General features: G+C 39.9%; 2 protein-coding genes and 1 long non-coding RNA gene across 28 annotated transcripts in view; 1 reads left to right on the forward strand and 2 right to left on the reverse strand.

Annotated features, from left to right (window-relative positions):
* Positions 1-11,547, reverse strand: part of LOC122766125 (phospholipid-transporting ATPase ABCA1-like) — an 87,522-nt gene extending 75,975 nt beyond the window's left edge. The window contains exons 1-7 of the mRNA XM_044020765.1: positions 11,383-11,547; positions 7,020-7,149; positions 3,921-4,014; positions 3,561-3,702; positions 3,312-3,439; positions 1,526-1,653; positions 646-843 (exon numbers count right to left, since the gene is read on the reverse strand). Of these exons, the coding sequence (XP_043876700.1) occupies positions 646-843; positions 1,526-1,653; positions 3,312-3,439; positions 3,561-3,702; positions 3,921-4,014; positions 7,020-7,085 (756 nt within the window). The 5' untranslated portion in view covers positions 7,086-7,149; positions 11,383-11,547. The remainder of the gene's footprint in view (positions 1-645; positions 844-1,525; positions 1,654-3,311; positions 3,440-3,560; positions 3,703-3,920; positions 4,015-7,019; positions 7,150-11,382) is intronic.
* Positions 11,548-43,337: 31,790 nt separating this feature from the next.
* Positions 43,338-239,699, reverse strand: LOC122765983 (adhesion G protein-coupled receptor L3-like). 26 transcript variants are annotated; one of them, XM_044020513.1, is made up of 27 exons: positions 239,680-239,699; positions 214,574-214,656; positions 182,987-183,206; positions 162,703-162,916; positions 137,902-138,011; positions 125,802-125,816; positions 122,411-123,220; positions 107,726-108,079; positions 105,181-105,284; positions 101,044-101,229; positions 98,505-98,543; positions 88,906-89,089; positions 83,907-84,029; positions 82,124-82,329; positions 79,382-79,558; positions 70,216-70,425; positions 66,905-67,125; positions 61,941-62,007; positions 59,943-60,034; positions 55,748-55,789; positions 54,114-54,140; positions 52,742-52,910; positions 52,417-52,542; positions 50,832-50,928; positions 46,880-47,005; positions 45,620-45,637; positions 43,338-44,310 (listed from the first exon to the last, which is right to left on the reverse strand). In XM_044020513.1, the coding sequence occupies exons 3-27, from the start codon at positions 183,039-183,041 to the stop codon at positions 43,370-43,372; spliced, it is 4,713 nt and encodes a 1,570-aa protein (XP_043876448.1). In that variant the 5' UTR covers positions 183,042-183,206; positions 214,574-214,656; positions 239,680-239,699; the 3' UTR covers positions 43,338-43,369. The 26 variants fall into 26 exon arrangements, with proteins under 26 accessions (XP_043876448.1, XP_043876449.1, XP_043876446.1 ...); XM_044020514.1 differs by lacking the exon at positions 239,680-239,699 and adding an exon at positions 234,431-235,001 and having other exon boundaries at positions 122,411-123,211; XM_044020511.1 differs by lacking the exon at positions 239,680-239,699 and adding an exon at positions 234,431-235,001.
* Positions 102,223-107,939, forward strand: LOC122765984. Its single transcript, XR_006360030.1, has 4 exons — positions 102,223-102,770; positions 103,836-104,605; positions 105,173-105,505; positions 107,738-107,939. It is a non-coding gene; the product is annotated as an uncharacterized LOC122765984 (long non-coding RNA).
* Positions 239,700-245,398: the final 5,699 nt, after the last annotated feature.

The following is a 245,398-nucleotide window of genomic DNA, read 5'->3' on the forward strand; positions in this document are numbered from 1 at the left end:
CTTCAGCAGCTGCTCAAGAAAAGCCTGCTTAAACCTGCAAGGCACACTCAACAAACCCTCGCTGAATCATTCAGCTGAAAAGTACCTCATGATAGGTTTATACACACACATATACAATATATATACACACACACACATGTAGATAGTGATAGTATTCTTTTGTGTTTGACTGATTTTCTGGAGCACACCTTTTTTTTTTTATTTCCCTATTTTGTTTTTTGTGTGATGTTTGTGCAATCCTGGACAGAACTTGAAGTTATTAATGTTTAATCAGGCCTAGAGATAGATTAAGCTTGTGTGCAATGTTCCTTTCAATATTTACCTGGGGAAAATTCGGACTATTAATACATATATGAAGTCATCTCCATACAAAATGTGTATGGAGATAAACGTATTTTCCTGTTTTGATTATAAAAGTTTTTGTTTTATAAATCACACACTGACAGGTAACAAGTACTAAGGTAGGCAAAATAAGCTTGAGCTTCAGCCTACACCTTTTCCGTCTATTTCTTTATGTGCACAATTTGTATGTGTCAACATAAATGTATCTGCATTTACTTGTGAATACCTAAAAAACAAAAAAAAAGCGTTGTTTGCTTAAATATTATGTCTATTGCTATTATCTGTAGAGGGTAAGAGGCTCACCTCAGAAAGCACTTTCCTCACATCCAGATTTTGCAGGAGTACTTGCTGGGTGTTAATCAGCTGCTGTTGAGTGAGGGAGCAGCTGACATTTTGAAAAGCCTCTTTTTCAGCTCGGCTGCGAAATTGGACATACTCATCCAGATCTGTCCCCTCACACAGAATTGTCCTCAAGTTGCCTGGACTTGGAATGCCTATGAGCTGGAAAGCAAACATAGGATACACATTGACAAAACAAGCAAACTCACCCTCCGATCTTCTTTCCATACGCACATACACTACAGTGACGCAACATTATAATGATACCCATGCATGTACAGTAGATGCATACAGACAGTTGATTTGTAACATTCCAGACAGCATACGGTAATGCCAAGCAAGACAGGATACACAGGCAGACGACGGATAATGACTTGCAAAAAACAGTACACAGAAAACTTTTATTTTCGGGGGGCACCGAGGACAATTTGCACCAGAACTACCCGCAGCCGTCAGAATGCCTCACTCAGACAAGGGACATGCGTTTTCACTATATTTTATCATCCTTGTCATTGTCAGTAAAACATAAGTACCTTCTTTCAGCTCATCCAAAAACTTTTAGAGACAATTTACATACATTTACATTTTCCTGTTGCTTGTTCATTTCATTGTAAATTACCTGCAGTAGACAATTTCAAATGATCATTTTGTCAACTAAAATATATCTTTTTGGCTTTGATGATAACTGGTTAGACAGAGGCAGCAGCAGAGGACATAGCACACGGCACTCCTCAAAAAATAATGAAACGTGTTTTAAATGTTACACATCAGCAGCTGGAAAAAATAATGTTTCATTGTGGTTGGGTTTCTTACCGCAGCACGGTGAACACACACTAGCACTTACTGGATTGATGTTAACTGTTGCATTCATGAGGCTCTGAGCAACTGTTGATGGCACAGACAAATTCTCTCGAAGGTACGTGGAGAAAGTCTCGTCGTCCCTCAGGACACTCCTCAGAGTCACTGGTTGATCTTGAACACAACATTGGAAAGTAATTACTTCACCAAAATGACAAGTGATACAACATAAAATAATTTAAGCAGCAATGCACATAAGATTGAACTGTATGGTGCTCAAAAGTGGAAACAGAATATTTAAAAGGAAAAATATATTTGCTTATTTTTAATGTGAGCTTTGATCTCATAGGTTGACCAAAAATCCTCTAGTTACACTTGTGTTATTTGGTTTAACAGGTACCCGGAGAGCCTGTTGTGTGTAGCCACCCCATTGCAATAAAGTTGATTTGAGCAAAGTACAATAAGATTTATTCTCTTGCGGGTCTCTGTGTTCAAAACCACAGCAGAGTATAATGTTATCTGTAATGTAATCTGAACAAATGAGTTATCAGTAGCATCCTGAGTTAGTTTTGTTATACGTGCTGTTTTAAGTGGAATTACACTCTGATGACTTTCACTTTAATGTAATACTTTAATGCTTTCTAAACAACTGTGTCCATTAAAGCATTCTCTGGTACATAGGGGTCGAGAGCTTTCGTTGCATGCATGTGTGTGTGAAGTGAGACAGTCTGCTGCTTAACATGTGCCAGTCACAGAAGGCCCGTTTCAAAACAAACTATCTGTTGTTATACACACTGGATGTTGTGGTTAATCACAGCGAAGACAGAATTACAGTGCATTCGAACATATTTTATATGTAAACACGTTTTCTGAAAAGCCAGGATATGCAGTTGAGGTGATGAAGTACTAACACTATTACTTTCTTGTATCCAGATGGCCATTTAATTAGATTATGCCTTTTGTACGTGTAATATATGAAAATAAGTTAACCAACACAATGAGGGGAGGAAGTGACTTTCACTGGGTTGGACAAGGTTGAGTCAAGATAAATGTTTTATTAAGAATAACAATCACTCAGTGTTGTTTGGAATTAATTTTGCGGTTTGTTGGACTGGCTCATCATTAAGAAGTAGAACATAATCCGATTTCTTTCTGAATACCGGTGGATTTCTGAGTGAAGTGACCACCTTTTAATCAACCCTTGGTAAAAAAAAAAAAGAAAAGGGGACAACACAATCACCGTTCACACCCACCATCCTAGTTTCCCCCATTCTTGTTCATGACCTTTTTGCATTCTTGCCTCAGATAGTGAATTCTATTAATTATGGCCAGGCCTAGATCTTTGATGGATTTAATCTTGTATATTATAAGCTCACGACCCCACACTGCAAATCCTCCCCTCCCCCTGCCTTTTTGCAAATTAGGTGCCGTATGAAAATCTGAATATCATCAGGCTAAACGAGTCTGATGCAAAGCAGCAACTTATCAAGACAAACGATCTGTCAGTCTGCATGGGAAATTGCATCGTAAATAATCACACGCCATTGTTTTTGAGGGATAAAGGGGAACAACAAATCCTCCAACTTGTCAGCCACGTGAAGGGGATACTTTTCTTGATAGAAGGTACTTAAAGACAAACGGAATGAGGCTGGGTATTTAGTCTAACAATCGTGATTTTTGAACAATTACAAAGCAGCAATTTAGCTTTTATATCATAAAAGAACAACCGACACTGTGAGCCCACTGCTTTCAGTCAAAATCCGTGAAAACAAGCTCATCGTGGTGGTGCCACAGGCCAGTGCGTTAAGAATTTGATATTCAGGTCTTCTTACCATTACTAGGATTAGACTGTGACAAGACTGAAGCCCACTGGTCGATGTCATCTGCCAGCAACTGCGTCTTCGTTAGAATAGATCTGTTCACCAGGAGGTTTTGCAGCTCTATCAACACTCCAGAAATTCTGGTAAAACAGACAAAAAAAAAAATCATAAATTGGCTGAATGTGTTCGATATATTCAAGAATCACGACAACACATTGTGATTGATCTTTGAGAGAGAGGAGAGTATATTTCCACACATACATGGAATTGTTGAAGTTGTTGACCTGGCCTGGTGACTCCCCTGGTGTTGGGTAGTTCATACATGGATTGTTGATGTTGCAGAGCATACCCTGAAGCCAGGGCAGCACACCAGCCGATGGCATGGCTTTATTTGGGTAGTGACCTAATGGAATAGATGAATACTTACTCAACTTTTCTGCTGTCTTTAAAAATAGATCTCATCACAAAGGTTACTGTGTTTAAGTGTTTTTCCTTTAAATATTCATGTCCGTAACATTTTCAATATGCACTGCTGCTTTGAGTTATGCACATTGAAGCCATTCTGCAGATTTAAATGTCTTGTGAAACAGAATTCAACATTAAAACTGCATTTTTACTTACATTGGCCTTGGTAAATAGGCTCATTAGTGGACCGCACCCACACCAGTATGATGAAGAGAAACAGAGGCCATATCACTTCAACGACCAGTCGCACCTGCAAAAATCATAGTTTAAAGTTTTCAGCAGCAAGGACTGTCCAGCAGTGAGCTATTGCAATGCTGCAACTCATCTTTCCTTGACTCTTCACCCGACAACCTCAGCCATCTGAGCTTTTATCCATCCATCTGCACAACATTGCAAAACACACACGCGCACACACCCCCTACAGCCCTGCACTCACTCACTGAGCCCTCTCTGCATACCTCGGCTGACCCGCCCACATGCTCATCCGTCTCTACATCTCTGGTGGAGTGACCTCCTAAGAGGAATCAGCTGGAATCAGTTCCACTCAGCCAACCTCTTGCCACTGCTTTTGTAACATGTTCAGACACTGTATCTGATGACACACTTTAGACCTGTATGGGATTTTTGTCTCCATAATTATACTGGAGGGCAAGCAGAGAGGAAGAAAATACAATAACATGTAGTGCTTGTTATGCCACAGCCTCATAGCAACCCTATGAATTAAGCTGAGGTTTACGCACTTGTTTTTATTCAGTTATAATTGGGAATATTGACATATCATGAATCTTGTGGAGTTTTGTTAGTGAGTTACAGAGAAGATAGTGGTAAATAAAAGCGTCCTGTAAATTTCAAAGAAACTGAATTCAGTCCTTTAATTCTTCCCGGTCTGTGTGTCACAGAGGATGTAGTTCTGCTGAGAGGGTGAATTATCATAATGTATTCCAAAGAAAAGGCATGGAGGGGGAACACAGAGATCAGGGGGACTTTCTCAATGTCTGGCTCCCCAGGCATTTGCCATGAGACACCAGTGTCTTTGTGAATAGATAATCTCCTCCTATGAAATTATATGAAATACTGGACCATAAAATCAGTTTCATGCCTGTTATAAAATCTTAAAATGCTTGGTGAGGCATTCATATAATTGGTCATTAACCTCCACAAGCCCTCCAGAATCACCATTGTCCTTGCTAACTCCCACTGGTTTTGACTAATAACAATATTTCATGTTGACATAGGGCAAATATCCTACTTTCTAGGCAAAAAAAAACACCACTTTTTTTTTGAAATTTTTTTTTTTTTAGAAAAACTTAGGTAGTTATGCATGTTTCTTACTGATATAAAATGATAGCACCCTCTTTTTTCTGCTAATGGATAGAATTAAAAGGGGAAAAAAAACACACCAAGTTGCAAAACTGCAAATTACTCTGCTTTGACTTATTCCAAGGACGTATGAACTTTGATGAAAGTTCATGCTTGATTATTATTATTTTTTAAATTTTAATTTTGTGAAGATCTATTTCATTCTGCTCTGGTAAGAGACACACTGCTGAACACAATGTGGCCCTTTGTATCATTCCTACACTATCTGCCTGGAAAAATGACTCATACAGCAAACTACAGTAGATACCTTGACATTCTTCTGACCCTTGTTGCAAAACATTGTGTCATTTATCTTTATGCAGCATGTGACCAGAGGGCAAGTGTGGATGACATCAAAGTCAGTAAAATCCTTCATACACTTATTGATAATGTGCAGACTGATGATGAGGAAGTGAGAACCGAGTTACGGCAAATGGCCTTGTAATGGAAAAGGGCTGTGGCTAAAACCTTAAAAGCAAGGTCAGAATATTGTTTGAAAAGGGTTTTAGATTTGGATTTAATGCAAATAATGATAATTAAACGAATATACTTAAATAAACAATCTGTAATTTGCAAGTGACTCTATTTAAACAGATTTAACAATTAGTCCAATCTGTAGTTTAGTATAATGTATTTTAATTGCAATAGGTGCAAATACTTGAAGCTTGGGCAGTAAAAGCAATTTAGCTGTCAATGTAAATGTGAATGATAACGTGTTAGTTGAATTATTTTCTATATAAATAAATAAAAGTTACACCTTAACCTCAGCAAAGAATGAAGCTACGCTCTCTCTACGCTCTGCCAAACAAACATGTTGTTGCCTCCCTGTGAAACCACTGGCTTCCTCCACATATATAAAAGCAAGATGGCAAAGGCATACATGAAGCATTCAGGTGAAAGTGACCTTTCAGAAATTTCTCCACTGAAGAAACTACGATCTTTAGATAAGGAAAAGGCCTCAGACAAAGAAAAAGATAATGCATTTTCTGAGATGTGAGCGCTACATACTGCCACAGGGGCTCCAACTTGACTTTGAACTTGGATTTTCTTTTCCTCAGTGTAACATAATGGGAATAAAATGTTACTGGCCAGAGTAAGCATGATAACGTCAGTATTTTATAAATTTGTTCAGCAAATGTTGAGTATTGCTATTTGGCTCACTGCCAGCATTGCTGTGGAACCACAACAATGCAATTGGCACTAATGGTTTTGGTTGTATTGGTTTTATGTCAGCTCTTGTATACAAATGGTAACTCTATTGAGAATACAAAGGGAGTGGGAGATAATAGCCAAAGGATGGGTAGGTGTGTTTTTCAAAGAGTCCATTGCTATAGTACAGCATCTAGGGTCAATTAATATGAAGCTTCATATATAACTGTAAACTATTTGAAGTGTCATTTAGGTATGGAATGAGTTTACTTCTGTAAACCGTGATGACACAAAGTCTTTTTGAGAAGAGGCTCTGGCAGTTTGTAAAAGGGGCTTGAGAGAAGCAGAAGTATTTGCCCTTCAGACAAAGCATTTAACATTCGTCACTCCTTATCCACTTCCATTAGGCCAAAGATTGGCTTTGTTAGAACTTAAACACAGGCAATGTGCCATACTGTGCAAAAGAGATACATTTCCAAAAATTGAAGGTGACACTATGAATTGGTTGGCATTAAGTTTAGATTGTCTTGTTCTCTAGTGGGAGCGTTAAAGAGACTCCCCTCTGTAGGAGAACATGTTTGTTTTTTTTGTAAACCCCCCCTTATTACCTTCCTCTCCCATGAATAACTTACCCGTCCTTGATAACACACATCCCTGGGACCATATTCACATTTTACTTCCATTGCTGACCAAGTTTAGCAGATATATGTTGATTTTTTTTAAGGAAGATGGTGAGCACAAGTGTACCTTTTGTCTCTTCCGGAGAATGAAGTTCTTCCAAAGGAGCAGAGAGAATTGCGTCGAGAGACCCATTATGGCTTATCCTGGCAATAGCTTGCCAAAGCGTCGCTATGGCAACTGGCCCACTTAATAAACCCTGGAGGGAATAAAAGGTACAGTTTGGTTTTAATACAGAGGAGCAATGCATCTTGGGGGAGTGCCGCTAATCATTTCCTTCCCCAGGCCTTCAGGCTTGTGGTGCAGCACCTGTTTTGAGGATTACTAACGAGACAATCTACACTCAAAACAGGCCTATGTCTCAGCATATAGTATAGTGGTAACATACTAGTTTGAAACTACCGTCTTAAAATCATAATCAAAAATCTTCCTTTACCTCTTACACAATTCTTCTGTAAAAAAAAAAAAATTTTTTTACTTTTAATTAGACCAAAGATTACTGTAAAACATTTATTTGAGGTTTTATAGCCATTGAACAGTGATTACACAGACAATAAACAAATAGATAGCCTTTCTATACTCGATCACATTTCAGTTTTCATCAAAACTCCATTACTGACTAAAACTCAAAGACATCTTCATTTTTTGGCTTGAAGCTAATGCTAGTCTATAGCTGTACATTAGCATTAATAGAAGGACAAACAATGCTAATAAAAATGATGTATATCTTCAAGGGGCAGGAGCCAGAAAAGACAGAAAAGGGACGGGACAGAAAAGAACTCTTTAGTATTTCCCAAATTTGTGTTGGATTTATTTCAACAAAAAAATGTCAAAATTACCCCTTTGGGAGTTCTTGAGTTAAAAAAATACATTAGAATTAAATGTTCTCACCACAACTTTAAGCAAATATACTATACATTTTACAGAGCAGCTGCTGTGAGGGAGGTGGGGATCGGGTTCACAACTTAAGTGTAGTCCTGACAAGTTTGCTCCCTTTTAACGCTCCATTTCTTCTTCCTGAACAGATTCCATCTCCTCACTGTGTGTTCACATTATTTACTACGAGTTTGTGGATGGGGAAAGTTAAAGCTCCTCACTTTGAAAGCACCAAATAAGCACTCTAATGGAGTAAAGCAGAGTGTTCAAGGCCAGTCAGTATTCTGAAATGTTAACAGGGCAGGAAAAGACTTCATTGACTGTCATTTTGTTTATAATGTACCAGTTTGTAATGTTATAGAGAAGTGAATTGAAATTAAAATTGTATTCTGCTGTTGTTAGGCTTACACTTAAAAACTGCAAACAATCAGTCTTTAATGTACTTATAATCTACCATTATTTAGCCTTCAATCCAGTAGTTATTTGTATACATTTTGGATGAGATGGTAGTTTTGGAACTACACAAGAGTGAAATGGTCCATGTCTTAACAGAGAGGCCTAGTACACACATGCACACTCAACTCCATCATACAGTATGCTTGTACAATTGCAATACAATCGCATTGTATTTAAGCCTCGTCTTTCGAAAAATGTAATGTACGAGAGGACAGAACTTTGTACCAGGGTTACCAACATTATTGAGAGTAAAGCGTCAAAAAGGTGTGCGTAAATTGTGTTCATATCTGAGAAAAGAAATGGAGTGCAAACCTGAGTGTGTTTTGAAGAAAAGCCTAACTAGATTACTCATTTTTAATTCCACATCAAAGGAAGTGATAAAAAAGTAATAAGAGACGGTATGATTATGATTTGCATTGCAGCTGCACTCTTACAAATACAATAAACACAACTCTCCAGAGAACAAAGCACAAGCAGTGTGAAGATCATCATTTTAATCTACGACTAGGGGCACACTGAAATTCTTTTTTTTGCCACTTTTTGGACTTGTTTTTCTCAAGGCTGTCACCATCAGAAGCTATCATCAGCTTTTCATGGTATCATTAGTTCCAAAGACAACCCAGAGAAAGGGGCAAGAAATAGAGAAAGGACGTGAATGCAGTGATACAAAAAATAAAAGTAAACTATTGAGAGAATATAAGTGCTGATGCATGCCTGGCATTTGGGGACTAGGGACAGCAAAGAGCATTATTTCAGCCCCTAGGATGATAGAAAGAGTAAACAGATATTTGTCAGATACAGCATGAGCACAGAGGACAGCAGAGAATGCCTGAGACATCAGTTGCAATGCCCTGCTATAGCTCTGTGAAGGCTATAATGGTCCCTGTGCTCTTATAGTCATTGTTATTTCACCCTTTCTAACGATGTCTATCATGAGCTCCACCCCAAGTTTACTTTAGCAGGAATTCATATGCTACACTATAAGATAGGTTCAAAGAGATATGTATGTTTTGTTTTAATTAAGAGTAATGTGATCCTAACTAACTTGAATCATTAATGAATGAATTTAGTGGGTAGGTTTGTCAGTCACAATCATTCCTTGCAGTACATTTCAATCACCATTCATTTATATATATATATATATATATATATATATATATATATATATATATATATATATATATATATATATATATATATATATATATATATATATTATTTTTATTTATTTTTTTATTTTTTTTATGTCTGACAATTTTAGATGAAAAAACTACACTTTGCACTTTTTTTCATGGTTCAGAAAACAAGAAAGTGTAAACTTACATAAAAAGGGAACAACACATCAGTCTACGTCTACTAGAGATCAACTGCTCATCAAATGCATAGTAAACTACAGGGAAATTTCAGACGCTTGGTATCACCTGTTTACATTTGTGTTATCATTAAATAACACAAATGTAAGAGACCGAACCAAACCAAAATTTGCAATAGAAATCAGGGAAAACAGTGCTCTGAAGATTCCTCAGCTTTCTATGGGGACTGGGTCTGAACTGTGAGATAGTTTTCGTTTTTGTCTTGAGAGAGACTCCTGTGAAAGGCAACAACACAATGCAGTTTGAGAATATGGAGAAAGTCATCTGTATAAACTGAACAAAAAGACAAAAAAGAGAGCATTTGTTATCTGTAAACTTATGGTAAGACCTCTTTGTATCATTCACTTGTACAACATTTTTTTAATTTGCTACACTGGCAGGATCGTAGGGTTAGGATTAGTTAATCACTAAATGTTCTTACTAATGAGACAATGTCATGATTCTAAACCCTGATGTTAGTAAATGTATGACTTGTTTAGTCTGAAGAATCTGGCTACCTTGGTCACACTGAAGTGAGTGAGAAAAAAAAAAGTGCTGCTTTTCTTCAAAGTGTTTAATTATCCCCTTAAAATGTTTCAAACATCAGATCATTTAAACTTGCATGACTTGACGACTCTGGTTGGTTGATGTGAACATCTGGTTTTTAATTTACACCTAAAAAAGCTCTCTTTTCACAGCCTTCTCGAAAGTTTGACTGTGTCCTTGTATGAGTGAAAGACACGAGTAAACACTGATGCAGCACTAACCAAGTCTAACTATTGATACATTCAAACACTACAAACCTCAGTAACACGGCAGCCAGGATCTTAAATTTGCATCGATATAATGTAACTTGTTAAAAGACTGCATGTTTTTCTCTTCTATTGCTAACTCTGCCTTTTTGCACCAAACTTTACTTGTCATCTCAAATACTTCAAACTGAGATATTGGAGTTTTTTCCTCGATGCAATCACTGGTATGAAATATGTCAATACAGCTAATTAGTTTAAGAGAAGTTACATTTCTAAGCTCTGGTAATTGAGTTCCCTGTCAATCACTTTAACAGCTAATTAGTCATTCATTAGAGAGAAATGAAAGTGATATCTAAAAAAAAAACATGACGGGATAAATGTTAGCACTTAATAAGTGATTAACACATGTCATTCAAGAATAATGTATTTAACGATATAGTCTACACCGTATGGTTAATATAATTATTCTTGTACTGTACTGTAAGACGGCACTAATGTAACACTGTATCTGGTGCTGCCTCTTCTCATAGCAGTCTATTACTCTATGTAAATCATTAGCATGGGGTGAGATTGCTCAGCATGGGTTAAAGTTCACGTTCATGTTTTCCCTTCTGACTCAGCAAACAATGTTAGACTACGAGAATGTTAAAAAGTGACATTTCGGTTATTAATGTAACCAAACACAAAAGCCATCTATTGCATTATTTCTTTCTCAACTGCTTCACATCCGTTTTAAAAGCAGCCAGCCTGAAGACCAGTTTAATAAATGCTTTCAAATCTGATAAGCAGTTCTCAGGGCAGTCTTTTTGATCAAATACAGACAAGTGGAGGAAAACAGAGACAAGTGTTTAGATTCCCAGGCCTGAGCCTGAGTTAGCCTCAGGAGTGGTGCGCAAGCTACAACATCAACAACAACAGAAGAAAGACAGCATCACAGAATGCTTCACAACAAAACATGTGTCCTGTTAGAGAAAACAAACAGTCAAGGCAGCCTACCTCCAAGCTGTTTGATCCTCGCCCATCAGCACATCTGTGAGGCCTAAAGACAGGTTTGACCAGTTTTAACTGCAGGGCCTTACACCTCACTCAAAAAGAAACTCTTTACCATCTCTTTCTCTCTCTCACGCTATCTCTCTCACGGCTGCCCGTTACCTTTTACCTGGAGTCATAAAGTATGTAAATGACCTTTGCTGAGCCTGTCGTAGCAACTGTAGCCACAGTAATGTAACAGACAGGAAGCACACAGGTGGTGTACATAACAGTGTCCCTGTAAGCTTAGCCCAGTAGCACAGCACATATGTCTGCTTCTTGTACTCTTGTCTCAGTCACCTGATGAGGCGAAAAGGGTGAACAGGAGCCTTGCCCTACATTTCAAAAGCCTTGTTTTTGTATTCACACGCTCTGTAAGTTTGTCTCACGGGGTGTCTCGCTAAAGTTCGGAATTTAGTCACCTGTTGACTTAGCACAAATTATTCATGAGCTAATTAATCCTAGTTTTTAATAACTGAAGCATCAATTACAGAGGTTAGAGACCAGATGGGATCATGGGAAGTGCATTTATTTACTATGAGTCAGAGCCAAGCTGAAAATGTTGATGTTGTTGATGATCAACGGAATGTGTCACATGGGGAGGGGAGCTAAGTGCATTGACTGTGTAGTTTTATAGCAACTATATAATTTGGTAACAAGGGGGCTAGGAGTTTATTATGCTAGGTGATAAAGAACAATTCCAGGTGCAGTGGGAGGATATAATCATGCAAATGAGTTGGGTGTGTACTTAGAAAGAAGACAGGAAATAAACAGGACAGCATCACCCTGTACAGTATCGATCAGGAAAGACATCACCAAACCAAAAGTAAATAAAACACTAAACATTAAAATCCATGTCAAGACAAATTTTGTAATAATCCATTTTGTACTAAAAGTAGCGATCATATTTTTAAAGGGGCAATCTCAAAAAGTAGATAAATGTGCATTTATTATCATGATTGCGATTGAACTCACACTTTTTCAAGCGTTTCGAGAGAAAAAGTATTGGCCCCGAACAATCACTCATAGGTCATTCTGTCATGAGGAGCCTACTCTCACTTAGTTCCACACACTCTCATTCATAGAAGGTAGGTGAAACCTCCACTGCCCAAAAGTAATTGCATGGACTAATGAAGTGCTGCTGCTGCTGCTCGAAGGTGCCAACATGGTGGAATACATGTGCTGTTCCCAGGTCAGTAAACCTTGTATTAATCTACCCATTCGAATGAAAAACAAGGCTCACATTTGCAACAGCACTATCTTGTAATTTTGTTCCAGCACACCATAAGGAAGAAAATGATAATAGGAGCAACCTGAATCTAAAAAGAAGAAACATGCTGAGGGCTACGAACTGAAGAGGTAGATACAGAGTATGAAGAGTAAAAGTCCTTAAAAAAGCTATTTTAAGAAGAGCAGTTAAGGAAAACGTTGATTTAATCATTACAGCCACTGGGGAATAAGGCATTGGCACATTATTTATTGTCTTTTGGGTGTTTGCGTAGAATGATGGGTAAGCGATTTCTCATACTTGAGAGATAAATTATAAAAGTGAAACAATTTACTAGTTGTAGAGGCAAAATGTCCTACACTGTCTACACAGTACTCCTGTAGACGAGCTACATGATAAAGTTGAATAAAATAGCTAATCTCACATTGTAGTACACTTACCTTATGATAACACAGTTAAAAAAAAAGCAACTGGCTCTCCAACTTTAATACCCCCATATAATCTCATGATTATAAGAGGCTCTTTGTGATCCATTCTGATTTTATTGCCTGCTTGGTAGGGCTGAACGATTTGGGTAAAATATCTAATTGTGATTTTTCTGATATATAGTGTGAATTGACATGCGACATTTTCTTGAATGAGGAAGTGTGTCCAAACTTGACTGGAAGTGTATATACATATTTATTTATATTAAGTCAAGGTTCAGTAAAATAGTCAGCAGATTCCAAAAATATGGAGCACTACTCCATGACACCATGAGTGTCATGGACTGAGTACTAAATTGTTTCCAATATGTACCAACGATTACTTTCATTATCAATTATTTCCTAAAAATAAGTGATTAGTTATTTTGTCCATTAGATACAGACTATGTGACATGTTTTGGCAAATTTTCAAATGAGTTCCACAAACTAATGATATTAAGTTTATTATCATAAAGGGTACATTCACTTAAAAGGTGAAATCACAGAACTGGTTAAACCAATTAATTATTTGATCAAAATGGTGGACAATTCATTAAGTAATCAATTAATGGCTGCAGCCTACACAGCCGAACAATTAATACGCAGCATTTATTTGTTTTCAAATTGCAATTTCAACTTGAAAAAGAATATCTGTTAAGCCGCACTGCTCTGTGAAGCTCAAGTGAAGAAAGGTTCACTGACTTTAACTCATGTGAGTTCATATACCACAAAGTTCAAGTTGGTAACATTACAAGGTCAGGCTATGAGCTAACATTTCTATCACAGATGAATACCCAAAAACAAGTAATAGTCAACAGCTGAGATCACAGGCTGCTTGCTGGGAGTTGGGGAGACAAGCGAGATAGAACACTGCTGAGATTTCCTGGAGAGTCTGTGTTAGAATGCTAGCTGGATTCCCTCTACCCTTCCTTTTTACAGCTCTGCTCCTGGATGATGAGATGAGGAGTGAACACATAGGTGCTTGTTAACCATGTTCATCCAGACAGACTAGACAGCTGATGGACACTGGGCAGGGATAAACAATCGACAGCCCTATAGGGCCACAGCTGGCATTTTGGCTCTCTATTCTGTGTTATGTCTTTCTCTTAGCAGGTGGAGAGTTGTCCTCATAAAAAGAAAACTAGCAAAGTTGAGGAAAACAAATAACAGCCTTCCTCGACAGATGCTGTTACTTCTCCCTGACTGCTGGCCATGTGTACAATTGTATTTGTTTTGAATTCAGCCTGCACAGGCTGTGCAGAGGCACAGGAACACTTTCATTTCTTTCTTTTTTTTGTCTTTCAAACTTGTGTAGTCTATTTTGACATCACCACTGTATGGACTGCGGTGAGAAAATGGTGTGTGAAAAACAACACCTTGAATTGGACTCATAAGCCATTATACTCAAACTGAAGAGCTGTTCCATTATTCTAAGCCAGATTTTCCCAAAGCTAAATTTGGCGCATTACATTTTGCTATGAGATGAAAATCTAATATTTTAATGCATGTCACTTTCCTTCTCCACATAAAGTTATATTAACACAAAAAGAAAATCCTCCATATTATATCATTACCTTGTTTCATGAATGTTTTTTTTTTCTGTATGATAGTTTTTGACATATACTTCAAGAGGTAATGACGGCAGCAAAGTTGGCATGTAATGATATCATTTGCATACCCTACATTAGGTTGTATGCTGGTGTTTGTATGTTTTTTACTGAACTTGTGGCCTCTGTTCATTGGTCTGGACCTCTATACTGACCATGCATATGATGTATTAAACTGGTGATAAAATTGGTACTCAACACACAGTCCAGATAAAGCTACTCATTTCAACTATTTTCAGTTCTTGAACACTTTAAATAGGGGAAACAAATGATGTTGAACAGAGGGTGGCGTTGAGTGGGTAAATATTCCATCAGGATGCAGTCAGGTGCCTCTGCCACCTTCTGCCACACTGACACGGGAACAAAAATGCCAACCCAACCATTTGCTAACATACTATTAAATGGGCCAAAGTCAACAGTGGTATCATCTGTGGTAGTAAAGTGACTTGTATTAGTGAAGATTTACCTCAGAATAAAAGGGTATTAACATGCTTTTATTGATCCTTTGTGGAATACTGACAAAAGCTAACAGCAGTGAATAACTTTGATATTTACTATACATTCATTCACTTAAGAGAGCTGCTCATTAGCTTGAATTTGACGTCGACTGAGTGCATTGCAGTTTCATGTGAGAGCCCTAAGTTAAATACTCTGCAGCTAAGGCTGCTGCTATTTGTCGACCTTGTCAAACAAAACAATGATAAAGTTAGTCGCAGGTTAATTTAATTGTCGATAATTGTCAGTTACTTCATCACACGGCTTTTTCACACTGTGGACCTGAACAACATCTCACAATTTATAATGAGTGAGACATCTCACTTTCTACCCATCTCTGCTGGGAGTCACACATGTGGTGAACGGTGGGAGACAGAAAGTAAACAACATGGCTGCTGCCAATCTAACATCCCCTCACCTGAAAATATCAACGTTTGGGAGCATTTTACTGTGGACAAACCAAGAGAAAAAAAATCATGTGTAAAATTTGCAAAGCTGTACAGAAGCGTATTGCTGCCACACATAAAAAAGTGGGGTGCTCAGTATTACGTTAGAAACTATCTCGTTATAACGAGAAACTATCACGTTATAAAGAGATAAGATTGTTTTCTCGTTATAACGAGAAACTATCTTGTTATAACGTGATAGTTTCTCGCTATAACGTGATAGTTTTTCGTTATAACGTGCTAGGTTCTCATTATAACAAGGAAACAATCTTATCTCTAAATAACGTGCTAGTTTCTCGTTATAACATAATACTGACTAGCACCCCACTTTGTTTGTATGTGTGGCAGCAATATGCTTTCGTAAAGCTGAGCTCACATGGAGAGATACTTAGCTTCTTAGCTACCTAGCTAGCTACATATAGACAAAGTTGTCTTGGCTTTTAACATTAAAATGTAACTGTACTGCTAAAGACCCTCTTTTGAACAACTCTTTTAAACAACAGTGTTATTCATCAGTCCACTTCTTTTTCATGTTAATTGGCACTATCGGTGCATTACTGCCAGCAGTCTTGTTTACATTTTTCAGTCCCTCACCTTCAAGTTAATGTTAAAAGTCAAGACGCTATGGTTTGAATGTATCTTCTTTCATTTTTCTTGTTTTTCTTTTGGACTGCTTATGCTTCCTGGCAAAGTGCAGTTAATAAGTAATGTTAACTAATGTTAATGTCAAATTATTTCTTTTTATTTTAAATCAAATTTATGCAGTCCTCCTAGGAAAAGTAAAGGTCCTCTAGATGCATTTCTTCAAAGGAAGCAGATGTGCATCACCAACTGTCCTCACCAACTCCTAAACAGCAGCAATGTTTCTTAAAATAAATATTTCTGAATCTAAGAAAGTATTTTATTGTCTTTATTGTTAGTTAGCAAATGTTCAGAACAAGCTCAAGGTAAATTGAAAAGCTGGTGGCTAAAGAGAAGCATTGATTAATTGTGTGATTGATTATTTGATTAGTCAACTAATTGTTTCAATAATGACTAGTTGACTATCAAAATAGGCTATGCTACATAAAGTGGACATCAAAAAGAAGGTTAGAGTATTTTTCTCTTTCCAAAACAGATGCACAAACAGCTCATACACTAGAGGGCAACATGCTCATTATTTGTATTACAACTAATGTTTCTATGCCCTTGGAACTGTTTTCAGCTTCACTTACTAAGCCCTGTACTCTTCATGGCTCAGGTCCACACTAAAAAAATTATCTCTCCATTTATAAGGCCAGCTTGACCGTTCAACAAATCATTATCTGCAAGAGTCACAAGAGTCGCAGAATTTGGCATCATCCAGGCTGATGGACAGTGCTGAAAGTCTTTTACTGTGGACTCAGTCTGTTGGAGAGTAGCTGCAGAGTAGTCTGAGTGACCTTTTTTAAAACACTTAGTGCAGTATAGTTGTGACAACCAAAATTACATATCAACAAATTGAAAATGTATTCAGAAAGAGCAGATTAGAAACATGGAAATAAAGCATTTACTCTCTACCGTTGTTAAATGTTCTCCACCGACTCACATACCATTTCAAAATTTCAAGGTCATAGGCCACTTGACACTGGTCATTCACCTTCACCTTTACCTTTACCTCACTGGGCTGGTTCACTTACTCATTCAATCATGAGTACACATACAGTATTTATTCTTTTGTCAAAACAAAGTAATACAAACAGAAAGGAATTTATTTCTGAACGGAAACTTTCCTTTGGAACAACATTTAACTTGCTTTACACGAACATAAGGAAAACTATGTGAAACTGACTATGTGAAATTTGTGTTTGAGTGATCTGAAGTCACAGATACTATGCAGTAGAAAAGTAAATAAAAATGAGGCTGGACGATTCCTAAGAGCTGGCCTTCATTTTCTTCTCTCTTACTTATTGTCAAAAACGTTGCCTCTGTATTCATAACTATTTGCAGGAAATCAATAAATCAGAATGACACTCAACCCAAGATAAAAAAAAGTACTGCAAACTGTCAAAAATACATCAGTTGCAAATGCCAAGAAGAGTGACTACTTTGAGTTACATAATAAAAAAAAAACATGCATATAAAAACAAAGTTTCTGTCAACTAGTTTGACATTTCTTGGAAATGTTAAGAATCTGATGGACAGGGGAGAATTCAATTAGTGGGGCAAGGAAATGCAGTAAGTTTGTTATATTTCATTGTGACTCACAGTAACACAACAGGTTATAATTAATGAATGATGATGGCCACTGGTAACTTAATGCTCTAAGGTCTTACTAAACATATGAATGTTGTTAGGCACAAGGGATGTATACACAGAGTTAACTGTGAAAGATTTTCAAGGTCCTGTAAAACACAATGGTTGTTTCTGTGTGGAGAAGTTATTTGCACTTAATTGTCACATATATCCAAGGCCTTGTCAAGGAACTGCCTCCTTACATCTAGTATCTCAAAGAGATCAGCCATTGTTTTTTTTTCACAAAAATCCCTTGCCTGGATAATGGATAGCCTTTGACATATTGTCAGCTGCCTGTCACTACAGCTCAATGAAAACAGACATGCTCCTTTCTAGAAGACAAAAGCAAAAGCTCAGTAATATAGCTAATACCAATGGTGCAAACTGAGACATACACACATAATGGAAAACGGATTCCTGTCTCCTACTGGTTAGAGACAAATCACAAAAAGACTCATTTGTGGTGTGTCTTTTTCTTCCAGCTTATTTCTTTTAATGTGTGGATTCTTTGTTCAATATCTAATTACGGTACCAAAACGGACGAAAAATAGGAGCCCTAGGCTTCAACATGGGATATTTTGTTGAGAGGGAAAACAAGATTCCTTGTTATTTATAGAGAAACATATATGAATCAGCAAAAACCTTTATTTAAAAAAAATATAAATTTAGTTATTCTAGTGATATTGAAAGCAGTGCATGGACACAACTCATGAGGGAGTTCACTTGATACAATGTACACATAATTGAAATTGATATTATTTATCATACTGTAAAGCCTTCAAAGTGAATTAGTGCTTCAATTTGGTGAGTAGTGTGTTATGTCCACTGTTTATAGTTCCATGTCAAAGAAAATGGCAGAGTGCTAATGGTGGGCTATGTTGCCAGAGCAAACACTCAACCAGCCCAGACACAAATGGATATGTACTAATGTCAATTAGTATAACTGTCGGACACAAGTAAGGTGAGATTTTTCAGAAAATCTATACTTATGTGGTCCCACATAAAACTTCATGAAACAATAACATGAAGTACATTTACATCATCAACACTATATCTTAAACAAAATCTAAATTCTGCAGCAACTTGAAATGCCATCCATCCTGTGTGGGAATGACTAAAACACAAACCACTTGCTAATGAAAAACAAAATGATTGCACATTTATTTTTGCACTTGACCCAAAACATCACACGTTATGGCTTCTTTGAAGACAGCTATTGGCTTCAAATTCCATCCAAAACCAAGTCAACCAACCTTTAACACAATACCACCAGGATAACACAAACACAGATATTATAAATTGATTTCAGAGTGATACTACAGCCTTGAGCTCTTGCTGGGAATATGGGAGATTGACTTGTATGTCTTCCTGCTGCATTTCAGGACAAGATGCTGCTCTAATTCTCCTCTGCGCATGAGGGAAAAGAGTCAATAAAAGGTGGATACACTTGCTGAAAGATATTTGCACGAGCTGTGTCAGTCTTTTAATAAAGACCAATACTGGAACACACGGGTCTGAGCAGAATCTGCATGCCTGGCATTTTCCTTACACTTCACACTGTAGTACTGGTGACTTCAAAGACAAAGATAAGTCATCCAACCCATGAACAGCAAATATCGTATATCTGCAATGCAGCAGTCTGATGCTGCACCAGCAAAAGGGGAGCCATAGTATTACACCATTTAGAACGGTGGCTTTTCATTAATTAACTTAAGGGGAAAAATAGCACATACGCAGAATCTTCTATAAATCCAAATTTAAACATCTGTTCCAAAACTGCATCACAAACTTGTGTCTTCAATTAAACAATCCACTCACACAAGGTCTCTTTCTAGAGAAACCAAACCAGCACAGCATAAGTGCCTTTGCTAATTCCAATTAGTTTTTTGTTTTTTATATCAGCCAGTGTCGATGTTGTGTAGGCAGTTAATGCACTTGCACTCATCACTGTGCCTGTAAATGTGTTGGTCCTAAAAAGGTGTGGTTGGTCGCATTGTTGGCACATTTCTATCTTGGGACTGCAGAAAGCCACTGTGTCATTGAAGAACAAAAACCTGTTCTTAAGTCAATGGCAGCCAGTATTTTCATGCTTACATACACTCTGCTTGTTACACACACAGTGATGTTCTTCTACTCCCCCACCTCATCAGGGGAATGTTGGTGCAATTCCTTAACCTGAGCAGTCTAATGGAGGTGTTGATGGGACAGAGGATCGGCGGAGGCAGAGGTTCCACTGGCCTAGAACCATGTGTCTGTCCCTCAGTAAAGGGCATTTGCTGCAATTGTAGATGACCTGCTCACATTCCTTCCATCTTCTCAGCAGAGAATTGCTCACATATCCAGTTTATAACATTCACATTTAAGATACAGGCAAACCTGGCTTTTAAAGGGAATGACAAGCAAAACTGTGATTGACTTTAATGATGAGATTATGCACTGTGTAACAAGCAAAAGTGTTGTCGGACATACCCTGATGCATTTGTGCCATACACTTTGGACCATGCCTATAGATCATTTAAAGAGGGTCCTAAAGCGCTGGGTGATGATGGATTTCTGAAAGGTCTGAGGTCTTAAGAGTGCAGACAGCTCAGGCTGATCCAAATTGCGCTCTGTTCAAAGTCTGATTGGCATTTCAAAAACAGTTCATTGATTTGCCCAGGTTATTTCCTCCACTGTGACAAACTCTGCAGGCTGTTAACCCAGCAGGAAGTTAACTGGTGGCTCAGTGTAAGAGCAGGCAGCATGAACTTGCTAAAACTACAATTTTAAAAATAGTGTATTTCTGAACAAAAACATTTGTCTTTTTCTGGCTGTATCCACATCACACCATGCTGAAAATATCACAGCTTTTTCAAATGCAGCAAGTGCTCTCTGTGTCTTTTGATCATAGGCATCACAGTCATTATATTGGAACATTTAAAAATTATTCTTGACCCCTTATTCACCATGTAAAATATTAGTGCATGATCAGTCTATCCACCCAGCACTGTTTCCATTGCTTCCATAAATCCATTCCACTTAATTGTTAGAAGAATACCCATAACACTGAAAATCTACTTCAGGTTTTCCTTGTTACCTACCTACAACAACTCACAGCACACATGCATAACGTATCACTACAGCAAGTGAACCATCAGTGGAGGCTGCTCAAAGCTGGATGAGGTCACGTCAGCCCCAGTGCCATCTCAAAATGTTGAGCTTTTGCCAAAGCCTTATTCTTTTGTTATATAACCTCTACATTAACCGTAGGTCACAGCAGATTTATGTTAAATTTGACTAAATAATGAAAAATTATTTTACTAGCATGAGCTACGCCTAGTAGAGTGCACATAGCGTCTGCTCACATTTTCGACACAGAAACAGTGCTCGGTATATAGTCCGACTACTTATGAGAAGACCATTGGCTTCAAATTAGGTGACCACAACTACTTATGAGAATAGGCCTAACATGTCATTTGTCATTTATTAATGTTATTTAGTTCATGCTCATTTCATGACTTTAAGCTCATTTATTTCAGGAGTCAATAAAAACAGTGCTCACCCCATCTCTCTTGATATACTGTAGGTGCTTGAGACAAAGAGACAGAGTCAGAGGCTGGGTCAGCATGTAGTGCACATTCTCCTCCAGTAGTGTGTGAGTGATGAACGGTGCTGTGCAGTTATGAATACATTGTGATGTGGATGGTCTCAGAATTTTATGGAGCCTCGAAAATTGCCAACTACATATATACTACTTTTTGATGAATCATTCTAGGCTTGACTCACTCTCAAACTGCAAATCCAAAATGGAAACTTAAATCAATACTTATTTCGAGGGCCTTGTAGTCAGTTGTATACACTTCATGAAAGTTGTAACTATTTTAAAGGCGTAAAATGCACTGTTGGTGATAAATTGAGTCAAATTAATTTCATTATCTTGGCCATGACAGTGGATTTAAAAAACAGGCAGATGCATATGGACTAGTGGAATGAGGCCTTATCATTGACTGAATTAGTTATTGAATCAATTGCTTTGGCTTAAAACACCAAAATGGCATCTACTTCTTTAAAGATTTTCATTAATCCATCAGTGAAGCTGTGGCAATTATGGTCATCTCAGCAGTTTCCCAGGTTTCGGTTGCTCAGTAATGACTGATGTGACAGGAGCAAAATCCCAGAAGCAGCATGGTTAAAAACACCTCTGGCTTCTTCCATGCGTTTTTAGATGCTGCATGTGAACGACACCACTTAGCAACACAGTCATCTTTGTCTACTGCCATTGTCGCTGCATACACTTGCAAAGTGTTTTAGTGTACAAAAAAAAAACTGTTATAGTCCAGGATATTTATGTCAAGGTGCTTGTAGTCAAACCAGGAAGCTACAAGGTCTGTCAGGCAGAAAGTGTAAGAAGGGAATCACACCTGTTAACATAGTGACAACCAATTTGGCAAAACAACCACTGCCTGGTGGCTGCAATTTGATATTTCACAAGGGGAAGGGAACTTTGCATGAAATGTGAAGGCAAACATTGACTGTGACAGGCTGACCATTGAGGTAATTCATTACTGGGCTATGATAATGGTGCCACTCGTGGAGCCTCCAGAATCTCTGTGTAAGTCTCCCTCCACACCCTTTGGGGTTGGGGAGGTGTGGTGCATGCGAGTATTCTGAGTGATGACTGTGAAGATTAATGACTGAGCTGAGCCAAATCGGAGTCACAGGGAGCACACTGAAACTTAATGCACTACCTTCAAAAATGTTCAAGAGCCAAACATCCACCATGTCCCATATCCTTGTGCCATCAAGTCTTCTGCAGATGGATGGACAACTTCATTGCACCTAGTCTTAACAGCTAATTAGACTAAAAATAAAGAGATAAACCCAGGCAGCATATTTTAAGAAATTCAGACAAATGCTGTATGCAACATTCATTAAACTGAAACCAGGGTTTTTAGGTGCAATACAATAAAGTGAGGTTGTGAATTTAAATTAGGTCACTGACTGTCATACCACATATATGATGTTGCTTCTCCAACATTATGTGCTCATGCAGTGTCACCTCCATTTACATATAAACAAAACAAGAACAAAAAAAACAACCACTTATAGGACTTATGACAAAGCAATCTAACACAAGTGCGGCACTCCACACTGACTTCACCTTAACTCATTTGCTGACTTCTGTAGTTTCACTTAAGTAGGTGTTTGAAGGCATGCCGTGCTGAGTATTTAACTTTTACCTCAGTGAAATATGATAATTTTGTGTCCGTATTTTAAAACTGTGTTCATTTCATATACATGACCTGATTTATAATGCTGCATTTATCATAGAACAATTCAATTCCAGGACTGTAACAAGTTCAACAATAAATTTGTTGAAGCATAGGGGAGTTTGCTTAGTTATGAAGGAATTACAACATTATAACATTATAAATCAATGTGCTGCACCCAAGTAAAAACCTAGCACAGTTAATTTGTTATAGATGACACAAAGTGTCGGTTGGTTGGTTACTGTCCCCCCCTGGAAACCTAAAAAAAAGAAAAAAAAGACATGACACCCAATAATCTGTAACACACTGCCTTGGGCTTGCACATAACAGATGAAATAGGCATTACCTCTTTGTGGAGCCAATGCCTTGAGGTGAATGAGGCTTTACAATCTTTTGGACAATGGTTAAAATTATCTGTGGTCTAGAGGCATCCGCAATTTATTGTTCGCCTTGAGCTCTTACACACCATTGAAGCCAGTTAGCAAACTACAGTATGCTCCCTCACATTATTATTACGGGGATGTGCAATACAATGAGAGAATGCAGTGACACAAATAAAGACAGTTAATTAAGCTTGACCATCAGCTTGTAGCTGGAAAAGGCAAGTACAGGATACAAGAGGTTCTTTCACTGCCCGACGGCAGCTAGACTAGTTGCAGCCCAACATGCCATTTTTCTTGTAGTGTATAAACAAGTCAATTTCCCCTTCTACAGAGCAAGTTGAGCTGTCAAGATGCTACTCAAGCAGTGATGTCTCAATGCATTGTGGGACAGCACACACATATACAGATGTTCGTTTCTTTTCTTTTTACAGGATTAATTCAATCCGTGGATAATATCTCTGCATATTTTAGCACATTCAAGTAAGCAGACTGCAAGTGCCTTGGCTGACAATAAAGATGACAAAAAGAGAGAGGAAAGTGTCAAAGAAAGAAAAGGACGTGCTTAAGCTAAAATGCAAAGTTGCCTGCCACTGTTGCTCAAGTATTCATTATTATACTGGGTCACTTGGAGCCACTCATTTATTTATTTTATTCTGTCTCTCACTTCTCATTCACAAGGTCTGAGGCTTTTCATATCACTCTGTGTGATAGAATGTACCCATTGTTCCCCCCCCCCGGAGATTAAACTCCATGAAATGTCAATTTGAAATAAACTCTGGAAAAAAAAAACAACCCAAGCATCGGGGAGAGAAGGCAGAGAAGAGAGGGAAATGGGGAGAAATTGAGGACGCAGTGTAGGATGTGGGGGGAAAAAAAGGAGAGGAGAGGGATGTCTTCTGGTGTGCAATGGCAGATGTAGACAGTGTGAAAGTTCCATAAACGTGTTTGAAAATGTTTGACTGTGTTGCCAAGCAAATCCTTTTCATTCCCTAGGCAAAACAGCCAAAAAAAAAGAAAAAAAAGAGAACATTTTCAGCTACGGGCGATTGGAGGAACCAACAACCAATACATTGTAAAGTGCCATAGGAAGCATGGGTGAAGGAGGTTAATGAACCCACCTTTTCCATCATCCCACTGGGTGTTTTTATGGGAGAAAAATTAATTACTTGTGACAAATACACCAGTGCTTGGACAAGCTGCCATTTCTGCCAGGCAGCCTGTGAACAAAAACATTTTTCCAGTGTGGTTATATTAGCCATGGACTTGCCTAATCAGTGCCCTGTGAAACACACAGAAGAGGCATAACCAAAGCTACATCCCTAGACTCACTGACAAAACATGACAGGCCATAAAAACTGAAAAGTTCACAAGCTTTGACAGTGTGCCTGCTGTTTCCAAAGCCAAACACTGTGTACTTTCCACCTTTATGCCACTACCCTCAAGGAGAACAGACGTGTAAAATGACAGACATTCTTCCTTTGAGTCCACTGCTCAACAGTCTTTGTCCCCAGCAGGCAAATCTTCAGGGCTGTCTTTGTCTCTTTTACGCAGTGCAGCAATATGCTCAATAATTTCTCTCACAAGCAATTAAAATGACATGTTTTAGCAGCATATTGACCACATTAATCAAACTGCTAAATCCCTTTGTTTTTTCCAGATCAGTCAGTACGATGAACTCTTCATTTCATCCATGTGTTGACTATTAGGGTCTGAACAAGAAGTATAAAGCTAAAGAATATGGGGTTTTAATAATTAAGATCATGCTGGCTTATGATTGCATTCCTATCTCCTAACAGACACCGTGAAGACATGACGTTGCATATAAAAAAGGCATTAGCTCCATTACTAAATAAATATTAAATGATAAGTTTAAAGATCATCTGACACCTAAAGCCCCAGCTATAAACTACATGACATGCTGCCTACAAATATCCAAGAACCATTCAGTTTCTATGATGATCAGACCACTGACAATAAGTACATTTCAGTGTACGTGCTGCAGAGTATGCAGAAGAGTATCTTTGAAGAATACAAATTCTCACATGATTCCTACATCTGTATAATTTTGTGAATTATAAACGAAGAGTTGGAGAGAAATACAAATGGAAATACAGTTGAAGTAGTGCAAATGGGTGGCAAATTTAAAGTGGATCTTAAATCAAAATAAAATGGAGGAGGTAATTCAACAAGGCTGTAGACACTACTGTCACTGAAGTAAGCACTGAAGTATAGCCACAGCAAGACAATTAAACAGTGATACCTCCCTCTAATGGTCACATGTTCTGGAGGAATGACAAATTAGAATTCAATGGAGCTGGACTTATTATAGCTGGATGCTTGCCGTTTAATGTCTGTGTGGTGTGACTGTGAACTCACAGACAAATTAACTACAAAACCAACGCAATTAAATATGATGTGATTTCCTATAACCAACACCTTTGGCCGAAACGTATGGATGTAACTGAGTCATTGACAATGATGAGCTCAGAAATTGTCTGTCAGTTTTAACAAAGCTTCATTACAGCTGTAAATAAAATCTGCCCCCAGTGAAAACTGTGTAGTGTTTTTTTTTTGTTCCCCAAAGAAAGCTCAAGACATTTCCAGCATCACAGAAGCTTTCACAAGCTTCAAAATGACACACAAACATATTGCATAAGCATATACTCTGAGGAAAAGTGGCATAAGTGTTCATGGCTGAATAGAAAGGAACTGCCAAATGTCACTGTTCTGACACTATAGGAAGAAAGTATAAAGAATGAAATAAACACTGCACTGTTGTTTCTAAACATAAACAAAAAAGTCAAGGCTGCCAGCAAAAATGTCCAAGGACTGAATTACCCTTCAATTTCCTTCCCAGTATGTCAAATTAACAGTCAAAATGTACAATTTAATCAGTCCACTTACTATCAAGACAGTCTGTTGGGAACTGAACTTAATTGACACGATTTGTGCTGGAATACTAAATAAGCAATGACAGACTGCCTTTACAGTTCTCTTAGTGGGACATGCATAATTATGGGAAAACAGACACAGATGCTCTGGGTGATATGATGGCATCAGAAGGCTCACTTAATTTAATGCAGGCACATCATTCGTCCTATGGGAGCTTTATTCTAATACAGGAGCTTATTGCAGATTTAGCTAGATACTAATTTTAAGTCATCACTCACATAAAGGACACTGCCAGAATTACTACTGTATGAAATGTACTGTGGGACATTTATAAAGGTTTTAGATTCGGTTTGTTCCCAAGAGGATAAAAGGACATGACCTGCTTGACTGGAGGATAAAGAATTACAAGCTTTTTTTATTTAGTTATTGCATATAAAAATCTGGCTTGCCTATAACAAAATTTCACTGTCAAAGTTTATGAACTTTGTCAGTAAAGAATATGCGTGCTCACAGTTAAACATTGAACATTTGTCTTAAAATTAGTTAATGGTAAATAGTAATAAAAATGCACTAAAAAAATGAAAATATTAATAATAAACTCATATAATGCAGACTTTTAAATTATATCCCATTTGTACAGACATATTTCCCTTTAAGATACAAATATTCCTTAAGGAAATAAGGTAGACTGAGTCATTTGTTGTTTCAAATTGCTCCCCAAAACAAGGTAATTTGGCCCACTCATGTATGGTGTGCCTGAAATAGTGCATCTTCAAAGGCTTGGGAGACTTGTCTTGGTTAGGCTCTCATGGGAGGAGAATACCACAACTGTCCAAGCTACCAAATATAAACGAATAGCTGTGGTTCTGAATTGAAATTGGTCATTGTAAGCTTTGAGGTCATTACTTTAAGTTAAGGAGGATTTTGACTGAAAGTCATATCTCAAGGGACAAGGTCATGTCAATTGCACATCTAGCTGTCATTTTCAAAAATAAACAAGAGTAACAACTAAAATGAACAGTTTGGTCGGACACCAGCACATTTGGTATGATCTGTCGTTTTTAGAAAAGCTTTGTTTTCATTGTGGAAAAACTGCCACCAATGAAAACCTTAGTATCTCTTCACTTGATTTGACACTATATTTGGCACTGCCAAACAGAAAGGATTCACAAATACATTAAAAGTATTGAGAATGCATCAGAGGAAGAAACAACCTCAAAATGGACTGTGAGTAAACTGTCTGGAGGTTTTTGTGTAGCAAGGTAATTTAAAAACTTTGAGTAGTTGTTGGAAGGATTTCATTTTAAATATGGAAAAATACAAAGGCCGTGTTGCTCTTGCTTCTTTGATACGCAAATACATCTGACAGGTTGGTAGTGCAGAAATAAAAATAAGATTTTGTTCTTGCTCAGACGCAATTTCGTGTTTCTATAATCTCCAACTATGCATGTACACTTTATGAATTACAAATCTATTTCAGAAACCTAGGGCGTAAATCACAATTGATGCAGTCCAACAGCAGTAGTATAATAGAAGTCATAGTTTGATGTATCACTTTGATAAAACTATGCTAGGTGCACAAATGTATAACCTCTCTTCCAAATACAGTACTTCATCCAGAATAACTGCCATTAACATCCATTTGCATACACAGACCCTTAGCATAAAAACCAACTATTACACAAACTGGCCTTTTCTCAGTCTTCATCTCTGACAGTTCAATTTCCTGTGCAAAGCTTTAATTTAAGGCATCCTCTCTGTACGGTTATCTGGAATTCTGATCTTAGAAGGTCATTCAAGCATAAAGAACAAAGGGCCATTGTGAAGATATTCATCTACAGTGTGATTTCTTATTTCAGCCAATACTGCAAACCCCTTAAACAGAACAACGCCTACTGGAAGAGGGTCACTTTTATCTGGATTCTCTAAGAAAGAGCCAGTGGACATTACGTTTTGACAGCTGCTGCTCAGAGTTGACAGTGTGGTTCCACAAAATAGTCAATAACTAAAGGGCAGAAATGTCATCCATAAAAACACTGTTGATCCCAAGGGACTACTTGTTATCTATCAAGGTGATAGCTATGGTATGCACTGACAACCATGGATCAACCTAAACCTGAGCTACTTCAATAATAGTGAAATGCAAAACTATGGCAAGTAAATACTGCACCAGAGCAACATGAGCCAAAATCAAATGAAACAAAATGATACTACAGATCAAAGGAGCTGGAAATCTCATAGCTATGCTTCACACACACATGCACACAGAAACAGAGTGTTTTATTGATTGAGGAATGCGCTTAAAGTAATTGTCTAAGGTCAATCTAGCCAGATAAACTGTTTTCTTGCTTCATTAAAGGAAACCACAACTTCTCCGTAAGTCATTCAATGTGAGTTATTGACTCTCAGCCCCATGACATTTTGGTACAAAAGCAAAGTCCCACAGATTTTAGATAAACTGATTGTTTGTTGCCCTTTGTCTTGTAAAAAATATCTTTATCAGACTTACTCCGATTTATTTTTGCCACTAAGCCTTTATAAATGCATTTATTTCCAAAGAGGATGGATGGATATGACTTCCAACTTGATATAAATCCTTTAGACCTGAGATGAGTAGCAACTGTAGACTTTGTTTTTCCCTTTTTATGATATATATTGTTACAAAATTTGTCATTTTTGGATTTTAATCCAGATTTACAGTAAAAACCTACAAATAAATAAACATACATTAAATTAAAATCAATTTGCAGACCTGAGTTAGGTCATTTATCACAATGAACATCACATCAGCTCTTGTTTTCCTCAAAGTTACATTACTTAAACAGTATTGTATCTCGGTGTAGATTAAAAAACAGCTCAAACAGACATGGTGTTAACCACTGTGCTGCAGAACTTCATTTTAAAAGTGAATGTAAATCAGTTGCTGCCTTGAAAGTATAAGGAATACATTAACTACCAACTTCAACTTAAATCAGAAAATGCTATTACCACATCAACATTTGCCTTTCTGGATATAAAATGAAATCACATTTTATCGCATGAAACATACAGTACACAAAAATTGTCTTAAAAACATGTTTTATAAGGATAACATTTTTCTAATCAAGTCCAGTCAGTTTTATTTATATTGTGCCTCTATGGACCGTACAGTCTGATACGCTCTATTCGCAGACCGTCACATCGAAAAAGGAAAAACTCCACAGAGGGAAAAGAAAATGGGAGAAACCTCAGGAATAGCCACAGAGATGGGATCCCTCTCCCAGGACAGACAGATATGCAGTTGGTGTCACAAGCTCAGCAAATTATGAAAAACATCAACAAACATGTAAAAGGTTGTGCCAAATTTTAAGGAATTCCCTCAAGAAGTACGTACAGACTGAGGGACAGACACGGATGAACCAGAAATACCAATGTTATACATTATACCTCCACCACACAGCTGTCAGCAGCACAGGTGCACATAAACCTTCACAGTACATGGGATTAAAAATATTGATTTGGATTTGAGCTTGCTTTAAATGTACACAGACTTCCTTGGACACAGAACCAATAAAAGCTGTATAGTCAAAGCTTGTCTTCTGGGATTCAGCTTCAGACATTGTGGTGTGGTTACAAATGAGGCTGTAGAAGTGTGCACCTTTGTTTCAGAATATGTGGTCTCATCCCAACAACTGACTCACAGTATTCTTTTCATGAAGAATTCATAAATAATACAGAAATTAGGTTAGAATTTAAAACTGGCATCTATCCTTATAAAAGAAAAGTTTTTAGTAAGAGGTTTGGCATAAAGACAAACACTGATTAAATTTAATACATTAACAAATCTATAATTCCTGAAATGGGAAGCACTTCAATTATGTGTTAATTAAAATAATTGAAACCATCATATTAGTGGCAATTTGAATTTTATTTTTAGTTACAGAACATCCAAAGCCTCTAAAACTACTAAAAACAAGCAGATCTCTCCTATCACTCACAGAGCTACTGCTAACTTCTGTGTGATTTTAAATTTGGATTCCGCTGCTTTAGAGGATGAGAAGGTCTCAATCTTTCAGATTTAGATTAGATTATTTTGTCAACACTGACAAAGTTACAAGAACATACTAGAAACAAAGCAAGACTTTGGGAGTTTAAAATAATCTAGAAATGTAATTGTCCACTTTTATTTCTCTTCTTGCCTGAAATATTAATACCTGCTTAAGTAAGGGTTCAGAGTATCTCTGCTGGATAACTTAACAACAACAAGTATAATATAGAGTTAAATGTCCAATGCAAATCCGTATCAGAACTTCTCATTTCTATTTATTTCATTTAAAACTGATCGCTAAACTTTTGATAAAACAGAGGAGAAATGTCCCTAAATAATTCCATATTCAAACTGTCTCTATGAAATATAACTCAAGCGATAATGTGAAATTATTTCATTTCAAAGAAAATAAAAGTTTCATCATGAAAATTAAAATTGTCATACTGCTACGAGGGAAATTGTAGCTTTAAAAAAGCCCTCATGAGGACTGAAACTGAAATATCAAAAAATGACTTATTATTGCTCCACATAACATAATTCATCCTATTTGTCACCTCATCTACACTCACACAAATTAAACTGCAATTTGAAAAGTTTGAATCACCATCTTGTTTCGCAGCACCACTGATTACATTTAAGCCAATTAAGAATGTGTAAGGAGTGAGAAGTAATTAGAGATCCCAAATGTTTGTGTTATTTTTTCAAAAACCTGGAATCAAACTTAATCAGAGAACAAATCTCCAGACACTCGGAAGCTGTCTTGGACAAATTCCAAGACAGCTTCTGAGAGTCTGGAGCTGGCAACTGTAGTAACTGTTTTAATTAAAACTAAAATAACATTTCCTGTGGTAGCTGTATGAAAACTGAGCTTTTCCTTCACGTTGTCAGTATCTAAAATTAGCTGTTAATACTGTACTGTAATAATCCCACACAGACCCTTAAAACAACTAATCTGACGGTCCAACGTTTTTGTTGGAGAGATCGTATGCACTTTGTGCCCTTAGTTTCCAGGGACCATCTCTGCTCCTCCATTAAATTATGACTCGACCAGGCTACTCTGTGACCAAATTAGAAAACATGGCACTTAACAACTTCACCATTTATATCTTACTGTGTCACGCTAGCATCCATGATGAAAGCCAGTGTTGGTATTAGCACTCAGCCAAATCCAGCCCCTGTGATGAAAGCAGATGTGTACACATTAGTGAGAGCATCCCTTCAGGAGATCTCATTAAATTGCTGGAAAAGCAGTAGTGTCCAATCAACAGTATCCACAGAGGATCCAGAAGAATTTATTTTTATTACCTAAGCGGGGCTTGCATATGCAGCATATTTTTGGCTCCATGCTCTAAATGTTTCCATACATTAGTATGGCAAGTTGAAATGGAGGCTATTCACATTGTACAGATTTATCTTGGTTCTCAATAGCATATTTTGAAAGAAAATGATTATAATCGAGCAAGGTCGGGGGATTAATGGATCAGTGAGATCAGTTGAACCACACTCTGTGAACCTGTGAACCCATATCTAAACTGCAACAGTGATCAAACCGAGCAAAATAAATCCAGTTTGTACCACATGTGAAGAAATGAAACATAATTCTGTATGTTTGAATGTTTCAAAGAGCGAGTGGAACAAGACACCTATACTGCAGTGACACTATCACCAGATTCAATCTACAATATGCTGATTCTATCATAATAAAGAAAATTGGCTTGATCCCTGAGGAGAGGGGCCCTAATAGAAAATAATTCTGCCCTTGAAACACTCGGGCCTGGCTTTGATTAGATGATGCTATCTTTGTTTAGACTTGAGCATCTGGGGCAGGACCATGTGTTCATATATTTAATTAAAATACCATTGCCTGCGCTGACAAAGGGTACTTATCTCATCAAAGTGTTCACTCTGGATTTTTTCTCTTAATTCAAAAGATTATCTTTGCTGATTGGCCATAGAGGTTGGACGGATGGGGGCAATGGTGACTCTGGAATCTATTGGCTTGTCAGAATACTGGCTCATCTGCTGTCCACCTTGACTGCAAGCCAGACATCATCACTGCAAGCCATCTGGCTTGGAGACAGAACTATTTTACCTTTATCACTGTGTTTTTATCATTCATCTAAAGGTGTGTCAAGGAATAATTACAGTGCCATTATGGTTGTCACAACCTTGCAACAACAAAATCTGTATCACTGACCCACCAATAATGACCTTTGTGTGCCACAACAACTTGCCCTCCCTTCTACACAAACTGTAGGCAACAAAGCGGAAAAGCTATTAATATTCATTTTTCTAAGTGAGACTGAAACTAATGACTATTTTATTGTTGACTAATCTAGCTACTGTTTCCACCATTTGTTATTTAAAACAAGAGAATAAATAAAATTAATAATTACATTTTTTTTAAAAAGTTCCCCCTTCCTTTTCCATCAAATTAATAAAGAGACTGACAATCCAGGTATATTTTTAGACAAAACATAATGTAGATCTGGGATGGGTTATTGATTAATCCATTACTCACCAACTTATTATTATTATAAAAAGTATTATATACTTTAACAGTAAAATTGACAAATAAGAAGAACAACTTGGACCATTTTAGGCTACATAAAATTGTATGAAACCACTGCCATGTCTTTGACATTTTTCAGACAATGCAACAATACATCAAGAACAATAATCAGGGGACTGGTTGATCACAAAAACAATGGTTAGTTGCAGGATGATCAATGTCATTTATGGTTGTCAATATTAATTTGATAAAGACTTAACCTTTTTCCTTAAGGAATATTTTCTAAAGTGGTTTTCACTGCTCCTGAAGTAGAACATTCAATATCAAAACACATTAACAAATCAACAGGTGTAAAATTCAATCACAATACACCTTTGCCTTATACCAGTTGTTGAAGGTCAACATGCTGCAACGTCTCAGCTTATGCCAAGACTGAAGGTAAACAAGACTACATCTCAAGTAACCTAAGAGCTTTCAGACCGCTGAGACCCAGCCAAGAAATGAGTAACAGTTGAACTGCTGTATATCATGCTGCAGTAGTCCTTCTGCTATTGTATCATACAATACACTAAACTATGACCTGTAGTAACACATAACAATTCCCTGGGCAGCCATTATCATTTTCCTGGCTACCATGCTCTCTCTCTAGCTCGCCCATCTCTCTCTCTTGTGGCCCTAACACTGAAAATTATCTTCCAAATGAACTCACAAAGGACTTTTGTGAATGTCACATAACCTGTTTGCCCATGGCATGAGTGGCCTGTTTGCTACTCCCTGATGGGTATGTGTTATAATACTGTCAGACACTGAAGGGGGCACATGGTTCTGCTGCTTATCCCTACTGTCATAAAATAAGGCCATGATGGGACATGGTGAGGTATATTTATATGTGGCCAAAAAAAATGACGAGGGCAACTGGGACTGAGTTTAAGATGCAGAGAATGAGGGGCATTTGAAAGGTTTTTTTTTTTTAAAAGGATGACACTTTTATAAAGCCCATAAACTAATTTATACATGTGAACATATATATACATACATATACATATATACACATAAAATATGCAGTCTGCTCTAGAATACAGTAATTTGATTCACCTTAATCTTAATCTAAACAATTGACCATAACTACAATGAATTAAGCAGCTGGGTCATTCTGTCAACCAAACATAATGTCATAAATTCATATTATCTGAGCTTGTCAAAGATGAAATTTCTGTCTTTCTTTTCTCACACAAAACATGACATTTGCAGATGTCTGCTCAATGTCTGGAAAATTGTGGTCAGCAATTTTCCACCATTTCATGACATATTACAAACCATACCTGGTAAATGGGGGGAAAAAAGTTCTGAAAAGAATTGCCAGTTTCTGCCTCAATAATTTCATCTGCATCATAATGCTGCTCGATCTACCATGTAGCCACAACAGCTCCTTGAGTTTTCACTGCAGTTTGTTGTTATGTTTGCCCTTTGTTTTTGTAAGACCTTTGTTATTGGTCTCATTTTGCTTTTTAAAAAACTTTATTGTCAATGTACTGATAACCAGCTGGGACATTAATCATTTGACTTAAATCTACTCCACATGACCTGTTTACTCTTTATCATAAGTCTGTATGTAAACACACAATGTTAAACATCTTTTGAATATGTTAACTAGCTATACCCACTGACAGCAAATGGCAGCATTTCTGATACATGTATTTAAAATATGTATTTCAATAAAAAGATATTATTTAGTAATTAGTATTTTACTGAGATGATAAAAATGTCTTAAAATTTTGTATCATATACTTGTATATCATGTATTTTGGTGATTCGCTACTGCAGACTACGCAGTGCTTGGTGCCTATAATTTGCCTGGACTTGTTGGCATCAGACAGACAACTAACCTACAAGTTGATCGAAACATGCATTTATCTCAACCACCTTTCATACTTGACAAGTTCCTGTTCAGCGTAACATTAGGTGGTGTTTGTAAAAGCTAGGTTATTTAACCCGTGAACGTTAGCTGCTAACTGTCACTGTTAACATCATGTTAGCTCATCACTTTTAATTGGATTTCCGATGGTTGTGTACCATGTTTTGAAGTTGACATCTCTGGAATCATGGTGTAATTTTATTTCATGCATTGGAGTGTTGTACCTCAATGTCATTCACTACCATGTGCTGCAACACCCCATACTCCCCTACTTGCAGTATTTCTGGCTCATATTGTTCGCAATTTAAGCTACATTTCGATTGTATTGTATACACAACATTTACAGTAGAATATGGCCTTGTATAGAGTGCAGCCCAAATCAGATTTTTAAGCATATCCAGATTGTATCAAGCCACACGGGTGTTAGGGTTAGTCAGTCAGAGTATACAACTGAATAAAACAAACAAAAAAAGCATAAGAAAAATAAGCAAGGGCTAAACAGGCTTTATTTACTTAATTAGTTACATCTGTGATATAATTACCTGTTGAGTGAAAGCAGGATAATAACAATTATAGTAATACTACTACTACTGCTACTAATAATGATAACAACAATAATAATAATAATAATAACAATAATAATAATAACAATAATGATAAAAGCAAATAAATGCTCACATTTTTCGCTGTATCAATATTTAAGTTATATGATACTCAAGCTTGCCATGTTATCCTGTTTTTATTATATATTTATAAAATATTTGTTTTAAAAAATGAATACTGGGCTTTTCTGGAGAGCAGCCATTTTACGTGTTTAAGCAGAAATAACACAGATGTTACTGATTACATTAACAATGGCTCTGTTCAGCCCATGTAATGTAAGTCAGGACAAAATGGAGCTCAGTCATTCATTTGATTATTTACACCTGTGATTCTCCAAACGCATAATGGCTTCTACAGTCTCCTTGCAAATTAGCAAAAGTGACAGAGTGACGTTCCTGAGAAAATGTTCCCTATAAGAGTAAGAATCTCACCTTTACACGTCTTGTCCCAGTGGCTTGGAGTATTCAGTGTGTTTTCAGTCCCAAACAGGTATCCAGCTACTCTACTTTATCAGACACATCATGTCTGACTGCCGGCTACTATTTATCACCTTTCCATCTTTTACTACTTCTGTCCCCGCGATGTGAGCTTTCGGCAGCAGCTGACACATTCCACTTCACTTTAACTGCAGTAAAACGTGACAAACATATGCTAATCGTATGCTAAATGGTATGCTAAAACTGTTTGCTACGTGCTAGTGTTGCTTGCCACGGACGCACGTGAGAAGAACACACAGGCATTACGCACTGAAAACAACCCGTGTCCCAACATTTCAGTCATAAAAGTCATAATGTGCTTCATGAAGTTAAGCCTCTTCATAAAATGCCGTTCTATTTTGCTTACTGACAAACATTTGATTCATTCTTCTTCTCTCGTGTACATTTAAGTTGAACACAAGGCAGGGCCGTCACAAGCCTTCATGGGGCCCGAAGCCCGAATGCTAGTAATCAAAAAACAAAGGACTTGATTTTCACTTAGTATTCATATTGACACAATACTAAGATGTGAATATGGTGTCAGTCTACTATAAATTAACTGTCTATCATTTGATTAATTTAATTAAGTCAAACAATAGACATTGCATTTATTGTAACCATGACAATGATTTTACTAGATTTGATTAAAAAAATGCAACATGCAAAAAACTATTACAAATAATCATAGTTTATTATCATTAAATATTATAGTAAAAATAAAAAACGTATAGTCAACTCTTAGTAAAACTTCACCTTGTTAATTCACAAATAAGTATTAAATCAAATAAACAAATACTTAAAGGATAAATGAATATATGAAACTGAAACACAATAATAAAATAAAATATAAACTAAATATGTTCAGTACAATTGCCTCAAAACTCCATAAAATGTGCAAAAGAATCACTATATCAATAAAACAAAAAAAAATATAAGATAATGAAATGTTCTAGGGGGCCCCCAGGCACTTAGTTCACTTGTGTCAGTGCCGACACAAAGGCACATTTGTTGGTATAAATGTTTTTTAGTTGTTGTGGGTGATTACACCAATGCTCCAACTACAAATAAACATATCCAGTTACAGTTTTCAAACTAACAGCCACCTGTGCACACCACCTACACTGAGGGAAGTACTGAGAAGCCAAAGCATTTAAAAACATTGTAAACATGGTAAAAAGGTTTTCTACAAATTTAAACGTTCATTATCTTTTGTCTTTGTTTCAATGTTTTTTAAAAAAAAAAAAAAATTAAATACACAAAGAATTGAAAAAGAACAGGTTGTCTGAGCACTATTTGGCCAATTAAGCCTAGATTCTGGTTTTGATTACTAAAGGCACAAAATCAAAGAATAGGTGCAGTATACACAATAGATTTAGCATTTAACTGAAGTGTAAAAACATGAAAATCCTTCTCTTGTACCACTGAATGGTTTATCCTTGCTGTCAATGTAAACATTAAAATTTTTCACTGGAGTAACAAAAACCCAACAGTTATTGATTACACACTAATGGACACTTAATTATAAATATTATGTTCAATTTCTGGCAGTGGATCCCCATAAATCCTCTCTGCTAAACCTTTTAAAGTTAACGGAAAAATCATAAACTATGAGGTTTTTTTGGCAGAGGATCTCTGGGGTTATATCCCAAATTCTTTCCTCAGAGGATTGTAAGTTATACCTTTTGGACAACTTCTCAAGATCTAATCTTACAAATTGTAATTCCATTAAGCTTACGCATATCCTGTTTGGCCATTGCCAAAAAAATGTACTGCACAAACTGGAAGCCAGACCTTCCAATGGCATTTGATTTGTGGCATCCACAAGTGAACGCTATACATAACCTTTATGTACATTGCATATGCCTAAATGTACTATACTATACACACCATCTTAATTCAATTCTATCTCGACTTAAAAGAGCTATTTTCCTCTCCATGTTGAGGCCGTTGAGTTGTCCCAGTGCACAGAGCAGGACCTGACATTGATTCACCCTTTAATTGAAATTCTATCAGGCACTTGGTCATTGATTTTTCACTGTGGGTGGCAAGATGTGAAATGTGCCATTTGATATTTGACATATGAGCTATTAATACATTCTTGTTCACATGGTATACTGGTGAACCTCTTGCCATGTGCTCTCATTCACACTTAGACACACACAGACTCATGCACACTATGTGTGACCTTCATGTTGGCTGATGTTCAATCACACGTTCCAAAGATGTATTTTCCTCTAATTTTCTGAACTACTTAAATGTTCTTATCTGTGTGCACTCACCATACAAGGTATTCAAATTGTGTAAATTAGTATTTAAGCTTGTAAAAGACCATTCTACTGCAGAAGTAGTGCAGCAGATGACGGAAATAGGATAAACCAGCATCAAATGATCACAAATGTTATTGATTTGAAAGTAAAAATGCACCAGATGAGTTGTATTAAAGACATAAAAAAAAAAATCCAGTCAAGGATTAGGAGAGAGAACTTGAGGTTTGGCAGTGATGAAGCAAGGATGCAGGGAAAGTGGACATCGCCCTTAACTGTCAGCAACAAGGACATTTCCATTCACACGAACTGCTGAATGAAACAGCTCGCCAGAGGGAACTTCAACTGGAGCTTGAAATGTGAAGGTTTCTTCGATGCTTTTTAACCATTTGCAGTAGGATTAGCCTGTAAAAGAAATCACCAGATACATAATAATATTTATCTCTCATAATATTCTTTTAAAATAGTGGGAAAAAAAACATAGAAAAAGTCTGGCACAAAAGTAGTTCATTGATTATTTCTTTGGGAGCTTCACAGTGCTCTACTTTAAGAGCATTGAGCACATGTCAACACTTACTCTGTGGTTAGGGAGGTAAGCAGAAAACCTTTAGCAATTAAGGTTTTCAATTTAAAGTGTGACGGCTTAGCCAGTGAAATCAATACAATGTTCACTTGTGCTTGTCAGAAAATATTCTCGCTGGGGTAAAAATGTGTGAATGAGGGAAATGGTTTGTCTTGGAAAAAAAGCATCATACACTGACAGCAATCCGGACATTTTGTATGTGTCAGTAAACACATCACAATGACACCTCTAGTAACCCGAGTCAGTGGGAAGTGAGCTGTATAGTGCTGCTTATCTACTGTGGCATTTTGTGCCTCGCCAGCATGTTCCTGGGCAGCATCAAGGCCCGCGGTGGCTTACGAGCTTGCATAACAACTCATTAAGAAAGTGGATGTGGGGGTCGGAGTCACATCTTCAGCACATTTCATGAACTCGCTCGAGTTTGCAAATGCCAGTCAAAGTGATGCAGCGGCAACAGCCAGAGCACTTTGCTGTCCACCCATGTCATATTTCCAAGGTGAGGAAAGACTGAGGCGTACGGGCAAGAGAAATAAAATCAGCCCCTACTTAATCTTTTGACGCAGGATCCAGCCCGTAACTATAGAAGTCATCTCAGTGACTCAATTATCCCTCACAGTAGCAACGTTTTTTTTTATTCTGCCACTGTTTTGTTGGTCTTTGTGAGCAGAAACAATGGAACAATACTTGTGTGCTCTGTCCATCTGAAAACTGTCTCTGTCAAGCAATACTATCAGACCTTTTATACTTTTCTTTTAGAGCAGAAGAATTAACCTCTGAAACCTTTGGGCTGTTCTTTGTGTTTTCAGTCATACACATGGTTCCCACACCTTGGTTGACTTTAAATTCAAGGACTTTTCTAGGACTTTCCAGGACCAATTCCTTCAGATTCAAGGACTGAATGTGCTGACACAAGAGCCGCTTCATCCGTGGTGTCCACCCTTTTTTCACACATTGATTTGCAGAACACTCTGCATCTGGCCAAGTGTATAATTATAATTTTCTTTGTGGAGCCAGACACTTTGGAATTTGCATTTCCCAGGCATTACGCAATTTGCTTAATGTCGCTCATTGTTCTGCATGGAATCTCACGTCAACGGTGGATAGAGACAGTGTACAACGCCCACAACACAGCTCGTAATTACAAGTCGACGTTTGTCTACGTACATCAAGCAAATGCAGGGCAGAAACAGTAGGTGGTGTTGTAACAAACAAGGGAGACATTTACCTACTCCAGCCTGTTTTTAGCCATCTCACTTTACGACAATAAAACAAATCACTTCCTCTGTGCAGCATGTGAATGTCATGGGGCAAATCGACGAGCCGCGTGGAGCAGATCAAGTCATTGACAATGACAATGGTTCTGAATGTAGAGGACAAAGATCTGGGCATTAAATTGAATATTTTAGAATGTCCTTTGTATAGAAGAAAGTCTATGAGGTTATGAGTTTCATTACTCTGGTGTAGAATCATTCACTCTGCAGCTTTTTTGTTGTGTTGGTTTTCCAGTCCAACAAATACACTGCATGCTTGACTCTCACTACTCTAACCAATCCCTCTTAATATTAAACTGTAGGTGCCTTTGCCCACAGCAAACTCAGACCAGTAGAGCAGCAGTAGCAGTAGTCCTGTCCAGCTCAAACCAACAGAGGCAAAGTAAACACCTGGCAAATGAAAAAAGGCTGCACATTTATCGAGCTAAAGACCCTGTTATGTTTCTCTGCAGCAAAGTTTAGGCAAGTAAATACTCATTTTACTTTCACTGGCTGAGTAAAAACAACAACAAGCCTAATGGGCTGCTCAGTGTCTGCATCAAGAGGAGATTAATGGCAGCACTGAGGAAATTAACTTTGATTTGTACAATTAGATCTAAATGTTAATTTAACTAGGAATCATTAAAAGACTACCATATAGACAAACATGACCTCTGTAATGTTTCACTTTTATTTTCCCATACAAAATACAGTGTGCTGTGTAACTGTTATTGCCACAGACTCAGAAGTGGGTCGCAGGGGATTATCTTACTGTTGCCAAATACTTTTCAGAATTTTACTTAGCCTTTTACTCAAGATTTATGAGTACATGTTTTAAATAACACATGTATATTTCACTTAGTAATGTCCGCTCTATTAGATGTGCGAAAAAATGGCAGTAAAGATAGTCAGAAATGTTATAGTTTGCACAAATTTGCCAACATCATGATTTAGATTGTGAATTTCGTTGTAATAAATTGCCATTATTAAAATGTTGGTCCTGTGCGACGTTCTGTTTTTCTTTTGTGTCACATAGGAATCAGCAGAGAGAGTTGTTACCATATTACCACCTTGTAAAGTCATTATCGCGAACATGTCAGCGAATGGCCGAGCAGTTGGTCAAGCAGTCGCAGAGCAAGTTTGGCATTAATCCAATATTTACTCTCCGAGTCTCTTCATTTTGTTCTCCACAGGAATCCTGAGGCAAACATCTGACCACTCCGTCCACTGCTCGCTAAACCTAATCTGTGTATCATGTGCTGTTGGGAATAGGTTGCAGACAGCGGGTTTGTCAGAATCTTAAGAACATCTGCTAACTGCAGCTAGAAATAACACGGCTGAGAGCAGAGTCTGACGTGAAGCGGCGAGATTGCAGGATGAAACAATGAGACAATGAACTGCGGCGTCGGGTGATAATTTTCTGTTTGTCACTGCAAGCAACACATTTTTCCACTACACTGTCATTTCATCTAGAACCCGTGCCAGCCCATTAATGTTATCATCACCTAGCTCGAGCGGAAGAGTGTGCCGTTTATAGTTTCAGAACCTCCAGATATTGTGTCACTATCATGAAACGACAGCATACTGTACAGTGATTGAGACGTGACTGTAGGACAGAGCAGGCTTACCTTTCTCCTCATGATCCGTGAGAGCGGTGACCTTCATGGCGGATCAAACCCATGTTACACATTCAGTATCTGGAAAGAATTGATTAGTAACACCAGCAATGATATTGAAATATTTATTACAGCTTATGAAATCACTGCTTCTATTGTAAAGCAGAGCAGAGCATACAGAGCACATCCACTGCTGCTATAGGCCAAATTTATTTGGCACCGAAATGGACAAAAGGGCTAATGAGGGATCATAAAAAAAGAAAAGAAAAAAAGAATTGATTGCTCCATCGTGGTCCTTCACTGTGATCCATACAAAAGCGTTCCAAGACCCGGACAAAACAGCAGAATTTTTCTCGTAACTAAGTGATAACTCTTAATCAGTAATTTATTTGTTGGCAAACAAGTTTCACTGTTACAACAAATATTAGTTATGTGGTCATTCAACTTGGAGACCAATACAAAAAGGAATAAATAATAAGCCAGAATCATAGCCGATAATAGAAACCTATTTGTGCCACAAACATTACCACCTTTCTCCATTTTTTACTGCTTAAAATGTAACAAATAAATAAATATATTTTTCCCCTCGAGGAAGGAAAAGAAAAACACTTGCAGTTCTTCTCACTCAAAAAGCTCTTTCTTTAATAAGTAAAACAGCCATCTTTCTTTTTTGTACAAGTGCCTGGTGCTCATCAATGTTCAATTTGTTCTCTTTCGGAGAAGCACAAGCGTTACTGAATGCCAATAGAGATGCAGAATGAACAATGAACCATTCTGAGGGATACCTTTTCGTATTATTTTGCTTCTATTTAGATGATAATGTCTGGAAAGTGATAAAAGAGGTAAACAAAACTAAAGAAAAAACAGACTGTTACCAGAAACCCAGAAAGGCCAGCACAACAGAACAAAATTGCTCCTAACCACTACATTTACAGAGACAAAGGGTTTGCTCAGAACAGAAAAGCATACTATTATGTGCAATGCTAGTTATCTGTACAATTACATAGAAATATCTCATAATTCTCATATTAGTTTTTTTCCTCCCTCTTTTGACAACTGTTATTACAGTAGAGTGAACAAAAAAAAGAACAGCTATGCTTGAAAGCATACGATCAATAATTCCTTCATGGCAACGGTTCAAAAGTTGTTGTTTTTTTCTCTTTTTTCAATGAAGGGACACTTCAGCAAACAAAATGTGCTGCAACTCACCAAAGAGGAAAAACAAATCTTTCAAAAAGTCAATATAGATACATAAGTATAATAAAATAGTCCTTTTTTTAAATTTCCCATTTATCACGGTGAAGTCTATAGTTTAGACTTGTATGTTTCAGGGCAGTTCCTCGTCACTGTCGTACTTTATCTCTGAGGCCTAAAAATCCTGTGTGAGCAATTGTCTCTTTTCACACGGAGACTAAACACATCAAACCACACAGGATTTGAGGGGGGAAAAACACAACATCAACAGATTCCTGCAGTTTCTAACCAAATATAGTCATATTTGCCCCCAAATGTAGGAGTTACAATCCTGGTAGTGGTCAGTAACAGTGAGGGAACTGTTTTTCTGTTCCGCAGTCTACAGAACACTGAATAAAAAGAAAGGCTACCACTGCCGACGACTGATGGAACAAGAGTACACGGGGGAAGAGGAGGACTATGGGTAAGGGGGTACTTTTAGGGGAAGGTGTTTGGGCCTATAGGCTGGTGACCAGGTGGGAGGGCTCCTGGGGGGCCTCTTCTGGAGATAGATCCTCTTTGTTTGGGGGCACGATGAAGCCATCGCTGCTGCCCCGCCCGAGCTGGTAGTAGGAGTGCAGCTGATGCAGATGGTTACGTGAGCCCAAGTTGGGCATGCTCTTGTAGTAGACGTCGTCTGAGCTGGCCTCGGGGCTCTTGGCATCCTTGGAGCTGTCAGCAGCTTCTGCGGACACGTCGGACAGGCCGGGCAGCATGGGCATGCTGGTGTACAGGGAGTCTCTCTGGTGGTTGTGGGTGGGTGACGAGCCCTCGTCCTCGGTGTGCTCGTTCGTGAGCAAGGGGAAGAAACTTTCACTGTTCTCCTGCGGGATCCTCCTTCGAGAAGAGGAGGAAGTGGTAGCGGACGCAAAAGGGTGGTGGGGCAGTGGCAGGGGAGGCGGCGCCGACTGGTGGAGGTGACTGTGAAGGTTGTCCACTGCCTGCAGGGAAGGGGGCGGTCTTTGAGGCAACAGCGGGGCGTTCGACTCCTCGCGGATTAACTCCAGGCCCAGGCCTTCGTCATGGTGTGGACCAAAGGTCGTGTGGTCATCCAGACTCAGCGCAACATTCATCCCCATCCCCAATCCCAAACCCATCCCATAGCCACTGTCCTTGCCACCATTGCTAACATTATTGACCAGTTTATTCATGAGGTTGCGATTCTGCTCAGTTGAGCGCTCGTGGGAATTGTTGAGGTACGAGGGAATGTAATTGGAGGTGAGCTCTTTGAGGATCTTCTTCTCCAGGGTGGTCTCCTTGTGGTTATAGCCCCTGTCAATGATCTGGACACAGTCACTCATGTACTCGGCACTGGCAATGCTGTAGCTGTTGCCATGGTTACCATTCAGTGGTAGAGTATCCATGACACTTGTATCCCGGGCATTGTTCAGGATTCCCTCTGGAATGACAAAGATGGGTTGGGTCAGGGGAAAGGGTGGGTGAATGAGAGAGGTGAAATCTGATGGGATGTAATTGTGACAGCTAAATGTCAGCCATTTTCTACAAACAGAAATTACAGCCATCAAATACTGAGGTCCTGTTATTTTGAAATATGTCCTGACCCTCGAGCCCTCTCAGCACTTTGTGTCATCCACAATTCTATAAAGTGCACTCTGTGGAATAAAGACCCTATTGTATTAGAATTAGACGAGATATACAGCACTGCATTTCCACTGAAAGCCTGTACATACACGGCAAAATGAGCATTGTACACACTTACCTTAGTTAAGAAAAAACACTTACTATGACTCATTTCACTTCTCATTAAACCTAAGTGATCAAATCTATGGCAGTGATGAAAACACGGATAAAAGGGTGGGACACGTACACAGCGACACAAGCCAGAATACAGCACAGAAACACACACAACGCTTGATGCACTACGCAAGCAAAGACAGAAAAAAGCCATGCATTCCACACTCCACAGAGTACACACAAAGTCTGAAACCCACAAAATCTGGAACCCAGCCATATTGTCCCATATGAGCATTTCAATATCCATGTAAACATGATTCTGAACTAACTATTTCCAATGCAAACCACAGTGGAAGGACAGAGAAGTTCTCGCGTCCTGCGGATTTAATACTCGATCTATTTTAGTCCAGGCTATCAACATCAAAGCAGACTTTTGACAATAATTCAGACCACCTCGGACAAGGACACCCAGCTTGTTAAAAAATGTCAAGCCTGCAGTCTGAACTCTTGAATATCTGACAAGACACATCTCTGAGACCTTCAAGAAGAATATACATATACACTATACACATATGTGTGTGTGTATATATATGGAGCACGGACAAAAGTCTTTGCTGTTCTGTATTCGCTGAAAGAACAGAGATCAATTTATATTGACGTGAAACGCTGAGGTGAGTCTGAATGTTGACTGTAAGTGGATTAGCTTATTCAGAGTGTGATATGAAATGAGCCGATGGGTATTTGGCAGGTAAAAATGCAGAAAATGTCGGAGGTTTTTCAAGCTGAGTAACTCAACTACTCACTTGAAATCAGGATGTGCTTTGCGCTGAATTTGAATGATCTATTTAAAAAGGTGAGGGCCTTTGTGATTAAGGAGTGCCATTACTCCCATACGGAATCACATTTTTATTTATTTATTTTCATATTATACCCCTTTGTCATCACTGAGTGAAAAGAAAGTAAAGCCAAAGTCAATTACATTTGATAAGCAATGTTTAGTTTGACTCCCATACTTGTCTCTCTGTAGGGCTCTTTTAGGGACAGCATGAGGGAAAGGAAAGAAGAAAAGAAAACACAATAAGCATAACAGTGACAGGTAGAAAGAGTAATGTGCACATACAGTATGCAGGTGATGCATCAGGATTATGTTTCGAGAATGCACTTATTTAAAACTTATCATGCAAAGTTTTGTTTACCCACAGCGTGAACCACAGCGTGTGATGCATTAGCATTTGCCTCCTATCAGATAACATGTTCTGCATCAGTGGCAGTGTTAGTGAATTACAGCGCTCTGTCAAGAGCCCCACTGCAGTAAATAATCCACTGATCAAATTATCTTCTCATCTAAATGTTTATCTCTGAGACTTTCTTAGACATACAGACTCTTAAAATGACAGAAGTCCCATACTAGTTGGTGATTGTTGGAATAAAAAGCGGTATAATGCATTTCAACACTCGTTCTAGAATAAATCAGACTGCTAATTGGCCGATTAGAGGTCATCTATTATAGTAACATTGAAAATTTATGTAAGTGTAAAAGCCAGAACATGACCCCAACCTCTGAAAAAAACTGTTTAATTTAACAATTAAATGTGAAACAAAAGTTCCATTAAAGATGGATTTATGCTTACACAATATTTAAACACTGAGGATTATCACGTTTTTATTTTATTAAATGTTGTAAATCGTGTTTATATCAGAGTCAGTGTCGTTAACCACAAAACAACCGTGTCTGACAACCCAACAGCACATTAATAAGACAGAAATGCTGACAGGAAACACAAAGAGACATAAGACACAGCACACACGCTTCACTGACATTATTAGAGCACATTTAAAAAATATGGCTGGGGATGTGTCTTGCTCCCCCGTGGACGACCATTCTTCATTTTGGAGCTTGTTTTTTTTAAGCTTTCGTTTCTCTATCAGCCAAACAGCGATGACTGATAGTGACCAAACTGCACATCCTGACCAGAAGCCAAGACACAGCCCCAATGAAAAAACCCCACAGGACAAACCTGCTGGTGTTTGTTCAGTGTTCACACACAACAGAGCAGTGTTTTTCTTTCCTCAATTTAAAAAAATATATACTGCAATTCCATTACTTCTAATTTTCAAATGACAAATGTGCTTTCTCATCACGGACGGTGACAAGTGTGCGCTACGTTTTATGTGCACAGTTTCTCCACGACATGGAAAAGAAGGAGAGGGGGAGAGAAAGAAAAAACACTGCCCTTGCCACAATGTTAAAGAATGAAAAGAAGCTAGCACACCTTGTGTGTTGTACATGCCCAGAGGGTTGTTATAGACTGCCGAGTCCCCAAGCAATGCATTATAGGGATTGTTAGTGCCATGAGGACGTAGGAGTGCATTTGGTATAAGATGGTTAGCCATAGCCCCTGGAGCAGCCAGAAAGAGACAGGAGTGACAGGAGAGACAGCAGAGCAAGAGCGTAGAGAGAGGAAAAGGTAGTTGGGGAAATAAATTGAGATATAGACAGAAATAGAGAGAGAGAGAGAGAAAGAGAGGACATTCATATCAGTTTGGCAGATGCAGCTGAGCAATGACAGCCATTAACACCCAAATGATCACATGATCATTAATGTGAGGGGAGTCTGTGCTACATGAAAGTGGCAGAGCTGAGCCGACATGGCTAATGGCGAGCGTATTAATTGTAGTGCTAATGCCAGCTATTAGTTTGAGGCCTGTTTTTGAACTCTTCATTCAGGCAGCATACTGGTGGTAGCAGGACATTAAGTACAAAAAAAAAAAAAGCAAAAGACTCAAACAGGACAGAAAACAACAACTTCTCAGGACATAGTGTGGTCTTTAAGGATAGATATTTTAAAAAAACACACAGTGATCCATGTTATTATACATCCACGGGAACCTTATCCTGAAATGTCTCTGTCGCACTAGAGGATAATTTGCCAAATTCTGGTCCCGATCTGGATGATTTGATTTTAGGCTGATTATGTGATAAGATTATGCGGCCAAATGATCCTGTCGTGTGAGGAGTTAACAGACTTTGATTTTAACGACACGTCAGAGTCTTCCCGATTTCAAATCGTAAGTATTAAGCCATGTTTGACTAAACAGCGACTGGGGCGTGAGCAGAACCTCGCAATAACCGGCGGACGTTTCGCTCTTCTCTTTGGAACCGTAACTTGTACAAGCAAAGTCGATTCCGTCTTCTCCGCCATGATTTCATCCACAGTTTCTCAGCGCAAAACATCGCGCGCACACACACACACAACAGCTATTACACAACTGACAACGCAGACAGTCCGCCTCCATGTGTGTTTATAATCTGAAGTCACGTTAAATCACCCTGGAATCTCATCCCTGCGCTTTCTCACGATTAAAACATTGGAAAATGGTGAGAAAGTTTGTTGTTTCTCCCACGTTTTGAAACTCAAGTCACATTTGCCAATCCTCTAGTGTGGGCCAGGCTTAACTCACCTAACACCATTATAATTATTACAGCCGTGGGAAATCAGCTAACATTGAGACATGACTTTGAGTTGTAATACGCCGCTTTATGCTTGGAACTATTTTAAATGAATTAGTAAAATAGCTCTGGCTGATTAACTCCATCAACCAAAGTCATAGCACTTGGAAAATGGTCGTTGAAGTGGCACAGGAAGAAAATGAAAGGGGTGGAAGGAGCTTTATTATTATTGTGGTTTGTGATATTGTCAATCTGACGAGCTGAAGCTGTTAATTATTTTTTTTATCTCATCTCAGTAACGTATGGATGAAGCGATAACGTGCGTCTTTTAGTCAAGGTGGTCATTACTTTGCTCGGGTCCCGCCTCCTTCACACAGACACATTCTCTATGTATCCACTACTTGTTATGCTTAATGTACTTGTTGCCAGGATCTCGCCTGAGTGACTCATTAGTTTCCTAACCGCATACACACACACCAAAGAAACCTTCACAGCCTGAGCCCTGTGATTAGCTGCCAATCCTAAACATGAATGCTACACATTCCCTAATATTTTCTTTTTTTCCTCACTGGTGTTCATAACTATTTATTTTCAAGTGTTGGAATAAGTTATGTTTGTCAAGTATGCTGGAAATGTTACTGACTTGCATTAAATTACTGTTTATAAGATATTTTTCCCACCAGTGAACATGGTATGACGCTTGCTTTTTTTTTTTTTTTTCTTAATTAAGCCCATTCCAGGATTAATGTGGGTGAATGTGCTTCCACTGTGCATGATAACAGAGCTGGTAAACATCTTTAATCTGAAGCAATTAGATTAGCAATTACATCCACTGGCTGAGTGTAGTGGTTTTTTTTGTTTTTGTTTTTTTTAATGCTCTGAATCGATCATAGCACCATTTTTATTTTACCTTGTGATGACCCCATATTTTCAAAGTTGATCTTATATTTTTGTTTTTGTTGAAAACTTTAATTGCAGGAACATTTTCTACCGTGAAAGAGTATGCTTCACTGAAGACTTGATATAATAATTACAGTACTGTTGATTTAGGCTCGTCTTTCAAAATTATTCTAATTCTAGTTTAGTATTAATTAAGCATTTTATGCTTATGCTTGGAAAACAGTGTTTAATTTGTTAAAAAAAATGTGTGTCTGCTGTTGCTGCTTGCCCTAATTACAGCGTATTCCATAAACATCAGCTTCTTTTGAATTCTCCCACTGACAGACGCCACACACATACACACACACACACGTTGCGTTTGTGTTTGATAAATTGGACAATTTCCAAAAACACACTGATTGTGTAGCAATAATCCTGAATGCCGGGATAAATTGAACATGCGACGCTATCAAGATGATTGCATGACAAGGTTCTCGGGATGAACGCGACGAGAGTGTGTGCTGCGAGCTCCCTCCCTCCCTCCCTCCCTCCCTCCCATGTGAAGAGGGGAGAGAAGAGGTGGGGACAAATCAGACAGAAATATGTGCAATTTTGTTTGCATCTGTTCCTTATGGTGCTTAAGATGGTGGAGCAGACATCATCCAACACTACTGAGGTTTGAAAGTTTTGTTTCTGTCTGGGAGGAAGTCAGGAGTATTTAATCACATAATAGGTTTGTTTTTATGGAACTTGTATGTGGGTTTCTCTCCCTTTGCAGATTAACCACACCACCCACTCTGGTTCAGCTTCTCTATAATGGATAAAAGCAGTATCTGTTCATGATGCTCAGCTGAGTGCCTGATCACTGAGCTCGAGACACTTTCTCCATGTCTTGAACAGGAATCCATCATTTTAACGTTGCATTAGTGTCTGTATATGAATTTAGACAAAGAGCTCTGATATATCAGGGAGGTTGTTTTTTGCTGTTTAAATACAGTACTGCATCCTGGTAACTACAATATATAATAACTGCATGTCCAATTGAACTATTTAAAATATTTTTTTAAACAGAAATTGAACAATGATACAGGACTATTTTTAAAGTCATTTTGTTGTTTTGTTTTTGTTCACCTTTATTAGGAGCCAATTTTACAAACTAAGCTGTCTTTTTCTACTTGTTGACTTTACTCATGAGTCCTTTAGCAATTTTAATTTACTTTAACTAAAAGTAAATATTTAGTTATTATTGGATTGAATATCATTATATTTGTTAATGTCTAAGACCTCTCACGACCCATGTATAGTATCTTGTGGCCCACTTTGAGAATCACTGTTGTTAAATTGTAACATGCACCAAAAGGAGAATTTTGACTGAATACATGATGTTAAGCATCAACATTCATGTAACCATAGTTTCTATTGCATTTACTTGGGAAAAAAAAAAACAACCCATGGTGAACAAATTTTGTGGATCAGCGTGACACTAAAGGATTTTACTCTCTAAGCTTCTGCCTTGTATTCTCAGTCATGTTCTCATTCATCTGAGCAAAAAATGTTGATAAAGAGTCAGAACTATCTGAGCTACCGAGAGCAGTTTTGAATCTTTTTCCTCATGTTGAAAATATGAATTGGAATTTTAACTATTCTGAGTATCTGAAGGAAGCTATTGTGAGTTACCTTGACTTGAAATGTCGGGTTAAGGTTTGTGGATGAAAGCTTTATTTTGAAAAGAAAAGACTCTTGATCCTCTGGAGCCCCCGTGTCATTTAAATCAGGTAAACAGATAAGCTGCTGTTAATAAAAAAAAATAAAAAAAATAAATAAAAATGTCCCTGACATTAGTCATGTTCTCTGCTGAGGCATTCAGGAAAATATTTTGGTGAAGGACCAAATACCTCTGTTAAGTGATGCAGAGCTGTTGATGTCTCCAGTCATAAAGGAAGACTCGGACTGTTTTCTGACTGTGTCATTCCACATTCGACGGATGCGGCTCTGTGGAGAAACAACAACATGTCAAAACACAAAACCAATGCTCCCACAATAACACAGCTCCACGCAAGAAAATATGATCCGTGTATGTACTTTGCGCCAAAATAAAATCTAAATGTTGGTATTGAATCCAATATTCAGACCAAAGCAGATCAGTTGTGGTGAGAAGTGATCTCCAATTAAAGACAGGCATTCGTGCTGAGAGAAGTGAGGTTGATAATAAAGTCATCAGTCAAGCTCTCTGAATCAGAGTGTCGGCTCAATCCAAGAGGTTTCACTCTGGTTAATTATGATGGAGTTTCATGGGCTGCTGCTCCAGCTACAGGGCTGGATATCCAACCACGGAGACGAATACTTTCTGTGCTGTGCTGGAGTCAGAGCAACTGTCACTGAACTTCACCTAATGTCTTCCTTAAGTTCTCCGTGTATTTATAAAAGATCAATCATCACGTCATGCAGCATGTGAGGTGGGAAAAACTCCCACTCAGATTAGTGTGTCAGCTCCGGATGCCACGCAGCTCATAAGTGCAACACATAATGACACGGCATTGTTCATTTACATATCACACGTCATGTTGTCCTCAGCGCTGGAGACGCAGATGGCTTAAAATGACACTGTTTTCATTTGATTTGATTTTATTTTATTTTATTACACTTTTAGCCAGAGGGTTAGCATGTTCTCCGCAGATTACAGATTACCATTATTCATTCACATGCCCCAGAGACAGCAATAAACAACCACATGTTTGTGAGTGTTTCCATTCTTGTCGCACTCGTACACAGTGACTGAACATGAGGTTAGAGCCATCTTGTCAAACCACTGTGTATAATTAAAGACTCAGCTCTGTATGCGGAATCCAGCTTGTATCGTGGGTTGCCACTGCGCGCTTGACTCTACAGACTATTTATAACCCGACACTGGGAGAAAATCACACTCTTTAGAATGAGAATTTGATGTTCAATTAAAGTATATCATAGCTATTCATACACCTCGTGTAGCTGTGGGAGGAATCAATTAACAATTTGCTTTACAAGGAGACTTACTCACGCAGAGAATTCACAAAATCTTGGCAGAGATTTTTGTATCTGCTGTCGTGACCATGAGCAAATTCCTTGCAAAGCTGGAGTCAGTGCTTAAGTCAGTGAGTCAGTGTTTGTAGACTAGACCTGCTGCAGTAAAATAAGCAGCAGCAACTTTATGCACTTGGAAACTCAACAAGTGCTTCGTTCCCTTGTTATCATTTGCTGCAAATCTGCCATGCATAAATACAAGTCACATTTCAAACCTTTGCTCTGTGTTGTTTTGTAAAGAGGTGCACATCTGTGTAATATTTAGTCAGTATCAGGTGCTGCTCAGTGACCTGCTGGAAAACATGTGCATAATGTATTCTAAGATAAGATTCACTTGCAACACAACATAAATAAATCTGTCCTGCATTTAAAAAAGAGACAGAAAATAAAAGTAGAGGGACATGAAAAATGTTCTGCTACCTGTGACCCTGTAGAGTAACGTCCTGGAGCACGAGACGCTGTGCCTTTCACTGAGCCAATGGAGTTGTCCACACTCTTCACACTGCAGCAGTGAGTCCGCAGGCATTTTCCATACTCCTTACGCACCTTTGTGAGGGAAAAAAAAAAACGGAGGAGCAAATATGGAGCACAGACAAACGAACAGTTAGAACAGTCTCAGGGCAACTTCATACCCTTTCACATTTTCCAGCATGTCTGTTTACCGCCGTGTGCAGTAAACCTAATTCCCCGTGTGCAGTCACAATGTACGCCGCGGTTTACGTGTGCTGACGTCATGCCGCCGTACCTTTTTCTGCAGGACACAGTGGAAGATGAAAATGAACATCCCTTGCAGGGAGTTGAAGATGGTGAACAGGTACGCCATGACCACCGTGCTCTCGTTGACATACATCAGGCCAAAGGCCCAGGTCAGGCCCAGCAGACACAACAAGGCAATGGCCCCAATCACCCACGATCTGGAAAACAAACATACGACTTATAATTCAGCTGACAGACGCGTTTTACGCTCCTGGGTTTAGATGCATGGGGGACAGTGCAAGACAGTGAAGGACAATACATTTTTATATTTTTATATATGGACACAATGTGGAAGAGTCAGAGGAGTGTGTGGTATTGCATTAATATCCAAAGGAAATTGGTTAAAGGCAGGATAAAGCCTGATTTATACTCCAAATTGGGACACATTTAAATGAGTCAAGCAACAGAAATGGACAAAAAATGTTGCTTGACACTTTCCTGTCGAATTGTCTTCTATTGTAGTCATGCAAAGTGATTGGTTGCTTTCACCTTAACAGTTTCAACCCCTATTGACCACCTGCATTTCTTGCTCTCCTCGCAGTAATAGTAAAACAATAGTTATCAGACAACTTAATGAAATCAATCCATGATCAAAAAGAAAAAGCAGTACATACTGTATATGGATACAGACTAACAAGCAGACAGGAAGATAAACTGATCAAAAAGAGCTGGAACTGAAGGATAGTGTGTGGTTGGCTCTCATGGAGGTGACCAAAACCTTCCACTGGAACTTAGAATTAAACATTTGTCCAGTTTTTGACAAAGTATAAACCAGGCTTTGAAATTATTCACAATTTAAAAATAAATAAATAAATAAGAAGTCTGGCATATATTGTTCAGGAGAAAAGTCACAAAACGAATGAAGGGAAAAAGGTAAATAGGTTAGACATGAATTTATTCTTTCTTTATTTAGTCTTTGTTTTCTATTCCCATCCTTGTACCTGCTATTTAACGCTGTATATTTAAAACTCACTAGATGATCAAAAAACTGCAGATGTGTATGTGTAATAATGGACAATGTCTATAATAAATGGGAGGGGAACAGATGAGCTTATCCTATATGAGTGAGATGTGAGAGCTGTATCTACATTATAGTGCTAATATTTCGATAAAGTACACTGTGAAGATACAGGTGCCATTTAAAACTAATCTTGCTTGTCACATCTGTAGGCTATGAATATATTAGACAGGAGTGCTGTGTGCACACTAATGCAGCCTTCATCATGACTGACTACTGCACAATAAATCATGTTAATGATTCACACCGGCAGCAAGATGGATTTGGGTCCTGATTCGTTCGTAAGGGGAAGTAAATGAAAGATGGCATTATGTGACAAGGGGCCCTTCCAATTTTGTCTTACTTGATCTCAGGTTCATAATCCTGATAGCTGAGCGACGTGACAAGAAAAAAACAATAACAATAAGCAACACGGAAACAGATCAAATTGCATTACAATGGGACGGAGGGGTGCAATCCAAGAAAACAACGTACACATTTAGACACAAGACACACAGAGAGAGGAGATTAAAGCTACATTCATCCAAACGTCACGCCTTCTGTTCTGGGAAAGGATGTGTTGGTAATTTACAGGTGCAAACCATAACTATCTCAGACCACAGAAGTATCAAGCGCCCTCATAAATGATGGCAGACCTTCGCATTTAAGCAGTTATAAATGGGGCAGGTGTGCGGGAAAATAAATGATTTATGAATTCAGCAGGGCAACCATTAAACATAACTTTCCCAGGGCCGTCTTAATGACCTGGTGGGAGAGGTACTTCATCAAGGCGATTGCCCCCGGAATGGACACAGATTCACAAGCGGTGGGCACGGAGAGAACAAAATACTGTCCTCTAACTAGTGGCAGATTTGTTTGAAGGAGGGCGGATGATAAAGACACAAGAGGTCATAGGAAATGCATCCATGGGGACAGGATATGAAGAGGCTGCAGCTTGTATCGCACACGGCTTATCTTGCTCGGGAGTTATCAGATAAAAATTGGTGGATGAATTTAAGGAGCTGCATGGAAGGAGCCTTAGGGGCAAAACTTCTGAGACAGCAGACGAGTCAGTGAAAAGAATAACAGCTCACTCCCGAGTGAAGAGGGTGCGTTTCAGTCGAGTTTCATCCTGTCAGGACCACAGCACATCTCTGCGCCAGTGTTACCAGATCACTTACAGACATGGGCTCAACATAGTTCATGAATAATTCTAATTAAATGTGTGTTTCAAACAATTTTTTAGAATGTCAAAATGATCGAAGCAATTTAAGCACTTGGGCTTGTCAAATGGCTGCATAACATATATATATATGTATATGTGTATGTATATATATATATATATATACACTATCCATCCCTGAGGGCTGCTGCCGAGCACTTCTCGGTATCAGAAAAGTGAGAAAAGCTTTATTGTGCTAATCATTGAGCAATTTTAGTCAGAGAACTACTTCAGTCTATGGCGTCAAATAACCTCTGATTTCTTTCAAAATAGCTTAATTTTGCCGGGGTGTCATTCACTGAAATGCCACATCATTGATGGCTGAGATTCCAATTGGTCAATTCAACCGCTTTTAAATGTGCATGAAGCTGTTTCTGAGGGGAAAAAGGAAGCGCCGTGATCAACCCCGACGGGTGTAACCAAAGGTATGATTTCAATGTTCATCACCTCAAAATGTTTGAGACATCAATGGTGCAAATGTTTTAATGTTAGGGATTTATTTTGTATTTATTTTTTTATCTCTAACCTATAATACAGTGAGTATATGAAGTAGTGAGAGGACAGATACTGTTCAGTGCACTCTGCTCTAAATGTGTCGCATTCAGAATCCCGTTTGGTATTTAAAGTCACATAAGAGCAAAAGTCATGTTGTGCACCGTGAATCATATAGGACAGCGGCAGCCGTGTGTCTCTATTATGGCAGAGGAGGGAAAGAACACATCAAACACAATATTCAGTCTACTCTACACCCTCGACTAAGAAATGTTGCATCTTACCAGTGCCATTCTACAATAACACATCCATCATAATAACGGTAGCTAAAAAAAAAAGTGAAGATGAAACACAGAGAGATGTTACAGATAAATACGGCATAAGATAATAAAAAAGGCAGGACGCTAATCAAAGCAACGGGAAGACAGAAAGAAAGAGAAACACAGTGAAAGAGATGAAACGCTCATATTACAACAAACCAGCGTGATGACATTCAAACAGAAAACATGACATTAAATTGTAAAGATGAACCAAAGAGCAGCGAGATGAGGGGGGGAAAAAAGAAAGAAGATACAACTCATTACGTAGAGATAAATTGACTTAATTAAGCCATGCTATCATGATCATCAAACTAGTTCACCTTGATAACTCGAAGAAAAGCTCATTACAAAACAAGACAATAATGAGTCTGAAAATAAATAATTGCTACATTTAACAAGGACTCCATGCGTTCTTATTTATTATTGAGTTCAAAACCTAAAACGACAACTTTCCTATTCCTTCCACTGCTTGTATGTCTGTGGCGATATGTTCCGTTAATGAGTATCTTTTGGCTGACAAACTCTGAGCGATTTCTCAGAGCGGTCGTGTTGAGTAATGATTCCCGACTCAAAAAAACTGCGTCAGATGAATGAGCGCTGACAAAAGCAATGTGGCTTCCCACCATTTTCCAATGGTAATGTGAAACATGGCAGATTGTTTTGAAGCCAGTAAGCAGTGGGGTCAAAAGGCTGGTGGTTTGGTAGATTATAGGAGGCCAGAGTTATAAATCATGTGACACTCTGGGAACTCTGCAGTCGATATTCCTCTGCAGAGCAAATGTATCTCACATGGGTCACATACGAGAACGGACTTGGAAGGAGTCGACCGCACTCAGCGAAGGGAAAGTCGTCCTTAAGTTAATTAAATTGTTTTCCATAATTTATGGCACTTTTCTGCCAGAACAAAACAGTCTTCAAATGTGTCCTACAACAATAATTTAGTTTAGTCCATTTCTCATTCATGCACCTGCTGTTCTGGTCCAGTCATGGTCTGGAGTTTTCTCAGAGCTTTCTGCCAAAAAATGAATTTCCACAATGAGCAGTCTCACCAAGGGCGTCTGTGTGAGCTGCAGGGTGGTCTGTCTTCAATCATGGCAAGTGTCTAATCGATAGTGATCGATTTTTGGTTGCACGTTTATATACAGATACATTATACACACTATGGTCCAGGATGTATCTGTGAGGACAGTGCTTTTTTCTTTCATAGGAAATAAAAGAACGTGGGGAAAGATGTGTTTTACAAGTGATCAATCAACCAAACCTGGATGCAGATTATTTACAAGTTGGGTTTTTAGACCCATATGTTGGTGGTTGTGTCAACACCTCCTGCAGCAGCAGCGGCCATAACCGGGTTTCAGTAATTTCATTTTTGCAAAGTGCATCGTATTGATTCACATTTTCTTTGTTACAAAACAGAATCAAATGGGACCAAAAACACACACAGCCTGTTATTAAACAGAGGCTGATGAAAAGCTCGGACAAAAGAATGGAAATAAATGTCTTTCACCGCGCAGCCACAGCAGGATGTGTCACATTTGGATTATCATATTATTAACAGTGCAGGGGGGAGATGATATTATAGGTCAGACAACGTGTGCCAAATGGAAAAAAAGCAAAAGAACATAAACAAATGACAACACAATCAACAATAGCACCAGCTATGCTTTGAACCCCCTATTATTAACTTTGTGTAAAGCCCTTATTTGTTGGTAGTTGACTGGTTTTACCAGTGAAATAATAATAGGGCTATTATATTTATAGTTATTAAAACAAGAACATCAAAAATACTTGGTGGTTACACATACAGTACCATTCAATTAATAACAACAATCAATGTTAACAAGAACATTATTTCCAAAACAAAGCTGACATTTTTACAGGGGCAACAAGTTACATTTTGCTGCCAATTCTTAAAGGTAAATGTGTATCTCATTATCTTTAATTCAATATACAAATGTAATTCATTTCACTTGAGTTGCTTGGAATAATACAGATATAGTTGTTGCTAATTGCTCATGTTGCCACATTACTGGTACAGCACACAACGCTATTCTATACAACCTTCTGACAGGTTTAAGGTCATGTTTTTCTTCAACTTTTTTTTATTTTCAATTGGGCCAATTTATTAGAAAGCCATTTTTATCCCCTTAAATCTGTTAGCTGCTCTAGAGTTACACCTGGGTCTATATGTTTTCCAGTTTAAACCACTTTACACTACAGGTCACAGTCAAACAGCGCTGTATACTCTCACACGTCATTAACGTGCTGCTTTCAAAGCATACAAGGGTCATTTGAATTTCGGTGTCTTGCGCAAGGACACTTTGCCATGTGGACTGCGGGAGCCGTGTTCGCTATTTAACAACTATTTTAAATTGTGTGGCGAGCAATTTCTAAAGCAAATTCTTCACTTAGTGAATAGAGTGCAGTGCAGTGCAGTGCACAGCTGAACATCTTTCAATATCACTGTGCTGACAGCAGAGTCAGGAGACTGACATGTCCTGCACAGAAGCAGCAGTTCAAAACAGGTTAAAAACCACGGGTTGGCTCAGGATGCCCTACAGTGAATTTGTAATGGAAAAACACACTGGGATCATGCGGGTGTGATATGGTGCAGCTAAAGCATGCTGCATCATGCTCGGAGAAGATTGTTTTTTATGTGTACGACTGTGCCGAGAGGAGCAGGGTGAATGAGGGACGCTGTGCTGAGCCACAGCCACTGATGTGATGCCACACAGAAGAAACAGCCAGAACGCCAGCTATAAAGTAGACTAATGTGTCCAGAGTGTGTTAAAAAAAATAGAAAAAAGAGGAAGACTGCAAAAAAACAGCATAGAGACACTTATTCATCACAACAAAACAACTTTATACCATCTGTAGTAGGATTCTGCCATGACCCCAGGCAGCTGATGCTTCATTTTACAGAGTAAAGGGGTCTGAAAAAACTTCAATACTTCTGTGCTATCGCCCAAACTTTCTTTCTATCACCTTATGTTGAACACCGTGCCAGTATTGATATTGACATTCAGTAACTCATCAGTGTTGGTGAATCAATAAGACTGCAGTATAGTGTTTGACCAAGATCTAACAGTGCTCATGGTTGGCTGTCTTGAGGTGTGCAGGAAGTAGCGACCACACAAGGACTGTGTATTGACGTTCAGTTATCAATAATGATGTCATGGCAAAAATCTTTTTATCAATATACAGCTCTACTTTCTCCACATCTTGGTGGAACATTGATAAAGGAAGAAGTAAGTTCTACATTTAATATACATTATATATTATACATGTATCGCTTTGATTAGTGGACGGGCAACTTTACTGTTTGTAAATGTGTAAATAGTAGTCTATTCTAATGTCACTGTTTAAGTTATTAAAAAGGTGAACCTCACAAAACCACTGTTAATATCCTGCAACAAGTATGATGCCTTATTGGAGATATGTGTAGCAAACACATACAGAAATCAAGAACCTATAAGTTTGATGGGAATATTTAGCTGAACTATAACCCAAGGGACTGAAACTTTTAATGACAAATCTGTAAACTCCAAAGCAAGTTTCTATCTGAGTTTTATAACCAGCGTTGTCCCTCAAGCTTCACATTATCTGAAAGCAACCAGGCATTGGCAGATAAACACACACACACACACACACAAACACGTGCAGTATGAATATTCATCTGCCACATTATGACACTACGATAACACCGGGTCAGATTGTCTTGTGACCTTTTCCCGGGCAGACAACGGCGTTCCTCAGATAATGATGGAGATGCAACACAAAACCTGTTTGGAGTTTAACCTTGCCTGACACCACCTTTCACCATAATGGGAAGTCCTTACCTTGCAGGCTCACACTCCTGGGTCCCGGGGTCGGGAATTCACAACCTTAAGTGCTTTTAATGAGGTTTTGAAATATCAAAGGGGGGGAGGAGAGACAACATGGACTGCACCAGAACACCAGAGAATAACAAGTACTGTGCCATCCAAGTGCTGCTCAGTTTGTTGAGATGAGTACAATTCCATTGTCAGAGTGCATACGATGAAAGGAAACTTGTCAAATTTATAGTGAGAGGCTCATTCTTAGCTACAAATAGTGATGGAAAACAATGTGCTGTGTCTGGACATTTGGACGAATACCAGCATGATCTGTGTGCTCTTACTTGATGTTGTCCAGGCAACCGGAGTCTGGTTTCAAGATGGCAGTGTGATGGAACATCTTGTAGAGAGCGATGCCCAGGAAGATTACATTGAGCTGAGAGAAAGATTGAAAAATGGACAGAGACAGCGTGAGAAAAAGACTCTGAAACGGCTCTCGTGTGTTTCCTGTTTCACTTCCATCCATCCATTTTAAATCAGGACACTTTGTAGTGCACTGCTGAAAATGCTGCAGCCAGACCTGGTTTCCCACTTTGCCAAACAGAGCGCAAAATTCTATAAAAACTCTGCGGTGGTACAACGGACTAAACAGGGAACAGTGGCACAAGACAGCTGCATGCATGTGTGCGGGGGCTTTGCATCCCAGTTATTCACACACGTCTTATCATATTCACACTTAGAGGCAACCACAGGGAATAACTGTCACACTGCTGCTGCCTTTCACAGATTCTACATCTGGAGGAAAAAAAACATTTGGCATTGCTTGGATTTTTATTATTTTTTTTATTATGATTTTCTTTTTGGTGAAATGCTAAAAAGAGAGTCCCCTGCCGTGTCACAAACAATGAGAGTCAAGTATAATTCTGTTAACACTGCTGTGCCCACGCTGTCAAAACACAAGACACGTCTTAAATGTACATTCCTGCTATGCGCATATACCATATGTGAGACTTGCTACTGTATGTTGTACCGACTATTTATTTTTGAATATTAATAGAAAATTAGAAGAGGAGCTCAAAAATAAACACACAAGCGGAAGCGAGTGCATCTCAGTGATTTACACTTTTGAACGCACGTTTCCCAAACACACTGTAATTAGTATGGAAAATAAAACAGTCTTACATTAAAAAAACAACAACAAAAAAAACAGACTCGCTCTGCTGTATCTCATTATTTTTCTTTTTCAAGAAGGAAATGACTCAATTCTGGTCACAGCATGGGGGGTGTGTTTCAGAATGTCTCCTCAAAAGTGACAGCAATTAGTGAGCTTTTTCTACTAAGCAAATATGAAATAAAAAAAACAACTTATTTTATTTTTTTTTCAACTGCATTACGTAGCCAGAACATTAACTCACGCCCAAGGGTTGAATTTGATCTTTAGCTCCAGTCTTGTTTCTAGCATAGAAGCTCTTGTTTATAAATATAAAAGTGAAAAAGAGTGAGTCATGACGCACACAGAGATGCATTGTGAATGATTACTTCGAACTGGAGCGTGAAAGTGCATTATTCATGTCTGGATTTAGCAACGAGACTGAGGCTAGGCACAGAGACATGCTATGAAGAATCCTGGAAAAACACATTTTGATGAATCTTGCATTTAAAAATACTCCCGCATGAGAACATTATCACTGTTTTTCATTTTTCACTTAAGCTGATGCCCTGATTACGAATGTATATTATGATGAGGTAAATCTGTCTCTCTCTCTCTCTCTGGTGGCACTGTGATATTTACAGGTTGGCATTAACTTAAAAACTTACAAGAGCACCAGACTTACATTAGATTAAAAGCCGTGCGATCAATAAATGAGCTACTTTATTAGAAAATGAGGGCTGTCCTAGTTGGGAAAGACACATAAAATATGTGTAATGCTTGGGTTTTTGTGTGTGCCTGCGCGACGGGAAACGGTAGAGTAAAAGTTGGAACGAGAACTAAATCAATCATAATTGCGGTGCAGATTACTCCAACGCTGCATACTGAGCAGAGTTCATTCTCCTTCTTCCTTTCTCCGTCTCCTACTCCCTCACTGTTACCACTAAAATTGTCGCAGGCGGCGACTGCAGCTGGGGTTTCAAACTGCAATGCATTGCTCTGCACCCCTCATTCGTTTTTCTGGACGGCTCTGTGCCCGGCGGTGGCATATATGCTCAACAGGGCAGAGAAAAGAGGTAGGATGGAGGATAGAGGATAGAGGGAGCAAGAAAACGTGTTCTCAGTGGACCATTCAAGCAACGACCCGCAGGCTAAGTAGGGTTAATGAGCAGACAGGGAGGGTTACGCTTACCATAATTATCAAGGTTGCTGGTCCTATGAAACTCCAAATGAAGTAGGTGTCCAGGCGAAGCCAGCAACTGCAGTGAAGGAGATGGAGTGAGCGAGACAGAGGATGGGGAATATGAGAGGAGAAAGTGAGGGGGGGAGAGTTAAAAAAGATTTGAGGTTATTGCTTTATACCTGGGATCAGAGGGAGGGTGCAAATCAAAAACATAGACTGCACCAAAACACACGCTGCAGTGATAACACCAGCCTTTCACAGTCAAAGTTGTCCTGCTTCACTGAGGAAAAGAGAGAGCGTACGAACGTAAAAGATGGCCGACAATGAGTGGACTTTAGTTCAATTCCTTTTCAATTATTCGGGCTAAGGAGGGAAATTACGATCACAGATGATGATTTATGCATGATTCAATTAGGTTTCAATTGAATCCTGTATCAAACTGTATCACACCAAAGGAATTAGATTGACCTCGACCCTGACCGACACTGGCCACACACAGTCCTGAGGCACTCAACATAGTGTCTGACATGCTCATGTTAACCGTGATGACTGTGTGGAGCTGCTGTAATTATGTCCATAATGAAATAATGCGCTGCTCTGACCTCCTACTTCATATCAACACATTACACACAGTCAATTCCTCTCCACGGGTTAAGATACAGAACAGAGCTGGCGGGACGTGAAAAGTTCTCCTTTGAAAAGAGAAAGAAAGGAAAAAAAACTTGATTCATGACCTGTGGTTGAATTATTAATCTTTTAATCTCCGCTACTGCTGCACACACACGTCTCCATTTTTGGCCACTGGAAAATTACAGTTCATACAGCAGCGTTGTCATTCAGGCTCACAGAGAAGGGGCGGAATGGAAGTGGCAGGTTTTTAAGTGCAATGCCGTTGCATTTTAAGGTAAGGTGAAGTGCACGAGGCGCGTGCACACACACACCACTGGGCTATTCAGACAGAACTGAAAACAACAGCAGCTACATATATATTCCTCAAACATCTCACACGGCTTTAAAATGTGAATGATCAAGAAGTGTATTTTGGAATACAAGCAACAGTATTGTGATTCTCTGCAGACACAGCACACATCCAACACTGATGAGCAATGATATGATGAATGCTATTTTGATCACACACCCTTGGAGAAAAAAAAAACAACAAAAAAGAAGCATCTTCATATACAAAGTGAACATTCAAGCAAAACACGTCAACTGACGGACCTCAAAGACAAACGAGACACTGGATAGGAAGTGACAGGACAAAAATGGACTGTTCCTTTGTTGTTACACGGGGTTGATATGTCTGCCTCTCACTTATATCATTGGATTAGAGGAGGCAACACAGAAAATCACACATGGACTAGTACTAAAATCGGGCAGCTCATCAAAGCACATGTCGCTATTTCGCTTAGGCTTCTATTGTTCCTTTTACCACCTTATTTTTCAGATCATAGAAACGATTTAAAGACTTCTTCACTCGTCTCACAGTTGTGTTTGGATTTTGGGGCACATATACTTTTATCCCAAACCCTGGAAGACGACAACTTATCTTTCAATGGGTCCTTTGAAACATATAAGATGGAAGATGTGAAATTTTAAACAAGTGGAGGTGCTATGGGGTGTCAGGTTTCTTTATCTTGTGTCTTGTTATGAATCCAAATATCTGTTAATTGTAAAGGCGAATGCATCAAGAAGTGCTCAAATTACACACAGGGCAAGTCACATGACACATGGGGAAAGCAAAAGGTGTCAGAAGGAGACTTGTTGGTTGACTCTCTAGCTTTTGTGCATGTGCAGTTATAAGGAAACAGGTAAAAATGGACATTATAAAGGTTTTTACAGTCATGTTAAAGTATTTGCCTTGTTCAGACCTACTTACATTTAAGAAAGTGGTAACTTATCTCTGTTTTATTGGCTATAAAGGCAATCTGTTTTTGAATGAAGAGGAGATGCCCAACCTACAACATATGATTCAATAAAAGATAATAAAAAGGCAGATTTCAATTTCCAATATGACATTTTAAAATTAAATTCAAACCCTAAGCGTGTAATAACAATCTGCACAACAACTATTGCTAAAATGCTACATTATCGACCATATCCTCACAACTTCCTTTTTCTTAACTAATTTCTGAGCTAATTCATGTGTATAAATATATGCATGCATGTAAACAACACATGATTCAGTGTAAAAACAATTGCCTTGCAAATGTTGGAGGGAACATATGTTTTTTTTTGCCCTCAGGGATAAAAATTGTGTTTTTGTTGGAAAACAAAAGTAAACAAAAACTGTATGTGTTTACTGTTCACTGTGGTGTGCACGGTAAAGTGGCTCAACACACAGGATGAGCCACTACAGGTCACTGAAACTGAGACCGATTCATTAAACTTGATGAATTCCACACATGATCACATGATGATATTTGCTCAAGAGTAAAGTGCCTTGCCCCAGGTTACATTTAGTTTAATTAAATCGGTAAAAGGAAACCGTACTCTAATCTCTCCGATCATAGATGATTCGATGTTGGTGTTTGAAGAGATGTCTTTACAAGGCAGCTGACCTTCACACTGCTGCCTGCTTTTTTATGTGCTTCACTTCTTATGAGTCATTGTACATTACTTCATTCATCTGCAGCAACGGGGTCATTTTTCACATGAACTTGTTGGTTATTTTTTGCTCAGAACATGGCCAGCCGTGATAACACAGCCATGGTACCCAAATCGATTTGTGGCCGGTCTATGTGTCCTCCCGGACATTCTGCTTTACATCATGTGTCATGCTACGGCCACTCTCTCATTCTTCAACCCCGACGAATAATTGTTCCAGCGGTGGCAGGCTTTAATTATTCACATGATGCCAAGACTCAGGCGGTGGCAGCTATCACCTCATTCATCACCAAGAACTATTGCTCCACCAGTCTTCAAATACACTCTCTACCGGTTGCAATGTGTGCACTCCATGTGTGGATGTGTCAGATATGATAAACATACTGAAACTGCTGACGCTGGTCTTCATGATATTCAGATAGGTTCAAGATTAATGAGAGGAATGGAAGGTGATCCTCAACTAAGCATTATACTGGTTTCTTGTAGGGATGGACAGGAATATTTGATTTGTATTTGTAAAAAAGCAAACAATCAGTTAATACAACTATTCAAAATTACCTAATGTTGAGCAATGATTGCACTGCTTTAAAAAAAAGTTATCTGAAATGGTATCTAATTTGTGGTGCATCTATTACCACAAGGTGGCAGCAGCAGAAAACATGTAGCTAGTAGACTGCACATGTTTGCGGAAGTGATGAAATTTAAGAGGATTCTTGAATGCATCTTGAAGCCACTCCTTTAATACTCTTCTTAAATATTTGAATAGCATTTTCGCTTGAAATGCCCCATCACTAGTGATTTGACCGCTCTGTATTTCAGAGGAAAAATGTGCTGTTCCTCGTCCTTGTGTCCCTCCTCTAAATCTCTCCATTCCCTCATTGTAATGTTTTGTATCCTTAAAACACTGATAGCCTAACATTCACTCAGCAATACTATCTCCTGAAGGGAGCATTTTTTTTTCTTTACTGTCAAAACAATGTCAGTTCTGCAGTGGGGAAATGTACGAACCTTGAGTAACCGTTCTGCTTTATTAAAAGTTGATGATGAACGATAGCAACTGGTTTATCAGTGACTTGTAAAAGCCCCTCAAACCAAAACATACAGTTGTTAAGTTTTTTGAAGGGTCTCTGTCGGTGTAGAGACTCACAGAGAGATGGTGTTAGGAGAGGGAAAGACTGTAACTCGTTTTTTTACCCACCGAAAATTTGGATTTGTCTTTTTAATAAATGAAACACCATCATTAATTTGGTTTCTTTTTCTTTTAAACATCAGATATTATAATTAATTTCTCTATATATTGTAGAATATATATGTACATATATGTATATATGTATATATATATATATATATATATATATATATATATATATATATATATATATATATATATATATATATACATATATATGTATATATTTGTATTTGTTCTGAGTCTCCAGCACTTTTATTCCACTAATATGTATGATGCTTTTTTAATTGTATGTTTTATTGGTATTGTTTTATGTCTGCCATCTCATAAGATGTCCGTCAAAAGGACGCCTCCGTTTTAACTGCAAACTAAATCTGAATTTGGGTAGAAATAAAGCGACTTTACATTCTAATTGTCAATTTCAGCAACAAATACAGACATGATTATATCTTGGTTGGTAAAACAGGCTGGTTATTCCCTGAGCATATTACTGATCCTCACATTTCCCCTCATGCATGTCTATGAAAAAAGTCCCTTTAGACAAAACTGCTTTAAAGTACTAGGTGAACTGTATAGCCTGAAATGAGAGTTCTTCTGTCCGGTGTGGATAACATATCAGAGTGCAGCATATTCTGTTCTCACATATTCTTCCATTTGGCATTCATATCCAAATATAATGGTACCTATAATAAATATAACATAATGAGTTAGGGGAATCAAGAGACGGATAAAAACTGAAGAAATTGGCCAATCAATGTAGAAGGGGACACTTTATCCTATATTTGCTCTATAATGGAGATAGCATGGGTAAAGGGCATGATCATTACCAAGCTCTATTGAAACTCCATTTGCTATCATGCAATTGGCACATCTTTCACACTCTGTACGTCAAGTCTAAAAAAAGCAGCCATTTCCATGCTTTAGAGCAATCAAATGCATTATAGAACAGACATGATGGTGCTTCCCATGACTAGTAAATGGATAAATGGTTAACTGATGTGTACAATAAATACAAGGCCTGTTTTGGTAAAGTGAAAACATGCAGTTTTGCAAGGAAGCTGTCCATGTCCTGTTTTATTATGGTTTGAATTCTACTCCCAGAGAATCGGCAGTCAAATTACGAGAAAATGTAAAAGCTGCAATCACGTTATCTCAGGCTAGCTTCGCAGGTACTTACATTCGGTCTGTGCCATAACTGCGGTAATCCACAGCAGCTGAAACAGCCACAATCAGTGCAGGAACTCCATAGCCCACCAGGTAGAAGTAGCGGCGGCGCGAGTGCTCGCTCTCAAACACCTCCACCAGCATGATGTAGAGCTGCACGCCCTCCAGGAACATCCATGTGAAGGCTGCCAGGAAGAAGAAGTGGAGCAGGGCGGCGAAGACAGCACAAGCAATCTGGGAATGGATTGTGATGACAGAGGGAAAGAATGATAAAGGAAGGAATAAAACGGGCAAGAATTAACCAGTGAAATCATTTTTCAATCTAATCACTTTTGGGCATTTAACTCATTTTCTGGAGGATTACATGTCTTGCTAAAGGGCACAGTATGACTGGCAATGTGCGTCATCCAAATGACTGCACATTCAAGCAGCATTTTCCTGACCCCTCCATGTCTGTGTCTTCCCAACAATTAGCATTGCTAAGCTTTGTCTGGCTGAAGTGATTGGACGTTTGCCTGTAGTCGCTGGCAGAAGGACAGTGTAGTGCACCCATGTGGTCATGTTTGTTTGCTTGGTAGCTAACAAAGATGAGAGAGAGTGGACAAGAGTACGAGACACACAAATAAAAGACATGCTGTTGTTTGCATGTACACATGTGCCCACTTACTTCCTAAGAATAATATACTTACATGGATTGATCTCATTGTTGGCACAGTTGAACTTAACCAGCACATTTTGTCACAGAGATGGATTCAATTAAATAGCTAAAAAGGTTGAGTGGACATTAATTGCAGTCCGGGAGAGTGATCTTAGAGCTGGGCTGTGAATTACATCCATAAAATGTAATGGGAGGGAAAGGTGTAGGGCCAAAGCATTGGCTTTAACTTCACAGGGAAGTAGCCTTATTCCAAAACTCCAGGCTGGGAGTTTTGTATGGAATATTTGTGATATTTGAAAATCAAAGTATACACTTGATCTGATAGAATGAGGTTGAATAGAAGGGTATAACATTGTTATTATTATTCAAAGATCTCAGGTAACAGATGTCAATATGTCAATGACAATATGGCAATAAAACTAAACTGATTGGCTATTTTCACAGAAATAAATGTTTATTATTTGTAGGAAACGAGTTGCTGAGGCAGTTCTCATGTCAGTTTTGGATGTGATTTATGGACCTTTTCAACTACATTTAAATCATTAGACTGTGTTTATCACTGTATCAAGTTATTAACAATATTAGATGTGTTTCTCCAAGTGATTTTCATTGGTATTTATTCGTTTATAAAGCTCTAACTGGTAAACTGCCCCAATAATCTATCAATATAACTTCACCAATCAGAGGCGCTTTATCACACCTGCTCATCCAGCTGTCTTGCTTTATATGTTTGGAAAAACCAAATAAAATTTGGAAGAACTGCTCTCTCTTCTAATTCAGCTGACTCATGGAACAAAATACAACACACTCTTAAATTAAGTCCACTTCTTTCCTTTGGACCTTTGAGAATTGCAACAGCTCCAACTGTCTGCTGAGATTTTTAAATTCATAAATGTCTTAGCGTTTGTTTGAATGCCCTTGATTGTCTATGTTTTCTGTACAACTGTCTTTTACTTGCTATCATTGTAAATGAGGGTCACGCTCTCAAAGATTTCTCAGGTAATAAAGGTTCTATGTAGAGTATGTATGGATCTATTACAGACACCTTTTAGTGGTAAATGTCGGTGCATAAATCATCTATTTTGTGCTCGCAGACCATCACTCAACCCCTTTTTCTAATATCAAGGATACGTGTGAACTCTGCCTCATTACCAAGCAAACATAACATGAATGCAACAGGTGTAATAAAGCCCTCTGCCTCTGGTGTCCATACAATGACACCACATTTGTCTTCAGCGTGGGAGCAGAGGCAAAGCGCGCGCGCTCGCACACACACACACACACACACACACACACGATGATGACTTTAGGATGCTTACCCCTGCTCCTACACCTGAGCCCTCACAGAATAGTAAAACAATTCAAACTGCCGTTGCTATATTAGAAGCTTTGAGTATTGAACAGTTTGAGCCAGGAAAAGCTGTTTAGAAATTGGAAAAACTGGCCCAGAAGGTAAAAGTGAGGTGAATGGATGAATTCATATCCACATCAGGGAGTCTCTGTAGTGTGTGAAAAATCACCTTGCAGGTGTTGGTGTGTGAGCATGTAAGAGTATGTTCAAGTGTGAAGTTGGTTTTGTGGAACCAATGGAGGGAACATTTATTGAATAAAGTCTTTTCAGCTTGTCTCACTGAGGCAATCAAAAATGTTCAGTTCAGGGCCGCTGGCATTCACTGGGATGTACCACTCATGGCACAGCATGAAACCAAAGGAATATCTTTGCACACAAAAAAAGCTTTTTAAATCTAGAGAGAAAATAGAGAATGATTTACAGGGCAGATGAATGCAAAGACTTTATTGGGCACGTCTTGCAGTCTCTAAAAGTTATTTAGTCAATTTATTGATTTTTGGAAAGATGTCTTCATGTTGTATCTAGATTCTTGTAATGGAGTTCTGAGTGGCTTATACTCATCCAAAATTGCTTTCACCTAAACAGAAACATGGCCCGACTTTCAAATGATCATCCTTTTGCAAATGTGTGTCACCTATCATTTAATAGACACTGGTATTAAAATAGCTTCCGGTCAACTGTATTTAAACGTATAAGTGTGTAACATTAGGCAGTTTTATTGGCAGAAATATAAATATGTAGAAATATACTACCCGTAATTGTGTTACGTAAGTCTTTAAGACAAAAATTGTTTGATTTTGATGTGCTTTAGGCAAGAATCTTGGTTCGCCATGCTTCTACAGCAGTCTGATTAGAAAAACTAACCAAAGTGTTCTGCATTTTGAAACGGGAGCTTATGACACTGCATTTTTGGAACCTTAAAAGCTGACAGTCTGCTCGAAAAATATTCTTTTTTTGATAAGCCATGGCCACCATACTTTCCTTTTGCAGTTGTAAAAGAGAGGGTGAAGGAGTCCGTTGGTTGCACTCGTGAAGAATCTTACTCATTGTTTTTACCCATTATTACCCATTGTTTTTTTCCTATTTTACTTCTATAACTGCATTGTTGAGTAATGATCTAAGTTAATTTCATCAGTATTTCCAGCCAGTCATATACTGCCACTGTGTGTGAACTAACAGTGGATATCCACAAAGCCTAACCTGGATACCTGGACCCTAACCTCGATCTTTCCTGTGTGTTGGTTTACTTGGTGCAGCCGTTCAACTACAATCTCTATGGTGCAGGGGCACAAATCTCCACCAGCAACTTTCTTACCGGCTGGTCACCCCGATTGATGCCCACGAGGAACAGGGACTCAGCAATGAACAGGCTGATGCACAGGTTCTTATGGATGGTGTTACGATCACTCTGGAGGCCACGGAAGAAGCAGAAGGTGAAGAGGCTGATGAGCAGGCAAACCAAGGACAGGAGGATCCCGACCCACGTAATGACATCCAGAAGCATGTCATGAACAGGATCTGCGTGCTGAGAGAAAGACACAGAGAGAGAGAGAGAGAGAGAGAGAGAGAAAGACATTCACTGAAGTGTTGATTCTCTTTGGTGACACTGTGTGTATATATATATATATATATATATATATATATATATATATATACATATATATATAGGAACATATGCAAAGGTTTATTTAGAAATCAAAATTAATATAAAAGTATAACAATAAACAAAAACAATTATCAATGGTAGAAAGCTGGCTATAAAATTATATCACCATCATACCCCAGCTACAAAATGATGGCTTTAATTTCCACTTTGAAATAATGTATCTGTGTGTGTGTGTTTTGTTTTCCATAAATCACTACACAGTGAGTCACAGGTGGTAGATATGAATCATGAATTAGTTAGGGCGAATCAATCTAAAATGCCCCTCCATTGTTTCATGTTGGTCAAGCAGCCGAGTAAAACAAAGTGAGCACTCCAAAGGGCCACAGGTGTCCGAGGCCATTGCAAAAAGGAATACAATCAAACCACAACATGTTCAATACCTTTCGCTGATGCTTTCCGATTATTGTTTCCTTCAGTAATTTGCCACCACAGCTAGTTTTTGGTGCTAAAGAACCCTTTTGCTGACAATTCGTTTGAGGCTTTACGGGACAGATAAGAATCAACAGTGATTCAGCTCCAGCCATGAAAGAAAATTTACATCCGTCCATAAAAGCCAAGTGCAGATAGGGAACGTGGGAAAAGGCCCGTTTAAACAAAGACATCTGAAGCAATATCAGAATGTGCCAAGAACAAAAAAACAGTGTCAATTAATTGTAAAGTAGGTGTGACAATTGCTCCTTTTGCCAGTCATGTGTACAAAGCATCTAATCCACATAATCTCAAAAAAAAGAGACGAGGACAGGCCGAGAATACAGTCGGACCATCTGCTAAATCAAGCTTGTTGAAATGTAATACACCAACTAGCATGTTGCATTATGTATATATGTCTATTTATCTGTAGTATTTCAAATAAGGCTCAAAAACACATCTCATTAAAGCTTAATGGGCAATCTCTTCTAAGCTATTTTCAAGCTGCAGCTCTCCATTGTCACCCAACAACATCACCAGACCCTGTGTGTAGGACTTAGTGACATCTACTGGTGAAAGCACAGGAACAAGGCTGTTCCTCTTTGTGTGGGTAATAAGGTCAAGAACTTCGACATATAAAACACATGCTCTGGCTCTTTCAGGCTCCTGTACAAACATAGCGGTGCAAGATGGCAGCCAGGCAAGGCCCTTGCCATACACAAGGCGACAAAAACCAAACATTTTTTTTTATTTTGAAGTGATTATATGCGTATATTAACATACATATGAGGAGTGTATTCAATTTCTGCCAACGAGGCGTCCTTAAATGTTCCACACTGGACCTTTAAAGGCAATGACTGCTGTGACTTTCAGATGCATTTACATTCAAAACCATCCTTCGGAGACAAAGTTAGACATGACGTAACATCCTTCTTATTTTGTCTGCTGACGGCTTCTGTCAGAGTAACAAACTGCTGCTCCGCCTCTCTGACACCCAGTGGTAAATCTAACCAACAAATGTGCTAAGTTTGCAACCCACCAGTAAACGCCCCCCAGGATGATGTAATGGAAACTGTTCGCATCAATACGTTTCCAAAGAGCAACAGCCAATAGAGAAAGTCCAACATTCGGCTACCGGACCACTGGTGTAACTCGATCACTCAGCAAGTCGGTCAGTGACAGACATTTAAGTTTATAGGTCCGGGCCTGCTGCGCTGGTACAGCTATACATTGATTTGCTACCCAGGGTTCATGTAACCCAGGGGGTACATGGAAGGAGAAGCATGCAACTTCTACCATTACACTTACAGTACAGTGACAGAAAAATCACAACAACCCATATGGCATCCACCGTTTTATTGTTAATAAAAAAATAATAACCAGTTTAAAACGGCTCCATTGGAAACATGATGGGTGGTGTAGACATCTGACAAAGCCGAGGGGGCCATCTGACAAAAAATATTTAACACTGCACAAGCCAACATTACTGCAACAGATGTGCAGACTCCCAGTGCTATTCACATCAGCAATTAAGGAACACACTATTACTATTTACTTTTCACTATTACTTAAGTCTGTATCATTTTACCAGTCTTTAAATTTATTGGGCATGAAACCTAATAAAAAAACAAAGCAAAAAAACAAAACCAAACGTGGATTAACATCAGAGAGTGACAACTTGATTTATTAACTAAACATAATTACTGCATCCAAACACTTTGGTCAGCTTCTGAGGCGTCTTAATTTCCCAAAGGAATTGTCCTCTTTTTCAGTCTGTTGGGCATTGATTTAGGAAAAAAAAAAAGAAGGCAAAAACAAGTGAACATGGGGGAGGGGGAAGTGTATGTGATGTAAAAAAATCTGTCAACCTCCTTAAAACCGACTGTCCCTGCTGTGTCTCAACGACTGTATAAGTGAAGCTTTTTCACTTAAACAAAATGATGACTGCAACTGAGTGTTAATGAAGATCACACATATTTCACCAGAGAACAGTGTGACAGTTAGTTTAAGGCAGACAGATGACAGGCAGTGGAAACCCAACATATGTATTCTTGTACGTCAGGCACTCTATATTAACTGTAAGGCTACCATGCAGTTTGTTATCAAAGGCTGCGTAATCTGTTTAGGCCTCCACCAAATAATGTCTGAGTCTGAGCTATAACCTAGGACAAAACCCATGGAAATATTTGCTTACACTGAGAAATAACCCTGCAAAAGCACACTGAATGTCAGTTATATCTCTCAAACAAGCACCTCTTTAAGTCATATTTTGACTATAGTCAGCAGTATTTCCTGGGGGGGTCGAGGGAGCAGGGAGAGAAGGACAGACAACATCCCTTGGGTGGTTTTGCTTTATTTTCCTCCACCCTAGCAATCAGGTTACTGTGAGGAATCTTGGGAGATGAAGTATTGCAGAGAACCTTTGTTTAGTGGAAGCCCAGCTAATGCTAGCAGAGATGGGAACAGATGCTGATCATTAAGGGGCTCTGGTACAATAACAGCCGCAGTGCTCCTCAAGTCTGGGGGAAAGAGCTCTTTTGATTTTCCTGCCTGATGAGCCGTTGTGTATACGTTCAGAGTAGTGGGGGGGGGTGTGGCTGGCGAGATGGAATATGGGGCAGACGTGTGTGTGTTTGTGCCACTCTGCATCAAAGTGAGGCTTCAGCCTCCTTTATTTTAGAGCGCTGCCGATGCAATGGGTGGCAACAGATGCCGATGTCTGTGCTCGCATGCTCCGTAGGTGCGTGGTGCATGCGACACAAGTCTGCCTTCAGTCAGCTGCACGACACAGGTAATAATGCAGTGGGTGGTACTGTAGCTGGACCCTAAGGTCTAGCGAGCTGTGCCGAGGCTGCAGGCTCTATCCATCACAGTCTCACCTTCAATTGGAGAGGGGCCCGGGTCAGAGAGAAAGAAGGAGGCAATGGAGGATCAGAAAGCAAAGCTGTGGAGACAGCGAGAGGAGGGACGGGAGTGCATCTACGCCTGAGTGATGGATTTACTGTAGCACAAGTTCTTTGTTCTAGGAGGTGGATGACGGCTGAGACGTCACTATCCCCGGTGTCTCTGCTGAAAAGTTTCCTTTTACTGGGGGCTCTGGCAAAGTATGGGATCTGCAGACTAACTGCATCTAACTTCACACCTGCAAAGTTCCATCATGAGAATCTGTAGACGGGACATCAAAGTGGGAAGACATAATTTGCCTTGGAATTCACTCTGTGAGTTGTAAGAGACATACAGCAGCATCCATGTAAGTTAGCAGAGCCTCACATCTGTGCACATTTTGATTCATCTACCAATCGTTCTCTCCCACATTTCACTCTCATTCTTTAAACACGCACATATATATATATATATATATTTGTTTTTTTTTTTTATCTAAGGGCTACCTGAAGAGTTTGGCTTTGTCACTCATCTGCTCTCCCCTGGAACACAATAAGGTTTCCAGACACTTGAGCGGTCCGACAAGGAGGAGCAGGTGTGGCATCGAACGCTGGTCATTCACACCAATCCATCTAAAATGACTTCATACACACTCCAATATCCTCTGGATTCAAATATCTAAACAGGTTGAGACTAATGTGATATATTTCATTGAGTAGTGTACTTATATTAGTCAAAATGTCTCCAAGACTCCAAGATTTTTGACCACTCTTTAAATGGAGTACTTTTTGCTTTTCACCCCCTGGCGGCTAACTGCTACTTCCTACACTCCACTTGTCAAACTGGAAGACTACATCAAATCAATGTCGACAACAAGACAACAACTCCAATGATCCCACGCTGTGTTCCCATGTTATCAAACACTGCATTTTGTATTTTGTATCATATTGCTTTGATTGAGAGACCACGAGCGACAGAAAGGGCCGTGCATTTAAAGCGGAAAACCTCAAAAAATCAGGTCGTGGAAATGAGGAAAAGGGTGATGTGGTGAAGGGAAGAGAGTGTCAGTTGTTAATATCTCAAAGAAGCGCCCTCAGCATGGGGCCATGAAGCCAATCCAATTAAAATGCATAAATCTCCATACATGCCTCCAGAGCCCGGGCTTTGACTCATGAAATACGGTCAGGCAGGGCAGACATTTGCTCTGAGGGGCAGTGGCCCACTGCAGGGAGTCATGTGACAATTTCACCTACGGTATGGCCAGGGATTTATGATCTGCATAGGGATGAGGAACAGTTGCAGAGGGGGCATATGAATCAAACACCCTGGCAAAGTTGTCACATTTCATGGGGCTGAGAGATGGATTCCTGCATGTGTTGCTGGAGCTGACATTCAGCACATGTACCTGCAGTGAATGTCACACTATTTGCTAATCTGCAATAACCATGTACCATGGTGTAATGTGCCACCATGCATTTTGGTTGGCTGTGGCATTCAACATGGTCCCGGTCTCACCTGTCTATGCCTGTAACATCATGATAGATTTATTTATTTATTTATAACATCGCTCTTGCTGTGTGAGCAGCGCTGCACCATCTTTGTACAGTATGTTACGTCATAAAATACACAACTAACCTTGACTGTCCTTTCTCATCATAGTTAGCGTGTGACGGTGCCACGAGTGTAGATGTTGTGAGAGGACAGTGATGGATGTTACCCAAATATCACACCCTCCATCATCCAGCGGGATGCGCCATTGATTTATACTTACTGGTCTGTCGGGAACAGTGCCACTTACCAGTAGCTCAATGCCTCCCTGGGGCCTATCTCAGCACACGTATCTGCTATGTAAATAATAGCCTGTAGGAGGAACCAGAGCAGGTCTATATTTCTTGTGCTGGGGCTTGTGCTTTAGCCCATATTTAAAAAGATTTCTTTCTTTCCCTTACTGCCCGCTAGCTATTCGCACAAATGGGAGACTTAAATTCTAAGGAAAGGGTTCAATACGGGACCCTCGCAGCTTGAATGAGTATGAGCCATTAGGGAATCTGAAGAATATGTCTTAAGTGGACCCTGATGAAATACAACACCGTGGTGTATTTGTTGTGACATTCATTCAGCTCCTGCATCAACCCAAGCAAGAACAAAGTGACCCAGAACAGTTCAGGCAAGAAAGAGACTAATCCGCGCAACACAAAACAAGTCAACATCACCACCATTATCGAGTAATACTCGAGTCAAGCGATGTGGCGCGCGAGTTAAACGCCTCCACTGACAGAGCTAAATCCTGCCTTTCAACACTGAGCTGAGTGGAATGACTTTATTTCCAATACAATTTAAGCATCTTTGATTGCAGTGAATGTCTCAAGGCTCACGAAGAGACATCTGAAAGTAAGAATTATCTGTCGTGGCAAAGTCACATCAAAGTACTCCCACTCTCATATTGCTCCCTCAAAAAACCCCCGTTTGCAATCATTCTGAAAAGATACAAAAGAGACACATAATCTCACACACGCAGCTGCCGACTGCGAGTACAGTGCTGAATTTGTTTACGCGACCAACGGCGCTTCTCTGCTCAGACTGCAGGATCAGTCAGAGGCATCAGCAGCTCTCTGGAATAAGAGCTCCAAATGAGCAAACAAAGGGCTTGAGTGGTGACACGGGCAGCAGTGACAGTACTTAATATCCTTGTGATTGTCCAAGTGGAGGTTATTTCATCACCTGTAACTGACAGGTACACACACACACACACACCATTGACTGCACTCCCTTGTCCCATACCCTAACCTAACCTTAACCATCACAACTCAATACATTATCCTTCCCCTAACTTTAACATGAAACTAATTCTAATGCTAAAGTTTTTTTTTTAGTTTTTTCTTCCCTCATTACATCATCTACCACAGCTCTTAACATCTTCGCTCAAAAATGCCAGTGTTTTCTTCGCTGCAATATTAGAATAGAAATTATTCAGAGAAACTGATAGACTTCAAACATAATGAATCCCAAAGAGACTTTGGAGTTTCTCCCTTGCAGAGTGCATGCACTAATCTCAGATTCTGTACAGTACACTTGTGTTTTTCATGCATATGAATGTGTGGGCAATATTGCCCAAAACTTGCAATCCATGTCAGGTTGAGTGCAATTACAATAAATCTTTTTTCTTTGTATATTAATTACTTTTACATGAGTTTTATAACAGATGCTTGGCCACAGAGCAAAAAGAAAAATAAATAAAAGTCAGTGACATCAAAAACCAGCCTTGAAACTCTACAGTAAAACATCGATTACACATGATGAAAGTCTAATTCGTATTATTTCCAAATGATAACACATCACATCCCACTCTGAGAAAACCAGTTTCTCCAAATCAACTTTTTCACACTGCACTGGCTTTTCATCATCTGAAGTAAAAACTGCGGCAGCGACTTTGATTCACAGTCACGGACAAAACAACGGCGCTCTCAGTGTCACATGCACAGGCAAAAACTTCTCATTTGAGTGAAGTGTGCGGCACTTTGAGTGCAATTACAACACCGTGTGATACAGATGACAGCTTATTAGGCAGAACATTAAGATTTCCCAACATAACACTATTATTATACTCGACTAGCATGCGCATGATGGTGGTCCAAAAAAAAACAAGATGAAAGATGATGGCGATACTGTCATCCAAAGGAAAACTGTAATTACAGCTTGCCTATCCTTTCTTTCTTTCTTTCTTTTTTTCCTGAGATGCTACTGAGAAATAAATAAGGTTAGAATATAATCTGTTGCTCTGAGGGTAATGAGTAATAACAAAGCAGGGGTGAGCTATGGTATGTTCTGTTGCCATGGATACAAAAACAGATCTTCAATTTATAAACATTTCTCCATGCCTCTCTCTTGCGCAGCCACTCTCCCACCAGCCCTCCATTCACCGCGTCCTGAGATACAACACACAAGTGACAGTTCGTCAAATAAAAAGCCTCAGAATCTCCCATTCAGCAGCTGCATCCAACATGCTGCCTTTTATTACAGCCAAGTCGAAAAGATAAAGAAGGAATAACAGAACGTGGAGAAAACATAGTCCCACAGAACTGGGGCGTAACCACTGTCCACTTGTGAGTGAATGCAGAATGTTAGGGATTGGCTTGACTGAAAGCGGTCCTTTTACTGCTTATTTTCCTCTCTCTTCTTTTTTTCTTGTGCTGCTTTGCTTTCACCGTGTGAAGGCTCCCATTCTTCGCTGCTCTCTCTCTATTCCAGACTTGGCTTCAGCACTGCAGAAAGCTTAGTGGGTCTGAAAGTCATGTTGCCGAGTGACAAACAGTGGCTCTCTTTCAGTACGAAGTAAACCACACCGCGACAAAAGTCATGTTGTGTACAGAAGAAAAAAAAAAAGACACTGAAATTGACATTAACGCATGACTGTGTACATGGATGTGTTTGCGAACAGATCCGAGGAGGAGTGAGGGATGGAGGTCGGCGAGAGAAGGTCCAGTGGTGTCATCAACGGGACCAAGTGAGACGGCACTTTCTTTTTCTCTCTCCTCCCACTGATTCAGAACAGAGGCTCTGCAGCGACAGATGCCATATCAGATAGCAAAAACGACTCGACTATGTCAGCAGCGAGCTCCTCAAATTTCCCATGACAGAAATAATTAAGCTGTCTATAAGTATCAAAACAACTTCTTTCCCTAAACAGTCATTCTCTTACATTTTCCATGTCTGTCCTCTTCTCTGCAATCTTTTCTTTTTCTTCTCCACACTGTGAAATCTGCCCACAGTAATCACACCACACAAATCTCAAGGTTCATTAGCATCTCTCTCTTAATGGTCCACATCACTCTTGTGATGCACTGATGACTGCACTGTACTTATTTGACGTTGTCAATGAAAATGTTTTCTTTCCTCCTCCTTCCTCAATTTGAAATAAACAAATGCATAAATACCTACATTAATAAGGGAAGCTGCTGCAGACTTACTAAAATCTTTATATATAGGCAAGGGATGTGCTATTTTGAATGTAGACACTGGTTTTCAGTGGAAAACAGACACCAGTCTGTCCGTGAACCATAGAGCTTGTGCAGGTGGCAACTAGTTTAGCTTGTGCTTACAATAAATCAATAAAACCTCAGGGAGTTATATAATTATATACGGTATGGTCACAGTCATCCTTTCTGTTACCGAGTTGTGTAATTTTAAGCTGAGTGAGATTTTGTATATGAACTCTGAGGTCAGTTACAAAATCCAATCTGATGTCTTGTAAACTTTCATATTCAAAAAAACCAACGGGACCAGTAACAGAATCAATACTGCAATGCCTCTTATACGTTGGCACGGTGATCCCATCACTGTAGTTGCAGCATTATGGCAAACATGCTCGGAAACAGTCTTTCACATTATAATGCGCGTACAAATTGACATACAACCTTAACCTAACCCTGTGAGAATAAGAAATGAATAATGTTGGATCAAGTATTTTCATCTCTCTCAGCTGCATATCGTGAAATGTGTCATGTTAAAGGAAGACCAGCCTTACCTTGACATCCACATGAGCCATCAGAACAGCAAAGTTGGTGAGATGGGTGCAGGAGCACGTGGTGTGTGTCCTGTTAGTGCCAAGCAAACGACAGTCCTGCGTCGACCAGTAACCGGTCATTGTTCTCTTAGAGTAACTCCAGAATGAACAGTTCGGGTTGAAGCTCTCCTTAGATTGCTGTTGGGAGTGGAATAAAGAAAAATGTACAGAGTCCCCCTTAGTTTGTCAAACACAATGATGTGGATTTAATCACAGTAGCAGATCGAAACAGGCTATTTTCCCCCACTGCAAATCCATACCCATTCTAAAGCGACCAGCAGGTGGTTTTACTGTCATACTGTATCAAACAGCTCCAGGCCTGTTTTTCCTGGTGTTTTTTGACCTATCACTTTAACTTTCACTGCGTGACAATGGACAGCCCTACTGTTTTAATGGGAACTGCCTCTGTCTAACGACAAGGACCACCTCCCCGCTATCTCGCTTGCCATTTCGTACAAGCCCTCCGCAACACTGTGATTGGGTAACACACAAACACAGCTCACCATAACTGCTGGTAAATAGATACATAAACAGTCTTCCCCTCTTGAGCCCAATTTTCCTTTGGAGCGTCAGCGATGAAAAAAGGAAAAGCACACTCACTATCCTTTCCTCGGTGACTCACACCATCCAAGGTTAGATGTATCTGTTTCTTACTATAAACACTGTGAGGAGCCAGAGTTTTTGATAGTTTCACACTCGCTCTCGGGTAATTAGTCTAATAAGGTTTATCCTCTGTGAATGCAAATTTGCAGCTGATTGAATTTAACCTTCACACACCCAAACCCTGTGTAAAATGTTCCACAGCAAGGAGCTGGGATGAGCCTCTGTCCCAATAATGACTTTAATTGGTACTATTAAGTGGCAACGCAAGGAAGCGAAACAATAACTAGAGGACACCTCATCATCCCAGAAGACCAGTGATCCAAAACCTAATGGTTGAGAGGGAGACTTAACTGTGGGGAGCCTGAGAAATAGGAACACCCTGCTCAGAGGAGTCAAGATAACCCAGCCTCATTTCAGACTTATTTCAAGGGCAAGTTGGCTCAACATGCCAGAAAAATAATGAATGCCTTTGCTTTATACTCCATTGTATACAGTACGTCATACGGATAATATGATTTGCTCTAGTGCATCTTGCTATGATGATCATATTCAGTTGAATGTAGTTTCAAACATTATGGTTATAATTCACGGTAGCACGCTTTTACATGACAGGACACTTTCTAATGCAAATTCCAGCTTGGTAATTACAGTGTTAATAAGGAGATAGTGCTATTTTCAAAGTAAGGTTAATAGCTTGGTAATGAGGATTACTACAGGTGCGCTATGAGTGTAACACATTCATGTTCAAAAGTTTATAAATGAATGAAAGAAATATTATTTAATTAATTATAAAATGAATTATCCCTTATGTCCCTCACATGTTTCCCATTGTTATTAGCAAGATACTGCTAGGCAATTACTGTAGAAACAAGAATGTATCCCCACAATATTGCTCCACTGCAATTCAATTATTAACATACTAATACCATACTATTGTACTTTAAAGTCAAGTGTTACCAAATTCAAGTTAAGTTATTGCTAGTAGTTATCTCTCTTTGATTGTTGAAGAGCCTAATTTAAATGTATAAACAGTTATGTCTAACATAATCAAAAATAAGAAATGCCCACAGGAGATAATGACTAAATATCATCTGCAGCCACGACTATGCTTGTGTTATGCTATTCACTGGTTTGCCAGAGAACAGAGAAGCCTCGAGGAAGCGCTCGGTTCACAAAACGTCAATATTGCGTCCATTCAAGCTCAACTGTAATCATGATTATTGTATGATTTATTGTACAGCCCACAGAGTACACAGAATGCACTCTATATGTAAATGTGTGTGTTTATGGCTCTTTGATATGATTAAATGACAACTGTAGTAGCAGCTCCCTTGGTTCACTCAGGTTTTTACACGCGGAAGACGCTACAGTGCGGAAAACACACTTTCCCAAAAGGGCACAATTTTATTGAAATGATTTGAGCTGAACAAGACAAGGGTATAAAAGCGCCAGCGCCCCAACATTTGACCAACAGTAAAATTACTGAATCTACAGTCCAAATTACAAATTACACTTAAGGCAGGTGAGTCACTGCAATAACTGTGCTGACATTGCCCCCTGACATTTTCCAGCCATTTAATTTTGACATCCATAAGCTATCGTCCTTTTACTCTCTATCCCTCTGTGCTCTGTTTTTCTGCCACCGTTGCTCCCTTCCAGGTTCCTCCTACACATGAGAGCCACTGCGACTCTCCGACGGTTGTTCGGCATGCCTGATAATCGCCGAAGGCACTGTTTGTAGACAAAACAGGGATATTTTGAGGGTGGCAGAGTGTGGAGGAGATAATGGAGTCAAGAGTGAGAAGTCGCGACACCTACAATGACTAACCAGCCTCCAGTGAGGCTAAATAACACAGCTATTTGTTCAGGAGATCAAGCTGGTATGTGTTCAAACTAATAAATAACAATAAGCATCCTTGTGCATCACAACGTGAGCAATTGGGGTTTCTGCTATTTAAATTGTTGCACTTCAGGGGGGGAAAGAAAGTCGTGATGGCTTTCTCCTGTCAAGAAACTTCCCGTCTGTTTTTGTGTGTACATAAAAACACGAGAAACCTACCTTCAAATAAGACTCAAGAGATACACAGAGGAGGAGATTACCTGCAGATGTCTGATGGTAAAAATGACCGGGTCAGAAAGGTAGACTTTGTTCGAATCCTTGTTGATGGCAGCCGTGATTACAGGTGAGTTGACAATGACGGAGTAATTCGTAGCCATGGCTTCACTGCCAAACTTCATGCTGGCGTTTTCCGTGGAAAGGTAGATCCCGATGTGTTTGTACAGAACGAATGCTATACGGATCTCACCTGAGAGAGGCAGACATGGCAAAGGGTTCAGTCTTTCACAAGTGTAATGTGTGTCCTGTTGGTGCCAAGCACATTTCAAAATAAAGGCTGATTATTTGCTGTTGAAAGAGACCTTTAATTAATGTATGAATGAAGGAAAAAAGGTTTTGGAGCAACTTAAACAGCAAACAAATGAAGAAAATAAACAGTAGATGTGAAAAAAATAAGAATTATAATATGTTGTTCATATTGCTAACCATACTCACATAACACAGTGTTTACCCTACATTCATTAATTTGCTGGTAAAATTTCACACAATCAATGTTCCACTAATTGATGGCTGAGGGAGGCCACAAGCAAAAAACAAAACATTAAAGTGTCTATACAGATATAATATATCTATGTATATTAAATATGTCAAAAAACGACTCTGAATTTCTCAGCATCGTTTTACACATGAGTGATAGAGGTGAGTGAACTGTCTAGAAAGGTCTGAAAGTAGGTAGATGGCAGTAGCCACAGCTGGAGAAGCTGTGTCCTGCTGTTTGTATCTTTCAAATACAGAAGCTCAGCTCAAGCTAAAGCATCTGCAGAAAAGCTTCTCCTTGTGGACCTCCCTTAAATGCATGTGGTCATAACACAGGAAAGGGTCTTTCCCAAGCTGTGACCAAAGGCCTGGAAGCCTTCACTTATATGTCTAAAACATACAGGTTCAGTATGCAGCAGAATGGTGATTCTGTTGATGTATGAGTCTAAGCTACAGGAGATAATGTGATAAGAAAGTATATGTGGTCTATTTTTCCCCCAAATCAATAATCAGAGGCAAGAAGACCAGTTTTATATATCTTAAAAATGTGGCTGCTGAACTTATGAAATAATCTCCAGGAGTTTACACAAGAATGTGAAGCTGTTTGTAACAATAATAATAATAATAACATATATATATATATGTTTTTTTCCCTAACAAAGGCCGTTCCACAAGAGGAAAAAAGAGGAAACCTTCCCCACATCTGCAAACATTTTTTTATTATTATTCAGTATTCAAAGAATGTGTATACCACTGTTCTATTTGCAGTGACGAAGGCAAGCGCTTTCTCTTGTTAATCATGTCTTCTTCTCTTTTTCTCTCCTACACATCTCTTTCCCCAACACCTGTATTACGTTTGAGCACTGATAAGAAAGAAAGATCCTTCCTGCTGTTACTGAGATCTTTCTCTAAAAAAAATAACAATTTGGATGCTATAGAACTGGCTGATGGGGAAATATCAGCTGTCCTGATTTAACCATCCACCTGGGCACGGCTGGACATGGACTAATAATGAAGTCTAAAATTGGAAGTGGCTTTCTCCTGGAATTCCTATAAAACTACCGGATAATAGGATTTTTTGTTTTTGATTAATTACAGAGGATCTTCTATGACATGACCATGCATGCAACAGAATTGCTTTTCTAACCAAATGACAGTCCATTTGAGACATCTCTGATTTATCGCCAACCTGAACACTGCACCAAGTTACGCTGTACAAAAGGCATGAATACACTTCAAAACCAACAATGTGGGAACAATAAAAGCAGACTCAACGTCTTGACAGCTCACCATTTCGTCCGTGCTGCTTTAGCGTGTTTGCAGAGAGGTGGATCGCGTTGCCTTGTCCTCCAGTTTGAGGGAACTTCAGATCAGGCAAATTTCCATCTGTGCTCATCCTTGCGACCTCCAGCTCTGCGCACACACACACGCGGGACAAAACACAGCAAGACAACATTTAGAAATCGATAGATCTGTGTTCTATGATACACAAAAATAACACAACACACACACAGCACTGTGCAAAAGTCTCAGGGCACCACTAGCTTTGTTGTTTTTATGTCTGTCAAATTATGTCATCATTGACATTTGGATTTGAATGGTGTTACTGAAAATTGCTCGATTATATTTCAACAAACTGTCGATGAGTTTAACTCAAACAACGTGTGCATGTAATGCTCAAGCCTGTCTGGAACAAACCGTTGGAGCCTTTAAATAATAAAGCTAATCAAAGATGCACCTGACTTCTGTGTGAACCACTTCCTGCGACGTCTACACGAGACAGCAGCAAAATTCTTCAAACACTTCTTCAGCCACTTCACTGATTTAAAGAGCCACCCTCCAGCAGTTGCTGATTTCATTATTGAGTGCATCTCCGGCGAGCGCTGAATGCAACACACTCTTTCTTGATTCTCACCGCTTTGAAGACTTCCCTCTCAAGTGTGTGTGTGCAGGGAGGTCAGAGTCTCACTACAGGCTTCGTAATTAAGTGATAATCAAATGTGAAGGTGACCCTGTTTATTCTTAAAAAGAAACAAGGTTGTCTTTACAATTTGGGAGAGAAAAGGGAATGAACTCATTTTAAGGGATATTTTTTTTTCCTCAGGAAAAGCAGAGAGCGAGATATATGAGGAGATAAACACCAGTGAGGGAGGATGAGCTTGCTTCTGCCGCAGCTCAACAGCTGTTGTGTCTGAAGCAGGCTCCTAATTTATGGTTCAAAGAGTCTGGCGTCATTCAGCAAAGGAAAACGAGCTGCTGATCGCAGCCTGGCTGGAATGAAAAGCTCATTCCATCAAAGTTATTACAGTATGATACGATTCAGTTTAATAAAGCAGTGGAGTGTGCTCTAATCTCAAGGACTGATGACCTGTGTGAAGTCTATGCATTCCTAAATGTCACCTCAAGTCCCCGTGCACCAGGATGAACCCACTGAGTCATTACGGTGGCAGAGAGTGCTGCAGGAAATAAGTTGCACAAATGTCATATTCCAGAGGAAGACGACTAATCCACATTGCAAGTAAACAAGCTGCCATCACTGTGGTGTCATCTCCCTTGTAAATTCACACACTGATGCTGTACCTTATGCGAAGAATGTCATCTTTCCACTGTTATTGTGCAGCTTTTGCAAATAAACATGCCCAAAAGTTTGTATAAAACCTGACATACACTGAAGTACAGTGCAAGGTGAAATAACTTAAAGGAAGTTTTACATGTCAATCACGCAAACAAACAACTGTCTAACTTGCATTGATTCATTTATTGCAATATTTCAATATTTCTAGACCTTTTTTGTTTTTTAAAGTTTAGGAGAAATGGTGGCCTGTGACCTACCTCATATCACAGGTGCCACTCAAAATCAAACAGTGTTCATCGACCTCAGTGACAAGAAGTCTCCAATAATATATCTATATACAAGAATATGTTCAGTGTTAGTGAAGTCCAGTTGTATTTGTTCAGGTGTATGAACATTTTAATTTGACATTTCCAAATATGGTGATACAGTCACGGTGACCTCTGCCCACCACAGACTGTCTTATGAGCCGCATTTCTTAATTAAAGCTGATGTAAGCATGTGTCTGGCATTTTTGATCAATAATTCCATAATAACGTATTCAGCATAATGGAAGTAAACTTCTACACTTCCAGAATATGTTTAAAACATTCCGACTCTTTGAAGCTTTCACCAATCACAGGGCTGTTTAATTCAATTCAATTCAATTCAAACTTGGTTAATATAATATAAGACTTATAAGAGGTTAGCACATCAGAGGAATTTATATGCCAAAAAACTGTGGAAAAAGTCAGACAATAAGTGCTCTGTGATGCACTGTGATCAATACTGGGGATCAATTTTGCCTCAGCTGATCTGTTGAGTATGAAGAGACTGTTGAGACCCTGCTCATCTGGTGGGAGGAGCTAAGGACAGAGACCTTCATCCCAAAATGACAGGCGAATGAGACTCAAGCCCGTGGTATACTATTCCGTGCACATGCCACCCCTGGTTTACTCCTGCGTCAGGGTCCCGTAATATCTCACTTCACCATCAGGTGGCGGTACAAGTCTGGACGCAGGGAATAGGACGCATTCCTACCAAAGAGGATGAGAATGATGCTACGGCTCCCTCGGACAGGTCTGGTTCGACCGTCAGGCATGGGAGTCGGGGTGTCAACCATAGAGTTCCCAACGAACCCGACTGGACCCGTGAGTTCAGGCCGGGTTTAGGCCGAACAAATGTGCAAATGAGGCGGGTCGTGTCGGGTCGGGCCTCGGGCTTCCTTTTTTCCGCTCATAAAACACATTTCTTGCAGGTTGTATATGATATGTTGTCGCTGTTCACGTTCACGACTCAGCAAAACGCCAACGACACTGCGTCACATGTGTATCAGTGTTTGCAAACGCTGCACTGCTGCATGTAACTTTAAAAGCCATTTGTTATTAAAAGCCAATTTATTTCAACACAAAACACAACTCTGTCAGCCGTGAGAAACAGAAACGATGCTAGTGTCGACGGACGATGACACCTCTCACTTTGATAATGAAAAGCTACAAAGGAGGCCACATTAAATCCTCCCTTTGTATCTGTTCTTACACCAAGGCTTCTCATACCTTCTATTAAAAAGAAAACCTGTATTAAAGTTCTCTTGTGCTCTTGCAAAGGCCGGAGGGTTTGGGTGAAACATTCCGCTTCAACTTAGTTAAGACAATACCCCAGATAGCTCAACATTCCCTGGATTCCGAGCCTGCCTTCAGAATAAAGGAAGCATTTTCTTGCCTCTCTCTCGTTCTCCATCCCCTTGTGTAGTTGTGTAAAAGAGCTTACGATGGGCTTTAGGGAATTTCTTTGATGCCATAGTAGTTGTTACACCCACAGGCTATACCTTCAAAGCCGGTTTAAATAACATGCTAATCGGCAGAAATCTGTTCATGAGATTATCATGCAGAGAGTGAAGCGCCCTCTCCCGCAGACAAAAGCCTAAAAGACGAGCACAGGCGCTGTGATGTGTCAACACAAACACAGACACAATGGGTGTGGAAGCTATCCGTTTTCTCTGAAAGCAAAGAAAATAGATCTCATGATCAGTTTAAGCCGAAACTTGGAACGAGACACTCTTACGGGTTGAGGATTCACTTCAAAGCAGGGGAGGCGGCTCCCTTTGACATTGATAGCGTGTCACCAGGTGCAATGTGTGTGAGCTGCAGTACAGTACACCTGCATACAAATCACACTTCACTTTACTTGTAATTCCGTGTTCGTGATCAATAATTAGCCACTGCAGGGATTATCAATGTTTAAATGGGCCTCCTTGCCCTCATTTAACTTCCCCGCATGGCATGAGGGATTGCAGGAGCCAACAGGCTGAAAAAAATGAGCCAAGCAAACAGAGAGATAAGGCCTAGTAAACATGTCACCAGCACATAATTAACCAGGCTACCACGATGCGCTATAAAGCTGTGCAGGCATCGTCTCATTCCCCTCTTCAGTGAGCCCAGAATCTCCTTAATACCCAGATGAATTGTGTGCCAGATACAGTAAAATCCATTTTATTAATTCTCCCTACGCTTGCTTCCTTTTAAGTCAGTAGACCTATATTTTAGGTTACCATGGCAGCAGAAAGTAGAAAAAGGAAACATGTTCATTATTCTTTCCTAATTCCCCTTTCCCCAGTAGCCACTATCTGCAGAAAGTTGTTTAATTTCACTTTATTATATGTTGTAAATGATTCTCAACATAAATGGCAGATTTGATAAATTGTGATATTTCTATCCATATTTTCAAAAGCACCACTGAGGGGAAACGGTTATGACATAAGCTCCATTATCTGTGCACTTGGTGTTTACCCAGTGAATGATGAGCACTGATCCCTGACCTGCTTGACTAGTGGTTAATTCCAGTTAATAATTGGCATGAATATAAACACAATCATTTGAGATAATTGTCAATTTGCAGCCTACTGCCTACTGCCATCAGCCACAAACAGCACTGCCAAACCTCACCTCCTGCGGGGGGAGAACACATCAATCCAGTGACCTTCACACTTGTACCCACAGCCTCAAGAGCTCTGCTGTCGATATGACAGCACCCTTGATCAATAGCAGTATGGTGATCTTTGCAACCCCTTTACAATGGACAGGACCAGTGGAAGATGAACCACTTCACACAGAAGCTGGGTCGACTGGGTTGAGTTTTCCAAATGAGATAATCCAACTGAGCGAGTTTCCACCAACTTGAGGAGATATTAACTAAACTCTCTGACAAGTTAAAATAGATCGTTTCCCAAATACTAAATAAGTTGTTTTTGCAGATAATTAGTAAGTGCAGATACACAGATCTGGCCCATCACACTGGGATTAGCCATGAACTTGGACTGACTGCTCTCCTTTGTTCTTTTGCTGCAAAGAGCTGCTTGTGATGCATCAAGCAACAGCCCTTACTCATCACTTTCAAGGTAGGCTTTACAGCAATCGCATCTTAATATAAAGGCAGGACTGGGCTTTTATTTTGACGACACTTCACATTAACAATGTCGTTTTTTCACATGATATAAAAAGACCACTCTTTGTGAGTTTTAAAGCTTCATAAAACATGAAATAAAGGAAATGATGACAGCCATGACTAGACTTTATTAGAAGTCTATTCATATTATAAAATAAAGAGACACAGTAATATGAATAAGAGCTACAGGAGACTTTACGGTCTTGTCACCTTTGCCACTCTGTACTAGCACAATATCTAATCTAGAAAAAAATCATATAGGCACATTATTAAAGTATTTCAGTGTATACTCACGAATGTTGTCAGTGTTCTCTTGCACAATGTCCGTCTTCAGCAGGTTGTCAGCGAGGACAAAGGCCCCTTGCTCCACCGTGTCCAGCAACATGGTGGCGGCCCTCAGCTGCTCCCCAGTGCTCAGCTCCCTCCACGCCGCCTGGGCCTGTGGTTGCAGCAAATTGTTGACTGTCTCCACCATGGCCTGAAGAGTCCGGACAAACAAAAATGACTGAGTGATAAGGAAGTGTGCTGGCCGGTGGATGGCTGCTTTTGTTTGCAAAGTGTGAGGTTTGGAAAATGCATGAATGAAGGAGGATCAAACAGAGTTCAGGACTGATGGAAAAAAAAACAAAAAAACGCAACAGAATCAAACTGATTATACTGTAATCAACTTTCTATCAGGATCCTATTTCCACTTTGTTTACAAAGTTATGCTTTTTGGAAATGGATCGTCAAATTGTAGCAGCAACACCTGCATCTGTAACGACACTGAATACATTGTTCGCTTATTTTGTTGCTTTTTTCCTCTTTGTCAACAGGACAAATTAATCCTGTCAATGAATCAGAGCCAATACTTACAAGACTACAGGCCAAGTCTTACATGACCCAAGGCAAGAGTCTGTAATTGGTGTGATAAATGTTCCTCCATGCAGACAATCCCAATACACACAGGCACCACAGCAAAACGCCACAACACATTTCCGTGGATGTAAGTATGTGCTGGTAGCAGCTACGTGCGTCCACTCAGATAAAAATCTTTCCTGCATATTAATGGCACTGAACGACATTATGCCTTATTTAATCTCCCCACAACAATGCTGGAGCGAGTAAGTAAGGAGGAAACAAGAGTGTTCACAAGACAAGATGAAAAATTAAAAGCCATTAAAGATTTAAAAATGCCAATGGCAAGATTTATGAACAGAATACTAATTGGTCAAGCAAAGCATTCATTCCCATTACCAAGGCTCCAAAGAGCAAAATGAGCCTGACTGCCCTTGGAAGAAAGCTATTTCCAAGCCATTACAGTGCAGTAGGTGGTAAAACGCATAATTAGAAGAAAATGTCCTGAATTGCTAATAATAGCAACACTGTACACAGAAAATGATGTATTCTGTTTAAATTTTGTACAGGTTCGCACACTTGTGACGTCCTGAAGATGAAAGCTATGATGTATGCACAAACCTTGCTTTAGATCATCAGATTATAAAAAGGGAATAAGAGTTGTATTGTGACTCCAAAACAGCATGAGGATAAAGCCAAAGGCAACGTGAAAAATCTTCAGCTCCAGTGTACAAAATGAATTTGTGATCCTTAAAAAGGGGCGGGGGGGGGGAGCGGTCCCGCCATAAAGCATAAGTGTAATGGACCCTCCAATTATGTTCAAATGTTGAGTTGTGTTCGTTTCAAATCTCTGTGATCATAAGTGGAGACGAAGGCCTGATTGTATTGAATTCACTGGCACCAACTTAGAATTTCAAACAGCACCAGCTGGCTGTTCCTTATTCAAAACATACTCTGCGCACATTAAGCAGCCCACACACACTCACAGTGGGAGACTGACATGGGGGTGTAAACACACCTTTGCGCCTGCTTGAACACTGGAACATACACAAACAACAGTACACGCACAATAAAACAACTACACCCTGTACAGACACACACACACACGTACAAGCGGTCCACCAGCTTTGAAGTAATTATTCCTTATCTGCAGCCAATCTCCATTCACACCCTTTGACATTCAGCTAAAGGCAGAGGTTGATTCATTCTCAATTAAGGAGCTGTTTTTCTCCAGGCACTGACATTTTTTTCACTCTTTGTTCACAAGTGCAAGATTTCCCAGCACATCTCTTGGAAATACTAAAATAATGGTTTTTCGTAATGGATGGAGAGGCTGTCTCACTCGTTCCAGATTTACATGAGATGCACAAAATCAACCAGAGGATGGGTGGGTTTACACAACCACAGGCAGGCTAGCGATGCTCTAGTATTCATCGGAAATAATATCAGGACAAAGATCTGCTTTCTTAAGGGCATTTACAAAGGTGAGAAAAAAAAGATGCTGACATTCACTCGTGGTGCATCATTTAGACACGTAAGAGATGAACAAATGGTAAAGCTAATTATTCAATGCAATAGCAAAAGAAGCGTGTGTGTGAGTAGGTCACACGTTTTAGTGGGAAAAGCACAGGTGTTACTGATCACATTAACAATGGCTCTGAACACGGTCGTCATTCATTTGACTATTTACATCTAACTGTGACCTGTCGAAAATGGCTGCTGTGCGGAGGTCCCATTGTCTCCATGTATTTCACGGTGTGTTTAAAGATTACACAGCTACTCTGAACTCAAGCATTGGGGACAAATATAAAGAGTAAATAATCACTAACGGTGGTAAATTGACCAGAGTAAAACAAAACAAAAACAAAACACCTCTATTTTAGGGATTAAGAAAAGGTTTCCTGCAAAAATTTAGGTAAATGAAGTCTTAAAGGTTAAAAAAAATCAATTGCTAAAAGGTTCACCAATTCAATCTCTGAACAACGGCAGTGTTGGAACAAAAATTGTTGCTTCACCCTCTGCACTGCATGTATACTGCTTTTCAAAATGGTTTAGTGACCCAAATAATGGAACACCAACACAGTGATACGGGATGAATTGGACAGAGTGAACTGTGCAGGGCAGTGCTTTACAATAGGTCATGACCCACTGGTGGGCCGTGGAGGTACTGCAGGTAATGGAGGCCTCAGGCAGGGATTTAAAAAGGTATTCCATGTACCAAATTCATTGAAACAGTATATTATTTGTTGTGGGTAACACACTAAATTAAAATATATTAAATTAGGACTAGTCCTAACACATCAAAACATGTGTTCAGGTAATTCTACTGTCACTAACCCCAGGCACTGACGGTGGGTGCTGCTCAGTGGCTCCTCGTTCTGAGAAGGTCAGTAGTAGAGGACAAATTTCCCTAAAAGGATTAATTAAGTTAAGTTAACCTTAACCACTTAACCCTTTAACATGTATGACTCACATTCAAAAGTTATAATGGGTTTATATCTGAGCCTGACATAAGGCTTCTCAGACATTGACAGAATGGTGATGAACGGTTGATGAAAATAAGGAACCCTAAAGTGATGAGCGCATGATGAACCTGAACTTTGACAATGCTACAAACTTTCACAACAATAACAACTAAATTGTTTCATAACTTTTGCTCAACATTGAGCAAGCAGTGCATATATACGATGCAACATGACAAAAAAGTGACCTCCAGTTATTGCCGTCACCACAACAAAGACATTCTCTTAAAGCTGAATAATAGACGGTCAAATTGTGGGAAAGGAAATTCTGAAGCGCGCCTGATCCTTGTGCAGCGACGACTGCAGTCCTCCATCACAAAACTATACATCAAAGGAAAGCACTGCTGTGTTTTTGTTCTGCGGGAAAAGTTTACCAGCTGTTATCAGCAATTTAGAAAAGTAAAGCAGACCCAGTTAAAGGTCACAGAGAATGAAAAATGCCTTTTCTGTGTTATTACCTTGTGTCCCTGAGTGTTTTGTTCATCCATCTATGTGTGACAAACAACGCTGGAGCGATCATTGATGACAGCAATGTCATGTCCTTCTTTTTTATATGGGGGGTGGGGGCAGGGGGGGCTTAGTGGTTTAATATTTTTTTAAACGTCAAAGCTAAAGCTCCCATGCCACATCAGAAAAGTATTATTTTTTAAAGCCCCCGTTCTTTTGGACTGGATTTTGCAAACAAGGTCATATGTAAAAAGTCAAGCGTACCTTGAAAAATTGCCATCATAATTTTAAGAGTGTTCCTCTGGCCTTTAAACGTATATGCAGTGTGGACATGTGTCGTAGCGTTGTCGTGAAACACTGCCTGTCATTCTACTTAAAATATGCACATGCGTCCTCTTCTCATTTGATTAACATCCACTTTAAAAGCTCCTGTGCCATTTAAATTTACTGAATGGCTGTTGTTTAATCCAAGTGGCAACATGTACATTCAGAAAGCCAGAAACACTCACATTGACAGAGTTTTAGTGCAGCTCCCAAATATATAGTTCAGACAATTGCTCTTACACTCTTCAAGCTTTACTGAGGTTAAATGAATCATCCATTCAGCATTTTCTGAAAATATGCTCATTCATTTAGTTGCTGAGAAGCAAATGAAAGCAAATGATTCAACGGCCATGTCTTAATAGTACATTTAGGCCTTATCTACACAGAATTTCCCAACACATCCTTTTTTGTTTTTAGTGTCATTTCAAGAAATCCTCCTAAAATGGACAAGAAGACTTGTTGCATGCGCACAAAGTATGGTATGACATCATAAAATGTCATAAAAGATAAAAGCTTCTTGTCCCTGCCCTCCGCTGTATTGCCACTGTATACACACAAATGCTTCAGTCAGGTCTGATAATTGTTTGACAGCATACACACAATTAATAATAAGAATTAATAGTTGGGTAATTTCTATTTGCAAGGTCCAAAAGAGGCAGAAGTATGACATCAATAACTAAACAAACAAATCACCAAAAAGTTACTCGCTGCAGCTTTAAACAAGTCGAAAAACCTCAATGTTCAAAGATATACTGCATAATTTCTGCAGACAGCAGTGAGTTCACATACCAACCAGACCTCCATGATGCTAATTCAGTGCCAGATCCCTGCTTGTATGTATTTGTGTTAGCTATGTAATCCCTTCCCACGTGGGGAATTGGTTTCTCCCAGAGCAGGCAAATTACATTTTGAAAACGTCGAGCTTCTACAAAAAAATTTCATGAGATCAGTGAGAGAGCGGCAACATTTTAAGCCTCAGTAGGAAAATGCACAGAGTGGGTGAGTATGGGTGGGGGGGTGCAACCAAGCAGCACACCACTACCATCATCATACTCTGTGCAGTTGACGGTGGCCTGCTGCTACTTTACTGCTATTAGCACACTGTCACTCCATCTGTCAAATGTAGCAGCTCACTCTGCTGCTGCTGCAAACTCTTCCTTTTCCTGTGCTGAAAGAATGTCAAAAAAAACAAAAAAGAAAACAAAAAAAAAAACAAGCTTCTAGTTCTCGGGTAGATGAGGAAATGCTAATCGTTAACTGGATCCACTGCTGGAATGTTCCACTTGGAACGAGGATGATGACTGGCTGTTAAAATGCTGCAGTGCACAGGCCATTTCTACCAATGCAGAAGGAAGGAAGGGTTGAGGTGGACATTAGTGTTTGCTTGGCATGAGTTCAAGTCATCACTGTGGTGTGTGTTTGTGTGTGTGTGTGTGTGTGTGTGTGTGCGCGTGCCCGTGTGCAGGCTTCTATCTGTGTGCTGATTGATGAAATGAACTCAGGGTCTGGGAAATTGATTCTGGCTGAGGCTGATCTCCTGAGTTTCCCTTTCTGGCTTGTATGCACTCGGCTCTTGTCCCCTCGTTCCTCTTCACTCCTCCCTTCCTGCTCACCAGTTGGTTCCATTCACTTGTTTTCGCTCGCTGAAGTTGAAGGTTGATCTCAAAGTGGGGTAAAAAAAAAAACACCTACACACACATTGGGATATCTTGTTCTTGCTGTCCTCCTCTCACCATTGCATCATCTCTACCATTCCTTTGCCCATTTCATTTTACCTGTGCTAACCAAATCATCGATCTCCTTTGAGTCTCTGCAACATTATCCCTTCATATTTCATGAAACCTCTCTCTAAGCTGTGTACAGTACATGAGTTACTGATGGATTACCTTTGTGCCTTTTGTCTTATGTCTTACTTTTCATCTTTCTACTGTACAACTTCCCCGCAGCAGCAGCAGCAACAGCAGCATTCTGCCAGGCCTTTGTTTGAAAGAGACGTACACTTACCCGCTGGTTCTTACTCTCAAGTATGTTTCCTCATATTTTTTCCATGACACGTTTTTCCGTTTTCTGAACTCTGACTGTAAGCTTTCAAAGCAAACTCTGTCAATCAATTCAATATTATGCAATGATCATGTCGTACGTTGTCACACCATCAAGACAAGAACAATCTAACACAAGGATCCACCAACGAACCCTCATCTTCAGTTTTAACAGTGGCCCAAAAAGATTCTGCACCGTCTCAATACTTTTCATCCCGACTTCACCCAGATTAATCATTTGATCTGCAGGCAACACATTAATCATTATAAGATTCTGTGGTTATGTTTGTGTATGAGAAAAGACCGGTATCCTACACACACATTACAAATATTCTAATACACCAAATATTCTTGGCAAGGATCAAAACACATCCCAGAATGCATCGAGAGATCTTTGCTCTCTCCCCACTGTGAGCGGAGACAACACACAAAGATTATTCAAGCAGAACGCTGCACTGCCGGCCAGATGAGGAGGTCTCTGTTTATGTGGAAGTGGTTATCTTCATCTTTTAACAAAATGACTACCAGGGAAATTTTATCATCTCGTTACATTCGCCAACGAGAAGCCTCCCTCCGTTTCGCCTGCTCTAAGGTCATCCTGCGCTGTGACACCCCCGCCGCTCATCTTTGCATGCAGAGGTGTCATTTTAATGAGAGGTCAGGGCTCAATATCCTCCCTGTATCCTGCAAATTCAAACTCACTTGGCTTTTACTAAAACATTTGATATTATTTTGATCGTCTGTGTGCTGAAGCAAGGAAAAAGTGGACCATAAATCCTACAGTGTCAAGTAAAAACAAAACAAATGCTGGAAGAGAATCTTTCAAAGCTCGCAGGTTTGACTTTTTGTCCAACATGTACAGAAATAATCATAGTAATTGGACGATCAATAATAAAACTAAAAAGGAATGCAAATGCAAATGCAAATCCTGCTCAGAGGGATTCAACTGGCTATGAAGCAGATCTCACTGTTTGTGAACAACTGGAAAGATGTTAAATAATGGTTTCACCTGCAGTGTGAACGGCGTGTGGACGTGTTAAGATCTATGTACTGAATAAGTCTGACTCCTCAACAAGACAAACCTCAGCACCAGGTAAAATTGACGATGGAAGTCGTCCGTCAAGATGAGAATCACTCAGAAACATCCTCCCACATCAGCCACAAGGTCTATACTTCAATTTGGACTGAGGCCCTCCTTTATCACAGCAACACCTGCACGCACACAATTTGCCTTTTCCCAAAGTACTGTCAAGGTCTGTTAGCAGTGCTGTGTGCGGTCTCCGAGCAGAGGGACAGCAGAGGCAGGTGCACCTCTCATTTGCTTTGCGTCCCTGTGCTAAGCCCACTTATGCCGACCACCAGGGCCCCGTTGAAGAAAACATTGACACATTTCCCTAATCAATAAAAAAAACTCTCGGAGGCTGGCAGCTCAGTTGCAGTTGAATGCTGCGCTTACAAGGCCGCAGATGTTCCTCCATTATTCCAGTCGGTCAAATGAAAGCATGACACAATTGTTTGAATTTGTCAAACCAGCTAGGGGACAGAGGAGAGGAGGGAGGGCACCGCTGAGCAGGTGTGTACGGCCGCGCATGGCACTGCACATACATCCTCGACATATATAAACGACACTGTGGGAACGTTAACCCACACAGATATGTGCAAATCTAAAGACAATACAAAGACACTGATAGTGCTGCATGCTATTCTCCCTGGTTAAGCCATGCAGAAATAAAGAGCATAAACAGCACCTTGTGTTTTTCAGCCAGCAGTTTAAATGATAAGGTTAATCTCCCTCTATATTTAACTCCTGCTAAACGACCAAAACCAACTAAGCTGTTGCATTGCTCATGACATTCCAAATTCCCCAAGCACACTTTCTCCTCCTTAAAAACAAACAAACAAGCAAAACCATTTACATCACCACGATGTTGCATGACCAAAAAAAGGCAAATGCGCCCATGTTAATTGTGCGAGTATGTGAGTCAAATTAGCAAATGAGTCACATCGGGCTTTGGCTGTACACAGACGACCGACAGTTGCAGTGGTTGACTAATGGTCTTTCTACAGTGGTGCATTTGTTTGGAGAAAAGGAAAGAATACAACCCATCTGCTCACATAAAAACACACCACATCCACACACATACATTCCACTTGGATGTCATCTGCATAATCACATGACTGTGTGCTTTCTGACATGCCTCGGAGGCATTCAGGCAAAATGTTGCACATGCACATGTTGTAAATACATGAGCGCTGTAGAGCATACATTAAAAAAAACAACAACATCTGGCTGTAATGTGCAGCTTCATTGCAGATATCTGTGTGGATGAAAGGAACATCAACTCATCACGCAATTCTCTTGTCAAAGCATAAAAGATTCAAAGCTAAAATGTCACTCAGTGGCCCAAGAGGTAGCTGAGTGAAGCAATAGCATTATGCACTAAGGGGAATCACAACATGCTAGAGTTCTCAACGGGCCTGGAAATTACAACTCGACCCGACCCAGCCCGATACACCAGCATGAATTGTCTGCTGAACCCGATTCCGGCCCGAAATACATTTTCCCATTGATCGAAGCGGGTAGTTTTATTTATGACGCAGCATCCGTCTCCTGGCTTGCATCACATGGGTCCTCCGGTACCAGCTGCTGCGCAGTTAACAGGCGAGACTTCCCATACTGTTGTACATTTGCCCTTTGATCAGCGGGCAGCATCTGCAACTGGTTGAATTTCGGCCACAAGAATGTTGCGGCTTTGTGGAGTGGTGCTCAAAACCGGCGCGCATGCCGTTGACGCGCGGCTGCCAGCTGTGCAGTATCTTTGGCATTTTGCTGGCAGTGATGTCTGCGTGGTTCTGCGTCATAGCAGCACAAGATGCAGAGTGGAATATTTGACCAGTTCATGCTGAACATCATAAAAGGGCTCCAAAACAGGAAACCGACAAGCCCAAAGCGCGGGGGTTTCGCACGCAGTGGCGTCAGGTCTGCCCCTCTCCATCAAGCGAGCAGCCAGATTTACTCTTCACCACACGTGAACAGCGACGATTCACAACAAACAACTTTATATAATTTACAAACTGCAAGAAATGTGTTTTATGTGCGGAAAAAAAGGAAACCCGAGGCCCGACCCGACCCGCCTTATTTGGAGATTTTTTCAGACCGAACCCGTTGAGAACTCTACAACATGCTATGTCTTTGGCTGATTCAGAAGTGAGAAGTTAGTGGTGTAATGAGATCACTTCTTTTGGCTCTTAATCATTGAGAAAGGTAGAAGTGCGCTAAATGCCCAGAAGCAATATTATTGACTGATGCAATTCACTTCTGTGGGTTATTTCACTCAAAGTTAGTGCTGACGCAGCGGGTTTGCAGCATTTTAAGATGATTGAAACACTTGAGAATTACACAAAGGATACACTCTATGGCATTTCAAAAAAAAATCTTACGTCATGCTTCAAACGGAGAAGGATGAGAACAAAATATCACGTCACATCCATGCAGGACAAATGATGACATGTGACTCAAACTGGGAAGTTTGAGGGTCGGAATGAAGTGTTTTTGATGATATTAATGAAATTTGACCATTTGATTAAACCCAAGCATCACCACCATTACAGTGCTGTTGCTTTAAGTTTGAATTATTTTATGGTTATTTTGACTTCAAAAGGTCAAATTTCAAATTCCATGTTAAAAAAAAAAAGGAGTGACAGCAAAGTCATGTCCAAATACCTGAACATAATACCGGCAGGAGCGCTCTCTTTTCTGCAGCTGCAACCCAGAGAAAATGCAAGAGTTAGCAAAAGGTCAAGAACTCCAACAATTCCAATTGAAGTGCATTTCTGTTTACAAGTACAAATTTCACAGTACAAAGGAAAACACGAAACCCCGCTCTTGAAAGTTACTGTAAAAACTTATGTCTTGAAAAATCAGACATGACACACAATAATCTTTATTTTTCATTTTAGAACTCCGGTGATCGATTTATCACGAAAGGCTACGTCCGCATTACTAGTAGTAGTGTTTTAGTTTTAAAATCCAATAGTTTTGCCACAAAAACACCTGTCGCACTTTCTACTCTGGAGTTTTTGGAACTTCTGGAAAAAGCTACTCGTTCCACACTGGGGGAGAGACCTACCCAGTGCTACCAGAACAGGGGCGGTTCTTCCATGAGCATCTTCTGTCCTAGAACTTATCTTTCCCCCTCCCCTGCACAATCTCCTTCAGCACTTGGATCCACTTCTGCAATCTCTCCCTCTGTCAGGCCACTGTTCCTATCTAGTGGATATCTTTCCAAGACTTCTTCTATGCAGCTTATTCCTCTTTTATAAGTTGCTTCCATAAAAGCGTCTGCTAAATGCTTAAATGTTAATGTAGTTTAGTTGAACAGACCCAAATGCAGCGAAGACAAATGGGACTTTTTTGGATTACGTCAGCCTCACTCTGCAAGCCAAACATTTTATTTGCAAAAATGTTTTAGTCAAGTCTTTCTGTCACTGCTGAAGGAGAAATAACGGTGGCAACAATTTAGAATACCTGAAACATGATAGAACGTTTAGGCTAAAAAAAAAAAAAGTGATTCAGCAGAACATGGAGAACAAACTGAGTTCTGATTCAGTCAGCGCAGCCATGTACCCTTTGATCATGAATGACAAGTGATGTTACTACTTGCCAACTCAATCCTTTCTTTGTCTGCAGGCAGGGAACATTGTGCTTTGCTATCAAAGCCATCTTTAATTTGCTTCGCTCTTTGCAGATTGTGTCAAAATGATTGAACTTCAGAGGTAAACTGCAGGCAATGCTACAGCAGAGTGGGAGACAGTGACACACTCACACTTCCACACCACTAACGGAGGGCGAGGGCTCTTATGAATAAAACAAAATGAGCGCAGGTCCAGTTGACTTAAAGCCACAGTATGTTGTTAAAACAGCAAGCTCAGCTCATCACTCACTGCTGCTCTTAAAGGGCAACAGCACTTGCTTAGCCAGCAGTGCAGCTGCCTTTCTGAAGACGAGGCGAGGTCATGTGCGGTTATGGTGGTAGGGGTCGTCGTCTGCAGTGGTCTTGTTGTGCCGTGTTTCGTTTTTGTGGTAATCGTGAGCACTATGTGGACTATGTGGTGCTTCCTTGGGGGAAACTCTCATTAGCCAACGTTGAACAAAAGAGGAAGCTGTGACTTCCTTTTTCTTCAGATGTACCACGCTGTACTAACAGAGCATATATCAGTAAACAGATTATTATACATCATGACCTCTTGAATTTATTATCTTATCTTCGGGGTGGTTTTACTCTCCTCGGGCTAAATTTGTTTTCTTCATACCATTTTCTTTTTTTCTCGATTTTTATGTAAGAAACTAAAGACTACAACAACAGCAGCAGCAGCCGTGACCACAGCAGTCCCTCTACTTTGAATGCTGTGTTTTATGAGAAACTTTTTTCAAGAGGTATTATAAACTCTAGTTGCTCCTCAACGTGAATGCCATGTCCCCGTCTGAGGCCTTTTGGCCATTTAACCGTCTCCCATCTCCATTGGAGAAAACTGGCACTAAAATCTCAATGGGGACATCTGTGTCTGTTGTGGCAATGAAATAAAAAAAAAAAAGCCCCCAAAAAGCTATCCCAGAACAGGTGTTCAGGCTCCTCTATGAGTGAAGCTGCTCCAGTAAATTAAAGACTTACATTCTGGATTTCATTGATATTTGCTACTGGCTGCTCAGCAGACAAAAAGCATTATTTTACCTCAAGGATTCGCTTGACTGATCTCTGCTACATGAGATGCATTAGCTTCCGAAAAACTCAAAAGCGTTGCAGTCCAACAGTTTACACAAACCCACTGGATTCTGCTCCTGTTCCATTAGTCCAAATCAAACAAATGTAGTGCTTTTGACAAGCCTGGCATATGGATAACATCTTTGAAACTACATCAAAGTAAATCTGCATGTATATTGCAGGATACGACAGTGAGGAAAGCTTGAGCTACCCACTAAAAGTAAAGGTCTGTGGTTAGTATGCGTCGGAGCAAAGGCAAATGGTGGTTATCACTTTACCTGACAGCACAGAGCGAAATAGCACATCATTAAGGAAATACAGTCTCTTCAGGTTTGGCCTGAATGAAATGTTGCCGTGGACAGGTTTTAAAGGTCAGGAAAAACATGTTAGCTCACTCTTAGCTAATCTGAACACCGGATGGATCACCATTTGAGCAGGTCGTGTCTATCCAGCCTGTCAGAATCTGCCTGTGAAGCAGGAGAAAACAAAACCCATCAGTACCTTGTTGAGGCTGCGGGCTGCGCTGTCTTTGCCACCTGGCGTGAGATTCCTCAGCTGCACATCCAGGAGATCCACCAGCTGAACCATGGCCTTCACTGTGTAGGTGATGTCCCCCGCCTGAAGATTACTCTTGGTTTGCTCTGCCAACTCCCTCGCAATGACTGCAGCTGTCTCCCCGGCTTTTATCTGTGAAAATGAATTTTCACGAAAAAAACATTTAAATATCTAAACTGGCTAAGTTTAGACACATTTTGACTGTAGCGTGTCATCACTGTATTATCCACGGCCTGTGCACTGGAAAACATGGGTAAACCTGCTGATTACAATACAAAAGTGAGCATAGATAAATAAATTTAGTTCACGCTTTACATTTTCCTTCAGTGCTGCTTTATTGCACACAATTAATGTGGTGAGATGCTGACTGTACACTGGGGCCAATATTGTACCCGGAAGCAATTATAAAATCAACTATTGAGGGAATTTCCCCAGGTAGCCTTAGACCTTTATGAAACTAATGGGGGAGCACTGCAGCGTGAGGGAGGCGGTGTATGTGGTACACAGAGGACGCATGCACTCTGATATTCAGGGTTTTTTCTCATGTTTGGAGGCTTATATGTTATTTTCTTGAACTTGGGATTTGTTGAAAAACAAAAAAATATGCAACGATTACTTCCAAGAGTTTGCTTCATTTCATTTTGCAGGCGTGTTTTCTAACTTCCATTTACATCCCAAACACGACCACATTTGTGGAAATGTAGCATGTGAACTACAACGCTGCAAAGGTCGAAGGGTCATTGACTAATGAGCTGACTATTAAACACAGACTTAGCCTTCATCTGTAAGAATATTATATTATATTATATTATATTATATTATATTATATTATATTATATTATATTATATTATTAAAAAATGCATTACATCAAATGATTTATCATATCATGAATCCATTATCACTGCTGGATCCACAACAAAACTTTAAATTCTCTGCATCAACAGCATGGAAACAAATTGCCCCCACAGAGCTGCAGTCATGTAATGCCAGGACAATGAGTGGATGAATGGCTTCTCTTGCCCTCCACAGTTCCAGTGGGTTGTCACAGAACATTCCTTGCCTATCGCCTCCATATACTTTTGTCATCTCACTGGGAGACACCATCACACATTGTTTGACCTGCTCCTGTCGAGGCGGGAAGTGAGATAGGAGTATCTTTTGAAGGTGTGGGGCACCAGTCGGGCAGTTTCTGTGGCCTTTCAGTCACTTTCATTTGAAGTTGGAGGAGACTTGTCCTGCTGGAGTCTGTACAAAGGACGCTGCTGCAGAACAAATGAAACCCTGGGCTCCTGCAGCATATACCAGTTTTAATTTAACAGCCCGCACCGAGACATTGTCCAGTGTGGTCCAGGCACTGTGGGCTTTTTGGTGTGTACTGTGACTTTGTAGTGAAGCTGACCCGTCAGAACAGCAGCCTCTGTGTTACAAAACCCCCAGCTTTACAAATGAACCACTTAGCAACAGTAACTAGGGGCTGCATGGGGTTTAGTGAATGGGGTCAGTTTTTTGAACCTCGAGTCATTTTTTTCTTATGTAATCTTACTGACAATAGCAGGAAAAGTCTCTCTTGCTATCATTTTTTTGCAAGAGAAACTTCTTGAGATCCAACTTGTAAGCTATGGAGCCATCTTTTATACTGGATAATGAGACTCACCACCACAAACCCTGAAAGGTTTGCTCAAACTTCTTTGTTCACACAGTTGGCACAGTTCTTTGCCCTGGTTTTCAAATGACTGTGTTTATCTGTACATAGCAGGGTGCTAATAATGTGAAGAGTCCCTTGCTGACAGCCATTTCAAGATGCCTTTAATTTTGGGGCTTCTACTTGCCAGCCATTTAAATATCTTTATCTGAAAGAGGAACTTAATAACTCACTGTTTTCAGTACATATTCTGTATTTTAGTACAGTTCTTTGAAAATAATAGAATAGAATAGAAATATTTCAACATGTAGAATCTTTGCCATATCTCTGCCGTAACCATAAGTGGAAAAATATAAAACCCTTAGCACTTGGTTCTGATCAGCAAATAATGTAAATGTAAATTCAGTATAGGGTTAAATGCACAGCACAACTTAGGTCTAAACGGTGCATACATGTGGTGTTCAAACGTTCAAAAAAAAGAGAACTTGTTTTAAGTAACATATTAGGTGCAGTTAGATAAGCTTTAAAACACAGTGACACAACATTAACAGGCTCATCCTGATGCTCCACCCTGGCATCACCTGCTATCTTTATCTGTTAATGAAGCTAATGATACCGCTTAAACGAGTCCACAGTGAGGTGTGTGTAAGAAGGATGATGTTTTGGAAGATGTTTTTCTCTTTCCCCTCCCTGCTCTTGTTTCTTAATGAGGAGAGCTGTGAATGCAGGGTAAATAACTCTACTCCTTTTTTCTGTTGTGCTTATCTGATGTCATTTCCTTTCATTTTGTCAGACAAACCATCTGGTAATGAGCACGGGCACAGAAAAGACAATGGATGACACGTCTTGCATTTCACATCTTTCCGTAGATATTAACTGGAAATATTCTAGATTAGAATCTCTCTTACTGATGAATTCATGCACAGCATGTAGAACGCAAAAGAGCCTCTAGCAAATTCAAAAAGAATGGTGGAGTTAATTTCTCCCAAAACAACAGCCTGTAGTGGAGGTTTGTTGCATGTTGTTACAAATTACCCTGCACTGCCCAGATATGCACCTGATAATTTCCCTCCCTTTTATTCTCTTCCCCAACAGCCATTTTACATCCATATCCACAAAGTGCCATTTGTTAAATGGGCCCAGCTTTATTCCACGGAGTAGATCATAAGCGTTATAGCATGATGCCTCGGGGTCCTACGACTTTAAATGAGACAATTTTCAACATTAGCTGCAATTCATAACTTGTAATAAACCCAATGCTCAATCCTCAGTAAGTGCCTCCTCTTTAGATTTGATTGGTTTGAGGATTTAAAGATTTAAACACAGGAAGGTTCGTGAGGATCATGCTTTAGATTAGCGGCCCAGGACTCTATTAGACCTTTTATTTTCTCTCTGCACACACACATACAGAGAAAATGTAAACCTTCTACTGAGTAAAGCCTCAGGCTAATCAATGACGTTAATTGACCAATTAAAAAGAGACAAAGAGCAAAAGGAGGAAGCCACAAAAACAGATGTCATCTGAATACAGGCAATATATCGTGCGCTCCCTTATTTGAAATTGTAACAGGTCTGATTTCAAACTCTGTCTTGAAATCAATGTCAAACACTTAACACAGTCGTTTTAGGTATTCCAGTCAAGGGCGTAGGTTTGCGGACATGTCCTCACCAATATTTGGAGAACGCCAGATTGTCCCGACCAATATTAGAGACGGGACAATGTGTGCGAACGCTGTGAGGAGAGCGAGCGAGCGGATTTTACGAGCATCAGTGAACGCATTACAGCCGAGCAGAAATATCGCCGCGAGTCACGGAGGAGAGAGTGAGAGAGAGCGGAGGTGATGTGCTGATCTGACAACACAGTGGTGAGTTTTAAGGCCATAACTAAAGGCCAATCTTTTTCTCTTCCCCTCTCTCTCTGGCCTGAAATACTTAAAGGAATACTTCACCGATTTGCATTCAGCTTTGTATTACGAGAATAGGGGTAGTATTTTTGAAAAATGGTGCTTCCCAACTTTTTTGTTACGTGCCCACCAGTGACCCTCGGTCCGAGGCTTGAAACTGTGACCCTTTTTAGACCCACTGGTAGGGGGACGGGACCTTATTCCCAGAATGTAAACCGCGTACGCCATCTTTGCTAACAGTTATGCTAACAGGAACAAGTGTCACTGGTGGACACGTAACAAAGAAAAGAATGAAGATATTTCTCAACTCAGGAGAAACTGAGGTTGGAAAGGAATTTTTTTCAAAAATACTACCCTTATTCTAGTAATACAAAGCAAAATGTGAAGTATTACTTTGACACACACATTTTCTACTTGTAACCAGACGTTCATTCCAGTGCTTGTATTTCAAAAAGAAAGAGATTCCTAGCCAAACCAACTGTGATGTTACTTTAACACATACTGTATTCTGCTTGTTATGTCATGCAGCTTGGTACCTTCTGGCTGATGAGGTTGACCCACGGGGATGTGCAGTTGCTGAAGTCAGGTCCCTGGGGGTCCCAGTATCCCTCTGGGCCCAGGCACATGTATGAGGCCACGCCTGGAGAGAGACGACAGTTAGTTACTGAGCAAAAAATGTATAAAAAACTCTAAGTGAACTAAAGTTGCAGTCCTATGTGTTTTATAGCATGTGTGTCAATGTGCGTGAACTCAAATTCATTCATCACATTTTCATCCTCTCGTCATCCTCCATCATCCTCCATCATCAGGTGATAGACTACGCAACGCTGTCAACCTTGTCAACTAACGACGACTTTTACTGTAAGTACTTTTCTTATTTCCAGACCAAATTAATGGATGAAAAATGATCTAAATGGTAGGTTTTTATCTTACGCTGGCTGGAATGAAGTGGCTTCAGCTGAGCTCGCCCAGACAGTGTCTGCATTTAATCATTAAAAGTCAGACAGTGCTTGAATATGACAGTTCAACCCATGGCATGTGACAGAAAACACGCCAAAATAGATGCCAATTAAATCTGCCATAGCAATGAGTCAATTATGCAAATCTGAGAAGACTGTCTCTGCTGACAGATGTGGGATTTGACAAGCGACTCTATTGGACATACCATTTACCTGAGCAACACTAAAGAGTATGTCCAACATATGTTGACAATCTCCACCCATGCCTAACATATCACATAATCCTAATGAATAAAGATAAACAATAAATGCAGTATTAAAATACAGTGACTTGCTCTCCGGTGAACCTCAAATGACGTCTATATTTTCAGAGCTGACATCAACAGGGCTTCACACTGACATTAAATTGCCCTTGCTTTTACTCAGAGGGAGGGTGCACTGGAGGGTGAGACGAGCAGCATTAACAGATATAAATTTTGATTGACATATAATTTCCTTCCCCAGTCCACCTTAGACAGCCTTATGTGTGATGGGTTTATAAGATAAGGGACTCTGCATTTCCTCCTATATTGAGAGGCAGGAGAAGGAGCATGAAAGGGAGCGGGAGAGGAGAGCGGGGAGTCGGATGGGGGTGCAGGGGGGAGACGGAGTGACAGCGGGAGCAGTGAGGGAGATGGAAGGGGAGCTCGAGGAACTTTCAAAGAGTGGCAGAGGAAGCTCACACAGCCGTGTTCTGCTTGGCAGTGTCGTCAGAAGAGCGATGGCTTTGAAGACGGCACCAAGAGGAGGTGGGGGATGAGTTTGTCTTATCTTGCCATATGACGCCTGTTAGTGAGGTCTCGATGGGAGCTGGGGTCTTGCCCATTAATGAAGCCTGTACGTGTGTGTGTGTGAGAGACTGTATGCTGACTGATGAAATAACCAACTTTTTTCACGCTTTGGGATGGATTTCAGGATATGATGTCACTTTCTGGTGTAAGAAGACTCCTCTGACGACAAAAATAAGTTTCAGAAAATCCTCCATACATGTGATACTTCTTTTTAAAAGTTTATAATAACACATTTTCACCACTGACTAGTTTATTTAGGCAACAGCATGTCCCACATGAATCGCTTTGTATTTCTCAGAATAACTATGGTTTAGATCTTGTCTTGTTGTTGTTCCGAAGCTGCAGGAAATTAATCATTTATGACAAGACAGACAGAAACAACACTAACAACAACCAAATCACCAAAAGTGCAGCTTTTAACTTGAATTCATCTTTTGATTCAAAAAATTCAGCATGATCTTCAACCTTTATCATTTCCTTCCCTATGTTCAGTGGTCAAATCTCATGACACTGTAATATGATCTGCTCCCTGAGATCAGCACTGACACCCTTTCTGATGAAAAGCTTTTATATCTGAAGCAGCCAACTTTATCTTAATGCACGTTAGCGTTTCAATAATAACATACTTTGAAGGGAAAACAAAAAAAGATCCTCTTCAATAAAAGAAAAATGCAGTTTGTGAGGCCACTAATTAAATAAAGCAAGCTTATGATGAGGGACAGGAGGCAAAAATCAGTGTATGGTCAACAGGTCACCAGCCTCCGTAGAGATTTAAAGCTAATCTTTAACGTCGCATCAGTGAGTCAGGGATAAAGACTGAGGAGGGAGGACAGGAGCCAAGTGAACATGTTCTGCTGAGTGAGTTAAACATAAAGAAAACACACACCAGCGACCCACATCAAGGCAAAGACAATCACGGTGGACCGCGGCTCCAAACGAAACTAATAAAATCCTCAAAGAGTGAGAGAATGAACAAATGCCATATATGCATATCTATCTGATACATACAGATCTGATATCTACAGATAGATTTTTTTGTAGTTTTGGCCAAAGTAGTTAAGTCCTGCAAAATGTTTGACAATTTATGTTTCTCATTGCACAGGTAGACACATATTGTGTAGGATAAACTATTTTAAACAGGTCAAATGAACAGTTAATTGTTAACGAAAAGGTTTAAGCTATTATTTTTGCAGCAAATACAGTACATTTCAGACCTTGATGAGGAGCTAAAAGAAAACAATGGACATACAGGTGCATAGATGCCCCTGTCTCTGAGGAATAAACAACATTACCTATGGTTCCAGGTGGACAGAGCATCTTGGCCACTACACCCTGCTTGGTCTTCGGCCAAGAGATGTCCATCATCACCAGTGGATTGCAGTACTCCACCCTGATGTTGGGAAGCTTGGAGGAGGGCGGCGCTCTGTCTTCGTCTTCGGGGACCAAACCCTCTACGAGCGTCTGGACTGGGGCCACCACTGTCGTCGTCGTCCTCGGCCACTGAGCCACCGCAGCTGTTGTGGCAGGCATCTTGGTGGTTGTCGTCCTGGCTGCAGTGGTTGTCATGGTAACTGTGGTAGGTCGAGTGGTGGTCCTCGCTGTTGTGGTCGTTGTGTCCATGTATACCATGACAGAGGAGGAGGTTTCTGAAAGAAAATTCAGTGACATATAAGTAAAAAGAAGATCGAAGGTAAATGTCTTTTTGGATTTGTTTTTTTCAGTCACTATTCATTTATGTCTGAGAGGGAAATTTACCATGGTGCTGGGGAATAAAAGACAGAGCTTACACAAAAGGCATCTATTCTTCCTTACATTCAATGTGTCATTTAAGGAGAAGATATTTCAAAGATGACCGATTAAAGTGGCAGGTGTGACAGGGATAAGCGTGCATTGTGGGGCGTCCTTCTCTGGCTGTGCTAACACACACACAAACGCGGACGCAGGCAGACACTTCCAGCTGTGCAGTCTAAATGTAGCCGTTGACGAGGCCGTCTCTGCAAGTCAATAGATGGGTGTTGTTGCTCCAAACTATTTCTGGGTCAGTCGGGACAAATTGGAATGTCCATTTCCTGGTTGAAAGTCCTCCATGTGGTTGCACTGCAGGAGGCGCTTGATAATGACACTGTTTACCTAAGCTGTTGAGGAGAAGGGAAATCACAACACCAACACACACACACTCTGACATGCCCCCTCACTTATCCTTTTCTTCTTCACCCATGTACCCTGTCGTCAATTATCCAACCTGCTCCTCCATCCTGTCCAAATTCTCTTCTTGTGTCTATGATTGGAAAAGAAAGTCCACAAACTGATTTAGTGGTCAGCCTTTTACTAATATGTGGCCACAGAGGGTCATTTTAGATATATCATACTATATTACAACTTATGTAATGTATGTATAAGTGTACAGACACCTCACTGTAGGAATTGTTGTTTTTCATTTTCCCAGAGTTTTGGACCATCATGTTTTTACAATAGACTATGATCGACAAACTAAACATCTTTTGACTTCTGTTGCTAAATGAAGGCTACACACACACTTGGGTGATGTTAAGCTGCAACATGCAACTTTGCAACTCAATTTTACATCTGGTATTTTTAATTTTCATTGCCATTTTTTTCCTGAAGAGAGTCCTTTATATGTCATGGACGGCAGTAAATAGCTTGTGTATCTAAATATCCATATGTAATATTTCTGACACACTGCACTATAACTCATGCAGATTTACGACAAGATGGAGCACTCAACTACTGTTCTCAGATATTATGGGGCTGTGGTGGATCAGCGGTAGAGCGGGTCTTGGATTCGACCCCTGGCTCCACTAGTCTACATGTCGATGTGTCCCCGGGTATGTCACTTGTAAGTCACTTAGAATCACAGCGTCTGCCAAATGTCTTTTTTCTTTCTAATTAGGTAAGAACACAGAACAATCAAAAATAGAAGGATTATATTGCAGCCTTCGCAATTTGTAAATTACATAGTTTCAAATATCGATTTTGATTAAAAACAATGGATTGTTCATCACTTGCACAGAATTTAGAAAAACAAAATTCCCATGAGAGTAAGTTCAACAAACACATGCAGGGCTTTTACAAAAATGAGACGGCCTCAGTGAGTGCCAGTGTTTGCAAATGGCACAAACCCCTGGAGGCTGTTATAACACAAACCGCGTGAGCATCAGCAATCAATGTATTTAATGCTTAACGGCATTCAATGATAGCAAGGGTGATCAAATAAAATGCCGCCGCCGCAAGAGCTCCAGACTGATTGATTATTTGTTTTCTTTCGTGAACGAAAAGAGTTTGTTTTTCAGACCTGCAGGTATCTTGGACACACCTGTGGAGACACTTCATCAGTGAAGTGAAGCTACAGAAAAAAAAGAAAAAAACCCCAACAACCCAGAAATCTCATTGCACCGTAATGTGAAGATAAACAGCCTGTCTTCCTCCAAACTAGCTGGTAATGCAGGCTGGATCATTTTCTCTCACAGAGACAACATTAAATGTGAAGTGGAAACAAATAGCTCAAGAAAGAAGCTATAATTCAGGTGTTCACAGATGCAAACACTTGAATAAGATTACACAAAAGTATATTCATATGCACGCACACACACACACACACACTCACTGGAAGTCAAATATTTATTCACAGTCCCTCATCAACTAACATAAACTGACACTGCCGCCCATCACTGAGGCTGTAAAAAAAACAACACAAATCCTCAAATAGATATTTAACATTTCCACCAGCCATCAAGACAACATCATCATTTGCATTCCAAAACCAGCATTGGATATCATCATCAATCTGCACCATGTGGCCGCCCACTACATCCTTCAACTGCAGTGAGCATGGAAACAGGAAGGAGAAAATATCCAAGGGCACCAGTGTATTAATGTGATTATTAATGAAGAACTTTGTTTTTGTACACCGATATTCCAGTAGAAGTGATAATTCTAAATAGGCAGTATATGTAATACTAACTCCCCCTTTTGAAGCCAAGCAGCATCACTTGTAGTTTAAACTACATCCAGTAAAATATACCATTTGTTTACCTCATGGAAATCTGATCATGGAAATTCATTGCTTATATTGAGGGCAGTAAAGGTGACTGTGCACAGGCCCCGATAAGCAGGTGGCTGGAAAAGATGAGCAGATAGGCCTTTTAGTATAAAATGAATTATTGTAAGAATGGCTGATCCAGAGTGTGATTCTGATCATGACAGATTTCTGCTGAGGGAGTTTGTTTTCTTTCACTGCCCTAAAAGAATCCAGATAGATGTAAGTAAGTAAACTGTGCAATAAGCATACTAATATGGACCACTGACATACGGTTGGATATTAGGCTGTAAAGCATTTCAGTGCAAAGTTATTCTTTAGTGATTTTCTTCCTCATATGTAAGAAAAGAAGCACTGCAAATAGCGTATGTTGACTAATGTTGAGTTAACATTAGCAAACAGATTTTGCTGTGTGCTCCTATTTCTGAGATCATTTGTTCACTTATACTTCTGCGAATACTACATTTAAGCAGGTCAGAAACTACTGTTAAAAAATAAGAACACCACACCATACATGATATATTCCCGCTGGACCCATTCCACTGCTCAACAATGAGTCAGCACAATTTTTAGGGTCTTTTCTTTTTTTTTAGTAGCAACTGTGGCCAAAGTTGGTAACTATAGAATAATGGCTCAATATTATTTTTAATATGGGTACTTTAGAGACATTTTTAGGTAATTTGACTAACGCAGTGCACGCATCGTATTGTCCGGCTCATAGTTATAGTTTCTGAGTCGGTGCCATCGGGGAACATAAAGTATCTCACACGGGGTGAAATGAACTACTGAATATTAAAGCAATGTCAAAATGGCTGGAAATGCACCACTGAAAACAAAGAATCAAACAGTGGTAGGAGCATAATACAATCACATATATAGGCTTTAAATACACAACTTAATAAGCAAAAATAATCTATGTATACATATATATGTCTTATTATATATGTATATATATATATATATATAGGCTATGCCTTTTCTTTCTCTCAAAAGTTACTTCCTTTGAATTCCATTATCTTACCAAGTCAATAATGAACTATCATTGCCTGTCTCCTGTTCACCCATCTCTTTTAAATAAAGCTATCATATCACCTTCTTCAGCACTGATGGTAATAAGACATTGGGGGGGAATATGGCTTGAGGATATCGTCATCCCAGCAGGAGGTTAATTCAGAGTCACTGGGAGCCATGTCTGGAATGTAATTCCAGTCTTCCAAATGATCCCGTTGAGTCCACAGTTAAATTATTTTCCTGAATCTTCAGTCCACACGCAGCATGTTAAATATGCTGCACACACACACACACACACACACACACACACGAGACACAGAGCAGGAGTGGAAAGAGAAGGAAGTGTCCTTGAGCAAACTTGTATATCTTTTCCATGAGATGGGCAAGATAAAGAAAGTTAAGAAAAAAAAAGAGGAAAAGCCAGTGGCCAACAGCAGTCACAGTATTTAGGCATTATCGCCTTGGAGACAACACAAGGGCATTTTGTTTTGCTTTGCTAACTTTCCCATTCTGTCCAAATGGACGAAGAGAGTGTAAAACTTAGCTCAAGAGCACAAATGAGGTGAGCAAGTATTTGGTATGCTCCAAGGGACTTGTGAGTGACCTTACAGGAGGACTTGAATGTCTCAAGCATTTTTGCTGAAGGTTTTATAACTAGGACTGTGTGGGCGGGGGGGGGGAACTTTAGAAGAAAGATATGACTGGCAATGGATAAACTTTTCTTGTTTAATACATAGGCAATTGATTTTTCATAATTATTATGTTTGTTGCACTCTTAAAACTAATTTGATAAAAATGTTGACATCTCAAAGTCGGCCTCAAGAATGTCTCGCACCGACACAAGCAACCTTTTTATTCCAAAAAAAAAAGAAAAAAGAAGCTAACTTTTGTGGGCACACCAACTTCCTCTCATTGAAACAGCAGCTCGACTCATCATTCACGCTCCACTTCTATTACACAAAATCCCCCTCACCAAATGCATGAAGTCTGTTTCCACCACACACGGGGCTTTGTGCTTCATTTCAAAGCTTTCGTTTCAAACTAATTAGCTTCTCTCCCTGAATCCCAGGGCTCGTGGCTTCCACCATTAGATAAGCCCACTCTACTTCAAACCAGGAGGAGAAAAAACAAAAAAAAAAAAAACCTGCGATGCTGTTATGAAATGAAACCGGTTCATATGACTTGCCATTTCCACACAGAGAGAAGGTTCACCGACTCTGAGAAATGTCTGCAGACTTGAGATCAAAAGAGGTGGAGAGGGCTTTCAGAGATAAAAATTAAATAATGGCATAATGACTCCTCCAGCTGAACCCACAGTCCTCCTAATTTTAGTATATGGACCTTTATGCATGGTTACATCTTCAGGAAGCACTTTCAGACTGTAGGCAATGTTGGACAGTCTGTGATGTCAGCCATTTACTTCTCACTCCCCCGCTTAAAATAGGATTTCTGGGAGCCAGGATGTGTATTTTTAGACTTAAGTGTACTTAAAGCCCAAAGCCATTATCATGGCTGCTAATGGGTGTCTAAGAATAAACAAGAACTTTTCACTTCTTTTATTTGGCTTATTGAAGTTAGGATGCCGCTTCCCTTTCTCTTAGATGGAAGCTGGGAGATCATTATCATTATCTATACTACAGCTGTTGTTGATGTTCCTGATAATTAGAATTAACCTTTAACCCTTTTAGACAGCACTACTAACACCAGCGTTGACAGTAATCAGTTATAGTGCCTTGCTGCATTGAAACTGTTTAATGTTAAGTGAGGTTTAAATGTTACAGTATCATATTATGATTTAAAAATACAATTATGATGCTATATTGTTCAGTGCAAAAAGTGAGGGTATCATTTTAGCATTCACCGTTTTTATCTCCAAGCAAAACCCCTCTATCCATATCCTTGTGTTAATAGTTCTTATGCTATGCTAAACTGACTGACTGCTGGATTTAGTTTTATTACTGCACAGAAATAAAAATGGTACTCAAGTGGAGTATTTCCTCTCTGTCAAGACGCCTGGTGTCACAAAATATCATGAAAGTTACACAAAAGTGGTGGATTCATATTTTTCATTGACAACCCCAGTTCAACAGGAATATTCCTTTCTCCAAAAGACTAATCTTGTAATGTGGATTAGAAATACAGAAATATGACTCATTTATCATAAATCGACTGAGGTTCAAAATCTGTTTGATCCCAATGTTGTCTACTGTTTGCACTCGGGGTGGGAATTACAGGGTAACTCACGATATACTACCAATAATATCACAATACAATTCTGTGATAATCGATATGTTGCCAAGATGATCATGTAGCGATAATCTCGATATTTGTCTAAAACAAAATGTTTGTGAAAAGTTAAAAGTTGCTCATTCATTTGAGCAGCGCTGCCGCAAAGAGACGTCAACACTATGAAACTGGCGGGGACTGTTTACTTTAGAGCGCCTTCATTTATTAATTAAAATATCGATATTTGAAGGACGATACCAAATGACCAAATCAATATTTTGCCCACCCCCCCCCAGTTTACACCCTGCAAAAGTACATGTCCTTCTGTGCTGAGGAGAATGGCTTGAAAAGAAAATGATGATAGAGGTGCTGTCATTTAATGGAGACTTTTAGTGTCCATCATAGAGCACACAACTGGGATGTGGACGGGGGGTTGAGTGGGTGGTGCAGTAAATTATGCAGCCAGACATCCGGTAATGCTTTGATATCATCTGACATGATGAGAACCGTAATGGATGGGAGCTATGCATTGTTTGGCAATTAATTTCTGATTCCAAAGCTCTCTTTCAGAGACTTGAGACTTGTGTGCATGCAGCGGAGTGCAGAGAAGCATATGCACCAGGCTGATATGTATGCACACATGAGCACGAGTTCAGAGAGTATTTAAGTTAAATGAGACAGGATAGGTGGGCTTAGTCTGCATGCATATGCACTACAGAGTGAAGCACTGCGGGTAAATTCAGTACAAGGATGTGCTGCATATGCATGCAAAGACGTAAAAATAAAAGTGCTGTTTTTTGCATAATGTGCTGCATTTTAACTCATTTCTTACTTTTGTATGCATCTACTTCTTTTGTATGGAAGGGTTTTGTAGTGCAGTACTATGCAGAGGTGCATTAAATACTTACAAACAAATCCACATTAATCCATTTTGAACAAGTGGAACTGCAGAATGCTGGAATCTGTCACGCTTCGAAACAAGACCAAACTTCATGAGATCCACCAGAGAAAGCAAGACGGAGTGAAGAGGAGAGTAAGCACACGAGCGGGGTTCAGACTCACTCAGCACACTCCTTGCGCACATTACTGTTTGCCAAAAGCAACCTTGAGGAAGGCTTTTCTGAAAAGACTGTCAACTAAACGTGGAATCTGCCAATATGGATAAGGCAAAGCTGTACAGAGGAACGCTGACATTGGTGATAAAGACAGTTAAAGATGCTTCAGAGGCCTCCAATCAGATTTACTCGGCTGATTGGCCAAAATAAATTACTCTGAGCTTGTGTGCCACCAAGCCTGTTAAATTTAATGTGGCAATTTTGGAGGCTCTGGAGAAAGCTGGAACACACACACACACACACACACACACACAGGTAAAGGGTAGAGTGAAGGAGAAGATGACACACACACACACACACACACTACAACAAAACCCCCGGTTTCACATACTTTATCTTTTTTCTTCCGAGTAGAATGATTTGATATTCATCGGATGAAAAACTTCACAGACAAATAACAGCTCGGCTCATTACTGCACAGCTGATCGGCCACGTGAGGATAACTAATGTGAGATACCAGGTGTGCTGAGATAAATCAGTGAGAAAAACTCAAGCGGCACATGTGTTGGCATTTTCTGACACTACACAATACACACACTACACAGGTAAGTAATCAAAGGCTTTAATAATATAGGACACATCTACTGTGTATATATATATATATATATATATATATATATATATATATATATATATACATATACACATATAGGACTACTGGTCTTGACAAGGTCAGTGATGTCAGGCATGCCGGTCAAAACCATGGATTATGTAAAAAGGGTACAACACAGAGCGACTCAGCCTTCCACAAACTTCAAACACTGAAGACCCACTTTGCTTTTGCTATGCAATGTTACCTGCAATTCACACGCCAGCTAAGGCCAAATTATGCCACAGTAGTCAATTTTTTGGCTGTTTGAAAATGTTGATTTCACAATGGACATACACACGCTCCCTCGCCCCTTACCCTGACCCTTATCAAAATAAAGGCCGAACCCTAAAAGCAGTTTTTAACCTTTAAAGTTATGTCCTCACAACATCCACACAGGAGTACACACACAGTAGTACTTCATCTCAAACACTTTACTTTGAAGAATGTCTTGCTCCAAATCCTGAACGTCCCAAAGCCTCATTTATTAACTTTAATATAACACAAATTCAGTGTGGATCCCCAACAGTGACACAAAGCTAATGCTGAAATGTCTTGCTCCATTGGATTTGTTGGAAGTGCAGAAACACTTGAGGTCGTACAATGGTGCTTCTCTTCACAAACTCTTTGACAAGTACCAACAGCTGTGTGCAGAGAGCACACAAACCAACAACAAACACGTTTAATTTGGGCCTATCGTGAAATTAATTAGTTACAGCTGATGCGACGAACCACCCTCAGCGCTTTTGTTTGTTGAACCGATGCTCAGCATCAGCTAAACATGAGACGCTGCAGCTGAATATTTTCTACACGACATTACTAATGCTAATCACTGGAGCCACAGCTCAGGAAACCTGTGCCCCGACCATGCCATCATCCATGACTGTCTTTTACTGAGCACAAATGCCAACTCAGTGATTATATTCTAGCAGTTTAAAGCAGGTTAACAGATTAGAATGTGATTGGTTTGATCCTGGCCTCCTCTAGTCCATTATGTAGACGTGTCCAAGACACTGAACCAGAATAATAATAATCATTTTGTTGACCGTGGCAGCAGTGCATAATTTGGTATAATTGTGTATAATAGATAAATGAGGAGTCCAGACCTCCATGGGTTAATGATTTTGATTTCTCAACGCATTCCACTATGTAATGAATAAAACTTTTCAGAATATTTCATTAACTGAGATCTAGGATGCATTGTTTCAGTGTTCTCTTTATTTTTTTTGAGCAGCACTGAATACAGTTTTACAACATTTCTTTTTCCATCAATTTACTGAAACACTTCACCATAACTGTAAATGTATTTAACTCCTCCTACACTTATTTCATCCTTCCGCACTGTTTACCTTCTCCTTGTTTCTATGTCTTAGTACACAAATTACGTTAATTTCCTTATATGTGCAGTCATAGCAGATTTTGATTATGATTCTGAATGTCCAAACTCTAGTGTAAATCATTTTAATTGAATGTCAGGACTCAAAAAGAAGAGTTTCGACTATATTTACTTTCCTTCACAATGCAAGCAATAAAGCAACCTGAATAAAACCTGCTCACAATCAAAATGTAATGGCTTGCGCTCTATCCTCCCATCAAGTATAATATAATAAAACTATGTATCCTGTCGTAGATCGTAGCTCAAAACAGTTAAAGAGGCTGTGATCACCAACAAAGCTCTCTCTGTTTCCATGCTTAAAAATCTAAAGCTGCATTACTAACAGAGCCTCATTGTATTGTAGCATTAAAGGGTTTGTGAGAAGCCTGTGTATGTGTGTGTGTGTGTGTGCACACAGAAATACATCTGTAAGAAAAATCATTCTGAGCTATAATCCTTCGCCTGGCACCTCACATTGAAAATAGTGCCCTCTGCAAAGAGGTGCGCCAGGCATGTGATAAGTGTGCAGCCTGCAAATAAGCATGTAGCCTACATTCCTAAGCCTTGACATCAAAAAAGGCCTTCACACATCATGTAAGACTGTTTCTGGTGGAATGGTAGCATTTTGTTTGCAAAGCAAGACATTCCTTACAGCTTTGTACTCAAGAAAGACAAGGATCTATGACAACACATCAGAGCAGCAGGGTGTCACTGGAATCTGTAGAATAACATGTCAAACTCCATCAATCAACAAATATGACAGGTAATGGAAGGTTAAAGAAGCGGCAATGAAAGTCAAAGCACAATAGTTTGTGCCTTCAAAAGCACAATGAGTCACACTTGGATTGATCTCTGAACCAGAGTTTTCCCGCCTGTGTTTACTGATTGAACCGTTTTCGATCTATTGAGCATGTGCTAGACACTTCCAAATCAAGCCAAGACTTCTGAAGCACTCAAAATATCGGGACGAAGGTCAGAGAACCCGCGGGGCGGGGCTGGCACCATGCCATGACCAGATGGAAACATGTGGTAAAAATCACAGGACTCGCAGACAGTGAATGTATCCATTATCCCAAGAACCAATAATGAGTGAACAAAAGACTCATTCCTACAGCACCACATTCAGCCGTGAGATGTTTGTCTGACTGAAAATTTAAAAAATGCTGTTGATTATCTACACCGGAATAATAAACCATCAAAAATACACCAGAGCATCCATTTTATTAACGACTAACACAAAGGGTTCAACTCGAGGTAGATCAACTTTGTCCTTTTTTTAATGGCCACACTAGCCGAAATTTAGTTAGCTTACACATTTTGTTGACTACAACTAATGTTTATTTGACAAAGTTTCATTTTTGTGATGACTCTCTGTGAATATTCAGTTAAAACATTATTTTTATTTCAAACAAAGTAGTGCACTGCCGCGCAGACACTAAATGCAGGTTGGTGAGAAACACCATATTGTAAAACACATGTTAGTGTAAGAAATGTTGTCATTTGTCATTTTGTATTATTAATCTGTTATATCCTGTTATCGTGTATCAGATGAAGGGGGGAACAAAAAGTAACTCTGTATCTGGCATAACCATTATTTCTAAATCAATATCAGACACAAGATGTAGATGTATTTCATATTTATGCTGTGTTTGTTTTGATTTTTGATTTTCAAAGGGCAATGCAGTTCTACTGCCTGTTAGGTTGACTCTAATTTCCTGCAACATACTTTACATTTATTTATTTGGCAGATGCCTTTTCCTGATACAACTTACAAAAGAGCACAACAACAAAAAAAAGCTTAAATACAAGATACTGGTATTAGGCTAAAACTTTAATTTAATTTAATAAATTAGTAATTTAGTATTTGGTTAATTTCCACACTGGGGAATACTAAACAAGAGCTTTGGCTAATTTTGGCTTTGGTAATAGCGCATAATGTTCTCTGAAGGAAAGCAGTGGTCTGTTTGATGGAGTTCAAGATGGGTGCACACCAGTAAGTCACTCTGGAGGCAAGTATTAGGGTCCTGAGTATTCAGTGGAGATACCTGCCCTTTAAGGCTGACCAAAGAGGCAGATGTGTCCCCTTTGTTTTCGACTATGGAACGGCTACATCCACCGATACCAGTATCATGTGATGTAGTGTTTATTTACAAAATTAGCTAAAATCAGCTAAAAATAAAAATCCACACCATTGACATCATCACATTCTGGTCACATGACATCTCTCTTTAAATATTAAACATTTATGGGATATTCAGGGTTTTTTAAGTTTTTGTTTTTTTTCCAAAAATCCAATGCAGTACCTGGTTTTCAAATTTTTCACCCAGGTTTCTGGATTGGGGGGTAAAAAGTTAATTTAGACACGGTTTATATATCATAAGATATTCTAATAGAATTACATTGACTGGGTTCAGTTCAGTCCTCAGAGAGATTTAGCTGACAGTTGCAAACCTTGAACCATTGGAGCAGAGATCCGCATTGAGACTGTGGGGTTATCTGGCAGGAATGAAAGGCACAGTTGGCTGCGAGCAGAAAGCTGGACTCTCAACAGAGAAATTCAAGCCTGCTCTGTGTATACCAAACTGTCCTTGGTGGAGCGTACAGTGAAGGCAGCGGTGCAGATTTGGGTCATGGACAGTTGAGAGAAAATACTTGTCTCTGGAGGTCAACTTGGTCTTAGAAAATTAGTTAGCACAGTTTTCATTTTCTGACAGCTATAGAAAGTCCTATCTCGTTTCAGTGTGCTTCATCTTCCTGAATGCTCCGGATTAATTAACTACCATATGTACTGTGAATGTACGCACGTTTGCTCTTCCTTGATGTTATTAAAAGAGGACCATAGAGACATTTATTTTAGTTGTCCTTGTATGTTGTTCACTGAATCTGCTCGTGAAAAAGAGTGATAGTAAGAGAGCTTTTATATCTCGCTGCAAACAGCGGTCTGTGCAGCACTTTTTTTTCTTTTTTTTTTATCACCAATTCAGTGAATTTAATTATCAGTGGAGTTGTCATGGAAGCACTTCCAGGCATAGATCATCTGTCCTTGAAAACAGGCTGTTTCGGCTTTGACTATGGAAGAGATTTTTAGCAAGTATACGGATTAGCAGAGGATTCTTGAATCTGGAGTCTTGTATTAATGTTAAATGAAAGATTATTTTCGCTTATTTCTTACAGAAATACATAGAATTGATCAACAAGTATGAAAATTGTTAGACATAAGATACAATAGAATAGTCTGGAGTGCAGATGTCATTAACCTGCACCTGCCTAATGTGTTCCAGCATGTGCTGTGCTCTGGCCCATGTGATTTGGCATGCAGCAGTGGGCCGCAGCTGTGGCTTTGATCACATCGCTCCTGCTCTGTTGCCCATATACCATGCTCCACTGGTATAGCAGGTCATGCATGCTCGTGAAGGTGGAAGCACAAGTGTAAATGAGTCGGTGTTACAAATGATCGCCATCACAAATGATGAGTAACACCTTTCTCAGAGTGTGAACAGACACTGTGATCATGACACTGGATCAAATGACTAAAGCCTGGGTGGTTTGGGGGAAGTTCTACATCAGTGTTCCTCTCAAACGATGCTGGGTTTGTTAAGTCAAATTTACATTTTCACACTGCAGAGGAAATCTGCAGTGTGTTTTTGTTGTGTATTTCTGTGACTGATTGGCGCAGTTTGCCTTTGTCACATTTACCTCACTGATCAATACAGTCTAATTGGTGAGGCACATAAATAGTACAAATAATATCAAGCAGCAGCAGCGAAACTTATTTGGGTGCTGTGAAGAAGTAGATCACCTCGGTGCTGATCCAAACACATTTTCCTCCTCTCATCATGCAATATTGTGGAAAATGGGTGCAGCTAACAACCACATTGAATCCCATATTTCTTCTAGGAGTTGATCAATCTGTTTATTACTTTAGAGTCCATTCAATCATTCTTTCATTCCCTTATCAGTTTGTTTATCTGACATTTATATTTGTTCTCTGACTCCATCCATCTATTTAATGCAACATTTTACTATCTATATTCATGCAGCAGACTCTTTGGAAGGCAGCCTATTCTGCACAACAAAAGACAAACACACAACTCAACATCTCACCGGGAAGTCGAGAGAAAGGGAATTTGCATTTGTATGTAAAAGTGTGTGCGTTATCATTGCATGCCCCTGTTAAAAAAAAAAAAGATGGATAAACATTTAATACAGAAGGCACAAAACAACACCATTTCTCTCTGCTTAACCACAACAAATGATATTATGTGTAGCTGCGTATCGTCAAAACCAAACAGTGCACAGTCACTGAATGAATGAATATAATATTGGGTGTGTTGAAGCAGGACTTGTGTGTATAAAAAATATTGGGGGTAAACTAACAGCCAGCTGAGGGAAACAAATTAAACTGGCAAACAGCAGGTAGAGAAAGCTCCGGAGGAGAAAGCCGAGCCAGGGACTTCACAGTCAAATAACTTGTGACATTTTTGACTAGAGCTGTTGATGAGATAGCACAAAGAATTACTGTGTTGTGCCAAAAAAGGTTATTTTTTCCATTTCATGCTTCCCTCACAAGCACCAATTTAGAAAAAGAACCATAGAGTGGAGAAATTAGACTTTTCAAAAGCACTTCTGGGAAGTTTAACGAGAACAGTCACTTGTTCCTCGGCAAAGGCAACAGTGAAAGACAGACCGGTGATTTGAAGTTGATTCAATTTCTATTTTTTTGTTTGTTTTTATCTCTTTTTGATTCGGCTAAAATAGAAGTTTGTGCAAAATGTGTTTAACCTAGTTCATCTACAGAACTTCATATGGGTGGGAGTGGGAGTGCAATGTTATGGGTCAGGGTTTAGAAAACTAGACACAGTTTAAGCTCTGCTCTTCTTGTCTATGTCATCAAATGTGTCAACTGGTCCCTCGTCTCCATTGGCGCATATGACTTGATTGCAGGTGAGAAGCATCGAGTGATAGGGAATGTATAGAACTATACATAGTGGAATTAAATTATGCTATGTACACACCGTTTATTGTCTCAATATGTAGTTTTACCTTCTGCTCCACATTGTGTGACATCACGTCAAACAGGAATTGAGAGATCCCTCCATTTATAGTTAGAAGACTCCTGTATCAGTGCTTCATTCAAGTATCAAGAATGTGTAGATGAAATCCATCTAAATAGCATAATACAATTTTCGCCTTTCAGTCATACGTCTCTACAAACCTGTCAATTTCAAGTTCATATCCTTGCCTGTTTAAACCCATTCACTATATGCACTGAAATGTGAGTACAAATATAATAAGTGCATGATGAAAAAAAAAAAAAACATGATCAGAGTGACCTTGACCTCAATGTCCTGATCATTCTTCATGTCACATTTCAACCTTTGAACAAATTGGACGAACAACGCCCAAAAAAGAATGCCTCTGGCAATGCTTGTCTTCAGTGCAGAGGTGCACACCTGTCTGATGTTCTGTTATCATTCACACAGCTTTCTCCATATACCCTTGAACATTTCAGCGCAATGCACCTTTTCAGAATCACTTAACGACTCAATACACTACTTTAATTTCGAGAAACTGGAGGGAATGAATAAATAATGGTGTACTTACCGAGTCTGTTGTCCAATGCGCCAAAGTCAAGGGAGTACTTCACCACGTGGTAGTTGTTCCAAACATACAGCAGGTTGTCTCTGGGATTATAATCCACAGCGGCAATGTACTGGTAAGAGTTGGGGAAAGGAATGTCAAGAAAGCCATCTTTGCTGAGTTCTGTGTTGTAGATGTAGTCAATCTTGTTCCCTGTTGCTTCATTGTCATCGTCCTCGTACACCGACTTCACCACATACAGGATTCCGCAGATCATGAAGGCGTTGGAGGCCGAGCGCTTGTCGTAAGCCGTGTCCCAGGTTCCCTCGACGCGTAGCGTGTAGGGATTAAGCTGGCTGATGACGATCCGTCCGTTGTTCTGCTCAGTGGCATAGATGACCCAAAGGCCATTTTCATCAACAGCCAAGTCGATGTCCGATTTCCCTCCCCAGCGGTATGGAGACGTGTCGTGGTAGTTGGCGTTCGCAATAATGGCCTCGCCACTCTTTATACGAGTCCGCAGGTCAAACTTGACAATGTTGCGTGTGCGCTCCTTGTTGAAAAAGAGGGCCCCATCGTAGACCACAAAGCCAGTGCCGTCGACACGATGTGGGAGTTTGTAGGTTGTTGTTGGCCTTCCGGCTATGAAGTCTTCTTTGGAGGAGTACTCGGTCAGTGTATCCGTGCGATACGGCGTCCACGGCATGTAGTAGATCTTATCAGAGGCTTGGAGAGGGTCTTTGCACCAGGCTCCAGATTGGTGGTCCGATTCGAAGAGGTGCTCGCTCTGGTACACTCTGCGCAGAAGCCCTGGGCACAGGAATACTGAGGGGCCAAAATAGGGGAAAAACAAGTACAGAGTTACATTGGCAGGTATTATTTACCAAGAAATAAAACAACGTTTAAATGCAACAATGAAAAATGAGGTTCAAATCTGTACCTCAGCCTTCTTCACTGTGAGAGGCCAACATGCTCAGTTATATCCTCAAACCCCAAAGTGAGAATTACACTGAATGTAATTAGTGATTAAGTCAACATGATTACAAAACCTTGACTCTATGATGGCTGGAAATTACACAGATCTCAACAAAAATAACACACACTGTTTAAATGACTTCAAACTAAGTAACTGAATATGTTTACATCTCATGTAGTTTGTGTCTGATTCTTAAAGCAATTAGCCACTATGTAAACACATTTGTGTGAGAATGGGGAGTGATGAATGGATTAAGTGAGGGTTATCACTTTTCACTTGATCCAAAAGAAAAAAACAAGCAGTAGGATGCTGCCATATGCGCCATAAACACAAAGTACATTTTTAATTTCAATTATTTTAACTCTTCTCAAATCTCTACCAAATAATTGCATGAAAAAAACAAAGTGTTTTCTTTTATTAAAAAAGTTCCTTATAATTAGTACCACACACAAATCCGAGTAAGAAAAAAAATAAAAATAAATTGCTACGCTTTAATTATTGGCCAAGGCAGCCCACAAGGAGAGGGGAAACAAAACAAAATACAGTAATTACATCATCTATGTAATGACTGCCTGTCCATTATTTCATCTACATGGCATTTTTAGTCTGCATGATTTACAACAGCACACACAGTAAACTAATTATATGTGAACTGGTTTGTACTCAAATCTGATAAAGCCAGACTAAGGCAATACAGCTGGAGCAGGTCAAAAGCAGGCTCTGTTTGTGAGAGCTAATTTGTGCCTATTATGCGAGACTGAGGGAATTGAGACAACATCTCAATTTAGTCAACAAATGACTAAAAACTAGGCTAAAATGGTTTTAATTAAAATTTAAAAATTAATAGGCAGAAAAGCCAAGATAACAATAGTGATAAATTCATTAATTATCGGCTGGCAGTCAGATTGACAGGAACAATAAATAATTTAGACAGAGCAGTTTTCCTTTTTTCCCCACATATTTGAAACCAGAATACACCAAATGAAAACTGTGTGTGTGTGTGTGTGTGTGTGTGAAAGCTTGTTTCACTGTAATGGGCCAGGCTCCTGACACGGCGCTGACAGGTTCTCGCTGCAGACACGTCGAGAGGTAAAAGTTGAGCGCTCAGAAGAGAAGGAGAAGAAAGAAACTGCAAAAACAGAGGCTTCTTTCCCTTGTAATCTCTTAAGATTAAACATGGTGTCTCCCTGCAGGTGAAAAATGTGCCAAGATGAGGCCCGCTGACGTAGTACCTCGGCACACATCTCAGCAGTCGCTGTGCTAAATGCTAAGAGGGCTGTTTCATATCTACAGTATACTGTTGGGAGAGACTACATGTGCCGAGGAACAAGGTCAGAACGGGTCTAAGCTTTGTATTAGCGGCATAGTAAAATCTGCAGATGTTGAAAATATGCTTTTCAATGGTGGAAGCACTGAGATGGAAGAGTGAACGAAAGACGAGAAGTGATACAAAAGCAATCATGGCTTTCATGGGGACTTGACAAAACACGTACTGCAGCAGCAAAGTCACTTCTTAAAAATGCTTTTTTAACTTCTACTTCTCCTTCATATCTCATTCTCTTTGCCACAGTTTTCAGTGATGTGTCATTAATTAATGACTACGATGAAACTAGAAATTTACTGCAGAGCTATTAAAGCAGAACTCTTGACTCGTGTTTAATGATTTCATTTACATCTTTGACTTTAATCCAGCATTATATTTAATATGTGACAATGGCCATATTTCCCAGTCCAAAAAAAAAGAAAAAAAGAAAATCAATAAAAACACAATGCTCCTGGGGCGCATGTTAAGATTTAGCATATGTTCTAATCTACAGCATCATGCAGTGCTAATAAAGTATGAACATGGCTGTTATGATCTGTCTTCAGTATTGGCTGGTGTGTCCCTGAAGGTTATAGTCATCATCATGTTAGAGCTATAATCCAAAATGCTGACAGCTTATCGGACACGATATTGATCACCCACATAGCTCTCTGCTTTAATATTATGCAGCTGATGAAGCGGAGCTGAAATAATCTTCAGTTATTACAGCTGAAAAAGAGCAGAAGCAGGTCTATAATGACCTTGTCATACAGAATGATTAGATTTGTGGCAATGTCAAAAGACCTGAGATGTTTGTGATGGCATTAAAGATATGAGTTCAGGACAATATTCACAGTTTTGGACCTGACTGCAGCAGGTACACGACTAAATGAGAGACAGAAATAGGCATAGGCAGTTACGTTTTTTTATCTGGAATAAAGTTTCTCTGGACAAATCAATTTTCCCCATGAATGACATGTCTAACCTCACCAATGGACCATATGACAAGCATAAACATACGAATGTCGAAAACCTGTTTCAGCAAACCCGTCACCAACAAGTCAATGAAACTGAAAAGAAGCAGACGAATGAATGAATACACAGGTGAAAAGGAAAAGTTGTTGGTATTTAGTTACCTTTTTGTTCCACTTCTATTTTTAGGCATGAAGGGGAGAGAAGGACAGAAAAAAATAAAGAACAGATTAATGATGTCATAACTGTCTTTATTTTATAACAGTCACAAAACAGTAAAACAGGGGGTTAGTAGAAAAGACACATTTTATCATACAGTAAAAGGAGCAAAAAGTACTGCATCACACGCGCCTGTCGGAAAGAGACAGATTAATCACGTCTTAAACTGTACAACATGTTTGTGAGATGGGGATGTGTAAAACAGATGTACAGCACAGGGGTTTTTTCTGAAGCCATAAAAAACACCCGGACAAGCAGCAAGCTTTCAAGTTTAAAGTACAAGTACATTTTACACTGCACACGTCAGTAGTCTGACAATGTTTCATCATCTATGACAGCTGTATTCATGGATCTTTTGTCCACATGGGGGCAGTGGAATGAAAAGACCTGATAAATCGGGTACGGCAAACATGTTAGCAACAAGCCACAAATGTAAGTGAACAGCAGTCTCGGTCTCAGTTTACAGCCTGCCAGTGGAGTGGAGTGTTCAGTGAGTTTTTAACTCTGTTTTGGTCTCCACCAATCGCCAGCCTTAAACTAGCAATAAGCCCTGATTTAAAAGGCAGTGACACAACTGCCTGTCATTGGAAATAAAGACACTGAAAAAGAGAAAGAATGTTGAAAATAGAGCTGCCGTGCAGGAGAGAAAGAGGAACACCACAGAGGAGGTTCAGGGATGTTCTGATCCAATACGAGAGGGCGAATCCATGTAACGTGACGTATTTCCATTCTGTTGCTGCTGTATTTTCACGCAACACGGAAGAGGGGGAAAATGAGACGGATAGTGGACAGCGAGGGGACGAGCAGACACATGCAGTGTTCGCTTCTTCCGCTCCAATAGTCCCTTCCGACTGAACACTCGATGCATGCGCGCCACAATCAGATCATTTCATTTTACGTCCAGGTAAACGAAGGAACCGTAAACTCCAATCGGAATAAATCTTTTCAGACTGAAGAAATGTTGCCTGACTAAAATGATATGAGTGAACAAAGACTTTTAAATGTGGGCCATAACTGTAGAGTCATTGACTCTCATTAAATCCCTGTGAGTAATCTCTTTCACGTGTCCAAAGGTAAAGATTAGTGCAATACTAACATATCCTTTAGTGTGTACCATTTGAAAACATGCAGCAACAATTGGAAAGCTGCTTTGAAAGCTGCTGTGTTGAAAAACTATTATAAACCTGAACTGCATATATCACTTTCTCTGACAAGTCTTTTATGTCAGTCACGGCATTTTTCTGATCTCTTCCATTTGCAGTGGTGGTTAGGATTCACACAGCAAGTCTGCCCCTGTCCCTTTCACTCCAGTAATCCTGGTTCTAATAAGAGAGGATTAACCTCTGTTACCAGAGCTTACAAGAGTCCTTTTCACCAAATGGAGAGTGCAACAGAGTGAGGTATGGAGGTCGGTGGGTAGGTGTGGGGTAAAGTTTGAAAAATGAGAAAGTTATTAGAGGAGAACAATGTAAATGCAAGGCAAAGAGCCAATGCAAAATAGAGTATGCGGCGGAGCAGTGACATGTGGGGTAAAAGAGCAGGAGAGAACACAATAACAGGCATGTGAATGGCTTTCAGCACGTAGTCTGTGTTTGTCAGATCATAAAAATTGTATACGGCGACAACACAGCACCTCATCAACACCAAACTCTCCAGCTGTCATTGAAATACTATAAGTCCATACCCGGCCTGAGCAACAATAGCTCCAGGCTACTTCTGCACCGCCATTTCAGGCAACTCAAATTTGCCATTAACTCCAAACTGAACGTGGACCCATAGATCAAATCAAAGTAAACAGCTAAACGTCTCGGAGTGAAGCCTCTTCACCCACTGTGAGCAACAGCCACACATCAGGGACTGCAGGGAGGCCGGGCATTTCTGATTGAGCGATCGCTAACAGTGGTGAGGAGAGAGGAGGGTAATGATCTATAGAGAAAGGCATTAGCGGCGGGGATGTGCGAAGTGGTATACGACGCAATCGCCAGGGGAGATGGCGTGAAAATGGAGTAAAGGATGTGGATGAAATCCCTGACAAGAAAACATGCCACTCCCCGAGCTGCAGTTCAGCATCTGGCCCTCTTGCGTGACCGGCGCACGGAGCTGAACGCAGCAAGGTCACCTGTGAGATCACTCAAATCAATTTGTTCATGTTACGTCCGCTGGTGTTTCACTACATATACTGTGTGGCTCAGGCTGAGGTGTACCTATTAAACAAGCCTGGGATATTGTGTCACAGATACAAGAGGAGCAGTGGGAGGAAGCAGAGTGAGACGGGGAATTGATTAATTTGAAAAGCTCCTTTACGCCAACCCATCAAGCTGCTATTGTGACTGTGATACAATGTTGGTCCTGGACCTCACTGAGTAACTAAAAAGCACTTAGTTATCTTTCCTCTGTCACTTAGAACTATCCAAACAAATATGAATGAAAACAACACTCCGAGGGTAGTCTTTACCTTTGTGTAAAGGTTAAGTCTGCACCTCTGTCACAAAGCACTTGAAAAGCTTTGTCCTGAAGACACAGTAAGTAGACGGCTAAACCATGTCCCTCATTCTATTCTGGCACTCACACAGATCAAACAGCTTTTTACATATGTCCTCTCATTTATGGATAAATTAGACATAATTATCTCCTAAATGATGTTGATTCTAACACAGTGTGCTTCAGTGAAGTCAACTTTACGACACAGAGTAAAGTGATGAGCTTATTATTTGAATAATACAATCAAAACACTCGGTGGTCATCCAATTATTCCAAGGCAATCGTGGTGTTGAGAGAATTTGAATAAAATAAGCCGCTGCCATGAGGACTTTGGGGTCTGTGGCGTTAAGAGAAGACTCATCAGATTTCACCAACTTAATTGGCTGGAGTGGTTTCAGCTGCAGCTTAATGTTAGAATTTGACAATTATTTTGATGGATGATCAGTCGGTCCAATCAGTCTGTCACCTGACATTAGACAACAGTTCATCATTGGGCTTTTGCAGTGACAGTTGGTACCTCATTGAGACTTGAAAAGGTCTGGCACATTTCCTTTGAGGGAGAACGATGACCAGCTGTAACCGTCCTTCTTAAGATGCCAAAACAAACCAGAGGGAGGAAATTGCATTGCTGGCGATGAGGATGAAAATGTAAATTGACAGATTTCCTGGGCTTGCCGATTGACTGTGATCTGTAACTGGAGATTGATCATTATACGTACCAAGGATTAGTATTTTTCTTACAAAATACTTGCCAGGCGGACAGACAGGATGTTTAGGTTAGAAATTGGGAACATGTATTTGTTTTTATTTAATCACTTTCTTTAGGTGTTATCCTATACGCTGATCAGTGGTTAACCGTTCAGTAGCCAGGTTGGAGCTAATTCTGACAACAGGTTTGGGCAAAGCAAAAACTCGCTGATCTGTGTTCCTGCAGCTTGGAGTTTGGCTTTAACCTGCCAAACACATAAAGCTAGAAATAGCAACATGGCTGAATCTGCAGCTTATCTAACTGGGCAAGCTGTTGAAGTACATTTACTAAGCTGAAAAGTAAACCTATTATACATACAGTACATTATATGATGGTGCCACAAAGATAATGTATATAGTACATTTTGAAAGGTTGTATAATGAATGTTCCAATCATTACAAAAAGTTAAAAAAGATAACCTGATATTCAGTCAAATGAAATTATTACTATTTTTGTTTTCTTTTGTTTTAATACAAAAGTTATGTTGCTAATGTATAATGCAGCCTGCACTCAAATACAATTTGGTTTTACCTGACTTGGCAGCCTTTATGCTAATTTTAGCGACGCTCCTACAGAACACACATGTAGAGTGACTAACGATGGGGGACCTTTGGCTAATGTGAGCAGCAACACTGTCATGTGAGCGGCAGCTGTATGGATTTTCATTTGAATAATTAATGCTTCCCAATTTCGCACTAATGGTTGAGACGTATCAGAATGGTATCATTAGCCGCTAATAGAGATTCATGGCAGAATGGCTGCAATATTTTTTGCAATTCTCCCCCCATCTCTCTTTCTTCCATCTTTCTCTCTCTCAGCCAAGGAGTTGTGCAGAGTGCAAACCCCTTAACTCTATCCCATCAGCTTTTTAATTAATGACACAAATTACGGGGCTTTGAATAGCATGTGCCTAAGGATGGGGGACGACGTGCAGACTACCATCTCTCTTTCTCTGAATTCTCTCTTCATCTCCTTCATTTTTTTTCCTCCTATCATTTCCCTTGGCTGGAGCTTGTGAGTCGTTGGTGCCATCGTTACAGGTTCCATTTCTCAACAGTGCTCGTTTTCTTTCAACCACTTGTCTGCTCTGTGTGCTCTCCTCTCTTACTTATTCAATCTCCTCCCTGGTGTCTCCTTTCTGTCTCCATTGCGTTCTGCCTTCCCCTCCTATTGAGACGCGGCTATGCTATCTCATAACCTTGACAATGCAGGATGCAGTGTGTGTGTGTGTGTGTGTCTCTTTTTGAGGGACAGGTGCAAGGACTTGGCATGGATCCAGTTTGCTACCCACGTGGAGCCAACCAACAGAGGGGAGAAAAGACGACTGCAGCCTCGGCAAAACAACATTAAATACATTTTTGTGGAACGTAGCAACTGGAGCAGAAATAACCTAATTGCACATTCTAAAAAGCGTCTTGATTTTCAAGGACCTTGAAATTATGTAGGAAAACAGAGGGATGTGGGGGAGGAGAGAGCAGTCTGGTGTGGCTGGACGTGGTGGAGCACCAGTGAACAAATTAGAAAAAAACAGACAATAGAAAGAGAAAAGGAGCTTTGATTAGTAGTTTGATCATTAGAAGGAGAGCCCCCCCGAAGAGACCAATCTCTAATTAGTGCTATATCCTCGACACTTGGCATCGCAACAAGTCTCTCAGACGTGTGCGCGAATGTGTGGGAAGCTGGATGAGGAAAACACGGAGATAAAAGCTTTGCTTTTGTTATATAAATGGAAGTGTTTATGAACAGAGGCTTGGTAGAGCATTTATTCCAATGGTCCGGGGCACATTTTGGTCAAAAAACGAGAAAAGCAAGTATGGGCCTGTGTGTTGGGTGGCAAAACAGCAACCGTTTTAAGGAATAAGGACCTGATAGATTACCAGCACATATACTGTAACTATGAGCGGGGAGGAAACAGTTCCCACATGTCCACATTCACCCCTGTCCAATATCATTATTTATCTACAATGGTAATCACTGTGTCCCTGGGCAATTATCACCTCCTCTCAACTGGGAAAATATATATGTTGAACTATTTATTCTAAATGATTATATTGTCTTTTTTTTTTTAATGACTTTCAGACAAGTATACACAGTATTTAATATACTGTGTATGTGCATTTACTGTGTTTTTGACAAATATCAAATAGCAATATTATAAAATTATAAGATTATAAAATGTTCAACTCATTTGTTAATGATGAATTGAGATGACTGGTTGATTGTAAACCTTTCTTTCTACGCAGTAAAAAGACATTATTACGTCTATAAAAAACATACTCTCTTTAATATGTTCTGAACCGCCCACAGAAAGAGATGGTGCACAGTCGGGCTGAACAATTTATCATTTTCAAATAGAAAATACAACTTGAAACAATGCAATTATCAACCTGCTCATTTAATTCTTCTATATTTGACTGTTATATCTTCTATACAACTTAACATTGTAACTCAAACATGTTGGAAGCACATCATATATAAAAGTTCTCATTACAGTGACATAATATAGTTCATGTTTTGATGGTATTGTCTGGTAGTGCTCCATCACATTTTAAATATTATATTATATATCATATAGCATAAATCAATCATCCAATAATAGTAATAATAATAATTCATTCAGCCCAAGTACATAGCAATTCATAATGTATGGTTTTTGTTTCTTAGTTTTGAATACTATTAGGTTATGAAGATCAGACATTGTAGCCTAGAGTCAATTGATTTGTTAAATGTATACTGAATTTGCTGCAGCATTGCCACCCTTCAATCACTCGATAAGAGTAGCAGACTTCCAGATAAGACAGCAGGCTGCTGCAAAACACATAACAATATCAAATACCCACATCGGCATCATTTGTCTGAAACTTCTGCTGCTCTGATGGGTCAGAGCATCTCCTGAAATAGCGCCCCTAAAGCAGCAGACGTACCTCTACTGGTTTGAACCTGTAATCAAACAGCAGGCTCTTGTTTAAAAGTCACACACATCCATTCATCTGCCACACCCTCCTCCTCCCTCTAATGACTGACTATGTCACTCTTCTTACTACTTCGCTTAGTGGCTTATAAGCAATAGATGCCCAGTCTACTTTTTTCCTCTGGAGCAAACCAGTTGGCTAAGCTGTCAATCAAGCACCGACACCAACACACTCATTCAGTGGTTAGAGGGAAAAGGAGTAAAAGTTCTGTGTTTGAACAGATCACTGCAAAAAGGGACGACTAACTGTGATTTCAGCAGAAATATAAGAGGTAAAGGGAAAAGCTCTTCAAAGGCAGGAATTCTCGGGCAAAGCCCAGTTCAAAAGTAATGTGTTGTGACAAGATCAGTCGCTGTAAACTCAGGCCGTAACACCACTGTGAATCTGGTGAGTGTGATACGAAAGTCATTGTCATCAGAGCTTGCAGTGCGAGATGGGGAGTGGCCAGCTGTCACTGAGTGATGAGATAGCATTACAGCCCTCTTTCACACATGGAAAGAAGTGGTCACTCAGGTGGGAGAGAGTAGGGGGGGAAGAACACTGTCTGGAGAACAACACTAATGCTCGCTGGCATTTCAGCAGGGAGGGAAGAGGGTGTGGTTGTGTGATGAATCAGCTGTCACGGTGTTGACTCTCACGCTAGACCTGATGAGCGTGGATTGGAGAGCTCAAGGGCAAAAAGCCACTGAACTTCCATACAATCTGCTTAGTAGATTTACTGATAACATTAAATGGAGTGAATTACTCTTGAAGAGGCTTAAAAAGTTGACTACAGATTATCCAAGGCAAAGAAAAGTACCGGAGGCCTGATAATGTCTGAGAATGACAGTGATTTAAAGCTTCAGTGCATACATTTTTGGTGATTTATGTTGTTGTTGATGATATTATTCTGACCCTGTTTCATCTTTGTGACCAGAAACGATGTAACAGGACGCAGCATGCAAATGTTGCACCTTTTATCCAAAAACAGGCTCTCCAAGCAATACTATCAGACCTGAGTGAGGGAGCATTTGTGTAAACAGCAGCAGAACTGTTCATCCCATGAAACTGCAGAACAATTGGGTTTTTGAGCAGTAGGATTCACTTCTGAAAATGTTCATGGTTCCTTCATTGTATTATCAGTCATACTCTAAACCAGAGGTCTCAAACTTGTGGCCCCCCAACCAATTTTTTTGTGGCCCACCACTTATATATAGTGAGATATTTCTGTAGGTTTTTTTAATTGTAAATACATTTATATTGTGAAGTATTTATCGTTCCATATCAAAACAGACACTTTTATTTTTAAATTATGTGGAATATCATCTATTAATATTACTATTTCGATGTCCTTTTCACAAAAAGTTGGACTTTTTTCCACTTGACCGGCCCCCTAGGTCATTTGGGTTTGAGACCCCTGCTCTAAACTGTTAATAGCCTCTTTTACTAGCACGATGTAGCTGCCTTGAAATAACACAAAACAGTTGAAAACAATGTTTTAAACGCCGCTACACTAGCTTATTCAGGACCGTGTAAACCCATGTAACTGGCATTTAGTATCAACAGAGAGATATGTTTTTTTTATTTATCAAAACCCTTTGTTTATGTGCAGCTACATCAAAACAACACGCTAAACTGATGTGACAAAGATTTGAGGCGGTGGTTTCACAGTGGGTGTGTTTGCCGTAGGTGTGACCACTGGATAACTGGCCCTAATCACACCATATTAGGCCCATGCTGGATTGCACATGATAGCCATGTGTGGAGCATCAATTTCATGCCTCCACTTGCCAACACAGAAGGACACAGATAGGTAGCAGGTGCTGAGTAAAACTTGCCAAAACAATCTCTTCCATTATTCGATTAGGGCCTCCTGAACCTGCTAGGTGAGCTGATATTAGCAGAGTGAATTAAAAACTAATTAGGTGAGCTGGAAATAAGAGAACACGACATATTACATGGCAAGTTCCAGTGAGCCCAGGATTATGCTGCTCCGTTCAAATCAGGGAACTGATTGCATGATTATATGCCATGACTTAGTTTTCAAAGCGAGAGGCGTATCTGACAGGGCTGAGCCGGATCCCACTGTGCTAGACAGGATTTTGCATTGTCCTTATTAGCTACAAACAGTGGGGGGAACTAGTGGTTTATGTATAGCAACACACTCCCAGTATGTTTTTTTTCCTTTGTACTCCTGCTCACTTTCCATCCACTCTCAAAGTGTCAGTTTTGAAAAAGACACACAATTAGCCGCTACCTTTTTTCTGGGGTGGACGATGGGGCCAACTGCTCATCTGAACCAATTCTGTCAATTTCCCACAGAAAGGACACAGAAAGATGCATGCAATAACTTGAAGAGTGGTGGGTGCGAGGGCAAAAGGAGAAGGAAAGCAAAAGCAAGCTCTGAGCAACAGATAAGAAGCACAACACAGCTTTAGGTGCACATGTTTCAAGACTTTGACAAGTAAAGGAGGAGATGTAAGCTCTTTATTGAAGCTGAGAAAGAAGACTGGGTGGGTTGGAGGGTGACACAGTTCTGTTGACCTGAGTCCAACCTTTGGGAGGAGCTATTAAAGTGAAAGTTACATTGAGAGAAAGATAGAGCGGGCGAGGGAGACAGGTTTTAATTAAGGACACTGAGAGAATAGATGTGCATCTTGCTACTGAACTGTAGAAAGTCAAGGTGAGAGGGTGGAGGCAGGGACAGATGTCAGCCACTGGAGCAGAGTCCTGTTTATGAGTCATTATACAGGGTCAGCACATTACTTCTGCCTGAGGGTAACCTCACTAATCTGTAAAGTGCATGGAGGAACATGCACAAACTGCACAAGAACAGACTGTAAATATGATTACCAAACATATTTGTCATTGCTTCTACTTGCCATCAGCTATCAGCTGTGATGCCAACAGCTCGTATGAAATAATTATTCACACAAGAGATTGAATGAAAATATAATGGATCAACGCCTTGCGCTGTGACACTGTCACACAGCACCGGCAAACACCGGCACTCTCCCTTGTAATTGTATTATTTTTATTCCATTACAACTGATAGAGCACATCAAATTGCACATTAATAAAATCAATATTGTATCAGCAGCATGTGTCCATCGATTACGCACACTCCTCTGCTATTAATAAGGGCGGCTCTGGTTGTTCAATCTTGTCGGCTTATGAAGATATGGAGAGCAGCGGTGATTCGTCCTCAAGAAAATAAGCTCAGTGAGCTGGATGAAGACTAAATCTGTCAGTGAAGGTAGGAGTAAAAAGGCAATCCTTTTTTTTTGTGGGGCGGGGCGGGGGGGGGTCATCTTAGTGACAGCGTTTAAAGGACAAGTAAGTGAGTGTAAGTGAAAGTGAGGGTAACTTGGAAGAAAAAGAGTATTAGGGAGAGGTTTTCAGTGGAATACAGAGTCCAGACTCCATCACTGACAGAGAGTTGGAGTCATGGGTAGCTGCTTCTCTTATTAAACACTCAAATCCTTCAGTCGTCCTCAAGAACTTGGTAAAGAGGTTTGTATTAATAGCCACACCACAATCAGACTGCATTGGGTGAAACCTTACACCTTTGCCGGTGTTACGCGCTGATCATTTGTCAGCAATTACTAACCAGTCTCATGTATTTAACAGATGAAATATCCATTCTATTATTTCAAACTGGTTGTGATAACAATTCAAGCAAGACACAGAAACGCAAAGAAGTGTCTCTGAATGTGTCTTACTCTGGCCAAAAGAATATGATTGCCTCCTCTGGGAAAGAAGAACAGAGTCCGCCGGGCTGTCACACATGAGGTGCATTTGCACCCCATTATAAAATCCATGTGAAAATCCATCTCCAGTGACCACAAGCGATTGCTCTCAATATACAAATAAACGCCTACATGACTTCTGTAATGTTTATGTGCCGCCAGCAGATTCTTCTGGGTACATTCCATATTTATACAACACAAGGTGCTTCAGTCTTCCTCCCTAGTGCAACTCTAATAAGTGTCCCCCGAAGTTACAGCAACAGTGCTGCCAGAAAGACGTTTCCAGCAATTCAGGATGAATGTTCCATGTTTAATCCAGACTTTTAATGAGGACCAAGGTTCTATAAATCAAAATTAAAATCAAGAAGGTGGGTGTTAAACCACCTGTTGACCTGTGCGGATCTCTAGTGGTAGAATGTGGGAAGTCAAGGAAGTATTCACCTGTGCTAAACATCTTGCAGAATTTCCATAAGACTAGAGGGCGAGTACATTGTGTAACTAGGATGAGGACAGGCCAAGAAATCCAAACTTCTTCACGGATACCTTTATGCATGGAGTGATTATATGCGAGTGTGACCATCATATAAATTCAGGGGAGTGTCATCAGGAGGTAACAAGATGTGGAGGGGTGGGACTGGTAACCGCAGAAGCTATAGTGTCGATATTGGCAACTGGACTTGCTTGAGTTTCGTTGAGGACTTTTCGCCTCTCCATCACTTCTCAAACAAATCAAATTGTAATAGTCCATATAGTGGATAATGCCATTATCTAATGCACTTAAGAGGGATGCAGAGGCAAAACACATCCATGGGGGCAAATAGCCCAAACTGTGCATATTACAGTGAGTGTGGTATAAAAGAGCCACCTGTCAGCACTGGATCACAGGTAGAGATGGTTTTTTACTTTGCAACATGAAAGCTCCTGTCAGGCAGGTGAGTGAGGGAGCTATGTCCGGACATCAAATGTTAAAAAGATGGTTTTGATGTGAAATATTGGACTTTGCTTGGACACAGCAGCTGCAGGCTACACAGATAAACTGCCCCTGACCAAATCTTTCCAGTTTTGATATCATATCAGAGCAAGGCACACAGTATGTCAGGGTTTTGGCACTGTGAGTTTGGCATTCTACTTCAAAGGTTGTTATAACACAATACCTAAGGTCATATGGCAATGTCCATTCCATTTCCTCTGGCCTCACCTGGACTTCCCTTCCTGTGTTCATACTCTCACCCTCGTACTGACTTTTATAATCCCTGCCCATATGTTTCCACCTCGAGTTATGAACAGCTTGATTGTTTTTTTTTGTTTTTTTAACCGGCTACACTAATTGAATCCTCTTTTTTTTCCATTTACTCCCTTCAGAGATGCCTCAGCATTAACTGGCATCCACTGAGCCGAAATGAACCAAAAACAAGCATGTTTTAATTTTGAAGGAAATCAGATGGATTTTCTTGCTGCCACAATAATAAAGATGTGTCTGGATCGGACACAATTCTCAAATATATTAATAAGCTGGGAACTGAGAGAGCTGATGGGAAGGTTGTGACCAACAATACCTAAAATGAAACACTAACACTAACTTTGACTGAACCTTTTTTGGACAACATTATTCCCACACATTCTGGGTAACACATCTACTGCACACCAGACTTAAACTACTTTGTGTACCACTTTGTATTTGTTGCAGTTGTTTGCAATACTAACTTTATCCTCAATAAATTCCACATCCAATACTCCAGAGGATGTTCAGCATCTGTTTTCATTTTCAACAAAGACTCAAACAGCTGATAAACAGTACTGTGTTGATAGTCCATAATCACTGTGGTGACCGTTATTGTTGTTCACATGTAAATAACACTGTTAAGAATATTTCCTGGCCTCATAATGGGTGTTATGGGTTTTTTTTAATCACAGGAAGTATCACTTGTCTTCACATGGTCTGCTGCATTTTAATCAGCACTGCTGCACTGGATGACACATTTTAAGGATTTGATCATTTGGAACATGACGAGCCTGCATGTTGACTGTGTTGTCGATGAGTCACTGCTGTTGGGAAGAACTGAGAATGTTTGGCAGGGATTAACTGTGAGAGTGAGAGAATGAAAGGAATACATACTGTAAGGTACACATTCATATTGGACTTCCAGGTATTTGTAGGTTCCGGGACAAGGATCAGGAAATACATCTGGTCCGGCCACAACAGCACACTGGGTTCGGTTATTACATCTGAAAACAGAGAAGAAATGATTGTGTTAATCGAACAAATCAAAACAAATTAGCACCAGGAGCATATTTTCTAAGTGTGGAAGTTTTGACAAGTACAGCACTCTGGAAATGTCTTGGGCCACCATTGAATTTGTTGTTTTAGCAATGCTATGATCGCACAATTATTTTTTTAAACAATATTAATCCCCTTAGATAAATCCCTACAGTGGGTAGCCCAGCCCTTTGACCTGGTGGGGTCTCGAACCGACAACTCGGTCACAAGCCAAGTTCCCTTTCCACTTTTTTACAGGTTAAAGCGTGAAGTACTTAGTGTGACCTGTCCTGACACTTGAACTCAACCAAATTAATGTTACTGGTAAAACCTGTGTTCGTCCTACTATTTCATGTTGACAAATATCTGCTGTGAAAAAGGCCTGTTCGGCCAGATTTATTCAAGGCATGCTTGAGCATCACATACACATGTTGAGTTAGTTAAAATTGTCATTTTGCTAATATAACTTTCAACTTTCAGTCACATCCTTCCAGTCCAAATGCCAATGACCACATCATTTGACAGACTGTTAAGGAATTGAAAGTCATGGACCTACAAACAGGTTTTAAAGCACATAGAGATTACATTGTTATTGCCGGTGATGATGGATGGTGGTGGAGGTGGTGGAGGTGGAGGGGGGTAGACACAATCAACTGAGTGCAAAATCAGCTCCAACATGAAATGTAGGTCTTCATTAAAAAACACAATTACACTGCTGGTGGTGTTCTCCTGTGCCATTTTGTTTTTGGCAGTCATCAATCAAAGCCCCACTTCATATGCACGGAGGCTCTCGCCACACATAATAGCAACACTTATCTCACAGCATTAACTCTTAAGCGTTTTGTCAAGTATTGATCTTCCTGTGGTCTGCATCTGTTTGCAAAATTGAAAAACAGGGGATGAAGGCTGGGCTGGTTTCTAATTGAGTACTGACTGTGTATGTGGTCTCAGTGATGCCTGCTGCTGCTGCTGCTGCTGCTGCTGTAAACTACAGTATTCACCACATCTATTCTCATTTACAGATGACCATTATCTTGCAATATATAAAAGGTATTTATTCCTCAGCAAGGCTGTTCACAGTGTAAGTCTTGTGAAGGTCAAGGCGGGGTCTGACACAATGATTCATACACCACAATTAAAGGATTCTCTAGACCTTAATTAACATTGATTGGCTGCCGACTAATCAATTGAACCAGTGAGGGACAAGCAAAAAAGGGGCCCATCTCATTCCAAGCCAACCTCGTAATGAGATATGGTCTGCCGATTCTCTCCCATGCAGGCTTTATGGGTTCATGAACCCGATCCCTTTCCTACACTGACCCCCTCACCCTCCGTCACTCACTCACTCACTGCACTCAGCTGACTGCGGCTCTTCCCTGCCTAAGAAGAGTTAATTCCCTGGCAGTAAATGTCACTCAAACAAATAAAGGGTCAAGCCCATGAAAGTGAGAAACAATTATGGAGACAGCAGCCATCTCGTCTCTGCAATTCTCCTCCTAACTACAATTTTCTGGTTGATTCTGTTTAGAATTGGGGGTTTTGTAATCAGTAGGTGAGAACACAAGTTAAGATTAGATGTCACAAAGAATTACAAGTGAGGTGGATAGATAAGATGTTACTAGCCAGAGGTGGTAGAGCGGTTATATGAATGAACAGGGGGACACATGCAGAACATTTTTGAAACACAATATAGTCAAGTTTTTTTTTTGTTTTTTTTACTGTATAGGCTTAAAATGGATAACAGGAATAAATACATTTCCGATAAAACAATGATGCCCTGGAAGTTAAGCTGCATGGGTCAAAAACTGGAATTTCAATTACAGTCTGTATTAACTTCCTCTTGAGGGATTTGAAATCATAATGTGTATTTCACTCGGACTACAAACTTAATCCTGGCCTTTACATCTCTCTTGACCCATATTCAAAATCCCCTTTATTACTGCTGTGCATTTTTAACTTTGCACACACGGCCACAAATACCTCCTGAGCGCTTTTCTGTTCCCGAGGGCTGCCACACACTGCAAGGGAATAACATAAGGGGGAGAAATAATTACAATTAAATGTATTAAGCACAAATCAATGTTAGAGTAGGTGGGGGGATCGATAGCAGGAGAAGCTGCCCATGCCACATGCCACAACGACTTCACAATTACCAATTACGGGGGTAATCAGTATTTCATCAGACACTTGGCTCTGATTGAGCCCTTTGAACTAGCGGGGGAGAGAAATGGATGCACTTTGACTGAGGTATTAAGATATGTATGCGATTTGCATTTGCACAATAGCAGGAAAAAGGCAGCAAGTGGCTGGATGATCCTGCAGGCAACACGCTCCAACAGGCAGAAGGCAAATGATGAAACAAAACAATGCACATCACCAGTAATATATCAATTCAAGGCGTCAACTCTGTTTATTAACAACAAATGGATCGCAGAGTCATCTGGGTGTAATACTCTGTCAGGACATGAAAACCCACTTGATTGTGCAATTTGGTCACCAACAGCCAATGTTTTAGCCACATTCCTGCTCCTTTTTTCCCCTCATAGCTTTTTCCTCCTGTTCCTTCGTCTGCTCTTTGTTAGAACTGGCAGATTAGGGACTCAGACTGCCAGCTGATGAGGGGAGATGTGGCACAAAGCACCAGAGTCCTATGTAAGCACAAAGTGTAATCACTATAATCGCTGGTTGATCCCACTGCTGCCTCTGATGACAGTAAGTGGGTTGAGTCCCCTCAGTCTACTGAACAATACAGGACAACAAATAAAATAAATAAATATACACAGGTAAATAAATGAAGTGATGGCAGAGTAAGATACAGTCCATGATAGGGAGAGTGCAGGTAAATGTCAAAGAGACATTTGCCTGCACCGGAGAATAATGAAAGAGAATAATCTCTTTAAGAAAGTGATTTATATCAGGAGGAAATTATCCAAAAAGCCAATTGCTTTGAGTGATATTTCCATAGTATCCATGTCATTTTTGCGAAGTATACAGTATGTGTTTGTTCGCAGTTTATGCCTATATGTTTGATGAAATAGTCTGTGTCATAAAGCAGGAAGTCCTATTGCCTTGGGTTATAAAGAGCAAACATATTCAAACTGCTTCATGTCCAAATAAATCACACACATTAGTATCGCTTCTCATAAGTACAAAAAAAAAGAAAAGAGAAAACAATGCTTACGATGCTTTGGGGACTGAGACTGTGTGTGTGTAAGTTTGTATTGTAAGGGAGTGGGGGGAAAAAGTGACGGGCGGGTTAATGTCCACGTCTTGCTGTTGGGACCCATTACGCTTTAGTGATGCCTTTGCCACCTATGGCCGGATTCATTCATTATCTTTGGTGGCTGAATGACACAGCATCCATCTTTCTTCCTTCAGCCTGTCTCTTGGTGCAGCACACAAAAAAGTAAAACAAGCACCTTTAAAAAAAAAAAAACCTCATGAAAACCTCGCACTGAGAAGGGACAAAGCTGCCAATCAAAACAAATAAGTATTAAAAAGGTGACATATATATTGACAATAACAGTTAAGATAAGTTAAAGATTAGTTTAAGTCCCTGTGGAAACCTAAAAAGCTTATTATACAGCATTTATATCCACTTGTCTGTTATGGAGAATGCAAACATTTTATTCAATGAGCTCCAATTACTTAGAGCTATTTTCTAAAATGCAACAAAATCGGAATAATTAAAGCTAAAAAATGTTAATTAATGTGGTGATTGTCACAACAGCTGCAGAATGGCAACAACAATGTGACATTTACTTTACAGTTAGGTATATCAGCACAACACCATGTCACACCAAAAAAATACCTCGCCTAAATGTGTTTGTGCTGTATTGACAACTTGTATTTTGTCCAGATGGCAGGAACAATAATAATAACAATAATAATAATGATAATTAAATCTCTATTGACATAGATTGTTTCTCATTGAGGCCCACTGATGTTTACTGATTCCAGTTTTAAAAAACGTTTGTTTGCAGGTTAGGTCCTGCACAGCTACATGTGTGAAAAATGTTCTCTTGCACTTTTTTCTGGCTTCAACAGAAAACAGAACCGCACTTAACACACTGCATAGCACACCCTTGAGGCCAACAGCTCAAAGCTACATTAGCTACCACTAGGATAACGCACCCAACTCTCTGACTGAACAGTTTGTAGTCGAGTTGCATTGTGGGTAATGTGGGTGCCAGGTTTTGATAAGGAAGTGGAATGCATGAAATGAAAAGAAGATATCTGGGCTTCTGCTTCACTGGTTTTGATTCTCCGAGTGCAACAATGTTACGGGTGTGCAATGATAAATGATTGGAGTTTGTGCCGCTGAAGTGCATACTATAATTCCTCCAAGCAGTGCATATTGGAAAAATGTTTCTCGCAAAAAAAGAAGAACATATAAAGGAAAAAATAAAATATGGATGCAAAGACAAACATAAATATAATGGTGTCTGCAGCAGAATCCCAAGGAAATTTATCAGTTTACCATTTTTTTGACTGAATAAATAAGATGGACATTCAAATATATAAATATACTGTGTGTGTGTGTAAATACACACATATATATGTGTATATACACATATACACATATATATACATATATACACATATATATACATATACATACATATACATATATATATATATGTATATATACATACACATACATGTATATAGTAGTTTTAAAATGTTTACAATCCAAAGCCAGCAAGTGAGAGTGATAACTATGTCAATCATCACAGGAGAAATCCTTCATCTCCATATGGAATCAATGGCAGTACTTTTTTACCGGCGATCAGTACAAACTGGAAAAGAAAAATCCGCAAACTAAAAGCCACAAATGACAGTGTGCTGACAATATTTGCCAGCAATTAAACATGTTTACCATGTCAAAATAGACGCACAATTGACTGTGACTGTTAATAAAGTAAATCGAGCATATTTGTTGATTGCTCTTTTATGGATTTATATGCAAAATACATGCTACGTCTGTGGAGTAGTAGTACATGCCATGTCTGTGGAAGTACAAAAATAAACCTTCCATGTGGTGGCACCGTTCTTTTGTTCTCAAATCACCTTGAGAAATGATGCTCAATGCAGAAGAAAAAGCAGGTGTGGAAAAATGAAAATCTATGTATATCACCAAAATACAATTACCAAGTGTGGGTGTGAAGATTGTGTGGGGAAGATTCACTGTTCTCAGGTACACACGAATGTGCATGTATATGCACTTTCACATTCTGACGAATCAATGGAAATATCCACAGATGAATTTAGGATTAACACATTTCTGTACTGCCTGGCTACAAGATGGTATGAGCAGCAGGGACAAACATTGAGCTCTGTGCGACTGTTTGAACAAACACGATCAGTGAAAAAACATCAGCTTATTCCCTTTTTGTTTTTATAGGATTAGCTGTGTGTAGATCCACAGGAATGAATAAAGCACCAAGTGACTGTGCAGTAAAGGGAAGATGAACAGGAGCCACTGTAGATACATGCCCTTTAACAGGCTATGAAGTATGAAATAAAAGTTTCATTAAGGGATCAAACAAAGGTCAACACTGACCATCACCCAAAACCTATTGACCTTCAAAGCTTAAGTAAATTCAAGTCTGTCCCCAAAAAGCAATCTGAGCATAATATGCTAATTCCTTCCCTCCTGACAAGCACAATCCTAAACCAGTCACACAGATTAGAATCTTTTATAAGATTCTTACATCACACAGTTTTTCCTGTCTCTCTCGCTCATATATTGTAGTTAAAAGATAAGCCACACGTCATCCCCATGCCACAACAAGCTGAAAAATAATAGTCGCACAAGGCACTATACAACTTAGGATGATTACAGATGATTAACTAGAACATAGACTATGAGACTATTTAAAACATTTGAGTTCATTTTGAGAATTTATGGGTGAAGGTGGGGTATGGATTCACCCACGAGGCCCTGTGCATGGCTCTTGTCCAAGGGTTTAAAACGGGAAACACAAGCTCAGCTCAACAAACACATGCTTTTCCTCTTTCACAGTGCATTTGGAAGGGCTATATTGAAATGTAGACAGAAATAACTAAGAAGAGAGAGTGAGCTTGTTAATGGCTCACGATGATGTATGAGACAAATATAAACAACAGTCATAACATTTTCTCTCCCTGTTTGCTCTGTTTGCCCACTATCAATGCACTGCCTCACACTTTATTTACAGAGCTATTTATTATCACTTGGTTTGTGGAAGGCTATTGTCCAGAATGCCCTGAAAATATTTTTCAGAAGAGTTTACAAAAGTATTCAATGGTATGTAAAGCAAACCATTTGAAAACAGCCAGCAGGGCAGAGACCATTGCTGTAGTTAAAAAGTTCACGTCAACATGTCGATTCCAGTCCTCCATCAGTTGTTACAGCGTAAATGCAGCATAACAGCAACACTCACACTATATTTTTATATGATAAGTAAGGGCTTTGTTATTCAGAATATTGAAAAAATGTTTAGCGACTATATAATGCACATTTCATTTAGATTTTTCATTGGGACAGAAATAATGTAATATACCAATCGCACTTATAACTGCACACATAAATAATAGTTCATTTTCATTTATCTTTTGGAAGAAAGAAAAGTCCCTCTGGAGAAAAACAGACTTTTGTGGGCTGCTGCTTTGTCAGACAACAAAGATTGGAGGTCAGAGGTATCACCTCTCTCCTCCACTGGAGGAATTTATTTACCTTGGTTTGGCTGATGTTCTCAGACAGATCTAAACCACAAGTACCCTTTAAGTCAAGACATCTCACTGTGAAGATATGGAAATACCATGAGACCAACAAGAAGAATTTTATTCAACACAACTTAAGGCCAATAAGTCTGTCACAGACTTACTTCTCATCTCCTTAAATGAACTGATCTGTGGCACGAGTGTCATCAACTCAAGAGGTCAGATATGAGCTTACAACCATATGTACGGAGCTCATTTTCTCCACCACTGTTGGGTCAAGTTTCCAGATTGCTTTGATTACTAATGATCACGACATCGCAGAGAGAGTGGCCTCAGATAACGACCCCCAAAAGGGGTTAGCAAAGCAATAGGTGATAAATCTTGTGTCCATGGCCCAGTGCTTGTTTTTAAACCTGGAGGATATGTAGCCAGCCACGCTACCGAGCACACCTCCTATAGATGGAACAATGGCGGCACCTAAACAAAAAGGCATTAACCTGTAAACCCACAATCTCCAGGCAACAGTTTCTTACCCTCCCAGTTCAGGGTGATTTACTGTGCTGTCCCTATTGAATGTGGGGTTTTCAAACAATGCATGGGTGCACAACAAAAGTCCCCTAGAACACAGCGCAGGTCAGCATCTCGTCACATAAAGGCTCAATGTAGAAGAGGAGAGTTTGTGGAGATGACACTGTGCAGCGAGGGAGGTTCATTAGCCTTGACAGGCGTGCTGAACAACATTCTTTCCATTGGTCTCATGAGGGGCACAACACACTCATGTGTTGTGCCCCACATTAATGTTGCTCTTCCACTGAGGTTGATGTGATGATGTAGTGGTAAACATTTTTCAGATGTTTTAAAGGAACAATCTTGACACTGAGGTTAGATTGAACGCAACATGCAAATTCTGTATTACAAGAGGTTCAGTTGTTTAAAACAGCGGTCTGTGCTATAGAATATAACGAGCACAGTAACAACACTATAACTCTTGAATCTCAGAAATGTCAACATCAAACATTTTAACCACGGAAATCTCAGCCCACTCAACGCCACAATAGATTAGAATTTAAAAACGTAGCTCATCCAGATACTTTTTGTTTTGTTAAAAATGTCGAAAACATTTCATTTTATTTATACAAGGTCTGGAAGAAGGTTGTCTTTGTTGGAATTCTGAATACCTAAGAGTCCTGTCCTTGTTATTTTGAAGGCGTAGCAATCCATCTGCAGACAGATCAAACTTTCTCAGCGAGCCTCAAAGAAATTAATCCATGTCTTTTGGTGCCACAACAGGTGTTAGGTGATGCAATTTCTCTCTCCACCTGAAAGGTCAATCCGTGATTCTGCACATACTCTACACATCTATCTGGCTGTGTGTGCCACAATTCTATTTAAGTATAAATTCAGCACATGCTGGGGAGTGTCAGGAGTGTTAGATCCCTCCAAATACATAAGTGGAAAAAGAAAGAATTACTGATCCAAAATTCTCCAGATAAAAATGCTACATTTGGACTCTACAGTATATTGTTATTATTACTTTATATATATAATATACATATATATACTGTACATATACATGTATGTGTGTATATATACATATATAATTTTTTTTTTTAAATGATCATCTATAATACTGATAATTCATTAACATGAGTTCTTATTGCTGAACATCAACTGTATTCTTCCACACACTCCTAAGATACAACCAGACAATTGACATTGACATTGAAGACAATGACTCATGTAATGAATCCTCTTTGACATGAATTCATACGTATTCACACGCACAGCTTATCTTTAGGGCACAGTGAGCGGTCTGCTGGCATTGTCAATCTCAAAGGGGGAAAAGATAAACTTGGCAGACTAATCCTCAGTCATTTCCTTGGATGTGTGGAGATTCACATCTTGAAGAAAAAAAAGCTGCTTTTTCAGCTCAAAAAAAGCAAAGAACAATGTTTTTGTTTAAACGTGATAGCAATTTTAAGTTCAGCCAATATTAGTACAAATATCCTTCTCGCAGACACACACGCGGAACCGCGACCTCGTAGCTGGAGTGGAAATTAAAATAAATAATGCATTATGTGCAGTGTTTTTTCTTCTTCTTTCTTTTATCCTGTAAATGAACTGAATCTGCCTGAAACCACCGTTTATTGAAATCATAAAACAGTTTCCGCAGCAAATATCTACTCTTATTGTCACCCTTTAAATTTACAGCGTGATAATCAGATAAATGGTTACAAAGAGGATTTGTATGTAAAAGATGTCATCAAAAATGCAGCCATATAAGACTTACATAAAACAGTAGCTTTGACAGTTACTAACTAAATCATTAAACATTGTCATTAAGTCCCTCAACCACCCTCATTTAAAACAAGGATAGAGGGATTTCTGCCACAGAGGACTGACAACTTAACATATTAATTTTGACAGTCCATAAGATAAAATGTACGATTTTGTACTATAATCATTTCCCATGAGGTAGCCACTCCCCTCATCTCTTATCAGTCAGTAACATTTTAATTATTTAAGAGGTGTTTGCATTGTACAGATGACATTCTTTTAGAGCCGAACATAACCTCCAGGAAAGTCTGGGGGGCAACAAGGGATGAACGATTAATTGCTCAACAACCAACTGCAATATGATAAAGTGTAATATCGAAACTGAAAGAAAGTGGAATATTCACAAAGACAAATAAAATTATGATGAAATTCTGCAGTGCTGTTGGGATTCACTGGCCCAAACTCTTGCTTTTCAATAGTGAAGATGCAAAAATGATCAGTCATAGCAATTATTAATCTCATTGCAATCACAACACCTGTGTTTGTTTTGACCATATAGTGCAGCTCTAGTCTCACCGTGGAAACTGACACAGGACTGATTGTGTACAGGGTTATTTAAAAACAGGCGCTGCATTTTTCATTATTACGGAGCCAAAGTGGAAAAAAGGAAAATACATTTTCCACTGGCTTCCACACGACAGTTCATTGGGACATGTTTTGAAATGATGTCGCCATGCAGATGAACACAGACCGATTTCCCTCCTTCTCTTTCAGCATCAACACCATGAAACCAAACTGCTGACTTGATTCAAGAATAAAAAACATATTTAAAATGCTGCCATTAAAAGTAAACAAACAGATAATGCTCACTATCAAAACAAGAAGCATCTAATCTCTGGATATGTATATGTAAATCCCTACGCCCACAGTGTCTCTTCAGGTGACTGCATGGAGGCAGAAGGGAGGATTGAAATGTGCAATAACTTCACAAATCGATTTGTTTGGTGGAAGAGACTTATTCACTGGAGGCTGCCAGTCTAATGATTTACAATTTCCAGGATGAATTTTTCTATTCTTGCCAACAAACGATGCTGCTCCTTATCCAGGTGATGCTTGATTTATCTTCCAGTGATGGCCCCTGGGACTTTCAGCCTGTAGGCTCATGGCTAAGCGTGATTCCAGGGGGAATGTATAAAAGTGAGGATTGGGTCATTTTTACAACAAGTCACATTAAAATTCATGTGTCATATATTGATAAAAACGATAATTTGACATGCAAGACTCGAGGAAAGATTTCTGATGGGTGTGTGGCTGAGTGCATGTGTGTATGTACGTCAATGTCAAAACTGAAATAGTGCATGTGTGAATACTAGCAACTCCACAAGCAGGCGAGAGTGAATATGACATTTACATGCATTTGTACACTCAATGCACTTTTCCTATAGCATGAAAGAATTCATCCTGACATATTCAAGTGACAGGCTCTATTGAATTGCTGACAAGGGTTAGCCTTTTGAACCTTCCCTGCTGAGATTCTGAGTCCATCTCGAGAGCATCTCTGCAAGTGCCAGATTTTCAGTGCAGATACAGAGTGGTGCCACTGCTGTGCAGGCCTTCAAATGGGCGGATTGGGAATGAAAAACACAGCGATGTGCCACTGGTTTGACTCTTGAAGGCATCAAGTCCTGTTTGTTACACACACAAAAAAATGGATGCCTGCTGCTGGTTCCAGTCAAAGGAGTGCTTCAGGGAGCTTATGTGGCTGCAGGCATTGGACAGCAACAACAAAAAGATTATAATCCTTTGCTTGCACTGTCACTCAATCTATATTTTAGAAAACAGGGGTGGAAAAATAAAAGCCTCTGACGTTCATCTGCAAAAAAGAATGCAAAACTACATGTCCACAAGAGAATTGTGTTCCATTCATAATATTTTTAATCTACATGCAAATCAAAAAAGACACTATCACAAATACACACACACACACACACACCAAGGTCTGCCTTTAAGCACAGATTTTTCATTTTCAGTCACTGTCACCATGGTAACTTCCAATGTCCAACTTTGGCCAGACTGCGCTTCCAGCACTTTCCTCCTTCAAAGCCTCTTTTCAAAGCCCTAAAGCTACATTGCTTCTCTAATGGTCAGCTGTAGTGCTTGGCTGCTTGGAGGGTGTTTAGCTGCTTATTACCTCAAATCACAAAGACAGGTGACTGTAATAACAAAACGCTCAACAATTTCTCCGAGCGACTTCTTTATAATCCATCAATAAAATAACCTGATGAAACAGCCGGAGCGTGACCTTGTAGGAATTTAAAGGGCCATTTCAAAACTCCACTTTTCCTGCGGTCAACCTTTTCAAAATGGCGTCCTTTGTTGCGATAAAGAGGAGTGTCTTGGCAAAGCAGCTTGAGCGACAATCAAATATTCCTGTGTTGACCGATCGATGAGCGCCACCCCCCTGACCTTCCTCATTCACATCTCAATAATGAAAGATGAGCAGAGGTTATGAGTAACCTTAGCGCTCGATACAGGAGGGGTCAGGTGTCGATAGCTCGGCATGGGTCCAGGTATGCATTGGCATGCGGGAAATCACCACAGGTCTTAAGGAAATGTCTGGAAAAAAGCAGGGCTGGGATTAAAAGCTTGGGGCTTGACGGGTCTTTCCTGTCTCCTCGATGTCAATAAGCTCAAGGCACTGTCAGTCACAGCTTAAGTTGAAAGGAAAGTAATTTACTGGCCCATGAAGGCACGATGGTCATTACAACTAAAATCTACCAGTGATGATGATGTTTGAAGGGCAGCAGCTGCAAAATCCAACTTCAGCAAAAGAAAAACAATTTGAATCTATATAAAATGGACACCTTTAAATTCAAATTGCTTTTATACATAATTAATCCATAATAACAAATGTGTCATAAGAATGTGCAAAGAACAACCTTAATACCAGAGAAAGATTTCCGTTGAGCTTCATCAAAAAAAATTGGAAAAAAATCCATTTATTGTTTAAATAACTCATTTCATGTGTTTTAAAATAAAATGTTTTTTTTTTAAATGTTAGATGCTCTTTTCCTTGAAACCCTTTTATCATGAATAAAAGGATAAATGCCTCAGGTTTGTGCTGAGCTTTCCTGTGGCCGGCCAGGAGTACAAGTGAGGTGAACAAGGACTGAACAAGAAGTACAAAGACTAATATAGTTCTGGCCCCTTCCTGTACTAGTTCAGGTGACAAGGCGTTCCTTGTATTTCACCCCACGTAGCACCACTGTCCAACTGAATTTGTCAAGGGAAGCCCGGACATTTAGCTGTCTTTTAACTTCGTTTCCATACCAGCAGCTCTCCTGAGAAACGGCCCGAGGAAGAAGGCGAGTCTCTGTGTGGTGAAAAACTAAGTGTGGAGCGTGTCATCCTGGCTGTGTCTGCTCTGCATGTTTCCCCAAACTGGTATGTATTTGGCGTCACTGCCTGTTTATCGAGATTTATTGCAAAACACTTTGAAAAATGACACTTTTGGAGTGCACGTTGTCCTGCTGGTGTACGGAACATTAAATGTGTTACGCTCACCTAATTTCATCAGCTCTGGTATCTATTATGACCTGAGGCCTGTCTCCAAAGCAGGATTAGTGTGTTGTCAAACTAACTATGGGCCTAATCTTCAATGTATCTCACAAAGGCATCTCAAGTTGAAACCATGTTGCTTTGGTTTGTAATGCTGCGGAGAAATCCAAGGAGCTGTTTTGGTGCAAAAAAAAGATAATCTCACCAATAGATTATATGGAAATGTCTACAGGAATGGGACATTTGGAACACATCTAAGAAGATCAGATTGTTTATTCCCATTTGGAATAAACAAGTGAATGATTTTATAATCATTTATTAACTATTCGGACAGTCGGTGGAGTTATTTCATGTGAACTTGCACCATGAACTTGCACCATGAGGAAGGCCAGGGATGAAATGGCAAAGGAAGCAATTGGGATATACCCAACTGCAGTGGCCCATAAGACAGCTCTTTAAAGTGTGATGTCAAACCAAGATCCTTGGAAAAGATCATTCACATTCTGATCCTGTAACTAATCAAACTACCAACAGATTGGGGGTTTGAAGTTGCAAGGGAACGACATTGTAAGCAGCAACACTATCAGGGACCAGTGGATGTTAAGTCAATTCTGTCATCTTTTCAAGGTGACACAAGAAAGTTGATTGTACGGCAACAGTTTCGGTAGATGAAGCATTATTCATGTCTGCTGCTTCCACCCTGTCATTCTTCACGATGAACACAGAATAACTCACTCCCTCCCTTCTTGCTGTGTATCCTTCTGCCTCATATCCTTCTATGTGACCTTTGTCATGGCTCCTATGACATAGATCACTGCTGCAGATTCTATTCCATTAGGCATAACTGATTAAAAAAAAAAAGGAACTTGATGCTCTCCATCAATGACATAATACAGACAAACTCAAGCCAGATTTAGGATGTTTTTCTTTTTGGCCGAATAAAAATATATCCAAATGAAACACTGAGGCTCTTAAGCGGAGTTTTTCCTCCAGATGGACTCCTCTTCAGTCTACTCTGTATGAACATGAAAAGCCTCAAACTATTTAAATAAACCCTTGTAATTATAACTTATTCTAAAAGGGAATTCCCTGGTCAAATATTCACTGGACAGTGGATGTGATTCATTTTTACAGGCTGATCCATGTCGTGCTCATGACGCTCAGACAATGAAATTGATGTTTCGCCGGACAAAAACACTGGAATCCAAGTTAAGAGAGTGAAAAGCTTGCAGTGCAACATCCCTTACAAGAGCCTCACACCTCCACCACATTCAGCTGTCCCCCTCTGCAGCTCCCACCCCAGTGGGCACGTATGAGAGAATTAGCTCCATGTCAGCAACTACTAAAGCCATTCTCTTGCATTATAAAAAGTACTTGTGTGCATGTTCTAAAGGGAATGGTGAGGGGGTGGCTAAACAAGTTATGCCTCTTTATGGCGGAACATCACTCTGTGGCATCGAAAAGCACTTTGCTTAAAAACGCATTGCACTGAGCAACAACCACGGTCCAGTGGCTGAGGAGGCCATTGATGGAATTAAGGCTCATGAATAAGAATGCAGCACTGGGAGCGCGAGAGAGCTCTCCCTCTGTGTAATATTGACATGCTCCCTGGTCAGAAAATAGCCTGGTATAATTAGCTTTCACAAGCAAATATGCAGCCAGTGGGGGAGGCTACTCCAGACAGACAAAACCCTCAAGAGGAAGGTGTGTGCCACTGAATTTAAGTGAGGAGGAGAAGGCACAATCAGTCAGGGTCGATAAAAGACAGATCTTTCATCAGCACAGTTTACGGCCACAAAGCATCTCTGTGAAACACTTAGTTTAGAGATTGACTGGTGTCCAGAATGGATGCTATTAAATGATGTTTGCAGGCAGAATTTCGACCACATTCAAAGAGAGTTGTAGCTGACAGCACGTACTGTTACAAGAAGATGTTGGCAGTGAGGTGGCAACCACAGCAGACTTCCTATTCACCACTGGAATCACTCTTTTATAGATTTTTTCAATGGGCCGCGCTGTTGCTAGGATAAATGGGCAGGCTGGGGCTTATGTTCAAGGATAGTAAGGAGGCAATCCACAAAACTAGAACACTTTATTCATATTTTTCAGCCTTGGTGACCATGCAGGTTAAGGCCAAGAAGCATTTAACATTTCATGTGCTTCCTTAATGTTAAATGTGTATCTTTTATGGTTTGAGCCATTTTTCCTTTTATTGTGAGCAAAATGCCATCAGTTGATCACGAGAAAGCAGAGGGAAAGAAAATTGGAATTTTAGTTGCCTGCGTCAATTCCCTGATATATATATATATATGTTGTACATGTAGCAATTTATTGCTGATATTGCTTTATAATGCAACAAATAATTAAAGTTGGAATTAATACAATTAACAATCACTGTGCAAACATCTGACCACAACTTTTAAATTACAAAGAAGAAGGGAAAGAGGTCAAATTTATCTCTAACATTTTTTACAGCTGATGAAGACCATGTAATATAATTGACACCTATTGTGGTGGGACCCTGGCTTGAGTAGACGAAAATTACATGAGAACTCTAGTGACAAGTGATGCCCGATTAAATCCATCAATTATCATGAACTCCTCGTGTACTGAATGTCATGTGTAATTTGTGCTACAAAATCAACAAAAAAGTCAACTGCTGAGTGTTTCCTTACATTTTACTGAATGTGTCTAGAGTTCAAGTACTACAGACTCTATAAATATGCAGCTAATTGGGAAGGTTCAAAGTGAATTATGTAGCCGTGCTAAGAGACACTGATTGCAAGAGTGTCATCACTTTTTCATCTTCAACATTCAAACATTAGGGTTTTAGCTCTTCATTTCACATTATTTATATGAACCTTGCAGGTGAGTTCAAACATCAAAGACCAAATGGGGAAATTGCACCATTATAATTGATTAGAGATTTCAGCCTGTCCTGTTTCAGAGAGATATTATATGATAAAGAAAAATAATTCTTTCTTTCCTCAGAGAAACACAAACACTAATATCACATTTATCACAAAATAGAAATTGGGGAAGCAGAGACTATGGGTGAATGAGATCTGGCTAATAAACCTGGTCCTTTGTGAGTTGCTAACCGTGGGCAGCCATCAGAGAGTCACAAAGGAAACAAGGTGAAACCTTTATCCTTGTCTCACTGCCTTGATTTCATCCCACCAAGGTTAAGGGACATGTGGCATGAATGCAGATCCCACTTCAGAAGTACAGCACCCAGAGAATTTGGATTGTGGCTAATCATTCATGCCGAGCACAAGCCAATTACAAAAAACGGCGATGTGACAAAGACACAAAGAAAAAGGCAAACATTAAAGTGAAATAGAAGAAAGTATAAAAGCACTGCTCGGGAGTGAAGAAGGGATTTGAAGTCAAATAGTAATTGAGAGGACAGGGAAAGAGACAGAGAGAGGGGAAGATAGCAGGATTAGGAGAGAGAGGGATGTGCCGTGTAATGTCGGGCTGAGTAACAACTGGAGGCTTTCCATGCAGCCAAGCAGTCAGAGCCATCCATAGTTTCAGTGGGACTACAGTACCCTGTAGCCTTAACTCTCACCGTCATTTTCAAGCAATGGTTAACACCAACCAAGGAAAATGACACACAACACCCAGCCTTAAAGATGTGAAAATATCTATGACAAATGCTGGGAGTTGTACAACACGAAAAAAATAAATCAAAAGAAAGCGCTGGCTCATTAATGCAACCAGTAGATGTCAATCACGGGGGTGTCCACTCATATGTGCCATGGTTTATTGTCTATTTTCCTCTAAATGGGAACATATTTTACAATATTGATATCATGTTCTGCTGAAGGAGACCTCAATTCAGCGACTGAGACCATTAACTCAGAAAAATGTTCATTAATGTTATAAATCGAGTGGAAAGTACGCTCATTTTCCCAATACACTTCTATTCCATTCTATTCATTTATGCTCTGTGGACATGACTCAGCATTCTGGCATTAGGCATTAGACTTATCAAGACAATCCTAAAGCCATTTTCATTTTAAACTGATCTGCACAGCACAGTGATGACTGACAGAAATGGCTTTAGTGTAGTTGCATATTAATGCACTTGTTGTGGCTGTATTGATGAAAATGCACAGTGCCAAAAGCAGGTGATGTATCTTTGTTTTTGTGGAGCTACTAAAAGTTTTATTTGGCAAGACAATGATCCTCAGTTGTACTGCAGTAAAATTCAATGAATTATGTATTACTATATTTTAATGTTTGCCTTTGTTTCACTTAAGTGATTAATAAGTGTGACTTCAATTAGATAAGCTTCCTCACAACAATAAGGCTGCCCCTGCCAAAACTAAGACAACAGTTTGTTTAAGCTGTTTATATGATCACATAAACTGACACTCCTCCATTTTAATCCAGTTTACATGACATAGAGAGAGAGCTGTGAAATTGTTTTTGAAAAATGAACTGGCTGCTCACCTCTAGCCTATTTAATCGTAAATATTTCAATCGTAATGCTGTTGCATATCATTATGCTGCAATTTAAAAGGCATTTCAGTGATTATTAAACTGAATTCAAATGCTTGTCCTGCCAGAAAGGTTGAAAGGAAGGTCCCAGCTTCCATGAAAAATAATTAAATTAAATGTCCTTTGTGCAAAATGATGCTGAATTTATATTTCATTTGGCAGAGATTAAAAATAAAAAATATATACTTCATTTTTTGTAGATGTACAGTCACCTGTTTGGATGAATTGGTGTTTTTGATTGCCTAAGAATGAGTCTACTTATATCATCATCTATGGAGACAACATAGAAATGGCACCAAGAAATGTTGATCATGTTTGCACACTGCTCCTTTAACTGAGTCATCTACTCTGCTAACTGTCCCTCAAGGTGACTTTTTTTGATGACTTCTTCCAGGTCGACCCCTCGGTCTTGACAAGTGCAGATGTTAATCTAAAGAAGTCATTTCAATGGCTAAGTGGTGGACGAGAGGAATGAAAGGAAGAGTCACAAGACATTTGGGTTCTCAAGCCAACCATGAACCATGAATCAGCATGAAAGAATGTTGTTTTTATCTTTGGGGAGAGATGATGATGAATAGCAAGCAAAGTTATTAAAGGTCAGTCGAAAAGGCATGTGCCCTCTCCGCTGCAGAAAATAAAATGGATCCAGCACTTCAGGGCAGAAGGAAGAGACAGAGCAGTGGACATCAAATGTGAATGCTGGCTACTACTGCCTGCCAATTAAAAAAGCAATAAGTTAACTAAAAGAATAAGGATGAAAGACTATGGAGCAGGGAGCAGAGAAGGGCAAATATCAGATGGAGAGATGGCACAGTCGGCTCCCTGCACTAACCACCTGCTCCTGTCTGAATTAGCCCTTTCTTTACTGTTTGGACTCATCCAAGTGAAACTCACTCCCATAGCTGACAAATGGACTGAGGCCTCCTATTTCCACTTTTTAACACATTATAAAACCCCATGTTTAGTGTGTCACTGCCACTGTGACAGCTATTAATCTGACATCAGAAGAGACTACAACCAGTTCCCAGCTTATTAATGGTAGTACTGTATTTATCCCAAAACTGGGAAAGTGTTGTGTTACAGCAGCATGCATCAGGCACTTAAAATAAGTCTTAATATAAGAAACAGACGTTTTGCCATAAAACGGCTATACAAGAGGAAAAAAATACTGTAAAATAAATGTTAAATATTCCAAAGAAAAAAAACAAAGAGGAAAAATACCACAGCTATACTAGGAATAAGGAATCAAAATTTAAACTGCAGGAACAGTTTAATAAAAAACAACAATGAATATTTAGTGCAAAATGGTAATACAAGCGAGGCAACAAGAATACAAACATTTCTGAAAAAGTCAGAAACCTCTGGATTCTATGGTGAAACTGTTAGGCATAATAGAGTCTATAGGGTATTCAGCTCAGGATCCAAATATGGAAAGTGTTACAGGCGATTCAAACCACTGGCTTGGATGGAGTCAGTTCCCCTTTAATCAGTTTCTCTTGAGAAATCCACTTCATATTGGGAAATGTCCTTAAATATGTCCCATTTGCCACAGCAGGATTCCTTTTTCTATCTACTTGCCACAGAGTCTTATATGGCCACGTCTGGAGACCCGGGCTGACTGGTCGGCAGCCAGCTTGAAATTTACAGCAAGCAATTGGCCAAAATTAAATGCGGCAGGTGTTTATCAAAGAGGATTGGAGTAGGATTACAAAAAGGACATAGGATAATGAATGCCTGGTGATGTCACTGAATTCAGGAGGAGAAAAGAATCCTTTTGAATTTAAAAGGTCATGGGCAAGAAGAAAAATTGGTTCTACTAAATTTAAACAATAATCCACAGAACTGACATAATATGTTTTTTTTTTAAATAAATATGCTGGTTTGTTGTAGAACAACAGGGTGCCTTTATACTGTCTTGCTGTCAGCTTTTATTAATATCCTTTTGTACATTAACGCTGAAAGCAAAAAACACCCCACCATTCTCTATTTGTTCATACTATTACAACAAGCTGTTGTCCCCTGCTGAGCTCATCGGTCATGTTTTTTGTTGAGTAATTGTCAGGTGCTCAACATATAATTGTATCATGGAAAAACAGTCTCTCACCAAGAGTAGACCAGACAAGCCAGTGACTCGGGCAAAAGTAGAAATGCTAAATATGCGCTTGACATCCTCTAATAATGTATGTATGCATGTAATGTTGTTAAGTGCATGAATATGCTTTGAATGTCCTTTTCTATTATCATCAACACAGTAGGAATCAAACCCCCAAATGTGGAAGCCATAGCGGATCGTTCCATTTAATTAAAGACGACAGAGCTTCTCCTGTAATAATCTGCCTGGCAACATGTCAATATAAAGCAGCACCTGTGTGATATTTGCAATTACAACATTAAACTCATGGATTATTTCATATGACATCTCGTCGTTTGTGGAATGAAATTGGCTTTGGGCTTTGCTTTCTGTCTACTTAATTAAACAATTTACAACATTATTCTTTTCATCCAACTGCAGCATATGCCTTTCCAGATTACATTAAGACAGTAAGAAACTACACTAGCCTACGTACTGTCATAATAAAACTGACCTTTTAGCATAGCATTTCCATTAGCTTTTCAAATGGATCCCGCATTTCCCATGGTGCAACTTGTTGTAAGCTTTCATTTGATTCGATAGTTCAGATTTTTGATAACTAGCACAGCAGCCATTTTGACAGGTCAGCGTAGGACAAACAGGTGCAAATTAATGATGGCTGAGTTCCATTTAGTTTCCTCAGTTTCAGGGTGCATGCTGCTACACGATGCCACCATTAATGTGATCAGTGAAACCAGTGCTTTTCCCATTAAAACATGTCTGCTGTGCAAAGGCCCCAATGCAGAGAGATTTCTTCTTAATTGTGAGATATAAAGTAATTACTCTTTAACAATAACTGTGACACTGTCTGTGCAATATCAAAGTTGTGTCCTTTTAATAATATACCACTCCACTTAGCTAGTCTAGATCAATCATCTCACTTTGTTCCAAGAAGATGACATAACACAGTTTAACTTCTCAATTTCCACCTTTTAGTATCTTTGGAAACCGAGTAATGAACAGACCTCCGATTTCCTTCTTTTCTTCCCAAAGAACCTATACCCCTAACATTCTGCTCGAAATAAGGGGATTTAAATGAAGATGGGCAAAGAGCCGAAGGGGATTTTTCACTTAATCCTACTCCCCTGCTTAAACAAATATTTCATCAACTCCTTCAACTCTGAAATAAGGTCAAAAGCCAAGGATAATGAGAACTGGAACGTATGGGAAAGATCATCAGCTAAGGACAAAGGATCTTCCCATCTGCTTTTCCCTCTTTATCCCTCAATCATCCTTGTCGCTCTGTCAGCACATGTTTGTTATCCGACCAGAGTAGAGTCATTTGTCTCATGTGTACCAGTCAGTAAATGACGGCTCGGAGGCATTTGTTTACTACCTTAATGTCATTAGCAGGAAAGTTGTCAAATGTCAACTTCCACAAGGCCATTCGGTTCAAATCAAAGGCTGCATCCATTTAGTTTTATCATCCTCAAGAGAGTCATCAAGCTGTTATGTCTATTAACCTTTGATTGTGTCATGTGCATGAACACAAAGTGAAAAATCACAAAAACATGCTTTGTTCTCCTTTGTACCTTGGGATAATGAGTTTGATGTCACTGCAGTGACAAAAAGACAAAGACAGAACAAGGATACAGTATGTTTGTGAGTGTTTGGATGAGTCTGTTTGAGTATAAGGTTTGCTCCTTCCCGAGTTCTCCTTCAGGGGTCATGCAGAAGCCTGCCACAATGCTATCAGCTGTCCCTTAAGGTGCCTGCTGAGGTCTCCTGTGATATCAGGTGATATATAGCTTTGATATAGCCTGTAATTACTGACCGTGAAGGCCATGCTGCCTTGGGGAAAGAAAAAGTGGAAGACAAAAAAAGAGAGGAAAGAGACACCGGGGATGTGATGAGAAAAGGTTCAGTGTGGTTTGATAACACAAGTGCCAGACCTCTCCAGCAAATTCACACAGTGAGATGAGGAAATGGATCTGGACATGTGTTCGAGAGAGGAAGATTCAAAAGCTGCCTGAGAGTAATCTCCAAAAATATCTCCAGAGGGAAGAGCGATGATTATCAAAAAACAGACAGCAGCGTGTATGCATGTACACTATGCAAATGACCTCTAATTCTATCAAAATTAATGCTTGGTAGCAATTACAGCAAATCTTGTAACAGCACCACCTATAGGTAACATGTTCATCCCGAGGCTGGGGATTCTGTAGTGCACAAATGGACGGCTGATGAAAGAGAGCCATTCAGTTCACCCTGTCACAGCATTTTCAGATGCATTACGGCACTCACAAACTCTGGGGTGAGTTGTCACTGACGTAGTCTCTGCTATACATTCTCACTTGAAACACCTTGGTGGTGAGGCCAAGTATACACCCTTTATGAGTGGGCTAAACTGGAACAGACAGTGCTTGGGTTTGATAGCTGAATATCAATGTAGCACTCCGAGCAGCCTGGGGGAGCAGCGGGATTGAACTGCCTAAATGTGCATCGACAGCCCACGAGAATCAGTGACACGACTGGGCGTTCGCTGGTGATGGATGCAAGCCTGGCACAAGGGCTAAGCCGGCAGCCGCTTGGCTCATCTTAAGACGAGATCTGAATGCTAACTACAATGCTCGCCAATCACCAAGACTTAACTGGTGACCGCAGAAGAGGCAGGTGGTGGACACAGGCGAGAGAGGAAAAGGAAAAGACTCTCGCAAAAATAACTATAAATGTATTCACCAATGTGTTAATGCTGAGATTATTGCTGTTGCATTGTATACAACATATACTGTACATTTTGTCCTTTTTTCAATTCAGACAGACAAATAGATCTGATTTCTGTAAGAACCTATTCCTATACTATTCCTATACAGCCCCTGCGAGCACAGTGGCCTCTATAATTATATAATTATATAATGAATTAACTAAATAAAAGTCTGAAACAACTTGGAGTCTTGTTAGAGCTGATCAGCCAAACCGAACAACTTGATGATCACTATGGCTGCACTCCAGATATCCTGTGTGGAGATTGGAGAAACTTGTAGAAGGATAACTGTTAGTGAAACACTTTACCAATCTGGGGTTTTAGTGGCCAAAAAGAAGCCTCCTATCGCTTAAAGCTTTTTTTTGAAGGACTCTCAGACAGTGACAAGATTCTCCGGTCTGATGAGACCATGATTGAGCTGTTTGGCCTCAGTTCTACGTGTCATGTCTGGAGGACACCAGGCAGCCCTCATCATCTGCCCACCACCATGCCATCTGCGGTGAAGAATGGAAGAAATCCCCCCCATATCCAGGTACGCTGAGTCACACCTGAGACATACCCAACACCTACAGTTTGTCAATATGTTATTTCAGTGGTTTACTTATCTGGCTCTGGCTTGTCATTTACAAGGGATTAACACTGATGAGGGACGTTTTAGACCGCAACATAAGCAAGATACTGTTTTAATCAGAAAACTGCAAACTGGTTTCCAGTGATTGAGTTGAGAAAATCTTTAAACGTATACAGTTTAAACACATATAACAAGGCCTGGTTAAATATAAAGCAGACAAGTTATAGAATGGTGGTGTGCTACCACAGGTGGTCAGACTATGAATCTGTACGCAAAAGTGAATTAACCAACATGTGGTGTTGTTTTTCATATATCGTCACCCTCACTGATGCAGCATGTTTATTATACATTTCAATGAAAATTGCTCTCTCTCAAACATTGTCTTTTAAGACATTCTTTGCTCAAATTGTGTTTCTGTTTTGTTCTCATTTTCTTTTTAACCCTAATGAGCTTAGCCACAGGTACCTAGCAACAGCTCTTGACAGCTCCACAATGAAATAGTTGGGGGTGGCGTTCTTTTTTCTTTTTTCTTTTTTTTTGAGCTAACCACCATAGGCTAATGGGCAGATGTGTTGCTACAGCCACAAATACCATTACCTCAAACTTGATCCCTGATTTGGCACCCTTAGTTTAACCCTGATTTCCATTAATATTATCAACGCCAATATGCAACTGCCTCTCCCATGACAAAATGTCCCTGCTCCAAATGATCCATCAATTAGCCACAAGCTAAAAAGCTATACTTTCCCCCCAGTACTTAATGTTAGTTTTGTGTTCTTGACAGAAGCAGATCCATTGATTCAATCCTGCAGGGATTTTTTTGTCTGAGTGGGCGGCTGGAGAACAAAGGAGCTACAGGGTGCATCAGTTATCTGACAACATGTTTCAAACTACCTCTTTCTTACCGTCAACTGCCTTTCACGCTGCTGATTATCTGAACTCTATGGAACCGGGCTAAAAAGCCAAGAGCAGTTCTTTGATATAGCCTAAAGGTCCATTAGTATTCTGAGAGTCCACAATGAGCCTTTTGAAATATGAAGACATGGACATACGTTAAGGTTTGGAAATGGAGAGATATAAACTAATGTTAACTCCAAGTAGCAATTTAGAAAAATTCCATTCCTTGCTGTGTTCAAGGGAGTTTTGACCTCAAAGGCAAGAGGAAGAGAAAAGAAAGATACTTAAAATGAGTGCTGCAATAAGTCAACAAATGACTTGAGAATTCATGATGCATTTATTCACTCCACACTGTCCCGAAGCATTGCATTTGCCTGAAAGGCTGAAACTCTTGTATATACCTTGCCGTTACTAATCAATTAAACTGGAAAAGCCAAGCCATAGTAAGACCATAGCATAGCACAGTCATAATTCAGAGAACTAGCCTGACATCTGGCAGCAAATATCATCAAGCACCATTTTTATTTTGACAAATGCCTAATAATGTATTCACATTATTTTGACCGAACACTAATTTGTGTCAGACTAGCAGTCAGGAATAGCATGGTGACGTGCAGAGGTTGTTGCTCACTGGAAGATTTGACCCAATTAATTCATAAACTGTGGCTTTAATGACAAGATTTTATGTTTCTTTAACAATATAAAAGGCCAATCAACCTATGTAGCCTTCAACAAAACTTAAAATATGTTTAGTTTGTCCACTGTGGGCTACTGTAAAAATGTGGTGGTCCAAAATGGCTCCTGATAAACAAATTAAAGGCTCATTCTGGGGTAATGAAAAACAACAATTCATACAATCAGGTAGATTATTGATCAGTGTCTGTCAAACCTGGAAATGACGATGTTCTCACATGTCTTGATTTTGTCCACAAACCAAAATTATTTCTTAGTTATATGGAGCAAAGAAACCAGACAATATTCACATTTAAGAAGCTGAAAAATCACAGAAACTGGTTTTAATTCTTTCGAAAACACTCAAACCGAATAATCGATGATCAAAATAGTTGACAATTAATTTAGTAATCGAGTAATTGTTTCAGCCCTACCATCAGGTGACTGTACACTTAGAAAAACGATATTGTTGTTGTATCTTCAATTGCAAGATGGAAATAAACTGAAAGTTATTAGTTATTCCATAAAGAAAAAAATATTTAGCTGCTTGTAAGAGAGGCTGTGTATGGGAAGTGTTTCATTATAAAATATTTTATAAATCATGAAAAAGAAGGCACAGTGCAGATGTTTTCTTACCTTTGAGACATGATCTTGTATGCATCTGGCAGGTAACACCTTGTGTTCTCCATCTGTGCGGGGTCTGCGTCACAGATCTTGTCATCAGTGCGGCCGTAGTTGGCGCTCTCGATCATGATGACGTCAGTGCCTGGGCAGCGCAGTTCGATGGGGTAACCTTCGCACGACAGCTCCCTTCTCACCACTGCCATGGGGATGGGTGCTCGACTGAATGCTGCAAAAAAAAACGACAACACACAGATAAAATGTAAGTATTTAACGTTTTAATTCACCTGTTGTCTACTTTGGGTAAAGGGAGTTCTGAAAAAAAACACACAAAAAAAAAAACCCTGTATATTTCTGCACGAACAGATGGAAGGGCTTGCAATCAAAAGGTCTGACACTGAGGCATAGGAGAGGAGGCTGTCCACGCTGGTCTGAGAGTGTGGGCGGACAGGATGTTGGTTGTTTGGAGTGGGAGGATGAATGATACCAGGAGGGCCCTCGAGAGGCCGGGAGTTGTGAAAGGAGAGAGTGAGAGATTGACACAAATCAAATATAAGGAAGTTGACAGGGTGTTTGCATTTGTCTGTGAGAAAACAAACATTTTTTTTTTTTTTTTTACAGGAATGAAAAATGAGAGACGGACAGAAACGCATAGACAAAGAAACCACAGCGGAGGATTTCATTAAGAATTTACATGATGGGAAAACAGAGGACAATCTATAAATAAAGAGCTGCTGCATGCATTGTATTTTAAGGTGACATGAAGCACTTAAGTTAAGCTGAATGAGGGCAGGAGGTGATTGGTGCCTCAAGCCAAAGCTGAGAGTCTGTTTGGCAAGAATCCTCATTATACTGCAAAGCCAAAATGGCCAGGAGGGCAAGTGGGACTGAGCAGGTTGCAGTTTTCCCTCTCCTTGACACAGGCATACTCACTCCCACGTACGTCTGTGGAGACCTCGTCTTGTTCATCAGCAGGCACGTGCACAACAGACTGTTTGTTTACAGCGAAAACGAAGCGAGATGTGTAAATATTGGCCTGAGTGACTGTAGGAAGACTGTGGCGGTTATATATTCTTTTTATAAACATCCCTTCAGACAAGGGTCTGAGCCATGAGAGCTGCAGCACAGATATTCATCAGGAAAGACACTCCATTCTTCATTCATTGCATTCTGCATTCTTGCCTTGACCCCACATGAAGAGATAAAACATTGCAATAAATAAACAAATAAAAGCGTTATTTCAGGTTTAAAGTAAAATGATCAGTCCCACTTCTATGTGGCAGAAAGTCAGGGACAGTTAGTTAAGAACAAATTTCATAGCAGAAACAAACTACCTTATACTTGAGAAGAAACAAATAAGCTACACAGCTTGTCAATACTTTTACAAAAAGTGAACATGAATTCAATACTTAAAATCATATGTCATACAGGCACAGGTGCCATAGGTGGTTATTGCACTGCATTTTTAAGGCATATAGAATCTCTGTTTTCAAATGTCAGGTATAGCACTTCAGATATAAATACAGGAGAAAACCAAAAGCAACATACAAAAAGCCCCTCATCATCGTGTCATTTGATTTTGTCACATAAACCATTCAAGCTCCAACACAGTAAAGCACTCTTGTCACTGAAACGTCACATATTGGAATAATTGTCTTCCATTTGGTGATGAAAGCCATCAATTATCCCGCTCTTAATGGGCAGATTTATTCCACCCCCTGAAAAGCACTGGTCTGGATCACACCAAATTTCTTTGAAACAGACAACAGCCAAGAAAAGCAGGGGGAAATAAGATGACTTAGGCAGGTGCACTTTAATAAATGACAAAAGATGACTCGAAAATAGATAGAAAAGGCCGATCTTACTCGTGTTTATTGATTTTCACACATTCGTGTGTGGATTTTTTATTTTGGGAGATGGCACCCAAAGTGTAGGTGCCACCAAGCCTCCAGGCATAAGTGAACCCTGGCTCTAATAATGGCCAATGGCTGTGATGCCTCCACATCTTGTTGACATGCATATCACTGCAATTCATGGAGGCTCTATACAGCCATGGTTGATACTGGCTAGTAGCACATCTAGCTCAAATTATGAATCAATGGCTATTTGTCCTCAATAAGGCCTCATGATTTCCTCCTAATATCAATGATTAATAACCAAAACAACTGTTTTCTGCTTGCTGCTGCTGGGACCATGTTGAAAGAGTTTATAATTTGGGGAGTCATTAGGATATTGGAGAAGTATGGAAATATACTGATTTTATAATTGCAATTACTTATAAAACATTGCTCTGTCTCTATTTTAACATGAATACTCTTATTGAGAAAACCATGACATTGACTGAAATTGTCTTACTTTTTGTATTGGTACCAGGGACAGTGGACCATCTGCCCATTAATTGGGTATCTGTTTTCCTGTGCTCCAAACTTTCGGTATTCTGCCTTTAAAAATCCACGATTGGTCATTCTCTAGTGAGCACAAAGCCATCCAAATAAGCACCAGCAATCCCCTAATGCAGATAAGTAAATGCACGCCATTGATGTCTCAGATTACCAGCTGGTCAACAGCAGTATTGTAATTACATTTGTGCTCATTAGGGCTCATATTCCTCGGGTGGAAGGAATCAGCATCCTGCCCCACTTGCATGTATCGTTGTCTTCCTGCAAACGTCATGTACAGAGCTATTGGAAATCAAAATATTCTTATTGAAAGTCTGTCATCTTATATCTCACATGTTCTGCTCACTTCATCTCACTTCCTCCTCCTCCTCCGGCTAACAATTTGGAGGAGCATTTATATGCAGTATGTATTTCTCTTCCAGCGGATTCTCCCTGGATAATTCCTCTGACTAGTGTGCTGCTGAATACGGGGGAAAAAAAGTAGTAGTTTGCGGAGAGAAAGTTGTAAGGGTCATGCTAGATATCTCAATTACTTCCGTGCCACAGGGCCTTGTTTTTAATCACCATGCTAACAAATGACATAATTCACAAATTAATTTTTTTTCCTAAATGCAATCACTCAACAAAAAGGGCACCAGAAAGGTCAGCGAGAATAATGGTCATTTGGAAAATGTCACTCCCCCGCAGAGCTTTAAAAACCACTCTGAGGGAGAAATGCTTTGGAGTTTTGATTGTGGGTTTGTTCATAGTGATATTGGACAAGAAGGAAAAATGTTGCCGTTAAAGCTTATTCTTGGGTCACTGACATGGAGCTCAGACCCATTACCTTCCCTGAGCCAGCGGACACTGGAGTGTAGAGAGAGTAGAGTAACAATGGCATTTAAAAGTCATCATTAGTAACAAAACAGGGGACATGGATGGACTGCATTTCATCTCCCAGAGAAAATGTGTCAAGGAGAATGAGTTCAGCCACCACACTCCCTTACAATGAGTCCAACTAAATGAGTCTCCATCACTTAGATACACAGATGTTGAGAAAATGTGACAGCTCTCAACAAGAGAAATGTGGGTTTAAGATCATTTTCAGACTTCAACTGACGTGCATAAACTGAGACACCAAAGATAATTCCCCAATAAATTAAAATGCCCTCTCTCTAGAGTCTGGAAAATTGCCAAAGATGTTCCCAGTAAAAAGGAAAAAAAATGTTAAGTCAATTAATTTGTGAGGATCCAATATATTATTCTTTAAAGAGGAGACTCGGTTTCCACAGCAGATGATACTAACCTAAAACTTTGGGAGTATGTGTGTGCGTAAGAGGGTAGGTTGCACTCAAATGACTTCACTGAATTAATGTAAGATAAATGGAGGAGAGGAGGTGGAGAAGGAAAGAGAGCTGATTCAACAGATCAAATGTCTCTTTTTCAACCGAGATTCGCTGGAACAGTACAGCCCCCACAGCTAGTGATTAATTAGCACACGAATCTGGAAACCGTTATTTGATTAGACCAATGGGATCCTGTCACACCCACTTCCTAGTTTGCAACAAATGATATTTTGCGGTGGAGGAAAACATAAAAAAAAGTCACTTTGCAATAAAGGGATGGGGGGGGGAGTCTTCTGAACTCGGTAAAAAAGTACAGCATCGTCAATAATGCATAAGGGATTATTTATCTTGAAGTGAGAAACAGTTCAGGCAAATTGTTCTGCCAAGTAAATTGCGTTTACATATGGCCCACGGCGGGCAAAATCTCCAAGCCTTTCACACGGAGTGCAAAATTATCCAGGCACTGAGCTGTCAAAGAACTCTGCAGATCGAGCGTTTAAGTTTTAACTGCATCGATAAAACAATGTTTGTGCCGCATGGAAAGAAGCGGAAACTTGGAAGCGGCGCACTCACTCTTCTTCACATTGTCAAGGTGGTCAGACCATTTTTGAAAAAGTTCCTGAGGAAAACATAAGCCGGGATAAGCCTCATCTTATTGGAGCGTGCGAGTCGACGACAGATAACACCTCTGTGATGATGAATTCATCAGCCGTCCACAGGACTGATCGTGACAAACTCCTCAAATCGACTTGATGGCTTCTGACACTTTGACCAATGATGCCGCTAAGCACAATTAGCATTACTCAATGTGACAGGATCCAGATATCCATTCAACGCGGCACATGACGGAGCCATTTGTTTTGCCTCTACTTGCAGTCACTGACGCGCATTTGAGCACATTAATCGGCGACACACCGCGTACTTGTAAAATCTACCAGGAGAAAGACTGATGTGTTTTATTCTGAGGGTAAATTAGCACCTCAGTGCTAACAAAACAGCTCAGAGGGAGGACCAGATATACTGCGCGACCATAGTAAACCAGTACACCTTATTCAATCATCCTCCTCAATCTGTGAATGTTTGATTTGGTTTTTTTTATGGGAAGCCACGGGCAACTGCGACAATATGAAAGTGACAAGATAGTAGTCATGACAGAGTGGAGCTGTGCCGCTCTTTCTTCCCTTGTGTGACAATGTATTGACACAATAAAAGTTAATAAATTGGTTGCTGATGCAAAAAAGCTGCAGAGCGCAGCAACTTCCCACTGTGATATGGTTCCAGCTGACAACCACCTCATGTTTGAGTACACATGAGTAACAAATACAAGTACATTGCCTGTCTTTCTATCCAGCAGGCACCTCCATTTAATTAATCACTACTTCAATTGAATGAAATAAAAAAGGGGGTGCAAATCTTACGCTAAAGCATTTTTTTTTTTTTTCAAATTCATATTCATTCGCAAATGTGTACTGTCCTGCAGTGTATCAGCATGGTGGCATTTCGTCAGGCGGCCCAAGCCAGAGGTGAGTGTGTGGAGCTGGCAGCTGTCGTGGTGTTGACTCCTGACAGTGAACTGGGCTTTGTTCAGCTCCCGTCATGTCTGACATCGCTTTGCCATTTCCTCTCCTTCCGTTGCCTCCTCCCTCCTCCCACTCAATCTCCCTCCTTCCTGCAACCCACCCACGTGTGGCGGCATCATTGAAGGGAACATCTCAGCCAAGACTAATGCATCTTGGCCCCCACCTACTGTACGCTGCCTCCTAGGCTAAAATGAACACAATCCCTGTCACACAAACACACAGGAGATACACACACACACACACACACATAACTCCCAAAGCAGACATGACTCAACATGCCCCCATAGTAACACATGCCCTGATCGTAATTGAGGTCAAAGAAAAGAAACAACAGGCTGATTTTTGCTTTGTGTGAGGCGAAAGGGGTCTTTTCCTCTTGTCTTTTATTGCACAACATCAGATGGAATTGCCTAACAGCCCACTGGAGGCAAAAGCTGGGCTAAGTTTAGCACTGTGAACCGAGACAAACTGCAGTGCAACCTCTCTAATCTGAACCTTTCAGGAAACGGAGGGTGTACAGTGTTCAGACAAGAACAACAACAGCATACGAGCATAACCCGGCAATCAACACGAATACAAAGCACATGCGCTTTGTAGAACATCCTGAGGTAGCTATTTTTGTGAAAGCAGGTTTGTGTTTGTTCAAATATTTATAAGTAAGATACATACTTCAGATACATTTTATTTCAAAAGGGATGAATCTTTAGAAATAATAATAAAAAAGAAAAATCTAAACTTATTTTTTCCACCAAATGTAGTTGCAGATATAGAAATCAATTTAAATCTTCTGCTTCTCTACAAAACTTAAGTGCATACACAGAGTGCAGTAGCATGGCGGGGGGAAAAAATGACACACTTCATTTAGCGATACCTCTTTAGAATAATGCATAATTATGAACAACAGTTCAATAACAGAGTTTATTTTAAAGTAGAATCGCATAAGTGATGGTCTGCATAATACAAAAATCAATATATCCTTATTATATTATATATCAAAAGGTTACATGATCTGTATTCAGGGTGTAATGGCCTGCATATTTGTGTTGTTTGTGCTGTGATCCAAATGTATTATATCTTCAAAGTTACGGGTAGAATTCATTAAACTTACATTAAACTCTGAAATACACTGTAGGTCAACTGAAGTATTAAGTAGAAGAAAAAGGGAAATACAGAGAATAAAACAAATGGCACATCAATGTAAAAAAATGTACATACTGATTAAATTTTAACTCGTCTGTAGGGACAGTTAATACAAATGACATTTTTGTTTTACAATATTATAAAATGTAAAACAAATCTTCATGTGGTCATTTGTCAATGCCACTGCAACCCACAGCAATAACTAAGCTCTATTTGTAGCCTGGTCACATTAAATTACAAAGCAATGGCAAAAACATTTTTCTGACCAACATCTTTTCTTTTGTAATGACCAGGCAAAATTGTTATTACTTATTACTAATGGCATAATTGTCATGGCTGAACTGCAGCACAAGAATACAGGTCATGACCGGATCTGACCAAAGCAGCTGTCTGTTTCTTAGGAAAATTATGTTGTTTGTGTCTGTGATAATAACATTTTACTTAATCCAAAATGGCCTAGCTGAAAACAGCAAAACCACCCAAACACCTCACTCTACAAAACATCAATTGTATGTGCAAAAGCCTGCAATTAGACACAGGCTGGTATTTTTCTAATTTCAGCATCATGCAGAGACGGGTGGAAAGATAGGAACAGGTTTTACATGAAACTGTATATTGGCTGTTGATATGAATGCATTGCTTGGTGGTTGTGGACATTAAGTACGAGCCCTTGTCATTACTTGCCATTTATACAGAAACTAGGAAACAAAGGCTAGGTCTCATATTGTCCTTGTAAAAATGTGTTTGCGCTCCCCTTTATCACAAGTATCCTTTCATAAGGACCAAACTCTGTGAATTATATTGTGATTATTTGTTTTCGGAGATTATTCGAATATAAACCGTAGCCAATTCTACTCCTCATACTCCTGCATTTCGGCAGAGTAATATCCAGAGGACAAAAGGCATGAATTAATGCTAATTAAAACTCTGCAATCATTTTTACTTACATAATGAAAAACAAAAACTCATTTAAATGAGGGAATTAAAATATAATTTCATGCATATTTCTGTTGTGTTTTCAGGTTAACACAAACATATCTTCATATTTGTCGCAGCATTTGTGTTGGTAAAGCCATGTCATCACATATACAGTTCATATGTATCACTAGACTAGACTCCTAATTAGGGTCTATTGCAAGTAATCCAAATGTTCTCGCACACAAACACACATTAGGTGATACAACTATTATCTATACACCGTATCATGCATACAAATCCCTGAGAGACAGAGTTCAAACCTATTTCAATCAGTACAGATTACAGTACGCTGAAGTGGAGAAACCGTTTGCCCTGTATACTGTAAAAACCCAAAGGATGGTGCAATCCGATGTGCTGGGTGGCAACAACAGATTAAAGGCCGCCTTCCTTTCGTACCTCCCTTGTGTGTTAGTGTGTGCGTTTGCCCACTTCAATACATTATGCGCTGAATGGGGTTGTTTGTCCCACGGGAATGTAGCAATCTGGTGCAAACACCTACCCGTTCAAAATGTGACACTGTTGGAGGTAAAGGCAATTTAAAAATCAGACCCCCTGCTTATTCTGTCTCACCCCCTGAGCTACAGCATCTCTGGCAAGGTGTAGCACTGATTCATTTTTGTGTCAATCCTCTACCAGTGACCCAGCCTGTCCTGTCAGTAGACACAAGAAACATCATATATATATATATATATATATATATATATATATATATATATATATATATATATATATATATATATATATATATATATATATATATATATATATATATATATATATATACACACACACACATATATATATGCCATTTTGTTGGTCCCTTACTGTGCACCCCCACTGAAGGACTCGTGGTGGCCTGAAGCTAATCTAAAAGGTAAGCATCAAAGTGCTGACAACAAAACAGTAAAGTGTGAAAGGGAATCTGTAAGGCACATTGATGTAAGGGGAATTTGCAGCAAAGAGTGGGGGATGTAAGGAGTAGACAGTGTGAAAAAAAAAGTCTGTTTTTTTAAGTGTTAAGAGACAAAAACCTGTGAAATAAATGTGAAAAGAAGTGATGCCTCAGCCGCCCACAGAGTGAAAAGTAATCTCATTCTATATGCATGCAATCAAGGCAGCGCTGCGCAAATTAGCCTGGGTGGCTTCGCTAGATCTGAGACACACGACTACTATATGCTCATCCTCTTTGATCATCTAGTCCTCTGCATTGAAAATGACAGGTATCAGATATGGAGTTATTGTATGGAGATATCTAGCGCTGAATATGTATGAAACAACATGTGCGCGGTGCTCGCGCTACAAATCGACATGTGGCATATTGGAAAGTGACAACATAAGACGACACATGAACTGGGAGGGAAAGTGAGATTTTTGGCGGAACACACCACACATGGATTCACACGAGCAGGTGCAGCGCTGTAATGTGTGATGCAGCGCACCAAGAAATTGTTAAATATCATCAAAACAATTCATTCATTTGGCAAACCTGTTACTGGAAAACAGACACTCATCATGATCACTATTTGTTAAGGAATAAACTGCTGCAAATTGACACAAGTGCCCCAAAAACATGTATTACAAGCAAGTCTCGCAACCACCCACAGACTCATCAGGTTTTCAACCAATTTGTTCTGGGTTGTTACTCAAACAACAGGATGTCAAACCATTTGAATATTACAGGCCTGATTTCCACTACTTTGTGACTTGACTCATTGTCACTATAGATGTTAACAAGGCAGGCAATTTAATCTCAGCAAAAATCATGATTGGGCATCAGAATTTCTTTACACACTCTATTCAAATTGCTTTAATTTTGCCTGGAGGACCAAACCTTCGCTGTATCATGCATATTACATTTCCATGTGTCTATTACAGAAATACACTACCCAGGATAAGGGGAATGTATTTATTTAGTTTTGCACTGTGTCATAAAAGGGTAATTTTGCCTTAACTTAAAGGCTCATATTACACAACTGTGGCTTTCAGTGAAGGGACCATGAGTGTACTGTTGCATGGGGCTGGACAATGCTATTGAATACAGTTCTTGCATCGATTACTGTTATTGAGTCAATGTAACAAAAGCTCAATGTATTATTTTACTTTCTTAGATCAATATACTCGGATATACATTGCACAAAACACAGAGGTAATTTCACTGTTATTTCTCTGTAAAAAAAATAAAATCTTTTTTTCAATTTTATGCCTGTGTGGTTTCACCCCAGAGAACAATTATGTTGAATTATCTGTCATTGATAATGACTGCAGACTTTTCTCTATGCACTCCAAGTACTTTCTGTATATTCTGAATTAACTCAATTAAAACAAAAAAAGGGCACGAGGAGTTAAACCCCAGACCTCCCACAGCAAGTAAGTAATCCCTGAGATTTTTTTTTAACAATACTTAGTTCTTCCCAGTGTATGTGAGGGGCTGGTATGCAGCTGAGAAACATCTGCAGTGGCTCTATAACAAATGGTGTGCCATATTGCTGGATGCTGCCTCCTGCTGTGGAATGACAACGCTTACTCCATCACTGCAGTTTCAACCCTTTCCTCGGTCCATCTCGTAGCAGAAAAAGAAGTGCATTATCAGGGTGAAAAAGGATCTTCTAACGCACCCACCCTCCTCCTCCTCCCCCTCCCTCGCCACAGATGAGGGGCCAGTGATCACAGATGCATAGTGTGTGCGCGCTTGCAAGTGTTACTGTGTGGGAGAGAGGGAGGCAACAGGGAGTTTCACCACTGGGGAATGTGCACCTGCAGTTTTTCCTCATTTGACACAGTTGGTCTTTTGTTGGGTCTCGGGCATAGGGAGATGTCTGTGAGAGTTATGACTTCTACCCTTCTACCCCCACGACATCTTCACTGTGGTGTTCCGAATCTCAGCAGAACACCACAGTTCATGTCGCGGGGTGCTACGACCGGACAGTTTGGCTAAAAACATAAGCAACACATTCACTAACATTTGCCAGCGAAGCTTGGAGAAGGTTGTTTATCAATATGGGTGAAGAAGAACAAATTAAGCAGAGAAGTGTGTGTGTGTGTGGGGGGGGAGGGGGGGGTGGGTGGTCATAAGAAGAATGACCAAGACCGTACTACACATTCATATTTTAATGTACTGGCTTCTGTGTTTTGCAAGTCCCCACACCTAAACAACCATATAAGTTATTTATCCCACTCTTCTGATACGACTCATGCGTTGCTATTTGAGGGTAAGTAATAAATAGTCATGGTTAAAAAAAAAGATGGGAAGCGATCAATCCCGTGTCTTGTCGATTCATCAAGGCCTCCTCCCTTCTCTGACTTTGTCTCTCTACAGTACATACTATGTCATCACACTGCCACCTTTCTGCTCCAGTCATAATTACTGCAGCCGCTGAAGGTTGCCTAACAATAAAATGTAACTACAGATCATAATAAGCTGCTCACAAAGGCGACCTGCGAGGTTGTTTTTATGGGAGGACACTCTTAGAGATGTCAGTGGTATATTGCAGACTGAACTCTCTGCTGTTTGAATCCTATTCTAAGGAATGCTTTGCAGAGTTGTAACAAGGCCAAACTAAATACGGAGACAATTGCAGGAGGACGGCTGAAATGAGAAAAGGCTTGGAAATTGCATTCACAGAGCCACATATTTAAATACAATAAACAAACAGAGGTCAGGGAGTGTGAAGAAGCAGAAATGTGATTCATTGTGGCCTATTTTCACAGAAATGTGACTGATTATTTCAGTTATGTCATTATCAGTTAAACAGCTCATCAGGTTTTCCAGTTATAGTGATGTCATATCATGCCACATTAGATTTAGTATGACAGGACCCTGAAGTAGAATTGAACTCTAAATGTGTTTATTGCAGCTCAGGTCATTTATCATAGTTATGTCCGTCATTTATTTTAGTTATAGAATCAGAAAATATGATGGCATCGTTGTTTATAAACCGCCATTTTGACGTGACATTGATCCTCCATAAACAGTTTTCTGGCGCAATTAAGAATTATTATAAACACTTTGGAGGCACTCGTTCTTAGTTTTATGTCTAAATAAAGCACTTTCAATAATGAACATGTTCAAATCCTGCTGAATCTGATGTGTTCTCCGATCTTAACAGTTACGCAGGCAGCCACAAAGTTATTATAACCAATAAAACTACTAAAATATGACCTCAGCTCTAATAAAACAAAACTATTCTTTAAACAGAGGGTCATGTGAGGGAGAGTATGTGGTCAGGATATCAGTGATCCATGGTGCAAACTGATGACTCCTCCCTTGGCTGACAGCTGTGGTGGCCAAGCTCTGACCCCCAGTCTTGATGCTGTACATCTGCAGAGGATGTGGTGGGGGGGCAGTAAGGAAGATTTGTGTTCTTGTGTGTGGGAGGACATGAGAGACCGAATAAAGGGAGGGAGGGAGGGAGGGAGGGAGGCCGTGTGTGTGTGTGTGTGTTTCTGTGTGTGTACTGTACATGCAGTGCATAAAATACGTAGACTACAGTGCATTTTCCATCCCGTACAGGGAACTGGAACCTGCTTGACCGTGGCATCCTTCCAAATGAGGAGGCCACGCTGAAGAGCTACCATTAGTCTTGTGCTATTCATTCCCCTTGCTGTCCTTCCTTTTATTTTAATGAGAACACAATTAATAAGGAAATGGAACAGCTTCCCAAAGGAGACTGGTTTCTCAACAATGGAAGCCTTCTTTTGTCAATGGCTGTATTGAATTCCCCTACGAGGCCACTGGGCCATAGTGAGGGCCATCTCCAGTATCGGCCCTCCTCCCCACACCACCACCTCTCTATTGCTCGCTCCCTCTTTTCTTATCCTCAAGGTCTCATGGGCTAATCTGTGCCACAGCATCATTTGATCCCCCATGCTTTTGTTTCCAAATGCAGACTTTACAATACTACATATTGATTTGCTGTGGCAAACTCACCAGTTACTGTGCATGCTTGGTTTATTTAATGACAGAGCTGAGGGGAAGAGAGAGCAGGTCACACACCATCTTGCCCTTAATTGGCCTGCTGTATCACTGGTGAACTTTATTATTGAGCAGTACTGGATCAGTAGGAGTCTTTGCGTATAAACACATTAAAACTCTCCCCGACGTCTATGCTGAGTCAGAAAAATAAATAAATAAAATAAGCAGCGGTAACTAATTAATCATGTTGCTCTTTGTGTTTTTAGTTAGTGTCTTTGTTGTGAGAGAAAAGGCACCTTTATCAGAGCTTTAATGTCCCATTTACTGAACAACACTGACAATACCGCAGGCATAAAACACTAAAAGACTATAATCAACATTTCCTGCCTATTTGAAAATGTAAGCAAAGAGCCAACAGTTGCAATGCTCCTGTACTGTTAAATAAAAAAAGTAAATATCATGGTCTTTGTCTGTGAGACTGTGTTCTTTTTCTGGTGTCAATACGTTGACTTTCTTATCAACAGAAAGTCCCAGTGTATCTGAGCTGGGACAAACTGAGCATGACTTTACTATTTGCTGTGGTGTGGCCATTAAGTTATACGTCTTACAGCTGAAGACAATATATAGAACAGCCATAGAACTATACATATATATATATATATATATATATATATATATATATATATATATATATATATATATATATATATATATATATATACATATATATATATATATATATATATATATATATATATGTATATATATATAAAAAGGACAGAGTTGCAAAACAAGCAGGTGTCCACTGCAGTCAGACACATAATTGGAAGATGCCAGCTGTCAATCACACTGGTGTCCACTCATATGTGATGTGCTTTATTGTATAGTTGCCTCTATTTGGGAACACAAGTTCAGAACTTTGAACCACGTGCTATTGAAGAAGATCTAACACTATTGACTGGAACCATTTATTCACCAGGAAACTGTTCAGTGATGGCTCATTTTTCCAACAGTGGATATTAAGTGTACGGAAAAGAGAGTTGCACTGATCATCTCATCTAACTCTGAGTCTGAAAATGAGCTGAACCAATTTTAAAGCTTCTCTGCTTAAATATGCTAGAAGTGAGGTCTAATTTTGTACGGACAAGCCAATCATTTTTGTTTTAAACAAATACATACATACTGATGTTTTGGGGACATTTTTATTTTTTTTATTTCAGTGAATAATTTATTTATTTTGGAAGGGATAAAAACATCAATGCCAATGTTTGCTGAATCAAACTATTAAATGTTTATACCTGACCTGGGCTGGACTATGTTTCCATTAGTACATTGTGACGTTGATAATCCCTTCAACCACCCACACAAACACAAAGAAAATGTCAAAATATCAATGTATGTTAGAAGTAGAATGTTGTTTAAGAGCAGAGCATCTCATCTAAATAATTGGCAAAAGCATATAGCGAAGCCCTGGAGGCAGGTATTATAGTCATGTGCTGCTGCAGTAACAATTCATTATGTGGGTGTGGATACAGACAGCATCAAGATGCTTCACTCACATCATTGTAGCCTCACCCATGATTATAAAGCTGTCAGATTTGCATATACACCGTAATAACAACGTAGCGCCGACCATCAGGAGACATAATCCATGCACCGCAGCTTTTCTGTGTCATCAGAATTCAAATATGCCACATATCCAAACAGCTGCATGTAGGTGGAGATGTTGTATTTATTTTACAAGCCGGGGATAAAAAGCATATGCTGCTGGAATAGATTCCACACTGTGGCTCAGGAAGGAAAAAAGTAATTAATTTCACAAATTGAGTAAAGCATAGGTTGCTGCATTGTCTCTCTGTGTGGTTTCTGTTTGCCCTTCGTGCCTCTCACATTCCACCCACACCCCGAAATTACAGCCTGACCCCTGCTGCTGTGCAATGTCGGAATCTCTGCGGTGCCGCACGCCCACCGTTTCTGCCCTGCGAGCTGGTGTGCAGGGTTACTTACTTAGCAATTCTCTCTCTGCCCTGCAGACACCACAAACACATGCATGCCTTCTGCACACACATGCACATTATTCAGCCTAATGTAAACTAACATCCACTGCCACTTGACCTTGCTGTCAATATCTGTCCTCATTAAACACCACTCGGTCAGCTGCAAGTCCACTTTAAATGGCATCATTCAGCGCTTACCAAATTATGGCTGTGCGACCAGGCTGAGTGGACGGCGAGTCAGTACAGTAATTCATTTATTTGGAAGACGTACACAGGTCCGAGTACAGACACCTATAAAACATGCAGAGGTATTTAACCCCAGCCTGCCGTTCGTAATGTTGCTGTCATTCATTCCTCTCAGGATGCGAGTTCTGACAGCAATTTGGCAATGTCAAGCATTCACTCTGGATGCCTTGGGCAGCAAAGGCCATTTCTTTATTCCCCACATCAAGCAGGTATTGATTTTCCACTCATTATAGAAGAACATAAAAAGAGAAGGAGATTTTTGGTGCTCTGTGCCAAATGCCACACAAAATGTTTCGGAGGCTACGGTGGAAGTGAGTAGGGAAAGTGAATAAATAAGAAAACTTTATCTTAAACTAACTTCATTGGCTTCAAAATTGAAATCTAACCATTTTATTTAAATGAGGCCACATGTCCTAACAAAAAGAGACCTGCCAAAAGCACACAAAACATTCACAAAAGAGCTCTGGAATAAGCTGGCATCCAAATGACAGCTTTGGAGGCCACCCTTAGGGTATGGTACAAAAATGAAGTAATTTCTTTCCATAACTGCAACACTATTATCTATTTCCAGGAAGCCCAAACGGGCATATTGGAAAACCATAATCACAGAAAAAATAAGAGGCAAATAAATGAATTATACCGCAGGCATTATAGGAATACCATTGAAACATTTTTTTTTTTTTTTTCCTTAAGTGATCAAGCTTCTACGTGAAAATTGATTTGCAAATAAAAATATACATTTCTGGGAATACCTTTCTCCTCATAAGTCATACCTGTGGACTGCAAATGGAAAGGCTGCTTCAGTGTCTAAAGGTGATACTTCTTTGTTTCTTTATTCATAAAATGGACCACATCTCTGTTGTCTTATTGTCCACAGACTTAATATTTTCCTGCCATGCAGTGACCATCCATCAGAGACCTACTAATGCCACTGTTAGTGTGGCCTGGCTTTGACAGTTACTGCACCAACATGTGCAACACATTGAAAGTTCGAGTCGTGCATGTTTTCAAATACATTTCCATATGCGGAACCCTCATCTTGTGTAAATGAGGCTAGAAGTAACAACGTTTTAAGCATGGTGGCAGTGATATCGCAGTCAGCTGGTCTTCCAGCAGTTATTGGACAGATTCCCAAGACACACTGTGCAGACAACACTGAAACAGTCCCGTTTTTTATTTTTTTGTTCTGACTGCATCAGGTCAAATTTCAATTAGCCTGATGTTCTGAACAACATTTGCCATTTTTTGATTGATTTTGTGACTCAGTACTTTCAATTTAAAATTGCAATTTGAGACAATGCAATTATCGAATCGTAAAGAAATGTAAACATTTTATAATTGCTTTTTGTTCAATGCCAATTATTAAAAAAATGCAATAAATAAATGCTATATACAGTATATATATCTATATCTATATATAGATATATCTATATCTATATCTATATCTACACATCAGCTATCACAAATCAGCATGTAACACGTATATGTCAGGTGGTTGTGGCTGAGACCGGTGAACAGTGCATCACACTACAAAGTTTTCCCCCATTGCTCTTGGCCCACTTCTGTGACTTAAATCCTTCCACCCACTCATATTACGCCTCAATAAAGAAGAGCTGTTTTCTTCTCAGTGAGATTAATCCTACAGTCAGTAAACTATATCCCCCAGAATAAACTTCAGTTACAGAGATCATCCCTTTTTTCCCACACTGGGAAAACACAGACACTGCTTGCCTAATTTAATCGCCACATTTAAATGCATGCTGAATTTGCTTTTCGTTCAACTACTGTATCTATCATTGCATTATGCTGCTGTAAATGAATGATTGACATCCGCCCACTCCAAAGCCCACTTACTTTTAATGCTTCGAGAGGCATCTCACAGTAACAACAAAACAGTACATGCCTCAGTAGGCTTGACAGAGAACTTTCCCCCGCTTTGAAATATGAGCTCAAATAAATCATTTGTTTAATTAATTAAGCAAATTAGGCAAATCCAAGGATGCCTTGGCGGATGGAGTCGGTGCCCTGGCACAAGGAGATTAATTAAGTGGATCAGCTACGGGAACAATGAGAATGACGTGAGAGTTTAATGCTCTTGTTTGAATTGATGTAGCTAAACTTAGCATATTGGTCTCGGCGGGTGTTTGTAAAATGCATGTTGGATTCTACGTGGTGTAAAGTGTGTACGACAGTGCAGGGCAGGTTTATGAGCTAGATAAAAAAAAAAAAAAAGAGATTGTTTTTGTGTTGTTTTGTTTTACTCCTGTGTCCTTCTCCTGCGGAATTGCCATTGACATGACATTGAGAGCTACAACACAGAGCGCTTACGAAGACACACACACACTGAACAGATGCATCTGGCACACATCTGCCTCGCTGTCTCATCCATCCCTCATTATGTACCCCCCAACAGGACAATATCTGCTTCCAGGCTTGATGTATGCACTAGAATCTGACCATGAAAAATATTCATCTCTAAGATTGGTCCATGAGCTGCCATCCATAATAGCAGCTATGTTTCTGATTCCATGGGGTGGTATTAAGTGGAATGAACATGAAATCCTTGAGCGTTTTACAGAAATGCACAGAAATGCATGATTAATGTGTTGCTCATGCATGGCCAGAGTGTTTGGGGCATTTCATCCCGCATTATTATTCACTGTTACCAAAACAATGTGACATGGATGCATTTTACTTGTTTTTCCACCCAGTGACAGCATCTGTGATGGACCTTTTTATTAATCTCCCAAGACTTTGCAACTACACACGTTTGATGCACAAACACATCCACAAAAAAAACAACATACAAGTCCACACACCACCACATAAAGTAAATACACTCAACTCCACCCATGAGCATCCCCATCTCTCCTTAAGCTGCATTCCATCATTCCACTTTAATCCCACTGCTGTGCTGCCTTGTCCAGAAATTGTCTTCTATTTTCTTCTGACAAGTGTAAAGTGTCAGACAGTTTGGTTTCTGTTGACATGCAAATAAAGACAAGAAAGGGCAAGATGATGTGCAGCTTCAATTGCAGGCTCTTAGCTGAGTGGTATGTGCATTTACTGCACCAACAAAATGTTGTGATGATTACATGTTAAACTCGGCGTGTGTGTCAAGAGAAACAGCGCTCGTCCCTTGTGTTTGGCTCCATTCATCCATGCATGCGTGTGCAAGCCTGTGCCTGACCGTATATAGACTAAAGGGACTACAGATCCCAAAGTAGGCCAGCATCCCCGGGAGTACGTGTTTCCAACATTCTCAGGGAGAAATATGCACAATGACATTGTGGAAACTATTCCCAGGAAAGCTCCCCCAGCTGCAGAACAATTCACCGTGAACATCTGGCCGTGTTGGCTTAGAACACCAGGGTTGGGTGTTAAATGTTTGCCTTTTCTTCATAAATCTGACAAATTTATTTTGTGGTGTCATTTTCTTAATCCAGTGCTAAAACAGACCCGACATGGTTAAAGACAATTTCTTGAGGGCATTAATCATAGTATAAAAACTACTAGTGGGTTTGTCAGCTTGACATAACCAATTCCTTTGGGACAAATGACTGACTGAATATAAAGGTAGGGGTTAAAAATTGTAGGAGGATGATTTAAAGGTCTTGTGCAGGTGCTTTTGTATGTTTAACTCATTCATGACAAATCATGCATGCACTGCGTATGACCATTTTCCACCTTTTTGAGATTGATGATTGGCATTCTCTCCTTTACCTCTACATACCAAACTGACATAAACTACAGCCGATTGCAGTTTGGAAAGTAGGAGAATGCAGTCTCTATTCCAGAAAACCAAAAAAGGTCTGGGGGAAAAAGTAATAGTGTAATGATGCGTATTGTACATTTCTCGTAAATTTCTACATTTAAATAAAGTGTCACAGGGCGTCTACTACGTAGACATTTTAGCTGCATTTCTCAGATGTCCATCCTCTATAACGCACTTCACATCCATCCCCCCTCCCGCCGACACTTTCTAATTGGCTGCTAGTGCTACAGTTAGTGTTTGTCCATCTAATGGAGCATCGATAAGCGTCTCTCTAATCCTAGGACACGTTTCAATGCTTTTTTGTTCCTATGGTGTTTGTCAACAATAGATTTTCTAGTTAAAGACTGTGTACTCTTCTTCAGAATAACGTCTGAAATTAAGGCTAAAAGGCTCTCAGAGACATGGGTCGAGAGATGATTACATGTCGAGCAAGTGGCACCTGTGTCGAAGGCAGCACTCTAGAGTGAACATTGATCAAACACAAGGTCTCAAGGTTAAACCAATAAGAAGCAATAGCACTGACCACTCAAAGGCTACATTGTGCATGGATAGGTTTGCATGCAAGTCACTTTTAACACACATGCGCTCACTCACGCACGCAAGCACACGCACACACAAGCCCTGACAATGATGACGCAAATAACAGGACTGTATCTCTCTCAAAGAAATTATACCAAGAAGTGGTTTTTTATCGTGTTAGTTGATATAGGAATGAAACAGCTGCTTTATAACTGGAATAGAAATCAATCATCATGGTTTGACAGTAAAAATAGTGTATTAATGAAATGGTGTAAATATCTTGGCAACCTTTCAGTGGAAAATGTACACAATATAGGTACAATCAAGGTAAGCGTGTAGCATGAACTACCATAAAGGTTGGTGGGAGCGTTTATCCGTCTGTTTGAAAAGGTTGTGACACTGTTGTGTTCACAAGAAAATGTCAACAAAAAAAAAAACCTAGCAGAAGGCAGGATTTCTGAACAATCAGTCAGCACAGGATTAGGAGCAAATCTGCTGCTGTATAATCCCTCAGCCCCTGATCAATCCAACGGGACTCTATAAAAAGAAAAGCACTACATATAGTTGCCTGATGATCTCTTTTTTTAATTAACCATTAATGCAAACTTAACAATGCTGGAGAAGTGTGCTTTCATTAGCACCAGATGGCGAATGCAGACGCCACTAGCATTCCCGTCGATATCACAGCAAACAATTCAATTAGATTCAAACCTCTTATTAATGGTTTGAGCCATATCAAATTAACATTTTATAGGCCATTGCCCCACTCCCAACACTCCTTACATCTAAACTAGTTGATCGTGACCAACTGCCCCATTCATACACATACACAAACACCCAAACCACCGCCTTGACTTCTTTTAATCTAAATTTAAATGACTTAATTTAAATTGCATTTAAAGGGAAAACACTGAAAACCTACAGCAGTTTCTGTTTACTGAGACATGAGAAAATGAAAGACCTTCCAAATGATTCTTAAGGACCCTAATGCATGAAATCATAAAATAACTCTTTTTCTCTTGCTGTGATTTCCACTATCCCAAACAGAGACCTACAATGTTAATGATTCTTTGAAAGTAATTTCAGTTCATTTCCTATTGTCAGGAGATCTGGAGACAGAGACAGGAGAAAGAGGGGCAGGTTTATAAATAGATGGAAAATCTGAGAAAGTGAGAAGAAAAGTGTAGAGAAACGTTTCGAGTGGCTTTGGGAGTAAAATAAAAACAGCTAATTAGAGAGAGGGGCTAGATGGACTGCAGAAAATGAGACAAACAAAGTTAGAGGCCTTAATTGCAGTAGGCTGACAGAAGCTGGCACTCGAGTAGCAAAAGGATGGAATTGTGATGCAGCACCAAACCAGGCCAGTCGCAGAGAATGTGCACATCCACACAAACACAACACACGCGTGCTCTAATGAGCCACACTTACCCAGAGCGGCTGGTGCAAAGAGGCTGGCAAGAACAAGCAGGCGTGCGGTCCACATGGCCTCCTCCTCTTACCGCCCCCTGCTGAAGTTCCCAGGTGAGTTCAGTGCTCAGTGTTTTCGTGGTGAATGCCCGAATCCGCTGCTTCCTTTAGGACACGGTTCCCTCCACTGTTCCACTCTTCACACAAAACCAAGTCCTGTTGCTCTGGTGCCTTCCAAGATCTGTGAATAAACATGAAAAATGTACATGATGCATTTATACTATTATATTAATTGAATAGATCATTCTTCTTTTCTGTTACAGCAGCAGCAAAACAAAAAAAAAAGTGTTTTATTTTCCCCCAGAAGAAACACAACAGATGGAAGCACCATGGTTTTATCATCCTTATGCACAGGCCTTATGGTACTGTGGCTTTCAAGTTGTCATCAAGTGACACAGTGCAAGTTGTTCAATCTCCAGTCAGCTGAACTCATACCGGGTGTGATCAACCAAACACTAAGACCGTGTGAAACACAAAAATGTATTTTTGAATATTCTGTTGTTGTTTGCTCATTGAGGTGTTACCTCCCCCACCCTCCCAACCAATCACTCCCACAGAGAGATGAGGAGGGAGTGATGAAGCGCGCACACTGCTTAGGGCTTTGGCGGACTACTGCGAGTGTGTGTGGAGTATATGTCGTGTATCTCGTTGCACTCACATATGTCGCCCAGACCTTGTGTGTTTTCATGCGAGGCCTCATGGTAATTGACACGAGAAGCACGGCAGTGTTTTCCCTTTCCTGTGGGCATGTGCCACAACTTCACAGTTTGACTTTTTACACCTGTTAAAAGGATGACTACTGTGCTCACAGGCTTCTCTCCAAAGTCCCAAGTTAACAAAATGGCTAACCACATACAGAGATGAATGAGCCAGAGTTGCCCTTGACCTCCACTGAGCTCATGCGTCTGCCGTCATCCGTCAACTCCTGACGCCAAATGAAGTCATCGCTAAACAATTTCTGGTGAACATAAAGCAAGTGGCAAAAATCCGAAGTGATTTACATGGTGTTGGCTTGTGATTGCTGTGAAATTAACACTAGTGGTGTGTAAATACTCACTAAAATATTGCGTGAAAATTTGCAACTCCACATCACAGAGGTATTACAGTTGAAAAACAACGTGAGGAGGAGGATAAAAGATTTCATTATTTATATACTGATGAGATTTCCACCTTCATCCTCATTAAACCCATGTCATGATATTAAGGGCAAGTCAGCTTTATGGCTGAGGTCACCTGAACCCTTTTATTCATTATCCACCATCAGCCATGATCTGCTGCAGATATATAATCTCTGAACATGTCAGCCAAAGAGAGCACATAGTGCTGCCATCCTCTACACAAGCATGATCCTGGTGCATAAGGCATCCATGCAGCGTTTAATGTTGCAGAGAGATAATCTTGTCGAGGTGAAGGCACACAAATTGATGTAAATGTAAAATGATTGACACGGAAATCTCAAGTCATAACCACACTTACGTGCACATACCTCGACCTTGCGCTTCCATCCATCCCCGTACATATGAGCTGCTTTGGAACATTTCCCATCTCTTAATCTAGATCTTAATCCGACTTTGAAAATCCTGGATTAGATTAATCAGATTTTTGAGGCGATATTGATGGATTTTAAGAGGAATACAGGATGGCTATCTGTCACTCTATATAATCAGACAATGTGGGTCATATAAGGAAGTTAAATGTCTGTTTTTATTAGCCATGTGTGTTACATGGCGGCGTAGACCCAGTGTGTGTGGGGCGGGTCCTCCAGTTTCCTTCCACAATTCAGAAACATGTACTCTAAGTTGCCTGTAGGTGTGAATGTGGGAGTGTATGGTTGTTCATCTGTGTGTTGGCTCTGCGATGGACTGCCGGCCTGTCCAGGGTGTACCCCGCCTTTCACCCCGTGTCAGATGGGTTTGGACTCATGTGGAGGATAAAGCGGAAGACAATGAATGAATGAATGAATGAATGAATGAATGACTGGACAAAACTGGAGATCCAACAACTCTATTGAACCACATATTTCATTCTTGTGCAGACATACAGTTCATTATCTCTATATTATGGCAGGTATTTCAAAATGGCACATCTACTAAACGGAACAAAAGCATGTGATCAACGATGTAGCCTTGTGAGTAAATGCCAAAATAAATAAGTAAAGGCTTAGACAGCTGCTAGAGATCTAAATTACTAGAATCAAATCAGAGAGTGTGACTCCATTGATGAAAAAGACATTATTTCCAAAATATATTCACACACACTGTTCATATGGGAAATTTTATCTAAATTGTATATACAGTATATGGCCAACAAAACGTTAACCACTTACTGAACCTCACTGAATTTCATGGATGATTGATGGCAAATGGTTTTATTGTATTTATTTATTTGCACCCTAACTGGAGATGGAGGCTGCTGAAGTAACAGGAGACAATGAAAATTCGTAGACGCATGTGCGTGGATGTGTGTGTGTGTGTGTATGTGTGTGTGTACCATATCTCCCAGCACAACCGATAAAGCAGCACAGGTGTTACTTGCAAATTATCACATAAAATGAAAAACACTTCACTATCACAGTTGTTAATTTGCTCTCAAAAACATGTGGGCTTAGGTACAGGAACTGCTATCAAGCACCAAAAGAACACATCATAAAATGCATATTTATGAGAAGGGGTTGGACCCAGTTCAATGGAAAAAAAGGAAGAAGAAGAAGAAGAAGATGGCAAAAAAAAAAAACGGTAGTCCAGCACTGCCAACTCGTCTTGTATTCTAGAAGGAGCCTTACGATACATTATGGTGCTGACTTTTCAAGGGTACTTGTTCGGGGGGAGGGGGGATTTAGGATAACTCCCTAAGATAAGCTGGCCAACATTTAGGAGCACTAGCAGCAATGGCAGCCACATCAAGGAGACTTCTTCATTACTGCCCTGCAGTTTCCTGCGAACCAACTTTTTTAATCAGCGATGTTGTTGTTTTTGTTATTTTAGTAATCATGCATGTGCCAGCGGGCCCAGATGAAACCTGACTGTTTTAATTAATTGACTTTTCTGTGTAGTTAAAGCAAAACTGGGTGATACAGACAGTAAGAGAGTTGATGAGGGGGAAATATGCCGTCTAGGGGCAATCGTGTGACTCAGAGGAAAAGACAAATGAGAGGTAAAGAAATGGAAATGGAAGTAATTAGCTTGATTCGAGTTGGATTCAAAATCGTGGAGCTACTGTGGATAAACATACAAAAGAAAATACACTGGCTTGTTTTTATACATGTGCCATATACATTTTCCTGGAATGACACATTGGTTAATCATATGAGACAACTTTTACAATAATAAAACACCTTTCCGTGGGTTCTGAGGTGATGCAAATGTTTGCAGATAATGTAAAATCTAAAAAAGACCTGGGTTATTTACTTCCTGCTATTATGACATAGATTACCAGGAGAGTGTTATCAAAGTGCCATGATATTGGGTGAGAACGAAACGTGTTAGGCTGTAATTAAGCATGCTGTGTGACTTGGTTTTGTCAATTATCTAACACCTGAAATTAGAAATTCCAAGAAAGGAAGCACAAATAAATTCTATAGCCAGACTTTTTAAACTACATACCACAGTGTTCTGCCGTATTAACTGTGTCTTACTATTCTCAGTTTAATTAAGCTGCTTTACTTACAATTGCTTCAGGTTTACATTTTATTTTTTATGTAAACCTTTTTGTTTCTTGACCAATAATTGTGTCTGGCTTCTCTAACGTGATCCATGAGTGCTTGAACAATAGAGCTGCTTTACATGCTCTTTACATATACTTTCCATATTTAAATAAACAACGACCGGTTTACAATTGAGTTAAACAGCATCACTAAACCCTGTTCATGCGAGAAAACAACCAATAAAGCCATTTTGATATAAGGATATTTTAGACATGTTTACTGTTTTCAATGAGGCGTCACATATGTAGTAATGCCTAAATCTGGATTAATTTTATTTTTCCTTTCTCGTTATGCCACATGCTTATGCATTTTAAGGTACAATACAACAGGCATATAGTGTGGTTATTGTTGCTGAGGAGGCCATTATAGAGAAAACATTTAACTACAATATATATCAGCCTAAATCAAACATACACTCTGTGGAAATCCATTTGAGAAATCATTTGCAAACAAAATGAACAACTGTAAGTGAATGTTTGTACTTGACCCAGTGAATTAAATGACTACCAAGTGAATGCATTTCACCACAGTGATGCAAGAAATCATGTGAATCCAGCAGTGCCAGAAAGGATCCCAGCTTATTGATTTGTGACATTGGCCACAATACAACCAATAAAAATGCAGTTTACAATCACATAAAACAAAGAAAAGCAGCAAATACTGACAATTAAGAAGCTGAACAAGGAATGTTACTAAAATAGTTATTTCTCTATCAATCTACTAATCAATGCATGGACTAACTGTTTTGGTTACACATATAAAGTTGTCATCTCGAGGGGTTTCGTTCCAATTCCTGTGTGCGTGGACATACATCTCCACTTTGTGGGCAGCATGTGCCCACATCATACTTTGATTTGAAATCGTCGCAGTAATTGATATGGATTTCTCCACATTCAGCACACTGCTAATATGAATGGTGAGATAGCATCGCACTGATGCACATCACCACCTGAGGGCATCTCTCCATCTGTCACTTCCTGACCTGAGGAAACCAAAGATGATTTTCATTATTCCAGAGGTGTCCCACACAATGCCATTGCAACAAAATGAAACTGGATCCCGCGTGTTATCTGATGGGGGCAAACGAAGAACGATATTACCCGTCACGCCTGCTTGAAGCCCTCCCACGTAACGATATGTAATGAAGTGGGATTGTGTGTTAAGTACCATGTCTCAGTCTTTAAACTATTTCATGTCCAGATGCTTATCATACCAGTGGGGAGGGCCTGGTATTTTTTTTTTTATGAGACAGAGAGTGTGCTCATGCAAATGAAGTGTCTCATATAAAATAAATATTAATCAGGCCCAATGTCTGCATACAGTTTGATTTAAAAGCACTGACTTGGAAATCTTAGGAGATGAACTGAGACTATTAAAAGTCCTTCCTTTCAGAATTAAAATGTATTTTCTCGCCACATAATCTGGGTGCCAAACCTTGCTGGTGGTAGAAAATTGAGCAGTCGACTGTGCGATTCAAAAACAGCCAAAAAAAAAGTCAAAATCACACTTTTATAATGTGAGCTGAAAGGTGTGGAACACTGAAGGTAAACAGAAAAGAGTGCTCTTTTAAAAGCACTGTGTGCATCCCAGGAGCTTGACAACGCGAGCAGCAAGGCATTCACTCATACAATTGGTTTTTCACAAGGGACACCAACACAGCTAGCCAGTGACAGGCTGATAATAGCGCTAACTTTAGCCTGCACAGTCGCTGAATGGTTCTATATGATAGGCTTGTTGAGTGTGACTGATGGCTTGGGTTAAATAATGGGACAGGTCCTCCTCCCCTCCAAGCACACAAAGGCACTGCAACCATCCCGACACACACGACACCTCAAAACTACAAGACAATAGAAACACAGTCCATTAGAGGAAATGACTTGTACACACTAGGACAGCTGTTAAAAAAATAAAATAAATTACTGTTACAAATATTTAGCTCTACACAGACAAACTATGATGCAGCACATTGCTTGTTCAGCGTGGTGAATAAATACAGAAAGATTTAAAAGGCAGGGGAAATCTGCCTCCATTATAATGCAAAGCTCAGACACTCTCCTCTTTCCATATCTTCTTTTTTCATTCTTTCTTTCTTTCTTTCTTTCTTTCTTTCAGCATATCTTGCCTAATGCAGCACAAAATGGATTGTATACAAAGGCAGACGGGAAGAAAGAGGCGGAGTTATAGGCAAGCCAGGGAAGAGATAGAGACGGATGATCAAAAACTGAGGAAGGAAGGAATGTAAAAGACTGAGGGGTGAGGATGACGGGGTGGGAGGACAGGCAGAAAAGGAAAATCAGCAAGATGGATAAAATTGATTCACAGATGAATACAGTAAAGGACAGACATGCAGACACGAGGGAGAGGGGATTTAAGCTTATATTTGAAGGTCGTGAATTGTGTAGTGAGGACATTCAACGTGCAGCCTTCAATTCAAAATGCTGTTGCTATAGAGGCTCAGGTGGGCAGGATACCATGACAACGTTACCTGTTGGCCATTAATCAACTTCCAGGGGAAATCAACATGCTGTGCCCACAAACACTGCAAGTCATTATGAGGCCAGGCATGATTTTGGGGTGTGAGCAAAAAAAAAAAGCCAGTGCAGCACATGACAAGAGGAGACTAATTTGCATCATTCTCCTCGTAACAATACTCATAATGTCTATTGTGAGAATACAAATGAAACAGACGGGCGTATGTATCGACACACTGTGACCTCCATGCACTGTATGGATTTATTTTCTGACAACCGCATCAATATGCTGTTGATGTATTGCAGTGAAGAGCATTTTTTTTTTTCTTAGAATATGTGTTGATATTACTGACAGGTTTATGGGGTATGATAGACTGCTAAAGATATTTTCAAATCTCTTTATTTCATGTTAGCATTATGGTAATAAATGTAGGTTTTCGTGGCTAATCGGCTGGTCTCGAATGAAACAGATCCTAAGATCCAACGTAGGAGCCGTAACGTAAACTTGCAAAAAAAAAAACAGTACACTACAGTTTAAAGGATAGTGTGTGTATATATATATATATATATATATATATATATACATATACATACACATATACATATACATATATATACACATATACATATATAAATATATATATATATATATATATATATATATATATATATATATATATATATATATATATACACATATACACACACATACATATAAATTCCTGTATCGCATCAATTAAAGCACTTTATCTAAATGCAGCCTGGAGCAGCTAGCTCAGTGAAACCATGTAAACAAGCTTAGGACTGGTTAGGGATGCGCCAATAATGAGCTGTATATTGGTTTTGCCAGAAGTTAGCTGACATTAGCCTATCGACAAACAAACATTTGTTTGACATTTGTAGATAAAGACTCTGATATTTATCTAGGCTCTATAAACCAAGAAAGTTATAATAGGATGCAAAAATGACTGAGAGGCTTCCTAAACTGTCATTTTTCGGCCGATTTCTTTTTACAACCAGTGGCATCACCCTGTCCAGTCTCATCAAATGTATAGTATTAAAGCACATTTTATTCATTGGTAGAAAGGCAATAACTTATATACACAATAAACAAATGTATATGGCATGACAATCTAATACAAACTGCTTTTGGTTGGTTTTTCAAAAGGAGCAACATATGGTCAGGGCAGATGCACAGGTGTGTCTATCACTATGGAAATAGTATACACACAAAAAATTCATTATTCCGCAATGCCGTGACTACAATACAGAACACAAACTACACAGGATTCTGCCTCTCAGGTGCCAGGCTTATGAGGAAACACAATACAGGCCACACCTTCTCACAAGTGAAACAAAGATGAAGCGCGCCAGTTTTCTAATTACTGCTATCATTTTTCAGCACAGCCTTGAACTCAAGCGAGCCATGTTCAGAGGTCAACTGCACGGAACATTTTTATTTGCTTTTTTATTTGTAATTGACATTTGCAGGTGTCCATTTTCCTTAATTTTGTGTTTCCTCGAAAAGCATTTGCATAATTTTCCAATAGACACTTCATTCTCTGCCAGATTTGAGAAGGGAGAAAACAGTCACATACAACACACACACACAAACAATGACAGCAATTTCAGCTCAGCCTCTGAATAAGGGGGTACAGCAAATTCCAATGTCAATATCACTGATCCCAATGATGCATGTATTTCAATATCATTATGTGATGCTGAGCCAAGTGCACAGAATATAATGAAATCTGAAAACATGCGCCGGCTAGAAAAACGTGATGCATGTTTGTAATGTGTGCATTATGCGCATGCACTCAGCACAGACTTGATTACAACGTTAATTCTGTCTCCCATCTGGTCCTGCATGTCTGCGTGTTAGTCTTTTTCACCAGAAATTGCTGTGGTGTGTCTGGGTGGCATAATGATCGTTGCATGAGAATCACTGGCGGCAAGATTGTGTTGTAAATGGTCTGGAAATGAGAGGTATGACCGTGTCAAACGCAACCACAGTGGTCACGACCACGGGGAATTGAAATGGGTTCCACCTGGACTCTACTCAAAGCTCAATTAGAGGCAGGGTGGGACAGGAGGGGGAGGGGCGGTACAAAAAGCAGAAGGCAGGTGTGTGTATGTACAAACAACCATGTCCATCAATGTCCACTAAAAATTCATGCATATAAATGAGAGACGGGGAGAATGATTGAGGGGAAGCAGGGGAACTTAAAAAATGAGGCAGTTCAGATGATTCACAACGGCATCATTGTTTTCTCACCAGTACCTTCACAAAGTTGTTCTAAATGAAATGTCCACGTGACACAAACGATTTGTGCCATCCTAAATTCCTTTAGTGATATATCACTCTCGATCAGTCTCTATGAGATCATTTCCCTTTACATGACAACCTTTTAAATATATTTGCAAACACTATCTGTATATAATGAGGTACTCTCTGTGAGGAACATAGTGACAGTACTATTTATGAACACAGGGAGTAAAAGAGATTCACTGCTGCATCACCATCACTTTCCGACTCCTTTTAGTGAAGGAGATGACATCTCAGTCAAAACATCTTTTGTTTAAACCTGCTCTGCATATTATTGTGTGAAATGTCCTGCTTCTCGCAGCGCTCCTCAATGTGTCAATACCAAAGTGAGAATGAGAACAAAGAGTCGTTTCACCAACAAGGTCTGGTGTGTTTTGTTGCACGCAATTACTGTCTGACTGGCTATCTAACATTATTTTTGACACTTTTTTAATGGTTGATGGTACTTTACAATATCCTTTAGTTGTACCATCCCAGTCTCAAATGTTTCATGAGGGAGGGAGTCTTGTTCAAGCAAATTTGAAAGGATGAAAAATGCAGGGATAAGCACAGAGCAAACACATTAAACCACTCTCGACGTGTCCTTTGCAGTCAGTGGTTGTCTGTTTCTTTGTTGAACCAGACAGTCTTACTCTGCTGGTATTTTAAGGTAAATATTCATCCAAACATGGTTGACACACTGGGGTCAGAGGTCATCATGGCAAATTGCTTTCGAACTTGCTTTTTTTTTTGTTGTCTCGCAGCTTTTAGAAAAAGCTGGCTGAAATGTGAGAGAGCCTCTCTTGTCGAGACCTCGGTGACCTGGTTTTGGAGTGATCGATTAGAGTGCAAGACTAAGCTTGTGAATGAGTGGTAGAATGCTCGAGGGCTAACTTTCAAACTCAATATTGAAAAGTTCAATAGTAGTGAAAGAACGTGAATGATACTAGACGGTATTCAAAGGAACTGAACTAAAGCCATGCTTCGTTGCAAACTGGTTTTGTTGCGGTTGCTTTTTATGCACTCGAGTGTCAGCCCACGCAGACAGCTGTGAAAGAAGACAACCTCAAGAGCACTGTTAAAAGCTACCAGCCCAGCCAAGATCCTATGAGCCATTTTGGAATCATTATAGATCAGGTCACCGTGAGAAGCCCTCCAAGTTGCCAACACTTCTTCCTCCTGTTTCTTCCGAGCCCAACTCATCACAAAATGCTCAGAGATAATCATCTTTAATTGGGCATTTTGTTGTTCTAAACCATAGGGAAGAGGTGCCTGCTGAGTAAAGTATGGAAGAAGTGCAGTGAGCTGGCAGGCTGTAGTGTCCCTCAGTCCTCACTCTGACTGGTATAGAATAGAGTTTAATGAAACTTTGATTGGTCTGGGCAAACATCCTCATGGGGTATATCTCTGGACAAAAAAGAGCACTAGTCTCCTCTCTTGTCATGGAAAATTCTCTCTTAGCATGAATTCTAAAACCTGATGAGACAGCTGGGCACCAAGGGTGATGTTCACTCCCATCTTAATGTCTCCTGAATAACAATTCATGCTTTACTACTTCATGAGGGTCTAGTTTTTTTTTCACTACAAAATAATAAGTAAAGTAATGACTGAATGAATACAATATATCGATAACTATGCACATTACAGGAAATTTGATAAACATCACAAAGTCACCAAACGTTTATAAACAAAGTTTACTTGGGATTTTTTTTGGTGACCTATTTGTTATTATAAAAATGTTATTATTGCATCAGATGTGTGTGCTTGGGGGGGATTCAGCCAAGCATCCATAGTCAGCTGGCCCAATTTCTACAGCTCGCCATCAGCCATAGAAATCTGATTGTCTACATTAAAGTATCCTTTAATTTCAGCAGGCAGCCACTGAATAAACAGTGACTTCAACTAATGTAGCACTTTTGTAATAAGACTCAGCAGCATGTACTTTCATGCTGAGACAGTTACCTTAAAAACAAAGCTACTTAGACTGTGTTAGTTTCATTTCAATAAATGCTGACTAATTCTAATTAAGTCATTAAAGATTGTGTGTGAAGTGCAAATCTGCAAGCACATGGGATTTAATTAAGTGAACTGGAGACCACAGAGAGAGAGAAGCACACTGACACCCTGTCGGTGCCATCAGTGCTTGTTCGATTGGCCTTGTGTGAGAGCGTGAGCGCAGGAGGGTGGGGTCAGCTGGATGTTTTACCTGTCAGATGAGAACATAAACAGAGAGTGTCTGCGGTACACAGGGGGGAGTGGAGGACACTCTGTGACCTGTGTTTGTTTCCATGCACTCGACACACTTCGGGGGAGCTGCGTGAAAGCACACATATGCATGCTGTCCAGTGACCTTGCCCAGTGTCTCTTGGCTGAGCAGTAGAATGTGTGTGGGTTGGACTCAGCAGGCAACCTTTCGAAATCTAAAAGCAGCGATCTCCCGCAGTGAGGCGGCCACATAACGTCAGGGATAGTAAGTAAATGTCAAAGTAGAGAAACAGACTGCAAGCCATGACTTTTACTGTTCCACGATTAGGACTTACACACATACACATGGCGGACCGCCACATACTGGGCCTTACCTCAAGAATCAAAATGGATTCAATAAGTGTTTAAATAATACTAGGGTCTGCACCTAGTTCCACTGTAGAAAATGTAGAATTGTATATTTGTTAGACAGCTGGGACACACTCTGGAACACACATGTTCGTACACCTACTATCCTATTTGTCTCTTTTCTCACATCCTAAACCCCTTGCCCTATCCTTTCTTCTCTCTTTCCCATACTCGTAAGACACCCTTTACTAGACACAGAACAGAATCACCAGAACTTGTGACCCAGATCTGGGTCCTAATTGCACTCTGGTGTAACTCTATTCATCCACTTACGCCACAACAAACACCATTCTGCCCGCTGCTCCGAGCGGATGAAAGTGAGGAAGTCAGTAATTGCTTTTGACTTTCCAGAGTACCGCACCCCAACTATGTGGACATTTTGCAGACCTACTCGCAGCGCAGTCTTTTTAATGAGATTGCCTCCTGTTTATGCCAAGGGGACAACAGAAGACGCTTGGTTGATAGAATTGGCCTTTTACCAGTCAATACAAAGTGTATCAATGCTGGGAGGATTTTAGGAGCAACCTGTATTTGGCCAAAAATAAATAACTGTAAGGTTTTACGGACAAGTCATCCAGCTAGGGTTTTTTTATGCCAAAGTCGTCATTTTTTTTATACCCAATCAGCAATCTTTTATGATGTCTTTGCAGACAAATAAATTTGATGATTAAATTTCTCCACTTACAATTGAACCAGTACATTGCTTCTATAAATAGCAATATTAGCCTGCCATTCCATTGATCATTTGGCTTAGACATCGGCAGCCAAACACCTGTAGGAGGAACTGCAATTGAACTGTTCTACATTCTATCACAGTTGATGAAAAGAGGTTTATTCAAGAGTTTGACATTTTTGCTTTGGATTATGAAGAAATGAATGGACGGTTATACATTTTGTAGACATTCATGGTTACAGATGATAAAACCCAGTGGTGAACACATGACTTTGTACTTTAAGACACAACGTTGGTAAATTGGGTAAAAATGTTGTAAAGTATTAAACTAAAAGCACTGCTATGATGAAGTGCAGCCATACAGCAGTGAGTGTGGGTATAAAGACTCATGGCCTTGGTTTAACCCATAGCGGCGGCTCTTGATTTTTCAAAAAATCAATATGCCAAAAATGTGAAGCAAAGCAACACTCTTCTGCATTTCCTTTTGCTGGAATTTCAAAAAGATCTTTGACTGGTGCTGACACTTGGCGTCAATGTCACATTGCCTCAACACTGATGTCAATCTCGCAATTCTTTGCATCTGATTATGGTTTTTGATCCATCACCACAAACTCCCTCAGACAAGCACAATATTGACTGCATTTCTGGGGAGTCGTGTCAGATACGTCTATTCCATACTTACAGTGGGGTGCCCTAAGCTCAGCTGAAGGGGGCTTTCCACCCCTCCGTCCTGTCTCCATTCTCTCTGCTCATTTCATTCCTGTATCAGTCCGACACTGGAATGTTATTCATCGTGCACAACAGGCCACCAGGAGTCTGTGTGTGTGTTGAGGGAGGGAGGACCACCTTTAAAGAAACCATGAAACTCTATCCTATATCCACTGCCCCTTCATAATCCACCCACCCCGATTCCCTGCTGAAACTGGCCAAGTACTTTTTTTTTTTTTTCTTTGCTTGATTCTATATCATGAGTGTCTATTTGAATACCAAAGTCTTTTCTTTTGACTTGGACACTGAGCAAAGTGGGGTCTCTCCACATGTCTGGCATGCAATTCCTGGAGCAGTTGGTTCCACTCCTCCCCTTGGGGCGAGGAGAGGACTTAGCTCTGACACAAGTCCAATACACACAGCTGATGCCTCAGGCTGGCAAAGTCTAATGACTTTATCTGTGTGGGACTTTATTGGTGGAACTCATATTTATTACCCAATATGTCCATTGGGAGAAGTGGAGATATTACAACAGCAGCCAACTCCACCATGTTCATGTCAAGAATTTTAAATTGGATATAGACAATGGATATTGAGCAACTTTTGGCAAAGCTGAGCGTGCAGATTGAAAAACGAGGAAACTGCCACGCAACAAGCAGAATTATGGCCAGCTCTGATTAACAGATGACATACAACTCCCAGTATGAAGATTGACTTTCCTCTAAAAATCTGTTATCATGTAAAATATGTCATTTGATGTTTTGGAGGCTTTGTCAAATTTGATGGATACTTACAAACTCTGATTGAAAAATAAGTGACATGATGGAGCTCCGCTTGGAAGAGTTTAATTCATTGGACCAGTGGAACGGAGTCACTCATGGCATTAAAAAAAATTACAGTACTATAGATGTAGGACACAGTGGAATTTATTGAACCTCTGTTACAGTCCGAGCGGCTACATAAATTAATGCACAAGTCTCGTAATATTCCACATTTTGTTTCAATATATGTGATATAGTGATTACACTCTTAAACGAATGTCGCCAGAGCCTTCTCGGCTTTTCCTCTGAGCTACTAAGAACCTCTGTTGTCCAAAAACTCCTAAAAAAAAAACTCCATGCTTACTGTTTTAGTATCATTTGATAAAAAGAAAATTAAATAAGAAAATGGGAATTAGAGAAATCTGTCCACTGACCATGGAAAACATGGCATTTAGAGCAATACTATGTGTTCTCCAATTTCTTCCCCCCATGGCTGATTTTTCCTATGTGCATGTAGACATAGTGAGCAAGATGACTTTCCCTGCTGGCTGAGCTCTGATGATGGCGCCCACAACAGCACATCCTGATGCCATCTACTCAGGGGCTTAACTCTTCCACAGCTCCATCATTGAGAATCGTGCCTTTCATCCTCGTGACACATCGCAGCAACTGAGTCTCTGAGGTGATTGATGATGGCAACATATACTGCGACGCTCCTGTTTTCACTCGTCTAAACTGTGTGAAGAAAGAGCCCACGCGCATAAATTGCAATTGTTTCTGCTCCAATCGCTGCAACCTTATTTGCATATAAGCGGCATCTGTTTTGACCTCACATACTAACCCAGAGCCGAATCAGACATCAGCCAAACACATTCCCAGTAAGACTATATTCCCTCAGTGCACACTCGCTGTGCTTTAGCCGTGATGGGAGAATTAGAAAGATTTCACTGAATAGTCTTAATAGAAAATAAGGTTCACAGAGGTTAATGCAATTTCATGGTAGAGATAGTTGCACAAATGAGATACTGAGAATAGGGTGGTAAAGATAAACAACATTCCAATAAAATAGGACAAAAAAAAAACAGACATAATGTTAGAGGACAATGTACAGCCGTCTGTCACTGCCAGCTACATTAACATTTGGGTTTATTCAAAATCTTCATTGCCCTTTCCCATGAGTATGTCAAAATAAAACGAGTCTCCCATTCTAATAACATTCACACAATACACTGTATTTCAGTACTGCCAGTAAATAGTATATGGTTTTAATTTAGTTTTGGTAAGGACACCAGCAATGTCTCCACAACTTTCTGAGGGGACATTCTGTGAAAGGCAGGGACCCGTCTCCAGAATGGAAAGGCCACATGTTAAGTGGATTGACTCGGAGAAATGTCCTCTGTTCACTCTGACTGTGCAAATCATTATTTAAATTGAAGCACACCTCAGCGATCCAAAGCCGTATCCATACATTAATGCTCTCTGCAAATGGCACCAATAACTCAGTATATTTGAGTGATTTCCACCGTGTGCGCTGATGCTGACAGTTTCTTTGACGATCCCTTAAAAATTCAAATGAATTGAGGAGACGGCGCAGTGTGTGTGTGTGTGTGTGTGTGTGTGTGTGTGTGTGTGCGTGTGAGCGTGTGAACGTGGGAATAAGACGGGCTGGAATCAATCCATGCATAAATGTGCATTGTAAGCATTCATTCCGTTTTAGTGGACTACGGTGATTATGATTTTATGACAGGTTTAATTAAAATTTGTTCAAATTTAACGTGGCTGGTTAGCTTCAGGTATTTCTGATGCGGCGATCAATGCTGCCAATGATTATTCATGTGTAAAGTATGATGTAAATGCTCCTTATCATGTCAGTGACTATCAGTGAGCCCTGCATATGCCTAACTCAGTGCCATTAAGTCCACACAGCCAGCATGATGTAAACAGAAAGTTAAGCAGGCTTGGCAACAGTAACTAAGGGAGGTGGGGCTTCCTGCAAAGGTCAACCGCAAAACTGAATATTAACACAATTAAATGTTCACATTTCCACTGATATGCAGAACAGGAACAAAACCAAAAGCTCCACTTTTCTCCCCATCCTCTTCGGCGTGTGGGAGTAACAGTATGACAGTATGGTAGTAGTAGTAAAAAAGACACAAAGCCGGCTCAAGTTCCATACTAAATTGAGTGTGAGAAGCATGAATGCACATCTGTGTTCATACAGGAAACAAGTGTTGAGCATACACTTCAACTCCTCAGTACAACTGAGTGATAATGACAAAACAATTAATCACATTTAAAGAGGAAAAAAAAAAAAGAATCACTAAATACAAACACAGCTACACCCTGCAGGTCAAAGAAAAGAGCTGGCTTTTAAATTCTAATAATGAGTTGTATTGGAGCAATTGGAAATGAAATTTTTTTATCGCCTGCAGTGTTTCGCTGTTCTCCTTTATTATACAAGTGCAAAGCAATTTATCCGTTATTGTTTTCTAATGGGGCAACACATCCTGGGTCACATCTTCAAACAGCGAGGAAAAAGAAATGAGCATGCTGTAGTGTATTAGCAGAGACGAGGCATTACAGTTTGTGGGTGCTAAATTGTTTAAATATGCATATAATGTCCCGTCTACTGTGTTAAGCTTGCCCATCCGCTAATGTTAGCGTGAAAAATTACACACTTAGCACTTAGACAACTGTAATTTGAGAGTTCAGAGTGCCACATGGCTTCATATCCACTTTCTCCAGTGTCGTCTATAAAGTGACGGACCAAAAAAAAAGAAAAGAAGAAAATGCTCATAACACATGTATCCTCGAAGGATCGCTCTCTGTGTTTTAAAGCTCCTTTCTCCTAAAACCCTCAGCAAAGGTTAGAAATACTGGCTCCCTTCTGGTTTGCACATTATGTGAGGACGTATTGCTGAAGTGCGGTTGAGTATTCCGCATCCTCCATCACTGTCTGCACACAGGCTTTTATAAGCTGTAATAAATGATCAGGCTAAAAATCTGACAACACAATAGATAGCAGCGATTAAGTGGGATATCAAACAAGTCCAGCTGTGAGCAAATATTATTCTTTGTTAATATGTAAATTTCCACAGCTCTGGAGGTCAGGTCATGAAGTGAGATGCATCTGATGCATTTGTCTGGCATCCTGAAGTCTTGGCAAAAATCCCAGCTCTGGAGCTTCTCGTCACAGACGAGTAATATATCCCATTGGTCCCCTAACCAAGTCAAGCACATCGATCCGATTTCCTACAGAATCAAAATGAGAATGGCCGAGAACACTTGTGGAATACTTCTGTATCATTACCCAGGATTTATTTTTTTCGTGATCCCTCCACAGTTATCATGCAAACAACATACTCTGCTGGGTTATTGATTAGTTCCACAGATGCAAACAGCAGGTTCAAATGAAAACGCTACATCTGCATGGAGAGGAAAGTAATATGAGCTGATGAGCTCAGTCTGCATGGAAACATGTGCCATTTATTGTGGCTGGGCCAAAATAATTGTGCAGCAACAACACAGTTTATCATGAATTTGTATTATTTTCGTCCGACAAATCAGGTTACAAGAGTTTAGTCAACACGGTTGATTAAATATGTAATGTGTGGGGAAATGAGCTTTGTTTTGCAAAACACATCTTATATAACACTTATTTTTTAATGGATTCAATACATGGACATATCAAGGAAAACTGAATGACACAATCACTTTTGTTTTAGATATTAGCGTCTCGCAGTAAATAACTAGGAATTGTGTGTAACAGCAAAAAGGACAGAGCAGATAAATACGGCATTTTATGTCCCCTTTTATAGCCCATTAGACTCAAAGAGATGCCAAAAAGCTTATTATTCAATCTTGCCATTTACATCCAGAATTTTGGATAATGGCCTCCTGACCAGTAAACATAGCCTATTTAGAAATCAAGGGACAAATGCCAATTTTCCATTTTTACAAAAGAGCCAGTAAAAGTATGTCCAGCATCCCTCCCATGTTCTGGCAACACAGACGGATTAAAACGTCCACCCCATAGATTACTGAAATCCAAACCAGGGACAACACACAAGGAAAACATTTACAAGCAGGATTAGCAGGGAATTGATGCAAAGTGGTATTATGTGGAAAAGAGAAGAGGTTGAAAATAAAGAGAGTTTATTTACATGGCCCCCTTCTTCATTAAAGTAAATATAGTGCACTTTCTCTTGGGGATGTGGAATAACAACGTCCCCTTTCTTTTTCTCAGAGGAGCCCCTTCCTTTGAGCACTACGCTGGAAATAACTCCAAGTCCTCAGGTGAGAGCCTTCAGGGACACAACCTGAGGAAGTGTGCTGTATGATATCATAACCAGCTCATCTCCAAATGCTTTATCTACTATACTGACTTCCTCAGACAGCAGAGAAGATGCCTCAGTGCTATTATTTTTATTTTCAAATTTTTCATGTTGTACTTTTATCCCCATTGGAGAGCGTAGTGAGCTGAGGGGACACATACATTTATTTGAGCTGGATATAGCAATCTTAACAAACTCTCACTCCGAACATTGGTTCAAAGTTTACGTAAAGATATAAATAAAACTTTTCTGTTCCTTGTGGTCGTTTTATGTCCAAGTTGAAGTGCATCTATTTAGCTAAAAGCACAAGAAAAGGCCAGGGCCATTTTTCAAAAATTGATGACGGCCTTGCATATATTATTCAAACTTTTGTCCTTGTGCCAAACAGTGCATCTACTGAATAATAATTACAAGAGGGACTTAGGGATATGAGTATGCAGAATATGAAACACATGCCAATGTCCCCCTGTCACTGGAGGCTACATCAATGGAACAAGACCAGGTTGCAGGAAGCTCGATTTCTATTTGTTTTCCTCAACATTTACAGCCAAGACCGCTTTAACTGTTAACATGAGTATGAGCGGCAACTGGTGTATACATTAAAAATCCATTACTTTATTGTCATGTTTAGTGGCTTGGATAGCTGTTGGACATTTATGAGGATTCTGTGTACTTTTTTCTTTCTTTTGTTTTCTGGAAAAAAACTGCAGCTTGATAAGTCAATGAATACGGCTGTTAAATGTTCACAGAGTTCAGCTGGATCTTATAAGGGGACAAGGGATGAATAATCTTGGGAACTGTATTTTTCAAAAATGTAATTAAAACTGAAATATAAAAGTTTTCATAGGGATTAAAAAAAAAAAACAGATTAAGAATTTCACAGTTCATTACATACAGTGCTTGTGTCAAAACCACAAGACACTAGTGGGGTCAGAGAAAGCGGAAGGAGCTCAAACCCACCGGTTTAAACGAAGCCGCAGCGGGATAGTCGTTACTGATTTGATATGCAAATGAAATAACCTTATTTGCTAATCAGGTGTCCCCCTGTGGTAAGACAAAGGTGTCCAGTTTCAGGTGAATCGCCTTTTGCATCTGTAAGTAGAGAGCAGTGTATTGTAGCTTCATTAGTGTAACAGCTTCCTTCCTTGTTCTTTCCACTCTGAGATCTTTCAGCCTCTGAAGTGTCAATCGTCTTTGTTCTTAATCTAAGTGATATTTTAGACATCCATGTGCTTTAATGACTTATTCAGTCACTTGAACTGCACTTTGTGTTGCTCCAATTCCTCATTGGGTAATGAATGGCTTTATGTTTATGTAAAAGTTTGCTGGTATTGGCTTAACACTGTTCATACACAGTGTGTCCATCTTACTCTCAGCATTAATCAGACGCAGCCCATCCACAGACCCACTCACATACTATTACTTTTGACATCACAAATTACAAATCTCAGTTGGCTAACTGATTTAATTAAAATGGGAAATTCTGCTGGGTTTTCAGTAGGTGCCTTTTAAAAATATAGCTAATGACTCTATTCCTGGACGTTGGCCATACTGCATAAATTCATATGCATGTTTTGTGCAGAGCATTCTCTAGTTTCAGTTGTTAATTCCACTGGTGGTGTTTCATTGTGGAAATGAGGGAAGAAAATAGATGATTGATTTATGGAAATTCACTTTCTGGCTGTGACATTTGTTGGTCTGTAATATCAATAGAAGTACTGTCAGCAATGACCACTCCGGCATGACAGATGGAGCTCACAAATAATGAGCAGCACAAGATTGTGCCACACACTTGGACATCTTATGATATTAAAAAAATAAAAGGTTACGATGTGTTTTTGCATGACGGTTCCCTGTGATTTTAGCCTTAATTCTCTAAAAAAAGATGTGATCACAAAGGAAAGAGAATGACAGGCTTAAACACACACACACACACGTGTACAAACTCCTGCACACATCTGCTCGTCAGAGAGCCTGTTGGAATCTGTCACATGCCTGGCAGGTTCTGTAACTTAGGCAGATGGTGCAGCACAATTAGGCCCGCTGAATCTCTCAATCAATCTCTTGCATGTCATATGAAGAACCTGGACCTGCGCTGGTTGTTTCTGTTCATCCAATGCACTTTATATTCTACTCCCTTGTTTACAAATGTTTTTTTACATTTATTGACATATACTACAAACCATCTCTTTCGCCTCGCTGATCCTGAAAGGCCTCCTCTTTCATAGTTTGATTTAATATTCACCTTGCTTCCCTAATTTTCTGCAAACGACAATCTCCACATGTCTTTTTTCTTCTTCTTTTTCTTTGGCTGTCTTCCGCTGTTACCCAGTTTTCCAATACCTTTTCTCCACTGTCTAGTTTCACCACTGGCCCGAATGCAAAACCATACTGAAGACAATAGGAAAACACAAAGTCCTTTATTTACACCCAATTGCTATTAAAGGGATTTCTGTGGCTAGAAATTCACCAAGGAGCACAATGAGAGGAACAAGATATCTCTGCCGTTTCACCTTCTGTCCCATGTTCAGCTTACAATAGAGGAGGAAAGCGATCTGCTGCATCTGACACTGGCTGGGGCCATTAGCTGGTGTTGGTTAAATAAGGATACCTCTCACTGAGCTAGTTGCAGTGACGGGAAACATCTGCTGCTTGCACCGGGCCCCCAGTGGCCCTGAAGAGTCTGTCTTTGATCAGCGGCCCTCACCTTCCAAAGGGAGCTGCATGAAACAGTCTTTTCTTATACACACACACACACACACACACACACAGTGGGAGAGAAACGCTGAAAAAAGGGCAAACAACAAACAACCATAGAGTATATGTGTCAAACTCATGGCGTGCAAAATACTTGGTACAGGCACATCTGATACTACAAATCCCAGACTGCATTGGGAGAGCTGGTGTTTTGTCACATCAATCAAGGCCTGTATGTTGCTGGCTCTCTCCCACCCCTTTGTTGACATACTCAACAAGACACCTATCAAAATTAGGGGCTGTACAAAGAACACGTTAAGGAGGATCCACACGGAACCTGTGTTTTAGGAGCCCTAAAATGCTGTTTTCAAAAACAGGGTCCCACTGTGACAAAAAATCTCAAAACACCATTCAGTTATTCATGTACACCATCAGTGCACAACTCTGGCAAACCAGGAAGCCCCACCTCTCTCGCACTAGCATTCTGCTGGCACCATCTCGGTTGCTGTTGTCGTCTTATTGTGTTTATAGTATGCACATAATAAAACCCTAGCTGAGGATATACTGTAAATATTTAGAAATGACTGCATATTCTTTCAAATCTGCAAATTCACTGGGGGGAAAAAAAGAAAAAAAAAAAGCACAACTAGCCTCCCTCTCCTGCATGAAAAATATGACATATCCTCATTTCCAGAGGAAGCAAGCCAAACACCTCACTCACCAGTGAGGCCAGACGCCACCTTTGGACTGCCAATCCCGCTGTTGTATTTCCTCCACCTGTGACGGGAAGATGATTCACTAGGCCTGCCAGACTGCATCTAGGGACTGTGTGTACTGGGGCACGCTCACTGCCAGCATAGACAAAGGGAGGGTGGGGAGGAAACACTGGATTCTGCACCGCACTATGACCTGCAAATGCAGTTGATAAAATAATGTCTGTGAGCAGCTGCATCATATTCTAACTACTCAGACCGTAAAATATTCACCAATTTGAATCAAGGCATTGGGCCAGATCATTATGATGTAGCATACAGGAGCAAAACTGGGTTTACATATGTGGAGAATGTTCAAATCACTGTTGGCCTGTCCGGACACACCAGCTGCACCAGAACTACAGTATAATGTGGAAATTATAGATTAAATTGAATTTTCTTTTCCTCTTTTTTTTTTTTTTTTTCTTAACCAAGAATAGGCATTTGTCACTTTGGGGTTTGTGGGTTTTTTTTACTGTGGAACCCATGCTCCAACTGTGCTGCATTCCTCTCCCAATACAAAAACAACAAAGTTTTATTGTTCTAATGGAATACTCGATATAACCGGGCAACACAGTTTTCACAGTGAATTTACAAACAATTCCTTCAACAACATACACAACGGGGTGGAACAAATATTTTCCTTTTCTTTAATTGTGCAGATCCTTCTTTTTTAGTTTTTCCTTAAATGTCATTTAAAATAATGCTGTAAAATGTGTAAAACAATATTTCTATGTACATTTTTGTTTCTATAAAAACTTGGCAAACATTAAACCGCAGCAGTTAAAGCAAAATGTGAGAAGTTTTTTTTACTGGCACTGGGTTAAATCTTATTCAATTTAATGGGCTTTATAAATGTTGATGTAACTCAACCATATTACATTATAGATCACATGTCAAATGTTTGAAGAAAAAAAAATCTGATTGGTAGTAAGACTGGGGAGAAACAGAGAGAGAAATGTTGTATAGTGCAATTATAAAGGCCACTGAAGTTCAAAAGTCTTAATGGAATGACTTGTGCATGAGCCAAATTATTATATCCCCCCGCACCATTTCCAGGTGTTCATTATTCTCACCATGGAGAACATCCTGAGGGTCATGCCATGTACTAATTCTTAATTAACTGCCCAGAACAGAGATCATGGACGGCACTGACCCTGACTGATGAACGGGCTCAGTTGGATTCTCAGGACATTATTACTTAGGACTATTACTTAAGTTTGTAACTGTTCATTCTCAATAAAACCTTGTCTAACACAGTTACTGTACTGTACTGCGTGTCATGGAATTGAAATAAATCAGTCATGCGATCAGAAAGACTAACTAAAGCCCGCTGGAGGCTATGCATTTTCAAGGCTTAGCACAACTGGAAACACCTGTGGACTTTATGGCTTATGCGTAACCACTGGTTCAGATCTGCAGTGGGGTTCTGTTGGTTTTGTACATGCCACCTAACCGTCAACTGGATATAAAGAAGGTGCAAATACAACAAATGAATAAATCCTGACTCCATGGCTAATCTCGCCTAAAGCTACGTACCTCTGAGTGGCATGTTTTTACACTGTCTTTAGGATTACTCAAGTGCACATTCACAGTGCACATACATATTGGGGCATTACTGGCACTCGTAGGGAATACAAAAGCGGCAGCAGTGACTAAACGTCTATGTTTGCTTTGGAGAGATCAGGCGTGCCCTCCGTGTTGCAACATAGGCCACCTGCAGTCTGGGAAATAGGTTTCTGGGGGGAATTAGAAGATTCTGATGAATGAACAAGACAGACATGAGTAACCCTGCTCAATATACTGCTTATCTACAAGCTTATGTTGCACAAAGGAGGCAGATAAGCTAAGACATGCCAGCAGAATGAGGGAATGAATGGAGGAAAGAGCTGAAATGAGGCTGTGGGGGGCACGAAGAAAACATATGCAGGTCAAGATCTACATGAGAGCGGTCAGTTGCGACAGAGCCCAAATGCTTTGAATTGCCGCAGAACAGTTAACCATTGACTAGAGGGACTTATAGCATGGGATCCATGTCATCCATGGTTATTCTATTCCCAAGACCATGACAACAAAGCATAAAGTCATTATTAAGGCCTCTACTTGCCCTGGGCAGTGAATGCAACACTAATCAATGAGAAAGAAAGGTATTGTGGTTGGTCTTAGAGTGTAGGCGATATTATGTTCCTGTGTGTGTACGGATAAGACTATCCTGTCTATTAGAGTTCACTTAAGGGTGGTCTGCATGGTAGCAGCACACACCAGGTTCCAATTATTACTTTGTGAAAGTGAAGGAAGTACACAAAAATGACTGTGACTCACCTTCTGTGCGAGTTTACTTCCTAACTTATTAACTTTATTAACTTGAATCTGCGTTATACGTTTGCTCTGAAATATTCGGTTCACTAACATATAACTTCATCAACAGAAAACCATCCTGCACCAACTCGGTTAGTCAATGATTGATTTAAAGTGGGGGTGCTTAAACTTGTAAAGTCTTTTCTCATCGTTGTATCACTGAAAAGTACGTAAGTGTGTTTTTGCAAGACAAAATACCAGGAAATTGGTTTTCCAGAAGTGTGTGGCAGGCAAATCCCACATGTGGTAAACCCTTCACAATTCTGACGTCTGTACTTAAAATGACCTTTATCGTGGATTGACAGAGAATTTTAAGGCTGTCAGCATGTTTGACCCAGGTCAGACAAGATATTGAGGATGTGTTTGAGATCCAATCATTCAGAACAGATTTGAGGACGGTCTTACACACATATGGTCACATTCTTCTCGCAGTGTAAACACAGATGTTTTTCCACGCTCAACCACCTTCTGACCTGCAACATTTTTCTAATGAAACAAAACAATATTACTTCACGTCTCAGTGTTCTCCATACATTGATTTATTTGTGGCAGCGTGCCACGATATCAACTTTGCCACTTATTGATTTTCTATTTGTTTTTAGCATTTTTAAATGGTTAAATCTCATTTCACTGTTTCAGCTGTGCACAGTGCATTGATTCACTCAGCCTCGCTTGCCTCTCACACACACACACAAACACATGGACAATGGGCCCCGTCTGTCAGAGTCAGACTAAAAACAACACCTTTAGTCTTTGCAAACAGCAGTGATGTGCATGTTTGTTTTCATACAGAGCGGCGAAGTGAGACGTGATTGCAAGTGGTCACTCGAGATGCATGTGCGTGAACTCCGAAGTTCACCCGAGAAGCATGGTAATAGCAGGTACGAGGCCTGATTCCAGCACAGCCATGTTCACTTGTGGCTTTGTGTGACATAATTGAACTATTGCTGCCAAGCACCATAATTCTGTCCCTTTCGTTACACAATCGTTGTTAAACACACGCCATTTACTTTATGTCTATTTAATTATTCAACTTGAAAATTCTATTTGCTCTCTTTTCTCTGAACCTTGGGGGGCGGGGCTCACTTTACCCATTTGAAAAAAAAATACACAAAAACCTCTCCGATCTAAATCACCTATTTGAGAATTGCATTCCTTTCGGCTTGTCAGTTCCCATTCATGAGAAACTACCTTCGGCACTTTTTTGTATTTAAACCTGAGCAAATGTGGCACACTACACAATAGGGTTTCAGTGAAGTAAAATAATTGCATCAATACAGTGTGACAGGAGAGGTTGATTCATTCAGGAGAAGAGATTGCCTCTAGAGAGAAAAGTGTTGACAGAGTAGCAGGAGACAGTAAAATGGAAGGCAAAAGAATGAGGAGAGATGTAGAAAAGGGCAGTGTACAATTTCCATCACCAGACAAAACACTACATATTTCTTTGAGAGACCAAGTGTTAAGTTAGGCTACTCTGCACGCTGTCAATAGTGACGTTCATCATAGGGCCAGCTGCAGTCTATATATTGATTAAAGCATCCATCACTTTAACTCTACAAGACATTATTTCTAATTAAAAAGTAAGTCATAAATTGTGGGCTTTATTACCAGGATGAGGCTGTAAATAAAATTCAAGGGAGGGCAGGAACAGATTGTGGCCCCTGTCCACGGTTTAGGGCCGGCGTAAAAAGGACAGACGGATGTGATGACACCTTTGGGATGATCACAGGCAAAACCGTGGGGTTGACAGCAGGGAGGTGCTCTGCTCCACTCCAGTTAAACAGATGCAAATCAATAATTTCCCTGGTTGTGTTTTTACAAGACAGGCGCCTCCTCTCACAGGAGGCTAAGGAGCAGACCACACTTATGGAGAACAAATACATAAATAAAATTTTCATAAACCACTTGGGAATGTGTAAAAGGAACAGCCCTCGTTGTACTTGAGAATGATGTATAATCATAAGAGGTCATGAAAGTGTATGAAAGTGCTTCATCACACAACTGGGTTGGGTAGTAGGCTGGCTGTGACAAAAAAAGCCACTATTATCCATCTGTGTCTCAATTTCCCTCTGCTAAATAACAATTTTGCTGCCAAACATGCAGTCGCAGGACATTATTTAATGATCCTTGTTGATAAAAAGACCATTAGGACATCTACACTGTAGCCAAAGCTCTGACACAAAGCACACACTCAGTCATAGCAGAGGACACTTCACGTTTTGACAACTTCTGATTACCACAGCGTGTGCAGCCATTGTCAGGCAGTGAACTCCCCTGACAGACAGTTGCAGAGTGTTGGTTATTTTGTGATGGGCTCAGAGGGACGTCTGATATCAAAGGTACTAGCCAACGGCGGGGAGTGAAATGGAGAGAATTAGGGGAGGAAAATGAAGTAAAGGCATGTCACTGGACCCACTTCCTCCACTGCCAACAAAGGAAAGCATGTGCGATCATTATTCATCCGTCTCCCTTTTCCTCTCCTGGGTTGACAAGAGTAGCTCTGACCACACACGCACTTTCTGACTATGACTTGAAAATGACAGCAAGACAAGAGATATTTGGTTAACTGATGGCCAGACAGGTTCTGGGCCAAACTGAAGAAAGTGGGCTTGTCTTGGTGAGAGAGACAGAGAGAGAGAATCACCCTCCAGGGGGAAGCAAGAACTAATGAGTAAGATAAAAAGGACAAGATGGAGTGATCCTCTATAAAAAGACCAGCAGTAATCTCTGCCTCTCCTCCCTTGCCTCTCTCCTTAATGTCCTACGAGATATTGGCTCCTCCATAAAGCCTGCTGCCTCCGAACTTCAAACAGAGCTGATTAGAGCCACACACCTTGCTGGAGCAGAAGCTTTGGACAGGGTGTAGCAGAAGTTCAAGGGGGGCTCAATGTCACAAAAACCAAGGAGGAAAAACTTCACGCCAGTTGACATCTCTTTGAAAAGCTTCTGGTTTGTCAGCACATGGCAGCAAACACCAACATCAGCAGCCGATGCCTTGGAGCTCAAATAACATGAGTGTCTTTCAAATGAGAGTCATTGCTGCCTTGAATTCTTCTGTCATGTCTGATGATACCAGCGTAGCCTCAGAGCCCCAGAGGGGAAACCAGTGTTTGAATCCAATTGTCATCAACAGATCAGCCATTATCATAAATTGTCATCGAGAGGAGGGGAAGCAGAACGACACAGTGAGCGAGGAAGGAGTAGAAAGAGTAAAGATGGAGAGAAAGAGAGAGAGAGACTGCTGAGCTGCTGTCAAGGTTGTTGTTTTATTAAGATGCCCCAAACTGTCAGAGCAGGTGTCAGGAGAGCAGCCGGGCACATGACAAGATATGGTGCCAACAACCCAGTAACCAATTCTCATACCAAAATAGTTCTGTCACAATTTACAGTTCTCCGTGTCAGACCGAGGGGCACAATTATCGATGGGATGCTTACCTGTGGCAAGAAAAACGCTCACCTGTGCAGCCCTCTGACTAAAGTGGTGGAATGTGACATGCAATAACAACGTGTGTTTGAGAGAGACAGCCAGAGGGGAGTGGGAGAGAGAGAGAATGTAGTTTTCCCAAATATACCCCACTGTCCCATGTTAAAGGAATAGTTCAACAAGCTGGAAGAAATGTGTACCACTCATGTGTCTGTAATAAAAATACAAACAGCAGATGTTACCTTAACCTATAGCAAGAACAGAAATGAAGGAAACCAATAAGAGTGAGTGCATTCTAAGATAACAAAATCTATGTACCAGTTCTTCTGATGCTCAGTTTATACATACTGTCATCATCAAGATTATTCTTTGCTACTGTTTTTGAAAAATATCTAAAGTGGGTTTAGGGCTGTTTGGCTGCAAGAGCCAATATTCTCACATAAATCTCTTCAAACCTATCAAAACGATGTCTTTTAACCCTTTAAATGACTTGTTTAGGGATCCATGATAATGGATAACTGATACCAATAGATATACATTTTTGTGTAAGTGAAATGCTCATTAAGTCTTTTCTCTCATGAAATTAATATAATCTGCATACTCATGTCAAAGCAGGTGTAGATTTAAATCTACATTATGCAAAATAATTAAACATGAAAAATAAAAAACATTATAGTTACAGAGAACCCAGCATAGAAGTCAAGGAGGTAGCAGCCTTTTGTTTTAAGGTGTGTTTCCACCGGCTCAACTCGCCTCGGTGCGCTTATTTTGCGTTTCCACTAGTGTTACTATTTCTAGTCTTTAGTCCATGCTGGCCACTGCTTGGTCTTCCTGTGATGGAGTGCCATCACAGGAAGCTGTATTTCAGCCCAGTGACTATGTCAGATGGAGTCTGTGCTCTGGTCATGGAGGAAATAAGTCTTAATTAACTGATTCATGGCAATTTCATGCAGCCGTGCAGCGATGACTCCGCCCACATTTAAGAGGTACTATTTTGTAGTGGAAAACCAACCTAAACCGTGCCGTGCTGAGGCGAGCTGGGACTTTAGTCATTAGTCAAAACAGGGGATCTTGACATGTTTCCTGATATGCGATAAAACATGTTTAACCCAAAATCGACTGATACGTCATTAGACATTGGAGGAAGAAGTTTGACAGCTACTACACAAACAAATACATTCCTTACATTGTAGAAGTCAATAAATCAGATTCTGAATAAACTGTCTTGTTTGGAGAGATGTGCCGTTTACGGAAAATTGCGAAAATGCATACACAACTTGCACATATGGAAAAAAATGCATGTAGCAGGGTAACATGGTGAGGGGTCACTGCAGACATGAATACTGTATAGGAAAAAGCAGTGTGGGCATACATGCAATGGCAAATACTACACATATACATTTACTGTATGTACACGCACACCAGCTGACACACAAAGAGCATATGCTGATTAGGCATGACCACACACATAAATACATCTTTTGAAGGACTCGACAACAGAATAATTAGGTCCAGGACAAAACAGCCCAAGCAACAAAAATAAATGAATACACATTTAATTTATTCATAAAGAGTCCGCCATTCACAACTGGCCTAAATAATGATTCTTAAATAAATGCACGTGAATGAGCTTGAGGTTAAAATTGAATGATAAACCCTCCATTCAAACACATCCTACTATTCATGCCAGATTCACCAGTTCACATGTATACACTGTAAATATGTACAGTATAAATTAGCGGTGAAATTACTAAACAACATTTTCTTGCAGCTGAGCAACGCCTCGCCTATTGGGACGAAATGACCGCAAATGACCACAAAAATAAATTTCCAGCAGGTTGCTGTTGTCTTGACAACAGTAATTTAAACAAAGGGTCAACAAATGGGTTATTATCAGCCTTGCACTACATCAGGCAGTGTGTGCCTTTTGAATAATTTGGTCACTTAGAGGGTGTTGATGCTGGTACCCTTGAGCCAGGCTGCTCTTGTGCTGAGCATAGTTGCCCAAGTAACAGGACAACAACAAAGACTTGTAAAGTCAACTACCTCTGGAGAGGATTCAAATTCAAGAACACTGCTGACACTGGCCAAAAGGATTTCACTCCCTTCCCATTCAAATGACCTGTTTTGCATCCTTTCAAGCCGTTTGGACAGGATCACACTATGAAAACAAATGGCAGGGCTTTAAAATAACAGAACCAAAAACCTGGCGGCTTCATGTCATCACTGGCCATTATGGTCAAACTAACTTGAATGGTGGATGCCATGGGTGACCATGTTGGGTATGCAAAGCATTGTGAGAGCGTGCAGGGGTTCATATTCTCTCAAAAGGACTTTCAAGAAGTATTATAGCTCTTTCTTTAAATAATATGCTTTAAACATTAATCTCTTTCCATGCTATGAAACACTGCGCTTTTAAATCAAGTCTGGAATCTGCCTTCTTCAGCCCTTAAGTGATCATCCTGAAGTCAATTGTATTTAATCCAAAGTGACCACAAATTAGTGAAAAGAAGGTGCATCAAATGAAGGTGTTAATTCCATGTCAGGATGCATCAGGATATTTATCATCAAAGCAATTCTCAGCCATTAATTCACTTGACATCTTTCAGGCCTAATAGTCTGATATCTGAGAAGCAGCCCATGCACAGTCTCACAGCATGACGTCTGGAGGAAAGCAGCAGGTTGCGGGACAAGTCGCTGAAACGGGAGTCTGCACAGAACAGAGATCAAGGATGCGTGTGCCAGATTTACACTTCATATCTAAAAACCACAAGGCAATGCCACGCACAAGTACCGCCTGCTGCTCTCAATGTTATTCAGATGACAGCACAATTCTATTTTCACCTTGCAGCTAATGTGACCATTACTCCCGATGTCAGCAACATATTCTGTCCTTCCTTTTGTGCTGGATATGCTGCCAAACTAGCAAATTAATCTGGGAAAGTGTGTGTCGTTGCTGGGATTGAGCATAAGTGGAGTTCTAAATCATTCTCCTCTGATAATGCCCAGCCCATCAACCCTCCCGGATTAATGAAATACAGAACATGAAGCCAAGCCGGTTTCCACCGAGTGGAAGAATTTGTTTCGGTACACAAAAATTTCATATTTTTCCGTACCTTTCCCAGGGGCCCAGAGTAATGGTACGGTATGATACAGGTGGAGCTTGACAACAGTCAGCTCATCGAGTGACAGAAAAGCAACGCTACGCAACGTCTATACTCATATAAAGCTTGACATCTTTTTGAGACAAACAGCAACAAACCAAACAGAAATAGAAATGAGCTGCTGGATGTCCTCCGTTGTTGTCCTTTGTGTTGTGTCGCATTTAATGTCTTTTATTGTCGGTGCACCGGTACAACATCAAACTATTATCTCGCTGATACAGCTCACATCCCGCCTAACAAGTGCGGGTTAAAAACCAAACTGTACCATGATGGAAACACAGCATAAGCTCATGTAAGTCATCAGAAAGGTGATATAACACACACTACGGCAGAGCCAGATATGCCTTGATCTTGTCAAGCACAATGTCATAAAAGAGCACAGAACACTTGAACATGGCCTTGAAGTGTGTAGACAACGTGTGCACAACACACAGCTGCAGGGAGGTAGTTAGGAAAAGAGTTAAAGGACAGGAAGATGCATCAAGTCAAATGGAGGGGAAACAGGCTAGATGAATGTGGTAGGACTGTGTGTGTGTGTGTGTGTTGGGCTTGTCGGCAGGCAAACCTATCATCCACAGAGCCCACTACACTCTGAAGGGCAAACAATCTCCCTAATTGAATTCAATCCAGCTTCACCACAGGAGGTACAGAGGCTAGTGGCTCCATTCAGAATAGAGAGGGTTGGTGGAGGGGGCAGCATTGGAGGGTGTGTGTGTGTGTGTTGAGGGTGGGGGTGGGGGGCAAAACAGTGCTGTAGAGAACAACAGTAATAAACAGAACACTGGTAAGAGGAAGGGTTGGTGTGGGGAGGTTTTGGCAGTTGAGTGGTGGAGGTTGGAAAGGTGGGCAGAGAGCAAGCTAACTGAGGCTTGGAGAAATGGAAGCCAACAATGCTTTTGCATGATTACACCGAAAACACAATTTGCATCAGGGAATGAAATCCAAACATAGTTGATGGGTATGTATGGTTACCAAAAAACAAAAGGCCTCCTCGACACCGGCTGCTGAAATGTAAGACTTACCAGTGATGTCCCTCATATTTGCATAAGAAGATGGTGAAGATGAGTACTACCTATCATGATGTTTTTTGTTTTTTTTTTCAAATCCATCTGATTGCCCACTTGGCCAACATGAATGGTCTTCATTACTGCATTGTATTAATGAGAACCTGAGTTTGCAGTTAATGGTTGGTCTACTGCATATTCATGTCAAGCAATGGATGGAAAGTCAGAAATTATGATTATAATAAGAAATGATCCGATACAATAAAGTGTTATAATCGGTTATCGGATACTGGTCAAATTTACTGGATCACATTATCAGGAAAAGACATTCATATAATCTGATACAATCCAAGCACAACATAAATGTTTCACTTAGCACAGGCTGTAAAGAAGGACATATGCAAGATTTAATTTGACCAGAATGTGAGTGAGGCATGGACACGTCTGCCATGCTGCAACGATCGTGTGAGCTATGTGGATTTGTTTTAACATAAAAGAAAAAACAAGAAGTTCTGTATTAAACTGGTATTAGTATCAGTATCGGACACACAATGTCATCCATAAATAGAATAGTACAATACCTTATGAGAAGGAGTGTGAATCTCGAGTCTGCTCCTCACAGATCCAGTCTATCACATGCCAGAAAATAAAACCATGGTCTGTCCTGGAAGGAAACACAAAGAGGAAGCAGGTTAGGAGAGACAGCAGGGCAGTGTGGCATCACAGTAATATGACAGAATGGATTATTTTAAAATATCCGGCAAGGCACATAATTAAATAATCAAAAGTACCTTTTCATGTTTGTGAGGACAACTTTAGAACACAAAAACTTTACTGAGAAGACAAACAAACAAACATATTTATGCCTGCAGTGATAATTTGTCTCACACACACACATACACACACACACACACACGCACACACACACACGCACACACAGACTTTATCCTCTCCTGGGACGACCATTATTAAGCGGCATCTTCATAAATTTTTCAGCTGTTGTCTGGTCCCCACTTTGGTGATAGAACTGAATAGCTGCTGTATGAAGTGCCATTCAGGTCACATCAGCTTTTACAGGCTGATTTATTAGGGCCCAACAGGGGCTTGGTGATGGGCTGCAGGACAAAGAGCCTGTTTTAAACTACATTAACACTCTGCAGTAAATATCCCATGCAACATTAGCATTTTGATGACTGCCTCCCTCAGTCACCTTTTGCGGCATCTCGTTTTCCCGCTGCGCACATTTTGCTCTCCCGCTTCATCTCTCGGCCTTTGTTACAATCCATCTCGTCGCTTTCTCTTTCAGCCTTCATGCCTGGGCTGTGTGCATAGATGATGTGGTCAAGCTTTTATATTAGAACTGAATTGATGTCCTACATGCACATGTTTTAAGAGGCATTGAATGAAACTAAAAAGAGTGTTCATTCTTTACTTACAAAGCAGGAAACATGTCTCTTTCCTTATTGTCATGCAAACAATCTTTTCTTGATTTTTAATTAAATCTCACCTGCAATAATAAAAGAGATGAGCACCAGCACTTGCGTAATTGTGGTGTCTGAAGCAAGTAAGGGTTTTGAATAACAAACCCAAATAATTAAAAAAAGGATTAATCAGTAGTACAGCGTTTACTATGCAAATTGGGTAGAGACTGAATTTGAGTGAATTTAAAAGACTGTTTTGTTTTGTCTTTCACATGTCAACGTATCTTTGAAAAGCATTGGCACATGCTTTTCAAAACTACCATCTCTGTCCATGACAAGTTGTTATCAAATTACAGACAAACAATGTAATAATAAATAAATGCATTTTCAAGCTGCTAAAACCTGCCAAATTCAATCAATGTTATAAAAAAGAAAAAAATAATAATCGTATCTACAGCCAATCTTCAAAACATAATCTGGGCACAATGGCCATTCTGGCTTCAAAACAAGTGCTGCGGTCATAATTTTTCAAATCTGCTGTTTGTCCGCTGATCAGATGTGAGACTTTGGCAGAGGAAGCAGATGCCATAGGTCAATTCCGCTGAACCACTGCAGGCTTTTTGGTCAACAGAGCATCTGCCAGTCATTTAGCAGGCCTGGAAGTGTTTGGAAAGGAACACACTCGCACCATATTGCAACAATCCTGACCACAAACTGTTGCACAAAGGGATAGCAAGTTCACAGACAACAGGAAAATAAAAAAATGATATCCCAGACAGTTTAATGAGCAGTGCTTGGCTTTCATCATCCGCTTGCACAAGATCCTGTTTTTATTCAGAACTAATTTCCTTTAATTACAGCAATGGTATAGATCTTTTTCCAGTTGTATATATGCATCTCTTATAGAACCAGTATTCACTTCTCTCTCTGGTTGTCCTCGCGGAGCAGAGACATTTCTCTGAGCCAATTTCAAACCTGCTCTTTTATAATAATTGGTGTTACAGTCCAGGCATTAGTTAGGAACTGAAGCTTCCTTCATATCTTCAAAGGGTTTTGGATCAGAGAAATGTACACCAGGCAGTTCCAGGCACCTAAGGCAATCTTGTACCATTACTACTAAGATGTTCATTCCAAAGATTCACAATTTCTTTAAAGTACCAAGCAGGGATGACCCGACATGAAATTGTGCCAGAAAGCTGCTCATTAATGCCAAAGATGCCCATTAATGAAAGTTAAAGTTTAGTTACTCAGGATTGCGTTGTTTTTCAGAACAACATAGCAGTTGCAATTTGATTTTCAATTATTTTCTGGAATTTTAACAAGATTCCATCTGTGTAGTCTATATACCGTGATGCACGAGGCAAGATCTCAAACATTTGTATGTGTATTAAAATCGGGTCGGCTTTATCGTTAGTGATGTAGTGAAGTAATTATGACAAGCTGTTAAGCCACATCTTTCAAAGTTTTGGAATGGGACACCAAATGCTGCTGCTGCAACTCCGCATTTCAGCAGCTCAAGCTAATATTAGCATTTTGCTTTTAAGACTGGTAGGGTGATATGTTCTGGGTCTTTGGTCTTTAGCAGTTTGAAGGATTAAGTGCCTCTGCGCTGCCGCTGTACACACACACATACACCTTTTAAGTCTCGGTCTGATTATATACTGCAGCTTGATAGAGCCTGTTTTCAGATGATGGACACGGAATATGAATCATTTTACATTGTTTCTGTTCACAAACACCAAACAGAGACAGAAATCCAAAGGTTATGCAATGCAGCTTTAAGTAAGCACAGGACCCCTGATATTTTGAAGTATGTTTACAGATGCAGTATCAATACTGAGTCCAAAAGGAGGTATGAAGCAGCTTTACTGCAGTCACACAAAAGTGTCCTGGGAAAAACCTCGGGGCCATTTTCTCTGGCACATTATCTACTGCGGTGAAGTGGTGAAACAGACTGACTAGCATGCTTTCACTGCCATGAACTTACACCCAAATTTGATTTCACCCCCCAAGAAATTGATTCATTGTGGTACAGAGTGCAAGACATCACTGATGAGTCTGGTCATGAGTATAAGCGACCACTATACATCTGATCACACCTAACAGTCATGTTTGCTATAACAATGCTTTTCTGCCATTAAAGACTTCCATCATCCTTTAAAGCAGCTTCGACAATGCACTGAAATGTGTTAATGGAGCTGCTTTCCATTATAAGGAAGGTAAACTGTAATGGAGGGAGCTGAATATGATATAACAAACCTAAAAAACAAAACAAAATTATTAATACATTTCTTTATTGCACTTGACATCTTCTGTTTTGACCTGTGTTTGCTCTATAGCTGTTGGTTACCTCAGCCTCAGGCATCACACTGCCTTGAATTAAGATAACTAATCACAATGAAAGGTGCTGGGCTTTGAATTTAAACAAGTCAAGAGAATCTGGGTTGGACTAACCAAACAAAACACTTTCTGCCTTCAGGCAAACACTTACATATTGAAGTCTCAGTCCATTCTTAAAATTCATCATCATCGTCAACACCAGCAGCTCTTCATTGTGTCAAAAAAAAAAAAAAAAAGCCATCGGGAGACAAAAGCATACAAAACGAAGCAATGGATGCATGCAGCAGCTGTATGACTGATCCAAGCTGACAGCCTGTGGTGTGTCACTATAAAAGCATTTACTGAGGCACAGCACTGTGGCCGGCCCAAAGCTCATCAAAGACTGGCTTATTTTATCAGCCAAGTGGAAAATGTGCTGAGAAAGAGAGGGAGAGGAAATAGAGAGGAAGTCAGCGAGAGTAACTAAGCTATTGTGCCCATCGCTGACCCAAACACCCGTGTTACAGTAGTCACGGCCACTCACAACAAAAGCCCTAATCGGTGGAGCAGGGCTCTAAATTAAATGACCCTGCAGTGGCGACACTGTAACTAGCAGGCCGACCAATGCATTCTGGGGAAAAAGGGGAAAAGAGATATGGCTAATGAACAGAAAATGAACTGAAACGGTGACATCTTTTACAAGCAGAGCCAACCTTGAGTGACCTACATACTCCAGTGTGAAGTATGCAACATACACGGTTGGAAGTCATTCGACTTCTCGCAGGCATTTCATAGATTATACAGACTTGAATATGAGCCGCTTTCGGAAACAGAAATGACCAGGCTTTGTAAAGATTTCATTTGCACCCTCGGGTAAAACTGCACTTCCAGAATAACGTACTGTGACTTTCACCAAATGTAACTATCACACTTCTCACACTGGGAGGAAGTGTCTGCATATAATACATCAATCAAACAGACATTCTGGAAAGGAAAGCAATTCATCACTACACCAAAGTATGACACACAAACAAGCCCTTTAACATATAACCGTATATTCCACTGCTTTTATCTGTTAAACGATCATGGCTGGCTCATGTAGAAGGAAGGGAAAGATTTCCAACTGAAGTCAATGCATGGGCAGCATCCCTATCCCCAAGGGTCACATTAAATTCAGGGAAGCTGATAACAATTGACTGAGTTCGCAGGCAATAGCAGTAAGATTATGTAGTTACATCTGTGTCTTCTCATTCTTTATTCCAACTGCCTTTCTCAGCCACATGACTTCTTTCACTCCCCTTATACATCTCCATTATTATTAGCTTGCTGCTATTTTGTTTTTCTCTTGTGCGCTCTGTGCTGACATGTCAATGAGAAGTGGTGATGTGGGACACGCAGCAACAAACACTACAGTCCTTCCCTGGAAGATGTCCTCACATACAGGCTCTAATTGGCCTTAATTAGAATGGGAAGAACCTCAGGATATGCGCCTGTATGTTTCCATGTGCTACGTGCATGTGTTCTTGTTTGTGTCTGCAGAAACAAAGCTGATAGAAGTGATGAACACATACAGCCTCTGGAATAATGCATTCAGCCAAAGTGGTACGCAGCACCTCCATTTTAAAATGTTATATGTGGGAGTATGCAAGCTCATGTGTTTGAATATTTATGTAAATATCATGTTCTGTCATCCTCAGGCCCCAGATTGCTTTTATAGCCAGAATGAGATTCCAGTTATCACATGGTCTCACCAGCAAATCCCAGCTCAAAGCCAATATTTAAAAGGCTTAATGTCTATGACGCCCGACGCGGAGGACGTGAAATGTATCGTCACAAACAAGCTGTCAAAATGCCATACATTCACACGCAATTTTACCCTCTGCTGAGGCCACAGAGCTGTTTACCTTAGCCAGGGAATATCATTATGATAATCATGCTCATCTATATTTGAAATACATACATATTCCCTCCACGATGACCAACCTTGCAGCAGAACATAAACGTCAATAGAGGGGAAAATGGTATGGGTGACACTAGTGGGACATGACACCATAGGCCTTTCATGAGGGTGCACGTTGTGTGCATGTAGAAACAGTCATTTAGCTTTGATGATAATGCTACACAGACAGGAACAGTCTGTGAGGGGTTACTGGCCAAGGCCAAAGAGAGACGCTCAAAGGATGTTCTTGAGATCATCATCAGTGCATCATGCCTTATAAGAGAGTGCTCTTAATGTTTTTGTTTTTATTGTTCAATGGAAACCAGAGCTGCAATTTGTAATAGTTAACTTTGACAAACTTTAAAAAAATGGAGATTTGGATGTTGATAATACAACAAATAAGGAAAACAAAAAAAATCAAGTTAAGAGAACATCATTTGATCAGTTCAGTCGTTTTCACTGTCAATTAATGTGCTGCTCTTTTTTTTTTTTTTCAAACATAGTATCGGTTTAGTTGATAACATTTAATACTCTAATAAAATGTCCACGATGAAATCTTCAAATTTACCGTTTTGATCAACCAGAAGAAAAACCCTGCTGCAGTTACACCTTTTTTTAAAAATATATACATTTCCTTCACTAATGTAAACCACACACATTTGCTGCATGGGGGGGGGGGGTGCACCTATGCCCCCAGTAGTTCCCTCCTCTACTCGATCTGCAGAAAATCTGCAACTGATTGAAGACCTGGCTCAAATTACTGGTTACTTCTCAATCCTCTTTCCATGCGCAAGCACGTGCACTCCAACCAACCGTCTGTGCCCTTGCCCTCCCCAACCTGACAAATATGGAACTTGACCCTTTCTGAATTCTGAAGCCGACCTGCACACTGAATATAACCTTGGCAGAGTCGCAGAGTATTTGAAATGTGTTTCCAATAAACTCAAGTTGTTGACTATGTGTGTGTGTGTGTGTGTGCAAATGTACGCATGCCTTGTAGTAGACTGTTTACACCCAGTGTCTTCACATACATACAAACATGTGCAGACCCACATGTAATTATTTACACATAATGTCTGTTTTTAGGTGTTTGTGGGTGTACAAGGGTTCAGTGACCATGTGTGCAGCAGGGGGGGCTCTGGAGTGTCTCAGCACCCAAGGTGCCAAGGACATGACTTGACAGGTGTGTGTGGAGGACGCAGTGGTCTGCAGAACTGCAGTGGGCAGCAGCACAATGTGCCCATTCAGTCCTGGAAGGAGACAAGTGAGATACTGCAGGACCACTGTGAGGAGGGGCAGTCATCTGGGCCACGTCAACCTTTCACTGCGACTACAAAGAAAGACAACTCTAACTGCATCAACAGAGTAGTGTGACCTCATGCTGGTTAGATATCTACTGGTATGTGACTGGTTAAGGCTGTTTCCACTGTCTGTTTTGAGGCTAAAAATTAAGTTTGTGAGTTTGTCGATGAATGTTCACTTCAAAGACTGTGTAGCTATGATATATGTAGTTGTAGTCATTTCCACTTATCTACAGTATGTGCAAAAGCTTTTAAAAATAAACAAGACATTAAAATGAAGAAAAATGCATTTGTTTTTTTTGTTTTCTAAATCAATGAAAACCCATATCTACCATCTGTTATTCAGCAAAAATGAAAATGAACAAATACAACAGCTCTGACTAATTTCTAATTTAGCATACATTCCTCATTTACAAGGATGAATGAAGTTACCACTGAGGTGGGGAAAGTTTACACTGTCTCTAAAAGGATGAATCAACAGGGATAAAAAGCAATTAGTCACTGAATTACAGTTTCCAATACACCTCAATGAGTTCTTGTGCACGCACATGTATGTTCAAATACTTTCAGAAAAACTTTGAGAACTTGGATGAGAAAATAACAAAAAACAGGCTAACAAACAGACAGAAAAGACAAGGGCCTGGAAAAATGACAGAGCTATGTGGTCTGTGTGTCCTTGATGCACCTCTAACAAGAGCATTTAAAAACACACACAAACACACACACACTGCCACCAGCACTGCTGTCCCTGCTGAAAATTGGACAGGCATCCTTCAGCTGTGACATAAATCTGTGGAATTGAGGATGAATACAGACAGGGTGGGACAAATTTCATATGAATTTGAAGCCAGGTGAGCGAAGTCGTTCAAGACTGCTTGAAGGGAAAAGCTATACATTATCACAGAGGAAAGAAACTGTAATAGAAAAGCATAAAAGTCTGGAAATTCTGAATGTTTTTTTGCCAATGATGTTGAAAAAAAAAAAAACCTTTGTTCTCTACCCCACACCCTCCCTGGATTTTCTATATGCTCTCTCTCCTAGCACAATATATCCAACATCAGCAAGATAATGTTAACCTACATGCGTTGCTGCTCCACACTACACACCAGAGGTCTCTGAAGCTGTGACCTCAAGACTCTCAAGGCTATCTGCCCACTAAATCACATTTGTAGAGTCATATTAAACACGTAGCCCCGAGGAGAGTAAAAGCTCAGCAAAGAATGATAGGCATCTCTCCATCACTGAAAGCCTGCACTGCATTACTCCATGCTAGGGGCTGATGTGATGTGGCCATCGACTGTGTCAGTGTTACAATATGGGCCGTGGATAGGTCTTCAATTCTTCTTGGGTTGCAGCAATTAGATAAGAGCCATATTCTCATCAGTTCACATGCAATAAGAAAATAAGGCAGTGGCTCCAATGTATGGTCACAGATGTAAAAAAATGGGGTGGATAGGAGAAGAAACCACCACATTATGAAAAAAATCATAATGGTGAGCAGCAGTGTGCTGTGGTCACTGGTGCTCACACACCAAAGAGGGAGCTACATACTAATGGAAAAATGCATCTTTGAAGCAGATGTTCCTACCATTCCTTGCAGTTATGTTTAATTGCGATAATCACAATGACACAATGGTTTAATTACCAGTGTCCTTACGTTACATTTTACATTATGTCCAGTGCCAGTGGAGGAATTAGTGCTGGCAAAATGCATTCACCCTTAAAACAATCTTCCCCCGAACCCCGAAATGCTTCCTTTGTGTTCACATATTCACATCAGTACACACTGGGTTTCAAACTCTGATTGGACTTGGTGAAATGGCCCCAGAATTTGCTTACCAGTTTCCAGAGAAGGTAATGTGAGCAATCTGACCTCCTTGCATTTTACCTGTTATGGCATGTTGTTTTTGTTAGGTCAGCTAGGAATCAGGTCAGGAGGAGTCAATTTTCATTTTAACTGGGCATAATAATTCATTCCAGCAACCCAGTGGAGGTAACAGTAGCGGGGCAGCAAATGGCAAACTATATATATTGACAGTCAGCATGTTTTTTTTTGGTTTCTGGTACTTGGGTCACGTATAGGTCGCAAATGAGATTTTAGAATGAGGTTTGCGGGTCATGAGATCGGTGAAACATATTGTGCATGCCATCAAAATTGTATATGGGTATAAGAAAATAAACTGCCAATGCATGGTAATAGACACAAGAAGACAGATGGCTGCCGGAGTGGGGTTTCTTATGCATGACGGATTTTTCGCATCTGCTGGTGTGACTGTGTTAGGCTCGCGGTCAGGGGAAGTTCTCAAGAAACAGGAGGAAGCATTATCTGAAAACAAGCAAACAAACGCCATGCTGTCATCGGTTTCCAAAGCATCTGATCTTTTTATAGTCCAGTGTCATCTGCGGTAGCCAAGTTGGGCAGGAATCCTGCAGGGACCTTGAGGGCAATAGAGGTGGCAGTCACACTCCCAACACCCAGGTGAGAAAACATTCTGCCAAAATAAAAGCTTATATCATGGAAACAGCACTTGAAATGGGGATAAATCCCTCGGGGGAAAACTGTAGCAAAAGCTTAAAATATTGATTCACAACCCTTGCTGCACCTTGCACCAAAGGGTGGTCAAAGTTTGTCAGATGTCAAAATGGATCATAAAACCCATCAAACCGCTGTAAAGGTAAAGTGCCTATGTGGCCTCTGACCAGACCTGCCTCAGACTCTATTCAATTGAATAACATCTCCTAATTAGATGAGCAGGATGTTTTCATGTACATATGCTCTAATTGTATTAAAAGAAAAGCATGAAGTGCCCCAACCCCCAACCCAATCTGCCTTCTGTGCAGCTATATAGACAAGGCTACAATAGTCTCTCCCTCTCTCCAGTCCACAGAAGCAGGGGAGAAAAATGAATAAATAAAAAAGAAAGAAATCGATGCACAAAAAGCACTTCATTCCTGCTCAATTTCATCATCTACTGTCAGTTGTAATTAGAAGGAGCTTCAATGAAGCCTCAAATCCATGTATGCAGGACTCATGTTGACTGAATGGTAAGTCAGGTTAATGACAACGACTGTGCGGCAATTCACTAAATTAAATGAACATATACACTTCTTTGTTTGCTATGATAGATCGTTTGCAGAACAAATCATATAGGTAAATAGGTTTTGGATACGCTCAACATAACTGTGAATATTTTTGTCCAAAAGAGTAAATTAAGAGAGAAAATTTTGACTTCAACAACTAAACCAAAACATTGTTCATCTCGTTTAATTTCCACCTCTGCCAAAGCACCACAAGAGCATAAATCATTTTTACACACTCTGAAACTTCAGCTCTCTGCACTGATAACACCAGCTGAGAGACTGAAATTAGCTAATTACCTGTGTCTCATGGCTGCATCCAGGCTGCTGGCCCAATTATTTCTGCTCTGGTGAAATTGTAAAAGGCCTTTCCAGCTGTGTTTGACACAAAGCTGGCTTAGGGAGGCTTACCACTGACCAAAAACATAAACAAGATTACAGGAGCCTAACCTTTCACTGTGCTCATGAGTGACAACAGAACCCCTGCTCAATGAACCTTTAGTCTGAAGCAGTCAAAAACAGTGGATAGTCGGATTTCAATACTTCTCACTATGGACTGAGCCATTACATAACAAACCAGTCCTTGTTGCCTCTTCCAATCAATGCAGGCTACTCATTAGTAGACAGTGTATGGCACATGAACATCAGAGAACAACACATTAAGAAACAGAAACTGCAGACACAGGTGTAATGAAACCAGATAACGGACATCTACTTAACTCCAGCATTCCACTGCTGACTTCCAGGGCACAAACTATAGTTCCCTTATTAATCATTATGGGCAGAAATTCCATAAAGGTTTGCCTTACATTGACCTGTGTGAGCTCATTGTCTGGTGGCATGCTGCAGTTTCATATGTTCCACAACTGGTACACTACTGTGTTTAGCTTTGTGTGACCTATGTCAGTCTGACTTTTAGCTACATTTATTATGTATGAGCGTGTTAAGGGAGGTCTATGAGAAGATTATAAAAGCTTAAAATTTTCATGAGCTTAATCTAGCTATCAACCTTCAGATTACTACAGAAGCAGCATAATGTGGTAGTCAATAAACAATCCACATTTATATCTCTGACTGTAGGGCAAAACGTGGATGCTAAGCCGTTTGATTTGTATAGTTTTGAAATTAAACATCACGTCATTTTTAATACATTTTATGTGTTTGTGCTTTTTTTAAAAAAAAAAAAATCTTAAATGTTTATTTTGAACACAAAAATAGGAGTACCTTTTTCTTTTTGAGTGTGTGATTGAAATACAAAAATGGGGCTTTACATACGTTAATGTTACCAGAACAGCAGATTTTTAAACCTATGTTCTCAGGTTTAAACACCTTGAAAAAATATTAATTGAAATCATACTTGCAAGTTGTGGAAGCAGGGTACTGCAACTATCAATGCAGTCTCTGTGCAGAAGATAAGACTATCACTGTGGAGAATACGAAGCCTGGAGAGGACTATCTGACAACTTAACTCCCACTGTCTGTCATTCTGTCTTCCCAATGATGTATTGGTGTTATATGCACTGTTCACCCAGCAGAACCAGTCAATACTACCATGCTGAGGAAGGCTTTGGTGAGACAATGGGAGACTGTGACCCTTGTTATGGAATGACAAAACTGCACAAGGGTTGAGAAGAAAGAAATGGGTGAGGGTGAGGAGCTGTTTTCTTTGTCAGTACCACATTGTCAGCAGTGCTGTAATGGTATTCTAATCAAGTCTTTGCAACAGGGTGTTTTTTTTAGGTTTCGTTAATTAAGGGTACCGTATTACATTTAAAGAGTTAGGTTTGGTCAGAGATAAAGCCATTCACACCTTTTTATTGTTTCCCATAAATACAGCTCTTTCAATCATCTGCATCTGGAGACTGATATTTAGAATGCGCTGTGGTTGTGCTACCTGAACTGTGTTGAGCCTGCCTTCATTAAAGACAGTTTCTCCAAAGCTCACTGTTGCTTAACACTATGAGAGGAAAAAGAAGTGCAAGGATCAGTAACGGTCGCTCAAATTATCCCACACATTTCCTGTCAGCACCTCAAGGTGCGTTTGCCCTTAATTGGAGGGAGGGCTCTGAGCAACAGCTGAAATGTTCAGTTCACTGTTTGAATCCAGCCCTTGAACCAAGGTGATGTCCCTGTGTAGGTAGACAAGAGGAAAAGACCCCCTGTTTTCTTGCTCCTTGCCTCGAGGGCTCCGTTCCTGCCTTCATGCCACCACTATCGGCTGCTTATTATTTGGCTGAATGAGCTGAAGCTGGGCTCATGGGGCTCACTTCTGACATAATGACTGATTACAGTCTTGTGGTTCCCCCCTAAGAAATCCCACAGTTGCTGCTACTGTGCCGTGGTGGCTCAGCATCACACGCAAGACCAATGTAGAGGTGGATGGGGAGTAGGGGGGTGTAGCTGAAGCTGGTCTTTTCCAAAGACGGCGTAACTGCTACCCATACTGTCATGAGTGACAGAGTCACTGGTGGACACTGGGTCATCAACCTTCTTGTCATCAGGTGCCTTGTTAACAACTGCTACTGGTGACTAAAAGGCAGACACGGGAGTATTATTAGACTATTTCCTTTCCTAAAGCTGAGTGTGACTAAATAAGGATCTATGCATTTTAATTCCTGCCTGAATAGTAAAGAGACAATTTTCCACTTCTCCACCCTGCAGAAATGAATACATACTAATGCAGGCTGACATTAATCCCAATAGGACTAAAGTGTGCTAACATGAACCATCCATAATACCCTTCCTCTTATTAAGACACGGTGCATCCTTGCTCTTGTGTGTAGTATACAGATGCAGGTGTGACAGCCATCTGAAAACAACACAGAACAGGCTCTGTCAATAGCTACCGTTTCTGAAGTCACTCTGTCAGCACTTTTCAAACGCCAGCTTTCAGGCAGTCAATTAAGTTCAAGGTGAGACAAAAATGTGTTGTCATTTAAACGGTTGTGCTCCACTGGGGCGGTACATCAAATCTGTCATCTCCATTGCAGGGGTGACAAAGGGCTGGCAGGGAAGTTTATATTTGCCAGTGGATGCACAGTTCTGCTGTCATTATAGCAAACTAGAGATGAAGCAGGATAGCTGATGTACAAAGTGGGGAGAATTAAAAAGCCAGTGTTCACCGTAAACCGAGGCTGTTAACGGCGGGAGCGAACAAGGCGCTGCTCCTGAAGAGCATGCAGGCTGTACTTCCAGCCAGATCCACCCCCCACTCACATGCACTCCTAAATCCAATCCTATCTTATCGATTAAGAAAATCAATTTGGTCCAAGTCACAAGCACACAGGGAGCTGCTGAAATGCTGCAATATATTTTAAAGTCACAAGTGGAATCAGATTCTGATCAACTCAACAAAATACACCCTGGTTTAAAAGCATGACAAAATATGCCCTTTTCTCCTATCAAGAAAAAAGAAATAAAAGGTCTCACATGACAGAAGCATAAATCCATCATTGTGGAGCAATTCACCTGTACGAAAAGACTTTGTAGTTCCCGTTCACCTCCAGTAATGCATCTACTCACTCAAATTCTCATCAGGTATGAATGAGGAAATGTTTTTCTGTTTCCTCCCACAGTAAGCAAGATACTATGTTCTACTACAGGCCACTTAAAACTCGAGGGCTAATTGGATCTTCAGAAGAAAACACTGTAATGGATAATTGATCAAAATATTATGGTGAAACCACATTAAATGTCATGTTTGTTAGTTTTGTATCATATTTTTTGTAGATCTATAACTTCTGAACGGAAATGTGCAATGATGATAAAAAGATACATGACAACTACAAAGAGGTACAGCAGGATAACAGGGAGGCATAATAGACCATAAGAAATGGAAAACAATAATGCAGAACATATCTGACTAATTACAAAAGGCTTACACTGACAAGGAGTTTTCAGTAGTGTTATGCCATGGCCTTAAGCACCCTGCCAGCCAAACATTTAGGTAAATTGGAAACATGCTTCTCCTCAGTTCTGAGCGGTGAATCAAGGAGATTGGGTAAAATAAGCGAAGACAATTCCCCTCAGTGAAACTTGAAATAAACTTTTTATGAAATGCATTATTTTTACACATTAATCTACATATTTTATAGGCTTTATTTTGTTGTATTAAATTTAATATACTACTTAATTTATTTGTGTTGTTTACCTGGAGTTGGGATAGAACAGTTGTGGAGTTCAGCGAAAGGGGAAAGGTGTTTGTCTTCATCTATATACATACATATAGAACTACAGTGCTAGGCAATACAACAAAGACCTGTAAAATATAAACAGATGAATATGCATTCATTTTGTATACATCGAAATCTAGACTGCAGCTTTTGTACATACGTTAAATATTGCTGTGCCTTTTAAATGTCTATTCTCAGGAGCTAAAATGTTTATTTGGTCTCATCTACCATCTATAATCAGAACAACATGTGTGTTAACATGAGCATTTGGCAAGTCCCTATAAAACACATTTGCTTTTGCAGTGCTTCATTATGATTCAATGTGCACATTTTTGACTATGTGCAAATCTGCACCTGATATTTGCCGACACAGCAACCTGATTACAGGAACGCCATCTTCATTTCTCTTTGCTGACCAATTAGTGGTCAGATGAGGAGGTCCCACTGGTTTAGGGAGGCGTAAATACTAACCGTCATTTCCATTCATTTGTATGCGGCTGCAGGTGCACTACCTTATTATGTATTCAAGCCCAAACCTGCCTCGCAAACAGGCCATAAATTAACTTCTTTTAGAGCTTTGGTCTCAGAGGAGCGTTGCATCTTTGTTCAAATCTTCTCCACTGGTCTAAAGTTCAGGGGGAGGAAAAAAAAAAACACCTCAGTACCAACAAAAGCCATCAATAATGTTGCAAAAAAAAAACTTGGGTGTCATAGTGTAAAATGCACATAGACAAATGTATCCGACTTTAGAGAGTAGTAAATAGGCTGATATATTGCACCTCTGTCAGGCTTTGTCAGTTTGATAGTTTTTGGATACATTTTAACACCAGCAACAGGGTCATAAGAGCGGCTTAGATTGCATTTAATGCTAAGTTGACATTTTTGGGTCCATATCTCCAGCTGAGCTAGTATCGTTTTCACTCATTTATTTTTCTATGGCTGGTTGTCTCTTAATGGATCCAAGGTTAACAATATAGAAACTGAGTTGATGACTGTACTGTTCACTGGTCAGATGTACGGAATTACATTTCTGTCAATATTATCAAACAACACTTTTCACAAAGCAAGCAACACTTTTTTCAGACGCAACAAGAACAACATTCCAATCATTGCAAACAAACAGTGTGTTTTCAAACAAATAAAATCAAATCATTTTGAATGACAAAATCGATATTTTATTTGGTCAATTCATACAAGTGTTGTTTGCTTCTTAAAAAGTGTTGCTTGCTTTGTGAAAAAGTGTTGTTTGATAATAAAGACTTAAATCTAATTCCATAGACACTCCTCTCTATGAAATGTTCTTGTAAGAGTCTGTGTTTCAACACCAAGATTGTGGTGAAATTCAGAATGTGAACATATCTGAATTTGCATAGGCTACTTTGTGGCTTTTCATTTGTAGCACTGGCATCCCTTTTGCTATCCACCTTTTATTGCAGCTTTTTTAAGCTGTTGAGTGTTAAAATACGCCTGCTAAGTGTTTTAACCCCCTAAGAACAACTGAACTAAGCGTCGAATTAAGGGCAGCGAGGTGGCTTGCAGATAATTAAAACAGCATTTGAAAACAGAAAATATTTTTGATCAGCCAATGGCCACTGGTCATGGTAATGTATACACTATTAATGACAATACCATGCAGCAGGCCTTTATTTAAATGTAATGCACAAATTACAGCATCATACTAGTGGGATTAAAACACCAAAGCAACTGTATTGGTGGTCTGTTCTGTTCTATAAATGCAAGTAAATGCAGTGTGGCCCACACTGATAGCATGGTCAACCAATGATCTTATCTCCTACTTTCACACTATGTATTCTCTTTGCCTTGTATCTGTGCTCATTTGTAGGATTACAGGTCAAAGAGAGAGCCAGTAAAATATTTCCATGACCTCACCCTATCCTCATCACACCACCACAGCCTGACTGGGCTTGTATAAAATCCCTCCAAATCCCATGATTTAAAGAGGCTCATCAATACCCCACACAGCCGCTCTCTCATCCTAACCACTCATTTGGTTGTAAACCAGCCACAGAGAAATGGCCTGCACTGAATTTGATTATCCTAAACATCATGCAGGTAACAAGAGGTGAAACTCTGGAAACAAAGTTGGGCCGCCAAATGAGAGATGAACAAAGAATGTGTGACATACTGCGGCATGATTATTTATTGTATCACACACACACACATCATAGTGCATTTTCACTCTCCATTTTACACATCATATCCTTTTATGTTCCCATGTTATATCCAGAGCAGTGATAAACACAAGAGTTATTGATGCCAAACACTCAAATCCTTCCAGAAAAAACTGTGCACAAACTTGTATTTTTTAATAATAATAATCAAAATATGCTTTTCTAAAAAGGTGAGTTTGCGTATTGTCCCCTGTTATTTTAGAATTCACTTAAATGTTCCCAAATATCACAAGCTGCAGAGAATCAAGAGACTAATTGTCTGTTTTTTCCATCAACCAGCTGAAGTCTCCATTTCAACTGTGAGCCCATTTCCTGCATTTTAGTGCTCAGGGGTTTGTGAAAGCTTATGTCAAAACCTCAGTGTCCAGGGTCTTTATGAGACAGGACAGCATAAGTGTTGAGAGGCAAAGACCCTGAGGACCTTTTCTAGGCCATGTGCTTTCTTTTTCATTTTCAGCTTTTGCTTTTCTCCTTCTGTGACACGTCTGCCAGAGAGAGGGCCCCTGCGTATCAACCTGTCTCACTCCTAACAGCATGATAACTCGGGTCTGTAAGACCTTCAAAAACCAAGGGCCTCACTGTAGCTGTGGGTGAGATTTGACCTGAGGAAATGTGAATACAGTAGAAAAATGGTGGCCTGCCTTATCCCATTTTGCAAACACATGTTTAAATATTACAAATAAAAAAGAAAGCTAGACATTAATTGCAAATATAAGGAAATTATTTTACAAGTTTGCCCCGTCTGTGAGGTCACTCTAGATACAGTACTTAGGTAGAGAAACATCAGTCAACAACAAACAAAATGCACACCATCTTCCTTCTCTGAGCATGTTTCTCTGTCAGCATTAAGCTGTTGAGATAAACAATCATTAAAGTGCTCAATACGTTTTAAAATCCATCATTTAGTCCTTTTTTCTAACTAAACAACTTCTGCTGTGCTGCCAATGATAAGACAAAAAATAAGCCCAGTTTCATAAGTTCCATTAAATATAAATGTAAGTTTCCTGTCATGACTACGAGTGCTAATAAGTCTGACCCACACTCTGCCATGTGGAAAATAGACAGCCTAACGATCACATACACCGTAAATAGTGAAATAGTTCATAAAATATGGTGATGTAAACTGTTAGACGAATGACTTCTGCGGTGCCACACATTAGCCGACACATTAATTTGTTGGTTTTACAACCAGTCATTAGTTAGTAGTAGTTTGATTTCAAGTTAAAAGTTGAATAAACTTTTACAATAGCTGTCAATTTAAATTCTATCAAATGACTAATCAACTGATTGTTTCAAGTGCACAGGGACCCCGCTTCCTAAAACTAATGTGGTAGGGAATAAATTATTATACTACTGCTTGTATGGAAGGTGCTAATGAGTGTGGGCCTGAAGACCACAACCTGCAATCTAACTGCCAACTGCCAAAAAGCCTGCCATTTTATTAAGACTCTTTGTTATTCCCACCTGCATTGAACATTTTTTTCTGACTTTTATAAATAAAACACTAATGAATAATTTAACTCATTATACCAGCAGTGGAAAAACATGAAAAGTGAATCTAATCCAATCCCCAGCCTTGAGAGAGATGACTGTTCAGTGCGATAAAATACGAATCTAAATTCTGAGTAGTACGTTCAGTCCATGACCTTGGGCATAAAAATGTGTTGTACAGTGGCATATCAAATAGCTATATAAAAAGCAGTTAGATAAAGACATAAAATGGGATTTATTCACTCTGTGTTTCTGCTATACTGCTTTTCTAAGCAGGGTCAAGTAGAACTGCATCAGCAATGGATTTGAATTGTTAGGACAAGGTTGCATTTAAAAAATATACTGTATAGAGTATACTGTATAAAATCCTGTAGATAATGTGGAAAAGGACTGTGTGTGTGTGTGTGTGTGTGTGTGTGTGTGTGTGTGATTTTCGACAACACTTTCAACAATGATTATCCACACTGAGAGTAAAAGCCTTCCCTGTACACAATCCATGACGTCCATGAAGTTGTATCCCTCATCAGCTAATCTAATAAAGAAAAATCAGGGAGCCTGCATTCACACAGCAACAATGAATTCCCTTCTGGCTTGCGACTGTGCCCAAAAAGGCAAAAAAATCAAATACAATAAATTGAACTGCCTGTGGACCGAAGACCACTCGCTGACAATTGACACTGGATAACAGGAGAAAACGGAGAACATCACAAAGAGAGGGATTACTGCTGAAGAACAATACAAACGACCCAAACAAAGAAAAGGCATGCTTTTCTGTGGGGAAATAAAATTAACCCATATTAGAGCACAATATGACACATAAAACAGGGGGAAAACAGACAACATACAAGAGGATTTACACTGTACCAATAAGAATAGCTCACACACAGCATCTTATGAATCCTGTACGGGGTTTTCTGAGGTTAAGGGTTATACTGTAGATCAGTTACTAACAAGGCAGTTTGCTTTGCTTTTTTTTCCCCCCTACCATCTCTCACTATCTCACTGTGTTTATTTACCCGAGATAACCAATTCCATCAATATGTAAAGCAGTGGCTTATAATGGACTGCAAGAAAACAACAGCTTCAAGAAAAGCAAGATTACAATTACTTTCACACAGCTCCATCCCATCAGATATGACACCGGATGCCGAGTTCAACTGCCTTAAAAATAAATGCAACCTGCATTGTATTCCACAAGGAGCGGCGTTTAGCTGAATCAAAATGGATGAGACAGGAAAACAAAGTGCAGGTTGACATAACCATTTAGTCAGAAAGCATCAAATGTCCCCTTGAGTTCCCCCAGAGAAGGAAGTCAAGGTTTCCACTGCTGGTAAAATAAACTGTGTGTGTCATCTGCTTGAGGGCACTTGCACCAATGCAGATTATGTGACAGATGGCACTGCAGTCCTGGACATAATGAACACAGCCCAATTGTCAGATGAGGCTACAACAAACAAGAATGTTCATACATTTTTGAAATGGCGACAAATACAATTCACGCTGTGGAAAGACGAGAGGACGTAGCCTGGTGAAGAAACTGCTCATGAATGAGATGCACGGTTGTTACACTACATTCAGGGCGAGACTGAACCATATTTCAAGTGACTGACTGGAAAAGAAGGGCAAACTTCAGATGTGACTCAACGCAATAGGTTTCTCTATATGTTCCACTTTGAGTTTGATGTTTAAAGACAGTGTATTGTCCTCACACCAAAGCATTCGGTACAGTGGCCACTAAACCCTGCACTTCCCTCACGTGTGCCTCAGCACAAGTAACCATTATCAAGCTTTTCTCTTTCTCTATTGTGTGCAGTTTGTTTTTTTTAAAAACACTATTACGCACAAAGCTGAGAGCTAGAAATTTAAAATGAGTCAATTTGGAGAAGGGAGGTATTGAGGACAAATATCATCTGGTAACTGAAATATTTTTTATTCTTTACACACAGTCAGTCTATTATAAAAAATGCATATCCTACACTCACACCGCTGCATCCACTGTCCACTTTGGACAAACTGCACCAGAACAAAAAAAAAGGCCTTTATTGGTACATGTCTTAATTTGACAGGCACACATTATGCTTCACATTCTACCGGGTCATTTTTTTTTTTATCACAGGGAAATGAGGGTTGCCGATCAAAAATCATATCTCCTGCATAACTCCAAAATAATAGAACTTGCATTACACTGGCAACTTCTCTGCAAAACCTATGTTAGAGCAGACAATTGCATTTATTCACTAATGAAATGAAATCCAACTCAGAAGCACAAAGGACCGGAGAGCATCCGTCCAACGGGAAATGGACATTTTCATATTGGCTATCAATATGTTGCACGTTGATGGGCGCTGATTACACCTGAACACATCGACAGCCCGGTTAAAGTAATTAAGAGCGGAGCGAATGCCACGACTGACATTACCGAGCTCACTGCTGCAGGGCTCCATTCATTCATTCATGTGCACTGTGCTCAATCCAACATCATATTTGCGCACAAACAAACGAGCATGTGCATCTTATTGACTCACCGCGGGTTTAGAAATCACTGGAGAAAAGGAGGATATATGTCACGTCCTTTCATCCAAAGTACGTTTTCTCTCTCAAGTGTCTGTACACGGCTGGACACCGTCCTTACGCACTGTGCGCGAGGAACAGACTTGACGAAAGGGCTCGAGGAGAGACAACAACGGATCCAAACTGTTGTCTCGTGTCGCTGCGTTCAATATCCTTGTAATAAAAAAAAGGGGGGGGGGGAAACAAACACGCTCGGGCTCAATTTGCTGTGCGTCCACAATCCGAGGTGATGTCGCGACTGAAACGGCAGGTTCCTCGTGTTATATCCACGGCTGCTGCTGTCCCTTACATCCCTTTAATGGCACAAGGCGTCCTTCTGTGCGGGGGCTACATCACGTCCCGTCAGCAGCCTTCACCGCACACACTCACGCACTCAAAAAAAGAAGAGTATCCTGAGGAATTTTAAAGACGGAGGGTAACGTGAGGGAAGAGAAGAACCTAAGTTGTTCGGCTCTCCGCGACAGTGACAGACCAACAGTGCGCACTGGCTGGGAGTAATTCTGTATGGAGACCGAGGGCTTGGAGAGCCAGTGAAAGGTGAGAGCAAAAACTCGGATGTGGACTGCCGCTCTCGCCGTATACTCGGGCTCCACCTAGCAGCAAACACTGGATAACATGCCACAAACCAAAGCCCCTCTGAACCTATAGTGAGTCTTGCCTTTGCTGGCAAAACAAAAAAAAAAAGACCAACGTTGAAATATAATATTACATTCCGTCTGTGCGCCTGTGAAATCAATGTAAAATCAACGACCTGATTAAAACATTTCAAGTTGTCCATCAATAGTTCAATTAAAGGAACTGCAGCCTGGAGATTTGAGCTGATGAGGACAGTTATAGGTGTGGCAGATGAAATGCCGCCAAGCATGCTAAATTATAATGTTTGCAGATGTAAAAAAGTTATTTCATTCATAAACTGTGTTCTCTGGGGGAGCGGCTTGCTTGCATGAGATGTGACAGCATCTGGTTTTTAAGTTTTACCAGTTAATGGTGCCTTTTCTTGCTGGAAGCCAATTGTTCATACAAATCTGTTTGCTGGAGGCTGCTGTATCTTATAACTCCAGCTGCTTCTTTGACTGCCTTTCCCCCCCCCTTTTAGCAGGGACTGGCATGAAAGGTATGTGGAAATTAACAAAATTGTATTAAAAATAAAATAGCAAATAGCAATTGAAATTGTTAAATACATTATCCTTACCTGGAGTGACCTTTGCACTAGCTGCACCAGCTGCAGCACACTTCCAGCTGGAGCCAAGTCTGCGTTCACCCTCTCAATCATCCGATGGCCAATTAATCACTTTAATAATCCTAATTACAATCAAACAATAACAAGTAATCACTCAATCCTTCGCACGGAGCTCTGCTAATGAGCCCATGCTAGCACAGACATGGTGAGGCACATTTTTGCTCTTGTTTCCTGTCTGAGAAACACCTTGAACTCCTGAACGCCCTGATGAAAAATAACTGGCTGCCTCAGTAAGAAAAGATGCAGCGTTATCTCTCCCTGGCACTGCTTTCCATGCAGTTCCGATGCAAATGGATTTCTCCAGGTGGAGCACTGACCAAAGCTGCCTGCCATTACGCTTGCATAAACCAGGTAGCTTCAAAGCGACACCTTAAGTGCCATGCACTATGCTGCAGCCAAGGATACACAGGGACTACAAAATAAGAGTCTCAGTCTGCAAAATAGCAGTAATGTGAATATCACACCGTCAGTGGAGATGCATATGCCAACGGACTAAAAGAATAGGAGTCAGAATTGAATCAGTTCCCTGAATATGCTTCATGGTTAAAGGACGAACAGCTTTTCCACACCCTCCGTTGCAAAGGCAAAGTACTTTAAGACAGTGAAAGGAAGTTGGACCAGCTATCTCATTTCATTGCAGAAAAAAGCAAATCATAGCAGCACTGGGAAACATCCCTGAACTGCATGTACTGTGGCCTTCTGAAAAGGAATGACTCAAACTAGACAGCATTTCTTCTCAGGGCTTGTCGTTTTTTTTCTGGCACTGCTATAAAGCAAACAAAATACTTTCACAAGACAAACTTTCCAAACGACAAAGAAGCTGTGTGAAATGTTAGGTTTTTATGCTAATAAAGTGTACCCATCAGCAACATAAACATACCTTTTATTCTATTATTGAGCAAATGCATCAATAAGGGGATTTGTTTCATGCTTAATGCTGGCAGATATTTCATTTTGTCATGTTAATCGAAACACTAACTGTCCCCAAGAATGAGATAACATCAGCTGTCAGTGGTACAGCTCCAAAAACATCATCTGACCCAACACATTGTACATCATCTGACCCAACACATGGAAAACAAATCAGCTGCTTATTTCAGGGAGCAATGAGCCAGATACAGTATTTCTGTCAGTAGTAGGCTGAGACAAGCTCATATTCCATGTTTTTGTGAAGGCCAGTGTTGCTGCACATCTGCTGAAGGAGGAAATGTGAGGTTTAATAAACTTTCAAATGTATGTATAATATTCGGCTTATTTCTGCTGATGAAGTTAGATACTGGAGGTTTAAAACCAATTAGGCATCAATTGAATCAAAGATTTCAACACAGATGCCGTAATACATGAAATCTGCATATAGCACATACTAATCTAGCTAAATTAGAATGCATTTAGTCTCACTGTCTTGCTTTTAATACAGCAGTCTTTTAAAGGATTTACTTTTCAAAGAACACACTATTGTGTATTTGTGTAATTGTATTTAACTATTCTTAACATCAAGTCAAGTAGTTTAAGCTTAACAGGCTAATTTCATTGTTGATTTCCTTGTCAGCATCGGCATATCCGTTCCATGGCAACATGTATAATTGTGTGTGTAATACACTAATGCAAAACTTCCAGCTGCCAACGATGGATTTACTAAATACAGAGTTAAGCACCTGAGACACAGACATAATTGAACACCATAAAGTGATGCACGACACAATAAAACCTCTGTACAGCTTCTCACCTGCTGTTGCCAAATAAAAAGCTGTTGAGGAAATATAAGGCTTTTGGGGACAGTTGTTTTGCAATGTGAATCTAATAATGCGGAGGCCATTCTCCATGTTCATCCATGCTAGCAAGCTTAGTTCTGACATGAGCACATGCAGCAGTGCTTCAGGTGACTATTCAATAGACACTTCTCCAGCTGTTTATGTGTGGGTCCACATGACAAAATGTGACATGTTTGTTCAACTGCACTAAAACAATACACCAAATTGAACATGTGTTAGTTGGTATTAAATGGGGCTGAACAATGAATGTTTTTTTTTTTTTTTATCAAAATCATGTTTTGAAGCCACACAAAGGCAGCAATTCTATCATTTTACTTTACTTTTGGGGCTGCAACAATGAATCAATTCTTATGTTACTATTATTATAATATTATTGTACTTTTTTTCCACTATTGGACAGGACATTTAAGCATGAAAGAGAGAAAAGAAAGACATGCAGCAAAACAAACCCCACAGAATTGAACCTGGGCCCTTTGCCCAACAGGGGCACATGTGTTAACATAACTGAGCTATCTGGCTATTACTAGTACTGATTATCAAAAGAATTGCCAACAATTTTAAGAATCTTCTAAATTGTGCAGGTGTGTGTTTCTATAAAAAAAAGTACTGTGATTGCTAAAATTGGGAAATTTAATCAGCAAAAAATAACAAGGATCAACAATTAATAGATCACTTCTCAAATTGACTGCCAAAAGGAAATGCAAACTGATGATCTCCTGTTTTTTAACACTCATAATGTCAGCTGGCTTCTGCTTTTGTTCCCAAAAGACAGACAAGAATCCTAACTTACTACCTTATCACAGAAGCCTAAACATATGCTGTTTTTAGCATTTGAACAAATTACAAACGCTGAAAAACTGCATCTGGCTGAGGCATAATGGAGAAAATAAAATGCCAAGATGTGGTACTGATTGTAGTCCAAAATGTGATGATTTTACTTCTAAAACCAAGGTCATGTACGACCAAGGTCAGAGGAAGGCCCTTAGACTGTGATGCTGTAGCTCTGTTTCACGATGCATTTAAAATGTGGCATTACCGCTTTGTCAGTGTCATTCTTTTAAGAGTTGCCCATGCTTAAATTGAGTGTGTGCGCAGGCACATGACTACCCACTGTCAGTGGGCATGACCACCTGCCTACATCGAGTATTACATCAGCTTCAAGAAACCTCACGAAGCAACACCCACGGCAGTGCAGCCTAAATTCTTCAACAAGGCAGTGCCACAAAATGTTGGGCAACAACCTCATTTCAGATCATTCAGATGGTACAATCAAACTGGATATTATGGATCCATTTTGTTTGTTTTTAGGAACAAGGTATAGTTCTCTTTTAAATCTCATTCAAACGATGACTCAGACATATTGCATTCAGCCTTTACAGAGAGGCTTGCATAATTTAATTGGCAACCGGGTTGCCATCCACCTCAGATGAATTGTGACACAAACTTTAGAACAGAATGAATGTGTAATTGAATAAACCAAAATGAAAAGCTCTTTCCTCCACTGGATGAGCAGGATCACGTCTGAGTGTCTGCAGTGAGTGTGTGGGAGCAAGGCTAGATTACACATTCCATTCATGAACGCAAATGTAGCGTGTGTCTTTGCTCGAGTGGAAAAGTGGAGAAATATTTGCGAGAACTGAATCGACAATTAGTACGCTGGGTCTATTTATTTAAAGACAAGGTCTACCACGGTTTTTGAAGCTGCTTTTACGCAAAAAAAAAATACCCACAGTGTATCTGTATTTTCCACAAGACAAAACGTCTTCAAAACTGAAGCAGAAGTCACCAGAAAGGAAACTGAGAATAGACTTCCCCAATACACACTTCAGAATTTCAGTTTCCAATAGTCGCATACTAAATTTGAACACTTAAAGTTTATTTTTGCGAAATGACAGCTATTCATGTTATTTAAAGCTGTGGTTACATGTGGGAAGAGATAAAAAAATATATATATCCATCCACTCATTATCTACCACTCAGGGCTGTGGGGTCACACAATAGCAGTTGTGATAGGATTCACCTACACCCTGGACAGTATGCCAGACTATCCAGGGCAAACATACAGAGACAAACCTTCTATAGTCATTTTGGAAACTCCACTTAACCTAACTACCCTCTATACTCATTTATTGTTTTTAATATCCCATGTTTATGCAGACTTACATATGAAAACAGGCTGTAAACGACTTACCCATAATCAGCAACAGGTGACGTAGTCGGTGAACTGGTGATTGGCATTCAGCTTATCCAGCAGCAGGTTATTCTCCTCAGGAGTTGGCGAGGACCAAAAGGGACCTATAAAAAGACAGAATAGTGCATAACTGAAAGCTATTATCTGCTACAACAAAAGGTGCCGAAGGCATTTAAAAACAAACTACAATGTTGAATAGCTGATCAAACTATACTGTGATTAATTAGGTTTTCATGTTTCCTCTGACACACTTGATGATAACTCGACATTTGTTGAGTTAGTTTTAATTTTACTCGGTACAAGACGACATTAATTAATTACGTCCATAAACCTCCGAATATAGCTGACAGTCATGTGCGTCACAGCCAACATTTCTCACAGACTCTTGACATGATGCACTATTTTCCAGTCTGTCACACCTACAGCATGACAGCCACTGCCTCCAAAGTGACTTAAAAACATTTTTACAGACACTTCATGATCATCACAACAGGCATTGCTGACTGTGTTTTTAAAGTTTAGCGCAGAGAGTTGCAGGACACAGTGACTCTAAAATTAAACTTAAACACCTAAAAGGTTTTCTGGAAACGCTGTTGCCTCCAGGAGGCTGCTATCTTTGTTTGCCTGAGCAGTTGTAAAACCCACTTAGTCTTTTATTCCTTTCTTTCACATTTTATACCTCTAGAACACAGCAATAAGATAAAAAAGATAGCGTTATTTGTGTTGAAATCATGTTAATAATTGTCAAACAAATGCTCTTTGACTTGAAACTGATCAATAATGAAGTCTGAAAAGAAAAGACGATAATTAGGTGCGAGACATACCTTGGGTAAATCAAACATCTCCGACCTTTTCTTCCTCAGCAGTGACCAATACTTGCCGTTTAATAGGCCTTCTTCACAGCAGTGGAGAAGCACAGGTGTTAGTGATAATGTTAACGATGTCTCTGTTTAATCCAAGTAGTCAGGAGTTATTCGCTTGTGCTATTTCTACTCTGACCACTCAAAGTGTCTGCCATAAAAAAAAGGGGCACACTGTGGCCAAACTTTGAAGTTATCATTAATCCATCAGACTTTTAAAAATAAAAGGACTTTTTTCTGCTATTATGCAGCACTGCTGCTTGCCTCACCGACCACCACTCAGGTTGCATTGACAGGCCCTTGCCTTTGAGTGGCACCCAACAGTCCGTGCTTCATTTAAAGTTGACATTGAATGCTTGTATCGCACATATATGTTAGTTATGGAGGTCTACTTACATATATTAACTTGTTTTTATCGTCAAAAACCTCCTACTCGCTGCAAACGAGCTGATCAAAATATCTCCTCACTAACGCTCTCATCAGCTGCGCTGTTTCAGACAAAAACCACACCCCCAGAACGTGGACTGTGTTGTGATTGGCCAGCCAATGAGAGCTTTCCCACTGTCCTGTGATTGGCCAGGTACCTGGAAGTGACGTAATTGGTAGGCCAGCTCTCAGATACACAGCTCCCCCTCTGGCACGGTGGATGCTCTGCATCTCAGCAGCTACAACAAGAGTAGTTCTTCTTCTTCTGCGGTTGAATGTACGCAACCGGCTGTGCCCGGACTAGTGCCCGCACCAGGAGGCGCTACGGTGGTGAGAGGAGTGGTGAGGATTTCTGATGACGATATCAACCTACGGAAGTGCCGATCAGCTTCACAGAGCCCAGGAAAACAATAAAACCCTATTTTCTCAGCAGTGGCTGAAGTGTTTGTTCTGAAACTTTAGGGTTTCATAAACGAGGTAATGACGCAGATACACACACACGCAGCGTTAATTGGAGCTTCCGGTCTATATGGCTTTAACTGCTCTCAGAACTCTTTCATTTTCAACTGATGCACATTTAAAGTTATAAAGACCTAAAATAGAGGTGTTAAACTATCCATTAGTCCTATAGACACATGCTAGGCTCAATAAACCACACAAAGTGCCACATTGATTCAGTTGCTAATCTTGTTGTTATGCCATGGGTTTCTTTTGTTATTTTGTAACATGTCTGCCATTGTTTTACCTTTATCATGAATTACACAAGGCAGTTTAAATGAGTCATAGATCAGAAAATGGGTATAAATGATTTGATTTTCATGTCTGGATTGGCATGGCATGACGTGGGCACATTTATGCCAAGAGGCAGATGTTGACTGATTGTGATGACCCTCTGCCCTCACTTGGGGCACACAGTCCAAGTCAAAAGTATTTGTTGCCAACATAAGCAGTCAAGTCTCCAAAATCTCCAAGAGTATCCACTAGACTGGCATTCGAGTTCATCAGCACATTCACATTCCCAACAGGAACAGACCTATTGATTAACTATGGCCCATGTGACCTTTCCTCTACAAGACTATCGGGCCACACTTCCAATGTTTAAGCTTCTAACCCCATAGACCTACTGACACAAAGCTACCATTCCCCCCAAGGCACAGCATCATCAAACTCTTAAGTCCTAACTCTTAGGTTCTTCTTTTGTTTTGTGCTATTTAATACCATTGACCCCGACAGTATATGAATGCAGTAGTGTACATTACTGAAAATGAGGTTCACTGAGTGCAATAATGATAATGAAAGGACCGAGTTCACAATTGTATGGAAAAATAAACCGATGATGTCTGATTCCTTCTATGAGCCTTTGTACATCTTTTGGGAAGTTATAATTTCAAAGGCTGTTTCGATGTTGATGGCTTTATTGGCAATAAATCAAGGCTGGCAGACAATGTCAGCTTTCAGTCTGGCAATATGGCTCAGTCGTTGAATTTGTAATTCCTTCAGGGCATTTCTTTATTACACTGTATGACTTCATACACCTAGCTGGTATCCAATAAAGCATGGTATCAGAAAGTGAGTACCTGTGTTCTGCAGGCGCTGACATCGTGCATATAGCAGATGAGGTTATCATTTTATTTTGTTTGTGACCTTGAATAATCACCGCCATGATTAGACTCCACATGAACCTAAGATCAAACAGCATCCGATAAGGTATATAAATGTAAGAGGCCGGCACAAGGTGAAGACATTTTGACCTGTCAATTTAAAGCATTTACCAAATAATCACACCAGCTAACTGGCCCCAGATCAACCATGGAGACAAATGCAGCCAATGACTGTGAAGCAGATTCTTTTTAGTTGATTTGTTTCAATAAGTAAATACACTAAACTGGTCATCAGAAAGGTAAACTTTGTCAAATACATTTTCGGATGAAAAAATTAAGTGAAAGTGCACTTATGGCATTTTTCCACACAGTTCTAGCACTAAAAGGACTTTAGTCATTTTTTTCTGCTTTTCCGTTAGTGATAGTACCTGGTATTTCTTTTTCTTTTTTAATCTAAACTAAAATGTGACTGTTATTTATCAACAAATGGGTTGTGTGTTTAGCTATCATGTGCAATAGCTTATTATGCAAGTTAATGTGTTATTAGGACACTGAATTGGCTCTTAATGCTTGTTTTTATCATTCATATCTGATTGAACGTTAGAAAGTATATCATTATAAAAAGACACATTAAAAATGTATTTTTATATAACACTTTACACAGAAGAAATTGCATTAAAACCCAGCTATTGAGCCTTTGCCGTAACTTTGATAAATTGGGACAATATAAAAAGGACAAATGAAATGAAGAAATTCAGAATAATGTGAAAGTGAGCAAGAGGGGCGTAAGAAGTACTCAAACAACACACACAATGAAGATTTGTATTCAATTATCAGATTTGGTGTCTCGTGCTACAAAGTGGGCTCAAACAAAGATTACAGCTGGAGGCCTGTAATAGGCAGGTACAAAAATACAAAACACTGAAGCTGCTGAGCACTGAGCTGAGATGTTTTTTCTTCCATTGTCTTTCATTTCATTTTTTTCTTTTTTTAGTGTTTGGCTGAATCAGACCTCCCACATAAAAGTGGCTTATTGTCAGCGTAAGAGGGGAGTTACGGGGTGAATAAGAGGAAAGCAGAAGATATAAATGTTGAAAGGATTTAGTCAGTATCAGCTTCCTGAAAGGAGCTTTTATCCCCCTCCCTCTGGCTGAAATGACTTCTTACCAGGCGACCTTCCTGCTGTGCTCTGAGGTGTTGATCCATGACTGCAAAAACGTCTGGACTGGGGTCAAAGGTCAAAGAAAAACAACTTGGTAATGCTCATCTAAACACAAAATGCCATCCCCTTTGCTTTACAATGAAATTAAATAACAATGCAGATGTAATAAAAAATATTTTGGTGTCAACAGCCTCTATTTCAGTGGGCATTCAAAACATTTAATTTGAAGTAACAGTCCATATTATAAATAATCAGCATGTAAAAACTGCTGTCTGCAGTCATGCATGAGCTTATCAGCAAGAGACAGATAATTATTTTTCCCAAGAGCTGCCTAGGCCAAAGTATTAACATTTGAGATCAAATGTACACCATACATTTGAAGGTTTATTACTGACATACAGTATATTAACGAGTTACATACTTGTGAGGGTGCCAGAATCATCTGTGTACATAAGAGTGTGGGAGTACAATTGATGTCTTGCTTGCATAGTAAGTGTAGTGAGTGAGTGAACATGTGGTTGACAGATAAACCGTATGTTGCACTTGGCCCATTCCTCTTTCATTATGGTCTTTTTCTTGCAAGACCTCCACATACCACTGGCCCTGATTTGCCAAATGTATTTGTTCACAAATTGCTACTATAGTCATATAAAAAAAGAGTAAAGAGATTAAACCTCAACACAAATCTAACACAGAGCCTAAATCTCCTGCAGCTATATTTGTGGAAACTTCAATTTAAAATTCTGGTCTGGTTTTCTTATGAGTCCAACAATAAATCCTATTTAATGACAACAGTGATACCTTCAACAACTTGGAATTTTGCTTTTGGGCAACTATATAAGTTTATATTTTTTGTGGATTTTCATGAACAAAATGCAGCTGCTTTTAAAAAGAAAACATCTGTTTCATTAAGGTTTGGGACAGAAAATGAAGGGACAAACTGTATATTCCAATAGAGCAGTAGTCTGCTTGTGGTTCTGACTCAATGGGTGTTTTTCATAGCATCTGAGCAGCTGGCTATAAGAAAAGCACAGGTGTAAATCAATGAAGGTTGAATTCCATTGAGCTTCCTTGGGCTCACTGAGAACTGAACACTATAAATGTTATCAGTAACACTTGGTTTCCCTACAAATCATGTCAAACTGTCTGCAGTGAAAAAGGTTTTCAAATATTGGGTTTTCTATGGACCCCACCAACAGGGCAGCCAATGACCAATATGTGATGCAGATTCTTGTTCCCTGATTGGTTTGATCAAATTTATATTTGAAATACAAATAATGTACAAACTGGATGATACACTAAGCTGTTCATCAATGAAAATGCACTTTTCCATTTGCTTGTCCATTGCCGGCCACTAATTGACAGAGAGGGTCTTCTTTGACAGAGTCATGAGCACAATGTCCGACACAAGAATGAAACCAGACGACACCCAACTGTAGATCAGTTGAAATGACTTAAAAATCCCGAAATATGTGTTCTCCAACAAGGACTAAAATCAAAATATTTAATAGAGGAGTCTGTTAAATAGCAACAGAACTGCCTAAAGAAAGGGATTGTCACGTGAGCCTAATCACAACCTGTTCAGCCGTATTTTAGTTCAGTGATTAGTGTCAGACTGAGTACTGAACAATTCGGTGAACAAACCTTTTTAATTAACTGATCCTAATGAT

This window comes from Solea senegalensis, linkage group LG3 (assembly GCF_019176455.1).
Source record: "Solea senegalensis isolate Sse05_10M linkage group LG3, IFAPA_SoseM_1, whole genome shotgun sequence".
Taxonomy (NCBI): Eukaryota; Metazoa; Chordata; class Actinopteri; order Pleuronectiformes; family Soleidae; genus Solea; species Solea senegalensis.

Bases quoted from the DNA above. Each gene is read 5' to 3' on its own strand.
- LOC122765983 (XM_044020513.1), bottom strand. From the start codon at position 183,041: ATGTGGACCGCACGCCTGCTTGTTCTTGCCAGCCTCTTTGCACCAGCC. The intron at 138,012-162,702 runs GTAAGAAAACAT...CTCTGTTTTCAG, and splicing joins TACAAGATCATGTCTCAAAG to ATGTAATAACCGAACCCAGT. The intron at 82,330-83,906 runs GTGAGCTGTCAA...TGCCTCTCTCAG, and splicing joins AAAGCAGCACGGACGAAATG to GTGAGATCCGTATAGCATTC.